General features: G+C 47.4%; 5 protein-coding genes across 12 annotated transcripts in view; 2 read left to right on the top strand and 3 right to left on the bottom strand.

Moving 5' to 3' along the window:
- Window positions 1-32,957, top strand: part of dsd (attractin-like protein dsd) — a 36,243-nt gene extending 3,286 nt beyond the window's left edge. The window contains exons 2-12 of one of the 3 annotated variants that reach the window (XM_011149208.3): window positions 20,570-20,917; window positions 22,625-22,806; window positions 24,375-24,766; window positions 25,234-25,832; window positions 26,357-26,849; window positions 27,122-27,530; window positions 27,655-27,798; window positions 28,286-28,435; window positions 28,515-28,902; window positions 29,164-29,380; window positions 30,338-32,957. In XM_011149208.3, the coding sequence (XP_011147510.1) occupies window positions 20,570-20,917; window positions 22,625-22,806; window positions 24,375-24,766; window positions 25,234-25,832; window positions 26,357-26,849; window positions 27,122-27,530; window positions 27,655-27,798; window positions 28,286-28,435; window positions 28,515-28,902; window positions 29,164-29,380; window positions 30,338-30,583 (3,568 nt within the window). In that variant the 3' untranslated portion in view covers window positions 30,584-32,957. Of the gene's footprint in view, window positions 1-20,569; window positions 20,918-22,624; window positions 22,807-24,374; window positions 24,767-25,233; window positions 25,833-26,356; window positions 26,850-27,121; window positions 27,531-27,654; window positions 27,799-28,285; window positions 28,436-28,514; window positions 28,903-29,142; window positions 29,381-30,337 lie in introns of all 3 variants that reach the window. The other 2 variants (XM_011149207.3, XM_011149209.3) reach the window with 2 other exon arrangements.
- A 19,150-nt stretch (window positions 32,958-52,107) lies between these two features.
- On the top strand, window positions 52,108-208,562 carry Oamb (Octopamine receptor in mushroom bodies). Of its 5 annotated transcripts, none has more exons than XM_025307294.1 (14): window positions 52,108-53,585; window positions 73,509-73,625; window positions 78,248-78,359; window positions 78,558-78,598; window positions 184,365-188,375; window positions 190,768-191,649; window positions 197,151-197,288; window positions 197,911-198,009; window positions 198,270-198,397; window positions 199,284-199,421; window positions 199,935-200,226; window positions 204,851-205,012; window positions 205,917-206,227; window positions 206,850-208,562. In XM_025307294.1, the coding sequence occupies exons 6-14, from the start codon at window positions 191,389-191,391 to the stop codon at window positions 206,962-206,964; spliced, it is 1,644 nt and encodes a 547-aa protein (XP_025163079.1). In that variant the 5' UTR covers window positions 52,108-53,585; window positions 73,509-73,625; window positions 78,248-78,359; window positions 78,558-78,598; window positions 184,365-188,375; window positions 190,768-191,388; the 3' UTR covers window positions 206,965-208,562. The 5 variants fall into 5 exon arrangements, with proteins under 5 accessions (XP_025163079.1, XP_025163078.1, XP_025163081.1 ...); XM_025307293.1 differs by having other exon boundaries at window positions 184,365-188,991; XM_025307296.1 differs by lacking the exons at window positions 52,108-53,585; window positions 73,509-73,625; window positions 78,248-78,359; window positions 78,558-78,598 and adding an exon at window positions 153,446-153,999 and having other exon boundaries at window positions 184,365-188,991.
- Window positions 208,563-209,669: 1,107 nt separating this feature from the next.
- Window positions 209,670-214,884, bottom strand: LOC105188008 (facilitated trehalose transporter Tret1-2 homolog). The gene is made up of 6 exons (XM_011149203.2): window positions 214,708-214,884; window positions 213,816-214,074; window positions 212,898-213,058; window positions 211,953-212,222; window positions 211,399-211,652; window positions 209,670-211,205 (listed from the first exon to the last, which is right to left on the bottom strand). The coding sequence occupies exons 1-6, from the start codon at window positions 214,790-214,792 to the stop codon at window positions 210,822-210,824; spliced, it is 1,413 nt and encodes a 470-aa protein (XP_011147505.1). The 5' UTR covers window positions 214,793-214,884; the 3' UTR covers window positions 209,670-210,821.
- A 1,321-nt stretch (window positions 214,885-216,205) lies between these two features.
- CPR16 (cuticular protein 16) lies at window positions 216,206-220,918 on the bottom strand. Of its 2 annotated transcripts, none has more exons than XM_025307297.1 (4): window positions 220,735-220,918; window positions 218,847-219,042; window positions 217,609-217,922; window positions 216,206-217,222 (listed from the first exon to the last, which is right to left on the bottom strand). In XM_025307297.1, exons 1-4 carry the CDS (start codon window positions 220,741-220,743, stop codon window positions 216,707-216,709), a joined length of 1,035 nt encoding a protein of 344 aa, XP_025163082.1. In that variant the 5' UTR covers window positions 220,744-220,918; the 3' UTR covers window positions 216,206-216,706. The 2 variants fall into 2 exon arrangements, with proteins under 2 accessions (XP_025163082.1, XP_025163083.1); XM_025307298.1 differs by having other exon boundaries at window positions 217,636-217,922.
- A 12,094-nt stretch (window positions 220,919-233,012) lies between these two features.
- Window positions 233,013-237,410, bottom strand: LOC105188017 (uncharacterized). The gene is made up of 3 exons (XM_011149226.2): window positions 237,366-237,410; window positions 237,053-237,193; window positions 233,013-234,863 (listed from the first exon to the last, which is right to left on the bottom strand). The coding sequence occupies exons 1-3, from the start codon at window positions 237,408-237,410 to the stop codon at window positions 233,637-233,639; spliced, it is 1,413 nt and encodes a 470-aa protein (XP_011147528.2). The 3' UTR covers window positions 233,013-233,636.
- Window positions 237,411-243,035: the final 5,625 nt, after the last annotated feature.

Raw genomic sequence — 243,035 nt, 5'->3', positions numbered from 1 at the left:
CGCACTCGAGCGTTTGTTTCGACTCGTTCCGATGCAACGACGGCTTGGGTCCGCCGCGATTGCCGAAGTGCACGCGTTGCTCATTGCTCGTCCTTTGAATGCACTCGTCACGGAGTCGTCTGTAGGCTACGATGACACTGACCGAGCGCGTCAATTGGAGGCGCGAGACGAGAGGCCGACAGTCTCCGTACAGAAGCAGAAATTAATAAATGTAAGCGTTGGCTTTGAGATCGAGCAGCCGGCCATTCAGCCGATCCACCGATCGATCAGCTGGCCGACGACTTGAACGATTTATTGGCATCGAGCTCGCCGTGGGCTCGTCTATATAAGATTCATACATTTTTCATACGAATGTCATGTCACGTGAATCGGCGGAGCGGCGGATCGTGAAAAATTGATACTCGTATATTTTAAATGTCAAGACAGCGTGGAGGTATCATGCTCGTTCCAAGTGTCTCGACATGTCGATCACCGATATCGAATGAACACAACGACCGCTCCCGGAGCTGAAACCCGTCCCGGATTTTTGGGACTGCGGCGAAGAAAGCGAGCGGGCCGCTTTCTTCGCCCATATGTGCGTGAACATTGCGAGCTTGAGATTGCTGCGTCCTCGCGAAGAGAAGGAGGAAATACGAGAGATTAACTTACGAGAGAAACAAGATTAGATCCCTTTTTCTCATATCGAATTTGATAAAATATATGTTTCCGCTCTCTCTCTCTCGCGCGCGCTGCGCTCGAATTTCACGTTGCGCGCGACACGCCTTGGGTGCGGCGGATGTTCGGAACGCTTCGTGGAAAATGTCAAAGGTACAACTTGCTCGATCACACACGCATACACACTCACACACACACACACACACACACACACACACAGTCGTCATCGCGTCGTGGCCACGTTGGAACACACAATCGGAACGCACGACGGTGATATCCGGTGGATATTCTTGGAGATGTAATGAACGTCCGCGGCGTATTCTCGGGTATCCCTGCGGCGATATCCAACGGGAACGCCGGAACGCGAACTTTCCACAGCTGATTCCCGGACATTTCGAGATATTTAATGGATATCAGCTACTACCAGCACTAATGTATCTTAGTGAATATTCTTGGAAGCTCTTGGATATTTAAAAGATGTCGAGAGATCCCTCCGTCACGAATATGTACATAAGTATCTATCTACCGCGAGTGTCCGTTTGATATTTTAGAGAATACCCCCTCCCCCCTCCCCTGTTAATACTTAATTATATATCGAGATATGTATTTAATGAGCGCTCAAATATATCCCGTCATATCAAGATTCTGGTCGCTCGCTGGCGAGCGGCGCGCTTATCGAATAATAACGAGTAACCGCGAAGAAATAATTCCTGAGGCAGCAAAAATAGCCGTGCATGAATTTTAATATCGAAACACGTGACGTTTAATCTTTTAACGACGCTATATATTTATACACGCGCGAGCCGGTCAGAATTTTCATTAATTTTTTAGTTCGAATTTTTATTACTTTACGATATCGTCCGTCCCTCCCTCCCTCCCTCTCTCCCTCTCTTTTCCTTTGTCTTTCTCTTTCTTTCCCACTCTTTAGATGTTACAAGCGTCGGAATATTCCGATTTTGGCTCCAATATCTTGATTTTGCTTCACGAAGATCTCGTCGCTCGTCGGAAACGTACGGTACGGCGCGTTTCCGTCCGCGAAAAAGACGAGAGTTCGTCGGCCCTTCCGGCGAGTTAGACGAATATCGGTTTCCGAATTCCATGTCCTGCGGAAAAAAATAAAAACGAGACAGAGAGAGAGGGAGGAAAGAGAAAAAGTTGTCGCGTGGGAAAGCTGGGACTTATCAAGTGTGTGCGGTCGGAGAATTTCCGCGCGCGCGTGAGATTTTCCGCCCGTCCCTGAAAAGTTAATCCTAGTTCAGAGTGTGCCTGCGTGTCGGTGACAGTGATTGATGGACGTCACGAGCGCGTGAGAATAGACCGCCAGCTTCATTATCGTCTCCTTCCAGCTCACTTTACGTTTCTTATAGTGCATCATCGTGCAACTTGCGGAGAGACCGTATCGAAACTACCGACAGGTCGACGATCTCGGGTCGCGGCACGAATGTAATTTTGCACGATCAACTGTTCCTCTAACCTAAGTCGTCCGTACGAATCTCCCAAAAAAGAAACAAACGATTCACCCCAAAGAAATTTTCAGAACAAGCGGAATCATTTAAATTTTAGAGGATTTTATTTTTATATATGGCCTCAAGAGGATTCCTTTAAGATTAAGAGGAAAATATTATAAACACATTATTCTTAAAGTTAGAGGGATTATATATTATATGTATGATGCAAATCTTATTAATTTTAATATAAATTTCCTCTTGTGTACAGATTATTTAATCTGTTTTTTAAAAGGATTATTATTTATTCTTAGTGTACTTTATTCTTACTGGTTATATTAGTTAATTTGAAAAAATTATTATAATGTATAGCGAAAAGTAATATATATATATATATATATAGATGTATTTCTGGTTCCAGTTCTACAATAAGTAAGCACGAATGAAATAAAATCGTAACAAATAAATTTCCAATCAGTTTTTTTATGGATTTCATAGCTATAAAGATGTTTATCATAACCAATTGTATGATACATAGTTAGAAGAAAGAATATATTATTCAACTCCTTGCAATAGATTATAAACTGTATTTGACCAAATATGCGTAAATTATCTTCGTTATATGTTACAGCAACACACATACCTTCTGCATATCTCAGTAAGCATTCCAAATATTCTGATCCATGAGCATATGGTTATTTTTTCATTCATGTCTGTAGGTAGAGCATGACTGACAACAAAAGAAGCCAACATTCAAATCAACATATTCCTCTTCATATAAGAGGAAAATTAATTGATATAAGAGGAAATCCTCTTGAAATAAGAGGAAAATAGAATAATATCGACTAAATTTTATACAAATGGTTCACTTTAATCGTTTTATCGAAAGAGGAATCTTTTTTCTGTAAAAGGCTTCGCTTAGAATATGAGACTATGGGAAAAAATCACTTTACAAAGAGAATACTTTCTTTGGGTGCTCACGTCCAAAGTCGCAGAGCTTCAGAATCGACGAGATCGTGGGGCGAATTACAGTTTTTATGCGTTACAACAAATTGTATGAGAAATCTATCACCCTCTCTATCGCGCATCGCTTCGAGTAAGATTCTTATTGCTCCGGTCGATTGAGTGAGGATAAGCGCAGGAAACGACAGCCGTTTCTACACTCTCCACGTATTCGCGCGTCAGTTTCACGCGCAGCCTTCCCCAGATGTTTCAGAGCCTGCGGGAGGCATCTCCGCGCAACGTCGTAAATTTTCATTCGCATCCTCTCGATCCTCCCGATTAGTCAATGCGTCCGCTTCGCGCTCAACGAGCGACTCTTTATCTGCTTGCGCGGCGACGCACGTGACGAAAGCGTGCGTGATACCAGAGAAAGGAAGACAGACAGGGAGCGTGAGAGGGAGTAAGAGAGAGAGGAGTTAGGAGATTATGTTTTTCAGGGCGACGTGTTTTGTTACACTCGCATAATGCGACGCTCGGCAGCAATGCCGAGAAATGCTGTAGAGAGCGCGTGCATCTCTTCGTTGTAAACCGCGCGTTGACGCGCGAAACGAGAACGCAAAAGCTCGTTAGTCCGTCCCCGAGGTCGGTCTCGTAGCGTCGCGTTGGTAGTCGGTTACTAATTATGTCCCTACGAAGTCTCTTGCCCGTTCTCGTTTGTTCGACGCTTGCTGCTGCGGCGCATCTTGCGCATCTGGCGATGTATAAAGGGCGTGCGCGCCGCGCCCTTTATATATCGCCGCACATGCCGAAGAGGTCATTGAAATTCCTCCTTTTCGAGTCGCCCGACCTTCCGCTGCTACTGCTTCTTCTTCTTCTCCTTCTTCTTCTTCTTCTTCTTCTCCTTCTTCTTCTTCTTCTTCTTCTTCTTCTTCTTCTTCTTCTTCAAATGCACGACATTGCCTGCGTTAATTCGCACTGCGTCTAGTACGGGAAGAGACGGAGGAAGGGAGGGAGTAGATTTGCTGCGAAACCGCAGACGCGACAAACGTGCAATTAATCGCGCGGCTTCGCGGCTGTTCGTTTCGCAATAACGGTAGATTAGACGGGGTGCGTCTGTCAACCCTCTGTCGGCTTCGAATCGGTCGCAGCGAACACGTGTGCAGATGAGAGGATACACACAATCGGAAACATCGGTATCGCGTACGCCTCAGATGATCGGCAGCGAAACGGCGAGGCGAATCGACAGACAGACACGCAGTGTTACTCGCGCGAGGATAATTTTTGCAGTTGTTACGCGCGACGGACGATTAGCGCGCGCCTTTGTTCTCTCTCCTCAGCGCGGCGCTCACGACGACATTATTCGCGGGTTAATTGGTCGATAATGGCCGCGCGAAAATAATTGCTACAACATCTCTCTCGTCCTTCGCGATTCCTCCGTACGAGTCGCAAGTCGTATCAGACGGTTGCGCTCAATTCAAATTCCCCGCTCGTTGCGAGACGACAAACACCGTTGCTGTGGTGCGATTCTGTAACTCGTTATTATATAGTTAACGACATTTTCGTTATAGTTACGCAGCGTTTGTATAGAAAAGCTGTCGTTAACTCCAATAACGAGTTAAAGAATCGCACCACTGGCGCGATTTTGTGCGCGCGCGAACGTCACTCGTTCGACGCGAGCGTGTGTCGTGCTGACACGTGCGACGACTCCGGAAATATTGAGATAATTACCGCGCGTATTGTTATCTACGAAGTAATATTGCCTCAAATTGCCTCAGTCTTATTCGGTAATTCGAGTTTCGAGCCTCACCCAAGCGTGTTATCTGCCGCGCACACAGAAGAATACACACTGCGTTTCCGAATAAATATTATCTACTTCACGAGTTTATACATCTCAACTTTTTTCTACCACACAAGTTCATTACATAAGCAGTAAACTTGCTCGAAGTACATTCCCGAGATCCTGATAAGTTTATTTAAATTGAAAGGAAAATATTCGGATCCGCTTTTTCCACATCGCTATTCCTCAACTCGTGATGAGTATATTTCAAGAGACTATTATTAAAAAAAATATTCTTTGTCGGAGATAACCGTTACTTAAGAGAAGGAAAGTAAAGTGAGTAATCACTTTTCTTTGCATTTCTCGATACTTTTCTCTGCGTACATTCTTAGCTCTCGATGACAAACAGCGACCGCACTGCGACGTTTGTCCGTTAACACAACGCTATCGCGTGTGAGGAGCGAAGAAGAAAAGAGAAGATAAAAACAAAATTAACGTACGTAACTGGATGTGATACACGGATCCGTGCTATCTACTCGACGCGAACAATAGGAAACAAACTTCCTATCTCTATTACTCGGAGTTAACCTCCCGTGAAATATCGCATAATCCTAAAACTATTCGACGTAGCTCGTTTTCCGGTGCGAACACTATTTAGCCGGCGCCGCTTGGAATTATCTATCGGTAATAACGCACTAAGCCGCGAATTTAATTAGAGCCGCGTGTGCCCGTGCGTGTCCGAGAATCGCCCGACTCGTTTTAATCATCGGCATTAATCTGCCGCCGTGTCCCGCCGGATTTTCCCACCGTGCCTCCCCCGCGAAATATGGCCGCGTTTTCGTTCGCGCGCGAAACGAAAGCATTTGCGGGACCTGCGTGGAATATCAAAGCTACATTTCTGCCCCTCTCTTCTGCTCTTGATTTCCCTCCGTTCATGGCAGAGAAATTTTTACCAAACACGAATTCTCTATCTTCTCGCGTTTCACCGACCTCCTCCCGAATTTTCCCTTTGACTCGACATCGTCGAAATACACGCGGAACACTTATAATTAATTTATGGAAGACATATTTATGGTTAACCTCTTCAAGAATGAACGGAATCTTCAAGAACGGAGAATGTCGGAATAAAAAATTTATTAAAATCTAAGAATATGATTTAATTTTAATGTGACATACCACGCCACTTACCATAGCATTCTAGTGCTGAAAAAACAATCACACAATTTACTCCCCTTCTTTATTGATTGTCTTAGAACATTTAGAAAATTGTTTTTTTTTTTTTAATAACGGTGTTAAAGTATATTCGTCACAAATTTTAGACCAGGAATGAACTGCAACTGATAATATTCGAACATTAAACTGCATTAAAACTCGATTGTAATAACTGAGAGCAATTGATTAAGCTTGAAAAACTTCCCACAGGAATTTTTCTATTCCTGCAACTAATTTTTCGCCTGGTTGCCAGGCAACAGAAAATTCCGTTACACTAATGGAGTTATTTTCCCCGCGTGTTAATCGTACAACGAGATTTCCCTTTTAGCTGTGAAATTTGATTATGAATGTTTATTCGCAATAATGTTCGTTATATTTTATCAACAATATTCGAATTGAAATGCGAAAAGAAAAGCTGAACGTACGTATGCGTGTCAGTATTCCGGGAGAAGTTAACGAAGTCTACAAATTTTTTAATAGCGCGCTCGTAGAATGTACGTGTAACAGCGATCTTAACGAACACACAGCCAACGGATTACCACGCGCATAAAAGTGTCATCCCGCTCGACATTACTCTCGCGAGAGACGAGACTGCTTCTAGTTTTCCTCGGTGTGGCAAAATTTCCCTCGTAATAAGAATACTTGCCGTTGTTTCCGCGCGCGCGCGTTTTTCCGGTTTCGCAACTTCGTCGTCGCGAAGCATCTCGTTCGCTCGCCTTTGCAACTTCTACCCTCCCGACCATCTCCGCGGCATCGATTTTGTTATCGTGAAGAAGGCGTTTTGTTTCATACCGCGTATTATATTATGCATAACTCAACCTACTAGTGAGCGCGCTCTCCTCTCCATGGGGCCCCGCTTCTGTCCGAGCACGTGCAGCGGCTTATGTACAAATATAGCGGCTGGCCATGTACAGGGCGACGCGTTTCACAAGCCCCGTAGAGATTAATATCTCGGGAAGTAGCGATCCTCTCCTCGAAGAAAATGCTCCGAGTAAAAGTTGTAAGGGTTTCATACGGGCGGGGAGGACTTCTCTCCGGCGGCATCGGGACATTCTCACGACGCGCGCGCTATCGCACGTTGTTGTTCTCGAGAAATAATAACGACGGGGATTGACGATTTTAGAAAGGTTCGAGGCTATCCGTTTGCCTCTCCTGATGAAATTTGCAGCGGATGTCATGGGAAAATTCGACGGCTTTCCCTCACAGTCGCGCGAGCTCTGATGTATTTTTGCGCGCGAACATAAATATCTCGTTCATCGTTTCTCGAAAGCGCGACGCTAAAATCGTTATCGCTCCCTGAATTATCAGTTGAATATTTCTTACGAAACTCTAAACACTCTCTTTTTATCCGAGGAATCTCCCCTTCTCTCTCTCTCTCTCTCTCTCTCTCTCTCTCTCTCTGAATTTGATACTTCAAGGATAATTAATACGTTACGCTTCGCATACCTCGCTCCGTATGCACATATATACATAGTGTACGATACAGTATGATAGCACATGCAAGTTAATTCTTTTCTTTAATGATATACATGATAGAGCTTGTGAAGAAACCATTGCTATGCCGTCCGCATACAGAAACACAGATCGATGTCATTGTTAATATTTAAACACCGCCTCGCCGATGGCGTAATGCCGCTATATTGATCGACTATTTTGCGCAAACATTCATCTTTAATCATCCAGGGATCAAATCGATTGTCCACGGTGCGGTAACTTTCCTTTTCTCCCCTCGCCGTACATACGCGTACACCTATCTAAAATATTTCCAATTTTTCACGCGGAACCTTTGTCGCTAAGCTCCCGATTATCATCCCGTCGTATGGCCCGCTCAAAGTTCAGCGGAAGAGAAAATTCTGCTCGTTAACCTGCGAGCCTGTAAGCCTGCGAGCGCCAATCTCTCGGAATCGCCCAATTTGCAATTGTTTATTCTCTTCCGATCTGAATTCACGAAGGAGGCCGAATGAAACTTCCCGATAGTATATTCCATATGTATTCTCCGACTGGTCGATCGTAATTACAACTGCGCCCGAATGCTCTTTTGTAAAAATACAGCGGATAAATGCGGCGGATATAAGCAAGTTTCGAGCGAGTCCCGCTCGTTACCTGTTATCTACGTTGCTCGTTATTTATTATCTCCTGTACCTTTATGCAATGAAATTCCACCGATATATTCAGAAAGCGAGAGAAGTTCGCCGCGGCTGCGATTCACCGGCGGTGCTTGCCGGTCGTTGTCGTCGTCCTCCTCCTTTTCCTCCTTCTCCTCCTTTTCCTCCTCCTCCTCCTCGTCCCGTGAGATACGCCCGTCCGAACGAACGTAGCGACATTCTCGAGGGGAACGTCGAGAGACGCGCCGAATCCATCCTAACGTGACGGAGAAATATGTCGAGAAAGCGCGGATGATTACAGTGCGTGCGCCGGCTCATTAAATCTGGCATGATGAGACATTACTTCGCGGGATATATACGGTGTCCGGAAAACGCCTGTCTTACAACCGACGCGGTTTTAAATGCGTTTCGTCGGTCCTTCTTAGAAGTATTCATGATCGAATCGCACACGTTTAAGACTCAAGTGCAGCTTAAAATGCCCTGCAGATAAAACGGCCTCTGCGATATCTCAAAATGAACTTGCAAAGATAATCTTCAATATGTAATCTTAAATATATTCTATAGATTTTCTATAACCTATATTCTATATATAGATACATACACAGAGAAAAATATTATCTATCGCTGAGAAAAGTGATTACTCAGGAGCTTACCTCCCTCTTCTTCGATTAATGATTTTTTTCAACAAGAAGTATTTTCTTGATAATATAGTCTCCAAATATACTCGGCGCAAATGGTAGAAAAGCTTCATTGTCATGTGAGAGAAAAATTTATTCTCTTTTCGAGATTATTGTAAAACTTATACTCTATATTTTATAAACTCTGTATTTTATAAAAATAAAATTTAATTAAATATTCTCTTCATTGAAGCACTAAACTTCAGATCAAGATTCAGAATGAATTTTGAGTAAATTTTATGTTTATGATGAATCTATACATTTTGCTCGAATGCAGTACGTATTTTTCTGTGTGTGTGCGTGTGCGTGCGTGCGTGTGCGTGCGTGCGTGCGTGTGTGTGTGCGTGTGTGTGTGTGCGTGTGCGTGTGTGCGTGTGCGTGTGTGTGTGTGTGTGTGTGTGTGTGTGTGGAGAAAATATATTCTACTCCTGAACTATATGAAATAAATTTTTTTCTATAATCCTAAATACAAGGTCGGATTATAAATACCGGGCTAAACCGCGAGCTTTCCGAGCGAATTCGCGCGAATCGATTTTTCCTCGCGCTGCGCCTTCGTGTAACGCATCTAGACACGTGCGAATCTGGCCGGGGTCCACACACCGCACCCACCGTGTGGGCGCCGCGGGGTCAATCGTGTTCGCGGCTCGAGTTTTGCCCGATACCCGTAGCCGTGACCGCGTCCGCAAACTGTTACGTCTCTCAGGAGGCGGATGGGCTCCGGCGAAATTGGAAAGCGTTCCAAATGTCACCTCGGCCATAAAGCCTGCTCTCGTGATCCCGACGAGAGCCTTTCCGTCCACACGATCCACACGGCGTCACGTCCGATCTCGCTGTCCGTAATGAAATCGATCGAGCCGCGGAACGAGATCCGCGGGAATTTCAGGATTTTCCTCGCGGAGGAGCCGCGGCGCCTCTTCTCGCGCGCGTGGATCCCCGGGAAGTCCCGCCGCCGATGACGAAAATCTCGCGTAGCTGAAAACACGGGAAAGCGAGTCGGAAAAAAAAAAAAGGATCCGTGACAGATAACGCAACAAGAGCAACGTCGGAGGCGACCGTCGTTTCCCATGGCACTCTGCCACTTCGCTCGAAACTTCCCTCTTCGCTCGGTGCTTTAGCACCGACGTTTGCAGCGTCGAATAACGAATCTGTCCATTGTTTTGCTAACGTGACGCTGCGAATGTTTAATCCGAGGTGGGACGGACTCGCATGCGCGCGACGGAAAGACCGGCGTCGTCCGCAAATATCTCACTCGCCTGAAAATCGTCCCGTAATTCATCGTCGCGAGATTTTCACGCCGCCGGCTGGCGGAACGGCTGGCCGACGAGCGGCGGCACGCGCGTCCCTTGGAGAGAGGGATGAAAAAAGCAACACGAGTGATCACAGCACCGCCGACGATTCCTCCTCGCGCTATCGAGAACGCGCGAGTTCGTTATTCCCGTGACCGCGACGGCTAAATTAAATCATCGTCGACAGCGCCATTGTCATTCATATTTCATTTTTTTTTCTCTCTACCTCTCCATCGCATGTCGAACGCGCTCGCTCGTTTCACAATGCGCGCCCGTCGACGCTTTCGAGAGCTGTGTCAATACCGCGTCCATTGACGGGTTTGTTACGCTTGCTCGTACAACGAACTGCCTCGCCGTTAATGTGAGCGCTCCAAGTTTGAGTGGGAGATCGTTCTTTTTTTCTCGCCTCCCCCTCCTGCTCCCCTCTATGCTTCACCCGTTGCGTTCGAACGTAAGTGGGTGAGATTCCGTACAAAGCATCGCTTCACGCATCCTGTCTAGCTTGTCGGTCGCTATCTCATTTAAGTCACGCGATATATTGCGGCGACGAAGTGTGAGAGAGAGAGAGAGAGAGAGAGAGAGAGAGAAGGAGGGGAGATGGGCAGGAATAGAGCGAGAGACGTCTCTGCCGCACAAATCCGTTAGACGGTGAATACTTTTTAAACCGGGCCGTGTTGTAAGTGTGACGCATCTCTCTCGAAGTGAGCAATTATCCCTCGACGACGGTGAGAGAGAGGGGGGGGAGGCGAGAGAGGCACGAGGATATCGAAGATCTTGCTCAAGACTTCTCTTTACCATACGGAATACCTGCTGTCGCGAAGACGTCAGGATTTGCGTATCTGAATTAGTAACGAATTAGCAAGGATCCAATATCAGCTGCGCTCGCTGTTTGTTCACATTCCGGCGGTGTTCGCGTCGCTCCTTGTCGCGTTCATGTCTCTGTGCTACTATTACTATCGCTATAGCAGTAGTTCAGTTCTTCAATATCGGCGCGCGATATATGCGATAATTAAACGAGCTGTATGTATTTCGCCGTCGCCGTCGCCGAGCAACTTTCATCGCTTCTTCGAAGGAACCCTCGTTCTGTTGCTGTTTTTTACTCGATGTTTTACTCGATGCGCCGTTTGTTTCGGTCTCTGCGATACACAATGTTGTACACGCGGCGATGAGCGATTAAAAGGCCGAAGCTATAATTTCGGCGGGTTCAATTTGGTGAGGTCGCCCGAACACTCCGAGCGAGAGAGGAAACATTATCTATTGTACTGTATCTGGGGACCATTTCCCTAAAGCGTCTCCAAATTGAAATATATATAATTATATTCAATAATTATATCATATAGGTAGAAAGAGAGAGAGAGAGAGAGATAGAGAGGGGGGAGAGAAGGGGAGGAAAGATCCGCGCCGATCGTTACGAAGGTAATTATCGTTTATTGTGTACACGGAGAAGAATATTCCGCTATTGTTAAGAAAATTGATTGCTCAATTTGCTCTTAAGCAACGATCTATAGAGTGATTATCTTCGACAAAGAATATCTCGTTAATGATCGTTTTAAAATGTATTTATCTCAAATTTTAGAGAAGCTCATATTACTATGTTTTCCGAGAAAGAATTTATTCCTCTCTCAGCGATATTATAAAACCGAATTTCATAATTCAGTATTCTCGTTTTAATTGAATATTCTTGATTCTAAACTTTGCTGGGATTCAGAATGTACTTTTGAATAAATTAGATGCTCATGATGGACTTGGTATGAACTCACGCGAAACAAGTAATAATATTTGAATGTAACATGAATGTATTTTTCTGTGTATATATGGTCGTTAGTAGTCTGTGCGTAATCTGTGCGCTCGATCGAATTGAACCGGTTTCGCTCGCGGTAACGTTAATATTACCGATATTTAAATGGAAGCTTGCCTCTTCTTTTTTTCCGGCGCTCGCGCTTTATCGAGCGGCTCGCTGCGTGATGTTTCGAGAGCGAGAGCACGAGAGAGAGAGAGAGAGAGAGAGAGAGAGAGAGAGAGAGACACGTCGATATTTCCTCCGCGGTTGAGCTATCCGACCTCTTTGCGTTATCCGGCGCACAGCTCGGTTCGGTGTTTCTAACTAAATCGCGCACACCGCGAGACGCCGGTCGAGGCTAATAAAAACCGGCTCGGGAACCGGTAGAATTCGCGATATTTACGAACCCCACACACGTCTCGGCATCTGGCGGCGACGACGGCGACGACGGCGACGGCTTCGCGTGATTTCCACGGTGGAAATTTCGCAAGACTTTCGTCGTCGTGAGAATGAAAATCGTGATTGACGTGTTAACGAAAACCGGGCGCCGTTCATTTACGCGAGAGAGTCTCTCGAGTTGCGATGTTTTCCTCCGCATAGGAAAGATCAATATGCAACTCTCCTAGTGTCTCGTCCGGGGCCATAAGTAATCCACTTATAGTCGATTAAAAGTCAGATTCGACGGCAGAACGGCCTGCTAATCGGGCCTCTGACGGAAATTCCGTGAATGCCGAGCGCGAAGAACAAAATCCTGATGATGGTAGGCGTTTTCGGACTGGCCGGTGAACGACGAGATGACGTTACCTTACTAACGAGAAGAACGAGGAGAGGGAGAGAAAGATATAGAATTCCCGTGAACGCAAGGTCGAGAAATCTGATCTGGGACTCGGAATATTCTCTACGTCTTGAGAACGAACGTGTAAAGTCAAATTCGAGTGTAAACGCATATGTGAGTTCATCGTTCAGCGTTGCGTCGATGATTTTATCTCGCAAGCGCTCGTTCATTCTCGCAGGAAAGTCGAGAAATGCCGACGTGTAATCCGAGAAACAAAAACAAATAGATAAGATCTACATTCGCTCGTTATTCCTCGGCCGTCGTATCGACTGGATCAACTGAGAGAAATGTCGGGCGAACGATCAGATCGATCGAATCATTTAATCTACCGTTATCAGTCTTCTTTCCTCGCTAGAACTCTAGATCGCTTAATCTACCATTATCAGTTTTCTCTTTCTCGCGAGAACCGTTCGGCCGCTCGTCACGGCGAGCGATGCAAGATCTGGAGATGTGTGTCCGATAAAATTTTATTTCGTGCGATTCCGGCGTGAAGCGTAAACGTATAGGAAATTGCTAAATGGTGTTTGAAATTGAACGATGAGCGAACGGTTGAGCGCCGAAGTCGTTCGCCGGAATAATGGCTTCGCTTTATCACGTTGGCGTTGCGTTTATAGTAAACCCGACGTTGACGTCAGCGGCAGAAAATTCTAATTACGAGTATTTCGTAAGAGGAAAGCGTCTCATTAGGTACGCTGCGTCCTCTTCTATTTTCTTTCCCCTATTTCTCTCTCTCTCTCTCTCTCTCTCTCTCTTTTCTCCTTTTCACACAACCGTATTTCGCTGCCGCGCATTCGTTGCTTTTCTTCACGCTCAGTTCCACGGCGAGTGAGTGTACACCGGTATCTCGATTTAAATACAGACAGCATTACAAAGTAGGAAAAACAAACCCGTTAGAGGGTGAAGTACCTTGTGCGTGCGCGCGCGCGCGCACTTGTCTTCTCAATTTCGTGACGTCGGAATGAGTTTAAAGACTTATTAGCGTTTTTCTCGTAATTGCGAAATCCGACATCGCGTGAAATTTAATCGCTCACGAGAGGCTCCGCGTCTCGCGTGACTCGAACTTGACGTAACTTGGCGCGTGCAATTTTCTATTACTTCATATGTTTCCTTTTCACACTTCGGTGTGTAAGTTCAGTATTTTGTGCATTATTAGAGAGCACCGTTTCAGCTTATCTTCCACTCTCGAGTGCTCACGTTCCGCGAGTCGTTACAAAGGCGCATCGTGGCAAAGGTGGATGCAGTTTAACAACCGTGACATCGCCGTAAAGTCTTGCACCTCGTATCAGTTCCGAGGTCTCGGGTCGCAATCGAATTATGTTTCTCCGTAAATCACGACCAGAGCGTTTCATTTTAGAGGCGCGTTTACGCGTTAAGTGCGCTTCTCGTTAAGCCCAAAGCGTTTTCTTCCGAGAACGAGAACTTGCACCCTCTCCCCCTGTCTCATTCGTATTTCCGTATTTGTAAAAAGAGAGATTTAAAAGAGGGCTGCCGCTAGACATTTGCAAGTTGAATAAGTGCAAATTAATTTATGGAAAGATAATGTTTGACAGTGCAATGACGTACGTGCTGAATATGCTTTCCAGACTTTCAACGGTATGTAGATGCGTGGGAATTTTTCCGGATTTTCCCGGACATAGCATACATTTCGATTGAAATTTGCTGAATCCTTCGTACCTCAATCAAGAATATTAAAAATGAGAGTACTACACTGAAACAAAAATTTAGTTTACTTCCTAAAACGTAACTTTAAAAATAATATTAAAAAAAAAAGAGTACCAATACTCATCCCTCAATAAGTTTTTCTAAAATTTATAGTGAGAGTCTATTTCTAGATTATTATCAAGAAAATATTCTCCGTTGAAGATAACTAGTGCTTCAAAGGAAGAAAAATAAACGGAATAGTCGCTTTCCTTAGCAGTAAGATGATACTTTTCTCCGCGGGAAATCGGACCAGATCCCAATTAAACCTCAAGAAATTTTCTATACGGGCGAACGAATCCGTCCTGCGCGTAAACATTTACCCTGTCAGACATTATTATCCTCTCGCGCAATTTAATTCACTCTATTCAGCAATTGATTTTTCACAAATTCTGTCTCTTTGTCTTCCGTTGCATTTATACGTGCTCGGGATCTTTTTACGCGCGTGTAGGTCGTTCTTTCAAATTTAATTCTTTTCTCCAAATGGTGTTTGTCGAGTTGACTGTTCCCGTTATGGCTCCCTTGGTCGTGTCGTTGCGCAAATGGAGAGAAATTCAGGACATTCGCGTAGGATTACCCAAAGTGTGTCTCATGGCAACACATTATTCCCGAGTGTGTCCGTTCCAGGTTTAGCCGTCTTATTTTAATCCGCTACATCGCGAGATTGGGGATGAAAGCTAAAAGCCTAAATGCGGTGCCATTCGTCTCGAACTTTGAAGTTTTAATTCGGGGCGCGATATCGAAAAATGATTGCGCGCAGGATATCGAGAAATAATCGGCTGAATGACAAACGACGACCCCGAATTAGTCATCTCGCAAACAATCAAGCTTTTATCACATTTCTACTGAACCGTTTTCTCCGAGCTGTCATAATGATGCGTTAATAACGAACGATCCGTCACCGTTATTAATAACTCTCCGCTATTACGGCGTTCTCTATCGTGCCGATCGTCTGTCCTTTAACTCATTAATTATGACGTCGCGAGCGTCGCGTCGGAGAAACACGATTTTTCGTGAGATTAATCAGTATTCTCGGCGACTCGTAGAATAATGCAAATCTCATTCCTGCAGTGTTGAATATTCGCGCAAAAAATTCCGCCTGGCTACCGAGAGCGATTGTGGAATTGATTCTGACGCCGAAGAGACGGAGAGAGAGAGAGAGAGAGAGAGAGAGAGAGAGAGAGAGAGAGAGAGAGAGAGAGAGAGAGAGAGAGAGAGAGAGAGAGAGAGAGAGGGGGAGAGGGAGAGGGAGAGGGAGAGAGACAGAACTCGTCGCGTCGCATCAGATTTCTCCTCTCCTATAGTTCCTCTTTTTATTATGTTTTAATGTTTTCGTGTCTACTTTCATAATTATAATAATGTAATATCATGCATGGTATCGCACGTGTGAGAGCTCGCGACGATGTTTTGCGCACGAGTGCTCGAGATTTAACATCGATTACCAACTCTCCGCGCCGGAGATAACGAGTTGTTGATATCAATTTTGCAATTACATAATTGCGAGATATTCCCGAGGACGCAGCGGATTCAGCCGGATTCGCTGTTGCGAGACTATGCGCATCGTTGAAATCGTTGAGATCGCGTCGATCGTCTGCGTGCGTCGCGTATCGTTCGGCTTCGGATAAAGAAACGAGCATATAACCGGTCGGTCGTCGAACTTGATGCCCGTGACTCATCCGTCTAGTCGATTCACGAAGAAACGCGATTCCGCGTGTCCATGAAGGATGACGATGCAACGACTAAGGAGGCCCTCGCGTTTTACCGAAGATCAGTAGGCCCGTTTTGTAACGCGAGTGTCGTTATCGTTCTATTGTTGTCATTACGCAGACATATTATTTGCTAAAAAAAAGCGCGCGTATTATTTGCTAAAAAAAGCGCGCATATTATTTGCTAAAAGCACGCAACGACAATGTGACGATAACGACCGATTGTTGTCCGAAGTTGCCGACTGTACGCAGAAAGATATACACTACATTCAACAAAACGCTGCTCGTTCCGAGCACTTCTTAAATTTATGTACCCGCAAATCTGCCGCGCATGTTCGCCCGAAGCGCGAGATATATGCTTCAAACATATTCCGAGTCCTAAGTTCAGTACTTCGATACTCTCTTGGGAAGCTCGCAAGAATATTAAATAAAAGAAAAAAAAAACGAATGTTGAGTCAAAACACACAAGTTTCACAGTAAAAAAGGTCTCGAAAAGAGAATAAATTCTCCTCTCGAGAGAGTGCACGATAATGAGCTTATCGCAAGTACGCGATGAGTATGTTTTCAAGAGCCTATTATCGAGAAAATATTCGCCGTTGAAGGTAATCCTTCTCGAAAGCGGTGAAATGAACCGCTTTTCTCCCAACGGTAGAATAATATTTTTCTCTGTGTACCTCACAGCGCGACGGGGCGGAGGGGGAGAGAAAGGCGGGTGCGCGCTTGGGAAACGTGTAATTTCGCGCGATCGTGCATCATGCCGACGATCACCGAACCGCTGACACTCGATAAGCATCTGAAATATATCATTTCGCGGGCGCCTAGAACTGTCTAACGTCTGTAAGCGCGTCTCTCAGCCTGCCGATTAATCAACCGCGCGGTTACCCGGACTATCATTTACCGGCGAGGCGCACCGGCCGCACTACCGCCGCCGTAGCTTTCGAGCTTTAAGTTCGCGTTCGCGTGCCCAGGTCGTCGCACGACACGCTAATTTCCCTGCCGGCTTTCGGCTTACGTTTCCAAACGATCGCTGCTGCTGCAACGCGAGTGTTGCAAGCGCAACGCAGTTGCGACCTGCTGTAATACGCGCTGCGCAATCCTCTCCGTCTCTCTCTATCTGTCTGCTTCTCTCTCTCTCTCTCTCTCTCTCTCTCACCGTATCCGCTAAGTTTATGCGTTTGCCGTTACTTGAAAGTTCTAATCGCCGGGCGACCGGACTAACGAGACGACGTTCCGCAGTTTCCTGCGCCATGCCTGTCGAAATTAAGAGATTAATTGCGCTGTATTTCAATCGTTCCCGATTGAAGAGGGAGAGACGGGCACGGCGGCGGCGGCGGCGACCGCTCATCGGTAAACATCTTGCGTAAATGTCGAACGGTCGTTCACGGTGTAGTGAATTATCCCGTTGACAGGACGCGCGTAAAACGACGATAGATAATGGCTCGTAAAAATACGCGAATGCGCTGAAATCCCCCTGTCTCCTGCTCGAGTCGCTTTTCCGTCCGGCGCATCCTTCGTATATTTATCACTTTATCGTGGAAATATCCTATATAGTCGATGCAAACGCCGGCGCGGCGCGTCCTCGTTTCTAAGTTTCCGTATCGGGGCCTCGGTCTCGGGGCGCGGACGAAAGCTCCTGCGACATGAAAATGATTATTCGCCAGCGAGCGTGTCCCGCACGTCCCCGTGTTATCCCCCGTGAGATTGCATCGCCGAAATTCCGCGCGTAGAACATTTCCCGGGATTCGCCCGAGTTCACGCGGATCCAAGTTGCAGGAAGTGTGCAATGTCGCAAATCCGCGATTCTCCAAGTGCGTACTTCTAAGTGGGAGACTCCAGATTTTTCCGATATCTTCTCCGGTCTTTCTCCGTTTCAGATTAAAACGTTATCTTTTGGATGTTTTTATTCCATTGCGTACGACGGCTGGATGGTTGGAAAATCGAATTCCCCGCCCGTTACTATAAAGGCGTTACGACTGGAGGAAAGCGAGCGACTTCTCGTAGTACTATTCTGTTTCGGTTCTAGGTAGAGAAGCCATGTTTGGGATAAGAATGGGGTCGCAGTCGGGTAATCAATTCCGGGGCAAATTCAGGGATACTATTCGGAGTCTATGCTACGTATATCTGGGAAAATTCGAACAAACCTCTGTGCGGGCTACTCTGCGACAATTCGGGGGCACTTTTGAGCCGCGCCATTGTTTCCCTTGATTTAATCGTCCCGGCCCCGCGCGCGCGCGCGCGCGGAGGGACGGACGACGGCAAAGGGCGACAACGACATCGCGCAAAAGGCATATTTACGTAATGCGAAATTGTTTGTGATAAGATAATCGGCGGACAGGTTCGCGGCTAATGGTGAGAATCGCGCATATAATGTTATCACGTTGCATCGTTGTGCAACGTAAATACGCGACAGCGGCGGCCCCGTAATACTTCGTAGTATCGGCGCGTTATCACGCGGCGCGTGTCAATTCACAATAACGGACGCGCCTCCGCGAGAAGCCGCTCTTTTTACACGGCGTATCGTTGTTCCCCGACGGTACATCGTCGCCGATGTGTTCCGTCCTTGTCGTTCGCACTGTTGATCGCCGCGCTGAGAGAGACGCTTGCGCGCGCTATTAAAGCGCAGATGTTCCGCGCGCGCGTGTCGTCGTCGTCGTCGTCGTCGTCGTCGTCGTCGTCGTCGTCGTCGTCGTCGTCGTTGTTATCCCGCGACGTATCGATATTTTTTCCAACGAACGCGTTGTCTCTCTCTCGCTCTCTCTCTCTCTCTCTCTCTCTCTCTCTCTCTCTTCTCTCTCTCTCTCTCTCTCTCTCTCTCTCTCTCTCTCTCTCTCTCTCTCTCTCTCTCTTTCTCTCTCTCTGTTTTCTTACATCCTCCTCGCACAGTCGCGTTCCTTTTGTTCAGATCCCCCGGCACTCGCGATGATATTGGCGCTTCAACAGCGCGCTCGAATGCCCGTCCTCAACATCGCACCTCATATCTTTCTGATAAAAAAACAGAAAGGAAGGACACGCGTTATCGACGACGCGGCTCTTCTTTTTATTCCAACGAGGCGCTTGCGAATGTGTCATCGAAACCGCCTTCTTATCTTGGTGTAATCCTTTGACATTTTGACACTTTCGTCGTGTTGCGCCGCCTCGGGTATTCCGGATCGACCAATCGACAATCGAATCGCCACGTCGAGCAAGCACGTCGAGGCGTCTTCGAGGCGCACACTGACGACGTCACGCCCTTTCCCGGCGCGTCCTCGCGGTCGTCGCGGAAATGCAGGTGGCTCGCTGACTCGGCTGGCTGGCTGGGCTGGTCGCTCCGTTGCTTGCGTTAAGATGCAGCACTGCACTTTCTCTCGGTTATCCGCCTCGTGTCGGGATCCGCCAAGGACGCCGAGCGTTTTCCATTCCGTCGGCTTCCGGCCTGCCTCGCACCTCCATGCGCGCCGTTATTATCGGCTTGCGAGCGGTCATTGAAAAAAATAGGAAGCGATTAAGGATGTTAGCCATGTGGCTAACTCTCTCTCTCTCTCTCTCTCTCTCTCTCTCTCTCTCTCTCTCTCTCTCTCTCTCTCTCTCTCTCTCTCTCTCTCTCTCCTTCTCGTCTCGCCGACGAGACCCGTTGATCTCTCGCTCTTCCGTGTCACTCATGCATCTGATGGATCCCCCCGAGGTGTGTGCGTATTAATGCAACTATGTGTATGTACATTGCAGGCGCGCAAGCGCGAGCGATTGTTCGGACGCGGGCCGTAATTAAGCTCAGTCGTTCACGCCTGAAAGTGTCATTAATGGAATTAATGGCGGTTTCAATCGCACGCGACTTCCCGGTGGCGCGGCGCCGAAATCACGAGTCAATGGTAAGAGAGAGAGAGAGAGAGAAAGGGAGAGAGAGAGAGAGAGAGAGAGAGAGAGAGAGAGAGAGAGAGAGAGAGAGAGAAAGGGGGGAGCGTAATCGCGGGACGCAACAGGCGTTCAATTCGTCGCATGTTAGACTCGTAAAAACAGACACGAGGAAATTCTCTTGACTAACTGGTTCCTGCAACCGCGATTAATCTCATCGCAGAAATTTATCGCAAAAACGCACCTCCTCCTCTCTTTGTCTCTTCTCCCTCTCTCTCTCTCTCCCTGTCCTCCTTCTCCTTTCTCCTCCTCTCCCCTCTCCTCTCTGCGTGCACGTGTTATTAAGTTTCACGTCAATTGCATCCGCGTATTATTCCGCTAATTTATTTTTACGGTCGTTTCCACGTCTCTCTCTCTCTCTCTCTCTCACTCTCTTGATACGACACTCCAAGGACGTTGTATACACGAGATACAGCATCCTGAGAATATGATAAAGTCCGAGCCGGATGCGACTGTTGTGGTCGCCGTCGTCGAGCGGGGTCGTGCTCGACTTTACCGGGTCGAAGTTACCGGATTAAGTCGGCGCTGACGACTAAAGCGAGACACCTTTTGTCCTGCCGGCAGATTATTGGGGAATAGCGGGAACATCCACGACGGCTTCGGCAACTACACGGCGGACGTGAAGTGCTCCTGGCTGATCAGCAGCGAGTCCAAGTCCAAGATACGCATGCACGTGGAGCAGTTCGCGACGGAATGCGGCTGGGACCATCTGTACATCTACGACGGTGACAGCATCGAGGCGCCGTTGCTGGCTGTGTTTTCCGGGTTGATGCACAAGGACGGCTATCACATACGCCGTGTGCCGGAAGTAATAGCGCGATCCGGCAGCGCGCTGCTGCACTTTTACTCCGACGTCGCGTACAACATGAGCGGCTTCAACATTACGTATAAAATCAATGCTTGCCCGAGCAGGTGAGTACGCCAGGCTGAGGCCGTGCTCGGCCTCTCCTTCTGCCTCTCTCTCTCTCTCTCCTCTCTCTCTCTCTCTCTTCTTCTCTTTCTTTCTTTCTCCGATTTTCGTCGAGCGCGCTCGAAGGTATCATTTTCGATCGCGATCGATCGCCTCCGCCGAATCGCTGAAATAATATAGGGCCGTGTCCTCGCCGCGCTACAGGATTCGCCGTGAATAGGATTCGCAGCGAGCCGGCGAGCGCGCGCGCGACTTCTTTCGCGGCGTTACGTAAAACAGCGGTAACAGTGGCGCAGCGTGTCGCGTATGAACCTGAGGATATTTTAATCCGGCGTATGCGAAGGTGCAGTGTAGATAAATAACCGTAGCGTCACGCGCGGCTGGTACCTTTGTGCCGGGAATGTGCGCGACACTCTCGCGAGATGGGGAAAAAGCGGTGCGCCGGATGTTTTGCGGAATTATCCATATTAACGGCGCGGCTTGATGGACCGTGACATCGGCTGTGACCTTAAAAGTGTCGCGAACGGCTACGACTGTCGCGGCAGCATCGCGAGTAGAGAGAACACGTGGCCGGCTCTAGCTCGCGTTAGCCCCCTGTATGGGATTTCGTGCGGGTATTTTACGAACGAGACCGTGCCGAATGTAAGTCAAGTATATCCTGCGGTGGACACGCCGCGAGTGATAACGCAACCTCGGGGGGGGGGGGAATAACTCACTCGAAAGGGGAAGGCGAGACCTCGGCACGAGATCTCGGCGGTTTCTCCGCGGTCAGGTGGACGTCAACCTGAAGAGCGCGTAATAACGCGTAGATTACGCGGTACACAACCGTCAATGACTCGTAATTGGGTCGCTCCCGGCTTAGGAACTTTATCGAGCTTCCACTGCGCGCAGGAAGTACTTAGCTCTATCTGTGTCACGTTTGATAACGTCACCTGTGATCAGAATCGGGGGACTCAGCCCCTCGTGCGAGAAAGACGTCCGAGTCCGAGCTCGGAGGGAGCGTAGCATTTCGGAATACACGCTGACGGGGAAGTACAACTCGTGTCCCCCCGCGACTCGCGGCTAAGAGGACCTCTATTCAGCTTTTCATGAAATTTGCATTCTGGGGACAGATATCTGAAGAGTAGGAAAACATTTACTCGATGTGCGGAAAACTGCATTCGAGTAAATATTACTTGCTTCAAATATTCCATAATAATATTTTCACACTGGGAACACACATTCTTTTCAAACGAGGAAATATACATTTTCTTAAAAGCATAAATTCGCATATAAAGATGGCTGCTGTTCGTTTCACTTAAAATCAAAGAACATTGATTAAAACGAATACTAGTGTGGTCATCGAATAAGTATTAATTATGACTTAGAAATGTTGTCTCTAAATGGAGGAGAAACTCTCGCGATATCTTCGCGTCCGGATCCACTCGCACAGGCTGCCTCTCGCGACTCGAACTTCCGTTCCTCAGATACTGAGCGTAATCAAAACGTATCGCGGTTATTATCGGCAGTCCTTCTTTCTCAATAGGAGAAATATTGACATAGTGTTCACGGTGAACGAGCAAATAGCGCGCGAGTGTGTATGTTTACTCATTGCCGGCGTTAGACGATCGCGATCGCGTGGCATCGCGCCGCTGCCACCGCTTCGAAAGTCAAGATTGATTCAACGTATCTCGTGTATACACAAACCCCGTGTTGTTTCACGTCCCCAGGTACTCCCACATCGACTGTTCCGGAAACGGCGTCTGCATAGAAGGCACATGCACCTGCGACGCCACGTGGACCGGTGAGGCCTGCGACATCCAGGTATGTCCCAACAATTGTTCGTACTACCACGGCCAGGGCGAGTGCGATCGCGAGAGTCATCACTGCAACTGCTTCAACGGGTACAAAGGTGAGTCGCGTTTTTTTTTGTCACGATGGATATCGCGCAATCCGCCTTGTTCGGATCGCTCGCGTTTCACGGAGACGAATCTGCGTGTGATGAGAGATTAGCAACCGATCATTTTTTTTCCATCGCTCGCTTTCGTAGCTCTACACAGAGAAAAATGTTTGCTTGAACGAGTCAATTTTCTGGTGAAATATGAGCGATTCCGAGAGATTCCAGGATTCTATCTAAGTTAACTTTGATAACTCAGACTGAGCTCTGGTAACTAATCGGAATTTCTAAATCATTGACATTTCAGCAAAAAATTGTTTTATTCAAACATTCTTCTCCGTATATAGTACCAACCGACCCTCTCTCTCTCTCTCTCTCTCTCTCTCTCTCTCTCTCTCTCTCTCTCTCTCTCTCTCTCTCTCTCTCTCTCTCTCTCTCTCTCTCTCTCTCTCTCTCTCTCTCTCTCTCTGTCTCTGTCTCTGTCTCTGTCTCTGTCTCTGTCTCTGTCTCTGTCTCTGTCTCTGTCTCTGTCTCTGTCTCTGTCTCTGTCTCTGTCTCTGTCTCTGTCTCTGTCTCTGTCTCTGTCTCTGTCTCTGTCTCTGTCTCTGTCTCTGTCTCTGTCTCTGTCTCTGTCTCTGTCTCTGTCTCTGTCTCTGTCTCTGTCTCTGTCTCTGTCTCTGTCTCTGTCTCTGTCTCTCGGTGAGATTTTACACTTTGAACGCAGAAATTATTTTATAATAATTTAACATTTTATTTTTCATTTTACGTGGCCAGATATGCCGGTGCCGATATGAGTTATTCCGAAAGATGACCAATTTTTTAGCGTAGATTTTTAGTCACGCGTGTGTTATAATTTATGAATAATATATCCGCGCGCTCTCTAGCAAATTTGTAAATGTACGAGACTTGTATTTTCGGTAATTCGATGCGCCCATTAGTATAGTATTGATATAGTATTAATACAGTATTATATGATCGCGGATGGATATCGTGTATCAAATTTAACATTACCGCTACGTATCTACGTAACAATCATAATTGCAACGCCTTAACATCGCATCGTTCACACTCGTTTAACGAGTTTCGCGTGGAAAATAGGCCGTATTCGATTTATTCGCATCTCGGGATACGTCTGGATTGACAACGAGGTTTCTCTCGGCGATGATTTCTCAAGAGACCAATTCCTAATATTTTTAAATTTCACACTGTGAATTCTGCATTATCGAATCGACGATCGCGCACGATATGAAAGAGAAACGAATGCAACCCCCGATTGAAACCGCATTAAAATACGTAAAATAGATTTAAACGTTCCAATTAATTTTGACCAATGAGGTCACAAGGATGTTGGTAGCAAATAATAATTTCTTGCAGAAAAATGAGGTGAATGTCTCAATGATATAATGATTTATTGAGAAAATAAATGCAATTGTCACAAATTAGGACATTCATTAATTAAGACGTTCACCTTAGCGGTCTGATAATATCTGAGAGTTTATGAGTACAGTTCGTTTAAAATAGATTCAATCGAAGTGAAGTGAAACGAAACAAATTACTCAGTTCAGCTCTTGATTTGTTTGTAGGTGCGGATTGCAGTCAAAAGGGCGATCGTGGATTTTGGGAGAATATTATGTATAAGGACCTGCCGGATGGCTCGTCCAGTCACTGTTCCATCGTCTGGAAGGACTCGCTGTATGTGGTCGGCGGCGAGAGTTTTCATCGTGCCAAGATGATCTATGTTTATGATTACAACGGCAACGTCTGGGAGACGCCTCACGTGGAGGGTAAAGTGCCGTTGCCGCGTTATGCGCACTCGTGCGTGCTTTTCGGCGACAAGATATTCATGTACGGCGGTGTCGTGCAGAACTCTACTGTGACTAATGAAATCTGGGCGTTCGACGTGTCCGCGAAGGTCTGGGAGAATGTCACCGTGCACGACAACTGCCACAACAAGACGATATGCGGCCCTCTGAAGGTAATCTGACAGCTCAGCTGTAGGATTACGTTATCTCGCAAAATATCAGTTTAAAGAGTGAGAAAATGTATAGCTTTGATGTATAGTGACAAGATTAAAATCAAGTCTGTAGATGTTCGAATGAATTAGTAAATTAATTGGGTAATTTTTAAACAAGACACTAAAATAAATCAAACTTTCCACAACCAACATCCTGTGCTGGAGCTTCTATAAACTTGATTTTCACTCTTTTCGATTAGATACAATTCTACATTTTAGTACAAGATTTCACAATTTAAATCTCTAAAAAAGACGATATGTAGAAATAGTCGTGATCTTGCATGCCATAATCGTGATTAAAGAGTTAATCGCTGGAAAATTTAATACAGTTTCTCTGATGTTCTGAATAATGATCACGTGAATACGTCGATATGCTCGCTTCTCGAGTTTCCGGCTATCTCGGATCTCAACGAGTCGTTTTTACACAGGTAGCCGGGCACACCGCGACTCTCGTGCAGAATCATGGCAAGAAGGAGAAGATGGTTGTGATATTCGGCTATTCGCCCCAGTATGGTTACTTAAACACCGTCCAAGAGTACTACTTGGGTACGCGGGAGTGGCAGATCGTTAAAACGACCGGCTTTCCGGTGAAGGGTGGCTATGGGCACAGCGCCGCATACGATCCTCTCACGAATCTCATATACGTGTACGGCGGCTACGTATCGGAGTCGCAGAGCACGCAGGTGCTGACCAGCCGGCTGTACTCTTACCATCCGAATTTCCACGAGTGGCGGTTGCTCACGTCGGCGCCGTCGGCGCGGTTCTTCCATACTGCCGCCTTCGTTTCCGGTGGACTCATGCTGGTGTTCGGCGGCAACATGCACAACGACACGCATCACTCGCATGGTGCACGATGCTATTCGTCCGATACGTTGGGTTATGACGTCACGTGCGATGCTTGGCATCAGTACACCATGCCCAGAGACATGAATGATCTGCCGCGCTACGGCCATAGTGCGACCGTCTTCGAGAAATCGATGTATATCTTCGGCGGCTTCAACGGCGAAATGCTGTCTGATATGCTGAGGTACGATTTACTTTGGTATTCACCGGACGTTGTATGTGCCTTAACATTAACTATACATTATTTATCACACGGTTAAGTGACCTACTAAGCTAACCAAATAACTAGATCATCGGTAAATTATTAATTAAATAATTTGTCAAATTATCGCGCCCAGCATTCTTTTTCTTTTTTTGACCGCTTCGGTATTTCTAATGTTAATTTCACATCTAATGCGTAAGGTTGAAAATCACACGTAGGTAGAAACCACACTGGATGATAATTACATTGATTCACGCTTGTGAAGAAATCTGTCCTATTGAGAGCGCTGAACGAAATGACGTTTTAATAATAATAGATAAATGTCAAGGCACGTATGACGACTGCTTTAAAGAGACTTGTCGCTGTTGCCTTCTCTTACGGCTTCAGATTCTTCGTCGTTTCCTTCTTTATCTCTATTAATCATTGCATGATCTGATCTCACGCTAAAGAACGGCTGATGCTTTTATACAATAGCAATACACATAAGATGTTCTGTCCTTGCGTAGGTATACACCGGGTAACTGCGAGCATATCACGAACCAGTATCAGTGCCTGAATGCCCGGATAGGTGTGAAATGCGTGTGGCACAAGCGGGACGGTCGTTGCTTGCAGATCACGAAGATACCGCAGCATGTGCTCAATCATAAAGAGTACGACGATCACGACGGCGTTTACATGAGATGTCTGGACGAGATGCCTCCACGTGGCATGACGTCTCATGAGGAGCTCTGCAAGCTTTTCACAGACTGCGTCGCCTGCGTGCAGACCTCATATAACTGCGTATGGTGCGGCAAGAGCTGCTCACACGAGAAATGCCGGGATCATCCCAACGCACCGGCTTCACGACTCGTCATCAAGGATCTGGACCAATGCGATGCGAACACCGGCATCGAGTGCCTACAACTGCACACATGTCATGCCTGTTCTAGCAATCCGCGTTGTATATGGTCATGGTCCAACGGGCCTGACCGTTGCAAGCCGCAGTCGAAGACTCGAGAGGTACATCGTGCGAATACGCAACGAAGCGTTCGTAGCGTCTGTTATTTGCTCTTACATAGTGGGTCATTCGAAGAGTAATACGGGGTCTTTTTTTTTTTTTCAACGGATGCACTTGTCGTAAATCGGGACATTCGCCTTGATTGCAATTCGCAACATTTGCTTTAAAACGCACTTGATACCCGCTTCATTCGCTCGACGCGATCTCGGCTTGCGAGCAATTAACAGAACAATCGGCCGGCGTATTTAATCCCTTCCATGTGTCTCCGAAACAGGTGAGCGTGTTGAACGGCACGATCCTGGCGCAACGACTGACCATGGAGAGATGCCGTAGTCCGTGCGTGGAGTACACGTCGTGTCGAAATTGCACCGAGTCTGATTGCATCTGGTGCCAGAACGAAGCCAAGTGCGTGGACAAGAATGCATATCCGGCCAGCTTCCCGTACGGACAATGTCGCGAGTGGACCACGATAGATGCCCGATGTCGCGCCACGGAGACCGGCAGGGAATGGTGCAGCTTCTATTCGTCGTGTTCTACTTGTCGAGCGGACCCCGGCTGCGGCTGGTGCGACGACGGCTCCGAGACCGGCAAAGGACTGTGCCTACCTGGCGGAGCCGGCGGCCCCAGCAGCAGGAGTCTCAACACGTGCCCGAGAGATAATTGGTACTTCACGAATTGTCCGAGTAAGCGAACGTTCCGTGCCAATCGCGCCTTTCCCGTGAATATCTCACGCCGTTGTCGTCGTCGCGTGTGCAATGCCGCTGAATATTAATTCTCTTCTTGCGTGTCGCTCCTTGATCCCCGCAGCTTGCCAATGCAACGGTCACAGCAAGTGTCTTCCAAACAGCAGCGTATGCATTCAGCCGTGCGGCAATTTGACCTACGGGCCACACTGCGACAAGTGTATTCCCGGTTATTATGGTAGTCCACTTAACGGAGCGACTTGTCAGCGTACGTAATTCTCCTCTTTTGTCATACATATCGCGAGTATCATTATTTGTAACGAACAATAGATGTAAATTAGATACATACAATAATTATAAATAGACGTATATAACGGGTGTAGAAAAAAGTCTAACGTTATAATCGAAACGTTTGTTAATTTACTTTGTAGTATCTATATTTGTGTTTTATTAAAATAGACAAAATATTTATTACGCACTTTGACTCTGCGCTTAGATCTTGTAAGCCTTTTATTACTAACTTCTTGATTGTAACTAGTTAATTATATCTGATTAATTCGTCGATATGGGGGGGGGGAGAGAGGGGGTGCAAATGTAAAATATAATTCTTGTTTGAATTGACTCAGAGCACTGATTGTTCTAAGTTTTAGAGGGAGTTTTAGAGTTGAGTGTGTAGTTGTAGAGATAGATAGGGAAAGAAAGAGAGAGAGAGAGAGAGATAGAGACGATCGAATGACGCTTGCGTGCGATTACAGCTTGCTCCTGCAACAATCAAGGCACGCAGTGCACGAGCGAAACGGGCAAGTGTTTCTGCACGACCAAGGGCATTATCGGCGACCATTGCGAGCGTTGCGACGTGTCCGGTCTTTATCACGGTGATCCTACGAACAAAGGATCTTGTTTTTGTAAGTCGATTGTTGAAATATGTCTGTCGTGCGATTCTCCGTTTCGTTTGGTGTAGCATCGTTATTAACCTCGTTTCAGATGACTTGGCCATTGATTATCAGTTCACGTTCAATCTGAGCAAGAAGGAGGATCGCCACTATCGGGCGATCAACTTCAAGAACTCACCGCCAAAGGCCGACATCGACGCCGAGTTCTCCATCACGTGCTCCGTGCTCGCCAAGATGAACGTCACCATCAAGAAGGTGAACAGCCCGGAGAAGCCGGTGCTGTTAGGGGCAAACTGCACGACGACTATGTACAAGCACCGCTTCAGCAAGGCGGATTACAACTTCGGCGGCGAGGATAACAATACCCTCACCACGTTCTACGTGTACATGTATGACTTCCAGCCGCCGCTGTGGATCCAGATCTCGTTCTCGCAATATTCCAAGCTGAATCTGCAGCAGTTTTTCATTACATTCTGCACGTGAGTACACTTCGTCGGTTGAACATTTGGGCTGATCCGAAATAAAGCGCGGGTTAATAGTGCGTTATATCTTGAGTGTAATCAGCTAGATACTCTGCCGAGAGCAATATGGCAGAAAGAAAAAAGTGAGAGACTCTTGAGAAGTAACGGGACTATTGGCCATACGCTTTATTTGTTTCCGAAATTCTTCATGCCTCCTCCGTTGTGCAGAACCTCAACCAGTACTTACTTGTAAACTAGAGATTACATGACACCGCACAGGTGCTTCCTCGCTCTGCTGCTGGTAGCTGCCATTCTCTGGAAGATTAAGCAGAAGTACGACATGTATCGGAGAAGACAACGACTCTTCCTAGAGATGGAGCAGATGGCCAGCAGGGCGTTCAGTCAAGTTCTCGTAGAGATCGAGAGGCGCGACATCGAGAGTTCAGACTCGGAATGCGGTGATGCTGATTTGATTAATTGCCGTAAGAAGAAGAAGGTAAAGCTTAATCTTGGCGATATATTGGGTTGTGTGATAAGTCATTCCGAATTTTTCAGACAAGGTGTAACAATCATATGTTGTATATAATTTTATGAAATAATGGGGCGAAGGTTGGCAGAAGTTCCATAGATAAAAAATGCGCACAAGGTGAATGCTTAATTAGTGAGAAAATAATTATGCTTCTAATTATGGTATTCTAGAATTTATCATGGCTTTTTTTCCTTCGAATTTTATTCGAAATTTGTTATAATGTACAAAATTTTAGATAAAAACATACGTGTAGAGTAAATATGAATTCATATTAGTTTATTCTTCTTCTGAGGAAGAAAATGGGTGTAAATTTTCTCAAATTGAGACATTGTCACTATAATTGAAACATTCACTTTATATCGTTTCATAAAATTATAACGGCATGAAAATACAATCGTTTCTTTTAATCCGAAAGTCAAAAATATTTCTTACGCGATTATTTTTACATGAAGGAAATGGACTAACTTTCATTCTCACACTGTCACTGTCAGTACATAGAAAAAAATATTCTACTGCTAAAAAAACGATTATCTAATTTGCTTTCTTCTCTTTAAGTAATGTTTGTCTTTAATACAGAACCTTTTCTGATAAAAATCTTAAAATATACATTCATCACAAATTTTAGAAGAGTTCATTATCATATACTAAAAAGAAAAAGAAAGAATTCATTCTCTCTTTTCGAGAGATATTGTAAAATTCATACTCTGTAAAGAAAGAAACTGAATTTATTATAACTGAATATTCTTGTGTTAATTTAATATTTATAATTAAAGTGCCGAGCTTACTAAGATTCAGAATATGTTTCGACTATATTTGGTGCTTATGATAAATTTATGATAGACTTACGGACGTATAAACCTCTGAAATGCTTGAAACAAGTAACATTTACCTGAAAATGCAACATGTATTTTTCTGTGTACACAGGCTGCTCCTAGTCCGATCGCATTGGAGCCCTGTTGTGGTAACAGAGCGGCGGTCCTGTCTCTGCTAGTCAGATTACCGACTGGCGGTGAGCCTTACACGCCAGCTGGGCAAAGTGCTGGTCTAGCCGTAGCCTCCGCTCTAGTCACGCTCGGTAGCCCGCGCAGACCGTCTCAGGAGTTGACAATGAAGGAACAGAAGAAGACGAGAAAGTCCGTCAGTCAGCATCCAGACTCTACTTGCATTTAGCGGTAAACCCGACGAGTGTCGATGTGCGAGAGAGAGAGAGAGAGAGAGAGAGAGAGAGAGAGAGAGAGAGAGAGAGAGAGAGAGAGAGAGAGAGAGAGAGAGAGAGAGAGAGAGAGAAGAGCGGAGTGTCGATGTAGGCGCCGGCGTATATATCGCGGCCGAGGTGCGACTACGATGAGCCTTAGAGTTGTTCTGTGATCTTGGCCGCGTTTAAACACGGCGGAACGGTCGATTCTTTTCATCTTCAAATTCTCCCGACGGAGTGAAGAGGAAATGTGAACGACGACCATCACGACGAAGAGGACGAGGACCGCGCGAAGCTCCGCTCATCGACGCGCGACTGATCGGTGAATCGAACTGTTCGGCTAGCTTGACCGCGATTAATCGAGGAGCGACTCGGCTAAACGTTTATCGCTAGGTAGACACACATATACATACATACATACATACATACATATATACATACACGCGACTTTCCCTATCGAGTAAAAGGAAACGCCTTCTCGCCGAGGAGCAGGTCCGAACCGCTCCGACCGGCTACTACGTCCGTTAATCACGGTAAGTAAGACTTTCTGTTCGGCCGTTGTGTAATGAGGAAGGTCGTCGTATTCGTGCTCAGAGGACGCCCAAATTGTCACTCAGCTGAGCCCCTTTGAGTCCCACCTCGATTTAAATTAACTATGTACAGTGTTGTGTATATAGGTGGTTTAGACGCAATCCACGTTTTCCTCGAAGAAGCCGCGACGTGTGTCGGTCGTGCGGACAAAACTGGCCTCGTGCATATTCGGAGAAGCTTTCATCCGCTGCCCCTACCGGAAAATTACGAATGTAGAGGGATTTTTTTCGAGTAGTCGCCGTGCTGTGAAAATTGAAACTTCCGAGATATTAAAAGCAACGTTTTTAAATCTAGGAGGAGCTATCGACGTCTGGCTTGAAGAGCCTGTTTTTCGGAAAATTATGAATCTCATGTTGCATTCTACCTATAATTTATCCTCTTAGCTATCGGCACGAAAGCCCAACGGAAACAAAAGTAGTAGTCGTTCGTAATTTTAACGCGCACGCGCGTGGCAGATGAAAGCTTGTAAAATGCCATAAGAGTTGTTAAGAGAGAACCCGTTAACGTTACTAAACGTGATTGAATACGAAGAAGTACAACGCTTCGACGTAAGCTGTAAATAAGCTGTATTTTTGCCGGACTCGAACGAGAAGAGTGCGCAGGACCGTTGAAATTAGCGAAGATCAAAAGACTCGCGATACACTGTCGAGCCAAGGCCAGGGCGATATGAGAGCTGAAAGGAAGCGATTTGATCAGCGGGGATCAAGCGGAGCAGATTGTTGCGCTTTGTACAGAGACGTGTGATTCGATTGGTGTGTACGACAAAGACTGTTTCACTGTTTCACGCGTTCCGTTTGTAGCAGATACATGTGTGTGTAAGGTTCATATTCTAAAAAAAAAAAAAAAGAAAAAAGGAGAAAAAACAAAAATCGGTTGAATCGGTGAGCAGGGAGATAACAGAATCGCAGCCGATGCGAATTCAGTAGAGATGTGGTACAGACACGGCGTGTTCGACCTCGCGCGCGAGTCCCGCGTTAGGATATTGTGCCAAATCTGCATTTCCTTTTCATCTTTTTTCCTTCTTCGCTAAAAACGCGAGTCATTTTGTGCGAAGCGAGTTCCGGCGACTCGCACACTCGCGTGATAAAATCGTCAGAATCGGCCGAACGAGCGAGCGCTCTCTCACCAAGTTCGTTACCACTGTTCACTCTTGCCGCTGTAGCCGCGGCCCGTCGCACGATCGGAAGATCTGCAGGATCGAATATTAACGGCGTAATTTGCGAGGAGGAAATTCGATCGATCTTGTCGTCGATCGTGCTCGATCATTGTTTAGTCTTATCGAACGAAAGGGGAACGTATACAAAGACTGATTCTCGTTATCCGTCTAGACGGTTAGATTTCAGTAATATTTTTTTCTCTTTTTTTTTTTTAATTAGAACGATTAAGATGTGACGGTGAATATTTCAATGCGAAAACATTGGGGAATCTTTTGACAGAACGATTGACTGACTCATGTCTGAGTCGTGTAGACGGATAGTGAAGAATCAGCCTTAATGCGAATGGTGCAATAAATAGTCTCCTTTGAGGATTCTTTTCTCTTCAAGGGAACGGAATGACGACGCTGATTTTCTTCGTCTTTATTTTCTTATTCTATGTTGCATGACTGTTCGTTCGAGCATTTAACCGACGCATTTACGGAATTCGCATGCTACTCTACACGCCTGTAATTGATTGACAATTCATTCCGTTTGCGTTGAATTATTTTTATCTTTTTGTACTTGTATCGCGAAAACTGATTAAATTATATTTACTATTCGATCTTTTGTACTTTCATCTTTTTTATATCAGAGCGTTGTACCTTTCTTCTCGCTTCTTCTTTAACCCGTTGCGGAAACTTTGCGAATTTTATTACATATGTATATTATTAGCGACGGGTTTAACGGTAATACTAATAAATGTAAACGTTCCAACATTTCAATTCATCACCCGCGGAACTTCTTTATATCGAGAAATATATAGTCGACACGCGGTTTTCTTTTTTCTCTTCTCGCAGCTTTCCCGAGAAGGGATTAATTGCTACAAGAGACTCGTATATACATGTATACGCGTATGTAACTAATATATTACATATGTACATATGTAATACATTAGATCCTTCTCCTACAATTAAGTTCTTTTTTTACTATGGTTGCGATGTGTGTGTGTGTGTGTGTGTATACATACACACACACACACATATATATGTACGCGTTGAGCTGAGAGAGACGAATGATGCGGTGATTTGTTATTAGTCGATTGGCTTGAACGTAATGCATTTCCTTTCGACGTTTAATACTCATATATCACTTGTCTTTATATTATTTAAAATATTAATTTGTAAAGGCGTGGTCAGGCATATATATATATATATACATATACACGCGTATGTATATATAGATGTATATATTTATATTAGAGTCCCTCCTTTTTACACGATAATATATACGCGTTTCATCTCGAATATATTTTTCGTACCAAAGACACCTCTATAGTCGTGAATAAATCGTTACTGCGCACGTAGAAAGCTAGAGATAGCACTCGACATAATCAATTATGATAACGATTAGAAATAGAAAAGAAATTGTAACTACTGGCCGCGTCTGTTAACAAAGGAAAACAGTTTTCCGTCAACGGTAATTCCGATTATTATTTATTGTCGAATTTACTTTTTGATACGATCAATTTTTATATCGGAGTCGTGTTAAGTCTAAGAGAGGGGGAGAGGCAAGCAAGAGGAGCTTGGCAGGAGAGAACGGTTTCATTTAGGAGACGATGTTGTAACTCTTCTTTCATGAGCGCCAAATATCGAATATATTCCATTGAAGATATATTTTGTTAAATATATATATATATATATGTATATATATATATATATATATACATATATTATACATTAAACATTTTTATCGTATAGTTTATAACGTTTAAGTACTTTGAATCTCTTCGTTGCCGCGAGTTGTACTTGTCACCGGCGTTGTCTCGGTCGTCGGACGAGAGCTCATACATACCGTTAGATTTTTCTACGCGTGTAGAAATCGAATTTTTGCGGGGAGAGGGAGAGGGTAACGAGAAGATCACGCGGAAAACCGCGGTAAATTTTCTCACATATCGTTCGTTTAGAAAACAAAACGTTCGTATCGGTGAAGAACGCACGCTCGTTGAGTATCGTTTGACTCTGCTTTCGTCGTACGTCGTATGAATATCATGTAAAATCTAGCGTGATTTGATTTTTCAATCGCCAAGGCGACGCTCCGGCGCTCATGTCTTTTCTTCGCTCCGTTCTTAGGTCACGCTCGAAAGTTTCGACGTGCTGCGCGCCCTCGACAGCTAAAATCTTCCAAACGAACGAACTATAACGAGGAGAGCCGCTCCTCTCTTGATTGCACACGCCACTCGCGATGTCGAGAGATCGTCGAGAGCCGCTCTCGCTGCTGCTGAAACTCTCGAGCGCAGTCTCTTAGCGCTTTACCACTCTTCTGTCTGTCTGTCTGTCTGTCTGTCGCATTTGTCGTACACCGTAACACTGCCAATGTAATATTCCTCCACTTCGTTAAACTTTTACAATCTACTTCGTCTTCGACCCAACTTCGAGACTACTTCGGCCGCGTAAAGCCGATCGATCTCTGCGACTGATAACACGCGAACGCACGAATCATCGATTCCGCAATCTCTTCTTATCTCTTTCTCCAACGAAAATCATGCACCATTGTTGTTCGCGATCGCGAAGGGAGCGAGCGCCGTTCTCGTTTCTCACTTAAAAAGAGAGAACATACTGGAAATACGAATTGCGATTGTCAAATTGACGAATCGGTCGATTCGCGCGTCAGGTTCGCCTTCGATGATTCGTAACGCGCGACAGAATTGAAAGTGTGATTCTATTTGTAGGAAAACGCCTCGAAAATCTCAGAATTATATTTATAAACAAATTCATATTCATTTATACACATGTGTTTACACGTTTCTAAATAGTCAAGTATGATTGTTTTTGTATGCCATATGAAACTACAAATAGAAGTCTGCCGCGAATTGCAAGTCGTCTAAAGCAAACCTTTAATTGCCTATTATTTTCCGACAAGATGTCGAGAGAACGAACGAACGAACGAACGAACAAGCAAGAAAGAGAAAGAGAGGAAGAGAGCGAACGTCGCGAAACGTCCTGTCGCGGTCCATTCTCCTTTTCGATTTTACCCCTCCGATTCACGAGGGAGGGTGAAGGAGCGTAAATCTGGGGAGAGATATGTCCTTCCCCACGGGGAACTTGGAGGACGTTAAGTCATAGTCTTTCTAATAGGCAAGAGAGAGAGAGAGAGAGAGAGAGAGAGAGAGAGAGAGAGAGAGAGAGAGAGAGAGAGAGAGAGAGAGAGGTGTCTAGAGCCTTTAGTCGTAAGAGACGTAGATCTTAGAGAGTTGGAGACATGCGATCGTGTAAAATATATCCGTTTCTATGGGGGTATTCGAGTCACCGATTTTAGCCGTTAAGGATTCTTAAGCGACGCTACGTAAGACAAAAAAAATCGGAAACGAAAACTTGAAGAAGAGAGATCGATGCGCCGCCGAGGCGCGTCGGGATGCGACTTTGAAGGACGACTTTGCGAGACGAGACGGAGACACACACACATCATCGTGTGGTTTCTCGCGCGTCGGACGAGCGTACGATAAGAATACTTAATAATCTAAGTAGATAAGTACACGCGATATACATATTACGTATAGCTTGCAACAATTTTTCTAGGACACAAACATACACTCTGTCATACTCACACGTACTCACACACGTACACGCGATCGGAAATATTTATTTTTATTCCAGTGTAAGAGCGTAAGATAAAAAACTACTTGAAAGTCTGTCAAAAGAGAGAAAGAAAGAAGGAGAGAGAGAGAGAGAGAGAGAGAGAGAGAGAGAGGGAGGGAGGGAGGGAGAGAGGGAGGGAGAAAGCCAGCGGAATCGCAAGTGATGGAACAAGCGAAACCCTTTCGACGGCTTTTACATCGCTCGCGCTTTTTCGCACTCTTTGCGAAATGTATGAATGAACGATATAACATACATTGAGAAAGATAGAGAAAGAGAGAGAGAGAGAGAGAAAGAGAGAGAGAGAGGAGAGAGACGAGCGTGCGTGTGATTTATGCGTGATACACACACCGTGTAAAGCTCGAGATTACATAGAAAAAAATGTTTGATTGAACGAATTAATTTTCTGGAGAAATATAAACGAGTCAGAAATTCCAGTTGATAAAACCAGAATTCTATTTGAGTTAATTGTGGAAATGAAAATAATTTCTAATAATTCTCGATAATTTAGACAGTTCTGACAATTTGAATCGAAATTTCTGAATCGTTTAGATCTCACCAGAAGATTATTTCGTTCAATCAAACACTTTTCTCTCCGTGTACTGCTGTCTTGCACAGGGTTTTACTACCGACTTGCTATATCATAATTCTCACCGACCGGGTACCGTCGTTAGAAGGAGTGAGGTGTGGCCGAGCGCATCGATAAGGCTTCGAATTCCGTTCGCGGAGATTATCTCCTCGACGACGCTTAACACATTGCTGATCGACTGTTATCTTGAGGGTTGCCATTGTCCAGCACTCTGTTCTAAATCTTGTTCAGCCACTGTCCAGGCACAAGATGACCGGCCAATGATATACTCGATTATAGTAGATCACGAGCATTCTCGCGACCAGTCAGCAATGTGTCAAGATTCTCTTCCGGTCCCAAGTTACTCGCGCATTTCAGTCACGACGTGATGCGTTTGTAGTTGCCGAAAGTGGAGTTTTGCGACTAATGGATATTAATATAATTAATAAACAGTTGTAACTCCGTTCGATGCCCTTTCGACGCGCCTCGGACATTCCGCACCGTTTTTCAGCGCTAAAGTCACTCGAGCTTAATAACCGATCGCTTCCGTCATCTCTCACGTGAGCTCATCATCATCATTGTATATAATGACATACGACACACTTTTGACGAGAAGGGACGTTATTTTACACGATAGAAGTGCAACGAAGGAATGCTTTCGAGATGGAAGTTTGTGCTACATGAAGAAAAAAGAACTGATTGAATTCACATAACGATAACGAAGCAAACGCGTTTTGATTGAAAAAAAAAAAATAGAATTTCTGCTTCTTGTGAACTAAAAAAAAAAAAATTCGCTTCTGGCAAAATTTCTATCGAAGGGAACAGAATTTCTGATTCTCAGAACCGAATTTGACTCATAAGAACCGGAAATTCCGTCTCCTTTGACCAAATTAAGCTGGTTGTGCCCGCCAGAGCCCGAAGATGATTCTCGGGTCGCTCTATTTTGTACGAAAATGAGGGAGCGCCTCGCGTGCCGGTCCCGCTGTATTTTGCCGATTCTCGATTTATCGACCACCGGCTTGGCGCGCCTTTCGAAGTGTCCGGACTTAATTTTTCATTAGGCTTTATTACGTGCGAGTGATGCCTCTGCTTATTCAGGGAGAAAGGAAGAACGCTCTCCCCGCTATCATCTTTTCATTTTCCGCGTAGAAAATTTCCTAGGATCTAGTGCGATTTTCTTGATTCAAGTTAGAAGTGTAATGTGTTTCGAGTGCGCGATTCTAAGCATCTTCGACATTTTTCGTAATATCTTTTCTAGTCTTGATTTTAAGTTAGAATTTTTACAACTGAAGAAATGCACGCGTTCTCACACAATGTTTTTGTTTCGATTCTAAGCAGAAAATTGCTTGGGACGAATTTGGGAATTCTATTCGAAATTTATGCTGTAAATTCCTGGGAAAATCCTGGGAAATTCCTATGCGGGTTCTCTCCAAGCACGAGCCGCGTTTCTTCGTCGAGAAACGAGCGATTTCGCGAACACGCGTTCTCCTCGAGGAAAGCTTCGCGCGAACGATTCGCGTGCGGCACACTTAGAGTGCGATCCATCAAGTCTACTTTAAAGTTGTCAACCGAGGCTTATTACGGGGATCCGGTCTTTTCGCTAGCTGTCGTTGCGGTACCGGTGAATTAGCGCGCCGATTAAAATCAGGCGACGTTATCGTTTTCGCGCCGACGATGCGGCCGGCTTCGTATCGATGGCTCCGCGTCGCGTGCGCACTCCCACGTGTCAGATATTAATTCATATCACTCACAGAACAGAAAAGACCCCCCTTTATTTTTAACGGGTCTAACGATCCAACGTGTATTGTAAATTTGTAACATCGCGCGCGGAGAACGAAACTTCTCGCAGGTTCACGTCGAAGTCGCCTAACGAGAGCCTCCCCGATGAGGTGTTCGTTCGGAAGAATACGTGTGAATTAATACTTGAATCAGTGCTATTCGATGTTTGATTAACCATGGGAGAGCCTTATACATTAGTCACAGATCTCAGCGATTGATAGCATCTAATCTGCTGCACTTTAATTAACACTTGACACGCATTCGCGCGCCGTCGATATCCCCGGAGGCTGCACGGAAAATGAAATTCGATCGACTTAACGTGAGAATGAGCCAAGCGAATACATCTCGGTCGGAGAGAACCGGAGGTTTCAGGTTCTCCTAAAGTCGAATTCGCCTCGCAAGAAGCGGAAATCGCTGTTTCCTTCAATCAGAGCGACTTCAAGAGCCGAGTTTGGCCCACCGTCGCGTTAATGCGACTAATTTTGTTCTCCGTGCCAAGATCGCGAGCGAGAGAAACGAGGCACCAGCAGCAGCAGCAGCGGCAGCAACAGCAACAACAGCATCGCGAATGCATCCTGAGAAATCGCCGCGAGAATGCATAGGTGAGCGCGGCTTTGCATGCGCATATCCCGCCTTATCAGCCGTGATCGCGCGTGTTTCAGCTTTATCTAGTCTGCAAGAGGAGAGACGAGCGTGGCCACTGCGAACTTCATTCTGCGTGTACTTTGCGAAGCACGATTTGCAGGCTTGCAACGCGGGCGGAGGGTTTCGCGTTCTCGCCGGCAGCGATTCTCGGCTCAACGAGATCCTCGTCGACGCGGACAAAAAAAAGCAGCTTGACCGCACCGCTTGATCGTGGACGGGACAAGACAGGATCTCGACAGCTCCTCGAGGACGAGCTTCAATGACGAAATATTCTCCCCTCGTCGCGGTTTTCCTCGCGACGCACTCGAGGCTCTCGCTCTTTGCTGTCGGAGAGCGCGACTCCCCGCCCACAAAAATGTCTCGGAGACATCCTAAAGATACGTCCGATACAAGGAGAGTATCCTTCGGACGTCTCTCAGATGTCCCTCGGTCATTAATGCTGCATGGGGAAGCTCGGGAAACTTACTCGATAAATGTTTCGCGGTGAAATCTCAGTCAAAGCAAGTTCGGTCGAAAGACCGCCGCTCAGAGTCGCAAGAGTGAGTGATTACCTCAAGCTCAGAGTGAATTTCGGCTCCGCACGAGCGAATTTGTCGATCGTGAATTTCCTCCTGTGACGGAGACGAATACGTCAGATTCACTCTTCAATCTCGAGCGGAAATGTTCGCACGACGAATCAGCGAGCGATTTATTCCGCTTGCAGCGGGAGATCACTCGAGCTCGAATGACGCGATCGTCGCTTTGCTTTTCGAGTGAAATTTCACTCCGAGGAATTTCGAGAGTAAGTTTAGATCGACGTCGAGGGGAGTTTATAGCCCCGATTGAGGCATTTCGATCGGGAACTGCACTGTTGAGACTGAAGAGTGAGAAGGGTTTTTGCATGCTTTCTCCTCTCTCTCTTTCTCTTTCCCTTCTCTCTCTCTCTCTCTCTCTCTCTCTCTCTCTCTCTCTCTCTCTCTCTCTTTTTCTCTCCGTCTGTTTTTTTCGAAATGACACCTGGCGATCCTCGAGGTCCTCGAGTGGACGCACAGTCCGCGCTCGACGTGCAATCGGAGGGACACACGCGAGTTTGTCGCGTGTTTCGTTTCCTCGTCTCGTCGTCATCGTGAGAACAGTTTCTGCGTTTTTCCGACGAGCGACTTGTTACACGGTATAGGAAGCGTTCAGGTTTCGCGGAATATTTTTTACCGTAATAACTTTAAGAGGGGAATTACATGCGAAAGGCCACTTTTACGAAGCAATTTTTACGAATTTTAATGAGGCAATTTTTACGAATTTTTTTTTTTTAACAAACGATAAGATCAATGGACTTTAAGATCGATAAGATGGACTTTAAATTTTCACAGTGTATTCATTAATGTCCAAAGTATAAAATAAATTTTATTGAATCACAAGAACCGATTCAATTTGTAATTATAGGTAAAAATGCAGTCGTACGTTTGCGAGTTCTACGTCTGCCGTCGACATAATTCCAGGCCTCTCACTACTCTGAAACCGGAAAATGAGAAAGATTTTTTAAATATATTTTTAAATAGATTGCCATTACAGCCCGTAACCAAAATGAAAGCAAGTTTGGAAAAATAATGACTGTACAAAAATGTGTCGGAAATGAATTTTTTTTTTAATTTGTAATCATGTTTAAAAAAATGAATAAAATGAAATATAACTGTGTTCGAGGTAGGGGCGAAAACTACATGTCTATTGTATATTGCGTAAAAATTTCAAGTTATTCGGTTCAGTAGTTTTTGCGTAATCGTGTCGAGAGTTTAAGAAAATGGTGTTTCCAGATAAACGCGTTTAACGTTTTACGTGCACTTTCCATATAGATAGAAACAAATTTATTTTTACTTCGAACATTAATGAATAGACTGTAAAAAATTCAAGTCCATTAATCCTACCGTTTCTGCTAAAAAAATTTGTAAAAATAGCCTTGAAAACGGCCTGCATGTCCGCGTGTAATTCCCTCCTTGATTCTCGTTGACGTTATACGTTCCGTTTACGCATTTCTTTTTCTTTTTTATGCATTTTTATATTACTCACGTGTACACGTGAGACCCTGCGAGCTTCGGGTTCGGTTAGGTCCATTCGAGCTTGCGAGCTCCTTTCGTTTGTGTTGTTCCTTTCTCCTTTCTTCATCTTCCCACAAGAACGGATCGTGCCATCAGTTCGCTCGCGGGTGGCGTTTGTGACACTTGAACAACGTTCAAGCGTTGGTCGTGTGACACGCGACGAGCGTGTCGAGTCGCGCGATGATCGATCAAGATTCGGGGTCTAGCACTCGAAACGTCAAGGGGCTGGCGGGGGCGAGCGACGTTTCTCCTATAGGAAACTCATCTCTTGACTAAAGCATGAGTAAGGTTACTGAGAGCGAAGCTACGAGTAACGATGAGTGAGAGATAGAGAGAGAGAATGAGCGTGTCTGTACGTACGTGTGTGCGTTTGTGTATGCGCACGTGAAAGAGATCGTGAGCAACAAACAAGAGACTTCAGATCATGCCCGTATTTTTGTGCTAGACGTTAGAAACGCGTAGGGGAAGGAAGAGAACAACAAATAACTATGAATGTGTCGCGCGAGCGTGAGCAGGAAGAGAGAAAATGGTACATATTGTATTATATTGAATGAAACAGATATTGTTTAAATAAAATTGATATACATAAGCCAGCACCGTTCGTCGTCTCTCTCGGGAACACCTCTCGCGAGATATGCGCCTCCGCGCTGTCCACCGCGCGGGGCAATTAACCGTGCAAGCGCCAAGAGCGATTGCTAAAACACGCGAACAAAAGCGCCGGGCGAAATCAATTAATCCCCATGCAATCCCACCGCGCGACAATGATTTCCAAATACTCGTTGCGGGACAATCGCGGAAGAACGGGAAATCATGAGGAGGACGACGAGAAAGAGGAGCGCGCTCCTCTCGTCAAGGAGCCCGAATGAGGCGGGAAAAGTGCTCCTTAAGAAATCCAACTCTATTTTCCTCGAGGACGCCGAAGGAAGGAGGCGTCGCGTCGTGTTGTGTCGCAACGTGACGAGTGAAAACAAAAAAGTATCTCCTCTTCTCTCCTCCTCTTTTCTTCTTTTTACCAGGGCGAAGAGATTGCACCTGAGATACATCGGCGAGCTGGGGACTATTGAGGCCGCGATTTCCTATTCCCTTTTCTTATCGCGAGCAGTGGGACCCAAGGGGACAGGAGAGGGACGGTCTCTGCTTTCTCCCCTCGTTTCCACGGTCGGCTACCACGCAACACCTGCGTTTCCGGGACGACGGAATCGCTTGGCTGCATGGCGGTTTCATTTACCGGCGCTGGCCGCGTAAGATGTGATCGGCGAGCGAGTCCGTCTCCTCTGCAAGGACGAGGAGCCCCTCGTTCTCCCGGGAGGGTTCGTTCGGCCGAGTCGTCGAAAGGTCTGCACACGTAATCCCTGCGCGCTCGATAACTTCCAGCGCGATCTTCGCGCGATATCGCGTGCCCGGCGCCAGGCTGGGCCAGGCCAGGCCAGGTGAAACTCGGCGCGCGATTTTGTCTAATCGCCGATATAAATACACCGTATCCCCCAACACGAGATCTCTCGTGTTGCGCCATCGATTAGATTCCGGCTAAATGCATCATTAAACTGTGGAAGCTCGGAGAACCCGGCTCAGAGAGCGGTAAGTCGAGCACACTGAAGAAGGCGAGAGACGCAGCAGGGTGTCGATGGACTCGCAAAGGACAAAGGCGAGTGCGCCGGACACGATATTGCTATAATGAGATGTGAGATTCAAACCCGAAAGTCTGAAACTCAGATCTTCACTGGGGCTTCTTCGATAGTGGACTTTGGATCTGACGGTATCCGGGAATACGATTAATTCGGATAGCGGATTAATGCGTGACGGGACCTTTCGGGGAAGCGTTTGCATTCCAGGCCGTTGGCATCTACGTAGATGAGTAGAATTTTATCATTCTGGACTTCAAAACCCGCAGGATTTACAGAATATCTTAATAAAATGAAGTGCCAGAGCTTGCCCGAGCAATAAATAATATAAAGCGGTCGTAGCAATCGAAAAGTTTAGACTCGAAAAGAAGGAATTTCAAAACAAGCGGAATCATCTAAATTTGAGAGGATTTATTCTTATATATGGCCTCAAGAGGATTCCTTCAAGATCAAGAGGGAAATGTCATAAATACATAATTTTTGAAGTTAGAGGGATTATATGTTATATGTATAATGCAAATCTTATTGATTTTAATATAAATTTCCTCTTATATACAGATTATTTAATTTTTTAAGAGGATTATTATTTATTCTTATTGCTTATACTAGTTAATTTGAAAAAATTATAATGTATAGCGAAAAGTAATATATATATATATATATATATATATATGTACTTCTGGCTTCAATTTTATAATAAGTAAGCACGAATGAAATAACAAATAAATTTCCAATCAGTTTTGTTATGAACTTCATAGCTACAAAGTGGTTCGTTATAACCAATTGTATGAAACATAGTTAAAAGAAAGAATATATTATTCAACTTCTTGCAATAGATTATAAACTGTATTTGACCAAATATGTGTGAATTATCTTCGTTATATGTTACAGCAACACACATATCTTTTTTAAAAAACGTTCCAAATATACTGACTCATGAACATATGATTATTTTTTCGTTCATATCTGGAGGTAGAACATGACTGAACAAAAGAAGCCGACATTCAAATCAACATATTCCTCTTCACATAAGAGGAAAATTAATTGGTATAAGAGGAAATCCTCTTGAAATAAGAGAAAAATAATTAGAACAATATCTGATAAATTTTAGATGAATGGTTCACTTTAATCGCTTTAATCATTGACTAACTTTAAAGAGGAATCTTTTTTCTGTAAAAGACTTCGCTTAGAATATGAGACGATGGGAAAAATCATTCTACAAATAAAATACTTTTTTTTGGGTATAGAAATATTATCAGAGAGAGAGAGAGAGAGAGAGAGAGAGTTAGAGAGAGAGAGAGAGAGAGAGAGAGGGAGAGAGAGAGAGAGAGAGAGAGAGAGGGGGAGGGGATAGCTTGACGAATATATTCGCATAATTGTCGGCGCATTTCGGTGCAACTTTCCCGAGTCGTCCTCGCAATATTAGGGAACCTCGTTTCCCTCCGGACGAACTCCACACCGTCTTACCTCGCCATCTCACGAGACGCAGAGCGTCGAGAGACCTTGATCACTGCTCTGTTGGCGAGATAATAATCCGCATAATGAAAATGTCATAATTAGAGTCAACGTACGACGCAGGACTGAGATAGATAGACTGAGATAATTCCGTTATTGAAGACGCTTGCGCGCGCGACTCTCGTCTCTTTGAGTTTAATTAAATCAGTAATCGCGTCGTCGCGACTTGTCCCAGCGATTTCTAACTTTGCCCCGCCACTTTCTCGCACAGAGCCGAGAGAGCAAACGAATTACGCACTTATAAATCTTGTTACTGGAGAGACAGAGCGAGTAAGAGGGAGTAAGAGGGATGGGGGTGGGGGAGAGAGGGCTGCCTCTGTTTAATTTGTAAATTAGATTAACTGTACGGGGCGGGAAATAGACAAGGACGCGATACGTACGCGACGAAACGAAAATGCGCGGAAAAATCATACGATGCGCCGCGGAAAATGAGCACCAAATCAAGCCGCCGTAAATCAAGACAATCTCGCGATATGAATGAAGCATACAGAATATTGCAGTCGGTCGGCACGGCGGCATTTAAAACGACCCAGATTTTAATTGCCCAAGTTGCTCGAAATGCATTCGCATTTAGCGGCGTATCTTCGCGACCGGCGGCGAAGTGGCAACGCTTGTATATACGGCAGCGTCGGAGGCGACTTTAATATCTCTCCCCCGCGATATTGCACGCCACCTGTTTACGTAATACGCTATCGTCTTGGTTGCCGAAACCAGACTAGCGCGAGTGCGCGAGTGCGCGCCCGCGTAAATCTACTGAATGCGGCCAGACTTCGCGTCACTACAATGCGCCGCTTAATTAGGAGCGCTAATTAACAGAGCAACGATTCCGTACGCGCGTCCCGTTCTGATCACGAATAGTCGCGAACGTGACGGCGCGTTGGAATTGCGCAGGGCTTGCGCGTCGCACGAACGAATTTTCCGTTTGAATCTCCGTCTTTGAGCCGCGCTCTGTTTCTTCGCGGATCTCTCTCGCGAAGCGCTTGCTAATTCCAGCCGAAGGATTCGGAAAACGATCAAATCTTCGGAAGATTGCCGTAGAAGCTTGCAGAGCCTCGTCGAATTTTTAGCCGTAGTCCTTTCGTTGTTAATACACGGAAAAAATGGCGTAGTAAATATTTTGTGATACACTATATGTCTGTCTTAAAATGTTACGAACGTCTAATTATTTTCTGCACCGTGTTGTAATTATTTAAGTTTATTTTGCCTTTCTGTTGTTTACTGTTTCTACAGTGATTTATGCTACAACGTCGGTACGCTGCGCTTTACGAAAATATTATGAAACAGTATAATTAATTTTTACGATACGATTAATCTGTATTATATTTTCTCTGTATATAACAACGGTCACAAAACGGTCACAACAGGTCATGCTCGACGAAAATGACTCGGAATCAACCATCATTTCCTTAGCTGTCTTTCAGCTAATTATCTGACTCATAAAATCACTCATTTCTCGAGCCAATTAAATCATCACGATCCGACGAACTTTCGCGAGCCCTTAATAGTTATGGCTCCGTCTCGCAAGATGCATCTCCGGCTTGGGCTTTCATTACGAAGAAACGCGTGTTTTGAAAGCTCTCGCGAGTCCAAGCCCTTCCACCGTGAGCGTCGTAAATTCCAACGAGAGGCGGATTTCAGACGCCGCCTGCGGTATCGATTTCCGCGGCATTCTCGACACCGGATTTATCGGCATCTCGAAAATAGACGACGCTGATGTAATATTAACCATCATATGCATAATGATGTAAATATGTAGCACCGACTCGGTGAGTAACGTGAGCCAACCGAGTCGTGCGTGTTTGCAATCGATCATTGAGTAAGAAACGGCGCAGCCAGTAATAACTCGCGAATATCCGATTGCAAAAGGACATATAACACACACACACACATGTCCCGGAGGACTGGATATCTCTGCATATTTAAATCCGCAGTCGGAGACGCGTGTGGATTCCTCACCGAAGATAAATCGGAGATTTCGATCTGACGCACGCGCACAAGCAGCGTGATGAATGAACGAATCGAGCACCTTGCGAAATTTCCTCTCGCGTTTTCCCGCGAGGAGGAGGCGCGCTCTCTCGCTCGACCGCCACCGAGAAAAATGAGAGCCGTCAATCGTTTATCTACATACCGGCTGTGTGGCGAAGAAGAGGAGGAGGAGGAAATCGCTGAACAACTCCGATATGTTTTCATTAGTTAGGAGTGGATGGATTCACGCGTGCAAAGAAGAATATTCACCGGTTCGACGAGAGGCGGACATCGTGCGGAATACAAGTGGAGAACGCTTATATTCCATTGGGATCTCGTTAACCAAAAGATCCCCAATTAAACTTTCAGATTTCCCGTAAAAGAAGGGAAATAATCCCCTACCTAATTTTCCAATCCTTTCGTGGGAAAACGATGTAATTCGTATTGTTATGAAAAAGTTAATTTCCATAGAAACTTCCTGGGGGAAACTGTGGAAGCTCTTTTTACCCGCGAGCTCTCTCTCTCTCTCTCTCTCACTCTCACTCTCTCTCTCTCTCTCTCTCTCTCTCTCAACGGATGGATACGTTAAAATTGCTTCGACCATGATAGCGGAAAATTGAACGTTTTTGAACTTTAGCTTCCTTTACCGCCGTCGCCACCACCGCCGAGCTGTATTTTCCGTTCGCTATTCGCCAAACGGGAAATAGCGAAATCCCGGGGATACAGTCAATCGGAGGCGAACGTGAATATAATTTTGGCAGGGGCAAAAGCGGAAATAGACCGCGTTAATCGCGGTGTAAGCGGCCGTTCCAGATCGGCCGTGGGATTTTCGCTCGTGCGGCCCGGCTGCGACCCGTTCCGTTCCATTCGCCTCGCGAACGCGAAGAAGAAAACGTCGGGAAATGATAAAAGAAAAAAAGAAAAGGAAAAGAAAGATAGCAAGAGCAAATCGCTGTCGCTTGTCGCGCTTAGAGCTCGGATCGCTCGCCCGAGAATTCGATACGGACCCGTGCGAAAAGAGCGAAAAAAGAAAACAGCGAAAACTCTCGGCGAAATGGAAGCGCTCGCGCAGCCGTCGTCGTCATCATCCTCATCGTGATCGTACAAAAGCACATTTCGCGCCATTAGACGGTAACGTAATTGCCGACGAAACCGTGAGGAAACGAGCGAAACGGCGGTGATAGTCGGGCTGTTACGCAGCGCCGTCGGTATCGATGCGACGGTGCTCGAACTCGGGCTGGAATCAATTGGTAATTAATTCCCCGTCGACCCTGGGAATCTTCGCTGGGAATCCTCTCGGAGGATTTGAGATCTCGAGTAATCTTTCACGCCCAAAATGAGAAAATCGAAGATTTGCGAGCGCTTCCTCGTGACTTCACCGATGTCGACACACACACACACACACACACATCGATTTTGTTGACGAAATTATCCGACGTCGTTCTCGCCCTCCTCACTTCTCCCTCTTCCTCCCTCCTTCTTCCTTCGCGCAAAAAAGTGAAATACATCGCCGAATATACGTTCCCCTCTCTTCCTTTTTTATTATATTCTGCGCATTTAAAAGTGATTTAACATCACCGGGATGCGATTCCAGAGAGCCGAGTCCCGCGCAAGCGGTGTAGGATTGTGGGGGGAATATTGCGCGCGTATCGCAACCAGGCGCTTTTGTTCGGGGCCGAACAATGTGCGCAAACCGCGCGAACTTTGTACGTCGGAGGCATTTTCATCGCGAAAATCCGTGAAAACCTATACATGCGCACGCGCGCAGGTGTCTATATATATATAACAAGCAACATCGCTCGTACTCTCGTTCGTAATTCATCAAGCCGGAATAAGCCCATTGTTCCGTCCCCGACGATACTGGCAATGGGATTAATTTTTAAAACAATGAGCTATCGCTATACATTATCTCGCGTATATCACATACAAGAGGGCTAAGCCGGTGTTATTGTTCACCTCCGTCCGAGCCCCTTCGTCTTCCTCTCGTCACGACCGCTGCGCGACGTCGTTTCCGAATCACATTGTTCATCACATTTTGCGCGCTCGAAGCAAAGGCCACGTGATTCATGCGTATTTTCATTCCCAGACCAGCAACGCGAAATGCCCCCCCCCCTCACCTCATTTCCCTTAATTAAAACAGACACTGCATGTGTCTGATATAATAATTAATTCGTAATTAACGTAATTCGTAATTATCTTAATCTGTATAAAAAAAAATGGGATGAGAAGTCGAGATGAGCGCAGAAGCTGAACTTTATTCAGCAGATTTTGCGAAGGAAAAAGTACCGAGTACGGAGTTCATCCAGCGGAGGACGTTCGTGTCGAATGTCTTTTATATCATTCACGATATTTTCTCGCGGGAGAGTTAATTGAAGATTATTTGTGAGAAGAAGCGTGATTTTAATATTTCTCGAATCACTTCACTTTTGCCTAAAGTAAGAAGCGGCGTCCCAATTGCCTGGCGACTGCAATTAATTTCCCGCCTGCTCTCGCTAAATACTCGGATATTCCTTGGCGTTTCTCTTTTCCTTTCTGTCTCACATTCATATCTCACGTCGCCCTGGGCGCGAGCGAAAAATCACAGTTTTCTCGTACGGCCGATTTTTCCACCCGATCCCATCGCTTTCCTCGCACCGAAACGCATCAAAACGCGCCGTTTCCAATGGCGATGTGACCTGTGACCTATAGCGCGACGGTACAACGCCAGCCCGCTCCGGAAACGTGTACGGGTTTCATATTGCGGTTTCGTCGGACAAGTCACCGTAAACCGAAATAATGGCGCTGCCGAGATCATCGTGAATCAGGCGAGCGCACTCCTCCTCGGCCACCTCGCGCATTCGAGATAATCCCGCTTGTTAAAGTCTGACGATCAATTTTGTTGCTCCGCCGCGCTGGCCGCGCGCAGCAACTTCCGTTAATTGCTGATATTACATGCACGCGACTTCTGATCGCGTCGCTCTCAGCCAAGCTGCCTGCGCGACGTCTTATCCGCTTCCATGATGCATCGCGATAACGTAACGTAACGTGTAATTCGCAAATTTCGAGCGAATGGATCTCGCCGAGCGCGCAGTGTGCCTTGAGCGAAATTACTCGAAATTCATAAGCTGAATCTAAGAGCGAGTGACCCCTCTCGCGTCGTCGAAATAAATTAATAGTTGTTATATTTAGAACCTGTTTATATAATATATAAGGTTCAGCGTAGGAATACGCGCATTGAAAATAAATATGGGCTCGTATTAATCGTCTTAACAAAGGAGACAGATGCGACCGCTGCAAATAAGTGAAATTCATCTCGTGTTGTAATGTGAAACATTTTTCGCGATATTTCAGGAATCTAATTAATGGCTTTTCTATAATTGCGATCTTGGTATTTGCTCGGCTGACAGTCGATGCTTTGCATGTGCGCACGTATGCACACATATGTGCACACCTTTCATCGCGGAAAGAGCGGAAACTCGTGAAATTTACGAGACTTAATTAATTTAATGCGTTATCGTACTCGGAGCCATTCAGCAAAAATCGCACTCGGCATACGTCGATCTAAATCAATCGTTTAATTTAATTGAGGTATAAAGGCGCAATTAACGATTGCGTCGCGTCGAATAATTAATTAGTCTAAAATGTTAACGCTCAGTGATCTGCGCAATCGGCATATTGTGCGTGCACGACGACGTGTTTTAATGATCCGCGAGGGCGCGGTGAATGCGGCCGGTGGATTAAACGATTAAACGGACGCCGTTTCCGCCAATCGTTCTCCATCCTCGTCGCGCTCCAAGCTGCTCGCGCGTCAAACCTTCGTACTCGACGATACTTTTAATCCGACGTGCATAACGTAGCGGCGCTCGTCTCTGAAAATTCAAGGCAATTCGTTCGAAAGAAATAAACAGAACGTCGTCGTGAAACTCGGAAGATATTGTTGCTCGTTGAGAGAGAGAGAGAGAGAGAGAAAGAGAGAGAGAGAGAAAAAGAGAGAGAGAGAGAAAGAGCGACTGTATGGGATTTATTATTTATCCGGATGTTTATTTCTCGCACGAGCTCGCGATTATCGCGCACGGCTCAGCGTAAAATTTTCAGAGCGCAACCCGCCGTTGTACGATTTTCCCCCGGCGCGAATTCCGTTACGCGTCGCGGGCTTCCTTCCCGTAACTTTCGGATTTACATGATAAAACGTCCCGTTAACCCGCCCCGCGGTGGGAAAGTTTGAATTAAATTTTTATTAAAGTAGCCAAGTTTCCTCCTCGCGGGAATTCCACTGTTTGAGATAAGGTTCGGTTACCCCATTTGCAACTGCGCAGCTTAATTGATCAGCCGCTTCTTGTCCTTACGACTACACGGTGCCAGCGTGCGTCGCGTATATTAAATCCGCATCCTCAATTGCGTAACTTCTCTTCTTCCCGTCTTTAATGCTGTAGCCTGGTGCTTCTTTCAATCTGTCGCGCGCGCTCTTTTCGATTTACAATTTAAACGACGTTTTTTCTCCTCCTTCTCTCGCTTCTTCCCATCTCTGTTTTGTTTGTCTTCTTCTGCCGCATCCTGTGGATTTTGCATCAAGATCACGCGCGACGATAACCTCTATTATAGAATTGCACACACCTAGTTGCACTTGTAAATTGATTAACTATTGAAAGGCAAAAGAGAAGAGAGAGATAGAGAGATAGAGAGAGAGAAATTGCACAACGATTTTTTCGAGCGACGCACGCCAGGGAACTCGGAGAGTTAAAGGCCGGCAATGCGCGACGGAATAACGAGAGATGCGGTCTCTCGTGCACGTACGAGCGCGACCGTCGCGTCGTCCAACGATGTTAAATCGACGCGGAACACCGTTTCGGCGGAAATGTCACGAGCGACAAACAATAAAGCGCTTCGTTAGGCGGATGGCTCTGCGCGCATACCTGCATGTAACTTACGCGTCGCGATCACTCTCTCTCTCTCTCTCTCTCTCTCTCTCTCTCTCTCTCTCTCTCTCTCCCTCTCTCTCTCTTTTTCCCTCTCCTCTCTGTTTCCGCCCAGCACCGGATCGAAGCGCGATACGCTCGCAATGAGCCGCTCGGCGCAATGAAGGAAACCCGAACGATGATTAAGCTCTTGAAAGCGAGTCTCTCCTCTCCCGATTCCTTCGTTTTATGTCTCTCTCTCTCTCTCTCTCTCTCTTTCTTTCTTTCTTCCTCTGCTAGAGTTACTACGGCTCGTTTCGAAATTTACGAGGTTCGCAAGGGCATTTCTTTACAGACAGCGCGACAAAGTTGAAGAGAGATTAAAAGGCATGATACAATTCCAATTGCACTGACGTTTGACTTCCGTTACTTTGCGCATGCGATAGTTGAAGAGCGAGAGGGCTATTCAGCGTTCCGCTACACAAAAGAATACAATTTGCTTAATGTGCGACATTTGCTCTGCAATCTGATAATATCGCCATCAAACGTATTAAATGTACACAAGAAGGGAGCGGTGTGTGTACAAAACGGAGACAAGCTTCGATTTCGCCGCGCTCTCGATTCCGCTTCTGTAACAACTTCACTTCGAACTCTCTCTCGTTCTCTCTCCCTCTGAACGATACAGCCGTTTCTGTTTTATGAAAACAGATTTCGCCGACGATCTCGCAGAAAGAGTTGCATCAAACGACGCTAACTAGCGGCCTACGTTTGACAGTTGCCAAAGAGAGAGTGAGAGAGAGAGAGAGAGAGAGAGAGAGAGAGGGAGAGAGAGAGAGAGCAAGAGAAAACGGGAGAGCTCAGTTAATCCGTCAAATATATCGAGCGACGAACTCCCGACACGGCTTCTCTCTCTCTATCTCTCTCTCTCTCTCTCTCTCTCTCTCTCTCTCTCTCTCTCTCATAGTAACACCGGCGATTTATTGCCGTACCGAGTAACGAAAGGTTCATTGACAGTAATTCCGTCAATGGGTCCGCACGTAGTGCCGCGTAGAGCTCGACTTATCCCGCCGTCGATAAAACCCTTTGACAGTCGTGGGCGGATGGCAGTCCGACGCCGGCCGTCGCTGCGAGCGGATATGTCGTCGCTGTCGTCTGTTCGTCTTCCGTTCGCCGCCAAGATAAACGAGCAAGTCGGGAGCGCGCTGTCGCAGCGGATATAAACCCTCCGGACGAGAGGGAACGAACCATTCTCCGGCTTCATCGTCATCTTCGTCTCCTTCGAGTCAGATGATCGCAACCACGACGAGCGACGATAGTGACAACGGCCGGCGCTAACGACCATCTCTGGCCGCGGCCGCAGGAGATCGAGAGCGCTCGGAACCCCGAAGGATGGCGAGAACGCGGCTCCCCGCAGTGGAGCAACCCCTCGCGCGTTTCACGCGCGCGCTTCGCCCGTGGTGATCGTCACGAGTGAGAGAATCGCGCGCGCGCGGCGTCGTCGAAGTGCGTTCGAAGTGCCGCCGGCGCGGCCGCGATCGAGAGTATCGCGCGATCGATACCGAGCGCTCGTGGCGCGATCTGGCGTAACGGCAGGTCCCTTCCGCGCGAACTTCGCGTCGGTCTTTTCGCGGACGAAGCGATGTGGCGGCTGGCTCCTCTGCGGTGAGCTCTCTCCTCTTCTTCTCTTCCTCCGTCGCAGATAATAAAGCGCGCCCGTGCCCGTGGGACAATATCGAGACGTAATTAATCTCCGCTCGCTCTATTCTATTATGTAACGCCAGTCGCCTGCTTCGCGACACGCGCGCGCGCTTGTCGAGCGCACCTTCGAGCGATCGGCGAGCGAGGGTTCCTAACCGCATCGGGTGTGCGCGGCCAAACGACAAACGGTCGCCTCGTCGACGTAGTCGTTGCTGTCGTATCACGGGTGCCGCGTCGACGCCGCGGAGCCGCGGTCACGGCGAGTCCGCGACCGGAGAGTAACGATCAATAGATCGATTTTCGCGGCCGCGTCTCGGATAGCGGCGGCTAGACCGCGGATTGATCGGCCGCGTCGGATTTCCACGAGGACACGTCTGCGCGCCGCTGCGACCGGTGTAACCGGAGCCAAAACTATACGCTAATTCCGAAAGTGCGAAGTTACACGCCGCTATCCCAGGGAACAGGAGTAACGCGCGGACGTTTCACGCTGTCGCGGCTCATCGGACAGCCGCTGACAATTAGCGCGCGCAAAGTGCACGTCGCGTCGGCGTCGACTCCGCCGAGAGATAGGTTAATCTTTCCTCTCGCTCACTTTCTCTCTCTCTCCCTCTCTCGCAATCGCCAATTCTAGTCGCCGACGTGAAACTCCGTGCCGCGGATTCTCGGTGATCCGCTCGGAACGCGATCCGCGCGTCAAGTGCGTTTCTCTCGTCGACGAAAACTCTTTTGAATCGCGTCTCGACGTTCGCTCGCCGAGGGAAGTGCACCGCCGGAGCCGCGCAGATGCGCACCGCCGGGTCGACCGGCGATCCCCGCTGAAGGCGTCTTCGTCGGCGAAGGACCGCGAGAGCGAGGTGCTCGTCGGGGGAAACTTCGGCCATGGGTGAGTTCGGATTTCCATTGGTTTCGTTAGTGCGCTTTCGAATAGCACGCGTCTGCACCTGAGAGGGAAACGGTGTAACGGGAAATCAGTTTCTCGAGGGTGCGAATGGAAGGGTTGGCCCGCTTGACTCGGAAGAGACGCATTTCTCTCTCTCTCTTTCTCTCTCTCTCTCTCTCTCTCTCTCTCTCTCTCTCTCCGTCTTCCTCCTTCCTTTTGCCTGCCTATCTCGCAAAAAGACACAGGCGCGCCGCGCGATTCTTAAAACGCGTCTTTCCGCGAGATACGTCCTGGAAATTGATTATTTATTGGCGTTCTTATACGAGACGCGCGTAAATAAACGCACGTCCCTATCGTTTTCTCCGGGGTGATCCTGCGCGAGAGGGAAAAATACTGCCCCACTGTTCTCTTTCTCTCTCTCTCTCTCTCACACACACACACACACACACACTCCCGATATATTGATACAAATGGAAACGATATATTCCGATAGGGGGGACATCATGCAACGATATTTTTCTCTTGGCGCGAATTTATCTCGAGAAGCACGCATGAGAGGCTCTCCTCCTCCCCTCGCTCCGTGTACATCTTCGTAATCCGAATTATTTACGAACTGTCCGGTTATTTATGTAATAGTCGAGGGATTATGATAAAGAAGCGTCTACCCGGCTAAAGGCCGGATAAATGTCCCCGGTTATTACGCGAAAGACGAACCGCCGCGCTCGCTTTTACCTCCGGCCGATTTATATCCTCGCCGTTAGTCACGGCCGCGTCTTTTCTTTCAATTCCCCCCCCCCTCCTCCCCCCTCCCTCCGCCCTTCTGCTCCCCCTCCTTTTGCGCGAGCGCGAGATCTCTCTCGCCCGCGCCGGTGCGTCCTTCTCTCGCCGTTGCATTTCCGCGCGAGGGAACACTCGGAGCGTACGCGCGATGAATACGAAACAGCGGCCAAGGATTAAAAGCCTAAGCCGCTCGGGAAGTGATTGTCGACCGCTCATAGAGTCTCTCTCTCTCTCTCTCTCTCTCCCCCTGAGTTGATTGGTCCCTTTATAACGACGACATAATCGAACGAATTACGCGGCCGTTGGTGAGTTTTACGGTTACGGGACCGTTTGTGGCAGCAACGGTGTATTGATTTCCGCAAGTTCGGCGCATCGTAACTCGACTCCGATAGCCTTGCCGAAACGGAATCGCGCGAGACGGCAGGGAGGGGGCTGTCGTCCACGAAGCTATCTAATGGACAAATAATAGCCGAGCGGCGTATATTAATACGTAACCAGCCATTGCCGCGGCTGCATTCGCCCCGGGGGAATATTAACTTGAGCTGAAAGGAACGAAAATTCGTAACCGCTGATCCCGCCCACGGTCGCTCGATACGACCGCGGTGCAGCGCTCGTATCGTTTAGCCGCAAATTAACATTCGCGGGCAATAATCTATTTTAACATCTGTTCCTCGTGAAAGAGAGAGAGACAGAGAGAAGAGAGAGCCGCTGGAACGTCCGTCGCAAAGGCCCTCAATTCGCGCCGCGTTTCCGCGTGGTCGCGTGGCGGAGCCTCGAGTCGACGTTTCTAAAAGCGATTGAGCTTCGCGGGCAGAAGAGGAAGGAAAATCGACAAATGTTTCAATTCCCTCGCCCGACGACTTCCTCGTCGACTTCAGCGCTTACTTCGTCCCTGAATCACCGGCAGCGGTACACCGCGACTCCCCATGACCCCCGCCCCCCTCCGCCGGTGCGTTACAACGGAATTACTGTCGTCAGTACCGTCGAAGTCGATCACCTCTTTCTCGCGATATCAAGCGATTTAGAAAACATCGGGACGAGTCGCCGGCGAGCGGGAAAGCCCGCAATGGGAAAGCTTCGTTTCACTTAGCGTCATCCCTTCCAACGGCGAATATACGCGATTTTGCCGCATTCACTTCTTGTCCGATTAAGTATCGCGCGGCTCGCATTCTCGGGGCGAGTTGCCTCTCGTGAGACCCGAGACTCGACTCGATCATGCAAAATCCAGCAAAATTTTAACGCGTATCCCGTCGCACGTCACGACGCCGTCGTCGTTCGTTCGTACGACCGCTCGGCTGTCTTCTATCGAAGATAACGTCAGTGAAGAGCGATAGAGAACTTATCGTGCTCGTTATATGTGCGTGTTCATGTGCTACGCCTCCGCGACTTCTAAGTTACGATATCTCTTGCAAAGCGCGTGCACGTTATCATCCTCTATTTCGCAAAACATCCCCGCTCTGCTGCTCGTCGATAAATGCGATAACTTGCGAGACGACAAATCGAACAGGCAGTTGGCACATGTCGCGATATACCCTGACCCGCCGTTATTTGCGGTCGGCCGAATTTAACTCGCGCACCCGCACTCGGCAGCGCAGTCTTTCAATTCTCTCTCTCCCTCTCTCTCTCTTTCTCTCTCTCTCTCTTTCTCGAGCTTCTTCCCACAATTTACTCGAAACGACAGGAAGATGTTCGATTCGAATCAAAGCGGCCACGGCTGCACCCTAGCGATCGGTTCTCATTGTTCATTAAGAAGCCGTGAACGCGAGAAAAAGAGCCGAAGGAGGGAGGAGAGAAATAGAGGGGGAGGGGTAGAAGGAGCGCGAGAGTTCATTGTCTCTTGATGCCCGCACGCGTACAATACCGCCCAATTTAATGATCGGGATCTGAAAGCGCAACGGATGCCGCCTGCATCTCCGTTTCGCGTGCCATTGTCGTGGGGAAACAATGGACGACATTCGCGAAACGCGAGCTCTCTTTCGTTCTCTCTTACACGTACACACAGCTCTGTATCTTGCTCGACGGGGTGCGCTCGGCTTGCCCAGTATCTAAGAGATTGCTCGGCTGGAAACCACCCTTTCCGAGCGCACTCGCTCGCGACGGCGCGAGATTTAATGAACGGGACAAGCCGCGCGCGAGAAACTCGCCGGATGCTTTGGAACATTATTTTAGAGCCGCTAAAATAGACATGTACACGTGCGATACTAAAATCGATAGCGGGCGATCGCTTTTCGATCTTGAGTATTATGAAGTGGCCACACACAGGTGTCGCCTATGTGACGCGTGACAAAAATTGCCGGATTCCGTGGAAAATGCGCGATCGGATCATTGGAGAAGAAATCTGTCGGCTTCGAGGAGCGCTTTGTACGTTTATTTGATGACAGAAACCCTCCCGCTTTATTTCGTAATTATATTGTCGAGATTTTTTATTTTACATAAAGAAAGAAATTATTCCATTGCTAAGAATAGCGATTACTCGGTTTAGTTTCCTTCTTCCAAGTAATCTTCATCAGAGGGTATTAAGGCCATTTTTAACAAAGAATATTTCCTTGTTAATACTCTAAAAATGTACTCATTACAAATTTCTTGTAGAAAAGCGCATTTCCGTGTAATTAAAAGAAGGAAATTTACTCTCTTTCTAAAAATATCATAAAATTTATATTCAATATTTTATAGAGGAAGCAAACCGAATTTTTGTTTTAATTTAATATTTTATTTAATATTTTTATTTTAATTTAACTTTTTTATTAGAGTACCGCACTAATCAGGATTTAAAATCTTTTGAATAAATTTGATTATTATATGGTAAATTTACAAAATGCTTAAAATAAGTAACATTTATATAATATAATTTTCTATCTGTGCAGGAGTGTGAATTAACACACGTATATGCCGCATATAAAATATTTCGACGCTTCTCGCGTGGGTTATCGGCGAATCTCAATCACTTCCATTATAATCGTCCGATACTTCGTAATCTGTGAGTACATTCAAGTACGGGGGAGGGATGATGAGGGAAGGACAATGTTCAATACGCGGTGGAATTGCGGGCTATTAAGCCGACATTAGGAAGAGCAAAGGAGCTAGAAAGCAGAGGAAAAGGAAGAAGAGAAGGGAAAGAGGAGGGAAATTGTCGCGATCGACGAAACTCGTCGTTAACAAAAAGACCCGCCACATCGCCCCCGTCCTCGCGCGCAGCGCAATAGACCTCACAAAGCTCGGTGACATCGTTAAATCGATCGCTGAATAATGCCTCTCATTGGTCTCCTTTTTCCACCGGCTTTATACTAAATAGCGCGAGACGGAGCTCCTTCCGAAGAAGAAGGAAGAAGCTGCGAAGAAGACGGAAACGGGGCAGCTCGGCACGAGTGGCAATCCCGCGCTTCTCCGCCGGCGAATTCCGTATGTCTGCGCGCACGTGTAACGTGAGACCTAGAAGGACATTCCAGGAGGTCGCTCGCAGGACACGTGAAACGAGTCAGTGCTAATTAACACCGTCCAATTCCCGCCACTTTCATCGTCGTCGCGCGGGCGCAATTTCATTTTCGTCGACCGCGCGACATTGCGACCTCGCGCTGATAACTGATCGCAGAGGTACATCCGAAGCGCGAGACGCGTCGAGGACGGTCGCGGCGAAGACCGAGCAACTAGGAACGAACTTCCTCGCTGACTCATAAACCGGAATAGCTCGTCTTGTCAATATAGTTGCTATATTGCGCGATTCGCTGATATAGACTGAGATTCTCGACACCGCGGATCGTCGACGCGGTACAATCGACGCGCGTCAATCGCGACTCTTTGCTCTCGAGTTGAAAGCGGATGAAACTCGCGTGCGATCGCTCGCACTTTTCGCGCGCAGCACTCGTCTCGAGTCGAGAAATTGCGCTCTTCTGGACGATCGATCGGCCGCGTCCGCCGATGACAATGATCGTCAAAATGTTTCGGACGGACTTTTAAAATGCATTCTCGAGGATTTACAATCAGCCGCGTTGTCGTTGCTGTACGACTTACGGTGACCGTTAACCGGTAATAAATAGCCTGTCGCTGTCAAGAATGCGATTCGCTCAATGAGCAACAATGTTGGCTTGGCCAATCGCACTACTCGAGCTGCAATTTGCACAATCCGCTGGTCGCTATTAGCGTAGCGAGAGAGATAGATGAGAGAGAGAGAGAGAGAGAGAGAGAGAGAGAGAGAGAGAGAGAGAGGGAGAGAAAAAAGAGAACAAGAGGACTACATTACACATTGTTCTTCTGCCAACAATACGTTTCACGTGATCGCAAAATTGTGATTACGCGACAACAAGCGAGACCTCACAAAAACGAGCCGAATTTAGTTCGTTTTTCTTGAAGAGTCTTTCCTCGTTCACTCGACCGCCTTTTTTAAATCCCAGATGATAGTGAAAGAAAGAGCGAAACAGAGAAAGAAGCAGTGAGAGAGGGACGGGGGGGGGGTGAAGGAGTCAAAGGGCAATTTCACGAGATGGGATCTTGGATAGCGTTTCCTCTTTTTTTCTCGAAATAACGGCTATGGATTTACGTATGAAGGATAAAGTCGAGTTAAGCGTGAGAACGTGCTTGGATTATTCATGCTATTCGCGGGCGATACACATGCCGCGCGCGCGGGCATCTCGCGAAAAGAAGCACGCGCACGATTTTGTTAAATAAATCATGTTACGGAGGCGCAAGAGGCAGCCGGCTTATTGCGTGCGAATATCTAAGAGAGCGCGCGCGCTGACGGCAGTCGCTGACGGATGTAGTGTGTTTAATGATTTTTATCGCGCGCGCGCGCGCGCGCACGACACTGATAACTCGCGTGTATGCGGAAGGAAAATACGATTACGACGGAAACAAGGCGTATTACAATGCTGTCGCAAGTGCATTTGAGCCGAGCGCGTTTCCGAGGCGCGAGGAGCCGAGAGCGTCGCGCTCGCACGCGTGGGGAGCGATACGCCGCCCGTAATTCCGCGACAAACAAGATCTTATGGCCTGCCAAGAGTGAATCAACGCTGCTCGGGATTTACGATCAAACCCGGAGATCAAGGAGAGAAGCTCTTGCCGTTTATTTAATTTCTCGAGCGGAAGCGCGCCGCTCCGCCGCGGGATTTCGAGTCGAGCATTATTTATCGGAGCGTCTCTCCGATGCGAGGGAACGCGTCGACGGGGAAATTCAATCGTCCTTAAAACCGCCGGCCGGGCCGCAGTTTCGGCCGAGTCGAGTCTTATTGAGCGCGCCGATGCCTCGACGGAGCCAACTACGGGCGGGAATACGGCCGCGCAATGCGCGCCGCGATGCACCGGTCGAAGGTGTCGAGCATTTCAACGACACCTTCAGCTCGGAAAAACGCCGATATTACCGGCGGCAACCGGTGCACCGTACCGTATGTATATACATCGTGTATATGCGCTCGGAAAGATAAAATGGAATTTGACGGCCGGCGCGCCGTTTGTAAGCTGCACAAAAGTTCCGTGACTTTTAATCATCTGATGCAGCCGTACGCTCTCCGAGGGCAAATGAACGCGAGTGTAATTACTGCAACGTAGCAGGGAGAGCCAAATTATACTCGGTTTCCTTGAAACTGGTCCCCCATTTACCGTTCCTTCGGCCGGAGTCTTTCAAAATTCGAGCCGAGAGAAAGCGATTTCGCACGTGGAGACAGACGCGTGCGCGCGCGGGGGAGCTTTTTTTTCTCTCTCTCTTTCTCTCTCTCTCTCTCTCTCTCTCTCTCTCCCTTTCTCCCGTTTCTCTCTCCTCCTCCGGGAAAGCCGAGGGAGCCGAAATTACGCGGGAAATGGAGAAAACGACGCGGGACATCGTTAGCGAAGAATAATTTCATCTCTTAATGAAATTTCCGCGCGACTCGCCGGTGTATCCGGTGTCGACGTGTGTGTTTTCTCGCGCGAGAAATTTTCCCGACCTTTGGGAATCCGTATCGATCGGAAACGTAAACGTTACGTAAGCGAAAGGCGCTATAATTTGGCCGATCTCAATGGACACGTCAGCCAATTCAGCAGATAACTAGCGTGGTCCAACCGAGTGGAACGCTGATATACAGCAGCGACGGTGGCAGCCGCCGCGCCCGCGTGTGCGCATGTGTGTGTGTGTGTGTATATATGTGTGGGTTTCCTTTTTCCTTCCTTTTTTTCGGTAGAGTATTGATTTATCTGGTCAATCGTGTCAAAAGAGATAAGGCTTACTACACAATTCTTAAATACGACGACGCGTCGTGCAAAAATAGACTCTACCAGCTTTACGACCGGCTTTTCCCGTATTCGACTTGTCGTGGCGATGAGAATCGCATCGAGAATATAATGTTTCGTCAGTCGAAAGTGTAATTTTCCGTCGAGCTTGAAATCGGTTCAGTCTCGTTGAGAGCGAAAACTCGTTTAGTTACGGAAGAGACGAAAAGGGAGAAAGAGGCACACACACACTCACACACACACATACATACACATATATATTTGAGAAAATTGCACTCGCGTGATTAAAAATACCGACGAGTGCGGCGAAGTTGAACAAAGTCGATTGCATGCGGAGAATTTGCATGTCACTTTTTCGAAAGGTGACTTGACTTGTCGCGCATGAGCGATTAGTACATGTTGGCTTTTCAGTGTCTTCTGATGTTGCTTTTCCTCTCATTCTCATGTCGGTATACTAAGAGAAGACAAATGTTTTCGATGTCACTGAAATTATAATTATTTTTGGCTCCGATTGGATCTTCTTATTGTTTTCACAAAACAAGCGATGATTACAATATGCATAAATAATTATTATTATTGCTAAGACCAAAATTGTTTCGTTCTGATTATAATATTTTCATCATAAAATTATAGTTACAAGTACCAAATACTTTCCTTATAGTGCACTACAGACAGGATTATTCGCAAATCGCATTAATTGTCGCGTGATACGTTTGCGTAATGTTCCTAGAATCGTTCACTTTGTCGTCAAACTGTCAACGCAAAAGTCGCGCTGAAATATATCGCTACTTAAGAAAATTGCTTTCGAACTAAACAACGAACGTGTCCGTACACTGCGGAATTATCTTTTCTGCATTGAAGTAATGCTATGTAAATACCGATGCCGCATAATTGAGCGTTCTCTCTCTCTCTCTCTCTCTCTCCCTCTCTCTATCTATCTCTGTCTCTCTCTCGCTCTCTCCTCCTTCCTTTAGCTTTTCTGTCCGCCAAGGAAATCTCGCGAAATTAAACGTTCTGTGCGTGCACGACAGAAAGTAAGCGTAAATATCCCTCCTTCGCGAGAACTCCGGATTAATTAAATTTGAAGACGGCGCACATTAATTATCAATGTGGAAAGAAGCTTTCGAGGGTGACGTATGAATCGCTTCGACCGGCTCGCGCCAGCGTTTTGTCGGACGATTGTCGCCATGCGAGCAACTCGCAAAGTTGCGTCGCCACGGGCACTTGCCGTTAGTTACAAACACGTGGTATCCATTTTCAACATCAAAGAGCGCACCGTCAAATTACGCGCGGACGTAGGCGACGTACGTACGACGCGGACGAAGCCCGATGAGCTGCATCGAGCAAGCTCCGGTGAATCACTTCGAATAACAAATAATCGCGAGCTCACGGCGAAGAAAACACGTGGCCGGCATGCATCCTCTGCGCGCAACGAGCTTGAGAAAGTCGCGCCGTTGCTAGCGTAAACTTTCGTCCCGTCGACAATGCGGACGCGCCGTTTTCGCAACTCGCGTTAATGAACGTCGAAATGAAGCGTCATCGTTACCTTACCTTACCAACTTTACCCCGTCGTAATTAACAACGGACGGTGGAGGGGGAATGTCCCTTGATTCATCGTTACACAATCCAATTAACTGACATGTGCAAATGCACGCGAGTTATTTGTCACTGATAAAAAGCCGTCGTTCTCGTCGTCGTCGTCGTCATCGTCGCTCTCTTTCGGCGACTCGCGCTTGCGTTCTGCGATCGCGAAGTGAATTTTTTTAATTAACAGTCGTACCATATAACTTTGTGTGAGGTCCTCGCAACCCTTTATACCGGAGGACTCGCTCGGTCTCGTTACCGAATTAGCTCGCAGCAAACCAAGGTGCGGCCCAGTCATGATAACGAACGAAGCAGCAACGCAACGATCACTTGATCTAAATAGCTATCAATTCTGAGGTTGCGTCTCTGGCTAGGCATCATTCCAGTCTTTGTTCCTTCTTGGGCTTCGCTTTGCGTGCGCACTATCGCGTCTTCTTCTCGGATGTGTTGCACGTACACGCGAATCACGCGCGAAAGCCACCCTCATCTTTCTCCTCTTTTCGACTTTCGTTCTTTCTCTCGCCCTCTCTCTCTCTCTCTCTCTCTCTCTCTCTCTCTTTCTTTCTCTCTCTCTCCCCCCTGTATATTTCGTCGACTAATCTCGCGCTAATTTCGCACAGCGCCCGAACAAGCGTCGCGCGAATTACATACATCCATTTTAACGGCGACTCGTAAGCACTAAGAACAGCCCGCTAATCCCCTGAGCGACCGCCGCGCGTGCCGGCTCTATTTCGCGTCGCTCTCGTGAATTTACACGCGACAATAGGCCCGCGAATGAGGCTCATTTCAGACCGTGCCTCCCGAATGTCCTAAATGGAGGATTCCTGCGAGGGGACAGGGCTCGTCGAATTACAGCTCACACACTTTCGCGCCAAAGGCATAATCTTCACTCCGGATGTTACAGCGCGGAAACAAAAATCACGCGATCTCGTTAGTTGGATGTCTCCGCCGTTCCGGCAAATTGCGATCAACTTTGAAACGCTTTTCCGACAAAATCCAATTTTATACTTTCCGTTTCGCCAGCATTTTCCTTCCTTCCTCCCTCTCTCTCTCCCTCTCTCTCTCTCTCTCTCTCTCTCTCTCTCTCTCTCTCTCTCTCTCTAGAAGATTCTTTATAAATGCGTTTAAAATTTTCAAAGCGTACTCTCGTTAAATTGGAAATTTCCGCGAGACAATGAAAGATCGACATTCGACAAGTGTCGTGTCTCGATCGAGACACACGAACGGAATGAAATGAAACGTCGAGTGACAGCATTCGGATGAGGTGCAAATTTGATAAGAAAGCATCGTGTATTATAGAGCGCGCGTCTGGTCGTGACGGTATTTTGTTTATTTATCCGGGGCGCACACAGCCGGGGTCTCCGCGGCTTACTCGTCGCACGGAGCATCTATGCGAGTAATCGATTTTCTTTCAGCGATGCTCTTTCGGGAACGAGATCGGGGATCGCTCTCGTGTGCGGCGCGCTGCGCGGCGGCACCGATGACGAACTTAATTGGATTTAATCTCGATTTAAGCATCTGCCTCGGCCAGAGCACGCCAACGTTCGATCCAACAATAGAATCGCATTTGGCCCCGTGTATGTACACGTGCCAGTCATTTTCAGGCGGCGACATCCCGCGAAAGAATCCGCCCCGAGGCGACGCGAGGACAGTACGCGCGATTTCCGACGAGCTTCGTATCGAAATAACCGAAGGGGAGGACAAGTGTGTGCGGATAAAAAGACGACGCGCGTTACCGCCCCATCTTTTTATACCGCCAGATATATCCCGGCGAATGTTCCCCTCCGTATAACTGAAACGAACGAGAACGGTCGAGAGAGCGAGGGAAAATCTCTCTTTCGGCGGCAAATTTCAGCGCGAACCCATCAAGCGGAAGAATCGGCCTCTCGGAACGACGTCCGACGTGATTCGAAGATCGATACATTTCACTTGGCGATATCGGAAGACAATAAAGTGAAACCGATGAATTCTGCTCATTAATTTTCCTCACCGGTATCTAACGATTACTGGACCCCTATCAATTATCTAGACGCTGATGGATTAATCCCGTTTTGCTTTCCATCTCTCCCGCTCGATCGCCCGACCTCTCGCTCCGCTCCGCTCCGTCGCGGCGAAATTTAATCGATAGAAATCAAATCGCCGCGCCGGATCTAATTTCTCTCGAGAGTGCGTTTTATGAGTCGCAAATTATTATAACTCGCATGGATCCTCGCAAGTCGACGATCCGCCGGATTATAAAGCCAATATCAAAGAGGCACTGTGTGTGTCAGATCTGTGTCATGAATAATTCAGCTCGCATTTGTCACAGGACGCAATTTAACTTGGGACAACGTATTTGAAATTTCATGATATTCCGTCGCGTTCGCGAATCTTGCAGGTTGCGCGGGCGAATACTTCGCGCGCGGATTCGTATTGGCCGGACCGATGTGCAACTCGGTGCCATTGTTAAATTTAATTCACGCGGGGATCGTTAAGAACGACGAATGCTCGAGCTCGCTCGCTCTCTCTCTCTCTCTCTCTCTCTCTCTCTCTCTCTCTCTAACGTTTCCTTAATTCCCGCAGGCGCGCGAACACGCTCGATCGCGCCTGAAATCCGAAACTTTTCCTCTCCCGTCGGAAAAATGAAATTCTTCCGAAGCGGCGGGAACGAAGGAGCGAGAGAGAGCTAGAGAGAGGGAGAGAGAGAGAGAGAGAGAGAGAGGGAGGGAGAGAGAGCCCTCACAAATTGCCAGGAACAAAAGTTTAAAGATTCCGATTTGTCTTCCAGCGTGCAAGAATATTTCCCACGTTAAATTAGTTCGTGAAATATTAATCGGGTATGCTGTTGGCATTCGCGCAATTGCGCGCGTTTACCGTTGTGTTCGTATTTTAATACGTAATGCCTCCCCCCCTCTCTCTCTCGTTCTCTCGCTCTCTCGCTCTCTTTCTCTTACTCCTTCGTTCGCCTACTTCGTAGATTTCACGAAGATGGTCGTTTAATCTGAATCTTTCGTTCAGCCAATCCGCTGCTCGTAAATCCCGGCAATTTTTCACAACGCGCCGATTAAACGCGATTTTTACGCGTATTTTAGTCTGTTCAATATTACGGCTATCCCGTTTAATTTAATTAATTATCACAGTGACTCGATAGTAATAACTTTAATAATATTAGGCGCGTCTGTGATGTGATGACACTTCGATAACGTCATCGTCACCCATGTGAGATGCTTCGCCTTCGCCGGCTTCGGTCGGCTAATTAAGTGACCGTGAGAATTCAGCGGAGGAATAATGAGGATCCGCGAAAGAAAGGGGTGCCACCCCGCGCCGTCGTGCATCCCGCGACGAGGGTATCCCCCGATTGCGATTGGCGCGGCGGCGGCGACGGCGGCGGACTCGACCTCTCACGAAAGTCCGCTTGAATTCCGGCTCGCGTGATACCGCGGCATGAGTATCGCCAGGAGAACAAAGCGAAAGCTGCCAAGATAGGCCGAACGTGACTCACGAAGAATAGCGAAACGTATCGCGTATTCGTAGATAGCCGCTCGGGCGTGCGGAAATGGCTGCAAAGCAAGAATTTCCGTACTGATAGGAGATACCGCGGTATCCGGGCGTGATCTCCAAAGGCATTTTGCTCCTTGGATTTCGGCGAGAAGCAACGTCCCGGCAATCCTCGAGGCTCGTGTGTTCGCGTCCTCACACCTTCGCCCTCCCCGCGACGATATTCCCGAGACATGAGATCGCGGACATCCACTTTGCCGCGTGCAAACGAATTCATTTGGCACCAAACAATGCGACAGCCGCCACTCCCCCTCCCCCTCCCCACAGTGCTTTGCACCCGATAAACGATATCTGTATTTTTCTATTTCTCGATACTACAAGTATCGGCGATTGACGCGACCTATTTTTACCGAAGCGCTCGAAATGACAGGTTTTTGAACGAATAGCCACGAGTCAAAACGTTCGTCTATTGGCTCGATAAGTTCGTGGGGATTTTTACAAAAAACTCGAAACAACTCGATTACCCTACAGTTACAGCTAACTTTTTTTTTCTCGCTTTTGCGATCTTCTCTCATTGAAAGAAACAGTCAAAACACATTATCGCATAAAGTTATATCTGACTGTAAAAGCATCGACTTTTAACCCTTTGCAAAAATTCCTACGAACTTCTCGAACATTCCCTTTAGTTTCATTCAACGTTCATGAAAAATATCAATGCGAGCAATTTTCGCGAGGAGTTGCAAGAACGGAAATTTTTAGCAGTTTGGTAGTTTCAATTAATTACATCAAATTGATTTTAGTTAGCAGCTTTAAGATAATTTGACAAGCTCAGGCAGGATAAATCGGTCAACTAAGTAGGACTAATAACGATTGACGAGCGGTGGAAAGAAATAATAACGATAAAGCACAGGACTATTAATCCGAGGAAGTGAGAAAAGTAATTGCTCAAATGAAGAAGTCAAAGTGATTGGGGGGGAACTTTGCGAAGCGTGCTTCTTCTCTCTCCTCGCGTACACGTAATGTCAATACATTTTGTGTGGGCGGTACATTACTACGTCGGTACAGCGCACGCTAATCGTGTCATCGATTCGCAACCTATACATATAAGGAAGTGGATGTGTTAATAGCCGCTTTGCCGCTGACTCTCCATTTACGAGAGAGCGATATACATATCCATGGGTCGCGCCAAGGTTATTTATGCCACCCGCGTTATGCTCTCACGGTGAGCGTTCGCAAATATAAAAAAATCGATGTTTGAATCTAGATACATTTTTTCTGTGCTCGCGTGTATATCTCCGATCGGCCCGCCGGGAGCGAGCGAAGTTTTGACAGCGACGACACAAGAGTGGCCTAATTAACACTCTCGACGAGCGTTATCGCGTCCGCTCTTGCGAGCTAATGGCGAAGCATTTACATATCCCGCGTCTCTCTACACTTTCGACAAAAGTACAGCTTGTCGAAGTGATGATAGTAATTACAATAACCTCATTGGTCACGAATAAGAAGAGGAAGTGAGAGCACAAACACACACACACACACACAATATGTGTGCAAGAAATTGTGGTCAAAAGACGAGGCAACAGCATTTGATCGCTGCTGTCGCAGGATGATAAGAACAAAATGTATTTTTCTCTCGAATATATCAGGCGTGGTCGATCTCACCCCCGGATCTTAAGGCTGATTTTTAACTTGAAACTCGAAGGCCGAGTTGAGCGCTTGACAAGCGCAGGTCGCTCGAGGCGAGCCGCTCAAAGCGCCGAAACGAAATTCGACTTTGAAACTCGTTCGTGCCGTCGAGCACCCTCGCGCGCCGAGCACGTGCAATTTATTTCGCGCTCAGCGGCCGTCGGGTGTTGAAGGGCGTTTTCGAGGTGTTTTTAAACGCACGCGAAGATCGCGTAATATCGCGACCTCTGAAATCGACCTCTCGCTCTCGCGGCGATTCGGCGCTCCGGCGGCACGTCGTTAACGTTCACCAGGTTAATCGTGTTTCCGCCGTCGCTCTTACCCGTGCGACCGGTGCGCGATCGGCGTCATTTTCAAAAGCAAGAAGAAGGCCAAAGGCCAGATCGCCCGATAATTTGAACGCCGCTACGGCAACTTTTATCGTCGTGAAATCACGCGCGAGCGCGCGACCCGCCACGTTCCGCGCGCTCTCGCCGGTATTCGTGTACAGGTGTACACGAATTTCCATTCGAACTCGCGATTTCCTTATCGAGACGTACGATTTGACGCGCCAGATAAACGAGTTATTCAATTTTTTCCTCCCCCGCTCGCGCACCGCATGCCCCTCTTTCCGAAGTTACACTCGCGAACTTATGTTCGTGGCGCTAGTTTTATCAGACACGAACGCCCGGCGCTTGCTGCGATGTTGATCGAAATCGTAACCGCTGTTCCACGTTATCACTCTTTATTTACATCGCGTGTGTTTCACTTTTTATATTTACTCTTTAAAATACCTCTCTCACCCAACGTCTATCTTTTTTTAAATATGCCTCTTTCCACACAATTTAACGAAATAGAAAGAGAAACGTTTATTAATAACATCTTGATCGTCAGCCTTCTTTTTACTACCGTTACGTATCTATTTATTTATTTATTTTATTTATTTATTTATTTACATACTTATTTATTTTTGTATCTTATTTTTTACATACAGATAGTTTTCCATAAATTCTCTACATGTTTTCCGCCTGACGACTATATTTTTATACCTCTCTCTTTAATGAAATAGAGAATAGAACCGTTGATAAGCAACATATCGATCGTCAATCTGCTGTTGGTATTCGTGTTAAATCGACATTTACGCAAGAAGTCGAGAGATTCGGCCGATTATTTCATCGATACGCGACGCCGTGTCGTCACGAGGGTTCGTAGTTACTCTTAACGCAAGGGCGGCTATTTTTAGCGGGTCTTCGCGTAGCCACTACGCGTAACCGCTTATTTAAAGCTCAGCTCGTCAATTATTCGAAATGTCACTCCCTCCGTCTCCACCGCGTCGTCCGTCCATCCCTCATCGTGGACACCGACTTATACTTGCCGTTGACACTTCGTCGTCGTTACGTTCTGGACGCTACTAAAGTGCTCGAAGAGCGTTCCAGAGGAGACGCCCGCGAAAGTTTATGCAATATTGTTACATAATTTTACATACACACACACATTGCGTAACACGTTGACTGCCACACTGATTATTTCAATACGCAATTCATGTTTAAACCATCAAAGATGCGGTGAATAAATACAACTCGCTGTATATATGTTCTTCTGTTTATTTCGTTCTCTTCATCGGCCATCTATCTAATCATAAAGACACTTTCGCCTTAAACGCAAATTGAAGCAAGACACGTAATATTATCAATAACGGTGACCAGTAATGGTGTGGCGATCACCAGCACGTGGTAACCAACCAACGTATTAATATTCCTTCATCGGAGCTCGATATATCCTACGACAATCAGTCGCCGACGGGTGTCGGGTCCATGTTTCTCGCTTTCGCTTCCCAGTTGCATTGCTGTTGCATCGCTTCGTTGCATCGTCTCGATGGTTGCTGCAACACGACATCGACGTACACAGTGATATTACCGTCGATCTTCTCTTTCTTCCCCCTCTCATCCCTCTCTCTCTCTCTCTCTCCCTCTCTCTCTCTCCCTCTCTCTCTCTCCCTCTCGAGACCGATGTAAATCGCAAGTACAAGCGACCGGGATTTACGCTTTTCGCGGGCACGTCCCGGGGTTTTCCTTCGCGCCGCCAGTCAACCGCAACCGGCTGCAGTGAATGCACTTGGCTTTCGTCGACGGTCGTCCGAGACTCATTTCATTCATGGCACAACCGCGTCCGTTCCGTCAGCTCCGAGATTCTGCTCTTTCTTCCGCTTGTGCTTGCCCTTCTGCTCTCATGGTTCCTCTCTCGTTCTCTCGTTCTCTGTCTACCTGGCTCTCTCTCTCTCTCTCTCTCTCTCTCTCTTTCTCTCCCTCTCTCTCTCTCTCTCTCTCTCTCTCTCTCTCTCTCTCTCTCTCTTTCTCCCTCGCTGTCTCTATCTCTGTCTTCCTCGCGACCGCGACTCGACTCGCGCTCATCTTTCTTCGGTATGTTTGTCTCTTCTCGATTTCTTCTCTCATCTCGCCACTACCCTACCTTCTTTTCTTCTCTGTCTGTCTCGCTTCCATTCTGTCCCATTCTCTTTTCGCCCTGTCTTCCTCTCCTGTTCTTATTCCTCGAAATGTCACGCGTATATAGCCAGCGGGAGCTCGGTTTCATCTGTATTCTTCAACTTCATCGGCAAACTTAAAAGCAAAAGGGGAACAAAAGCTCGGTCGCTGCTTCGTTGTGGGCGGGTGTCCGTGTGGAGGCGCGGGCTCGTGATTGCTCGTATGCGCGGCTGAGCGAGCGAGAGGGGGGAGGGCTTTTCAGTCGTTGCTCATTCGAGTAAGGGCGCAGGAATGACGTAAGAATCCTTTTAATCCTTCTCGAGGAATAGGCCACGGGGGGTGGTGGTTGCGCAAGACGATCCCACTTTATTGCACGTACGTAAGACATTCTCGCTTGTAGACCGGCTCTCTACCTCTCCTCCTCCCCCCTGTCCCTTTTACTCGGTCTCTTCTCCACTCGTCTTTCGGTGCGCGGAAAGCTGCGAAACTCTCGATAGATGCGTATCCCCTTCGGACGTGATTCCTTTCTTCCGGCGCGTTTTCCTCTCTCGATCGCCGGATTTTGCTGCAGTATATAACTCTACTTCTGCCGAAAAAATTAACTGCGGTCAATCGCATCGCACGCATTTTACGAATCCGATAAAGTGCGAAATTTACAGAATTTATTTTCTTCTTTATTAATTGTCTTTTTTGTTTTTCTTTTTCTTTTTCTGGCGAGTCTATTTAGCTCTTGCTTGATTTTTCCCCAATTTGTCATTTCTTTTGTTTCTCGTTTATCCTTGTAACGGAGCTCGCAACGCGGACGCATAAATTCTCTTCCGGTTTTTCATTATTCTATTCTATTGGTCACGGTATGATTGTGTTTTTGTAAACGCTGTTTACGCTGTCCGATACAATCCTGTGTTTCGGAAATTAAATCGAAAATTCCGGACTATGAATAAACGCATCTCGCTCTCTTTCCTTCCTTTTGCTTCCTCTACCGTTAATTCATATTAATGGCATTTGTCAGCTGATACGGCAGATTTGTCGAACAATCACGTTTGCCACTAGAGCCAATTAAAACTTCTCCGTTCGAGGCGAGATGAGTAGTCGATTTTGCTTCTCGGTGCGAAACCGCGCTCGTTTCGCGGAAAGTTGCGAAATCGAAAGAATCAATAGCGCCGCGGGGTTCGAGAAGCTCGCGAGGAGAAAGAGAAAGTCCAGCGCTCATCGCACTCGTTATGCTTGCCTTTCGCGAATTTATGCCGGAGCCCGACAATCGCACGATCGCAAAAGCGACTTTTGCAGGACTTGGCTTCGTCCTGTCTACGTTAAATCACTCTCAGGTCTTTCTATCGCCAAGCCGATATTTCCTCTCTCCTCTCTTCATCCTATATATATACAGGATGCTAAATTTCAAACGTAACAGATAAAAAATCTCGAAAACTATGAAAGATATTAAGAAAAGCTAAAACATGTGTTTCATGATTTCGAAGAGAAAAAAGAATGGCATTGTCAGTTTTTTATTTGGAGAGCATTTTCCAGGTCAGTTGAAGGTCAACTTAATTTTTTAAAATAGAAAACCCAATTTTTTATCATATCTTCTTTTTCTACGAATTAATTTTAACAACTTTTGTCTGAAACATTTTTTTATTTGCCTAATATTTTTTTAAATATTTAAGGAAAAATTTGTTACTTTTTCAACATTTAATTTACGATATCTCGCTAACTATTCGTCGAAAGAAAAATAGTATTAGACTTTTTTACTTTATTTACTATCAAGAATATATTACTATAATAGTGCCCTAACTTTTGTTAATTTAATAATTTTAAAATTTCCAAAGATCGATAAGTTAACAAAAGTTAGGGCACTATTATAGTAATATATTCTTGATAGTAAATGAAGTAAAAAAATCGAATACTATTTTTCCTTTCGACGAATAGTTAGCGAGATAAATGTTGAAAAAGTTACGACCAAGTTTTCCTCAAATATTTCAAAAAATAGGCAAATAAAAAAATGTTTCAGACAAAAGTTGTTAAAATTAATTGGTAGAAAAAGAAGATATAATTAAAAATTGGGCTTTCTATTTTAAAAAATGAAGTTGACCTTCAACTGACCTTGAAAATGCCCTCCAAATAAAAAACTGACAATACCACTCTCTTTCGTCTTCGAAATCATGGAACATGTGTTTTAGCTTTTTTTAATATCTTTTATAGTTTTCGAGATTTCCCTGTTACCTGTTACGTTTGAAATTTAGCACCTTGTATATATTATATATTCCTTCGTTTCGTACGACGTGTGCTTGCTCTTCCCACATTAATTAAACGTCCAAATATGCGCAACTCGTTCCGACGGGTCCTCCGGTGAAAGATTTACTAGCCGGTGGCGAGCGTGTGCGCACACAAGGCGACATCGTTCCATCGCCGAGGTAGATGGTCGAGGTTGGTTAACCGGTGGTACGTAGATCGAAGGGTTGCTGCGCGCGACGGTCAGAACGGGACGGATGAAGGGACGGGGCGAGCGACGAGCATGCCAAGGCGAAATCCTGGTTTCTCCGAGCCCGGATGCTGAAGGGTTGCGCATGGCGACCCGTGGGACGAGACTCGTGGTGGCACCGGCTTCGTGGTGGTGGAAAGTCCTTGGTATGCCACATGAACACCCTGAATATTGGTTACGTACGTGCCTGACCTACCGCAACCAGCCGGATATGTCACTTCCGGGTGCGCGCCGATTTCATTGCGCCGCCCCCGAAATCCGACGTGCAGCCATCCTTCTCTCTCTCATCCCCTTTCTCTTCGTCGTCCCTTCGTCGTCCCTTGTTCCCGACCGTCTTCGGGTCTAACGGAGATATTCGTGCTACGCGAGTCAGCTGATTCACGACGCGCTTATCCGGAGTAAAGTAGATCGACTATTCTCACGGAGACTCAACGTCGAATTATCGCACCCCCCATTCCCCGTCCTCCCCGCTGCAGACTCGTGCGTCGATTTTGCAAAAGATCATCAATGTCGAGTTGCGTCGGCCTCTTTAAAAGTAGCTTCACCTTTGGGTATCGTCGAATGTACCTCGCGCGATCTTTCGATGAAAGTTATGATGGTTTCGGGGGTAATTTGAACGGAACCAGTTGGCTTTCTCATCTCGGTTTTATCGCGGACACAATGTGCGGCTGTTATAATCTCCCGCAACCCGACGAAACGGTTTCTTTCTATAATGACACGATATAACGCGACCGGCGAAAGTTCCCGAGAATCGCTGTCTCAGACAGAATTATGCTCGGGAATATGAGATAAGTAGGTTTTCTTGTACTTTAAGATTAAGTGCTCTCAACGGTATAACGTTTTAGAGCGAAAGCTCAGAACACGTCGGAAAAAACGGCGAATAAGAGGAGGAGGGGGCAGGGAAAAAGAGAGACAGCAATCCGGAAAAACTCGCTTTCGAGTCATTTCACCTGGTTCTTTCACCTCTTGAAAGGGGAAGGCCAGCAGCGAGAGAGAGGGAGAGGAAGAGAGATAGCGACAAACAGAGAGAGAGAGAGAGAGAGAGAGAGAGAGAGAGAGAGAGAGAGAGAGAGAGAGAGAGAGAGAGAGTGAGCGAACGAGGGAGCTTGAATTTTCGGAGATAATGGATTTTCGAAGTGGACGACTCATATGTGCGCCATCAGCGCGGAGCGCGCGCGAGGACCTCCATTAAATCCCGAGTGGTCGGAATGAAATAAAAGCGCGTTTTCGCACGGCGAGCCCTACACCTTCTGTTCCCTCTTTTAGGAACTCCTCAGAAAAGCACACAGCGACGCAGCACGCGGGGATTCGAAGGGACGAGAGCGAGAGGACAAGTCGGAGAACGAAAGGGAGAAAGAGGAGCCGTTCGCCGTCGCGAGCCATGTGAGTATATTATCCGAATGAACAAACCTGTTATCAAGCTGTTATCTCCGCGCCAGCCACTTTCCTCCGGCCACGATTCTCGCCTTCGTCTCTCCGCCCGTCGCTTTCCGCCCCATTGTTTTTCTTTCGCCGCCCCTCCTCTCCCCCAAGCCTCCCCCTCCCCGCGCCGCGCCACGAACCACACCCGCGCCCATCCACGTCAAACATTACTTTTTATTAGGAGGTTCGCAGTCGCACACGAGCGACGATGATAACGCAGAATTGATTGATTCCGTCGGCGCTCCACTTTCGTCCTCGTAAATTATTTTCTCGCGCGTCGCGAGTACAATGTGTGTGTGCGTACGTGTGTATGTGCGTCACCCTGACGATTGCCTCGCGTGTGCCGCTTCGTTTAAATCCGGCGATTTTGAGCGGCCGTCCTCTCCCCCCCCCCTCTCTCCCCTGTCTCTTTAACGTCTTCAAGGCGCATATCGACGTTTCCATCTACGTGTTTCTCGCCGGCGATCTCGTGTACATGTGTGTACTATCGGGAGGTAGGGGAGAGAAGGGGTGGCAGACTGATCTCGGGCGAGAGTCATCGGCGAACCCTCGTCCTTTCTCCGAGAGCGATCCTTCGATCACCGTTTTGTCCTCAGCGGAAACTCGCTCGATATTCCCGGCGCGAGATATTCCCGTCGCCATTGTCGAAGCTAAACGCGCGCGCGCGCCTATAACTGAATCCTAATGTTGAATTCCACTCGAGTGGAAAATATACATTTGAAATTAATGAATACGCCGCACGGGGTCTCGTTGTTTGCGCAATTCCGTGAGTCCGTTACATTTATTACAGAATACTGCGCGCGCCTCGCGGATTGAATTTAGCTCCGGGATGTAATAATGAGTCGCGTTATAAACGATATTGTCGTATTATGTTCTTGTTAAAGAAAAGTCGAGAGGGGGGGAGAGAGAGAGAGAGAGAGAGAGAGAGAGAGAGAGAGAGAGAGAGAGAGAGAGAGAGAGAGAGAGAGAGAGAGAGAGAGAGAGAGAGAGAGAGAGGAAGCTATTCTAAATTAGTGCGAGCTCCGCGGGGGAATATTAATCGATGCAGTTCCGGGTTGTTTTGCACAGCGGCATAACGCGAAAGAGAGGGTGCGCGATGTCGGGCTTAATTTATTGAGCTTCCCTCTGGTTTTCCTTGTGCGTTCGCATCCATCTTCGCCGCCGCCGCCGCCGCCGCCGCTGCGGAATACTTGGCAGTGGCGGATGCTTATTAGATCCTTTGAAACTTTGCGCGGAGCGGCGCGTTTCGGGGCTACGTATTACTTTCAAACTCGCATAATGTCCCTCGTGCATATATGTACAACGTGCGAGGACATCGTCTGAGGAACGTCCCGCCGACCGTGGTGGCGGAGACGCGCGTCGTAACACGGCTACAATTCCGGCGCCAGCCGCCGGCTGGTTTACGACGCGGTCGTTGAAGACGACGCGAACGACGCCGTTCGCGAAACGCCCGGCGTTACTTACGACGTCCGCACGCGACGTGGGAGATTCGTTAAGCTTCGTCAGACACTCGACGACTTTTGATCCTCCTCCGTCGGATTGTCTTCCTTTCCTCCGATCGGATCCTCCGCACCCGCGATATACCGCGCAAGAGGAATTCACAACTGCCAGTCTATTCGCGGGACTTTTATTATGAAACTTCGACGGGGGTCGTCGGGGAAGAAATGGGACGTCTTATATAATTGGTACATCGAGGTCGTACGTTGTGTGGCGGAGGAGAACTCCGATACGAGTAGCGACTTGAAGCGGAGTCAGCTTTTTTTGGAATTTGCTTACGCAAAAGAAGAGAGAGTGACAAGGGGGGAGGGAGAGCTCTGTGACTTTCTCGTCGGTCGTCCATCATTCGTTGCAGAGCCGACAATGTGATCGCGAATTATTTTTACCTTCGATCGGCGCGATATTATTCGAAAAAAAAATATTCGCACAAACGATAGCGCGTCGTCAAAATGTTTTCGCTTAAACACGCGCGTTCATTTCGATGTTAATTGCGATCGATGGTGTGAAAGACGTATTTGTAATATTTGTAAAAAATCGCCAGCCGGCTCTCTCTCTCTCTCTCTCTCTCTCTTTCTCTCTTTCTCTCTCTCTCTTTCTCTCTACCTCTCTATCTATCTATCTCTCGTTCGATTTATATTTTCGCTATATTTATCCGCGAGAATTGATCGCGCGATAAGCGTGCATAAAAATAGAAAGAAGCAAAGAGCGTCCGCATTTTTCGCGCCGATTTCGTGTTGAAATCGCCGACGCTATGATTCGACGAGATCGATCGTCTCCAAAGAGGACTATAAAAAACGGAAGAGAGAGGGGAAGAGAAGGAGTCATTTGGTAACTTCGCGCGAAGAATCGGTCGGTCGCAAAACGCAAAAGTTTGTCCCCTGCAAAATAGAATGATGCCTCTCGATCCGCTCGGATCGCGCCGACTTATCGCGTTGAAATACTGCTATGCGAGACGAACGCATGCAATCGAAAATGAAGTTTTCGACGAGCGTTTGACAAGCGTCCGGTAAATGTTGTGTGGAAAAGTCTGTCGCAAGCTTAACATAGCTGAAGTTGATTACGGCCGCACTTGGAGCGCTCATGAGAGGCGAACACGAATCTTCGCGTAGCATGTTGGAAGAGTTCAGCGAAGCTCCTTACACAAGCGGCCACTAAAAGTGTTCGCAGTTTCTTAAGCGGTTATAAAATGTGCAAAGCAGCGAGCGAATGTCTGGAAAGCATTCCAGATGCTTTTGGAAATTTAACCTTCCGTTAATCGCAATATTTTTCATTCGTAAATGGTCGTGTTATATATCTCTCGGATATACTAATTTTCCCATCTATTTTTCTCTGGTTCTTGAAACGATTTTTCTTTCATTAGCACTTGGTCAATAAAGTTTATAAAAACAGTGGAAAACAAATTGGCAAGCTTTAAGGTGGATAAAAAATTTTAAGACCATACAGCAACGGCGATAGATTGTAGCCTGAAGGTATCTATTGGATATCAAGAGGCACACCGTGCGTATATTATGCGAAACTAGAGTTGAAACGAGGTGAGATATTCATATCTCAGCAATGGCTAAACCGATCGAGGTTTTTTCAGTCCCAATCGATTCGGCCTTAAAAAATAGGTAAAAAGTGTCCTTGTGTTTTTTGTGTACGTCTCTAAGTGTAGATATTTTAAGATAAAGTCCGATCACGGAAAATTTCGATTTAGTAAGAAATAAGAAAGTAAGAAACGCTAGAGGAGAGGGGATTTGTGCATCTCACTTTTCCGGCATCAGAGGCGTTACAAGCGCGCTGAAGAAGCAGCGAGTGAGCAAGCGATAGAGAGTAAGAGACAGAGAAATATTGCTAGAATACAGAAGTAAAAATGTGCGAGTAAGAAAAAGAGAGCGAGAGCGAGAGCGAGAGAGAGAGAGAGAGAGAGAGAGAGAGAGAGAGAGAGAGAGAGAGAGAGAGAGAAGCCAAGATATTTTGCATTAAATATTTTTTATTGTATTGTTATAATAACTAATTTATTGTAACAACAAGTAAATATTGTAATAAAAAGTACAATATTGTAATAACAAGTAAAATAACCATAAACTCAGTGTTCTAATAAATAATGAAGACACTGTTTTTGAAGTATCGAGCTCTGTATCATTGGGAGTTTTCGATTTACCTTCAGATTTATCTTCAGACTGCAAATCTCATTTGCAGAGTTGAGTAGAGTAGAGTTTTTCAGTTGATGCTATTGTTTTGTTATATCATTTTCTTGTAGAACAGTTTTGTAGAGTTTTATTTATAGTATTCAATAGAAGAATTTATTGTTAGAGGTATAAGTTTTACTTGTACAAACTTATTACTTGTATAACGAAAATAATAAATTACATTGCCCAAAGATACATGCTCAGGTGCGGTACGATGCACAGTACTAAAAGCATAAACATTGCCGTTTATCTTGAATAAAGAATTAATTATATTATAATCATATATATATGTTAGGTTTCTCAGTTGACGTTATATCATTTCTTCTGTAAAGTAGAACAGTGTTGTAGAGTTTTATTACAGTTATAAGTTTTACTTGTAAAATTTTATGTTGCATATATAACTTGAAAAAAAAGTAATCTGAAATTTTTAAAAATAACACAATACGCGTTGCGCGTGTATTTTGGCGCCTCTCTTTACCTTTCTGTTTACAAAGGTAAGTTTTGTACAACGTTACGGGCTTTCTGAGACGCGTCCCGGCGAGATAAGGTCGCGCGACTTTGAAAACAACATGTTCATAAGTATGCAACTACCGCGACTGCTTCCATTATTGTTTACGCCGCGGCGGCGGACGGATCGGCGGATCACCGCGCGTAATTATTTCCGAATTTTCACGCTCGATCATAGTGTTCGTGCGTGCGTGTGTGTGCGTGCGTGCGTGCGTGTGTGTATATGTGCGTGACGATCCAGAGCATCTTGAGCAATAGCAATGTTTCATGGTCTTTAAAGGTAAACTTTTATTGGTTAACTTGGTTAAGTTGAAGATGCTAATTTGTAGTCTCGAGTCTTCGTACTTTTGATGCGGGGCGCATTTATCGCTGTAATACTAATGAAGAAACTCGCTGTTTGTTACACAGATCTGCTAGAGTTTGCGGCCACGCGATAGCTGCGGTTACCGGGACGCAGTTTCGACGGACGCCGATGCCGCACCGGAGGATCCGGTTCAGGCCTAGCGGAGTCAGCTTGGAGGTGAGGTTCACTGATTGTTTATATACTTCTTCTTGATTCATTGCGATCGAAAACCGAACGATTCGAATAAAAGCCGTTGAATTTCAACGGCAAAGGGTCAACGTTTGCATTTGCGCGCGCGCTTCCGCGAACTGAACTCAACCCAATCTAACTTTTGACCTAACGGTTTAACTAACGAAACTACATTTTTTGTTACAGATCCGCAACAGAACGCGGCTGACTCTGTCTGCTGTGTATCGGTGAGTCAGAGAAAAAAAGACATTTTATGGTGATGGATGTTTGCAATATCTCGAGAAAATCTCGAGAAAATGCGATTTAATTATACTTTTTTTCACACATTGCTCGAAATAATCAGGAGATCGTGTCTTTCAATGACCGCAATATTACACAACAGAATCTTTAAGATATAATATATATTTCTCTCTTTTATATTTACTCTGAATCATTAGAGGATACAGATATAAATGCTTTAGTTTATTATTATATTAAGATCAAGATATGGAATTATTTGCTGCGATTCAATCAATATAACTCCTGCTTCGAGTAGTGTATAATGTTAAAATTTGATCAAAATTGCGCCATCGCAATCGTGAAATTTCACCATTATTTATCTTATTCGGCTTGATTAATTTTATATCTGTCGAGTTTGCCAATTTTCTACATTTTACGACTAACGGAAGGTTCATGCAAAAGCGAGCGGTCAGAAAGCAACATGAGAGCATTTATTTGAACTAAAAACATCTTCACGGTGAAGACTTCCCTAATCGACTTCCTTTTCGATTGGGCGACCTTTCCTTACGAGTAAAGTTCGTCGCGCTCGTCGACGATAAACAAATAATCGACGATCATCTCGAAATTCGCGTCGCGAATTTATTATGCGCGCACGCACACGCATATGATTGATGTAATTTGCGCGATGAGATCGCCGCGATCCTCGCGAACAAGAGCGCGTGTAGTTTGCAAGGCTGATCGATCGAGAAAGGTCACCGCACGAACTTGCGAATACGTCACGTACAAGTACGCCGATAAGACCGCCTTAATAACGTCGATTCTTATCGCGAATCGCCCTCGTCTATCCAACGATATCGTTAATACAGACGTATCCGCGACGAGGGAGCGTCGCCCTGCGATTAGCATCTCTCGTCGACGCGAGATCCGATCGATTTAAACGTCATTTCCCGCCGCGAACTCTCCGCCGGCCGCTTCCGTGTCCCTTTTCCAGCGAAAATTAACATTCGGTGATAACCGTGGAAATTTCCTCGAGTGCAGCATAGATTCCGATTAGAATTCTAAAATTCGCCGAGAAATTGGTTATCCGATTGCAATACCGATTGGAAATGCCATTTTTACACCAACTCGTAGAGTTCAATTCAGTAGAATAGAAATGGGAAAGGATAAAATTCTAATGTAAAATGGAAATCAGAAAAAATACATGGGAAACTCTACGTTTTCTTTTTGCACTTGTGAAATCGCGAGCGAAATGTGTTTGAGACATCGCATTTTTAACCAGGACCTCCGTAGATCTCGGGAAATCGAACGAGATCCCAATTACATCCCGCATTTCCTACTCGAATAATGAATGAACGAAGGAACAAACGTACGAACGATCGAACGTGTGAGCGACTTTGAAAACGACCACCAGCGTTCACCGACAACCGCTGCAATTATTTTGTAACGAGTATAAGTTGTTCGTCATGTCGGGGAAGGGAGGCGAAAACGCTCTTTTGAAAACGGTTGGGTCGTTATTTAGTTCTTACGCCAGGTGATTGTAACGCGAATGAATACTTGGTGACTCGCGAACGAATCGACTGCCGTTTGTTTCGACGCGTAATTCGAGGCTGGGATTACCGGCAACGCGTTCGTTTTAATAACAAGCCGCGCAAAAATGCGAGCTCCACGTTCAAATTAAAAGCCCTCCCCGCTGCCCGACGAGAGTCCCGCGTTCTTCTTTCCGGTTTAATCTCTGCCTTACGGAAAGTGAACTTCGCACTGAGACCAAACGCGATTGCATTGTGATTTCGACTTAACTTGATCAAAGCTTAGAATAAACGAACAATTAAATTAGCTATAGTTCTCTCTCTCTCTCTCTGCCTCTCTCTCTCTCTCTCTCTCTCTCTCTCTCTCTGCCTCTCTCTTTCTCTCTCTCTCTCTGCCTCTCTCTTTCTTTCTTCGCTCACGTTGCGCCGCTCACTTCTTCAGCGTTAACCAGAGTCGGCGACTGGGGCCCTTTTCTCCCTTGTCTCCTTTTGTCCTTTGTACCTAGCAATTTTTAGTCCACTTCGGTTTATTTCTCTTAATTCGAATTATTGTTTACAGCGCTCGTTTCCTCGCCGTAATAACGGTACGCGGCGCCTAGAAGGATTCGTTCCGCGATAAATCGATTTTCCCGTCTCCTCCATCCCTTCTCCCACCTTCGCTTCTCCCGTCGTCGCTTCGTCTCTCGTAATTCTATTCTTCCTGTCTCCTGCTCCTTTTGTCTCTCTCCTTCTCCCTTCCTCAAGCCCCCGGATCATCTCGTTTCTCCCGTTTCTCGCGTTCGTCTCTCTTGCGTTTATAATCTCGGCTACCTCCCCGGCGCGGGCCTGCGCAGGAGGCCGCGTGTATCGCGCGTGTACCATTCTCGGACGACTTAGCCGTAGATTATGCAATAAATTCTACTGTAGGTGCCGTCATCTGTCATCCTCGCGGCCATTATCGTCTCTAATGTGTCGAGCGCCGCGTGTACTCCAAGCCGGGAGCCGCGTCTCACAGTATCTACCGCGACCCATGCACGCCGGCATGTTGACATTCCCATCGGTCCGCTTATGCGCGAGGCGATAGCTGTGCTGCGGGATGCAGCCCGGCGCATACGCCGTGAATTCTACGCCGCTCGAGACGTACCATTCGATTTCCCGTCTGCGAGCGCCCGTTTACCCTGATTTCCCATGATCCTCGAGCGAGCGCGCGCGGAGACGCGAATACCTCGCGACGGCTATATAAGCGCCATTCGTTCCCCCGTCTCGCGCGAGCGCTTCCGGGCGGAAATCGCGCGCGCGCGCGCGCCGGCTGAGCGTCAACGGTGATGATGATGCACTTCGACTCTCGCACGGGGACCCTCGCAAGAATATAACGGTTGAGAGGAAGAAGAAGAAGAAAGGCAAGCCTCAACGAGAGAGAAGCCTCGACGAAGGCAGGCTGGAGAAGGGTTGATTCGCTCGCGCGAAACTGTAATTTGCACGAGCGTGCGGGTGCGGCTTTTTTCACCGCGCGAGCTCGCTGGTCTCCATGGTGGATCTTACAAAGTACAAACTCGATTTGCCGTTGTTCGCCGAATGCCTCTTGAATTATCGGCCGCTCGCTCCCCCGCGAGCGGGAAACTTCTCCGCGCTTTGAATTCATTACGGATAATAAGGATCCTCTCTTGCCTCGTCTCTCTCTCTCTCTCCCTCTCTCTCTTTATTTCTCGCTCGCTCACTCGCCGTTCCCGCGAGTTCCCACTACGAGACAATGTTCCACTCGTTGTTCCTGAGCGGTTATTCCTTCCTCCCTTCCTTCCTGCACCCCTGCACGTCGTTCCTTTCTTTTTTTTCTTGTTGCCGACGCAAAACACCGTTTCGTGCATCTCCCTGACTCGATGAAACGTTCCATTCGTTCGGGCTTCCGGCGCGCATTAATTTCATCCAGTTGCACCGTGACGGCATACCGACGACAAGACGAGGAATTCGCACGCCGCGGCGCGGTGCGACGCGACGCGACGCGACACGCTCGCAATTCCGCGCGACGCGCACCGTCGAACTCGAATCTCCGGTTCTCGCCGAAAGTAAAACGAACGATAAACTCACCCGCAGTGCGCGTATTTATAGTCGGCGTCCGGGACTCTCTCTCTCTCTCTCTCTCTCTCTCTCTCTGTCGAGTGCGTCTCTCCCGTTGCCGATCGCGACGGCTCGAATTTCGCGCGCGACGAGGCGACGACGAGGAATCATCGGCGCGTGTGAATTCGAACAATCGTCCTCGGCTAAAATCCTGTCCGCCGCGATATCTCGCTCGTCTATTGGAACGACGAAGCGCGGGGATAAGCCGATGTTTCCGGTTCCTCGTGTCTCAAAGGAAGCCTCAGGTCGCGAGACTTGCGACTGGAGATGTCTCGAGACGCCGAAGAAGCCGACAGGCGAAGGAGCATCATCTGTGACCTATGCGCGTTACAGCGGTGCCTCGAGGCGAAGCTCGCTTTCTTCTCGGACGCTCTCTCCGACCAGCTTCCGATCGATTCGTCGCGCGACAGTAGCCAGCTATCGATAATTGTGTCGCAAGCCGTGAAAGAGCTTCTTAAAAAAATCATCTGAACTTCCATTGGCGATGACATTTCCAGACATCTCGAACGAACGTTAATATTGTTAGCGAACTCGTAGCTCGATTATACCGTGAGATATCTGATGTCGCGAAAAGCGGAGGGAATCTGCCAAGAGACGACGTCCCTCGCTCTCTGAGATCTAAATTTTTGGCGAGAAAAAATTTAGGTTGCTCGAAGAATTCACAGCTGAGAGAAGACGCGCCAAGAGAGAGTTCGCTGTGTAACACGTCCCTCTCTCTCTCTCGCTCGCTCGCTCTACTTTTCTCTCTCTCTCTCTCTCTCTCTCTCTCTCTCTCTCTCTCTCTCTCTCTCTCTCTCTTTCTCTCTGCTGTTCGTTTGGCACGCCCTATTTCTTCATTAGCCAAGCGAACCGTGTTAACGACGAAGTTCTCGTGCTTGCGATCCGTTAGCTGGAAGATGTAGGAACCGTAGCGTTCAAGATACATAAGGTGACCTTAAAACGGCGCCACGAGATTTTCAGAAGTACTCGGTCAACCGGAGGTCGACCTTTACATTTCTCTCTCTCTCTCTCTCTCTCTCTCTCTCTCTCTGTCTTTCTCTCTCTTGTTTTCTTTTCTAAACAGAACGAGCTTATCTGAATGGCACGATTTGCGAAGTTCCACATGCGCTTTCATATCGCGCGCTCCTCGAAGCGTAAGGACCGAGAAGAATAACGATACGTCCGTGCGATGAACTCGAATGTAAGCGCGTTTATGCTAACACAAAACGCACGCGCAATATCCCGGAAAGATACACCGTTATCCGTTGCGCGCGAGGAGATTTATGTCGCGTGCAGAGACAAGCATTTGAAGGAATTCAGGTCGAGTTTTGGTTAATGCTGTTCCCTCTTTAATGTCGCAGCGCAAAAACTCGATGCGCGCGCGCGAGGCGCCGCATTAGGATTATCGCCGCTACGTGAGAGGAGAGCTTGCTTCCGCGACGTTAGCCTTTATATCCGCGTACTCCCACGTCGAACATCCCGAAGGATCTCCTCTGTCCTTTACGTCGTCCATTAAATAAATTAGTCGCGACGCTTGATCGGCTCTCATTTCTGTCATCCGCCGCAGCTCTCCTCCCGCGAAAATTATTTGCACGCTCCGCCAACGGGTTATCCACGTGCGCTACGTCATCCACGGCGCACCTACACGCGTCTCTTTCTTACTTTGAGCGCTTTTTTCTTCAACCAAGGTTTTCAGCCTGCCGCCGGTCGAGGGGTAACGGCGCGGACTCGCCGTGTTTTCGCGTCGCTCGCGGCGTTCCGTGTCAAAAACTGCAAATCGCGAGTGCCACGTGATATTCGCCGAGAAAGGATTCCGCCGACGCCACCGCCTGTCTCATTACACGTCCCGTAACTCCGGATTTTCCTCTTTTTACCGTCCGCTTTTCCCCGTTTGTCGCGAATCACGCCTCGTCCGCTCTTCTTTCTGTCCCTCGCCTACTCGCTTTGCAGCGCTCGCGCGCGCAGGAAAGAACACCGAGATACGAGACTGGTCCCAGAAGTACCTGACCTGACCTATAGATAACAGTTGTTGTTTGAAAAGAATGACTATGTTAGAAAGTACCAACCTCATAAAGCTCAAGTTTGAAGTTTGACGACGCTACGTTGTTCAGTATTTGTTTGGCAGGCATCAATAGTGAACGCTCTCAGTGAATTTGTGGACATGGAAAAAAAATTGGTCATCGTTATGTGTGATACAATACTTTGATTTGAAAGGCCTCAGTCCAACCGATATCAAAGCGGAGCTAGATTCTACTCTGGAGGAGTCTGCTCCTTCGTTTACAGCAGTAAAATATTGGATGGCAGAGTTTAAACGAAGCCGTACGAGCTGCCAAGACGAACATCGCAGTGGTCGACCAAATGAGGTGACCACGCCAGAAATGGTGAAGAAAATCCACAAAATGATATTGGATGACCGTCGACTGAAAGTGCGCGAGTTAGCAGACATGGTAGGTATTTCAAAAAGTGCTGCACATCGCATATTGACTGAAAATTTGGACATGAGAAAGCTGTGCGCAAGATGGGTGCCGCGATTGGAACAAAAACAGCGTCGTGAGGATGTTTCAATCGAGTGTTTGGCGAAGTTTCTCAAGAATAAAGCCGATTCATAACCATGGTTGAAACATGGGTCCATCACTTCACACCTGAGACGAAGGAACAGTCAAAACAATGGACTGAAAGGTGGCTTGATGGCTATTTTGAGGTGCTCGACGATTCCCACTATAAACTATAAAGAGTATCGAAGCTATTGAAAAGTGTATTGAGCTAAAAGGAGACTATAAAGACAATAAAGGAGCAATAAAGATATTTTTTCCCAAATTTGTTGTATTTTCTTTGTTAGGTCAGGTACTTCTGGGACTACCCTCGTATTATGCGGCACCGGTAAATTTTATCCGCCACTGTGTATCGCGCCGTATGTTTTTCCTTTGGCATGCTCTGAGGATTTGCGAGATTACTTCGTCATCCGCGGATATTACTGTAGTCCGCAGAAAATCGCGTTTCTTCTCTATGCGACAATTTTATCCGTAATTAAGGTGCGGTAAATTTCTCTCTCTCTCTCTCTCTCTCTCTCTCTCTCTCTCTCTCGCTCTCTCTCTTCTTTTCTTTCTCTTTCTGTCTGGGACAATCCCGAGTCTGTACGTTCCGCGCGTTCGAAATGATTTCGCAGTTTCCCGGTGAAATGTACGGCCGAGATATCTAGTTGTTAACGCAATCGATTCTAAAAGTTCAAATTTGATTAGGTCGACTGAAAAGTTCGGTTTGATTTTCAATGGGAGATGTCACTCGTACATGTAATACAATCGATTGCTACGCCTCATCAAGTCACGCTCTTACGTGATGCGATATTGGACAAGTATGCGTGTGTTTTTTCTCTCGGTTATTTTATTTATTTATTTATTTATTTATTTCTCATTAATAGAGGTAGAAATGTATTGATCGTGACTGATCGTAAGTGACGATTTACTCGATTTACTTGGCTGACGAGTAATTTCCACCGAATAGAATAAAGAAAGAAGAAATTTATTAAAAAAGAGTGAGTCAAAATTTAAATCAAAAGTACAAGAAAAAGAACGACGAAAACTCCAATCACAACACATTTAATTTCCATGTATTTATGATATATTGTTCACGTAACAAGAGTGTAACTTATTTTAATATTGAAATGTCTCGATCGTGTATCGTAGTCATTTCAGCTGCAGAAACTGCAGATTAAAAATGATTATCGGCCGACAGCATCGGGATAGGTTCAATACGTAAAGTGTAAAAACCAAAAAAGTATTCGCTTACGCTCGCTTCAACTAACGCCAATTAAACTTGAGCGAGCTTTAAGTCTAAATCTTTGTCCGAAGGGAACTTGACTGAGATTAAGGCGAAATTTAAAACTCAAATTAAGATTTAATCGACGTCGGTAGATAAAGACAAACTCACGGTCGCCGATCGCGCAGGTCACCATTCTCTGAAGGCCATCATTCTCGACGGATAGTCTTCCGGGGGATTGGCAGACCACACTTTGAGGATCTCCAAGCAGAGATTATCGCGGTAATGCATTATCGAGCGTAGCCGATGATGCAGACGTTCGACGCATCAGAGACGACTCGAATCGCGCGAGCAGTCATTCGGAGAACATGATGTCAAATTAGAAGACGACTGCAAAGGCAAAACATTCGAGCTGTCTCTGTGATACTCGAGCGCGTCTGCCGCGTTTAATGCACGATTACACGTCCTGCCAGAGCGACGTGCATTCGTTTTGCATGCAGTTACCGTTGTTTATGCATCATCGTGATTTGATAGCCGCGCGCGTTGGCGATGGAATGCACCCCCCGACCTTCTCGCCGCCGCTCGTTCGTAACTCCCGCGCTGCGAGATTCTCGAGAGAAATTCGAGTCGCCACGAAAATTAATCCCCACCGCGTCGAGCAGTCGCCGCCGTTAGGATGTAACGCGATAATCCCTTCACATGTTCCCGGATTTGTGGGATTTGTGGGATAAGCCGATGTTCTCATTTTCCGCGCTTTTGAGTAACGAAAGGATACACTTGATACGTCTCGCCGAGCTTAAGTCGCCGATTTGTACATCTCACCTCTCGGAGCAGAGGGGAGGAGAGCCGGCGCAAAATTGGTCCACCCTCAGAAAAAATACGATTCCAATCGTCACCGTTTGCACTCGTTATCTCCTTCGAGCGATTCCCGGCGTTTCGTTCTCGCGAATTGCTTTCCTCGAAACCTGCGATTGTTCGCGAGTTTCAACGCTAATCAATGGGTGCGTTCACGACACTCAATGGTTGCGCAGCTGTTGAATAATTCGTCAAAGTTATCGGGGACTTGAATAAGTTCTCGCTATTTCCCGACAGATGGTTATCTTGACCTTTTTGCATCGGACAATACTACAACCAACTTCATCGTGAAGCTCCACTATTAGGCTCGAAGTGACAGTATATGTTATTTCGCCGAAGCGAAACAACATATTTTCTCATAGCGTTAAACATGTCGAATTTCGTGCCAAAAAAAGAATATTTGCGGGGAATTTTACTGCATTACATTTTTCAAAAAAAATCTGCAACTGAAGCACATAGAATTCTTGTGGAGACTTACGGCGACCATGCTCTGTCGGAAACAACATGCAGAGATTGGTTTAGATGCTTTAAAAATAATGATTTTGGTGTTGAAGATAATGAACGCTCTGGCGCACCGAAAAAGTTTGAAGACGAAGAATTGGGTGCCGTACGAGTTGAAGCCGAGAGACGTCGAACAGCGTTTTTTCACGTGTAAACAGCTGCTCCAACGGCAGAAAAGGAAAGGTATTTTGCATCGTATCTGGCGATGAAAAGTAGATAATACACTACGATAACCCGAAGCGTAGAAAATCGTGAAGTAAACCCGGCCATGCATCAACATCGACGGCAAAGCCAAATATCCATGGTTCCAAGCTCATGCTCTGTATTTGGTAGGATCAGCTGGGTGTAGTATATTACGAGCTCCTCAAACCCAACGAATCCATCACGGGAGATCGCTATCGACTACAATTGATGCGTTTGAGCCGAGCATTGAAGGAAAAACGGCCGCAATACGAAGAGAGACAAGAAGACAAAGTAATTTTGCAGCATGACAACGCTCGGCCACATGTTGCAAAACCGGTCAAAACCCACTTGGAAACGCTCAAATGGGAAGTCCTACCCCACCCGCCGTATTCGCCGGACATTGCTCCTTCCGATTACCACTTGTTCCGATCGATGACTCATGGCCTGGCTGAGCAGCACTTCCATTCTTATGAAGATGCGAAAAAATGGGTCGATTCGTGGATAACTCAAAAGATGAGTCGTTCTTTCGACATGGTATTCGTATGCTGCCAAAAAGATGGGAGAAAGTAGTGGCTAACGATGGACAATACAGTCTGTAAAGTAAGAGCGTGCACGGCATAAATGGCAGTTGGCTTCAAATATCGTACCTAGTTTTTTTGTGAGCCGATAGATGAAATCTTTGTCGTGAATGCTTTGTCACAAAAGATTCAGTTGGCGTCGAACTCTAACCTGAGAAACACCTGGTTAACCGCCATGAATGCCGCATACGCATCGCGCTACGAGGCTGTGTTCCTTTGTTCCCATCCCAAAGGATCAAAAATGTCATATGCAGTGGCTGCTAGATACATGGGAAAGTCAAAATCGTTCGTCGCTAAGTGGGTTCAGCAATATAAGAAGATGAAAAATGTCGATGACTTGCCAGAACGTGGCTCGATAGGCAAAGTGACGCCGAATATGGAAAAAAAAATTGTGAATTTGTTTAAGCGGAACCCGACCTTAATGCTTAAAATTTATGACAAGTGTTTGTTGCCGACTGCTGAAAGATGCTTCATAAAAAAAAAAGGAGGACTGGATCTTACAGGAAGACAACGACTCAAAACACCGGAGCAAGCTTTGCACCAAGTGGAAAGAGCAGTCTGACATCGTCACACTTGATTGGCCATCGCAGTCGCCAGATGCAAATCCCATTGAAAATGTGTGGGCATATCTCAAGCACAAGCTTCGAGGAAAAAGAGTGTGCACTTTGAAGCAGCTGACACGACAAATTCGTCTCATTTGGAGGTATTTACCGAACGAATACGCAGTCAACTTAGTGGAAAATATGCCTCGGAGATGCCAGGCAATTATCAATGCCGGTGGTGACTGGACTCATTATTAATGGTATAGCATTTTTCTTCTCATGGAGTACAACAAATTCATGTACTTAAAAATCATTAAAAATAAATTTTTCTACACATTAACTAACCCGTGCACGCTCTTACTTTACAGACTGTACTTTCAATGACTTGTTCTTTACTAATTTTTTAATAAATAAAGCATTCATTTTCACGAAAAAAACAGCGAGAACTTATTCAAGTCCCCAATATTGGTCTGAATGTAAGGATCTAACAGTAAGGACCAATAGTTACTAATCGCTCACTGAGCGGTTTTCTCCGCTGAACGCAATGAATGTCTTCGACCTCTCGCTGACCGTGATAATCGGCCGCTACTTTGGCTATATGTAAAAGGAAAAAAAAAATGAAAACAGCACCGAATTATAAACTAGGAGACCGCGGGCTCTGCTTCCTCACGAAAGAAGCGCGCAATAATCGTAATGAGACTCCCGAGTTCGCCTGGCGTCACACGAAGGGCCGACCTTTCGCGACCCACGGCGTCATAGCGACGTCGATAAACGCCATAGTGGCGCCACCCGGCTTTGTAATCAGTTGTAAAGCCATCGCGCAGCTAATGCAGCTTTCGGTCTGAGTAGAACGAAGGACGTCGCTGCAGCATTTTTCGACTTTGACGAGGGATTCTGGATGGCGCCGCTGCGGCTGCCGTCCTTGGAACGTAACTTGATTCAATCGCGCGTGTTTACGCCGCGCGATACGCGCGGACGTCCGGATACGGACGTCAGGAAGACACCCTTGTATCCTTCTTTTGGCGCTGGACGACCATAATAAAATAACGCGAGCGAGCGGGCGGGCGGATGGACGGACGGACGAGGGCACCATTATACCGCCAACGATGAAGTAACTTTAGTTACTTTAGCGGTTACGTCAAACCACCTGTTGGGAATTTTACATGAAGGACGAGAATAGGAAGGGTAGGGACGCTTGTTTCCGACGGTCTTGCGGAGAGCGTATTCTTCGCGGTTTCTAAGTAACGAGCTACCGAGTCGCCCGGAGGATCATTTGTATCCCGCTTGGGAATACGCGTGGAGTAATTAGAAAGTCTCCATGGGGGTTCTACGTGACATGTGCGCATAATTAAAAGGCAGTTATGCCACCCGCGCGGAGTTACGCCGCTATGTGATATGGGAGAACTGAGAGTGAAAAGCGATGCCTCTCACCCTCGAGGAGGGTGGGTCTCGCTTACTTTATCTCGCTTGTGTATTTATTATATTAGAGGTGTGCAAAGTATACAAATTCGATTCCAATCTGGTTTCTTATTACTCGAGGATTTCGAATTACGAACTTTTAAATACATTTAAGAGCCGGCAAGTAGGGACGTTCAGAATCGATTCCTAATTGAAGCAATTTTTCGCAGGTTTTAAAAGAAACCGATGCAAAGCTAAATCACTAGGAAGGGATAGGGTCAAAAATTACTCGCATTAACGACTGACTTCTACAGACCATATTATGAATTATGTCGTTAATTGAAAGTTAAGTTTCGACGATTCAATTCTATTCGAATGAAATTTCGTCGACTCGATTTGATTCCATTTGACAGAGAAAATCCTCGATTCGCACATTTCTATTATTATATAGTATTAACCCCGCTTATCGGCATCGGTTATTATCGTGTCTTATTATCGCGGACTCAGAATAGCTTGACTACCCGAGAATGCGGAGAAAAAAAGTTGATTGAATTAATACGATGATGTGCGAATTGAGCGCCGTTTGATCGAAGAAAATAGAATTTCTGGTTGCTAGAATCAAATTTAGTTTATCAAATTCTCCGCGACCGAAACGCACGTGATTCCTTTATTTAATCAATCTCTTTTCTCCGTGCATTATTTCTCCCATGATGCGCGCGCGCGCGCGCGCGTGCAACGATGATGAAATAACAGTGGCGGCATGCACTCGTTACTTTCGCCCGCGTGAAATGACTTTGACGGTTATGTGAAACCACCTGTTGATGATTTTACACTCGTGCAGCGTGTATTTTTGACAGCCTTCGCTCTTCCCTTGACTCTTCGAAAGTCGAGCTATGCGCAACGTAGTTTTAAATCGATTAACTCGGATATCAAACTCGCTGATAGAAATTTATTTGTTTTATTCTTTATGAATCGTCGAAACGAAATATCGAATTCATCGCAGAGCACGAGGAATCCAAAATAATTTTATGTCTCGTCGAGATATTAGTTCCATCCATGACAAAGTCAACGAAGTTAACGCAGATTAAATTAACAAAAAGAAAAAAAAAACAAGAAAATCAGTTGTCACGATTTCCGTGTCGCTTTGCATACTTCAAAGGCTCTCGCAATCGCTTTGCGTTATTCATCGAGGATCTCAAGTCGTCCGCGTATCCTCTCTTCTCGACAAAGTCAGATCGAATTAGCGGTGCCGCCTCGTCGTCATCAGAAAATTACGGAATTTCCGCGAGGCGCGGCCGCGCGATACTCAACTTTCGCGGCGTGCTCGATAAATTCGCGACACGGCCCGCTCGGTCTTTTATTCGCGCACGCCCCGGGATACGGACAAATTCCGCGATTCAGCGGAAAATCTAACGTAGTGCCGTTCGAGACGGTGCAAGCACGCACTCGGCGCACACTCGAACGGATCTGGAGCGTCCGATACGATTCGATCGATTCGAAGGAGTAGCGGCGAAGGTGGGACGACCGGCAGGTAGAAAGAGGCTGCATACTTCTCAGTGGGAAATCAAGGGGATGATTCTTTCGGGGCTAAAAGGGCAGCGAGCTAGAGCGGTTATCACCGCGCCGCTCGCCACGCAGTGTTCGATATTTTTCCTACAAAAACGAGAAAAAAAAGGAACCGGCTTCAGATTGTCCGCGGGATCGGCGACGAGCTATAAAAATCGCAAATGGAATACGGTTTTAGTGAACCCAGCCGGAGTTTGTTGCGCATTTCGATTTGACATTCCGGACAAATCTCCTCTCCCCCCCCCCTCTCTCTCTCTCTCTCTCTCTCTCTCTCTCTCTCTCTTTCTCTCTATCCCTCTTGTTCTCCTCGATGGACCTCGAATTTGTCAGACGTCACCGGATATTGTCATGTTTTTCTCTTTATTTTCCCTTTTCGATTTTCTTTTTTCTTTTATTTTCGCACGAGAGAAGCCGGTTGTTATTTGTTCAAGCTGCACGAATATGCTGCAAACGAAGCTTCCATCGTGGCATGTACTCGTTACCGGCCCGCCGGCGATACTCGACTCTGAGCGACAATCGCAAACAGTTACATGCGCCATATAGTGCACACGCATACACACGCACATGCACACACACATACACACCACGCGCGAGTAAGACATTATTATCGTTTGTAAACTATTACGCCTAATTATCTATTAAACTATGTCTCATGATACTGTAACGAGGCACTTCCTTCCTCCCTCCCTCCCTCTCTCTCTCTCTCTCTCTCTCTCTCTCTCTCGCTATCTCTATCTCTATTTCTATCTCTCTCCGTTATATTTCGCTTGTATATTCCTGTATAATCGTTTCGAGCGATTACGGAATTTGTAATCTCGCTTAAAGGGTCTTTTGTCGCTGATGGCGGATGAGCGGGCAAAATGAACAATAACTCTTTCAAGAGGAGGGCGGAGCGACGACCGCCTCTCTTCCGCCGGGCGCGCCGAGGAGCGCGGAAAATTGTCAGGAAACTTTCGGCAAGATAAGCCCTGAATAATCGGTTCTTTCCCGTGAAAAAATGCTCAGGCGAAGAGCTCGCTTCTCCTCTTCCTCCCTCTCTCTCTCTCTCTCTCTCTCTCTCTCTCTCTCTCTCTCTCTCTCTCTCTCTCTCTCTCTCTCTCTCTCTCTCTCTCTCTCTCTCTCTCTCTCTCTGTCTGTTTCCCTCTCATTCCCTCTGTCTCGGATAAGGTCACTTCAACGGCAGCTCGCCGAATTAAGACGCATTGAACGAGGTCGCTGTAGGTTATTACTCGCGTTGCTTCGCGTCATCTTTCATCACGATGCTAACTGTTCCCGGAGCCACGGCGATCGTGCACCTCTTCGCGGTACTCGCTCCCTCCGCTCTCCCTCCTACATCTTCTTATCTAACGACGTTCCTGTGTGAAGACTGTAAGTTTCTTTCTTCGCGAAGTTCACAGATTCGTACATTAAAGCGAGAGACATGTCGCTCTTCCGCTGCTCCGACATTGCCTCGTTTGCGGTCGAAGGGAGTTCAGCACGAGTTAAGCTTCTTCAAACTTCGCTGATAAATCGCGGTCGTCGCGGAGAAAAAACACAGATTCGATTACCGCGCGCGCGCGGAATTAATGATGATTAATAGACCTGCTTCATAAATAGACCTGGTTCACGCGAGCCCGCGTTATTAGCGCGCGGTGTATGCAAACCGAACGTTATTACTCTGCGCGTCGCACACGCGCAATCACAGGCCGTAATATGTCGTAACAGATTACCGCAAGTAATTTGCCCGTTACTGCGGTAACGAACTGTTTACCCTTGTTTAAACGTCCGCCCAAATCCGACGGGGCTTTTAATCGTTTTCGATTTCGGCCAGCAACGGCTACAGGGACTTGTCTGCGCCGATATTGCGTTCTTTCGCGCATTCCCGTTTTCGATTTGATCCTACGATTAAAAAATGCACACGGCGGCGCGGATACTTCCCGTTATTTTCGGAATTTCGCGTCGCGCGCGCAGCTTTTTGATACTCGCAATCACAAATCCCTTATCAGCAATCTGAAAAATGCAACCACCATCCCCACGAGATAACTAGGTGTTTACGAGCGAGTGCGCGCGCGACTCTTCAATCCTCTTTTAATTTTTTGCAAAATACCGAATCACTCACACACGCAATATCCTTCCTGGTAATCTCGATCAAGCCTCGCCCGCGAGCTTCCGTGAACTGCCGCGCTCAAGTCGTGTGCGCTCTGTGTTCGTGAGATAACGCAAACACGCATTGCTTTGGCGAGGCATAAGCTGCAATTAATCGGCGGTCGCGTTTTAGGGGATCGCTTCGTAACACGATCGCAAAACGGACGGTACTCGTGTGCGTGTGCGCGTGCATGTCTGTGTGACTCGTCTCGAATTATAATGGATCTTCCCTGGCTGGTGTTTTTAATAATAACATCTCGAGTGTCTCTTCTCTCGCCCTCTCTCTCTGTCTCTCTCTCTCTCTCTCTCTCTCTCTTCCTCGTTTCCGCGAAGAGAGTGACGGGACGAATTACAACGGCCGCTGTGTAAAACGAGATATTACCATAATCCGTGATCTTTCGTAAACTTGTTCGCGACGTAAAGTAATTTAAGGCACGGCACTCCGCCCGACGTACCGAGACGCGAATGAGTCTTCCATCCCTCTGTTTTACGCTCTCCTTATTACACGCGACAACACCTCGCCGCGCCCCGCCCCGTCACGTCGTGTCGCGCATCTCAACCCCCGATGCTTTTATTGCTTATCCGATTATTTCATCGGTGTCTGCTGAACGAAATCGTGATACCTCCGGTCGTCGCGGGGCCGCTGCGACCCCGCGGCGAAAACGAGAATAGCGCGGGCGTGCGCTCGGTTATCGCGAAATCGAAACTCGGTTATATGTATACATTATATCGGACAAGCGACGAGCTCATCTCTCGGTTATATTTAGCCTGCGCCGAGATACACGCTCTAACTTATTAATTTCGAGTGGTGCCTCCGTTCTCGAAAAACTCGCCGCGGCGAGAACCGGCGCGACCGGACACCGCCGTGTCGAGCGGCGCTCAGCGAGCTGGATTTTTCTCTCATCTGAACGTTTCACGACGCCGCGAGAGTCGCGCGCTGGTCGGCGATCATCGACGTGATTAACAAAGGACATTATCTTGCGCCTTCGTCCTCTTCTTGTTCTTCGCATCTCTGTACATATCGCGACTTCGATCTGTCGTCGTTCCGCTGGACCGACTGATGCGCTATTAACTCGAGCTTAAATGCCATGCCATTAGCAAAATCAATTGCGCCCCACACACAGTGCTCTAAGTATTCTCGTGTCCTCCCGCGCCCTCCTGCCCCTCTCGAACACGCTCCATTATCGAAATCAAACCCTTTGTCCTCACGTCGCGCGATTAATGGAACCTTTTAATCAAGCATCTCCCGCACCATCGTCACGCCGTAAAAAAGGCCCGAAGATGAAAATGCAGTAACGTTAAAATGACGTCGCGTGCTCTCGAACGACTGGAAGACTTTAATCGGGATCGTGCGTCTCGCACGAGGCGAATTATTAAATCGTCGCGTGGGTGTGCGCGCGTGAAGGCGAGAAATAGAGAAAGGGAGACGGGAGAGGGGAGGGATCTGTGAATTCAGAAACTCCCTTTTGCCTTAATTTTTCTCTCTGTTTAATTCGCTCTTGTTTTTTTTTTCTTTCCCGGTTACCGTTCATTATTATGCGCGTAACGGAGCGCAATCTACATTTCCCCATTACGGCTTTTACAGGGAAAGAGAGAAAGAGCCGCTCTTTCGATATAAATATTTCTCCCTGAATTCAAACGTATATATTATTTACGTTTTAATCACTCGAGCGAACCCATCGAAGCTTTTAACAATAATTTTACGCGGAACTGCGCGCGCGCGCGGCAACGGCGCCGCTGCCAACGGCGCGATGACAAATGCATCTGCGCGATAAGAAAGAAGCGCGATAAAAGCCGTATCATGCAACGTGCTCCTCCTCGAGCTTTTAACGTACCCTCTAATCTACCGTCCTCCATTAGTACGCGTCGCAAAAATGCCGTGCACGAGCGGGGCGAAGAAACCGGTGGAGTAACGCGGGAACTTTCGCGAGCGGAATATATCCCCGACAGAGGAAACTAAGCGGTCCAACATTTTACTGGCGATTCGTTCGGTAAACGTCACGCGCGCGCGTCACGGGAGAGCGTTTATTCGCCGTCGTTCCTTCCGTTCTTTCTCGCACTCGCGAGAACGTTGATTTCCCTTCCGGCGGGTCGATCTTTCGCTTTACGGTGACGCTTCTCCGCCCAACGCAAACTCCCGGCTCGTGTAAACTCGCTCGCCTAATGCCGTGCCAAACGAGGCAATTATCCCGTCGGCACGTGCACGCACAGTGCGATACGCACGTGCGCGCGTACGCACGACAGATAGAACGACGACGACGTTTGTTCGTGTCGCGCTGTCGCCAGAAGAGCAGATTGAAAAATTTGCGAAATGTTCGCAAAGAGCCGTTTCTTCGACCACTCTGCCGACATATCGATCGACCTGTGTTTTTATTGCTTCTTCCAATTTCCAGTTGCACGGAGAAAAATACATACCGCGCGTAAGTAAACGTTGGCTGTTTCAAGTCATCATAAGGATCGAATTTTAATGGAAATATACACTTTAAGTTCCAGCAAATGTGTGGCACTTTAATCAAAAATATTAAATTGAAATGAGGAGATTAAACTGAGACAAAAATTCGCTTAGTGTTTCCCGTAAAGATCGTGAATTTTACAATGTCTTTGCAATGAGAGAATTCTTCTGTCGAACAGATGGTAAAGAGTTTTCCTCAAATTTGCAACGAGTAATATCTCCAAGACTGCATTATCAAGAAAGTATTATCTGTAGAGGATAATTGTTATTTAAAGGAAGGAAAGTAAACTGAGTAATCAGATTTTTTTGCAGCACAACAATATTTTTCTCTGTGTAAACCTTACCCGCGGCGTTTCGTTTGATTCTTTCTCTCTCCTCTGTTGTTAATTACTTCTACCAACCGCACTCGATAAAGTTAGCGGTAGTATTTTTATCATTATTATATCGCGATGAAAAAATAACAATATCGGCCGTATCGACGCGTATAATTGTCGTAATTAAAATTTATTCATAATATCGCCTTCTTCTGTCCGTCTTCCCTTCGCGCTCTCTTCCTGCCTCTCTGCCTCTTCCCATTTTAGAGAGATTAATTCAAAATATTCATTTATGTACTCCCGACAGAAAAGTTTCCAGTGGAAAAAGACTTCCCACTGCGGCCGCGCGCGTCTTCCGTTGGCAAACGCCGCGCAGGAACTAGGCGATTTCCACTTTCGCGCGGCACAAACTTACTTTAACGCGTAGCTACACGCGCTACCTGGCGCGCCTTCCCCGAGGATTAACGTAATCCCCCGTTGTCCGGAAGATAAACAGATCCGAAAGCGGACGGGAAGAGGCGCGAAATGCGGCAAGGGAGGCGCGGGGAGTCCGGGAACAACTATAGGTTAGTTACGTTCCGGAGGAGCGAGAGCGAATAAGCTAATGCACGCTCTCCGCGTCCCCGATTGATCTCTCATCTCCTCTTCCCCTGCCTGGATACTCGCTAAGGGTTGCATTTATACGCGATAAATCGGACATATCCATCTCGACGGGATTTCGACTGTTTCGAGAGAACGAGTGGAATGAACGAGCATGGAGAGAGAAGAATACAGGGTGTCTGACGTTAAGTGGGGGGAAACGCTCGTGCAAATGTAGATCAGGTCAAACTGAACGCCAAAGTCCCCTCTACCATTTTGCGCGAGTAACCGCGTAAAGTTCGGAATTATTCATTAAAGAAGATTAAAATACATTCCGAATTCTGCTAAGCACTTCAATCAAGAATATTAAGTTGGAATAAGAATATTAAAGTAAAACGAGAGAATTCGGGTTGCTTTCTGCCGCTGGTCCATTCCGTAACATTCTTGGGAAGAGAACGGGAAGAATCCTCTTATCGACGGCGTGATAACGAACTTGTCTAAAATTTGTCTAATGAGCATATGAGTACACGAGATCGGCGCGAATGATGGCCAGAGAGGACTCTCTTATCTCATCTGCCGCACCGCGCTCGCGCGACCATCTTCCGCAATTAAGAACTGAAGATTTCGCGCGCGGCTGAGTCTCGCAAAGTAGCAGAGAGAGAGAGAGAGAGAGAGAGAGAGAGAGAGAACTTTTCTGTTCAGTTTGACCTACAATCTACACACACCCGAGCGCGCTCCTTCACTTACGGTCAGACACCCTATATATCTGGCGATGCGGTTGCGCCCGGGCGCGGGCGCGGGCTCGAAATCATCGACCGTAGTAGCACTCCGAACATGCAGCGTGCCGAAATTTCAGCTCGGTCGGCGGTTCCTCCCGCTTAAAATATCCGAGTGCGCTAACTCCGCCTCGTTGGAGCGCATCAACAGCTACAAGCTAGTACATCGGAGGGCCCTCGACACACCTGGGCGAGCTTTCATCCGAAAATATTCGTCGTTCTCGTGCGAGACGAGGCAGGCCAGACTGGAAGCGCCACGCCACCCGGTTCGAAAATTTCGAACTCCTTGAGTGATATCTCTATCCCTCTCGCGTTTACGATAGCCTCGTTACGGGAATAATGACGCCGCAAGCCGCGTGCGTCTCGTAAATTTTCCAATTAACCAAGTTTCGCGCGAGAGCCTCCTCCGCTTCGCCGTTAATATCGGCGAGCGAACAACTTTGATCCTTGGAGGCCGCGAGGAGAGAAAGAGAAGGAGAGAGAGAGAGAGAGAGAGAGAGAGAGATTGGGGGAGAGAGAGAGAGAGACAGAGAGAGAGAGAGAGAGAGAGAGGTGGGACAGACGGACGTCGCGTGCGGTTGAAAAGTGATTAAGTCCAGGCAATTTGTATCCGTAATTAGTTAATTGCGTAGCAGGGACCGCGCGGGGAAACGAAGGAAATACGCCGCACTCTTACAGGCATATTCTTACGAGCAGCTACCTCGCAGTGATACACAGCTCGATTTTGCAAATTTGCCTTCCTCAAATTTGTCCTTCCTCTCAATTTTTCTCGCTTTCGACTTATAACGACACTCTTGCGTTAAGGGAGACATCTTCTCGCGCGGCTGACGTCGCGACATTTTATTTCTCCGCCCGAAGCGGAATAACGAGATGACCGATGCGCTGGGAAAAAAAAAGACAAACGAAAAAGGACAACGTTTCGAGGTCGCGTATCGAGGAAGCACGCGATGCGATCGGAAAAATAATGCGACCGAACACTCGGATATAGCGGGGGTGTTCGATTAATGCGTGACGCGCGGGCGGAAATCATCTCTCAATGTGCATTACACACATATGCGCGCGCGCGCATATTCACACAAATATAGTGCTCATCCGCGCGCATAATCGGGACGCAATGTATCGATTGCTATTTTTCACGGCTTGTCCTAATGGCATAGCCCACCGCGCGTGCCCGTGACTAGCGGCGCATTTCCGGCGATCGGCGAAATTGAGGGTATTTTTGTCCTCCCCTCTCGCCCTCCGCCCATGGGCGTATCAGTTCCGGTGTTTTTCCCCGTTTCTCTTTCCTTCCTTTTCCACGCACGTAAACTCGTTGTTACGCCGCAGCATTTGTGGTTTCCCGCTTTCTCCTATGCACTTGAAACGCATGCACTTTTTCGCCGTCGGCGAACAAAGTCGAGTTCCGCACCAACAGAGAGAAAAGAGAAGTGGAAGAGAGGGAGAGAGAGAGAGAGAGAGAGAGAGAGAGAGAGAGAGAATCCCGAGACTGCGTTTCTCCTATATATAATTTGTGTATATACGCTTTCGCGACAATGGCTCTCTTTCTCTCTCTTCCCTTCTCTCTCTCTCTCTCTCTCTCTCTCTCTCTCCCTGTCCAGTATTCCGCTCCTAACCAGCGCGAAGTTCGTTATCTAATTCGTACGACCTATCCGATACGTAAACTCGGCCCCGACGTGCGCTTCTATTGTTACCGACTCCGTGTCGGTGCCATGTACGTATATTATTTAATATGACGGTTCCGCGAAGGCGCCGAGGTTCAGCAGTACCTTCTAAATCGAACAACGATGGTAATGAAGTAGAACAGCGTAAAGGTGCACCGCGTTTACCGCGTGCGCGATATTATTAACAAGGCAAATCACAATGAACAAGGCGAGAAAACAGCTGCAAGAGAATTACCACAATCACATCATCGTGTTTTGTCCGAACACGTACGTACGTGTGTACTGTACTCTGAAGCACGTTAATTCTATCTCGCGTGTTGCACACGCAATTACAACTAATACGGACGTAAAGGAAGGGACGGGAAGGTTGAGAGAAGGCGACGCCTGATTTTTCGCAGCTCGCCCTTATCTCGGTCGTACTTCTCTCTCTCTCTCTCTCTCTCTCTCTCTCTCTCTCTCTCTCTCTCTCTCTCTCTCTCTCTCTCTCTCTCTCTCTCTCTCTCTCTCTCTCTCTCTCTCTCTTCTCTTTTTCCCCCTTCTTTTTATTAAAGTAAATTTTTCCGCACAAAGTTCTCGCGACTCGTAGAGGGAAATGCTGTCTCTAAAGTTTATAAATATACAGTCACCGAGGGGAACTTTCCGAGGCACGATAAAGGGAGAGTCGACGAAAGCTGCTCCCGCGAGCTGCGTTGCATATGGTCCTTCTCCCTCATAAGGATGTCATCGTAAAAATTTAAGCGGTAAAGAGGTCGCGAGTGAATTTTAGCGGAGCTATTTAAAATCGTTACATCGCGATCGTCGTGCAAGAAATTGTCAGGAACGAAGAGAGGATGCGATTCCCGTAGAAGCGACGATCCCCGAAATCATTTAATCATTTAATTATAAAAATTATTAATAAGATCCTAGACTTATATAGAATATTAATATTAGATGTCTATTTGTTGGGTCTCTGCGCAGTTATTCTTTAATATTTTCAAGACGCTAAAGTATGGGAATGAAGGGAAACGAAACTAAATCGTCGTGTCATTAAATGACAATTCAGTCAGTCGTGGAAAAAAGTATCCTGAATAAGTCGAAGCCTCTCTATAAGTCAGAAAAATGTAACCATAATTACACTGAGCAAAAATTGTATTAAAATTAAACAAATATTTGTTCGAATACGACTGTGAATACATTTACTTAAATTAAGCAATTATTTTCTAAAATTCATGAAAAATAGTATACATTCAGAGAACCTCTGTATTTCATTTTACAAAATTAGTCGCTTAATTTGAATAAATGTATTCACAGTCGTACTCGAACAAATATTTATTTTATTCGAGTACAATTTTTTCTCAGTGTGATACCCCAAATGTTGAAACCTTACGACAAAATCCACTCAGCTTAACACACGCATATATTATTAATCTCCATTAATTTCTTCTCACGACGAGGAGTTGCGCGCTCGCGCTCATTGGGACATTCAACCCAAGTCTATTGATGAATCTCGTCGCGCGCATTACTCACCGCGATCGGCAAATAACGAGCGGGAAACGCAGGTGCAGTGGGTGCGCTCCGGATAAATCACCGCATCAGCACGCGCGGATTAAGGCGGTACGATAATTTTGACAATGCACACTCGCGCGCTCGAGTGGCCGGCGCGGCGCGTGGCCGGACGCAACGTTAATAGGCGCAAAGTCCCGTTAGCGAGTAAAAGTTCGCTATAATTTCGATTTAAAATCCATAACGTCGGAAATTAATCCGCTCTCACTCACGCGCGTATATTCTCGCCCCCCTCCCCCTCCGCCTTCGCTTCGGAGAGTCGGGGAAACTAATTAACGGGAAAAACAATTACCTGCCACCAACAGTGCCGGTGCGCTCGCCGCGCCGGTGCAAATCGAACGCGGTAGCAGTTGCGCGCTTTAATCGCGCGCGCAATGCGCTCGATGTGCGAAAACATATATACGCGATCGATTAAATTCCTGCGACGCGACACGACGCGAACATTCGCGACGGGATGTCGTCGTCATTCGTCGGGCGATTCACGACAAGACACGTCGCCTGCGAAATCGACAGCTCGTTTCCGAAATCAATTTCCGGAGACGAGCCGTTAGTCCTCCTCTCCCTCCCGCTCTCTCGTATGCGCAGAGGTGGAGGAGCAAGATTCGCGAAAACCGCAGCGTCGTATCCAACAATATTTAAAGACGTCATCGTCTTTACACCCTCCGGCAATTTAAGAACGAGATTCGAAGGCGACGACGAGGACGGAGGAGGTCGAGATGAAAACGTGCGATTGACATCGCACAACATCGGAGAGGGAATCGGGAAACACGCGGCACTCGAGACTGATTGGCGAGGGAAGTCGGGCCGAGGAAGAGAGATCGAGTCCGAGAGGGAAGAGAAAAGGCTAAAGGACGAAGGTAACAGCGCGTCGTCGTCGGTGGTCTGGGTAATTTCCGAGGACGAGACATAACGAAGTAAATCTTCCCTTGGCCGAGCGTGCTAATGAGTCAGCAGGAGAGAAAGAGAGAGAGAGAGAGAGAGAGAGAGAAAGGGGGCAAAAAAGAAAAGTTACACGGCGGACTAAAAGGACGATGACTTCAAAGAGCAGCGGCCGAGTGGCGGAGGAATCCTCCTCGCGCTCGCCGTTTCCGAAGGATTCTTCAGGAATGGCGAGAGCATCAGCCAGCCTTTTCGTCCGTCGTCTCTCGGCGAGAGAGCGCGCGAATTTGATGAATAAGAACAGCCCCATTCCTGTGAATGAGCGATCGCGAAGGATACGCTTGTGGAATTTTCGCGCGACGGTCTTTCGATTGTCAGGCAAAATGACAACATTTTATTTGCCGAGAGTATATTCTCGACATAAACTCCCCGGGGAAGGGGGGCGGGGGAATTATATCGCTCGTAATTTGCGACAAAGAGCGGACGCACGCGGGTTAATCGCGCGTCTATCGGGGACTCGCTCGAGAGGCGAAAATTTGGGGATTTGTTTCTGCGCTGATACGCCGGCCCTTTCATCGGGCGAGAGAAGAGAAGCGTCGTTATCGCGCGATTCGCGGCGAATAAATTCCGGCGGATCACGGAGCTACCTTCCACGAGCGACTGTGTAACGCATGTATGTAATCGCTTGTCCGCATCCTGTTCTCTATAGCTGCTGCCTGTGAGTTACACTTGTCTGCGCTTAACCCTCCGACAGCTGCGCCGTATCTGACAGGGATGCAGTTTCATATTGCAAATTTCCAGGCCGAATGCGAGAACGTTGCATGCATATGCACCGTATAATATATAGATATTTGCACGTAGACGTGAACATTTTATAATGATGTTCGCGGGAAAAATTGACTTGATCTGAATTGACGTATCTCTGAGATACGTTGCGACTATTTGCACTGCCAGAAAGATGTGCTCTCCAAGGGGGTTGGAACAAAGTAGATACACTTGTAGAGGAAACCAGAGAGAAGAAGAGAAAATTGAGATGTAATTCAGGAAATGCGGCAATAAGGAGCCGACCGCTAAGTAATTCGATATCGTGCAACGGGAGGATGAGCGAGAGGCGCGCTTCGGACGATGACGACGACGCCGAAAACGTTTCCCAGCGACGACGAGGGGTTGAATCGCATCGACTCGCGGTTGGCCGAGCAAAAGAAGCCTCACGAGACAAAGCGCGGGCCGATGATAAAAAGCGGTCGGCAAGAGCGCGAGTTACTGATGACCTTAAAGGCTGACGAGAAGAAGAAGATGAAGAAGAAGGGAAAGCGCGGGGAGAGGGCATCTTCCGGAGAGCTGAAGATACACAGAGCTCCCGCGTTGTTCTTGCGCCGATGTCGCGAACCCTCTCGTCGTCGCTCTTTTCCCGCTCTCCTACCTCCATCTTTATTCTCGTGCCCGCGATCACTTGACCCCGGCCTCGAACTCGCCACGCACGGAGCGACAATGACGAGAGAGAGAGAGGGAGAGCGAGAGAGAGAGAGAGAGAGAGAGAGAGAGAGAGAGAGAAGACAGAGAGGAAGACCGCACACATACGCGCACACACGTCTTCTAATTCTCCGGCGAGTCTCTCGATTCGAGAGAAAAGATCAGACGCTCGCGATCATCTCGCGCCACCGCGGAGTTAAAACCAATATTAACGGGGTTAAAAGCATCGGAACGGGCGAAAGCCCGTGGGCACAATCGATTCTTCAAACGCACTTTGTGATACGCGTGTAGCCAATCAGGGGAAGGCGATATGGAGAAGTGCATCTCTAACGAGCGAAACATTCGAACGTTTTTTACACGCCACTGATTAAAAGCAGCGGCGCATTTCCGCCGAGATGGAGACTCGTCCTCTTCACGGTCCAGATTATTCAATAATTAAAATATTCAGTCATCCAGTTTATGAAAATGACAGTACGTTACGTGACGCTATTTTGCAGACGACGATAACGACAACAATTAACTTAATTAATGTGTAAGATACCAACAGTGGATGCTACATTTATTCGTATATATTCCAGCAAAGGGTTGGCAAGGGTTGAGAGGAGAAACGCGCCCACGGAATTCTCCGCAATTTTCAACATTAGATATTCTCATTGAGCGTGTTAACACATATTAATATTAGATATGTTCTAGTGCTTTTTCTTTTACTTTACGCAGGGTCGCCTTTCTTTCTTTCTTTCTTTCGAAGTCGACAGAGTTGCCTTTGACAGACAATACTTCTCTCCTTCTTTCTCTCTGCGTTCCTCTCTTTTTCTTACGAAGCTTCACGAACTTACGTAACGAGGCACTAATCACATTCACGGACCACGTTGCTATGAGGCCTAAGCTCAACGTGATAGGATTATTCAACTAGCGTGCAATTCATATCCAACATGGTGGCAACGCGATAACGAGCGATCTGACTGGCACTTTGTGTCGTAACGGCGAGCCCCCCCAGACCAATTCAGATTGATCTGTCAATTTCGGCCGCGCAATTGTGACTTGGCACGCCTTGGCTTTGCGGACACTCTTATTGGCGGAGTCGTGGCCGCGAAGCTACCTGTCAAATACGGGCGCGGTGATTCCGCGCGGATGCCGCAACGTTTTCGCGCATCCGCGGCATTTTCACGATACCATCGCGCTCACAATTCCGAGGCGAAGCGAGGCGTAGGCGGCATACTACATCGCGCGCTCGCGCGTGTGCAGAAAAATACGCCGGTTTCGTGCATTACGTGTGTTTATTTGCACACCGGAATTTTTAATTCGGCCTTCCGCGCTCGCGTTCCCGTCTCCGCTGCTTTATCGCAGGAATTTCACGTGGCGGGCGCCACGCTTCGATATTCTCCCCACGGAAAGAGACTCTGGCGAGCTTATTGGAATTTGTTTCGTTCGCGTAATTCACTGTTTCGCGCGCGTCGTGGGAAAAGGAGGCGAGAATGAATCCATGATAATGGGGCCGCTGGTGGATTGTCGGAAGCTCGGGGAGTGTCCCGGGATTGTCTCTGCCGAGCTTTTCGCTTCGAAGAACGTGAAAAGTGGGTAGTAGACACAAGTAGGGGCCGGTGGTGAAGGAAGAGCGAGAGGGATAGGGGGAAGAGACGGGGGAACGCAGCGGGGGTACAGACAGGGAAGGTACTTCCGAAGAATCGGGAAATTCGATGCAGAGCGTCACGCGAGAACTTGACATAACGACTCCCGTCCGGATCTGTCATTATTTCGCAGGCTTTCACGCGGGAAATGTTTAACCGAATGTACACAGACCCTGGTATAATAGCCTTAATATTCAGTATAAATTTAGTCCACGGAGAGAAGAATATTTGGTTAAGAATGTTTGCTTGGAATAAAACAGTTTTCTGCTGAAACATGAACGATTCAGACATTTCTGGTCGAAGTTACACGGAAATCCAGTCTATGTTATCAAGATTTCCGGTTAACTTAAACAGAATTCTCAGGTATTCTCAATCGGAATTTCTCAGTCGTTCGTATTTCACCACAAAGGCTCCTCCGACCAAAGAAGTTTTCTTCGTGTAATATTTTCGAATCGTACGAATTCCTTTCTGGACATTAAGATAAAGTTCTCAGTGTGGTAAATGTATCGCTTTAACAGGAACGTTCCTCCTACTTTGAATAATCGATAAATAATAAATCAATACTGCGTGCAATTAAAATATCCTAATGATCCTAATAATTTAGTTGCGTACAATATTGAGGCTATTGTGCTGGCCAGTGTGAATATATACGCGCGTGTTACACAATCTTTTACTTTGAGCAAAATACCGTTCGTACACACGAGAAAATCTTCTCTTACGGAATTGTACAAATTAAAAATGTGAATGAATTCGCCTCGTTGTAAAATTCTACTGTTATCGACAGTCTCGTTCGCTATTAGCAATATTAAAGGTCGATCGTTTATCATACCAATAACGCACACGGAAGTACAGACCACTTGAATGAATATATGATTACTTGTTTTACAAGTTTTTCATATATAACTTTATACATTCGCAAATCTATGGTAAATTTATCACAAGCATCAAATTTATTCATGCATTTCAACATGCATTCCGAGTTCCAGTAAATTTAATACTTTAATTGTGGGAGTATTAAATTGAAGGAAGAATATCAAATTGTGAAGCAAATATTCAGTTTTTTTTTTTATAGAACAGAAATTATAATATTCGTAAATTATAATATGATGTTATATTGTATAATATTTTTGAAAAGAGAATAAATCTCCCTTTTGAGTACACGCCAATGAGCTTCCCCGAATTTTTCTAAAACTTGTGTGTGTGTGATGAGTATATTAATAATATCAGATTATCATCAGGAAGATATTCTTCGTTGAAAATAACCGTGAAAATAATCCTCAAAAACGAAATCGAGTGGATTGAATAATCGCTTGATACTCTTCTTTCCTACGTACGTGTTCGCGATTCCCGATCGAAAATAGAAACCAATCCACACGGAAATATCACACGCCCGAAATTACGCAGGGAGTGTTGTAATCGGTTGTAGCGTGCGATTCGATCGTGTTCCTTAACAATACTGGGGTGCAGTTTTAACTCATGATATGTTGGTTCGAAACAACCGGCGCGGCGAGAGCTTAAAGGGGTGGCGGTGGGCAGAATCGAAATGCGGACGAACGAACGAGCGAGAGAACGAGGTCTTCAAAAATGTTATCGAGGAATTCCACAATGCGGAGGCGGCGGCGGCTTTGCGCTTCAACGAAAACAATACATTTGAAGAGTTTTTGAACGCGCCGCATAGAAAGTACACCACTTTGCTTTGACGTGAAAAATATTTGGTAGTCGATAAACGCACCGACGCGGTGGTTTATCCTGACTTATTTTCACGTGGAATTTTTCATCCGTTCATCGATGACGGTGAAAAGACGCGCACGCTCTGCACACAGATTATTTATTCGGCTGATCTATTTTTTTTTCTTTTTTACATTAAAGATTTATAACCCGATGGAAAGAAAGAGAAACAGAGAAATAGAGAGAGATAGAGAGAGAGAGAGAGAGAGAGAGAGGGGGGGGGAGAGAGGAGATACAGAGATAGGGAGAGCAAGAAAGAGAAAAAGAGAGCTTCCATGAATCGCAACACATCGGATAACGGATAAAATTCACGCTCGCGTAACGTCCAATCGACATTTCGCTTTTAGTTCCGATTACGGCGTTATAATATCGAAAAAACGCACAATGTCGATCATCCCTCTCGACTTTGATGAAAACTGCAAGCTGAAAGCCGCAATTTTTCTCTCCGCGTTATTGCAGGATAAATTATTTCCATTTCCTCCCCGTCGCGGCGGAAGCTCCTACGACGGATTCTGATAAATGATAAATACGGCAAAATCGAAGAACAATGAGAAACGCACGGCCCATTTATCGTCGAAGTCGTCCGCGGAGAAATTGCGGCGTCTAAACGCCCCGTGGAGAGAACGTCGAGCGGGTAATCGCTCGCTTAAAGAAAACGCGCCGAATCTCGCCGCGATATAAAGATCGCGATTCTTCAGATGCAATAAATTGCCGTTCGATAGTTTCGCTCGAAAACGCTTCGTTTCTCTCTATCTCTCTCTCTCTCTCTCTCTCTCTGTCTCTCTTTATTTATCGGCGATTTATTGCTTGCGCGGCGTCCCACCGCGCTGCAGATAACGCAATGGACACCGCATATATTTTAATGCGAAATTAATCGCGCTCGTTGAAACTAATTGAGATCGCAGTATCGCGCGTGATTCACGATTCTACGAGGGGACAGGACGTCGTAGGAACATCGAAATCGACGAATGCCGGAGCCGGAAACAAATTAAGCTTGCTAATTTGTACACGGAGAGAACGATTGGGCAAATTAACGAGACAAATGAACGAAGCAAATGCGGTTTTGTCGGGGAAAACAGAATTTCTGCTTCTTGGTTTCGAGTTCGTTTCGTAAAAACCAGGAACTCTGTTGCCCAATTAAAACGCTTTTAGTCAGCTCGTTGTCGCGTTGATTCGACCGATAAATTTTTTCTTCGCTCAGATGGCTGGTGAAATTATGCTGATGACCGTTGAAATTATTAATCGCACGAGAACGCGCATATAAATCAGCGGTTGGAAATTATATCGTCGAATCATTCGTCCGTTTTACGAAGCAGCAGCGATGTTTCAATTTCTTTTTTCTCGCGCTCAAGTCGGCACTTGAAAATCCCCGGTGGTAAATTCTGCAGAAAGACGAGATTCTTGGAAATGCATTACGATTCATCGCAATACCGCGGAGGAACTTGCCGGGCCCGCGACTCGATCGCAAACACAACTCCATCTCGCGATTGTAATCCCGTCATTCGATTTGGGCTTAAGTGAAGAAAGGTGGAATAACGTCGGTATTCTCACGTAGCAAATATCGCCGAGTAGACAGGACAATTCATCACGTTTCCCACATTGACGTCAAAAGAATATGGGTCATCACGCGACGTAAGTCCAACGAGGTCCTTCGGAAAGCATTACATCATCGCGAGCGCGTCCCGGAAAAATTTTAAGGCGTTGCTGAGGTCGCGTCGCCTCAGGTGCCGAAGAGACAGCGAAGAAAAAGAAAAAAAGAGAGAGAGAGAGAGAGAGAGAGAGAAGGTGAAAGGGGATGAGAAAAAGCAGGAAAGGATTACGAGTTATGTTCTACAGGTAGCGATGAAAAGATTCGTCGAGATCTCCGCAAATTGATTCTTCTCTCCGCTCCTTCTCTCCGCTCGGTCCTTCTCGAAACGCGGAAATTCCGTAAAATTACACGAGTCCCCCGTGAAACGTCGTTAAACGTCGGAGAGCATCGTAAGAATTTGCGCCGTCGAAAGTCCTCCGAGACTTATTCCTCTGTTTCCTCAAGCACTCGGAAAAATTGAAATTATTGAGTCAGTCGAAAACCTATGCTTCGATCTCAAGATCAAATCATGTACAATCGCATACGATGAAAAGCAACGAGTCATCCATCGGGTTATCGGCGCGAGTTTTCCGCCGGCATTCCGGCGGTATTCGCGCACGGAGATGGCCGGTTTACCGTCGAACGAAGGGAGAGAAAATCGAAGCAAACTGCTCGACCGACTCAATACCGACTGGCAAACTCTATAAAAATGTTGACCGCCTTTACATTAAAGTAGACGTAAAACGTTCTACGTCGACGCCCGTTGCGATCATGGCGGGAGACGACGATCGCGCGCCGCTCGAGAGAGAGGACGATGCTCGGCGAGCGACAATTGAGAGGGTTGGAATACCTTGAGGTTTACAGCCGGATGTAAAAAGGGAACATGAACCGCGACGGCGGCACGTAACTCGCAAGAATGTCGCGCGCGCGCGTTTTCGATCGGCGAAAAGTGAGGCAACGGCGCAGACGACGTGGGAGTCGTGGGAGACGGTTACGAGCGGAAAAAAGGACGAGCGAGAAGAAGACGTTGCGAATAGAGAGACGAGAGAATCAAGAGTTTCCCGCTTTTCGCGAGACTGAATAGATTTCCGATTCTACAGTGATGTGAGCGCGCGTCCTCTTAGCCGGTCGCAACCGTCGACGTAAAGAATATCAGCACGGAGCGTTCTGTGAGGGGAAGGTCTAATTAACGGAAGGCGAAGTTACGGCACATACTTCGAGTTTCTCCGACGCGACTTAATCCAGTCTACTCATTGTTTATATCAGCTCGCGGTAGAATCGTGACATTCGCGTACAACTCAAGTAGTATGCTCGATATAATTTATCACGTCAATTTATTGCAAGTTGTCAACGTGTTGCAAGATGTACACGGAAAAATATATTCTATTACCAAGGAAAGTAATTACTCGGTCTCTCTTGAGAGAGTAATAGTTAACAGATAATATTTTCTTATTTTCTTACGTTAATATGCTGATCCAAAATACCGTAACCCCACCCTCTTGCCCCGAAAATTGGCTAATTGGATTAACGATACATGCTCCGACATTCTTACGTCGATAATCGCAACGTCCTTCCCGTCAGACGCGATACGTCACGTGCTTGTTTGCACGCGAGTGCCTCGCATAATTAATCGATCACCGCCGACAAAGAGCATTTGTGAATATCGCGGAAACGGTATCGTGCTTTGTTTACCGTTTGTGCGCGCATGTATATGTGTATATATTACAAATGTAAGCAATTCGGCTTAAGTCGCGCAACTAATTAATAACGCAAACTCGATCTCCCTGCGCTCATTGTCGGCACATCATCATCAGCGAGACAATTACATCCTAATACGACCGTTAAATATGTATGTATGTATGTCGATTCTCCGATCGCGATCGACGGGCGGATTAATTCTGCGCCGCGAGGAGCGAAGATCAGCGCCGCTCTTCGTCGTCGAATCCGCAGAGCGTGCCGGCGCTCGCAATCGGATTAATAAGTCAGCCTGCGGATTTAATTAGCACGCGATAATAAAGCAGTTCACAATTCGCTCGAGGCGACTGAAACTTGACGAAGCAAGCGCGAATAACGCGCTTAATGCACGCTCGCCCGGAATAGCCGGCGTCGCGCTAAAAATAAACGCCGATGAGACGAACCACCTTGCGCATTATTCCTCAACGTCGTCTTGTGCACATCCACACATACACACACGCACGAGATAACGTTAGAAAGCATCATGCGTGACGAGATTATCCCGTTCAGGCACGAGTTTTACGATCTCGCGCGGGATATGCCGCGTACGATTTTATATTCCGTTCCGTATATACGGGATGGCGTCACGACACGCGCGTTCGCGTATTCCGAAAGTAGGGGAAATAAAAAAAAATGTGATCGTCACACCGCGATGATTTTATGGCGCGCGCGCGCGCGCGCGGGGATACCAGAAGAAAGGATATCGTCATGTCGTAGCGACTTTTGAATTCCTCGGAAACGCACGTGGAAATTGACTTGTGGAAATTTATGCGTACGACGATCGGAGAATTTGCGGTTTCTCCTCTTTTGCTTTCTGCTCTCATTTATTGTGCGAAGTCAAAGCGAGAGTTCTCGTCGCATGGAGAAAGAAGATCGGTCGAGTGAACGTGACGATGAACGCTCGTTCTTCGCTCAAGGAAATGGAATTTCTCCTTCTTATCGAATCGAATTCGGCTCGTAAGAGCCAGAAATTCTGTTCCCTTCGTACGCGTGTGGCTTGTTCGTTGTCATGTTCAATCAATCGTTTTTCCCGCGCTCGGTCGATTACATCGTCCGTGAGAGAGGGAGAGAAAGGAAGAGAGATCGACTCGTCGTCTCTCTCTCTCTCTCTCTCTCTCTCTCTCTCTCTCTCTTTCTCTCTCTCTCTCTCTCTCGCCCCGCGGCAGGAAATTTATCGGTCTCCCGAATTGCTCTTTAATCCGCAGCCGCCCACGTATTATTAGAACTAATAAGTATTCCAATTTTAATGAGCCGCGCACGCCTCCGCGCGCCTTCGGCGCGTTTGATGCGCTTAATTGCACGATATGCGCACAATACTTTTTCCGTTCGTGCGACTAATACTCAAACCGGAAGCCGCTCGCTCAGTTCGACTTTATCGTACGTATTTACGGCATACGGTAATATCCTTCTTAAGGGGAACGCGGTATTTTCTCACGTAACATCTCTATTTACGGAGGAAACTTTTCTCGCGTCTACGAAACGCGCACGCGGCAGGAGGAGGAAAGTTCGTCGAGAGTGCGATGAGCGAAATGAGAAATGTCCTCGCGCAGATTCTCGTCTTAATTTGTTGCGTGGTTTATTTAATTAGTCCGAGATATCAATAGCGATGTTCGAGAGCGATAAATGGAAAAGATCCAAGTAACTGACTAAGAAACACAAGTTTCTTACGTTATTTGAAGCAGCGACCGAGAAAGGGGAATATATATAAACCGGGAACCGCGAAGAAATTTCGGGGGATTAATTTGAAGTCGCTATTTCGCCGCGGTTTAACGCGAGATCACGCGGCGGCAGCCAATAATCAATGCAGAGCCACATTTGTCAGCGAACAATTTCGGTATGATAATCTCCGGATCGTGCTTCCGCGTTCCACTCCATCTTCGGCTATTTTCGAACGCGTCGTAATAACCGTCAGCGCGTGACACTGTTCGCACGGCGATGATTTCACTTTCGCCGTAAGAAGTCCACATTTCGATCGAGAATCCGGGGGCGTATTCAGCCCGAGTGATATTTGCGAATTCTCCCGCCGGGTTATCGAGCCGACGCCCGTTTGCGGTCGCGTGAGGGTGGTCGTTAGAGTTTCGTCTGGAAATGTTCCCACGTCTATTAGCCGGGAATATTGAGAGCTTTCTCGAGGATTATACGGCTTCTCGGAGCAGGTTGCGTTACGTATTGACTCCCCGATGAATGGCGGGGATGACTTGTATCACTCAGCAGTCGATTAATCGGGCACGAAAAGCTTATCTTTGATGTGTATCGAACACGAGAACCTCTGGCGAAGAGGAGAACGGGAGAGAGAGAGAGAGAGAGAGAGAATGTGTGCGAACAGACGGTTGTCATTGAATAATTGCTAATTAAGCTGCGCTGAAGCTTTAACATTTGTCAGACCAAAACTCGCTGGTAATTTCTAATCGTTTGCATCGTGTCTGGTTGTGCGTACATATCGGCTATTGATTATTAATTCTACCATTCTACCGTTCCACCATGCCGACATAATGCATCCTATTGTATATCGGACATATCGGATCAAGTCAATTCTTGTCCCGATAAATATTCAAAATCGATCAAAACTTGTAGTACGTCGGGCGTAATATTTCGTTTACGCGAATTAATTATTCGCGACCGACGGAGCATTTTCGAGAATCAGCAGACGCGTTAGAATATAAAATGCAAATTTTAATCGCTGTAATAGTATGAATAATAACCACTTTTTAACCCGATAAGTATATATTTTTATAAGATGTTGCAATTAAATGACGTTGCATCGCATTTATCACCATTGCTCTTATATGTTTAAAGAGAGAGAGAAAGAGAGAGAGAGAGAGAGAGAGAGAGAGAGAGAGAGAGAGAGAGAGAGGGAGAGAGCGAGATAGAGAGAGTAGCAAGAAGCGCGCTTTTTTATTACTCCGGCTCATTTTCGCGATATATCGCGAAAAGCGACTCGCCCCTCTCTCTTCTTCGCCGGAGCGGTTGGTCTGGATTTTGCCACGTCATGAGGCGGAAAAGTTTAGGATCGAGGGCACTTGACGCGTTACTCGCAACCAGTCAAGAACATCGAAGGCTATTTTACAACCAATTAGCGTCCCTCTTTAAGAAACTGCATACGGTACAGCTCGCGCCCCGTCCTTCGTTCGAGAGCGATCGAAATACCCGAGAGGTTGCTGATTCCCGAAAAAAAAGGAGAGGAAGAACAGAAAGAAAAATAGACGCCGCGCTTGAGCGAACGAGCGCATTAATCGTCACGATTGACGTTGTGCGTGTATGGGGGGAGGGGGGGAGAGAGAGCGCCTCGCGCTCTCATTCGGGGAGGGGAGGGGGGGGGGAGTCAAGTGTTAATTTCGAGGAAATCGCCCGGCGACAGCACCTCCCGCAATCGAGCACTAAATAACAAGTCGAGAGGAGGCCCGTGGAATTTAAGCCGAACAATAGAATCTCGTTATGTCGATTCGATTTCGTTAATTGCACCTCGGGGAGCCGCTTCACGGCAGGGCGCGGCCGTTTCTCCCCACACTCGCGACTCGAGAGCTACCCCGAGGGCCTGAAATTTTAGCGGCGGTGGGAGGAGGGAGCGAGTGAAGCGGGGAGCAATTGGCTGTAAATTTAATTAAAGTTAAGGCGGATGGGTTTTGAGAGACACTCGGTATTGAAAAAGATTTGAGAGTTTTCGCAGCGGCAGCGCCGCGCCGCACCGGCGCTTTACGCGCAATGGCAAATGAACTTTCGACCCTTAATCTAATTGACTTTCCGGACTTCGGAAATACGACCGCGATGTATTCGAGGGTAGCGCGACGATGACGACGATGACGACGATGACGACGAGACGGGGTGGCGGAGACGCGCCCCCACGTCGCGGCTCCACGCGAATCGGCCGGCGAGTTTACGCGGACGATAACGACCGCCCCGTCTCGGCAACGAGATATCGGCGGATTTTTCTCAAGCTTTTGCTCCACCCCCACCCCCACCTGCGAGTCCTTACACTCCAGCCGGATCCCTTTTAATCCGCTTCCGCGCCTCGTAAACGCGAGAAAATCAAACGCCGCGGATCCCGCTCGCTCAGCTGGCAAAGGGATTATCCGTGCCGTTGTGCAGCGGGTCTGTTGTTTTAGCGAGAGCTCTCGGGACGAGTCTCTCTCTCTCTCTCTCTCTCTCTCTCTCTCTCTCGACGATGCAAATCGGACGTAGACAATCGGCCTCGGCAGCGATCGACACCGAGAAACCGACCGTGCATCCAGTTAACGTATCTTCGTACCTTGGAGAGTCGCGCGAATTCCCGTATCGCTCATACGAGTGAATCCTCGGCGATTGCGCGCCTCTCGGCGCTCCTCGACGTGCGGACCCGCGCGTCAATATTAACACAGTCGCGAGAGTTATTACGGGAGAGGGAATGGCATGTTTCCCGTCGGATAAATATTTCATACATCGGAGGAGGAGGGCGCGCGCCTCGGGGAGAAAATAAAAGAATCGATAGAACGGTCGTAGCAGCGCGGGCAGGGCGAGAGTCTCGGGGCGGCGGTGGGTGGGTGCTTTCGAGCCGCCTCCTCATCTCGCGGATGTTACAGCGCGGAAATGTCCGCCGCACACCGTGCGGCCGGCTGTTGCACCCGATACGTTACAATAATAATGAAGAATTCATCTTTCCCTTCGGCTTGCGCGCACGCACAGCGCACGAGCGCGCAGGACGCGCATCCGCGCGACTACATCTCGTAATATTTATTGTCGCGAGAAATCCAAACTCTCTCTCTCTCTCTCTCTCTCTCTCTCTCTTCTCTCTCTTCTCTCTATCCTACTCCTCGCCCCACCCCGCCCAGCCGTCTCTCTATCTCGACGGGCAAGCCGCTTAAATGTCATCAACTTCTCGAGCTTCTCTTGCGCGATTCCCCGGCGCATCTTCCGGGCGAGTGATCGATCACGAGCGCATTCTGCGCCAAAGGGAAGTACTTCCGCGTGGACGGCTGTGCGGAGAGCGGAAGGGGGAGGGGGGAAGATAGCGGAGGCGGAGAGAAATACGGAGGGGCGCATTAGTTCGGAGTTAAAAACGTAAGTCGAAGAAAATGAAAGATCGATCGGGCCTCTCCCGGAGGATGCGAGTCTTCGCAATTCTTTCTTGCACTCTTGCGCGTGTCCGCGCGCAATCCGGAATGCAGAGAGGATTCGCGGCGCACCAGCGCTGCCGAGCTCATGCTCATTCTCAAGTCCACGACCAGCACGCGAACGTACGGCACCGTGTGTAAACGTGCGCATTATAGACGCGCATCTCGTCCCGAGAGCACCGGAAATATCTCGTCTCTCTCCGGCGCGCGAGCCGAGGTTCCGCGCCGTAAAAACGCGCGCGGAATGCATTACGCGTTAACGGCACGACGCCGACGAGAGACGTTCTATCTCGAGCCCGAATGTCTCCCCCGTGGCGGGAATTGTTCACAGTGGGATGCTTATGTCCGATCCTAAAAAAGAGGAAGGAAGAGCGGGACGGGGCGGGGCGGGGCGGGGCGGGCGACGATACGCGCTAATAATGAGAAGTTTAGCGGCAGGAGCCCGATAACGAACTTTATTGCGGATATCTCGGAAGTCGTTAACGTAAATCTCGATATTGCTCAGCTCCTCCCGCCGTCCCATCCCCCTTCAAGCTGAGTTTGTTCGACAACGGATGGAGGGAAGGGGATGAAAATTTGCGACGGAGTTCCTGTAAATACGTACGTAAAAAGAGGGGAACGGAGATCGATCGCCTTCGCGAGTTGTCGATAAATACAATCCCGAATAATCGGACGTGTAACTGCAGCTTCAGCGAACGCACTGATGATCAGTCAAACGTGCATGATAATGTAATTATGCAAACGTTGTGCAGATAATCGTGAACAAGTCACGACAATTCAACAGGGTGGAACGCCCAATGCCCGACAATTAAACAGGATGGAACGCTCATTGCATTCGCTACCAGTTTTCAGCACCCTCGGTAGAACCTTATCAAGTATCAAAATGTGGACTCAAAGAGATTAAATATAGCTTCATATCATTATTGTCAATTAACAAATAATCAATAATTGTCAATTAATCAATAAGTCCTCACACATCCGGATGAATTTATTTAAGTTCGCGCTGAAGGGGTGCTGAAAAATGACAGAGCGCTGGACGCTACTGGTAAGGTTTCACCCTCTAGCGCGATATCGCCACCTTCAAGTACCGATTACGAATATAATGAAGAATCCATGAGTCATCGTTATCATCGTCGTCTGCCGCATTGGGAAACCGGAACACGCCTCGCTATTTTCAGTTGCTCGCGTCGCTCGTTATTTATGCAGCCACGCGTCACGGCGAAAAGTTAGCCGTGCAAATTCTCGCGGACAAATCCGGCTCGCTCGTCAGCGGTGCACCGCTTTGTATCATCAATTTCGGCAGCCGTTGCGCGATCGGTCGGTCGGTCGCGTGAACCAGAGCTCTGGGACGAGAGGACGAGGAACGGTTATTTAATTTTGCGAATACGCGGAGGGAGCGCGCGGCGTTCTCTTCCTTCTCTCTCTCTCTTTCTCTCTCTCTCTCTCTCTTTCTCTCTCACCGTCCGAGAAGGTAAAAACACCCTCAGTGCGGAGAAGTGATGGATAGATAGAGATAGAGATAGAGATAGAGATAGATAGAGAGATAGAGATAGAGAGATAGAGATAGATAGAGAGAGAGAGAGAGAGATAGAGAGAGAGAGAGAGAGAGAGAGAGAGAGAGAGAGAGAGAGAGAGAGAGAGAGAGAGAGAGAAAGCTCTTGTAGAGAGCGATGAGCCAGGCGGAGAGCGACGCAGTGAAACCTGTTGAAGATAAGCGGCCGCGGATCAGAGCGTATCAAGTGCCGGCGGATAATTGAATGTTGCTTTGAGCGTAATTAATTGCCGCAGCCGGGACGATGAATGGCGATCGCGAGCGTAGATTGCGTAGATTTGCCGGCTCGAGCATAAGGTAATCGAGCGCATCGGCAGAGGATTATTATTTATGCGCGTCGCATCGTGTTGCGTTCGTCCATATTCGCGATCCCGTTGCCGAAAGGACGAGCAAAGTCCCTGCGAGGCGTAGAGCGAATCTCGCTGGACCGACGACGAATTCTCGCTAACCATCGACGGCGCGAATCGCTCAGGATCGCGCGGCGGTCGCGACAGAGCGATTTATTTTATCGCGGCGAGCCTCAGCCCTTAAAACTGTCGCATCCCAATTTATTGCGAATTTATAACGAAAAGCCCATTAGCCGTCCCCGCTCTCGGCGGGTCTTGGCGTTAATTCATTCTCTCCGGGAAATAATTCTTCGGGCACGAACCGAGATTATCCTGCCGCGACGAAAGATTATTCACGCCAACATCCTGCGATCGGCTCACAACCGGTGAGCGAAAAATTGCGATTCAGCGTACGTGATCGTGCGTTCTCCGTTGTGTACTCACGCACACGCGTCGCGCGGCCGATTGATCTCAAATAACCGAGATAATTCGCCGGTATCCGCCGGCGCGCGGAGCTCGCAGCAGCGTCGCTCCCGACAGTGTTATAAATTATGCCGTTATTATTATGCCACACGTATGCGCCGACAGGAATGACAAACGATTCGCGCATCGCGGCTCTCCACGACGGCGCGCGCGGCGGCTGCGTCCCCGGCGATTGCGAGTGAAACAAATCGCCGGCGAATCTCCTCGCCGGATTACCGATATCCGGCCTCGATCTATTCGAACACGTACGTGATGGAAATATCTCGCACCTAGCCGGCTGAGACACGCGATCGCACGACCGACGAGCTCGTGCCAAGCTGGAGCAACTGCCTCGGATCAATCGACTCGCGACTCGTCCATCTCCCCGGCGGATTAAGAGGACTGGAGGGTCAGATTGCTGAAAAATCGTGCTTGTTTTTGACAATATTTTGCGATGAACTGAATAAATGTGCAAGAATGAAAATTTTTGGTATATTTATACAACATGTGAAGAGTAGAAAAATTTTGTTTATTAACAAATACTCATATAAATATACGATATATATAGCTGAAATATACTCTCAGTTTTTTTTTCAAATTGTCGTTTTTGCAGTAATATCTCGGCTCTCGGTGGTCCGATCAGAGCGAATTTTAGCTAGAAATCTTAAGGAGGCTTATCATTATCCGGTGAAGCACTATAAAAAAAAATTGAACAAAATTAACAAAGCAGCTATTATTAGGAAAAAATTCAAAATTTTCAGTTCTTTTACAATAAAACAAATTAATATCTCGAAATGAAATATTTTGACGGAGTTGTCCATGGTTCACCTGAGAGCCAGATGAACAAATATTATTATTTTAAAATTTCAAATCGATACGAAGCTCAGTTTCGAAGAAATCACTGCAAAAGAATTGAACAATAAAATTTCGAGGAAAACGCGTTTAAAATTTAAGTAGACGTATATTTATATGAATATTCGTTAATAAACAAAATTTTTCTGCTCTTCATATATTATATAAATATATGTGAAATTTTCATTCTTGCACATTTATTCAGTTCGTCATAAAATCATTATAAAATACCAGCACGATTTTTCAGTAACCCTGACCCTCCTCCAGTCCTCTTAAGGCTCGATCCGCGACCGCCCGAGGCGATCCTGAAACTCGCGATCGCGACGCGCATCCTGCCGCACGCGGCTCACTTCCGCCTCGCTATTCATTCATAAATCGGCTTACAACCATGTCCTGTCGCCAACGCGGACTGCAAGGCGTGTAACGCTAGATCACGTTTCAATCGAACGCGAGTACCCAGAGGGTCGCGATTAACGCGTGACCGCGGTCACCAGCTAGGGGCAAGAGAACCAGTCGAGTGAACGTGGCGATAAACGAAACGGACATATTCGTCGAGGAAAACGCAATTTCCGCTTCCTAGAACTGCATTTGATCCGCTAGAAATTCCATCTCCTTCAGCCAAGACGCATTCAGCTTGTTCGTTGTCGAGTTAGTTCCAGCGCAGTAATGTACCCGCGTCCAACTAATTAAATTACGTGTACAGAGAAAATGCGGATAATAATAAAACGTGACCGAGTGCGCGCGCGTGACGGAGGAAAGACATTGATTAAATTTACAGGTTTGCACAGTTTCCGATTTTTAAAACCGAATTTGGCTCATAAGTAGCAGGGATTCTGTTTTCTTCAATGAAAACGCATTTGGTTCGCTCGTCGTCCTATTAATTCTGTCGATCTCCCTTCTCGGTATAACAAATTAGCATGTAAATATAACACAGAAGTAAATAGCAGGTTGAATATCGAAATAATCAGTGAGAATCAACGCGACAGCCAATGCATCAACCGAGAGCTTGAATTATCGGCGATTTTGCTTGGAATTCATTTCCCGATATCCGAGAAATCCCGTCTCCTTGTCTCTATCAGCTGACAACCAGAAAAACAAAAGATAGGATATTGAACATCCTTTTATTTTTATTAACGTTGACTGGCGATACGTCTCTTTCTCTCTCTCTCTCTCTCTCTCTCTCTCTCTCTCTCTCTCTCTCTCTCTCTCTCTCTCTGTCTCTCTCTCTCTCTCTCTCTCTCTCTCTCTGTCTCTCTCTCTCTCTCTGTCTCTCTCTCTCTCTCTGTCTCTCTCTCTTTCTCTTGATAAGGAGAAAAAACGGACAGCCGCGAGGAAGAGTCGACGGCTCGCGTCTGCGAGCAGCCAGCGACCTACCTGTGTGTACGATCGAACGCCGTAATTTGCCGGAAACAACACGATCGATCGGAGGAATTCGCCGGCTGTTTGCCGTGCAAATGGCACGTCCGGTTACGCGGGACGAGTCTCGTCATTAAGCTGATTATTAATGCGCGACAGACGAGCGTGTCGAATCTGCAAACGTCCGCGGACGCGCAGGTAACCGTCGACGGCAGCGCGTTAATTCGGTCAACATCGTCGGTGACGAGGATTTGCGCAAGAGACCAATGAAGTCCTTTCAGACGAGCATTGTCTCTGCCGTGTCCGGAATCCGAATTTCGATCGCACCTCTTCATTGGCTTAACACCCATCTCGTACATTCAAGCTCGAATCAAACCAAGCTACGTACATTTAACATACAACTTAGATATCTTAGCTACAAAGGGCAATTTGTGTGTTTTCTTCTGGGGGAACATTTATAGGTTGAATATTTCAGTTTTTGTATAAATTAAGGGGGAAATTATTTACATGAAGGCCGTTTTCAAGGCTATTCTTACGAATTTGTTTTTTTTTTTTTTTAACAGAAACGGTAAAAACAATGGACTTGAAATTTTCACAGTGTATTCATTAATGTTCAAATTATAAAGTAAATTTTATTGAATCACAAAAACCGATTCAATTTGTAATTAAAGATAAAAATGCAGTCATCCATTTGCAAGTTCTATGTTTGCTGTCGATGTCCGGGCTTCTCACTATTCTGAAACGAAAAAATAAGAAAGATTTCTAAAATATATGGCTGCCATTATAGCTTGTAATAAATTATAGCCATTATAGCTTGTAATAAATTATAGCCATTATAGCTTGTAAAATGAAAGCAATGAAGCCAAGTTTGGAAAAATAGTGACTGTACAAAAAAAAGTATCGAAAACAAAACTTTCTTCAACTTGTAGTTATGTTTAAAAAAATGAATAAAATAAAATACAACTGTGTTTGAGGTAGGGGTGAAAACTACATGTCTACTGCATATTGTGCAAAAATTTCAAGTTATTCGATTCAGTAGTTTTTGCGTAATGGTGTCGACAATTTAAGAAAACAATGTTTCCAAATAAACGCATTTAAAGTTTTGTGTGTATTTTCCATACGGATAGTAACAAATTTATTTTATACTTTGAACATTAATACACTGTGAAAATTTCAAGTCCGTTGACCCCACCGTTTCTGTTAAAAAAAATTCGTAAAAATAGCCTCGAAAACAGCCTGCTCCGTAGGTAATTCCCCTCTTAAGAATCTACGATGATCTAGGATATCCGATCGAATTGAGGTCGAAAACGAGACCAAAATGTCGACTCGGGATCTCGCTCTCGCTTCGTCGATTTATTCGCTCGTGGTCGCACGAGCGGGTGAACCGGTGAATTTGATCCCCGCCCTGTTAAAATCTCGCTGGGAGCAAACAAACACGAAGGAGACCTTTGGTATTTGACGCTGCGTGGGATTTCGATTAACTTGGCGCGCGAGTCCGACTAAAGTTCATACGCTGCGAAATCACGATAAACAGGCGCAATGCAATTTTTGCAAAAACGAGCACGCAGCGCGTGCTCGTTATTTCGCTCATGCATTTTGCCGCTTTTAACGATTAATATATGATTATACTCGGTCCTTCGTTCCCGACGCGACACGCGCTTTAACGACGTTGACGCGTGCTTCTAGCGTACCGTACTATCAACGGCTGCAATATTTTTCCGCAATGTTTATGGAGCGACGAGATATATTAATTCTCGTCTCTCTTCCTCCCCCAGACATCAAATTATACGCTCGACAATTCACGGAACGTTTGATATTTTGCGCGGCAATACAAAATGCGCGCGCGCGAGTTATGCGAAACCGGAGAAATATTCACGCTGGGGCCATTGTGATTTTTCCAATTTCTTGCATAATTCAGACGAGTTGCGCATTCGGCCGTTCAAAGCGCGTATCGAGGACGACGTGCGAGGACATATCGTCTCCGTCTTTCTCGCGCTCATCAAAGCTGAATTAAATCCGCGAAAAGAATTCCGCCCAATACAGCGAGCGCTCTGCATAACTGACGAGGAGGATTTATTTCCAACAGGAAGCAAATGACTCGACTCGATAAAACATTGACGAATCGCCCATGCGCGAGTCATCGATCCGCGATTGCCGACGTCGACGCCGCCGACGGCTTCATCTTCTCCACATTCTAAATATATTATACATATCTCGAAAACTTCGCAGTGGGAAACGAATCGCGTGAGCAAACGTGCGCCGAGAAAACATACAAATTCACTCTCCATCGGCGAGCGGCAAAATATCGCTTCCGCGTTTGAGCCCGATTTTCAGCATGCCTCTCCAGATCCGTAACTAGACGTGCTTGTATTATTTATTCATTTGCATACAGGATTAATATCCTTTGATATATAATACAATAAGAAGTAATCTGCGGAGCCATCAACTTGGTTCAGCTGATGACAAAAATGTCACACTTTATAATCGCAGACATTCGCACTTTTTAATCTCTTTCGGAAGCTAGTAAGATAAAAAATATAAAAGATGATAATTTTATAATAATAAGACTAAGACTACAGAGTGCACAAACGCGATCGTATCGCGACGTGAGAGAGTTCGCCGACACTCGCCAATCGACACGGCGACGATTCCTAACTCGATCGTCCGTTCGCCCGCGCGACGAGAGCAATACGTTGGGAAATAAATTCATTGCTGAACTTCGCGATTAGGACATTTGCGTGGCGGCTTTCGCCCTCGGCAGCCAACACCCTTGATCGCCGGGAAACTGATCGCGAACTTGGATTCATCGTCGTCCCTGAATCGGGCTTAATTCCGGGCTGTCCATATTACGAAATTGAACCGGTGTTCCTTCCGACCGTCGTGGCTCCTCGAGCGCGCCAATTCGATCGATTGTTTGCCGGACGGAATATCGCGCCGCCGTGTGCGCCGAAGAGCGGTTAGGGCGAAACGCGATGGAATCCACGACGTCAACTTGAAGTGGAAACTTTAAGTATACGGTATTATCAAACCTCGCGACTCCTCTTTTTCAATTTGATTTACGTGCCGTTCGCGAAAGCACGCGGCGTGAGCATAAGTTTGACCAAGTCGCGCCAAGTATGTGTATGTGTGTTTGTGTGTGTGTGTAAAGCGTTATTTTTTCAACTGATTTATCTAATTCCCAATTCGCGCGCTCGCGCCGCCACGCCACTCAACGCTTCGCTACAATGTCGCTTGAATTCAGTTTCTCCGCGGCGAATTCCCGCGGGAAAAAATAATGTAAATTTGAGTTTAAAGTAGGCTAAACGCTATTATTGCTCGCACAGCCTGCAAGCGATCCTCGAGATCTTTCGACTACCTTAGCGTTACGCTTCTCTCATCTCTTCGCTTCGCTTCCAGAGTTTGCGTTCCCCCGCGCGCCCTTTGGACACTTTTTACACCTTCATAATGAGATGTCCCAGAGCAGCAACGTTGCTGCTGCGCTTTCGCTTTTGCAATTCCGGGAAACCCGCACACGTTCCCGCGATGCCTCTTCTTCCCTCTCTCGAGTGACTTGTCCTTCTCCCCCCCTCATCTTCCGCTCTTCGTCCCTTAGTGACTTCGCGAGCACACGGTATCCCGCGACGTAACAATTTTCCATCGTCGGCCGAGCGGTCTCATAAATCCCCGGCAACAATGGACCACTCTAACCGATCGTCGGGGCGCTTGTAACCTCGTTAAACCGGCCTATTGTGCCCCGCTTAAGGACTCTGGCGCGTTTTATGAAGTCTGCGAAGCGTCACGCCGACGGTGAAAACTTTTGCCAAGTGCAGCTCGCTCGAGCGAGAGCGCCGGTTATATCCTGCAAGGACCTCCCGCCCTCCTCCGCACGAGGATCTCCTTATAACGACGAGCAGTCGCAACTTTCCGCAGCGAGCGGCTAAAGTAATTGTCGGGGCTTATTCCGGTGAGCCCGGCGGAGTTACTCGTCGCCGTCAAGCGGCCCGAGGGGACAAGGGGCGACCTAAGAAACGCGAACCGACGTCGCGAGACGGCCTGCTTCATCACGAGACGCGTGCTTGGTATGCGCAGCCACGTGCGAAGCACTACGTCTACTCGTCGCGACAGAGACTGAGGAGAGAACACCCTTCGAGATCCTCCAACCCTCGCAACCCTCCAAACTCCCGGCCGGAAGTTGCTCCGCGCGGCGGATGAAGGATGCAAGATCACGCGGTCACTCCGCGAGAGAACGACGCTGCGCGTTGCGTTCGTCGCTTCGTTACGACGCGATTTATTACGCGTCATCGCGTGAGCCGTCACTTCAAGTATGTACATACACATCGTGCTTTTATCGAGACTCGCGTCCGCGCCGCGTCAGCCTCGGCGGCGTTTCGGCGCTTCCTTTCGCGCCCTGTGCAAAAGGGGCGCATTGGGATTTGCATTTAATTACCGCGCGAGAGCGAGGAGAGCGTATGCAGATTGCACGCGTTTAACGGTGCGCGTATATGTGTGTATGTGTGTGTGTGTGTCGCAATCTCGATATTACCTCGTGACGTGAAATCGGACGGAACGAAAGGATGATTACGGTGCAGTTTAGTGCGTAGGGTGAAAGAGTCATGGACGAGTGAAAACGACACGCGGGGTGATCGCGGTGATAATTGCGCGTCCCCAATGTGACAACGCTCTGGCTGAAAGGGAAAATTCCACGTCGCCTGAGCTGGGAGAGGAACGTCGAGTCAGACATTTTTCCTGACGATGTGCGAACAATCTCGGTACACGAAGTCCTTCGCTCCCCGGCACGCCCGGCAATCAACGCATTCGCGTATCTCTTCATAATTGCCGCTCTCGTCTGTCACGGCCGGGAAGTTCGACGAACTCCTCCGAAAGGCGTTCCGCGAGGAAAGACGAGCATGCGATTGCCGGCGATCTCGCATTTTGGAGCGGCCGCGTCGCGAAGTGCTGACTTCTGCGACAATCTGAATTAAATAACACCCTAACCAATTCCTCACAAAACACGTGATGTACAATTTCATTCGGGGATCCGCCGGCGGCGCCTCGAGTGTCACTTTCATACAGAGGGAGACCGTAATCCCTCTCGTGAGAACATTGATGTCTTCTGCGGACGTACTAACACGCTTCCAAGTTAACGTGGTCACCGCTCGCGTTTCGGTTCGTCGATGACGGGAACACGCGGAAATATCAACAAGTTGACATATTTCTTGCCTCCGACCCTTCGACAAGCTGCTCCACTGAGGACATTTAATAAACGTTCGCGTGTCACAGGGAAGTACAGGGGAGAAAAGCTTGGCTCAATTTTAATGTGACAATGAACGAAGCAAGCGCGCTTTGCTCCAAGGAGAAACAGAATTTCTGCCTCTAATCAAATTCGACCCCAATAATCGATGAGAAATTCCGATTCCCCCGGTTAAAGTGCGTTTGGTTCGCTCATCGTCGCGTTGGTTCATTCAACCGAGCTTTTTTCTCCGTGCGAAAGATGTTTCGAGTAATGTTTTTATTAGAATTAATCAATTTGTAACGTGCATAACTTTCGGCCGAGCCCGGGCAATGAATATTGACTGGGTGCAAAAGTTTCGACGGATTTCACGATGGAAAAATGTAGATCAATTTTATTAAAAACATGGTGGTTTATTGGTGGAAAAAAATATGTTGTTGTGTGAAACCAACTTTTTGACGAAATATGAACGGTTCAGAAACTCTGGCTGAAGCGGTCAGAATTATTTCGTTATTAATTGAGCCTAAATTATCAAAATTCCTGGTTAATTAAAACATAGAATTCTGGTATCCTCGATTGGAATTTCTAAATAGTCTGTATTTCGCGAGAATATTGGTTTTCTAGTATCTCCGGTACATTGTGTGTGTATGTATGTATGTATGTATATGTACACGTCTGCATATTTCTAAACGCTGCCATAAAACGGGATCGATTACGACATCCTCGAGAAACTTTTCAAACCTTTCAAACCTTTCAAACCTTTCAAAACTCACCCAGTCCCAATATCCGCGAAAGAAATACTCGATACTCATCGATATATTCGAGACATGTTTTTTTACGGTTCGCCGGAGGATACGTGCGTGCGTGCGTACACAACGTAGAAATTCTCGAGTCGGCCGTCACGTCACGGCGAAAAAGCGACGTGTGCGGAAAAGGGCGGATGTCGCGTGCGGCCCGAAGAATAACAAGGCGCGCGCGGCGGTGGGCGAAAATAGCGGCAGTAAGACACAATTACCGGATAACGGACGACAGGATAGTGCAGCCGCTCCTCCTCTTCCGCCGGCGTTTCGTGTTTTCGCCATATACATCGAGTCACGTCGATTATCCGCTTATAAATTAATATCGCTAATGTCGCGTGCTAGCGATACCGTCACGCGATGATATCGACCACTCACAGACCGCCCCATCCCGCCCCCGGGCTATACACCGCGTGCGCGTAAGCCGCATTCTGAGAGCCAGTCGTGTGAATTTTTCAAGCCGGTTCCCCGTAAATCGTTAAAACGAGGCGCGATGACGTTAACGGCGTGGGCGTTGCGGTTTTGCAGGTCTGCGTTCGAACGGCGCCGTTAACTTCCTCCCTTTGGGGCGCGCGACGCGACGCCGATGATCGAGAGGAAAAATTCGATGGACGAGGCGAGTGATTCAATTAGTGAGCAAGTTAGCCCGTCTTAAAAATAAATTAATCAATTTGTAACACACGCGTGTGCGCAGCTAGATTTTACGCAACACGGATTTTATCGGAGAGCTCGGACACATATGGGCTTCCGATTGTTTTTCTAATTTATGGGGAGATCTCATAAGGGTTGTATATTTTTTCAGAAATGACTAAAGTACTGTTCAATAACGCGACAATTTAGACTCGTCCTTCCATCGTTTACTTCCGAAGAAGTTAAAGAATAACCGCATAGACCTAAGCGACACGCGTCCAATATCTATCAACGTCTAAGATGCCAAGGAATAACTGCTCCTCCAACCAAGTCGCTCGCTTCTAATTATAATCTTCTAACGTCTATATTGTGATCTCTTGAAATTTATTTTGAACCGTAATGATTAATGTAAACAATTTGTAACAAAAACACTTGTTTACAGGACCGATATGGAACGTCTTAGATTTATTGAGGGAGACGAGCGCGATAAATATTACCGCAAATAAGGACACCGTCACTGTCGCTAATTCACCTTGGCGCGATTGACACTTTCGGAAAACCCTCCCGCTCTTTTTCCGACAATCACGGGGGAGACACGAAGAGCGGCCGATCGATATCGCCGATCAAATCGTCCTGCCGACCCGCGCGAGACCTTCGGATACGCGCTGTCTGTACATAGGGCGTTTCGTTCCGCTGCGAAGGGTGCCGCCGTACGCGTCAGTTTAGCCGTACGAGGCAATAGCCAAACACACACACACACACACAGAGGAGAGACGGCCTGCACACACCGCCGTATAAATAGCCCCTTTGATTACTGATTCGCGCTCGCTGCTTTGTGTAAGCGCCCGCCCGCCCGCCGCGCGCGCGAACGAGCGCAACGTGCATTTCCAGGAACATTTCCTCCGGCGATATTTAATTGAAACATTCCCATCCAATCCCATACGGTCGTCCTGACATTCGCTAGAAGCCGTAAGCCGTCGTGCCGAAGTGTCGCGCGGAACGTATGTATGTTTCGCGAGCTTGATCTCGCACATGTCTCTCTCTCTCTCTCTCTCTCTCTCTCTCTCTCTCTCTCTCTCTTTCTCTCTCTCTCTCTCTCTCTCTCTCTCTCTCTCTTTCTCTCTCTCTCTCTGTCTCTCTCTCTCTCTCTCTCTCTCTCTCTCTCTCTCTCTCTCTCTCTCTCTCTCTCTCTCTCTCTGTCTCTCAATGGAAATGAAATACAGTTGACATTAACAAGGCGAACTCGCGATTAGCATTTGTAATTTGCGAGTAACATTTCGAGCAACGCTCCGTCGCTCTTTCAATCTCTCTCCCATCCATCTATCCCCTCTTCTCTTTATGTCAGCTGTTATTTTAAAGTTCGGCGCGTCCGCGGGCGCGAATTGCGCTGCTGCTGCAACTGACCCGGCCGAATGCAAAATGACTCGGCAACTTAGTTACGCGGCTCGCCCTCAGCGCTCCGACGTTTGTCTGTCTGTCTGAAACTGACAAATTGATCGCTCATGATCCCAAACATCCGCAGTGGCGCAGAGAACGCGCGGTGGTTAAACGCGATCGATTGTATCGTGTGATGCTCGGCAATATGAAAACACAAAAATTTGATCGGATCCCCGCTGCACGACACTCCTTGTCCATTATTGCAAAATATGTGCGAGGGATCGGTCCGTTGATCTCGTGTGTCCCTCTCTCCCTCCCTCTCTCCTCCTCCTCCTCTTCCTCCTCCTCCCGTCTTTGGGACAAACCGCGCATTTCACTGCGCGGCATCGCTCAAACGTAACTCGACCACAAACCCGCGACGCCGCGGAAGGTCGTCAGCACGTCTCGAAAACCCGACCGGGCGATTATCCATCATTCATTCGCGACTTAATAACCCCTTTTCTGCGGGCAAATGGATTATACGAGTTACGGGCAATTTTCCCCACCCGCGCCACCGCGCCGGGACAGTTCGCAATTAAGCCGGTTTGTACCGGAAAAGATTGTCGACAGAGGGCAAGGGAGGGAGGCAGAAAGGGCATGAGAAGGAGGAGGCAACGTTCAAACAGCAACTTTTACCCGTTTGTTGGAAACGAACGAAAAAGAGGGTTGCGAAGGACGCGAGCGCGGGTGATAGAGAGTGAGGGGAGGCAGAGAGAATAGGAGGGGAGAACACGTCCGCTGAATGTCAATGGAGCTTATTAAAGTCAACATTGAATGCGCGGGCGGAGCTTCGCGTGTGTTCGTGCGAACGCACGCGACGAAAGAGACGAACCGACAAGGCGCGGCATTCCGCTTTTCGCTCGAAGTGCATCTTCCACCCGGTTGTGGCTTCCGGATTATTGGAATATTTGTAATATTACTCGTAATAATATTCGAAATATTCGCATCGTTAATGCCATATCTGGCAATTTGACGATTAACCTTTGGAGTGCGGAGCACTTGAGAGCTAATAAACGGTCAGAGAGCTATAAATCGACGAGGACGAGGAATACTTTGGACTGTCGTGAGACGTCGGTCGACGGCAAGAAAGCGACTCCTTGAAAAATCTGAACCCGTGCACCGCCGGGGGAAATGAAGTTTCATTTATCACTGTCGTTGAAATGTGTAAAGGAGCATCAATGCGAGTGCCCAGCGCGACAGTTAATGACTATCGCTTGTATGAAGCGAAGAAATTCGTACACCCATAGAAAAATGCATAAAACATCCGAGTGTGCAAAATGTTACTCGCCTTAAAATACGCCCGCCGCAAAGTTTGGAAGAGTCATCATTATCATGTGCTGAAAGGAAAAAGTTATTCTCTTTTTGAAAATGTTGTGGAACGTCGTCTCAGATATTTCATAAGTTAACATGTCCGCGGATCTCTCACAGATTCATCACGAGTGTCAATCAAATGTACTCGAAATACGTTCTGACAAGTTAAATACTTCAGTCGAGAATGTTTAATTAAAAGAGAACGAGAATATTTTAAATCAAATTAAACAGAAATTCCTTTTGCTCCTCCTGCAGAATATAAGTTTTATAATATTCTCAGAACGAGAATGAATTTTTCCTTTCAGCACATGATAATGAACTCTTCCAAACTTTGCGACCGGCGTATTTTAAGACTATTATCACGAAAATGTTCTTTGTCGAAGATGAGTTTTGCTTAAGGGAAGGAAAGTAAACTGAGTAATCCCCTTTCCTCAGCGGTAGAACGATACTATTCTCTGTGTAGGACGCGTCCATATCACTCAAAAAGTTAATTAATATGTTAAACGTCGCGACGGCCAACGGTGATTGTGTATGCATATCGTTCATTTACGTATACAATATAGATACAGAGTCTGCCCTTTATAGCTGCACTGCTGAACTAGTGCTGAACTAAGTTAGAGTGAGAAAAAATATAGTTGTCTCATTTTAACTTATCGCACTAGTTCAGCAGTGCAGCTATAAAGAACGGATCCATAATTAGCTGTATTTAATACATCGGTTGCACGCAGCAGGGTTACTTTTGTTCGCGTGACGCGCAACGAACCTAATCGCTTAGCGACTAACGGTGAGACGCGTCACGCGGGAAATTAGCGTGAGACGGCTCATAATTTCGGCGCATAAGATGACTACGCGAATATGAGTCGGTCGTGTTCGCGCTCGCGTGCCCGCGAAAATGACATGCAAAATAGGTTTTAAGGCGTATGTTGTAATCGCTCCGTCGCGACGAGAGTGCCGGAAGTAACTCGACAGAGAAGGAGGGAGAGAGAGAGAGAGAGAGAGAGAGAGAGAGAGAGAGAGAGAGAGAGAGAGAGGGAAGAGGAAGAGATTCGGGCTGAACGAGGCCCGCGGTGCGTTTAAGCGACGATGTCGACGACAAAGTACACGGCCGCGAGTGATTTTATTAAATCACGGCTAGCCTGAGAGCATGAAAGCTTGTGCCTTTTTAATTGCGCCGCGGCATCTACCGGGATTTTATTACGCGCTATTTTTGCCTTTCGGAAGCTCCTTCCTTTGAGGGGACGAAGTAAACGGCTCTTTCTCTTCCACTCTCTCTCTCTCTCTCTCTCTCTCTCTCTTTGACTACTTATAATTTAATTATAATATGGATATATTTTTTTCACACGTGCATGTTTCACTATTGCGATATCGTATTGCACGTGTTATTATTTTCTTTACTTTCCGACTTTTCTTCCCGTTTCTCTCTTTCGCACTTTACGTTTGAAACCCGCTTGCGTTTGCGTTTCGAGCAGCGTTTTTTTCTTCTTGCGTTTTGTACTTTATGCAACTTTGCTCGGGTACGCACTACTTTTCTATTATTGCGAAACTACACCTTTACGCTATTATACTTTTACGATTGTAAACTTTAAGCAGTTAAACTCCAATATTATTCAAGTTTACTTTCTTTTCCTTTTTCTCTCTCACTTGCTTTCCTCTTGTTTCTCCGCTCGATTTCTCTCAGCCATTGCTTTCTCATATGCGATTTGACTGAGAATAATAACGTTTTTACCTGAGACGTCAATTCTGTACGCCTAATTAGCTATCATTTCCGCGAGACGTTGCATTTCGAGAGATGCGTATCGCAGTATTGTTAAACATTCTCTCGCGGAACAACGTCGCGACGATATCCCACGCGGACTTTACTTTGTGATGCGCATCGGGAGGCATGGGAGAGGGGAATGGAGGGAGGAGACGAAAGAGCACCGCAGCGCACACACATAACGGAAATAATATTTTAAACAATATTTCGGCAGGCGCGCGACCGCACACAGAGTCACCCATGGAGGGTCGCATGCGGCCTATCCTCTATTCATCCGTTAATCGACTATTTCGAATACTCGCCTGGTGCACAATTCACGCGAATTTTACATCCAGCCGGAGGATTATCCCGTCGCTCCGGGAGTTTCCCGTTAAAACCGTTGGCTATTTAATTAATGAAACGTTTCGAACGCGAAAGTTAGTCGCGGGCGCGCCCTCTCGTCCTCCTCCACTCGTTCTCCGCCGCCCCTCGGCGCGTGATATCACGTTAAAGCCGATACAGGGTGTATAATTAATTAAAGCTCGCGGGTGCGAGCGATATTTTCGCACACGTCCACACGCGTTACCGCAATTTTGACGCGCGGCCGCCGGCGCGCGCGCATTAATGGATAATACTCGAAATAAATCTCGCCCGCACGCGCGAATTTCTATTGATTCGCGACGCGCGCGCGTACGCGCGCGCACACACACACACACACATGTTCCGACGCATCTTCGTATGTGAGTTGTATGCACGTTTTTTTCAATCAGCAGCTCTATTGAATCGACGCTTTTCAATCTCGCCGAGACGCGCCTAAGCGGCCGCCGTGCGTGTGCATCGTTCACGTAACAATCCGCGGATTCTACTGGATGCGTTTTTAGTGATCGCTCAAACAACGAGAGAGAGAGAGAGAGAGAGAGAGAGAGAGGAGAGGAGGGGGGATTTCGCCAAATCGTGCAATTCAATTCACCCAATTGCACTCGAGATAGCCGCGCGTGTGGATACTCGCCGCGAAGCGTCGCGCGGATGTCAATATTTGTCAATCGCTAAACTGCATTCGGCGTTTGTGCAAATGCAGACGCGCTTCCGCCGGGTCTTTTGTGCGCCCCTCCCACCGTACGTTTGCGTACGTGCGTGTGTGCGTGCGTGCGTGCGTGCGTGCGTGCGTGCGTGCGTACGTGCGTGCGTGCGTGCGACGCATGCGAGTCTTCCGCGCGCAAAGGGCGCGCGGGCGGCAGTAATTAAATCGTCGCGCGCTCGGAGATTCATAAAATCGGGGAAGGGGGATGTAGCGAGAAACGAAGCGAGATCCCGAAACGACACAGAATCAGTTTACGCTAAAACGCATATACGATGGAGGAGCGAGAAGGAGCGGAGAAAGAATACGACGAATTTGCGGATGACGCTGTCGCGAAATCACGCTCGCGAAACCGTCACTTTCGGCATCGCATTCTGTCAAAAGGTTGAAACACGAACGCTGCCGCGAAAATTACTCTCCTTCCGTCTCTACCGGTCTCTCGCTCGAAGATCACAGAAACATGAGAGATAATACGTTGAGAGATAATATGGACGCCGATGTGACGCACGGTGAACGTACAAAGAGAAAAGAAAGAAAGACAGAGAGAGAGAGAGAGCGCGAATAAAAGAAAAACGCGAGTTCCTTCTGCACCTCTCGCGCGAATTAGCATACTCGAGATCGAGCGGGAATATCGCGGATATTTTATTCAATAGTCTCGCTCGCGATTTACATACTTAGCGCAGCGCTTTCATTTTCATCGACTATTACACACCACTTAGGGGAAATCGGCCGAAGGATGCTCGCCGAGGAATAAAATTACGAGCCAGATCGATCGCGAGGTCGGTGCAGCGCGAGCGCCAAATTTTCGAGAGCGCGCACACACACACACGCACACATGGTGACGTAAAGTAGAGATCGCGAAACGAGATCCACTGCGGGTGATAAAGAAGCGTCGAACTCGCAATCGATGGAGATTCCCCCCCCCGGTCGCGTAGCGGGCGGAAAATTCCCCCGCGCCATTGTGGTGGCGCACATGTCCGCGGGGGTTGATTCGCGTTTAACTCGAGCGCGTCGGATAAGGCCGCGCTCGCGCGACCCTCCCCCGGATCGTTTATGTCATCCCATCTGCGAAGCGTTAAATCGTGCTTCACAGGCGGTAAAGGCGAGTCATCGATCATCGCGTGATCATTCAAAGCAATCCCTTGGCGCCCCCAGCAATCCCTTGGCGCAGCCAAGATAGGTCGGGGATCAAGCTTAAGATGGGACATTAACGCTGCCAGGATCAGCGACGCGGCCGTCGTTCGGGAATTAAGGCTACGGACGCCGTCGCCGTCGATTTCGTTATGCCCGATTCTCGCGACTCGCGACGTCCCCTCTCTTCGATCACTTCCTCCTCTCCCGCTAATCCGTCCTTCCCGACGTAGGATTGTACGCGCGGTCCTGACAAGCCGGCGACGCGAAGATCGAGGAGTCGCACGTCCGTAACCCGCCCGCCGGTGAAGGCGAACTTCGACAAACTCGATTCTCGCTCGACGTCCTCGCGACACTTCCGATAATTCGCCGAGGTCCCGCGGTGAACCCGCGATGCGTCTCCGCCGCTCGAACATCCTTGTGAACGGGCACGTGCGCGTGCGCGCGTTTAGGAACTTGACTCATAGCGATATGCGGGAGACTAGAAAGAGTGTTCAACGAGAAGAGCTCAGGAAATGAATTGTAACACCGGCAAGAGCACCTATGAGGAGCCTCGTAAGGGCGACGAAATGTAACGCGCCTGGAGTTTTATAAGAAACACACAGCCACGTTCTCGCGAATATATGACGATCCAATTATGTAACAAAGCATAACCGATGTCGTCTATAAGAATCCAGCGCGTCTTTTGTGTCTTATGTTTCACGAATGGCGTTTGACGAAAGCGTTTGTAAGAATCGACCGCGTCATGAATCTTTTCCTCTGGCGCGAAATTCGTGAGAAATGCACATTTCCTGATTTGGAAACATTTGGAAATCAGTTCATCTTTCACGGGAGAGGTGTTCACCTTTCACGAGGGCTCACGAGTGAGAAAGAAGAGATTCTGCTAATTTTACCAACCTACAGCGATCCAATTATGAGAAGTAACGTAATCAATATCGAGAGCCTTTTTTAAGAGTCATCTTGTATCTTGCGAATAGATCACAATCTAATTATGAGACCAGGTGTAATCGATATCGAGAGCGTTTGTAAGGGCCAACTGCGTTTTACGTCATGAATCTTTGCCTCTTGCGTGAAAGCTCGTGAAAAATGAACACTCCCCAATCTGGAAGCATTTGGGGATGTTCGCTTCTCATGCGACGAGTTCACGCTGGAGGGGAAGAGGACTCGTGATATCGCCAGGCTGATAATTTTACGAACATACAATACGAACGGAAAATTTAATTATGAAAATAAGCATGATCGATATCGACGATATTATACAAAGAAGCGGGGCGCAATTCGCACGACCTGACGCGCGCTCGAGAATTTTCCGCACGCCGACGTGGGAATTAGCTTTTATCTGGTCACGTAATAAGACGGGGGATGTGTCGCAGCTGCATTCGGTATCTCGCGACGCGCTTCGCGCTAGCTATAATCATCTCGCACTTCATATCCGCATTAATTTCATACGTGTCGCTCGCAAATAGTTCTCCCACGTGGCGAGCATGCAGGATGAGAGTGGCGCTATCACTTTGCGTTCATGAAGATAAACGAGCGTATCATGGCTCTCCGACCTATTCAAATATGCGATTCCAAGATGAAAGACCGTCTCAATTTCTCCCCGACGCGTGTACGCCGCGTCCTCCCTCTCTCACTCTCACTCTTTCTCTCTCTCTCTCTCTCTCTCTCTCTCTCTCTCTCTCTCTCTCTCTTCCTTTCTCACTCGTTTTTTTCATATTCCTCTTATTATTTGTCACGTTCAGAATATATCTCGCGTGTCTCATAACGCGCAGTTGCACCAGTTATAAAAGGAGAAGAACGACATGGTAATGTTAAGTACACATTTTTTAAAGGCTTACATCCGCTTCCGGATCGATCGGTGGAAGTGGCGGGGAGAAGGAGGAAGTGAAATGTGCGTTCGAAGCGAATGTCGAAGCGTGAAATATCGCAAGCGCGCGCGTTCTCGATTCGATGACGGGCCGCGGGACTCGATTCGTGCTTTATCTTCGACGCCGTGTCGATTTAATTAGGCCGCCACAGGCCTTCGCAAATACGAAAGGGTTGATCTTTTAATTAACTCGAGCAGCTATGTCTTTCACAGCGGGGAGATTGAGATATTTTGGAGTGGTTGCAGTGCTTGACGCAGCGGGTAACCCTCCGGGCGAGTCGGGAAAGACGAGCCCTACAGAGCCCTGAACGTCGCATTAGAGGACGAACGAATCGTTCGATGCATTCAGTAAATATTTGCCAAAAGTTCGTTGCGCGGTCAAAATGAGAGCGCAATCGCCGCAATCTTATTATTGCGTCGTACTTTGTCCGCCGTCTCCCCGCCGTCGAGTTAGACTCTGTCAGATAATAACGCTTATCCTCCGCTCGCTCTTCCGTAGTCATTTCTCAGGATGTCGCGTTATTTATTCAACTACGACCGCGTATACGCACCGGAGCGTCGCGAGGCGAATTGTAAGTGGCGCGACATACCGTCGTCGTTTCAGTTTCATGTATCTTCACGACTTTGCGGCGTTGCGAGAAAAGAGGAAAGTGGCCGCGAAGGCGCGCTATATCGTTGACGTAACTACTGGTAGATGTCTAATCTATTTTCTTTCTCAATATACACACGCATATACCTCTACATACAGAGTGTCCCATTTTAACTTTCGCATTAAAAAATCTCGAAAACTATGAAAGATATTAAAAAAAGCTAAAACACGTGTTCCATGATTTCGAAGGGGAAAGAGAGTGGCATTATCAGTTTATTATTTGGAGGGCATTTTCAAGGTCAGTTGAAGGCCAACTTAATTTTTTAAAATAGAAAGCCCAATTTTTTATTATACCTTCTTTTTCTACCAATTAATTTTAACAACTTTTGTCCGAAACATTTTTTTATTTGCCTAATATTTTTTGAAATATTTCAGGAAAACTTGGTAACTTTTTCAACATTTAACTTACGATATCTCGCTAACTATTCGTCGAAAGGAAAAGTAGTATTAGACTTTTTTACTTTATTTACTATCAAGAATATATTACTATAATAGTGCCTTGACTTTTGTTAACTTATCGACCTTTGGAAATTTCAAAATTATTAAATTAACAAAAGTTAGGGCACTATTATAGTAATATATTCTTGATAATAAATAAAATAAAAGAGTCTAATACTATTTTTTCTTTCGACGAATAGTTAGCGAGATATCGTAAGTTAAATGTTGGAAAAGTTACAAAGTTTTCCTTAAATATTGCAGAAAATATTAGACAAATAAAAAGATGTTTCGGACAAAAGTTGTTAAAATTAATTGTTAGAAAAAGAAGATATAATAAAAAATTGGGCTTTCTATTTTAGAAAATTAAGTTGACCTTCAACTGACTTTGAAAATGCCCTCCAAATAAAAAACTGATAATGCCATTCTCTTTCCCCTTCGAAATCCATGGAACACGTGTTTTAGCTTTTTTTAATATCTTTCATAGTTTTCGAGATTTTTTAATGCGAAAGTTAAAATGGGACATCCTGTATAATAAAAATATATATAATAATATATAATATATAATCTATCTCTATATAATAATATAAAAAACCTATATATATATATATATATATATAATAGAAACTATATAAAAATATATATATATAATAAAAATAATAATAAGAGCTCGTGTCCAAGAAATTCCAAAAATAGAACCGACAACATCGATCGAAATATTGCGACTTCTCGCGGTGGGGATAAAACATCGATAGCGGACTTCTCTAACTCGGGAACGAAAGCAATTTTAATCACGACATCCCCCCGCGCAACGTCACTTACCGACGTCGTGAGACAGGTGAACATGATTTCACGACGCCAAGATCGAGTGAGTGATGAGAAGCCGGGGGAGGCCAGAGGAAGCGGCGACGGCGGAGGCGACGGAGAGAGAGCGCGCGCGCTAGGAAAATATCCGGCCTCGCTTTGACTTTAAAATTGACCTAAAGTGCTTGCCGAAAGCGTTGAATTACGCTGCCGGGCGGCTAAAGAAATATTTTCTATCCGAATGAAAGCGCCGTCTCCGGCGGAATACATTGCTCCCGTTATATCGCACTCGCGCGAGATACGGCGACGCGCGTTTGTTACGGGACGGCTCATTCGCGCGAGCTGCAAATCAAGCGCGGCCTCGTCCGAACCGCGAAATTAATCGTGCCAGCCGCGACGTCATGACGAGCTCGCGACGAGTTCGCGATGAGCTCGTCTGGCCATGCGAGAATGCGGCCTTATCGCGCGCAGTTCTTCCGAGCGATCGACTTCGGCGAGAGGACTTTACACTAGGGTGCCCGGAATCGACGCTCCGGCTTTCCTCGCGGAGGTATCTCGGACGAGCGGCTCTCCACTCCAATATCAATTAATCAATCGAGAGGACCGCTCGATCGAGCGCAGAGAACACGATTAACCGCAGCCTCTTTCCGTTCTTTTTATTTTTCATCAAGCCGCTCCCGTGCCTTTTCCACGACTGCTTCCACGACCGATTTAATGGCTGTGTTCCAAATTGGCACTCTGTCGTCGAGGGGGTGCCGAGAGGGGCGGTGGAGAGGCGATGGGAAGGGAGAACAGAGGAGTCTAACTATGGACCTGAGAAGAGATGTGTGTGCGCTTATCTCGGCGTGTGACTTTCTTAAGTCTTGATTCAAGCGGACGACGATTTTTTTCTCTCGCTCTCTTTTCTCTCTCTCTCTCTCTCTCTCTCTCTCTCTCTTTCTCATTCTCTCTCGATTTTCATTGGTGTATTGTTATTATTATGCGCATACGTCTTCTTGAAACAGTTTAATTAAACAGAGATATTTATGAGATACCTGCGCGATAAATTGAACTTGCGCAAGATCGCGATCTCATTAGATCAAATTTATTCGTTTCCCCGTTGAAAGGCACCATCATTTTTCTACCTTCATTGTCGCTTCGCTTTCTACATTCCCTTTGCTACCTTCCCTCCACCTCCACACCGTCTCTGGCCACTTGAAAAACTTCGGTCTGTTCGGTTGTTATTCTTGTTAACGGACGATATCTACATTCTCCGCGTTCACACTCGTATGTGTCTCGTTTTCTTTCGCCGAGCGGGCTTACATCGAGAGACTATTTTCGAAGCGACGTTCAAATACTCTCTCTCTCGTAACTAAGCCATTCATTAAAATTACCTGCGAGAATCCGCTTATACGGCGCTATAAAATGCAGATAAGACACGAAACAAGCCGGCACAAGACGTCGTCGTCCCCTTTCTCACACTGCCGGCACACTCAAACAAAACTTCCCGAAATCCTTGTTTGAACATCGCCGACGTGAAGGTACGTGCGGCCCGATAATTTGCGAATGTGGGTGGTGGGAAAGGCAGGAGGCGGAATTGATCTCCGAGCATTAAAGCACAAATGGAGAGGGCAAACTCACAGGCTGAGCGCGCGGCGGGCGTTCTATAATGAGAGCCCACAGATCGAGTTCGCGATAATATTCTATTCTCGAGACAATATTTTGATACATATCAAGCGTCCTCTCGCCCTCCGCCACTCGACGAATAATAACAGTTTAACTTCCGCGTCCGTAAACTTCCTCATCTGCGCATGCGAGGCAACGTAAGCGAGGGATTACGACGGCCGCGGGTATTTGCTAGCAACCGCCGATATTACAAGGAGGGTCGCGGCGTCCGGGCGATGGCAAAGAGATTATTGGCTAACGTGTGGGCCAAGAAGCACGCGAAGCTCTTACCTCTCCTCTCGTTCCGGCCTCGGCAGCGGACGCGCGCGCGGTTTAGCGCGCGTGGAGATTCCACGGCGAGGGAACTTCCCTGTCGAGCGTCATCTCCTCCGGAGCGCAATGTTGCAGAAATCGCTAAACGTGGCCAAAATAGGAAAAAATAAAAAGCGAAATTTTCGGCTCCCGTTTTCGGTATATTTTCTAAAAGGTCCAAATTAATAAGTTGTAGTAACATTTTGATGAAATCCAATTGTATCACGAAGATAAGTGAATTCAAATGTACACGTGATGCGAAGTACAGAATAGCTGGGTTATAACCCTCTAAATGATATAACCGCGTTGATAGACTTTGCGTTGAAACAATTTTTTATCATGAAAATGATGTTCCCTATCTAATATCTCATCTGTGTAGTTTTATTTCCAATAAAGAGTATATTAGAAAGTTATAAGTATATATACAATAAAAATTAGATTTACAGGACTCACTTTTAATATACAGTTGATCACTTATATCGTGATATATAAAAAATGCATAATTTCGCACCATGTTGTAACTTTGTGAAGATAAAGATAAAATATCTATTAATCCTTACGCAAAGGTAGAAAGAGCGATATTCAGCGCTTACAAAAATGTGATAAATTTTATGAGCAGAATTTGACAGTTCAGTGCGCTTACGGTCAGACGCTGTCTACTGCAGGTAATATTGTTCAACACAAAAATTATATCCTCTATCAAAATTCTTTATTCTAGTTAATTTTGCTAATGTTAACTACAAATATAATAATTAACGATAATGTTTAAGCTCTAATTAAATAATGTAGTAAACAATAGTAAAAATAAAGACTGTAGAGATATGAGAGAGTATCATACAATTAAAAAACTCGAGAATTGCGTCGAATGAAGATTTATTTAAAAGACCTCTTTCCTCAGATCTCATCATTTTGTCTTTAAAAAAAGTTTCAGATAAAAAACCGATCCCTTCCCTAAAGAAGTTATTGAATTGCTTGCAAATCCAGTTGTAGTAAATATATTGTATAGTTTCGGACGATGAATAGTTATATTAAATATTCTGTTTAGTTAATAGTTATATGAAGTAAAAAGCAGAGGATAAAAACTAAAAAAGAAAATGAAAAACAGAAAATAAAAAAACAAAATAAAAAATAAAACAATAAAATTAGAAAACATTTTAGTTATTTTAGTGATAAAGTACTAGTATTTACAATATAGTATGCTTTTCATTCAACTGTAGTACATTATAGCGACAATTGATTTATGGCCACTATTTGGAGGTTTTGCAACATTGTGCGGCGGCAGCGGGACGACGACGACATCGTTTCCGACGTTCCACGTTGCTTCGTTTGCTCGATTCCGAGGAATCGGGCTGCTCTCGAGGCGCGAGAGCGGGCACGTTTGCGCCTTGCGTTTCTCGCGTCGTGCGCGCAAATGATAACACCCAGGCGCCCAGATTACGAATCCATACGCGGGAATCTGAAAGGAGTTTCAATTCGGCTCGTCTCGTGAACGAGGAGTTTTGCAGGTACTTGGAAACGCGAGGAACGGTGAAGCGAGAAAGGCGCGGACGCAAATCGGGAGTGAAACACGCGAGATATGGGTAGATAGATAAAAAGATATCGCATTTACCAGCAGATAACTTAGCATTCCGAGAGCATCACGGTTATTGAGAAAATGAACAAAAAGGTATTACAAATTTTGGGTTGATTATTATGAGGGAGGGATTATCAGTTGTAAGGATTTTGCTCAGACGCGATCGCGAAGAAGCGTTGCAGTTTGTTTATCGCTAATACGAGTTTCAAGGGGGGAATTGGATGCGGAAGGCCGTTTTCAAGGCTATTCTTGAGAATTTTTTTAACAGAAACAGTAAAATCAGTGGACTTTAAATTTTCATAGTGTATTCATTAATGTTCAAAGTATAAAATAAAGTTTATTAAATCACTACTCTGAAACCAAAAAATGAGAAAGATTTTTAAAATACACGATTGCCATTATAGCCCGTACCGAAATGAAGGCAGTGAAACCAAGTTTGGAAAATAATGGCTGTACAAAAAGAAATATCGAAAATGAAACATTTTTCAACTTGTAATCATGTTTAAAAAAATGAATAAAATAAAATATAACTGCGTTCGAGGTAGGGGCGAAAACTACATGTCTACCGTGTAATATTGTGTAAAAATAGCAATTGTTATGCGGTTCAGTTTTTGCGTAATCGCGTCGACAGTTTAAGAAAATGGTGTTTCCAAATAAACGCGTTTCAAATTTTATGTGTACTTTCCATATAGATGGTAACAAATTTATTTTATACTTTGAACATTAATGAATACACTGTGAAAATTTCAGGTCCATTGATCCTACCACTTCTGTTAAAAAAATTCGTAAAAACAGGCTTAAAAACGGCCTATTTCGCATATATAATTTCCCCCTTAATGAGCACACCATCGTATAAATGATACGAAACAAGAAAGATTGTGATTATAATTTGAACGGGGTTTCGACACAGCTAAAAGTATAATTCACGCGAGAGAAAGAGAAAGGGGGAAGAAGAGAGGAGATGATTACTGGAGCCGTGAGACTCCGGCGCGTTCTAAGCTTTTTACGAACAATTATCTCTCGCACGGAGAATAAATCGAACCTCTTTATGAAATATTTATAAATACATCTGCGTGCGCGGTGAATTGACGTTAATGGCTTTTTCGAAGCTTCATACTCGGAAGTAACCGTTAAAACAGGCGCGCACTGTCTGCGCGTTATTATGTGAAATGCAGTGTGGCGCGAATAAAAATGCGCTCACCCGCTCGTCCGCGCGCAAGCGTAATTATTTCCCCCATTGTCGGAGATTTCAGTCTTCCTCATCGTTAATCATTTCTGATGAGCAACGGCATCTACCCTCATCTCCACCCCCCCGCATCACAACAGCGCCTCCACTAATATCCGCCGTTGCTCGTCCCAATTTTTCGTCGCAACGCGGAAAACAAAAACAGTGTCATCCCCGGCACATATAACAGCGCAAACAAAATTGCCCACAGCGCGCATCTTCCTTCGTCGCGCGCGGCTAAAGTATATTTTTAGAAAAATAAAAATTTCAACTTTTTCAACTAAACAGAAGACTTGCCGCGTTGCTCGTTTGCGTTTTTCCGTTTACGGGCGCTACGCTTACGAAAGATACAGCACACGACCAATATAGCAAAGTCCACTTGTTCCCCTTCGATTTGTCTCGAGCGGCCGTCACGTTGAAGAGAGGAAGCTCTGAATTTCGGTATCCGCAAGGCTCAGTGCACAAAATCACGATTTTACGTATCGAGCGCCCCACGAAATCAGGCGACAAACAGACGATAATAACACCCGACCCCGAACTGTCTCTCGCACCGGCGATGGCGTTGGCAATCGCCAAAAATCCCCTATACCCCCGAATGTTGACTTTTTTCCGCTGACCGACTCGAAATCTGCCGCAGCAATCTGCCCGACAGACATCCGTGCCGTCCCGCGATGTCCCGAAATTACCGGGGCAATATTTTCGTGATCCAATTTCGCCGGTCGCAAGCGCGCATCCATCGCGCATGCGGCGCGGCGTAGCAAGACGATATTCCGGCGAAATTGTCGCGCGCGAGCGTCTAACTCGAACGAATTCGCAGAGTTTTGCCTCGCCACCCGGTCCGGCTGGTGCCGCACGCGTCGTTTGCGACGCGACGCGCGGAATGTTCGAACGCGCGGAACGCTTTTCCACCGGCTACGAACCGACGACGACAACACGAGCCGCGACGTCGCTGGTGTAATAAACCCGGGCGATCTTCGCAGTCGTGCGCGCACACACGGACACAAATGAACACGATTCTCAGCGGGAGGGAAGATCCCGATGGCGACCCGCCAGACGAAACGTGCTACCGTCTCCGTATTGTCGCGTCGCGAAAGAACTGACCGTCGTGGATTTCTCCCGTTGAACCGTGGCATTTCGACTCGCAGTAATCCCGCCATTTATTCCCGACCTTTCCTCCCTCTTCTCTGTGAGTTTCTCTCTCTCTCTCTCTCTCTCTCTCTCTCTCTCCCTCTGCCTCCCTGCTTCCTTTCCTCCGAGGATCGAAAAGTCATCCAGGCGTGTCGAGCTCTCCTCTCCCGGGACGTTTCTCGCGGTTCGTTCGCAGAAAGTCCGTGGAAATTAAAGCGCGATACACGCCGAACTTCTTTTCGCGCCCTCGGCGATTCTCCGCGCCGCGAAATGTCGCGCTTGTAATTTTCTTTTTCTAAATCAATGAATGTTGCTTTCTCGTTCAAGAGAGACCACGCGCGTGTGCGGATACAAGCGCGCGCTGGAGGGTGGGAGACTAATTGAATTGAATGATCGCGGCGTAGTAAAAATGTAATTTCCGCGTAACGCCGTGTTGCCTCGCGCAAATATTTGGCAGAATTTTCAATGTACGACCGCGCGCGGCGCAGCGCGCCGTAATAACGGCACGGCGACAACAGAAATTAGCCGAATTTCGCATTAAACGCGCATTCGCGTTCATTTTGATTATTCTCGGAATGAAGGTAATGTGACTAGAGCGTCGCCGTCCCACGCTCCGGCAGCTTCCGCTCGCGGGAACGGTTTCGCGAAATAATTTCCCGTGGCTTGTGGAAGAACGGACCGGCGTTCATCGTCACGGCCAATCAGCGTGATCGGTGTTTCCAACGAAAAGCCCGCTTCCGCTTCGTCGTGCGCGAAAACGCGCGTGACGTATCGACGAGCGATTATAATTTTCTTTTTTACTTTTCGCCCTCGGACATTGGAAGCGTGTTTTCATCGGACAAATTTTATACGTGCGATCGTCCGCGATAGATTGTCCGCGCAGATGCACACGATAATATGAAAAATATTGTTAACAATAACAAAAGACTCGTACGTTGAGTGAAAGTTGTCGCGACGTCATCGGACGAATTTCGCAAGTAGATTTACACTTGCTCGATCTGATTTCCGAGCTGGTGCCGCGTCCATCAACAATTTATTTCCGACGTTTCGCAAACATTCCGGTTTACTTCTTCAGAAAGAATATGAATAACCCGAGATAACCCGGAGATCAAGCGTTTCTCTACACCTTGAAGGCTTAAAATATTAGAAGGATTAAAATATTACATCTCAAAAACAATTCTGTGTCAGCGAGAATACTCCGACATGTCTCCGTTCTTCTAACGTTTTGATAGTTTTATCAAAACGCTAGAAGCCGTCGTTGCAATTTTGTCGCGACGAAATGCCGACCGACCGATCGACCGACCGACGATCGTGATTGCTACATCCGAGTCGCGTAATTAATGGAATTACGCGCATAACTGCGCGATGATACTCGCTGTCATGGCATTGTGGCGGTCCGCGAGATGCGTAACACGCGGAGAATGACAAAAGATCGAGAGTCACGTAACTAAAGGAGCGGGGATCGGAAAAGTCGCGTGCCGCTGACATGTTTAACGTGTGTGACAATTAATTACACGTTATTAAAGAGTGAACCAATCGCCTCGATCTTCGCTTTTTCGCGGAGCGGCCGCGAGAACTTCTGTCGTCGCGATTTTTAATTCGCCAAGATAACGAGTGATCAAACAATGACGCAGCGGCATTGTCATTTTGCGCGTCGCGAATAATTGCATTCACGCATCAAGCGGCGCTCGTAATTACAAGGCGCTCTTGGTCGAGCTGCTGCTCTTCCGCGCTGCTTTAATCATGAAATATTCGGTGGCGCGTAACATAATATCGCCAGGACACCCTACCGGCCCGATGTTTTTCCACACGCATTCAAGCCCCCCACCCCTCTGTCTCTATCTCCATTTCTGCCTCTGTCTCTCCCATTTTTCTCCGGAAGCTCTCGCGACCCCCTCACCCCTCCTTCGGCCCGGCCCGGCCCAGCTACCCTTTGCTGCCTCAAACTTAACGGCTTTGTCAACATTATGCACCGCGCCCTACATTCGAGTGCGCAACATAAATATTAACGGGACACAGCGAGACGCGGGCTCTCTCACTCTTTGCGCGCACGACGAGGTCTGCCAACTACACTCCGCGTGCCTCAGCCATTCAAGTCCTAATTGACACTCGACCCGGGCCGATACTCGACCGCCGCCGCCTCGAAAATCTCGCACGTGCAGGAGCGCATCGTGATTGCGCGCGTCTACAGCAAGCTCCTCTCGGATATCTTCCCCGAAGACACCGCGCGTTGCAGCTTCTTCGGCGGAATTTTCGGCTGTTGCTCGGCATCGACTCGAGCAATCAGAAACAAGACGAGACATTCTCGGCTCGGACAGGATGCTTTTCGAGACAATGTCGAACCCCGTCCGTTCGTTTGCTTACTCGTTGCTTTATCGGAGAGTTATTTCCAGCGAATCGCACGGGGTGACTTTCTTAGGCGGACTACGGACGAGGAAAGTATTATGTTGGGGTTGTATCTCTTTTGACAACATTTCCGCAAAGCTATATTCTATACCGACATTGTGATATAAATTATTGTAAAAAAAAGTAGTAGATAACAAAAGTAGTAGAAAACAAGACATCAAGTGATTCCAATATCTTGCAACAAAAGGTGCCTAACGTTTTTAAATAAATATATAATTAAATATAAATAATATAATTAAATAAATATATAATAATTTTGCTTATATTTCTGTACGGTCCAAAACCACAGAAATTTTTACTACAATACCTTCTCCGACTATTGTTCGTCGCGAGAAAGATTCATCCGCGTTATTACCGGTAGATGAAATTCGGGAATTATTCTTGGAGAACTCGATCGCCAGAACTTTTTCATCTTCATCTTTATAAACGTCGACAAGAATTTGCACAGAACGGTAAAGCCCGACGATTATTTCGACGAGCGCCTTTGTTCTCTCACCTCGCCCGTTACTTCAATCGCTCAAATAACCGCGTAGTCTTGCAGTCTTAATCCGCTCAATCAACGTTTCTCTCTCTCTCTCTCTCTCTCTCTCTCTCTCTCTCTCTCTCTCTCTCTCTCTCTCTCTCTCTCTCAGGTTGTTCCGCGGCTGTCCCCTTCTCCCGCTTTCCTTCCTCACGCGGTTCCCGGCGATCTTTACTTACGTAAACTTCGACTAAGCAAGAATTGCAATATATCGCGGTATAACATTCAGTACCGCGGTCACACGTGAAGTTTTGTTTGACAATCCCTGAATATACGCGTCGCCCAACTCCTGGCCCGTTCGCCCGTTCTCTGTCGCAACGACGTGTGTACACGGCAATATGTAAGCCCCGTCGACGTCGTTAGAGTCGTGAATGCGAATATGGCTTGGAGGAGCACCCTCGCGTGGAAACGGTTGCGGCAGTCTCTTTCTCTCACAGGCTCTCTCTCTCTCTCTCTCTCTCTCTCTCTCTCTCGGATTTTGATGAAGTCCGAATGATAAACTGGAGATTGCCCAGACTCTCGCTGGGAAACAGAATTTTAATCAACGTTACGCACAGCGCGGAGCAACGGAAAAAGGAAGAACAGAGAAAAAGAGACTCTCGGAGTTTCATATGTCGCGCGACAGAAATCTCTCTTCCCCTTTTTTTTTTAAATTGATAATCTAATTGATGTCGCACCGCACTGATATCAATCAGATTACCAGTTTTAAAAAACGAGTTACGAATTCAACGCGGATATGAATTAAATCTCTACTCTTTTTTTTTTTCACATCGACAAGTCGCATCGATATCAATTAGACGCGTCGTTTAGACGAATCACAAGCTGAATTCGCATTCGTTGCGAATTAAACGCAGCATCCACATTTTTATTTCGCAACTTGCGAAAAGAGTTCCCTTGCTCGCGGTTCTTAAAAATCGCGGGAACAATCTTGCTCGTCGCATCTGTAAACATTTCGCACGGCCGTGAGAATAATAAGGGAGAAAAAGAGAGATAGAGACGCGATCGTTGTGTGCAAGACAAGCCTCGTCCCGCGGATTAATGCATATATTTACATCGCGATGCGCGCCGTAACGTATGAGAATACATGCGCAAAGCTATCTTACACATGTTGTTTTGCAGAAGCCGCCTTAAACGTCCGCATTTCTGTCATGTAAATCGCGATCGTTCGTAATTAGCGACGAACGTGCGTTCGATGAATGCAGCTGATACCCTGGCGGCTGATACCGCCGAAACGCGTCTCTCCCTCTCCTTCCCCCCTCTCTCCCTCTCTCGCGACACGTCAGCTTCGCGGAATACGTGAGATACACGAAACATCGAATGTAGGCGGATTCTCGAGAATTTCATTAAAACGTGGTCGTACACAAATTCATAGAACCTCATTGTAACCGCACCCTGTCTCTCTCTTTCTCTCTCTCTCGCTCTCTCTCTCTCTCTCTCTATCTCTTTCTCTTTCTCTCTGGACGGCAAGAACACGAGCGGAACGATGAGCGGAAAATCCCGAAAATCGAACACGGGGGATCGAGGAGATTCGGTGAAACCGCCGGCCGGCGTGATGAATATCATCGTTGTCCGATAAGATCACACGAGCGCGAACCGCGGCCGAAAATTGAAAAGCGCCAGCACGCGAATAACGCGCATTCATTATTTTCATTTTTAATGTGCACACGCGGATGAATAGGTACGCTCTTTGTTCTTCTTCTCGTTCGTTTCCCTCCGCCACCCGCTTTTTTAGATTTTCCAGCTTTTCGGTTTAAACCCCGACCAGCGAGCGCGCGCACGAATCGAGCCGGTCGCCACCGATTTTTTTTCATATTTTATACCGGCGCGGCGCTCCTCGCGCGCGCTGCGATTGACGTTTAATCGGATTCGTTTATTCCGCCGGGCACCGCGAGGCTTCCCACGGATCCGCGAGAAACATCCTAAGCGAACTTTGCCAGCACCGGAGAAATGAAACACGGAAATGAAATGTAGAAATTATACGACGGCATGTTTGCGAAACATAATTTCACGTTTATCTCTCCCTCCTTCTTTGTGGTTCAGTTAGTGTGCCCAGATGGACTTTAAAATTATTTTTTGCGCGAGGCAGTCGCTGATGATATATCGTTACCATCCAACAAACCATCCAATTTTCGTCGTACGATAATGTAAATAAATTTCTTTGATGCGGCGACAAATTCACTGAAGATCGCGTTTGGATCTCTATATTATATTTTATATGACCCGTGTGGTCTCTTGAGTAAATTCTAACAATCTCTTTCGTGTTTCTATCTTTTGTCATTCTGTGCGACAAAAATGAGTGTCACTCATAAGGACTGATATAAAGCGCTTGTCAAATTTAAGTACACTGGAAAGTAAAACAGTTTCGACAGTTTTTTTTTCTTTCTAGTGGCATTGATGTAGTTGTGAATTTGGGAATCACTGCTTAACCAAACTGCGCAAATCAAAAGATCGCGGTTCTCTAACTAACCCCTGGTTACGTCCTAGAGGAGGAGCGCAACGTTTTCGTTCGCAGGAAAGGCGAACCTCATTGGTATACGCGTGCCAGGTAATGGGTCAGGAACCCGACGGGTCCCTTTACTCGGTCACTGACGTACGACGAGCGGTCCGTTTTTCGGTCAAGGACGCGAATATCTTTATCGGGGATAGGACCATGAGTCAACTGTTGGAAGGTGAGGAGATTTTGAAATTAATTGAATGAAAATAGACTATCAACAGATTTATGAAAATAAAGATAATAACAAAATGATATAACAGCGCGATTTAAAATATGACAATTTATGCGAATGATTATACGTATATGTGTGTGTGTGTGTGTGTGTGTGTGAGAAGTAAAAGAAGAAGGAATATGAATAAAGAGTTAGTCGGGTGAGGGGGAACGTGAGTGGTCAGGTGAATTTAAGGGAGTGGATAGTTCAGAGAAAGAAACAGGGAAATAAGATATTGAAGGGGTAGAAGGAGTGGACGCGCGTGTGGGAGAAGAGGAAGGAGCAAGGGTTAAACGTTGGAGTAGGAAAGGGAGTAGAAGCGTCGGGTCTGGGTGATAATCAATTTCTAGGGAAATATTAATAATAGATCGGAGATATTGCAGCTGATTTTCGAATTCGTAGGGGTCTCTTATCCCGTATATCAACTCGAAAAAGTGGAGGAGTCTATGGATGGACCCCACAGAATAATAGTAATGACCCACTAAAAATGGATTTCAATAAACGGGTGGAACTAATAAATAAGGGCCTAAAAGAAAACAAAACTTACTGCTGATTCGAGATGAGTTGACACAAGCAAAAGGGAGAATGGCGCAGATCTGCGTAGGTGTTCTGGTTTCCAATATTTGGAAATTTGCACCAGCCGAGTATTCCGATTGAAGCACCAAATAATTGTCCACTTGTTAGAACCAGGAAGCCCGTACTTTTCTCAAAATCTGAATGCTTGAATGCTTGAATGTTCGAATGCTTGAATACTGAATATTTGAATTTATCAAAATCTGAATCTGGAAACTGAAATTCTGAATGCCCGCGGAGGCGTATGTCGCGGTTTTTATACTGAAGATCGGAGGCAGGACTCACCAGGGTGGGTAGAGAGATGGCCTTTGGGGGAAGGGGTGAAGCCTGAAGGAGAGCCCAATGATGTCAAAGATTTAATTAGTAAATTTTTAGTATTGGTCCTGGTTGATCTTAGTGGGAAAAAGTCTTAGCCATTAGAAGTTAAGAATGAAGCTAAAAGAGATGGGGGAAGAGACGGCCAGTTCTAGAAGACATGAATATAAATGGGATAAGGGGTGGAGTGTGGATGTCTCATAGTTTTGGGTGGATAGGTTATGATTGGCCGAATGGATTAGGCACGACAAGTGCGATGGTGGTGGATTCTTGTGGGATAGAGAGATGTATACAAGCGGCCAGCTGGAAAAGTCAAGATGCCGAAAATCAAAGGCTGAGATCAGATTTTACGACTAAGCTTTGTTGTTAGACTGCATATGGTTTTAGATTAGGGAGATGTATTGAGGGTTGGCAAGAAAGTAATTTCGGTTTTTTGGTGTGAAATAAAATTCAATTTTTCCTATACAAAAAATGAACTTTAATCGGTCAAATATTTTCCATCCTGTTCGATGACCTTTTTCCATCTTTCTGGTAGCTTCATGATTCCGCGCTCATAGAACTGCTGGCCTTTATCAGCAAAAAACCCAACCAAGTGCGATTTGAGATCATCGTTGTTGTTGAAATTTTTACCGTTTAAAAAGTTTTGTAAACTTCGAAATAAATGATAATCCGATGGTGCAAGGTCAGGGCTATATGGAGGATGCGACATCACTTCCCAACCAAGCTCCAATAATTTCGTACGTGTTGCTAAAGATGTATGGGGCCTCGCATTGTCGTGGTGGAACACGATTCCTTTGCCAATTCTGGCCTTTTCTCTTTGATTGCTTTCTCCAATTTCATTCAAGTTGTTGGCAGTAAACATCTAAGTTGATCGTTTGGTTGCTTGGAAGCATCTCAAAATACACAACACCTTTGTAATCCCACCAAATTGACAGCATGATCTTTTTCTGATGCAATTCAGCTTTCGATACAGTTTGTGCCGGTTCATCATGCTTGGACCATGATCTTTTCCGATTAATGTTGTTGTAGACAATCCATTTTTCATCACCAGTGATAATTCGCTTCAAAAAAGGATCGATTGCATTACGCTTGAAATGCGTATCGCAAATACTGATCCGTTGTGTTAAGTGAATTTCTCTCAATTCGTGCGGAACCCAAGTATCCAGCTTCTTAACGAGTCCAAGACGTCTTATGTGATTTTCAATTGTTCTGTGTGACACATTTAACCTTTTTGCAATCTCTCGCACAGTTATATGACGATTTGATTCAATTGTGGCTTTCATTTTGTCTTCATCAACTTCAGAAGGTCGGCCAGACCGTTGGTCATCTTTAAGTGAAAAATCTCCAGAACGAAATTTTTTAAACCAATTCTGACACGTGCGTTCTGTTATGCAACCAACACCATAAACTTCACATATCTCTTTGTGAGTCTCAGCCGCTTTCTTGCCTTTACGAAAATAAAAAAGTAAAATATGTCGAAAATGATCATTTTTGCACTCCATGTTAAAATTGACCGTAAACCAACAGTTGTAAACAAAATTACGCGGAATTAGTTTCTATAGTAACCTAAGAGTGTCAACTACCAAATCTGAAAAGAAAAAATTATAACATTGACAGAAGAATAACGACATGAACATAACGCTATCTATTGGCGCAAACCGAAATTACTTTCTTGCCAACCCAATAGGTTTCAAAGTTTTAGAGCAGGAATGTTTCGAGTTGCTTTGTTCTACTGGAGATCTGTTAGCGCAGAGTTTCAAATTTTATAACTAGGCCGACGGACACACTTGGCGAACCCAGATATAAACTCTAGATTTTTACAACAGGGCACTGTTTCCTGTTATGAAATTTTCCTGAATCGCCTTTCATTTGGCGTGACGGCTGTTCGCCAGATGGGTCTGTTTCCTATGTCCATTGTTATAAAGGGTGTCCCAAAATTCACGCAAGATTTGAATTTTGCGCCATTTGTGCGGTGAAGTGTTGCCAACGAAAAAAAAAGACAGCGTGACAGCTGACAGTTTAAGTTACGCGAAGAGAGTTCGTTGAATGGATTATGGGACAATAATAAGTGGATGCTGATTTTTCGAACAAAATCATCTTCAGCGATGAGGCTCATTTTCATCTTGATGGTTTGATTAATCGACAAAATTGTCACATTTGGGATTCAGAAAATCCACGAGTGATTGTTGAGAAACAAATGCATCCATAACGTGTCACTATTTGATGCGGATTTTGGGCTGGAGGCATCATCGGACCATTCTTCTTCGAAAATGCGGCTGGTCAGGTAATAACAGTTAATGGTGCTCGCTGTCGCGACATGATAATCCAGTTTCTTGTGTCTAAATTATAGTAAGATATGGATGTGGACGACATGTGGTTTCAACAAGACGGTGCCACATGCCATACAGCCCGAGAAACAATTCAATTATTGCATGAGTCATTTCCTGGTCGTGTAATTTCCCGTTTTGGCGATCAGATTTGGCCGCCCAGATCATGCGACTTAACGCCGTTGGACTTTTTTCTTTGGGCTTTTTGAAGTCTAAGGTTTATGCCAACAAGCCCACGACCACCACCCACGCCTTGAAGGAGGAAATTGTGCGCTGCATCAGCGAAATTCAGCCACATTTATGCAAAACGGTCATGGAAAATTTCAACAAAAGAATGCATATGTGCCAACAAAGCCGTGGAGGCCATTTACCCGATATGCTATTCCATACATAACCCTATACTGTATACTTCATGAATCAATAAAAAATTTACAATTTTTAATTATAAACCTATGTTTTCTATCAAAATTACTTCTTGCGTGAATTTTGGGACACCCTTTATCAGGAGAATAGAAGTTCGAAAGGAGAGAGAGAGAGAGAGAGAGAGAAAAGAAAAAAAAAAATTTTAATTAATTGTCCGGAGTTCGCAGGACGTAACACCCCAATTATGCCCAATTATCCTTGAGCAGTGACTTTCAAATTTTACAACTAGACTAGTTACTAACTAAAAAACTGTCAGAACCGTTGTGCTTTCCAATGTACACTTATCTGTCTCGGCGCATAAATGATAATAATTCGACCTGGCTCATAATACGGTAGTAATTTGCAGGCCGAGATATTATGCATGTTCTCGCCCGAGATCGAGAAGAAAAGAAAAGCAGCTTCAGTCGCTTCTCCCTTTGATCTAAAACTCGTTTCACGCATGATTGTACGCAGTCGCGATAATTCCTATCCGAGAAGCGCGTGCGAATATACAATGATCGACGATGACGCGCGCGAGTTAAAGGTACCATCCGTCCGGAATGATTCCTCGAGATCAACGAGCCTTATCACGTCGCGGCGCGGCGGTTCGCAAATAGTCCGTAGATGACCCGAATCGGATCCTGCTCGCGGCCCGCCGAAGGGTACTCCTCCCTCGGCGGAGGGCGGTCCTCGTCCGAGCCGCAAACTTTGTCCCGTCCTTTTATCGGCGGGCCGCAGCTGGGAAATATGGAAATAATGTTACCAATATCTCGGCCCGCCCGCGAAACGTCCCGCGGCTCGGCGAGCACGAAATCTCGGGCACGGAATATCGATAACCGAGGAAAATCATGCTGAATGTTGATCAGCGAATGAGGGAGACCGGCTGGAGAGTGATGAGACCGTTGACGCTCAACGCGCGTTCAGCAATATCATTCTCGTCCCATTAGCAAGTTCATCTAACTTTCAAATTAACACATTCTAACACGGGGAGAAAAAGGCGAGGCGAAAATGAAGCGATATGGCCGGGAGAAGCTAAACCGCATTAAATTGCTCACAAAAATGCCGAACGTTTCCATCACGTCAGAATCGCGAGTTTCATCAGCGGGACATCGTCGGATCACCGACGACGAAAATTCAACGCGACGCGTCGACAACGGCCGAAAACGGTGAAAAACGACTCTTACGACACCGATCGCAAAGAAGGAAAAGACAGTCTCTGCTTGACCTCTCCCCCTCCTGTTTGATCAATATCTTAAAATCCGTTTTACCTCCTGTATAACTCTTCGAGAGCGATCTGCCTGCGACCAGCGGCACAGAAAAGCAGAGGCGAAATCCGAATCGAAGAGAGGCAGGATTTTTACTCCAGTTACACACGTGCGACGAAATAGCGATTGCTATTGCCGAACCGCTCTTCATCGGCTGTGCGACGCGGGCACAGTGCACACCTCCGCGTGCGATCCCCCCCGGTCTACCGAGAAATCCGGTGAAGTGCGAAGGACCCGCGTCGGCGGGACAGAACGGGACACGGGGCCGGAGATATGCTGCCTGCACCCTGCATCGCGCATGCGGCTGCAGTCGCACGGGACGCCCGGATCCTCAGTGCGCTCGTCACTCGCGACGCGTTCGGGACGAATCTCTCTCGCTCCTCTCGCTCGTCCCTCAGGACTGCCGCCGGTTCTCCGTAAAGAACTCTCTCTCTCTTTCTCTCTCTCTCTCTCTCCCTCTCTCTCTCTCTCTCTCTCTCTCTCTCTCTCTCTCTCTCTCCTCCAGTCGTCCTCGGCGTCGACGCGCGGGCACAGACGGGACGCAGACGCGGCGCGACTCCCGGCACGCGTTCTCTCGCGGCGATCGTCGAGTCGCGCGACGAGAATCTCGCGGCGCGGAGCCGCCGCGCCGGTTTCCCTCCGCCCGAGGAAAGCCCGAGAGGCACCGGTGCACCGGGAGTAGGAAATTGATCGATCGATCGATCGATCGATGTCGCCGAAGGGCCGACGAAGGTAGCCGGGCGAAGACGCGTGCAGGTGTTGTCGCTCCGAGTGATTGAGGTGCTGCCGCAGAATGCAACAGGATGAGGTGGTAGCCGGGCAGGAGAACGCCGCGGGAGAAGAACGACGCGGCCGGACGCGCTGTCAGTCCGGCGCTAAGTAGGTAAAGACGCCGAAGGGCGGACGAGCGCGCGACGTCCGAGCATGTCACGGCCGCGACTACTTGCCGGCGAGAGCCCGACGGTCGTCTTCCACGCGAAATTGATTCCCGCTCGACGCGGCTTTTGCGATTCCGCAGTTGCATACTGTTGCGAGTTCTCGAGGTCGGGCTTCGTCTTGGGCCCTGAGGCCCAAGTGATTCCGCGGGTTTGGAAGCGGGGGTTTGCGACAAGGACGCCCGTAAAGACGCGTTGATCGCGACTGGCGATTCGCGCTTTCGAAGCGTTCGAAGGATTCCGCGAGATTTCCCGGGGCTTTAATTTAACGCTTTGAACGCAACGACGCGGCGGTTAGTTGGATAATTTGAAAGAATTGGTTTTACCTCGCGGCGTGTATCGTTTAGATTTTAGTTTTAGATTTTTGGCTGTGTGCGCGTAAAGGAATTTATACAGTTGTTCAAATCGTTCTTCCTCCCCGCCGATTTTCACGGTCTTTGAACGAGATCTTTCTCGTACATGTCAAAGGGTAGCTTGAGGAGAACGTGGTGACCTCGGGGTTGTTAGGGTTAATAGACTTTTTCTTTGCTGCACTGACAAGTTACAAGTAGCGCGACATTTGAACGTCGGGTAAGATGAAAATTGCACGATACGTCGAATGGTTAATTTCTTTCCTGCGACGGAAAGAAGATGCTTCGGCACCGTGTGGTTTCCGGCGGAATTTTGCACGTGAAAGAGAATCACTTTTTTGCTGCCCACACTTCGTGAATTTATCTCTTTGAGAACTCAAACGCGGTCTTCGGGCTACCTGAGAACGGAAATAACTCCCGTTCCGCGACCGCGATGAACCTCTTCGCGAGTGCCCATCGTCGGGAATAACAGCCGCTGAGAAGTGACCGGACGCGAGGAAGAGCTTCGTCGTTTCTCGAGGAAATTAGAGGACGTGATATCCCTAATATCGTCTGATCCTTTCCACCACGCCAGAATAATTGTACATTTCCAAGAAATGATTGCACGCAATCAGCGCGAAGGGGTGGTTTCCTCCATTTTCGAGCAACGATTTACGGATTTATATGTCCTAATTGGAGACCAAATAATCTCATCGTGAAAATAAATTAATAAATTAATTATATATATCTGAAATACACGAGGGTGATTTTGTTGGGTAGCTCGAATATTTAGGATTTTAACTGTGTTATATATTTCAATTTATTTCTAATATCTTTTTATATTAAAAATGACCAAAATATCATTTAAAATTATAATTTAATTTTCCCATAATAGTTTCATTTTGAAACAGTTACGGAATAATTGTACCGATCTAACATGTAAACATTTGATATCAATTATTAACTTTTAAAGTGTCAGCGAGTAACCGTTCAAGCTATCACACGCTTGTAATTTTGATGTTCCAGCATTACTGCGGCTTTTAAGTTTATTCGGAACTCATAACTAGTAATATATAAAATTATACGCGTAACAAGTACAATTATCACAAATTGGATCGCTCATCCTATGTCAGTCAAACATAATAATTAGCTAAAACGAAAGCGCAGTAACATTGTAATTCTAAATTATATAATGCGTTTGAGTAAGATAAGGAAACCGAGTCGCGCATGGGGGAAATTAATTTTTCTCTCCTCCTCACAACACCGAGGACTACGACCAAGAGAATTTTACCGCCGTATGCTACCGCTGCCATTATCACCTTTGACCCGCATGGGAATAAATCCGCGGAGGTTACAAAAAGTATCCTGACCGGCGGTGCGAGTACGCGCGACTGTTTAAATGCGCGTTTGATAACCGTGGCGCGGCCTCAGCTTCCGCGATTCTGCCGAATCGGAAAATTAACGTCGTAAATTTTCTCTCGGGAGGGGGAAGGAAGAAGGGGCATGCGGGTTCCATTTATTTCGAGCGGCTTATAAACGCGTTTCCTTGCCAAACGCGAGCCCGACTTCGTTCGAGCGCCAGCTCGAAAGCAGTAACCGTACGGACCGTACGGGCGTAATTATCGCCGTAAAGAATCAACGACGACACCTGCGTCGGGAATCCCAGAACCGTGTAAGGAAACCATTTACTCGTTCGAAACGAGAGCGCGATTCCATGGGGGGATTCTCAAACTCGAACCGCGGAAATTGCGGTGGAAAATACGGTGAGCGCTACCGAAGAGACGAGCACCGCGCACGGAGACGATATTGTAGCTAAAATTGCAGCAGATTTTTATATCTGGATCGTGCACAGAAGTTACGCGCGAAATTGTTATTACCTCTGTGTTTCACAAAATGTCATACACGTCTGACTGATTTTACTACGCAGTATTATAATTACTTGAATATTTTACTCGATCGTTTTATTATTTACTACTTAATTCTACAGTGATTCGCGCGCGTACTACAAATGTAGATACAATCCAGATTTACAAGTAAAAGTTGCAAAAAGAAACGCTAAATGAAAATTACGTCGAGATAAAAAATATAATCCCACGTAAGTTTAAAACCTGATCCTATAATGTGCTCTCTGCTTCCTGTTTCTTATTCTTCACCTTTATCTGGCTTGGGATACAAGATTTAAGTAAATAAGAGATAAAGAGAAAGAAACAGAAAGCAAAGAGCATTTTATATTACATATATATATATATATATACGTATATACATATTCGATGAGGCTTTACTACGGTATTTTTCCGCGCACATTGCGAAGGAGTAAATATTTAATCAACGTCGGAAAAAGAAGAAACAACCAGGGTGGCATTTTGCGAAACGAATCGTCGTCGTATTCAAAGTATACGTTCACTTCTAAACTGCAAGGGTCGCTGAAAATTGTCTGATACAATGCCTACCGAATAAAAGCTTGACTATATTTTCCTGAAGAGGAATAGAAAGAGAGAAAGAGAGAGGAGAGCGAAAAAAGTGAAAAGGACGTACGGAGCGTCCAGCATATTTTGTTTGCATCGAACTTTTGAATATCGTGTCACTTGATAAATTCCACGAACACTCCAACTTTGATCGCGCAAACTTCCCGAAACGCTCTCCGGTGCGTCCGCTCGGATCGTTGTCGGGGTCCTCGCACTCTTCTTTCGAATCTGATTTCTCCGTTTCCATAAACTGGCTGTCGCAGCCGTTCGTCGAGTTGCACTGGTCGGAATGAATCCAGGACGGCGCGAGAATACCACCACACCTTCCAAGCGGCTCCGGAGGAACGCGCGTGAGTTCTCCTCGTTGAAAAACAACGCTTATTCCGCGCCATAGGAGAAGAGGGAAAGAGGACAAGGACGAAGAAGAAGAAGAAGCGGAAGAAATCTCGCGAAGGCGCGGGTACGTCGGGAATGATTAACGAGCGCGCGAATGTGAGCGCCGTTACTTGAACACGGCAGCATCTTGACGACGTTTGCGCGATCTCGGCCGTATCGAATGATGAATTGCGACGGCCGCGTGAATATCGATGAATCGTCGAATGGCGCGCTAATTACCATCTCTGAATCGTGCGCGATCTCATTGATTCGCCGGAACTGGCTGCCGAGAGCGGAAGAAGCGCGAGGAGGACGCGCGATCGAGTGATTTCATGCTGACCTATTCCAGACGCGTATAGTGATTAAGCATGTCCTTTGAACCTTGAGAATTTCACATTTTCAGAGCGCACACCCCCATCTTAATCTTGATTCGTGCCTTTTCGCTCGGATGAATAAAATCGGTCGATTAATATCAATAGCGATCGCTGATCACCATTGTCATATCATTAATCAATTATATCCAAACGCGAGTATAACCCCTTCAGGACCACATCAGAACATTATAACTATCGACTTTCGATGTCAATTATTATATATTGGACTTCCGAGAGATGCCACGCTGAAGTTAATCGTTGACAACACTGTTAATCGTTGATTAACACTCTAGGCACTCTAGGATTAATTTATATATCTCTCTCTCTTTTTTTCTCTTGTACGAGGGCCACGTGTAACGTCCGGAAAGCAAAAATAGCAGCCAGAATATAAACGCCCGGAACGAAAAAGCCCGCACGAACTCGTATCGCGCGTGCTCGTAATCCGCGCTAACAATCGCACTCGTTAATAATGCGACACGCGAATCTGATTATTCGTCGGCCTCGCGAGCAGCGATTTTCCGCGATTTCGGCGGCGCGGCGTAGTCACCTGCGGGATTACTTCATTATTATCACGTGACAAACGAGCAATTAGCGACGTGGCGATAAATTTCATTCGTAACTTTATTAACAGAAATTATTCTCTAATTAGTTAGACATATGTGTCCCGTTGTGTCGCAAGTTGGGAACGATGATGTTTGTTCATCCGTGAGAACGGTTGATAAACCGCGACGTGTAGAGAAATGCATCCATCTCTCCCTCTTGCTCTCTCTCTCTCTCTCTCTCTCTCTCTCTCTCTCTCTCTCTCTCTCTCTCTCTCTCTCTCTCTCTGTAACTCTCTAACTCTCTCTCTAACTCTCTCCGTTCCTCTCTGTATTTCAACGGTGAGCAAATCGAATAACTCTCTCGCGAGGTTGATGCAAATCGACGAACTCGATAACGGCATATCGCTCATATATCGTTGTATATGTCGGAGCCAAATGGAAAGAACGAGCCCAGATCGAAATGTTGATCCTACTTTACACCTGAATATTTCATTCAACACTAATTTAACCCTTTAACTGCTGAGATATTAAATGACCAGTATGACCCTCTTTGCTGAGTTATTTTTACAATTATAAAATATTTTACAATGATAAGAGATGGCACTATATGCCCGCTCAATACAAATGCTTTTTACAAACTGAATTAAATGGGTATTACACATTGAAAGTCCAAATCGAGTAAACTCGATCGTAGCAAGGCCGCCATTTTTTTTCCACACTCGAGTTATCTCGACCGTGGCAGTTAAAGGGTCAGTACCCTGGAACCTATCATCGACCTCTCTCGGCTGCGCTTAACCATACAGCTTTGCGCACCGAGAAGTCTTCTTAAGAATTCGCAAATGGCGCAAACTGGTGCGTTTTCCGTTCTTTAGAAGCGACCGAGCAGGACTTTAGTTTTCATATAAATGAAGTCTCCAGCGATCCACCAGATGAAAAATCTGCGTCGAAAATGCGGCTGAAATTTCGACTCGAGGGGAAGCAGCGTCACACGCCGGCGCGGCGCAATCCGCACCGCGTGGAGGAGGAGCCTCGCCAAGGAACGAGATGTAATAATTTGCATCTCGGCCGCGATCGCTCGCTCGCGTATAACAAGACGCGCTCGGATCCCGCCGCGTGTATCTTTTATCGTCAACGATTACCCTTCGTTATATCGATCACCGGCACAGCCGATATAACTCCTAATTGCTGACGTCGGGCTTCCCCGCGACCTTCTACGTGCACTTGTTTGCGGGCGTGCTTACGGCACGTCCTTCGGTCGCGCGCGATGTATCGCGAAAAGGACGAAAGCGATACTAAGAGAGAGAGAGAGAGAGAGAGAGAGAGAGAGAGAGAGAGAGAGAGAGAGAGAGAGGAGATCGCGAGTATTTCTCGTTTTCTTTCAGGATTCAGATTTAATTTCGCGTGTGACTACCGTGTACACGCATGGAGATTTCATATGCTCTTTTGCAAAGGTTCTCGGAAGGACACTCATTGCAGCATCGTAGTGCTTCATACAACTAGTGGCGATAGGATCGCGGCATCTTAATCTTGTTAAACTTCAAAACGTTTGGTATCCAAACGGGAAAATTGATCTCCTCACAGCTCAAGTAACCGTCCCGATAATTAGTGACAATTTATACATCTGTTATTCATCTAAGCCTAAATCTAATCTGATTCGTCCAAATTCTATGTATCAGTTTTAACAAATTTCGAGTAAGATCAAAGACTATAATCAGGGTACGACAACTTTCAAACAATCACTCGTCGCCATATTAGAATTTATATATATACATTTATATTTATACATGTATATTTATATATATGATTTAATATCACATGTCTATTTGTCAGATCTGTTCGGATAATCGATAACTTAAACTAAACTTTCACGTTCGCTAAATAGCGCTTCAGTCATTCTTCTGCAAATATTGTCTGTAAATTAAAATCTTTCCACAAATCGTTAAAATGTGACGCGATTAAAGCCTTAAGCGTTCGAGCTTTCCAACAGAGTCAATTGCACGTACTTAGCTTAACGCGTATACTCTTAATTTTTTTACTAACTTATTTTCACAATGTTTCCCTCGGCCACTTAACCAACGAGCAAGTTCCCGCACTCGTTACGAACAAGATATCGATCGGGAGAAAGAACGCTGCAATTTCTCTTTTGCAGCCGACTGTACGTATCGATGTTGCCTCGTTGATTAAGTTCCACGGGGGAGTCTGTTTCGCCAGCTCGCGGCTCCCCAATTCATTCCAATAGCTTGCGAGCTTGCACAACCGCGGCTTGATAAGCAGCGTGCACCCGCTCGTTCCTTTTTCGAGAGCCCCGTCGCTTCGTTTCGCGCACCACCGCCGCGTCGATTAATCTGCCGGCGAAGTTACCGCGCGTTCGCGTGTTATCATGATCGCTTTATTGGCCTTGCGCTTGCGACGATATCGTCGAGAGACCGGCGCGTCGCTGCGTGCGAGGCGGCAAGCGCACAGGATTCTCGCAGGATCACGAGTTTCGGGGAGATACGCCGACCTTTATCTTGTGCCTTCGCCGTGCTGCGCGAGGAAAAACTTTCGAGCGAGATTCAGGCCGAACGCGCGCGCGCGAACTCGCAGCTCTCGACGCCACTTCGGCGTCGACCTCGTCTCTGACGCAGGCTTATAAACAGAGTCGTAATCACGCAATTATTTCGCATCGAATATTAAAAGCGACCGGCCGAGACGAATTGCGTCCCGGGAAGAAAGGTAAATATTTGACTTGAGTTGAACTCCTTGCGCGCGCTCAACATTTCAACTCGGCAACCTCGACGAAGCGAGGGCTTTATTATTAAGACGCGCAATGTTCGAAAAGTTTCCAACACGACGATGCTTATTTCTTCCCTCAGAGATCGTTTAGACAGCGTGTTTCATCGTATCGAGCGTTCCATCTCTCGCGGGGGAAAGAACGTCGAGCGCGAAACGCGCGGAAAACGAGGACGGATAAAGTCGACGGCCGAAAATCGGTCGCGGGTATTGCGGGTCGACGATCGGCGCGCGCGTGCGACCAGCGCGAGTAATTTCCTGCCCGCAGAAGCGGCGTGAGTTATTGTCGTTTGACTAGCGAAGCCCCGCGCCGACGTACGTCACGTCGCAGAACAAATACTTTCCCGCGGAGCGCAATTTCCTTCATTTGATAGGCGGGTGAGAGAAAAGGAGAGAGAAGAGAATGCGGAAGAAAGGCAGGGACCACACACACTGTGTATGTAGAGCAGGATCGGGCAGGAAACGTCAAGCGGAAATGGACATCGGGCGGGACGAGGTGAAGGAAGGAAAGCGCTCCCTGGTACATTAGAGTTGCCGGCGACATCGAACCGCGCTTTAACACGCGCGGATAGACGCTCTCGTATTTTCTCGGGAGAGTACGGAAAATCGATTCCTTCTCTCTACATGGCGCGAAATTTTATTGATTGAAGTGACAGCATCAGTACGCCGGGATGCGTGCCTAATTTTGAATATTGTCGTTATTTTGATCTTTAAGTCGATCTTTAAGTAACAAGTGTCCTCTTTCAAACTTGCAGCGTAAAATATTCGTGTAAAATAGTGTGAATATCATATAAAAAGTTGAATATTTATTAAAATAGTGACCAAATAACCGCATAATAATATAAATGAATATAAATTTATAATATACTAAATAAAATATAGACGAAAAATATATAATAAATATATAATGATAAAATATGTATAGTAAATATATATAGTAAAATAATAAAATGTATACTAAATAATAAAATAAAATCAATCATATGTTAATAACATACTGATAAACTAGATGCACAAAATTGACTTGGCTGGAAGGTTTGAATATATTTGGGGTTTTAATTATATTTTCCTAATTTATGAAGAAATTTTAATTTCTTTACAATGTTCTCCTAAGAATGACATTTCTAAATATGATTTAGTGACATGATGGTTTTTTTTTATTAACAGTTTACTTTCGAAGAGATTAAAGAGTAACTGCACATATCTAACAAATAGGCGTCCGTATTAACCGTTGACTTCTAAAATGTCGGCGAGCAACTGTTGAAATTTTCGCACACTTGCGATTGTGATGTTCCAGCATTTGTTGCGGCTTTCAATTTTATCCGAAACTTGTTATAACCGATAATGTTTAAAATTTGGAACAGACTACGTTCTTAGAATAAATATGAACCCGTAGTAGCTGATTTATTAAGAAAAGAAATGCAGTGATCATAAATTGGAACATTCAACGCTCACGTAAAATAGCTTCCTACTTTACATTCAAATGCTTCGGATAATATGAATATATCCTGACCGAGCAAGCTCCAATGTACGAATGCTAATATCATCCAGAAAAAAGAAAATATCCCCGTAACTTTCTCCCTTTCTTCTGTTTCTCCGTTTATACACGTAACTGCCGCCTTTTTCGCGTCACGTTTTCCACAAGGGTCGAACACACAGCACAAGCCGCAGAAGCGTTGAAAATTACGGAAGCCATCGCGCGCAACTGCCGACTGCCACATTACGATTGTAAACTCCGAACCGTAAACTGTGAAGAGAATGTTTTCTGCAAACCTAATCCGACGGTTATTACCATTTCGGGCTGCGAGAGCGCGAGCACGCGCGGATTAGCTTTTACATAGTAAGCAGAATTTTACTATTTATGCCACAAATGGGGAAATAAAAATAATTCGATTTCGATGAAATTCAATTTCGAGGGTTTCCTGGTCACTAATTACAAATGTTTGATTTAGATAATCGGAGTTATCAGAAACCTCAAGATATCATTGATACTGTACGATATTGTACGATCCGAAACATATTTTTCATATGGCTCGCCATATGGCGGGGGCTTGCGTTTAATACTCATTAATCTCCGCCTCGCTAATAATTCAAGCTCGTGTAGCCTGAAATTTCCCGACAGTTTACCCTTCGGAATCTCCCGTTGCGGCCACTTAGAGCAGCGCTAAACGTCGGAAGTGGATTTCCGCGATTTTTCAAAGCGCGATTTTTCAAAGCGCGCCGGCGACGCGCGTTTCCACCGAGAAAATAAGTAGTTTTTCAAATTATTTTAATGCCGCGCGCTCGTGTCCCATGTCTCTCCTCGGAATGCGTCTCGGACGTGAGGACGTCGCGTAGGAGGGGAAAAGCGAGTTATAGATGGATAGATAAACGCATTTATTATCTTGCCCTTTTTAGAGCATTTGCGCAATATTGCAATGATTTGAACGTTTCGTTTGTTTTCCTGTTATTTATTATTCTTGTAGCAAGAATTATACCGCAATGTCGATATAATTCAGCTTTATAGAGATACTGTAAAAGGATTTAAAAAGAATTTAATTAAAAAAGTTTCTTTGATTTAAATTTTACAATGTACGATATCCTCTCCGTGTCCAAAAGGGTGATTTGTACAAATTACCGCGGCTACTCGTTTCGAATAATTTTTACGCATGATCAAGCGGTCGATTATTATAATTCTGCGATATTATCGAGCTTTAACATGAGCGGAATGACGAGGAAACGAAAGGGTGCATCAAGGGGAGCTCTCTTCTCGTCGAATCGGACGACGCGGCAGACGAGAGAGGCGCGCGAGCGATCGCATATCTCCGTTTTATTTACCACTACCGCGGGAACAATCTATTTCCCCGCTACATTACACGGTAAACATTTTATAACGTGGGGAAAAACTCCATCACGCAGAGACGCGTAGGGACGCGAGAGGAAAAGAAAGGGGGAGAGAGAGAGAGAGAGAGAGAGAGCACGCGGCGGCAGCCGGAGTGCGTAGAGACGCTTTGCCGCTAAAAGGAGCGCCGTTGAATTATACCGCCGCCCCTCAAGTATCGGCGAGATAGCGCCTCTAAATTTCCTGCGCGACCGCGCGTCTTTTAACATCCCTCACGACCGACTGCACCTGCATTCCGCGCGCGATGACGCATCCCTGAGAAGCGCGCCGTCATTCCTCGCGCTCGCGCATATCGATAAGCGACGCTCAAAAGAAAGAGACGCGGCAAAGGAATCAGTGAAACACATCTGAGAGTAGCGAAGAGAGGCGCAAGCGCGGCGCGTAGCGAGAGCTTCTTCCAGAGTCGAAATATCGGTCCCACAATGTCAATATCCCGCTAATTAACGCTAATCTAACGCTCTGAAACCTAATTCGTGCACTTTCTGCCATTTAGAGTCTATAAATGCTGGACAGTTCAGACCGAAGATGGGGCAAACATTTTAATTCGGATTCGCAGCTGTTTGGTGATAAAATTCGCGAATCTGATCGACGTGTCTCTTTAGACTCGGTCTCGAGATTAACTGAAGCAGCGAAGAACTGTCACAGTTAAGACGAAAACGCCATCCTCTCGTGAACAAATCGACCGAACGCTTCTGTAACGCCGAGTGATGAGCCTGAGCGACGTTCGGCGTCTCGCCGCCGTCGAGATGCAAATTTTAAACGCGAGCGTTAAAACGCGCTCGAGCTTTGATTCTCCGTCGGTCTTCTGTTCCTCTCACAAAGTACCGCATTTTATTATAAATCCCGAACCTACGTCATACTTTCAAAACGCAACGGGACGGAAGAGAACGCGCGCACGGGCCGTTTCGCCGGTCCGACCAAAGCTACGGTTACTCCACTGGCCGATCTTGGCCGGCCGGGCGCCGCCGCCGCGAGTTCGGGCGAAATCGGGCAACGGCTGTGCGAGAGATAATATCGGAAAAACAGCGGCAACCGCTATTTGTTCAACGGACGTTCGGCAACAACGACGGTGGGGATAACGCGGCGAGACCAACCTTCAAGAAGCGGACACGGGCGAGCGCGGCAAATATTGGCTTGCTACGAAGAAGCGGAACGCACCTCGCGTGTGCGCGCGTATTATCGAATGACGAAATGGCCGCAGTTCCCCGTTTATTATCGTTAATGTCACATGGAGCGGCGGATTCATTATTTCGACGCGGTTCATCCGGCGGCTGCACGGGCGGGCGCGAGGCAAGCCGCGGAAAAATCATCGCGCCGGTTTTTACGGAAGATAAATAACGCGAGCGAAATGGCGGATGTCAGCGGACAAGCCACGGCGAGAGAGGACATTTGAAGTGGAGCGCCGATGAAAAGCGGAAGAAAATTAAATACCGCGGCACCGTTGTTAAATACCGCGGACGGCCGGAAGATCGATTGTCAGCGGCTCGATAGGTGCCTCTTTCACTGCGCTGGCCGTCATTGTACGTGTGCGTATGTGTGTAGATTGGTGAGAAAATATTCATGCGCACCTAACGCCCCGCGATGCGAAATGAATTAATCGCGAGACGATACATCACGATTGTGTCGCGGATACAGCCGGCTGACTAATCTTAATTTTTACTTCAATTAAAAGCTCGCGATGCTTTTCTTCGATGAGTTTTGCAACGCGATTCCAATAGGAAAATGAGTCCCTAAAAATTACCAAAAAAAACATTAATTCTTCTATGGATATGGAATTCCGATATGGAATACAAGATTCATCGAAGAAGTGCAATTTTTTAAGTAAGCAAAAGCTGGAGAAGGTAAAGTAATAATTATCAAAAAGTATGCACAATTATCACAATCGTTTGCGAGACGGCATGAGCACTTTTTTTCCTGACAAAATTAGCACGCATTGGAATTTTATTATTAATCATGTTAATATCGAAAATCGCGCGGCACGAGAAATCGCAACTCGCCGTTGAATTTGTTCGCGCGATTTTCCCGCGAGTGACGCCGGTCGATTTTATCTCAGACTGGAAACATTCGTCAGAGGGTGGGGATATCCGCGCGAAAAAGAACTCGGAGGGCTGGTCTCTCTTTTCCCTCTTCTTTCCCCTTCATCTTCGCGAGAAGAAGAAAACCGATAAACTTGATTTGTCGGGAGGTGGATTAGAAGTCGCGCCTTCGGGCTGCCTCCGCGGACTTTACAGCGCGATGTCTCGGCTTGCTCCCTCCTCACTTCGCCCCGGGTGCCCCGCGATTCGCGCGTTTGATCGTAAAACTTTCTTCCCCTTGCACACTTTCCGCTACCGTCATGAAAAAAATCGCTGGAGCACATGTAGATCGTGAGGAGGAGGAGGAGGAGGAGGAGGAGGAGCGGAAAGAGCGAGGGAGGTTATCACAGCTTGGATTACACATCTCGACGGATTGCTCCGCTTTTTGCACGCGGAGGAAAGAGATCGGCTAAATTAATGTGACGATAAATGTACCAAACGCGCTGGAAGAGACAGAGAATTTTTGCTTTTTATCAGAGATTCCTTTCCCTTTGACGAAAACGCGTCTGAGTCTTGGAACCAAATTCGGCTCGTGAAAACCTGAAATCCCGTTTCCATCGGAACCAGACGGACATTTAGTTCGCTCATTGTCACGTTAATTCGAACAATCTTTTCTCTCCGTGTACGATCGAGCGACATTTCCGCTCGCTGCTTGTTATCGAGAATCACCTCGCGGAGAATCCCTCGCGGTTCTCACCGATCGACCGCGCGCGATGGATCAAATAATAACTATGGCGCGGTAGCGATGAGACACGGAGGAAATTTTCCTCTGTACTGCGGGATCGAATGAACTCGTTACGTCGGCACGCGGATCCGATCCAATTAGATCCTCCTGCAATTAGACCCCTTCGATCTTTTAATTTGCAACGGAGCAATCCGCCCTAATTTGCATCATCTTCTCATTTGCATCATCTCTTAAATTGTGCCGGCGAAAAAGTCACGAGAGCGTGAAGTACTCGGGAAAATGAAAATCTCAAATGCGGCTTTATAATTCTTGCTCCTTTCTCTCCCCTCTTTCGCTCTCATTGTCGTTCTCTCTGCACAAGCAGTGCGATGATATATTTCTCTTGTTAATTAAATTAATTAATGCTTCATTACACCTGTGTACATTTTTGTCAAAAAGACGCACAGTATCGACGAGCGAGATGCACGTACAAGTGTACGCATAAAACATACGCGCACCATAAAGTAGGATAATTATCCCGTCACGAGAACGAAAGAAGATGTGAAAGACAAACAGAGAGAGAGAGAGAGAGAGAGAGAGAGAGAGAGAGAGAGAGAGAGAGAAAGGGGAAGCGGTGGTAAATATTCATTAAGAGGAAGCAGACAACTAATTAATATAAGGCAAGAGGGTTTTCTGCAAACGTCGTTGCATTGCGTTGTGCGGAATATCCGCAATGCGATGAAGTGGGGAGGGGGGAAGAGGCAGGGGGAGGTAAACGCAGACCCGCAGGAATCACGCGGGACTTCGGAGCTCATTACGGGTAAATATCATTCCGCGCCGTAGGTATTTATCTTGTTCCAAACCGTCAACTTCGCGTCCGCTCGAAGATATGTACATCCTGTTATATAATATATATATATATGTGTGTGTGTGTATATATATTTTTTTGCACGCATACACCTACTTAACCAGATCTCTTTCTTCGTGGATTCTTCTTTCTTTCGAACGCGGTGCGATTCTTAATAAGAGGCATCCCGGAACCTCAGTCAGACGCTCCAAAGTTGACGCTTCGAACAAAAAGAGAGAGAGAGAGAGAGAGGGGGGGGAGGAGAAGGGAAGAAAGCGTTTCAATAAAGGCCCTGGCGGAACTTGCCGAGGAAAACGTAGAAGGCGTTTTAAGAGGCAACGGTGGGGCGTTTTGGACGGGGAACGGATAATTGTACGGGCGAGACGAAGATAAGAAAAGCGAATTTCTATCCGGCTCTATAATACGGTTAATGAGGGATAAAGATGATCCAGACGCCAGGAATCGCGTGGGCGGTTGAAGATCTATTGCTGCGAGTGAGAGAGGGGCAGTGCGAGGAAGTACGACGCTGCGGAAACGGGAAAGGGTCACAGGGCGAGAGAGAGAGAGAGAGAGAGAGAGAGAGAGAGAGAGAGAGAGAGAGAGAGAGAGAGAGAGTGAGCGGAGGATCTCGCGGGCGGCGCAACGCGGAAAATTTTCCGGGCCGCGCTGCGAACATAACGGGCGAGACGAAACGGCATTTCCCTGCCGCGGAGAACAATCGATTGCGGGGGTTTCAGCGGGAGACGGTAAACACACTCGTCCCCGTCATATTCGCACTTACTTTGCCCTCCTTTCGTCCCTCTCTCGGCCTTTCCCCGTCACTTGGAACGTACGCGTTCGGTATTTAACGCGTGCAAGCTCCGTGCGTCGAATCGATTCCACAGCGACGACGCGAGAAGACGGTTTGCGTGAAAACACGAACGATTCGCGATACGTGTTTCTTCGTGATTCGTTCGACTTGCGATCACGGCTGAGTTCGAATTCGTTAGAAAATGACCGTCGTAGTCTCGCTGAACACGTGTGCTCGCACGAAGAGGGGGAAAAAAACGGCGGAAGGCCGACGTGCTTATTAATGCAACAAGTGATACACTGCGGAGTGATATACGTGTAGCTGCGGAGGTAGTTATCGCGTACAACGCGCATCGCACACACACACACACACACACACACGCGCGCGCGCGCGCACACAGGCTGCATCATGCGTTACCTCGGCTCCACATAAAGGGTATTATAAGCATTAGCCCTCCGGTTGATCGAAATAGGGACAGACAGGCACGTGGGATGGGATGCGCGTTTATAATAGATGGAAGTTCGCGCAAATTAAGCAAGTTTGCGTAAATTAAGAGCACATGTACGTGCGCGCCTTCATTGATCGCGCCGTAGTTTGCGGAACATCACGTTGAATTACGAGGGGAAGTCAATCAAGCGTTCCTGTCTCGTGACTGATACTACGACGCGCCTTTGAAAACGCCAAACTCTCGACTCGGGGAACCAAGGGGGCGGGGGAGCAAGTATCGACGGAGGAAAGAAGGTAAGACGTGTGAGAACACGAATCCCTGAACAGTTGGAATTTGCGGTCCACCGCGAGTTCCACGCGCGCGATTTCGCGATCGCGAGATCGACATCACACCGTCGATGCGATAAAATCTCCCTCGTTCCCTACGAATTCTCGCTGATTAACCGCGATCTCGCATGGATTTTCCGCCTAATTGATCTCCCCGACACGCGAGATGGATTTCGCGAAAGCGGCGTTCCCACGATCTCTCGAAAGGTCTGTTAATGGACTCGATTATCGTGCTCGGTATGTGTGTGTGTGTGTTTATGTGTATACGAAGAAGGAACGTCGTATCGCTATCTCGCGAGACGAAGTTACTGGAATAACTTGGCCGAACTGCTCCGGGAATCGCGTTTGCAAACGGAATCTCCGCTCCGCGGCAAAGAGTTTGCGCCGGGGCTTAGGAGGGTGGGGAGGAGGGGGGGGGAAGAGGGCGGAAAGGGGAGACGGATGAACTTTCCTTGCAGAATAATTCGATACATCCCGGAGTCGGCAAATAAAATGGGTGTGAGGGGGTGGAATATCGATCAATATATTTCAGCGCTCTTTGTACGACAGCCGTTACGCGCCGCGCGCCGCTGGTTTCAGACGTCCCTCTCATTACGTTTATTGAGCACCGCTCGGTTTTAGCGGCCGGCGCCGCGTTCATTTGAGAAATTATATTTTATTTCCGCATCGCAGCTCCGCGCGATATATTTTTCTTCGCACCCTCCGCCGCGCCGACGCGGAGCATTTTCCGTCGGGGGCATCGTTACACCACGCAGTCTAATGAGATATGATGCAATATAATATTTACCATACGCGGCAGAAAGAATGATATATCTCGCGATGCGTCGAATATTTGCGGTGCTCGACGCGTCAGTTTGCCCCCGATCAGAAATCGCGAGGAAATCGCGTTCGATACGGGAGTAAAATTAAGAAGAAATAATTAATTAATGCGCGTTAATGCGCGCTCTTCATCTCACGCGTGAGATGATCATCTTCCTCGTTATTCTTCGTGCCATCAAATAAATCTCATCGATGCATAACACAATCGGGTATCTTTCACATCTTACGCATCGAGATCGGAAATTGCTCGAGCGCGGGGCTCGCGCGACATGCGAACAATACGAGGCGAAAGTTCGGCGGACATGTTCCTAAGCCCATTTAATAATTCACCGACAAGCTAATGTATCGGCATAAGTAGAGCAAACTATAATTACCAAACTATGTCGCTCGTTGCTGCATAATGCGACCTATTCAATAACAATTATGCGAGCAAGCCATCTATTACACCCGGCGCGCGCGCGCGCGCGCATATTCGTGGGAGAAAATCGAGCCCGGAAGTTCGGCGCTAAATTCGTAAAGGACGCGATAATACCGCGACGGCGCGCAGTACGAGAATAATGATAATACCCTTACGGTGTCTCTAATTGCACGCTTTGTGTATTAATTAAAACGGCGTTCGGGGGCACCATTTGCTGACGCGTCCGCGATTTAAGCCCGCGCCAGCGAAGCTAACGCGATGTAACGTGCGCGTCCCTAATTTATCATCGGATTCAATTGAAGTGCGCAAAGCCGCGATATAAGACTTTGGCACGTGAAATATCAATAATAAAGTATCACGCGTCTGCATATAATCATAATGCAATCACGCGTGATTAAATATATATTTATAATTGTCGTAACGTGTAATCGTCACACATATATGTATCAGAATAAATAACGCAATATTTGCAACTTTACTGATAATATATAATTTATACATAACATCGATAACAAAGTATCATATATGTGCATATAATATAACGCATGCAATCATTTGTAATTACATGCAACATTTACAATTGTCATAACATATAATCGTATATGTGTCAAGATAAATAACGTAATATAATATTTGTCACGCTTACCTGATTCCGATAAACACGTGATTTATCCACACTTGTGGGGACGTACTTTCGCGCGGAGAGAAAGATAGAAGCTACAAGAAGAAATATCGAGAGGAAGCGCGCGGCTCAGCACGCGGACGACGGCCAAGCCGCCCGGCTGAAATTCGGCCGGTGCGAGCAACTAACGAGCGATAATCATCGCAACTCATCGTTTCAATTGCCGTTCATCATGATATTCGATGTGCGATTCAATTGTGCTGTGAGATTAACGCAGCTCGCTGATGCTCGTGCGGCGACTGAGCGCCGCTTATTACACGAATCATCACACCTCAATGCAGTGCGATGTTCATCCGCTGCTTTTCGAACGCGGCGAAACATTGTATCAAGATACCGCAAGAATAATGACTAACCGATTCCGCCGATCTTCGGTTACTCGACTATTCGCAGATAGTTCCGGGTCTGACCCGACTAATCATCGTATAATTATTACAGATAAAATTCGAGCGTTCACGCAGCCCCACACAGCTTCCTCTCTATTCTTGTCTCTTCCTCGTCGAAAATCAATGCGATTTATGGGCGTGTATTGGCTAAACATAGCTCTTTGCGAGCTCTGAAATTATCTTCTCCCGGCTTCGCTCTGAGATACTTTAATGGCCAGCTTGGTCCTCAGTATTCGTCCTGTGGCCGCATCCTGGGCCACATCCGACTCCATAAAATCCTGCATTATCGGTCACAACTTGTTCACCGACGCGGTGAATATTTACGTTACGAACAGCACTTTGAGATTATTTTCGGCGAGGTCGATCGAAAAGTGTTACACTTGTTAGCGGCTTTATTTGTGAGAAATTCACGATATTTCGGTTAATGAGAGGCGAAGCCGAAACGAATTTCAACGATCTGTCGGTGTACGACGAGTCTTTCAACATAAAATTATCACAAAGCGAAGAAGAGGCAGCGTTTTCGGCGTGCGATCGAGAACGCGACAAGAACAATGTTTCTTTTCTTTACTCACCGAAAGTGGATATCGCAAGTGGACGCTGAACTATTCCGGTGTATTCGCCATAAACGAGCGAAAAACGGATGTGGAAAGTCAGGAATTAATTAAAATTCGCAAGCAAAGTAATCATGACGTGCCAACGCGCGAGAAATCGCAGATTGAAAAAAAATTACAAACGCGACGAAAAGAATTACGATCGCGAAACAACGCGGACGAAATTCTACGCGAATTTCATGGGCACACGTGTGTGTGTGTGTGCGTATGTATGCACACGCGTGTATATATGCGGACAATATATACGATACGTGCATGCAAGAAATTAACACGTTGAATGCCACGGCGGTCGGCGGTCACCGACGCTGTGATACTCGCGCGTCTCGTTAATTCATGTACAAAGCACAACTAATTGCACGCAGTAAATTAGATGCATGGCCGACGGAGAGAGTCAATTAAACGCGATGGGAGGAGCACTCATGTCAGAAATTACGTTTATCTCCCTCTCCCACGGAACGATCACGGAGAAATCAACACGCGATATTCAACGCGTCAGCAAAAACGCCCAAAGTTTACTCGCAGCAAAACAAATCGACGGTTAAATTAACAAAAGTAAAGGCTCTATTGTAGCAATATATTCTTGAGATTAAATAGAGTAAAAAAGTCTAGTACCATTTTTTATTTCGACAAATGATCAGCGAGATATCGTAAGTTAAATATTGAAAAAGTTATCAAGTTTTCCTTAAATATCTTAAAAACTATTAGGTAAATAAAAAAATGTTTCAGACAAAAGTTGTTAAAATTAATTGGTAGAAAAAAAAGACATAATAAAAAAATTGGATTTTCTATTTAAAAAAATTAAGTTGACCTTCAACTGACCTTAAATACACGTTTCATGGTCAAACCAAGGACACCGTTGTATGTCTCCCTTTAAACCATACAACTTTTATTTAAAACATTTCTTCCTTCAACGCTTCGTTTCTGAGATATTTCGCATTATGAACTTAAATGGTCTACCCTATATATGCACGTTCATCTATCTATCTAACATCTTTATTTCGTGTGCATATTGTGTCATTAAAATTAATTCTCTTGCATATTGTATGTATGAGGAAATATGCATAAAACACAGTCACTGAGTACAGCGCAACTGAAAATAACACAACACTTATCTACAACGCGGCACCCATAGCACAATAATATCATCTCGTTTTTCTAAAAAATAATCATGACTATAATGTGTTGTTTAATTTTTGTCCTCGTGAAATTTTTTAATTTTTCAAAATTAAAGGGATAGGGGAGGAGATTGAAAATTTTGACACTTTTGAAAAATCTGAATATATCGTTGTAAACAGTATATAAGTACAGTATAAAGTAAACTTTTGTAGGAAATATTTTTTCATACATCTCGTACTTTAGAAGATATATTCGCAAGAAATGAAAATGTTAATTTTTTTTTAGGGGTTGTTTCACCCGCTGAACCTTGATATACGCCGAACAAAAAGATACGTGTCTAATAATTTTTGTTGCTTTACAACATATTCAAAGTCCGATTCATCAAAATCGGTGAGGGATAGTTTCCTTTCCTGTGAGACCTGAAACGAGAAAATAGCGCACTGCTGATTAGATTTGACGATCCGGCTTAGCCGATGAGCAAGTACGGCGAGAGCAAGTACGACTGAGTTAACCCTTTGCGATCGTAAACTTCGGCCGTTCTATCTTATCTTATGTATCTTAGCATTCGATCGCAGAGGGTCAGGAGAGAGGGGACAGGAAGTCGGTAAACTCACCTTCGAGCCGACCCTGCTTGGCCCGAACCGGATCCTCCGGTGCTTCATCCCGGCTTCCGTGGCGCCCAGCTGCGTGAGCTCGGATTCTGAAATGAAAAATTAATGTTTTTAATTACCAATACCGATGGAGAGTTCGATCGCGACGAATTGAGAGTGCAAGTGCTCGATGAGACATGTAAAAAAGAAAGAACACAAGCTGCAACTTTTATTACATATATTATAGTTTACGAGACATTTTCCGTACGACAAAGGCGAATCCGTTGTTAATTATATAAAATACCGCTAGGAGACATCTCGCATTTATAATACTGTAATTTTCAAGAAGAAATCCTAATAAATAAAACCCAAGCAGTGAAACAACGGAAAATTTTGAAAGGTTTCCACTTTATGCATTTATAGGTTTTAACAACGGGCTTGCTTTTGTCGTATCCTCTTTATTAAATTAAATAAAATTGACAAAATAAATAAAGAGCCAATAAGAACACTGTAACGGCCCATCTACATAGGTTGCAACACGCAACACGCTGATCGCAGGACGCAGAAATTAACGAATCGTAGTGCATCATTTTTCTCACATTTCACTGTAATTGATCAATTTCTGCGTCCTGTAATCTACGTTTTGCGTGTTGCGACCTATGTTGACGGGCCATAATATCGATACATTGTATCATAATTTATAAATTTTGATTGTGATATTTATCTTTCGCGCTACTGCGAAGACATACATTGTCCGGAGAGATTCCGAATTAACTCTGTTCGCTTTATATTCATATTAATATCCGCCCATTGTCGTCCGAACAGCAATAAATTATAATTTTTTAAATTAACTAAACTATAATTATCTTCAATAAATTACCATTAAAAACAAAAATCCTCTCCATCGTCGAAGAATAGGGCGGAGGTGGGGGGGGAGGGGAGTGTGAAAGATCTATGGACTTTTGATAATCGCACCGCTACCGCGAGTGATCCAACAATCAAAATATAATTTTAACTGGCCGATTATTATATTGGGTGTACAAATTAGTTCGGTCCGTTTTCAAAAGATGGCTCCGGCTGTTATGAATGGTTCATAGTGACTGCCGATTTTGGCGGTTTCAGAGAGGTTAGACATCTGCCAATAATATTCAGTTTATATCGCTTTGAGTTTCATACAAAAAACTTGCTTTTTACAGTGTTGAAAATGTCGAATTTTGTGTTAACCAAGCAGCATTTGCGGGAGGTTTTAATTTTCTGCTTTAATTGGAAGAAAAATGCAGCCGAAGCCCATCGAATGCTTGTTGAAGTTCATGGTGACGCTGCTCCAACTGATAAATCATATAGGGAATGGTTTCGACGTTTCAAGGATGGAGATTTCAGCGTCGAAGACAAGCCTCGCTCTGGATAGCCAAAAAAATTCGAGGACAAAGAATTAGAGGCATTACTCGAGAAAGATCAGAGTCAAACGCAAGAGGAGCTTGCAGAATCATTGGGAGTGACTCGACAAACCGTTTCCGTACAATTGAGAGACATGGGATTTATTCAAAAACAAGGAAATTGGGTGCCTTATGAACTGAAGCCTTATGAATTTGAAACGAGAAACGTTGAAAGGCGTTCTTCATGACAACGCTCGGCCTCATGTCGCAAAAGTCGTAAAAAAATATTTGGAAACACTCAGATGGGATGTTTCCACCGCACCCGCCGTATTCTCCGGACATTGCTCCTTCTGATTACTGGTTGTTCCGAAGGATGCAGCACGATTTGGCAGGTCACCGGTTCACTTCTTTCGCAGATATCGAAAATTGGCTCCAAACTTGGATCGCCTCAAAAGACGAGTCATTTTTTCGAGATGGAATTCGAAAATTGCCTGAGAAATGGGAGAAAGTAGTAGCCAGAGATGGAAAATACTTTAATTGATCTGTTCATTCATTTTGTTTTGAAATAAATACATCTTTTAACACAAGAAAAACGGACCGAACTAATTTGTACTCCCAATACGATTATAACGCGGTTGGATCGGAGTGTCGGGAATCTAAGAACGACGCGAGCTCGAGACAAAACAAACTCAGAACGACCCCGTCGTGCCGTAATTGCGCGCCCGCGCGAGCGCGATGAACAACCGTGGCGGCTGCGACGACGATTAAAGCGCGCGAACACCCCGGCACTATAGGCGTAATCGTGCCAATTAAATTATTCGTTAATTGGCCGGCCGATAACGCGCAATCGCCGCGTCGTCACGCGTCGGAAAGTCGTTCCGCGAATTCAGCCGTGGTTTATATCGTGTAATGCTATCTACGCTTAATACTCGCGCATAATACGCGCGGTAGTAACTGTATTATCGTCGTCTCTCTGATTTCGATAACACTGTCGCAGCTTTACCGCCCGATAATTGTACTAATGACAATAATGGCAGCTGTACAAGCGGCCGTTGCGATGCGGCGTTTGATGCGTTTCGTTAGATAACCGTGCGTAGCCGAGATTACCGGATGTAACTCGCGAGTAAAATTAACGCGTACAGCGCGTTGGGTCTCGTTAACGAGACTGGCTGTTTTCTCGTGCGAGAAGTCAGCCACGCTTCTCCTCGATCGCTGTGAGTTTTCGTAAAAATAACAAACAAATATTTTTCGCAACTTCAGAGTCGGTCAATTGATGCGAAATTTATTGACTTGGTAATGAGGCGATATTTATCAATATTTATTTATTTATCAATAATTTATATTTATCAATAATATTCAGGATGCAGAATATGCAGAATACACGTGGAAGATAAAAAGTATCGTATACAACGTCGTCGGTCCGAAGGGAAATTTGGCATATATGTTATTATATACGTTATTATGTGATCAATAAGAATTTTCGCGAAGTTAAGGATTCGCGAATCGATTGTCACAGACTATGGTTTTTTAATTTGATTGAAGCATACTTGGAGAGCCGTTCTATATCGTGCGAAAATAACAATAACTCGAGCGTTTCTTTTGTAGCACTTTTCCTTTTTGCTTTATATTCGTGCATAATCGCGCGGACGACCTTGTATGTCTTTCGCTTCGCAAGCCATAGAAAGAAGAGAAAAAGCACTCTTGGTCGAAGATGCGGGACTGATTTGCTGAATTTACCGACGCGAGATTAATTGCGACGGAGAGGATCGCGCCACGTTGTCGGAGCAATCCGCGCTCACGAAAACCGTAAAACCTTTTCAGACCCTCGTTTAGTTACGATTTAAGACGAAAACTTTCGCCACAGGCTTCTCTTCCTCCTTCCCGTCGTCTTCGTCGTCGTCCTTCTTTCACGTCATTTCTCGCCCAAGTTTACGCTCGAAATTAAATAAACGACGTTCGTGGGACGAGCGAATCTATTCCGCGTTGTGCCGAGGTCAAAGTCGGTGGCAGGCCCGAAGGGACTTGTCCCTTGCTTCGCGACCTGGCGGAAAGGAACTCGACGATATACCTAGGGACGCCTTAATTACGGTTAAGAAAAAGTTCCCACCCGTTCGCCGGGGAAAACGCCCGGGAAAGCAACTAGGCGCTGAGTCAAGTAGGTGTCATTACTTTGCTCGTAGTACCTTCAGCTTAATCGAAAATACAACGAAGAGAACTCATCGTAACATTTATATGGAAAAACATGTACATTTAACACGTTAACTGCATGCACGCATGATTTTGCGCAAACCTTTTCGTCACTCGACTCAAGTTTCAATCGCCAAATGTGCGGCGAAACAGCGCACTTCGCGACGCGTATCTTTGTCAGCTCGCTTCATCGGGTCTCCACCGACTGCATATTTAATTTCACATATATGCGCTTAATTACTTTTCATACATAAATTATAATCTAAATGTTCTTGTTATCGGCCTTTAAGTGTGAATATTTAAACTATCAGCATAGAATGTACGCGTTCATGTACATATATTCTATATTCAAAATTTAAATATTCAGATTAAATAGCGAGCTGCTATTATATTATATACTAATTATCACACCATGAAAGTCAATGTATTAAGTCAATGTATTTCAAATTAATTTTCAAATGAATTAAAATTAATAGCTCTCGACCGAACGACTCGCAGCTGCGGCGAGAGATCAAGAGCGAGCGAGTATTTTCAGGCCGCTCCGTAAGATATCCCGTTGTTTATCGGTGAGTAAAATGGCTGTATCGCGATTATTATTTCATGCACTGAATATACACGAGACGCAGTAAACAGCGAGAGAAAAGATTTACGCACCCTCGTATTAATCCGTTACCTCGTGCTGCTACATGGAGACGCTCTCGGAAATTCTCTCAAGCGCAGCGTTTCTCCTCCTTTTCCCCCGGCGCCCTTTCCCTTCGCGCAAGTATATTGAAATATACCGCGCACTCGCGAGCCGGCGCTGAGCTTCCGAGCTTTCTCGGAGAGGAGAGACGTTCTCGCGGAAAAGCGCGTCGCTCAGACGTCGATATCGATGTTTCCGGCGCGCTCGCGTCGCAGCCGAGATTTCGCGACGAGCGTCTCCCATCTGCTAATCGTAATCGAGTGTACTCTTTTCGCCCGCCGGCACGAACTTTTCCCAAGCGAGGAGGAAGCAGCAACGAGAGAGCGAATCGGCGAACCTGTGTGACCCTCTTCGATCGCAATATCGAGAAGCCGCGCGAAATTTATGCCGCGTCGAGAACCCCGCGAGGAGGCGAATTTTATGGAAAGATACGAAGGGAAATTTATATACCGGCGCCGGCACCGTGCGGAATGAATGTTACGGAAAGATATCGCCGGCGAAGCGAGCCGGCCGCTGCCAGCTTCCGGAAGCTTTTCTCCACTGCTGGATGTAGCAATCTAAAGTTTTCGGACTCGTTAAACGGTCTCGAAACGCGCCGTCGCGCGACTCCGACTCGGCCTCTGTGCGTCGCAGATGCCGATTAAAAGCCGATCGCGGATCGCGGAGAACGCGGCCTCGAATTAGCGCCAGAAGAAGCTCCCTCCCTCCCTCCCTCCCCCCCCCCCGAGAAGAGAAGCAGCTGATTTTGATTGTGAAAATTCGGTAGGTTTTTCGTCTCAACACGCTCACGCGACCGTGCATGTCGCGTCGCGGCTAAAGAGAACTCGTCAAGATTGCGAGGAGAAGTCAGCCGCCCGGAATCCTAACAAATCGCCTGTGTTACAAAGATTACAGAAGTGAAACATCGAATTAATTACTCTCGATTGTACGCCGAGTCGGATTCTCGTGAACGAAAAGCCCCGTCCGAGCTTTGTCGAAAAGCGCGCAATGTTCGCGAAATCGCAAACGCGAGAGCGAGACTGACATCGCGGGAAGCTCGCGGGAGATCTTTCCACGTTATTTCCAGACAGCTGATCACCCACCCATCTAAAGCAGATTGACTAAGGATATTTGAATTAAAATTATTTTTAGACGTTTGCGCGCGTAGAAATAACACACTCGAGTTGGATGAGAAAATTTCACTCGGTCCAGCGTTTTCGATTTTTCAAGAAGCTTCCTCCTTCTTCTCGGCGATTGATATACGACAGTCCAAAAAACTCCGCTCTCGGCGTCCGTTTAGCTCCGCCGTGGCCCGCACTCGCGAAAGGTTAACTACCCGCTTTATTTGGACAATTAATTCTTTGGAGACGTTTGCCGGCCGCAAAAACCCGAGGACGTGCGATCGCGATAGGTCAAGTCTATAGCGTCATGATACACGAGGGTCTCCCCTTCTCACTCATTGGATTTTTATTCCCGGTTATATATAGAGACGCTTCTTGACCCTCCGGACGGAAGCTTCGAGCTTCCGCAAACACAAGAGAACGGACGGGGGATCCGCGCTTTTGCAATATACACTAAAGACACGCCGTGCACGTGCATACAACCGTTCCCATTCGCGTGCGCAGCCTCGCATAAAGGGCCGTTCTTTTTACAAGCCGATGTACATGAATACACGATGAGAACATGTACTTACGCGACTGCGACCGTGTCCACCGAGGTTTCCGTAACACGTAGTCTCTCTCTCTCTCTCCTCTCTCTCTCTCTCTCTCTCTCTCTCTCTCTCTCTCTCTCTCTCTTCCCCTCTCTCTCGGAACACGGTGACACTTAAATTCGCACATGCTCGTGGGATTCAATTAAATTCAATTGCGGCCTGACGAATAATTGAAGATTCACAAAGCTATAATTATCACCCAAAAATAAAATATTCTATTTGTAAAGTGATTTCTCCCATAGTCTCATATTCTAAGCGAAGCCTTTTACAGAAAAAGGATTCCTCTTTCGATAAAGCGATTAAAGTGCACCATTCATCTAAAATTTATTAGATATTAATCTGTTTTCCTCTTATTTCAAGAGAATTTCTTCTTATATCTATTCATTTTTCTCTTATACGAAAAGGAATATGGTGATTTGAATGTCGGCTTCTTTTGTTCAGTTATGATCTACCTCCAGATATGAACGAAAAAATAATCATACGCTCATGGGTCAGAATATTTGGAACGCTTTTTGAAAAAGGTATGTGTGTTAATATAACATATAACGAAGATAATTTATCTGTATTTGGTCAAATACAGTTTAGAATCTATTGCAACAAGTTGAATAATATATTCTTTTCTTTTAACTATGTTTCATACAATTAGTTATGATGAACATCTTTGTAGCTGAAGTCCATAAGAGAACTGATTGAAAATTTATTTGTCATGATGATCTTATTTCATTCGTGCCTACTTATTGTAGAAAGGGAGCACGAAGTACACCTATATATATATTACTTTTCGCTATACATTATAATAATTTTTTCAAATTAACTAGTGTAACCAATAAGAATAAAATATAGTAAAAATAAATAATAATTCTCTTGAAAAAGGATTAAATATGTCTATGTATAAGAGGAAATTTATATTAAAATCAATCAGATTTGCATTATACGTATAACATAATTCCTCTAACTTTACGAATAATGTGTTTATAATATTTTCCTCTTAATTTTAGAGGAATCCTCTTGAGGCCACATATAAGAGTAAAATTTTTTAAAATTTAGATGATTCCGCTTGTTCTGAAATTATTTTTTTTTTTTATCAAACTGGAGTCTGCCAGGTGTTGAAGAATTACGAATGCCGACCAAAATTTCTCGCACAAGTATGCCCTTAATTTCGACAAGTCCATTGAACGTCAATGAAAATCGAAGACCTGGGGTAGACAAGAACTCAAATAGACTTTCGTGATTATCGTGACTTGAGACAATTGATAATGGAAAACTTATCATCTTTAATATTATTTTGTACACTTGTGTAAAAACGAACGCACTGCGTTAAGTTAATAATCGTAAAATCATAAAAGTCGTAAAAATAGTAAAAAAATAATCGTTACATTCTCATGACACGGAGATGAATTTATCAAAAGTTTGACCCGAGAGATTAAAGCTACATGACATTTCATTTCGAATAAAATTTGGTTACTTTTTTCTTATTTATTCCGTGTTCCTATTTCGGTATTCTGTGCGATCAATATGAGTGTCATACGAGCTACTCATAAAGGATGCAATCTTTATCGACTAACAGAATTGCCGCCAAATTTGCGCACATCTGTCTACCGGGATCGCGTAGATTTATTGTACTTTTATATAACAGATAAGGGTGTAACAAAACTATTCATTACGTTTCTGAATCTTCGCCGGATGCCTCACATGCCTCACTTCGGCTTCCATCATAATCGATTACACCGCGCAATCTCACCAGTAGGAGTTCTCAATCGTGACAGTTTGATGAGAACATTTTGCCTCACCGTATCTAAACTATTTTACAACCAACAACTTCACCTCTTCTCGCCGGTACTTGCATATTATCATTACGCGGTTAAACGCGTGCAGGAAATAATAATCTTGACTTGAGAGCGAGACGTCACGTCGTGCAGCGAAACGAGTTTGTACTTTCAGGAAACGAGACGGAGGAGCCGAGAGAAGAGAGAGAGAGAGTGAGAGAGAGAGAAAGAGAGCAGGGTTAGAGGGAGGAAGGGGCTAAGTAAGAAATAATTTATATACAGCCCTTTTCGTAGTGTTCAACGCTCGCGCGCGTTTACACGTGTACGGGAAACGAAAGTTAATTAATTAGACGGAGTGCTTTCGCCAGTTGCAAACTGGCTGCAGTTCACTGTATTTTGGCATAGCATTCACGTTTCACCGTTTAGTCTCGCGAACGTCACTCGTACAACGCAGTCTCTTTTGCCGTTGAAACCTCGTCTCGTCTTCGTACTTCCATCTTCCTGCCGTCGTTGACGTCGTCGTCGCTGTAGTCGTAGTTTCACGAATTCACGAACGCGTATCTCGTGAGCGAATAATGAGAGGACAAAACAGCCTGCCGTCGCGACGACGCGAATGATTACCGCCGGGTCCTTTTATTTGCTTATTTTTCGGTCTCTTTTCTCCGCCCTCTCTTTCATGTAATCCTGATAAATATGAGGAAGTATGAAAGCTCACCGGCGCGTCCCGGGCGCTGTAGCTGTAGCTCGTCGTTAGCCGGAATACACGCGCCGCTTTTGCCGTCACTCCTTCCGGCCGTCCAAATCCCGTGAATTTGAAAAATTCGATTCTCGACGGTGGTTTGCGTAAACACCGAGAGCCGCAGATTTTTCTGCCGGCCACCGCGTAATTGCGTTCGCGCCGCCTGTCGGTTCGCGTAAATTGTTTAAGCGCTACACTAAAGAAACACGAAGGAAGTGGAATTGTTTATTCGAACGTTAGCGCGAACGACGATGAAGAGAACATTGAGACAATAACGCGCGCTTAGACGAAGCGAATTTCACAGACGAGCAATTAGCGGAGGAGGTCGTGAATTAATGGCGAGATTTAATCTTACAGAGCACGAGCGTCGCTTTTGTACGGAGGTATTCTTTGATATGTTATTCCTAAAAGGAATGCGAGACAGCTTTCCGTTCGAAGCGCATGGCTGCGCGACTCTGAGATTCCGAGAGCGCGTTTAACGGAAATGAAATCTGCGGGCACAGAGGTACTTGTTGCTGCAACAAAGAAAGAAAGGGAGAAAGATACAACTGATGCAACATAATTAATATGAAATTAGATTTCGAATTTTGCCAATTTTCGTACGCACGTAGAAACGTATTCTCGCGATGCGACGTGTCCTTTTTCCGAACTAATCTCGATTTAAAAGTACGCAAATGAATTTTCTTGCGCGAATGAGAGGGAGAGGGAGGGACAGAGAGGACGTCGCATCTCCCACCTTCCCAATGAATTACGTCAAACGTTCCTATCGAGCGGCCGATTTACAGTTGGATGCACCAGCAGCAGCACTCAATTACAATTGGAAAAAGAAAGACCGATCAGTGGAGCTGTAACCTGCTTGCAAACGGGGCGAGACACTCGGTGGGGATGAAAGAGTAACATTACGCGTTGAACGAAATATATCGTTTTACCGGATTGAACTGCGTCGTCGGAGGAATATTACCCGACGTGTACGTTCGAGCGATCTTTCATACGGACGAAATTGCGAAGTATCAGTATTTAAGCAGTAGCGCAGTATGGAAATATATCCAACGTTCGTTTTTCACGAGAATAAAGCTAGACGCGCGATAATCGTGCGTGAATGAAAGGCCAAAGTCGCGGAAAAAATCGCGAGCGCGCGATTTTCCGACCATTCGCGTCGCGTTGCGAAATACCGCGTCCGTGACGCAGTATTTTTCTCTTCTTTTATTTCCACTCGCTCCCTTTTCCCTTCTCGCCGGCTCTTATCGCGTCCCCGAATATCTACGGATTTTGATCAGCCTCGGCGAAATTGCCGTGGGGTGCCGCCCGCGTTGCGTAAATCGCGATTTCCACGGAAGGAAATGCGCCCGTGAACGGCGCTGAATGGTAATAGACCGACGAACTTCATTTCCAGAAATCCCATATATTTCGTATCTGAGTGGCCGTTGTCGCCCATTCGCTTCCCCTTTTTTTGCCCGGTTCGCGCATGCCCATTCGTCCACGTTTAAAATTCCATCCTTTCCAGGTCTTTGAGCTAAATCCTTTATCGAGTTCGTGCGCGTCGCGTTTCGGTCTTCGTACATCCGATCCGTATCCGCGCAGCCCGCTGAAGCTCGCAGCCGTTGAAATTGTTTGAGAATTTCCCGCAAATTCGAAAGTCACGCGTAACAACGTAACAACATTGAAATTTCGCGCGACGCTCGATCGTGAGGGAAATACCGTCGCGACGAATCGAAGAGACCAAGAGAGAAAGAGGGAAAAGCATAGTTGTAGGGGAAAACAGATTAACAGAAGTTATACACGCAGACGGTAACTAACTATCGGTAATCCGATAACGAAATTTGTATCGCTCGACAAAAGTTCATTCCCTCTCCGTGTCGAATCTTCCGATCTCAATTAAACGATTTCCACTCGCGTACGCGGAATGCTAAGCGGAGGGGCGACTTGACGACTGTGCGCGGAATGCGGAGACAGAGCAAACGCTGAGAATTTTCAATTCCCCCCCCCCGGACAATTTTCTCAAAAACCGAGGCCTCCCGGCGAGCAGATTTAATTAGTCCGCGCGTTCCGCTGGATTTCAAAGGGAGTCGCTTACCCGCGACGCTCCGGCGTCCAGAGTCGCACAAAAGGGTTGAACGCGGTCTCACCCTCTTCACGCTGCGAGACATATTCCTCGTTAGGTATCAGCGCGAGAATAACGACGCGTAGAGCTGAAAGCGAGTGTCGCTCCCTCCCGTCGACGGTGCCATCGTCTCCCTTTTCTCGCTTCGCGCTCGTAAGCCCGTCTCCTCCCCATTTCTCGCTCGCAGTCGCAAGTCGCGCAAAGTCGACACGGCCCTCGCCACGATAACAACGAGGATTTTTCTCGTGCTTTCTTTTGCAGACGCTGCCGCACGGGGATGGAATGAACGCGAGGACGGGATAAGCCGCATGGGAAGCGCGTGCTCGTGGAATGTATCACTCGCGTCGCGAGAGGACCTTCTCCTCCTCCTCCTCCTTCTCACCCTCCGCCTCCTAGGAAAGCCGCTGTGCTCACGGCCAGTTCGATCGAAATAATGCGATCGAAGCGCATCAGGAGGCAGGCTCTCTTCAGGTTGCTCCGATACAGACAGTGCGCCAAGTGCCGGAAGATAACTTAGCGCAACGGGGAGTGCTCGGGCCGATAAGTCGGCGAAGGACGACCGACGGGAGAAACAGAGACAGAGAGACGGAGAGACAGAGAGACAGAGAGAGAGAGAGAGAGAGAGAGAGAGAGAGAGAGAGAGAGAGAGAGAAAGAGAGAGAGAGAGAGAAAGAACGACGAAAGTAGAGCACGAGAGGTGCGCGCGAGCAGCACGAGAGACTGATCGCGATCGAGCGCGAATCTCACCCCCACTGGCTGTGATTTTTATTCCTAGACACCGATTCTAGAGGCTCCCTCGATTCGCGTGCGAATCGTTAAGACTGATCACGTTTAGACTTTCTCACCGACGTCGCGCAGCATCGCGCCGAGCAGCCAGTGCGCTCAGGCCAACGTAATCGAACCGAAGGATCGCGATCGTCCTTCGCGTCCCCGATACTTCGTTTCTCCTTCTGCTCGTCTTCGCTCGTCTTCGACGACGTCAGCTGTACGCACACGCATCCAGAGACCACCGCATCGTCGACGATCCATCAGAGCTTCCCGTCGCAACAACGCCGACACCCCGTTATCGTCTCCCGTCTCGCATGCCCTTATTAGCGTGGCCGTAGGGCGCAAAGGTCGCAAAGGTCGCGCGACCGCGAGGATACCTCCCCTTGCTCGTGGGGAATCGACTCGGCGGGATGAGCACACGCCAGACACGGAAGCGCATCGTGTTCTAACGAGCGCAAGGACGACGGAACACGAGCCTCGTTAAACCGGAGGAACAACACACTCGCCGCGGCCGGTCGCGATTAGCTCGCCGAGGTGGAGCGCGCAGGTGCCGGTAAGGTCACGCGACTCGAAGTCTCCTCGACACCGATTCTTGATTGCTCGGCAGCGGAATTGTTCTATCCCTATCTCCCTCTGTCTCTCTCTCTCTCTCTCTCTCTCTTTCTCTTCCCCCCCCTCCTCTCTCTCTCTCTCAATCTCTATCTCGTGATCGCACTAGCGCAATAGAGCATCCCAGGATCTCGCGAGGGTGTTCGCGTTCGTGTCGCCGAGGTCGCTGAAAACTTGCTTCGTGCCAGACGAGGGAGACGTTATTTGGAGGCTTGCCGAGCTCCGACGAGAAGAATCGTGACACTGAAGAAGCGGGCTCGAGTGGCACTCGGATCGTCCCGATAGTTGGAGCGAGCCGAGCTGGTCCGCCCGGCGAAAAATTGTTTCGCCGCATCGGCAGAAAGAGGATCGGCCGGCTCGTTATAAGGCCATCCGGCGTCTTCGCGAGGGTACTCGCGGAACTTCGAGCTCCGTAATATCCGGCCTGCGGGGGGATAATAATAATAATAATTGAGGAAGAGTCACAATTAGAGAGCATTTTAAACGTTTGAATCGGAGAGGAGTGGAGAGAGGATCGACCGGCGGAAAAGTCGAAGAAGAGGCAATTAAGAAGCGGAGGAGCCGCCGAGGTGGCGGCGGCGGCGGCGGCGGCGGGCTGATTGGTCGAAATATGAAAAGGCGGAATTCGAGCGGATGAGTCAAGCCGGCTCGGCGCGTCGGGGAGATATATAAAAGGAAAGGCGAATTAGGTCGAAACCGGGATTTTCCGTCCGGGTGTTCTTGCGGAAATATACTTGCGGAAATATATATTCTACTCCGAGAGGAAACACGGCGAATTTTCGGCGACAACCGGCGCCGCAGTCGCGCCGGTAATTAGCGCGATTATATGGAAATCCAGTTGCAGCACCCGTGCATCGAGGGAGCATCCTCTCTTGCTGAAGGGGTTGAAAAGGTTGAAAGGGTTGAATTCGGCGTGACAGGGTAGACAGACGTCGGAGGTGTTCCGTCGACTCGACACCGAGTGTGTGCGAGGCGAGGGTGAGAATCTCCACGATAGAGGAATTAAGGCGCTCCGGAAATAATCGTATCGGGGAAACTCGCTCCGATCGTTTCCGCGATACGAAAGGGCCGATAAAAACGGGGAAAATTCTCGGCAATATTAGTGTCGCGCTTCGACGGTCTGACCGGCCGGATTTCCGGCACGCGGAAGAACGAACGGCCGTGACGACTTGGGATCGACTCATCGGGGATTCATTCGGCGCGTCGCGGAAGCCGAGGAATAAATCGCGACTCCGGTTGAAGGTGGATTGTTGGAAATTCATTTGGCATATCAGATTAGCGCGCGCAGCAGAAGGAGAGATCTCGGCGGGAGCACCGAGGGAGTAGTGAGGTCGCGGGGAATAATTGAAAATTCATGTAGCGAGCTCGTGTAAGTGGAAGTGCGGAGGAAAAGTAATCGGTTCGTCGGATATTAATCGACCGCTCGTCGAGGAAGGAAGGACAAAAAGAAGTAGGAAGGAGTGGAAATCGCGAGAAAAGGGAGAATTCGCAATTTCGGGAGACTCGGTCAGGCGAACGAGAGATTCGCGAGAACGTGAGTTGCGGGAAACGGCGGGACGGCGGGAGAACGTCTCGTTCAATCCGCAAGGAAAGGAGCGCAAGGAGAGAAGGAAGTACCGGAACTAAACGATTCCGACATCGTCGGTCATCGGGCTGGAGGAGATCAAATTTTGCGCACGCAGTTTCGCGCGGGAATAAACGAGCCAAGACACGAGCCCGGGAGATATCGAGACTCCTCGGCGGCAAATAAAACGCCCGCGCACGTACCTGCGTGCGAGGGAAAGAGCCGGCGAGCGGAATAAGGGAGGAGTGAGAGAAAGAGAAGGAGGTCGGTCGTTTCCATCGAGTGGCTCCGGAATTCCCGGTATTTTCGGTATATCGAAACTAGCCCTCCTACGGCGCGACGCAGCGCGGCTGTATTTTCGACGTGGCAACAATCGTACGATAAAGATCGCGGCCAACTGCGCCGAAAACTCAATTCCCGCCGTTCTAGGTGGGACGTGATCGTACTTGGAGGAAGTCGCCGAAAACGAAGACGGCCCGGCCATCGGCGCCGCCGCGACTGCTCCTCTCGCCCGGTCATACGAGGGTCAGGAGAGGCCACGTGAGAGGGTGAGAGAAGGTGCAGAGGAAGCGATTGCAATTTCCAGCCGGCCACGTAACAGTAAATTCATTGCGCCGGTAGCGTAATCCTGAGGGACGAGCGCGCGCGCGCGCGCGTAGGGCGTCCTGAATCGAGATTTCGAGACTTAAGACGGATACAAGCGCGAGTCCGAGCTCCGAGCCGCTCCGTTTGTTAAGGACAGCACGTATACACGCGGACTTGGTCGTTTCTCCAATCGCCGATACGATCCCGACGAGAACGAACGGCCGAGCGGGAACAAATGGAGGGACCATCCATTCGTGCCGAGGACCGCCGCATCTTCGTCCCGTTCGTATCCTTCCGCTGCGCCGCTCGACGCTGGGAAACGACGGAGTAAACTTCACCGCGAAGGGTGGTCAAGAGGACGAGAAACAGGGCGGGGGAGGAGGGTCCATTGACGAGGAGGACTTTCTCGCGGAGTAAAAGTTGGCTGGGTTTCACCGAAACGAGAATAACTTTGATCCTTTCTCTCTTGCAACAGCGTGGTGGACTTCCTCGCGTGGCTATCAATTATCGAACGACGAAACGCGAACTCGATTCGCACATCTTTTTAAATATTCGCGGTCGAGAAACCGCTTGCACGTGTTTATCGTATAACGGAGGTACTTTCGACGCTCAAAAAAAGGCGACAGACGGGGAATAAGGGATTTTCATCGGACGAAGGATCGTGTGAGGTATTCGACAGTGCGTGGGAGGCGGGCTCGTCTCGTGAAGCAGCCGAGTGAGCGACAGGGATCGCTCCGATATCGTTCGTACGTCACGAGAGGGTTGGAAAATTCAGACGGAGAAGCGGCTTTCATTCGTCGCGGCGGTTGCGATTCGCAATACTGTAATCTGCCCCGTGCGAGTCCGACAGCGTGCGTGTGTGTATGTGTGTGTGTGCGTGCGTGCGTGCGTGTGTGTGTGTATGTGTGTGTGTATTTAAATGTGAAAATCTCGTTTCTTCCCCCTCTGGCCCGACGACGTTCCGATAAGAAGATCGCGCGTCCTTAAGTAGCTGCAACGAGCACGCGAAAGCCGGGGAATTTATTCGACGAGAAGCGGGAGATCGAGAGCGTTCGGGGAAACTATAGCAGCCCATCCCCCTCATTATTACTCGGAGAGATAAGCAAAGAACGACGAAATTCCGCGGAGAAGAGTACGAATCTCATCGATTCCAAAAGAGTTTCTCTCACAGAGAAATTTCGCACATCTCTCTCCCTCTCTCCTTCTCTCTCTCTCTCTCTCTCTCTCTCTCTCTCTCGAACGAACGAACGAGCGAACGAGCGAACGAGCGAACGAACGAGGGTGAGATCGTGAAGCATCGTCAAGGCTTCGCGAAATCGTCGTCGATCTGTATACCAAGAAGAGGTCGCCCACGATTTTCCGGTAGGAAGCACCAAATCGCTTTTTAAACGAACGGAGAATCGAGAGAGAAGGCACTCTCTCTCTCTCTCTCTCTCTCTCTCTCTCTCACGGGTCTTCTTCGCTGCTCCTCAGTACGGCCAGCGGGAGAAAGAAAGAGACAGCGAGGAAAAGGAAAAATAAAATCCAACTTCGGAAGCGTACATCGTCCGATGACTGCTCCTAATAAAGGCGACGCCGCTTTCAATTTCGGGCAAAATAACGTCGGTCTTCCGGGCGAAAGGAGCGGCGGCGGGAGAGTTCTTCCGGATTCGATTTCGTAACGGGAGCAGCATCACCACGCGAGTGGACGAGGAGCCGAAGGGGTGACGGCGGCGACGACAGCATCAGCGGCGGTGGTGGCGATAGTGGTGGTGGTGGTGGTGGTGGTGGTGGTGGTGGTGGTGCTGGTTGTAACGGCAGCGCTGGTGGTTATAGCGGCGACGGTGGTGGTGATGGTGGCGGTGGTGGCAGCGGCGGTGGAGAGGTGGTAGTAGTGGGTCGGCCGGTACGCGATCGTCGTGGGTGGTGTGTGCGGGGGCGTGAATAGTGCAGCCGAGGCAATACAGAGCGGGGTCGAGCGTGCGGGGGTGAGTTAGGGAGCCGCGGATATCGATATATATTCGGCGGCGGGTGGAGAAACGAGGAGGTGAAACGAGAGACAGGGAAAGGGCGATTCGGCAGGGCACGCGCTACGCCGAATGCTACGTTTACATCGCAGGATACGTACGCCCGCGCTTCCTTCTTGGAAAAACGCTTGATGAAACTGCGCCGGTGGCCGAGCGGCGGCGCGAGCGGCACCACGAGGATTACGTTGGCGTGCGCGATTAAGGCTGACTTCATTCACGCAGCTTCCAGCGACGGCCGAATCTCTCCTGGATCCTCCGACTTCACGTGCGGAACGGTATCGAGGTATCGCGCGAGGTATAGCGTCGCGCTCTTCATCACCTTCGCGGTCCTCGCAGTGCTGCAGCGGGAGGAGAAAGCAAAATTGCCGGTACGAGAGGGAGGGGGAGGATTTGTTCGGCGAGAAGATCGAGGTAGCTTCGCTTCGGAGTTGCGAGAGCATCGACGCGGCAAGTGACTTGTCGTAGTCGAGTACTCGAATCGTCCTGGAAATTCGGCACATGCGGCAAGCGGACGCGGAGTAGAGAGGGAGAGAGAGAGAGAGAGAGAGAGAGAGAGAGAGGCTGTTTGCGGACAACATTAGACGACAGAAACTCTGAGACCCGAGCTTCCCTGAACTCGATACTCCCACAGCCTCGCGTCTAAAACAGCGTCGATTAAAGGCCGCCGAGTAACGTTAGACGATATCCAAGGTGCAAAGCGAACGACAGTGTTGTACTTTGTGAAACGGAGTGCTATCGATTATCCGGAACAACGTTCCGCGCGCTGTTCGCGACCGCGAAATTAAAGCGTCGGATTGACTAATGCACAGAGCGCCGTATCGGCTGCTATCGACACCGAGTGCTCGTACTCGACGGTCGCGCATTAACGAGCTCGGCCGACCGTGATCGCGGAAATATCAGCGATAATTCACGGTGATTGGACTTTAATTAGCGACCGCTAAAACCCGTGGCAAAAGTCGCAAATAGCCGGCGAGAAGAATAAACGAGATTTTCGAGAAATAAACCGGCGGAGTCGAGTGCGAGTAGGCAAGGCGAACGTGTCGAGTGAGCGAGATCGCGGCTGCGTGTGTCTCGTCTCGTGAACTCGAGAGCGCATTCTTTCCCCTCTTCTTCCGTTGTTTTTCTTCTTCAGACCACCGGTGTTTACCTCAAGGACGTTTCCGACACAACAACAATCTGCTGAGATCGCGCGCGCGATCCCAGGAAAAAAAAGACTTTGCAATCAAACTGGGAGCAGGCGGACAGCTAACATTAAGAATATAGATTAGACAAATTTTTAATCAATCATTCGTCGGTTAGCCGTGAGGAAGCCGAGCACTCCATGACGCGTCGCCATCGCGTCCCTCCGAGGACGAGAGCTTTATCGGCGGGGCAGCGGTAGATTAAATCACGAAGGAAAGTCCCGCTCCTCGGGAACGAGAACTCCAACAAACCACGAGCTTCTCCGAGTCCCAACCCCACGACTCGTCCTTCGGCCGAGCCGAAGGTCCTCGCGCGCCATTGTACTCGCCGTACGGTATTTCTCGCGGGAGAACCAGTGTCGATAAGTGACGACGAGTGTGTGCCATCAGACTTGTCGACGCGAAACCGCATGGAAGAACTTGGAGCCGCGCGTGATGGCGGTTCGAGATGTCCCGCGCGCTCCTTCGAGTTCCTCGCCGTCGGCCTCGTCGTCCTCGACATCGTACACGACATTCTCCGGAATTCCTCGACAGGATAGCATGGGCGCACCCGAGGACCGCGACAGTTAAATATGCGAGAACTGAACGCCACCGCATGCGCTGCTTTGTACGACGGCGTCGAGTGGTCAAGCGTGTGGAACCTGGTTACTCTAGTCGTCCTGGTGTTCGTGGCTGTCATGGTGATAGTCGGTAACGTCTTGGTCATACTGGCCGTCTGCTACACCAGCAAGCTGAGGAACGTGACGAATATGTTCATCGTCAGCCTGGCCGTGGCCGACCTCATGGTCGGCACCGCCGTCCTGCCATTCAGCGCTGCCTGGGAGGTTTTCAAGGTGAGCGTGTCCTTAATCGCGAATGTCTTTCACCCACTGTAACTTGTCCGCGATATTCTGCGGTGGCTGAAAGGTCGCACGAACTCTTCTCGCCCCGATGAGCTTTTAGGAACGCATCCGGTGTCCAATAACGGTGGGCAAATTTATCCTCGGGAAATTACTAAAAAACAAGTTCTCTCTCTTCTGTTGTACACGGATGCGTGTTGTGAGACTCGTCGAAAAAAGGGGGAGAAAGGTTACTTCGGGAGAAAGACTCTTCGCTGTTGACTGCACCGCTGTATCATGAACGACTGAATGGCAAATAAATATTGAGTCAAAAGGGAAAAACACGGCCTTAAAGCGAGAACGTTCGGTCGTCTTTTTTTTTGTCCTTGTTTTTGTCCTTTCTGAACATAAAAATTATTGTTGTTGCAGCGCGAGTGCGCCTCGATACATGTTCATCAGAACGAATAAACCTACTCGGGCATAATTTTACTAATTTCGATTAAAAAGAAAAAGATAGTCGCCTTTTCATCCACACACACTTGTGGTCACACGTGCACTGCGTTTTCGTTAAAAACGCGTTAGGAATTCGACACGAAGGATCAACGAGCACTGTCAGTCGGAATCGGAATCGGAAAAAAGCAGTGAGAGCAGAGGGATAGAAAAGCGGAAAAAATTCGATTGAAACTATAAACCGTACGCGTACCGGATATAACCGCCTAACGAGAGAAAAAAGAGAGAGAGAGAGAGAGAGAGAGAGAGAGAGAGAGAGCAGCAGCAGCAGCGCGTCAATGACACCCCGCATTTTGGAACGTCACATCAATGAATCTTGAATCGATTTGATCGTACAGTCGACAGCATGTAAAAGCCGAGCTTCGTTCGGACGACGTTGCTAATAACGTGTGTTTGTAGCAGCGTTATCGACAATTCCAGAATAAACAATAGAGAATTGCTGAAAACGATAGTTTTCTGAGATATTAAAACCGGTTCACACACATTCAAATCACATTCGCTATTAACTTGTTTACCTTGGAGGAAGAAATGTTCATGACATTTATTTTCAATATTTTGCGGGAAATAAGTGTCATTGACAAAAATTATTAATTTCGGCTGTATGTTGATAACCTTGTCACCAACACTGGGGAAAACATTTTTATATTCGATCACTTGGCGTTCTCGTTGAGGGAACGTTGAGAGTAAATGTTATTGGCAGAAGACCAAGTTTTTTTACGATTCCTGTGTTTACTGTTAACATTCACGTTCTCCACGCACTGTTAAAAGCGCATTTAGAGACGCGCATTCAGCGAAATGTTTTCTGAAGAACATGCTTCGCTAAAAGGATTTCTTAACGTTTACTAGCTTCTTGCTATTTACTTTGTCAGCGCTGTGTTTTCGGTATAAACCAGTCCTAATGACAATAGACATTTTTCACGGGACGTTAAAGCACAATGTGGCATCGATCGCGACGGCAGTGTAGCACGCCGACGAGCTGGTCTGAAATGTCACGCGCTCGCTAAAATTTGCGCGGTTCACCGCGGAATAAAGGGAAGAGGCGCATCCTCTCGTTCGAATATTCAGGTTGAAATATCCTGTCGCAACATCCGGCCCGTCCTGACGACATACAGGTTGCGTGAAAAGTTCGCGGAGCGAAACTGAAATAAAGAATACCTAATTCTAAAAATGATTTTATTCTTCAATATAGTCTCCATTGACTTCAATACACTTGGCCCAGTGGCTCTCCAATAATTTTATTCCATCGCGGAAGTGTGTTTCTGGAAGGTCTGCGAAATATGCCTCTGCGGCTGCTATAGCTTCTTCATTCGACAAAAAATGCTTTCCACGGAGGAATTGTTTCAGGTTTCGGAACAGATAGAAGTCGCTAAGGTGCCAAATCTGGCGAATACGGCGGATGATCAAGCAATTTGTACTTCAATTCATTGAATTTAGACATTGACAAAACACTTGTGTGAACAGGTGCGTTGTCTTGGTGAAAAATGATTTGTTTGTGCTGCAAACCAGGTCTTTTCTCACGAATTTTTACGTCCAATTGATCCAAAAGGTTACAATAATATTCAGAGTTAATTGTTTTACCTTTTTCCAGATAGTCAATTAACAAAATCCCTTTAGCATCCCAAAAAACTGATGCCAAAACCTTTTTTGCCGATCTTTTATGCTTTGTTTGCTTTGCAGCTGAACATCCAGCTTCAATTCACTGTAAACGTTCCTGTTTCAATTTAGGATCATGGTGATAGATCCAAGTCTCATCCATAGTCATAAAACGACGCACAAAATCGGTTTTATTCTTCTTAAAACGATCCAAATGACGCTGAGAAATTTGCTTTCGAGCGAGTTTTTGTTGAATTGTTCACGTATGCGGCACCACTTTTCCAAACACTTTTTTCATTTGTAATTCTTTATGCAAAATATGCCGTACCCGTTCATCCGAAATGCCTGTGGTATGAGCAATTTCACGCGTAGTCACACTCGGATCTTCAGAAACAATAACATGTATTTGCTCAATGATTTCTGGTGTTGATGCGCTTTTTGGACGTCCACTGCGTGGATCATTTTCAATGCTTGTACGACCACGTTGAAACTCAAGTGCCCATTTACAAACCATTGTTTTTGAAGGAGCAGATTCCCCTAACACACATTTACCATCTCGGAATGAATTTCCATTGCCTTAAGCCTTTTTTAACAAAGAACTCAATCACTGCACGCTATTTCAAATTTTCCATTGCAAACCAATATACTGACACGTCAATTTCAATTGGCTTGTAAACACAGAAAGAATTGACAGATGGAAATGAAACCTAACCTAGGTTCATGTGAAGAGTGATTCTACATAATCTACTACAATTTATAATTCTACCGTTTACTTATAGATGCCGCTCCGCGAACTTTTCACGCAACCTGTATAAATGCATGTTATCATCGACGTCGAGACGAGTAACATCCGACGGACGAAAGAATGTCCAAGAATGCGAGCTTTCGAGCTTATAAGATCGGCGTTAATCCCGACTCGACGAGCGCGATTCGCCGGCAGTAATTCCCGGCAGCCGCGAATCTCATTCCGCGGTCTCCCGAGTGCGGCGTCCCGATTGCGGGAAATCCCGCTGAAATCGTCATAACGATGATCCCTATCTAGCGGTATCCTCCGATCCTATAAATCCCCGTCACGACGCACCTTTCGTCCAGCCGGCAGGACCTCTGTAGCACGTGCGTGCCGCGCAAGGCGAGACGCCGATTCGCCCTGAAAAATGCCTGGTCCGCCGATTCTCCGACGAGTGGGAGAATCCTGCAACGTATTCTCCCTCGTCCGGAGCAAATCCGACGGGATGTATTATTTCCGATCGGCGATATCTCCCTTCGCAGGAGGAAATATCGCGTCGTCGATCGTCGGCAAATATCTCCATCGTGCAAGACGCCGCATGGCACGGCATGCGGTCGTCCCGCTGCGACAGCTCTCCGCTAGCCTCTTTTCGAGGAACTCGTTGCATTATATTCCTCCCCCCACGACGTCGATACGATTAAGAAGAAGTCGTGGGACGAGCCGGCGAAACGACACTTTAGCCCGAAGTCGCAACGAGCCGTGTCGGTTTAAGTGGGATTCACGGAGGACGCAACAGTTTGTTGGCTTTTCCCTTCGGTCCTTCCAGCATGGAGCTCGGAATCCCACGTGTCGGTGTTACCCAGCGTGTATACGTGAGTGTGTGTATGTGCGTTCGCCGAACAGGCGGAAACCCGGGTCGGTGGGTGGCGGATGGCACGGTGAAAGCGGCGAGCTTCTCTTAGCCCGACTCGAAACGAGGTGCTCCATTTAGCCTGGAGTTTACACGATATAGCGCAAGTTAGTTCTTCCTCCCTTCGTTCATCTCGGCGCACTTATCGCGATACACTTCTTCCGCGAGGAAAAAGAGCTCTTGCCTCCTGCATGCCTCGTCCTTCCGACGCACGGAGGGATCTCTCGAGTACGGTGTTCTCTCGCGCGCGCCCGGCAAGGACCGAGCGAGCTCTGTAAGCGGGCGCAGGATATTCTACGGGACAGACAGAGGGAGGGGCGGGGGGGTGAAGCAATAACGCGCGATCTGCGGCCGCGCAAAGATTGACATTTTCCTCTCACAAAAGCCAGACGAGATTCTGCCGTCCTTATTGAGCGCGCGAGACTGTTCGATTCTCGCGTCTAGAGGGCGAGCGTCCTCCGAGGAGAAACTTTCCGGAAGCCCTTAGTTCCGACGAGTCGCGACGAGGAGACTTCGGCGGAGGGATGAAGAATCGACGGACGGACGGACGGTGATCGACGCGTCGTTAGACCGCTCGTCGTCGTTGCGGCAAATAATGGCAGTTAATTGCTGGATTCCAGTGCGTGCGCGCGCGCGCGCGCGCTGGAGCCGCGCAGCCGAGGCTAATTTTGAACAGGTGGTTGCCGCAGCGCGGAGAAGCGAGCAGCGCGTTGTATCGGCCGTCATTATGCGAGAGCATTGTGCGTGCAGCTCGGGATTTCATTGTACGTGATTGCATTGTGAATCACCATCGACCTGAATGGGGGATTCGATCCGATTGACACGTGCTCGACCTGTCGTCTTGTCCGTTCGCTTTGCGCTTCGCGCGCGCGCGCGCGCGAATAGCAAGACAAGCGCGAGCCCGGTGAAGCGACGATACGCGTAATCGCTTGATCGCCACGACTTTTTGATCCTGAGAGCCTGAGCCGCGATAGCCATTTAGGCTCTCGTCTCGGTGGAGCCTGGATTTTATACTTCTCCTTAACGGGAGAACTCGATCGAACATCGTCTCGCACTTTAGCGTTAACCCTGACAACGGTAACACGCTCGTTTTGTACGCGCGTGAACAACCTCGCTCGTCTATCGGACGCGAGTATCACGAAGAAAAATCGATTTAACATTTATTAAATCTCTCGCCTCTGTCGCAATCTGTAATCGTTATTCTCTTTTTTGTCCTTCGCCTCTCGCGCGCTTCTCATGCATTGTTATGAGCGGTAGTTCCGAGCGCTTCTTCTTACACACGACTCTGCGCTCGAGCGATATCATATCTTTTTATAGGACGTATATATTTGTGTCACCGAAAGATTTATTCAAAGTTTATTCATTCACTTATTGTAAACCGTAATTGTCGTTCTCGTTTTTCTTTTGCTTCTAACACGTGGCTCTCACGAATAATTTTGAGTGGGGAAATAAACTACACTAGAACATATCCGGGAAGCGATTGTTATTGCTGTCAGGGTTAATTCCGACAAGTGAATTGCACAAATGAAAATCGCGCTGGAATTCAATCAGGACTCAAGGCTGAATTAGGAATACGATTTCGTACATGTGTGTATGTGTGTGTATGTGTGTTCGTGTGTTTTAAAGTTAATACGATAAACCACAAAAAGAGTCTGCCATTGACATTTAGTACATATTTCTCTTAAACGTTTCTCGCATTCTCTCTCTCTCTCTCTCCCTCTCTCTCTCTCTCTCTCTCTCTCTCTCTCTCTCACGCTCTTTCTCCCCTCTCAAAAGGTTTGGATATTCGGAGATTTCTGGTGCTCCGTGTGGCTGGCGGTCGACGTTTGGATGTGTACCGCGTCGATATTGAATTTATGCGCCATCAGCTTAGATAGATACTTGGCTGTGACCAGGCCGGTCAGTTATCCTCAGGCAAGTACCATTGAGTACCTACTCGCGAGAACGATTATCCCGGCGAGCTCGGCTTGCGTTGCACGATCGATCGTTTCGGCTGTCGGGCTCGGCGCATTCGTGCGCGACGAAACTACCTGTCGGCAGATCGTTCCGCGTAATGCGAGCGTACTCGCGAGCGGAGAGACACGAAGCCGAAGCGACATTGCGAGAGCGACGTTCGCAATCGCAATTTTATGGACGTTCCATTTTCCTCGTTTACTCTCCGACGCTTAATCTCAGAAATGATCTGCGCGGCTCGCTTTTCTCGCTCAGCGTATTAAAATAGTCAAATTTGAACCCAAAAATTACCAACGTGCTCAATTTGCTGAAATCGTGATGAATTGTACGAGAGAACGGCAGATGCGGCTTTGTCCTGCGGCGAAGCGGCAACCTGCGCGTCGGACAATGAAGTGAAAATCGCGGTAACACACAACATCGTCCTGCACCTGCATCGAGCCCAGCCGAGCCGACTCGCTGCAGCGAGTCGCAACGCTGATAAGCTGATAATATGTTTCTTTTATTATCGTATGTCCACGTGACCTTCCACGGAAACCGCTCATTAATCGCCTCTCTCTCTCTCTCTCTGTTTCCGTAAATCCAGCTTATGTCGACGAAGAGGGCCAGGCTGCTGGTGGCGGCCGTTTGGGTCTTGAGCTTCGTCATCTGCTTCCCGCCTCTGGTGGGCTGGAAAGACAAACGGGTACGTAACCGCGGCTTAATCCGCCGCCGTTGCGGCGTTGATTTTTCCTCATTCGCCTCCTCCTTCCGTCGCTACCGCCCGCCGCATCCCCGGTTCAATATCTCTCCGGGTCGTTTCTTTTTCCTCTTTTCGCGCGATTTCATCGCCTTCACACACACTCTCCCTTTCTCTCTCTCTCTCTCTCTCTCTCCCTCCCTGCCTCCCTCTTTCAATGTCCCGCACTGTCATGTCTGTCTGTGTCTATCTGTCCGTTTTCGCAGTCGCATCCCGCGTACAACGTGACGTTCCCGCTGTATGGCCCGTCCAACACCACCACTATACTCGTGCCGGTCAAGCCATGCCCGTGGATCTGTGAGTTGACCAACGACGCCGGCTACGTCGTCTACAGGTAAGCTCTTTGAGGACTTCTCAGCGTCTTATCTAACGAGTCACGCGTCGGATTATCGTGGAGACGGGAAAAGTGCACTCTTCCAAGCTGCCTCTCTCGCGCTTTCACGTCGGGGCAAAGTGGCCTCTCGGTTGCCACCATACTCTTTCGACAGGAACGACCGAGCGAGCGAGTGAGAGCGACGTGGAGAGACGCGGAAAATTCTCCTCCTCTCTCGTCCTCTCCGCGCTCTCTTCTCCTCGTTAACGAATTGTCGCGCTATCTCATCGAGCGGGTTTCGCGTCTCTCGCGGCGAGCCCGGCGTTTCCGGAGTTTCGGGATTTCATCCTCCGCGCTTCGTACATCGTCGAGATCCTCCATACCGTCGATTAATAAATTGTCACGACGAGTGACAGGGCGTGGAGAGAATTCGGAACCTGTCGACTCGGAGGATCGCCGCGTATCGTCGCGCGTCGATAAGCGCGTCTCGAAATTCCGCGGCGATCGGGCCGCGCCAGTAATAACTGTTTCTATTTCCACGTCGTTATCGTATTACGCGCGTGCGTCAATCAAGACGGTGCATATGCACGCATGCACGCATACAGTTCGTTGGCGGTCAATAAGTTAATAAATCGTTAACGCACTCGAGCATGTCCGGATGCGTTTCGAGTGCCCGTCCGCTCGCTCGCTCGCCGTCGCCGCCGCTCGGCCTCGTTTATTAAACCCGGTCGGCGAATTCGGTGAGCTGGGTAAAATCTCGAGAGAGAGAGAGAGAGAGACAGCGAGCAGAAAGTTCTCTCTCTGCTCGATACGGGGCGAGCGAGATCGCTGTCGTGAAACACGGGAAACCGCGACGACGCGACGACGCAAGACCACATCAAACATCGCGTCCTTTTCTCTGTCGCAGCGCCCTGGGCTCCTTCTACATACCAATGCTGGTGATGATGTTTTTTTATTGGCGGATCTACAACGCCGCGGTATCCACCACGAAGGCGATTAATCAGGGCTTTCGGACAACAAAGGCCTCGAAAATGCTCGGCACCAGGTAAACCCTCGACCGAACCGTCGGCGATTTTCCGTCCTTGTTCTTCCTTCTCTCCTTTGCTCCCGAAACTTCCGTCTCGCCGTCGCGTTGCGGAGAATTTCGATTTGCAGAACTCTCGACTCAGGAATTGAGCGGGAATTTTTTGAATTTTTTGAATTCTGGAGAATTTCTCTCTGTGCCTGCATATAATGAACCCCACGATCGAAGAAGACCTTTCCTTTCTTCTCCGCGCCAAGAACATGAGTCTCATGCAAGTCCCACCGCCGCGCCATCGGCGAGAATTCCATACAATTTCACGAGACGAAACCGAGTTATCGTCGCGCGTTATCGCTACCTCGTGGCTAACGCCGCGCGCGTGAAACGGTCGGCCGTTCTGTTTGTGAACCCGCGATTGAACTTTCCTTTCGCGCGAAGACGAGTCTCTCTTCATGCCGCGAGAGCTTTGTTATGCTCTCGCGCGAGACGAATATAATGGAGCGGCCACGTAAGAGCGCGACTCGTTCCTATTCTTAGGTGCAGGTTCGACGAACAAAGACTGACCTTAAGAATACACCGCGGCCGCGGTAGCCTCCAAAACGGAAGCAATAACGGTAGCAGCTCGAGAAGCCCGGACTCGAGCAGCCGCTGCTCCGTCAAACGGGAGAAGATCAAGATTTCGGTTTCCTACCCCAGCTCCGAGACGCTCAACACCAAGTGCAACACCCTCGAGAGAACGCCGTCGAAGTGCTCGCAAATCTCGGTGCATTACAGCAACGGCCAGACGCAGACGCAGCTTTGTCCGGTCTCGCGCAACACGCATCTTAAGGTGAGCTGTTAGATCTTGGAAGAGGTCTCGCAAGAGAGCTTCACCCTCTTCCCGAGAGATAATTAATCCTTTGAAGCTGGAGTATCTCCTCTCTCTTCTCTGCCTTTCTCTCTACCTCTCCCGCTGCCTTCTTCTCTCTCTCTCTCTCTCTCTCTCTCTCTCTCTCTCTCTCTCTCTCTCTCTCTCTCTCTCCCCCTCTTACTTGCGACTGGAAAAATAACGGAGACTATTTGAACGTGAAATGAAAGAATTGTAAACGCGTGTCTCGCCGTGCAGACTCTTGTCATTCATCCGCGGTGCTCAGAAATTCCCGAGCGCGCGGAAATCGCGCGAGAAATTGAAAATATATTCTAAGTAGCTTCAGTATTGAAATTACATACTCTCGAGCGCGAGGGGAGTGTATTTCTGATCCTTCCTTTTTTTTCCCTCGTTTCAAAGTGCCATCGCCGAGGGTGACGAATTTCCGCACAGCGTCGACGACACTTCGCGATCGGGGGCTTTTGGAGTGCGACGTGCGCATTGTTTATCGAACGATCCGACGACCGACGGACTGTTTTGCAAAACGGAGCGAATCAAGGGTTATCAGATTGTTTTTGTTCGGCAAAGCCGAGGCACTCGTTTGATCGGACGCTACCGGAGCGTATAAATGCGCCATTTCTCCCCTTTCCGCTGTTGTTTTTTCCCCCCTTTTTTTACGGCAGCTTCCGAGCTTTTATTTGCCGTTTAAATCGTCGATCGTGATTATTCCGCCGCATGGGAGGTCGAGCGCGTGGATTTACAGGCCAACGTAACGAAGCAGGGTATAGACACGCGCGTCTATTTCACCATTGACTTTTTATGCTCCCTATGATCGTTGGGATCGCGCGAATATACGCGACGGGAAGGCATATACTATGCATTCCCGTCGGAACTATTTCAGTCTCAACGGAGGATATCGCGTTTCGTTCATGAATCGCTATCTGGATGCCTTTCTCTCCTCTCTCTTCCCTCCCTCCTCGTGCGTGAGTCTTATAACATCTGTTCTGTGATTTATGAATATGTTTGTTTATAGTAAGCAAATAGTACACGGGAAAAGCAACTTCTCTGATGTAATTGAATGTTTGTTGCCTGGGGACGAAAACTCGATTGTGAGAAAGGAAAGATTTCCGTGGAGGGTTTCTAATCAGTCAATTGCTCTCAGTGATTTCAATCGAGTTTTGATATAAGCGTGTATATTTCTTTTCATAGTTATATATATAATATATATGTATGCACACAAAATGTCCAGGATCTTTCGAAAACGAAAAATTGTAAAGATTAATCAGATCAAACTGAAAAGAAAATTCAAGTACTATTTTGCAAAAATCGCAATAGTTATTAAGTTATTAATGATTGAAAGTCAGCGGCAGGTTCAAGATTCAGAGTTCAAAGTTCAATATATTCATATCTATCGCTAGAAACAATAACCGTCATATAATTGTAGATTAGATGATTCTGAAGAAAAAAGTCCTTTACCAGTTTGCAAATAAGTACACAAATGTTCAAGTTATCAATTAAAAGAGCTTCTAGATGTAATCATTTTCAATTATTGACAATTTAATAACTAGTGCAATTTTTGTAAAATAGTACTTAACTTTTCTTCTTCAGTTGACCTGATTAACTTTCATAATTTTTCGTTTCCAAAAGATCCCGGACACCCTATATATATATATATATATATATATATATATATATATATATATATTATACAGGGTGCTAAATTTCAAAAGTAACAGGTAAAAAATCTCGAAAACTATGAAGGATATTAAAAAAGCTAAAACACGTGTTCTATGATTTCGAAGGGGAAAGAGAGTGGCATTGTCAGTTTATTATTTGGAGGGCATTTTCAAGATCAGTTGAAGGCCAACTTAATTTTTTTAAACAGAAAGCCCAATTTTTTATTATATCTTCTTTTTTTATCAATTAATTTTAACAATTTTTGTCTGAAACATTTTTTTATTTGTTTAATATTTTTTGAAATATTTAAAGAAAACTTGGTAACTTTTTCAACATTTATCTCGCTAACTGTTTATTGAAAGAAAAAATAGTATTAGACTTTTTTACTTTATTTACTATCAAGAATATGTATATTACTATAATAGTGCCCTAACTTTTGTTAACTTACCGATCTGTGGAAATTTCAAAATTATTAAATTAAGAAAAGTTAGGGCACTATTATAGTAATATACATATTCTTGATAGTAAATAAAGTAAAAAAGTCTAATATTATTTTATCTTTTAACGAATAGTTAGCGAGATATCGTAAGTTAAATATTGAAAAAGTTACCAAGTTCTCCTGAAATATTTCAAAAAATATTAGGCAAAAAAAAATGTTTCAGACAAAAGTTGTTAAAATTAATTGGTAGAAAAAGAAGATAATATAAAATTGAGCTTTCTATTTTAAAAAATTAAGTTGACCTTCAACTGGTCTTGAAAATGCCCTCCAAATAAAAAACTAATAATGCCATTCTCTTTCCCCTTCGAAATCATGGAACACGTGTTTTAGCTTTTTTCAATATCTTTCATAGTTTTCAAGATTTTTCACCTGTTACGTTTGAAATTTAGCATCCTGTATATATATTACATATATATATTACCCTGTATATATATTACATATATATATTACCCTGTATATATATTACATATACTATATATATATATATATATATATATACAGTGGCGTGCAAAGGTTTCGAGCCATAGTGTCTTTTTAAGATACATGACAATATATTGATTTGCTTTAAAAATTAATTATATAAAATAGTTGACATAACATTCTTACAAATAATAGTACAGTTACAAAATTTTGAAATTACATAGTTTCTAATTATTTAGTTATATAATGTTTACATGTGTTCAAAAGTATTGAGCCATATTCTTGTTATGACTTTATGAGCCCGGTTTGTTTACGTTTCTTATGAAACTCCTTCGTAAATATTTGCTTTAACTGAGTTTCAGTCTATTGTTTACCGCAATTTCGAAACATACAAGCCTTCAGTTACGCGAAGCCGTGATTAATCTTTCTCAACAAGGAAAGGTTTCTCGCGAAATTGCTAATTGCTTATTAATTGATAAAAGTATTGTAAATAGGATTACTGCTAAATATAAGTTGACGAACTCTCTAGCTGATAAACCACGAAACGGTAGACCTCCAGGCAAAACTACAATGCACGTCGATAAAATGATTAAAAGAAAGTCGATAGCAGATGTTAGGAAAACTGCCATGGATATTTCTCGGAAACTACGAGAAGAAAATCTTGCTGATATTAGTCGAAGTACAATATCTCGACGTCTAAAGGAAGTAGGACTCTTAGGACGTGCTGATGTAAAAACACCATTAATTAGTGCAAAAAATAAGAAAGCTCGATTAGATTTTGCAAGGAAATTTGAACATTGGACTGAGGTTGATTGGCGAAAAGTACTTTTCTCTGACGAGTCAAAATTTCAGTTATTCGGAAGTGACAGTAGAAAGTATATACGACGTCCAACAGACACAAGATATAACTCAAGATACCAAATTCCTACCGTAAAACATGGTGGAGGTAACGTGATGGTTTGGGGATCATTTTCTTATAATGGAGTTGGTGCACTGGTTGAGATCACGCGTACTGTGGACGCTATAATATATCGAGATATATTGACACAGCATATGCTACCATATGCAACTCGAAACATGCCACGTGGTTGGATTTTCCAACAAGATAACGATCCCAAACATTCATCAAAACTCACAAAAGAAGTTTTTATCGCGAGAAAAATGCGAGTTCTTGACTGGTCCTCGCAATCGTCGGACTTGAATCCTATTGAGCATTTGTGGCAAGAACTCAAACTACATACAGGAAATAAGAAACACTCCGATAAAGCTGAATTGTGGCAAGATTTGCAAACTCAATGGCAAAATTTACCTCAAGATCGCATTTCTAATTTAATAGCATCAATGCCTCGCCGTTGTGCTGCAGTGATTGCTTCTAAAGGCATGGCAACAAAGTATTAAGTTTAAAAAAACGTTGACAATATTTTCTGTTGTCATTTTATTATTTTTCAATAATATATTTTTCTTATGCATAAGAAAACTTTTTGGCGCAGTACTTTTGCACTGTTCGTAATAAGATATTGTGTAAAAATAAAGTATTTAGAATTATTAAGAGTTTGTAAAGTTTATATAATTGTAGGACAAATAAATACATTTTGTTTATATATATGTGTAAAGTTTTTAGCGCTCATTATGAAATGAATACATAATAATAATTGTGTGGCTCAAAAGTTTTGCACGCCACTGTATATTTACGAAAGAATGCTTTTGATCCCGGGAAATTCTCAATTCGTCCGTCTGATCGTAAGTTTTGCATGTCGATTTCACTCGCGAGGAAACTCGAAAGCCCCGAGATTTTCGACCGACGCGAGCGCTGATCAAAATCAGCCCTTTTCCAACGATAGCGGTCCTCGCATCACCGCTCACGTTCGTCACGTGAGAACATTTGTTTTACGGCGTCCCGTAAATCCCGTGCGAAAATGAATACGTATTTTATAGACTTGAGCGCGCGTAGTGTGTGTGTGTGTGTGTGTGGCGGGCTCGTAAAGGCCGGCTTGTTAAATCCTCTTCCAGGTCGGCGATATCAATAGGGTCGGCAGCAGCAAGAGACCGAGCAGACGGAGCAGCTGCGAGAGTCAGGTGACCAGCGACGAGCTGTCGCTGCGTGAGATGACGCCGAGCTGCGAGGAGAAGCCGAGGATGATGAAGATGGGGAAGAGGAACATAAAGGCCCAAGTGCGTTTCATATCGGCCAGTCAGTGGCACTTTGATACCTTACCTGACTGTAGGACCTATTTCTCGAGCGTATAAAAACGAATGAGCAACATCGGAGGCCGTGTAAAAGACTTATGAGTCTTGGAACTGGCTAGCGAATGACATTTGGGGCGCAATGATGACGAAAAATTCATGATAGTCGGAGCGATAACTTTTTAACCGAGCGGCTCTATTCAGGATTTTATAGAAAAAATTCGGGAAACGCAGAACGGAAAAACGTGCTGAGCAAGCTGCGAGAAGTTTCGTCACATGTCTCTAACGATTCTCGAGTTATGAGGAAACATACAAACAAACGAGACAACCTGAAGACTTTCTTTCGTTGAAATCGACTTCTGGGTAATCAATTGAAAAAAGTTTTCCAAGAAAGTCAGTGTTTAATCTATCGATTTTAATATTAGCGGTCTCGTTAGGTAGGATTTAAATTTAAAACCCAAAAGTCAAGCGCCTCGTCGCTTTTAAAAAGTTTTGAACGGTGCCTTGGAGAGCAACGGGTTAAAGTAACGTGACGCGAATGAACTTGTCGAGTGTCCGCAATCCTCAAGTCAGAGTAACCTGTTGTCGAAACGATGCGAGACTCTTCGTGAGAATAAATTTTATTTATTTTATTTCTTTATTCATGAGAGTTTTTTCATGACTTGGCGAAATGAAAGGTTTCGGCCGACAGAGATTGCTTCCCATTAATATCTCAGTCGAAAGACGATGAGAACACTACAGTCGCGGGCACTCCGGTGGAAATTGATTTAGATCGCAGAAATAATAACGGGAATAGAACTCCGATGGAATCGCTCGCGTGGAAATCAATCGATGTTTCCATTGGCGTTCGAACGAGAAACAGAGCGCGCATAACGGCGAGTCGTATGCGCAGGTGAAGAGGTTTCGCATGGAGACGAAGGCGGCGAAGACGTTGGGCATCATCGTCGGCGGCTTCATCATGTGCTGGCTCCCGTTCTTCACCATGTACGTGGTGCGCGCGTTCTGCCCGAACTGCATCCATCCAACCGTCTTCAGCGTTCTATTTTGGCTAGGATATTGCAATTCCGCGATCAATCCCTGCATCTACGCTCTCTTCAGCAAGGACTTCCGCTTCGCCTTCAAGAGAATCATCTGCAAGTGCTTCTGCAAGCGGCGCGCCAATACCCTGCGACGCGGCAGCGACGGCAGCCAATTGGCAGTGAGGTCAGTTGTTCTTTCTCTTCACCATCTCTCATTACGATTACCGAAGCGCTTCCATGTCGATCCTGCAGCTCAGAGTCTCGCGACTCGGCCTCCGACCGGGGCGATTTTAAACTCGAGCTCTACGTTTGCTTCCCGGAGCGTGCCTCCCGCAAATTTTCTAAATCCTCCGCATAATCCTGCGCCTTCAATTAACCAAGGGAATTACGAGATTGGTGTGAACAAAGTTTGAATGTAGAAAAGATTAGAATAACACACTGCAGAGAGGTGAAAACGCGCGAGTAGAAGAGAGAAACAAAGAGAGAGAGAGAGAGAGAGAGAGAGAGAGAGGAAAGGAAGGGGAGGAAGAGTAAGAGAGCTTGCTCGCTTCAGCGGCGAGGTGGGAAACGTGGTGCAACTGATGAAGAGAATCTAATTAGCCGAGCAAAATCGCATCAGAGCCACCTCGGCACTGAATCGCGGGACAATCGCAGCCGCGGCGTCGCGCAAACGCACGCTCTCTCTCCCTCGCCCTCGCCCTCTCTCTCTCTCTCTCTCTCTCTCTCTCTCTCTCTCTATCTCTCTCTCTCTCTCCTGATCTCTCTCGCTCTCTCACGATCACGGTTTCCCGTGTGCTTCTCCGCAGGAACGAGCGCAGCCCGAGCTGCTCGATCCGCGCGCCCCAGCAAGGGATTTCCATCGACGACTCGGACTTGGATCCGGCGTCAGACCCGACGCACTCGCAGAGCGAGTCCAGATGATCGTAGCGGCGCGTGCGGGCGGGCGCCCCGTGCGTCGCCTTCAACCCTAGCTCCTCCGAGGCGAGGATATTCTCCTTCTGACGGCAACACCGGACGCCGAGTGCACGTCGTCGAGTCCTCGCGTCGTGGCGACGCGCGGGTCAGCCCCGAGGTGCCAACGTTACACCACCCGCTGCTCCGGGAAACGCGCCAGCGAACATCCCCTCTAACGTAACGCGCGAGAGGTCCAGGTGGACGAGAGAGGTCCAGCTGGCGAGCGTGGACCTCTACGCGTAGACTGAGGCCTCCACCAGAGGCTGTGAAGACCGATGAAGTCTCTGATGAGGACAGCCAGTGCCTCAGACGTCCGATCTTGTGTCTAGCTTGGTTCTTCTTCGAGCGAGTTGGGCGAAGATAGAATGCCTGTGTGGACAATCGAAGGTGAACATAGCTGTCCTTGTATCTTGCCTTCGGATTATAAGAAGGCACACAGTCTATGTAAAGATTTCTGGTGGCGAACGACTTACTCTCAGCTGCCCTGTTAGCCCGTTATCCGTTATTTGAAGAAAGTGAGAGCGAGTTACTCGCCGCTCGCGACTCCTCGCTCGGCTCATCCTCGCATCGGCTCCGGGCGGTAAGCTCCACGTGATGGTAGGTCACCCCGCTGAGGAAACACCCACTTCCGCCAGAGAACGCTGGAGTGTGCAGACTTTGCCCCTCGCGCGGAATCGGATCTCGGCGGGTGCAGCTTGGGACGCGATAGGCTTCTCCTCGTGAGGAAGGAAATCGAGGGAGGAAATGAGAGAGCGCGACGAGGAAGACGGGAGACGCGGGTCTCTCGTGGCACTTGTTCCTCGCGGGAGGAATCTTCTTGCACGCGGCGCTTCGCTTCGACTCGCACGTTGACAGAGCTTGCGGAGAAGAGCGGTCTTTCTCGTCCTTTACGAGTGACCACCGCTGTCATGGCCGCCGTCCGGTGAAATTGCAGCGAGCCGTCGTCGCTGCACGTTGCTGTTACGGCGTGCACGGCGTGGACCGGCGCGGAGTAATCGCTCGCTCGCTCGCTCGGCATCGCCTCGGCGTCGCATCATTCGAGCGATGCACGTGAAGCCCGTATCAGACTATGAATTCTTGGTTCTGATTGGTTAAATTTCAATTCGATACTCAATCCCAATCTGTAGTCTGATAGTCGGGCTTTAGAGCTCCAGTTAGTGCCCGTCTGACATCGGACGCTATTCCGGTAGCTGATTGTTCGGATTGCGAGTACGTAAACGAGCCGCTCGTCAAATTCGGCTCATCTCTCTCCGGGGAACAACTGGAGCGTCGAATCCGAAGCCGAGTGCAAGTTCGTAGCGGAATCTGCCAAACTGACACGTTCGCGGCAATCCCTCCCGACAATTTGATAATTAATTAATAAACCAATATTTTATGCAATTTCACGGCTCACAGCCTGAAGACGATTATTTATGCTTATTTATGCGTATCCGGATGATTACGTTTATTTATACATGAATTATGTATGAATAATAATTAATTCGGTTTTCTCGTTTATTTTTATCTATAATTTGAATGGATCTACACTCGAGTTTGGATCCGGCTCTCTTATTACAGTCGGATCCGAGTAGTAAAGTTTTCAGTTTCCAGATCGAAAGTGACCTCATTCGGGTAATTAGATATCGAAGTATTCGGGAGCCCTAACGTGTGCACGAGCACCTTGCTGCATCGTGCTTAAGCCATTTTGCAACCAAGTGAACATTCGCCTTCTCCCTCCTCTAACGCGACTATTCGCGTTCCTTCCTCCGCACGAGAACATCCCCGATCGCTCGCTTCCCTTCCACGCGACCACCTCTTGATCGTCCCATTTATCCCAATCGGTGACTCGCGAATGAGTTGTGCGCGTTGAATCCCCGCGTCCCTTCAACTCCAATCTCGACAAGATGAACGATCGACCGATCACTCCGGGCTAACCGCAGGCAGCAGCACCGGCGCGCGCGTTCTGCCGGTCGTGTCGTGTCGTGGCGTTTCGCGCCGCCCTTGGGGGAAATCCCCGAAGTCATCGATGATGATCCATCACATCAACGCCCGACACGCCACGTCGTCGCCACCACTCTCGGCGATCGAAGAGAAATGCGCTCGAGAGACGCGAGTATAACGAGCGACAGCAGATCTGTGTACATATCGGTATCTATGTGTGCGCAATAACACGCCAAGTATGTCGTTATCTTCTATATAAACCGATGTTTGCGCGCTCGCGCACGCTCGTATAAATCGACGTTTTCTCTCCCCTTTTCTCCTCCCCCTCATCCCGCCCATATTACTCTTTTTCCTTCTTCTAGGATTCTCTGTTCCTTTCCCCTCCTCTCTCTCTCTCTCTCTCTCTCCCTCTCTCTCTCTCTCTTTCTCTCTCTCTCTCTCTCTTTCCTTAGCCTCTTCCAGCTTCCTACTTTCCGCTTTCGCGCGATTTTCCAGGACACAGCTGGAACGAGCGGCTACGACCTCGCGGAGGTATCCGTTGATATCTGCGTTTTTTCTACGTAATTTCGCGAATGTGTATAAAAGGACATCGCGTCCGCATCGTTGTATAACACACACCGCGCGTGTATATATATATATATATATATATATATAACACACGTATTACATTGCACAAAATAAAGCAATACGCGCGGGGCGCCGAGCAGCGACGCGATCGTTATTATTATTGTTATTATTATTATTATTATTCAACGCTCGCGCGGAAGGATTCGGATCCGTCATCCCCTTACGTAGATGGTTGTCCTTTAGCTAGGTTTCTACATCTCGGCGAGAGGGGGCGGCGAGACGGCCGATCGACTTCAATGCGTGATTCGTGTATTATGTGATATGTATATCGTATAAATATCGTATAAGAAACGGTATGAGAATAAAATATGTGAATACGTACGAACGGACACGTGAGCCCTCGTTATCCACCAGCCGCGTGACGCCCAGGTCAACGAGAGGTCAACGTCGGAGAGGAACGCCCCTTTCGAAGTACGTACAATCGCATCACCGTAGCCGACAGAGGCTTCCGTTTGTTACAGTGCCTGCAGGTAGTCAATTATAATTTAACTTTCGCAAGCTCTTTGTTTTTATTTTCATATACGCGCTCATGATGCGCTTCGACTGTGGGAATACATCAGGATTTACTACGATTGTCCCGGTGTCCATTATTCCACGGCGAAGAGGTGCTCGGCCGCGGTAGCACTTAACTCGCTTGAATCGCGCCGTAAAAAGATCCCACTCGCCAACATTATGAACCGCGGCGCGTTGGTGGGAATTCAATTATGCGCCGGTAATGGTCCACCGCCGGTTGACGGATTCCCGATCAATGGTCGGTCCCGCCCCATTACGCCCAGCTATCCCGGAATCGCGTATCACCGATTTAATATGAGTTAAGCTTCCGCGCGCTACGTGGAATTCGTCAGGCCCAGCCGAAATCATGGCGCTTCGAAAATCCCTTCGCGAGAGGCTTGATTCGCGTTGCGCGGCTAAAACTGAGACTTTGAGCGGGCTTCAAAGCAGCAAGTAGACGTGTGTAGAGCACTTTCGCCACATAGTACACACGGGAGCTTGGACAAAGGTGCTTTCTAGAGTCACCTGTCACAATTTCCTACAGCTACAGCTTATCAGAGGACACCTCGTGAAATGCCTCGTTGCCGAAAGTCCTCGAGGCCATGCTGATCTTCTGGTGTTGAATCCGAGTTAATTGGTGGGAAACGCGAGGGTTTATGGAGAGACGCGTTACAGAGTTCGCGTCAGAGATATATATCTACTGGATCTACTAGCTGGAGACATCAGCAGCGACCGCGTCCGTAACTTCCGCAGTCGAGCGTTTCCATCGCGCACACCTTGCCCCGTCATGTTTCGCTCATCGATTCCCCCGGGATCCTATTACGAGCTAGGTACAATTCGATCTGGACCTCCTCCTCGCTCCTGCTCTTTGCCGCTGGCACCAATGCAGAGACAAACACGGTGCCGATTAAGTTAACCATGCCGAACATGGCGAAGGACGAGGAGATTCCCACGAGGTCGTCTATACACTGGAAGCATTTGATGGCCAAGAAGGCCGACATCCAACTGCACATCGCGCCGGCGAAGCACGCCGCGCTCCTCACGCTGCTGTCGAAGAGTTCGCTGATTATCATCCACGGTATCGAAGCGAAGCCGAGGCTGAAGGCCGCGAGGAACACCGCGATCGAAAGCACCGGGACCCAGAAGACGCGAGAGAGGTCGTGCGAGTCCTGAAATGAGAACAGACTCGAAAATGACGTGGAAATGCCAAATCGCAAATCGATGCACGAGCAAAATTTAAATATCGAGAATCATCAGTTGTGATTATTGAAACTGTTATTAGTGTAATATGCGTGCAGCAGAGAAAGAGAGAGAGAGAGAGAGAGATTGGGAACCGATAAACATCTTAATAATAAAGCTTGCCTCAAGAAAGTGGAAGTATCCCGACAGCACGAACATGCAGGTGGCCATTACTGACGCGCTGAGGAACAACAGTAACTTTTTATCCACCCATTTGATTATAATATTCGAGAAACAGGTGGCGATTACTTGCACGCCACCGATGATCACCGACGACTCGAGGGGACTCGGCGACGAGACCTTCGAGATGTTGAAGATACCATTCGCATAAATGAGCAGGACTGTTACGCCGGAGAACTGCTGGAGAATTATCAGACCTGTAAAATGTAGCGATTTGAGACGTCAATGCGATTCGAATCACCTGCACCGCCGAGAAAGAGAGAGAGAGAGAGAGAGAGAGAGAAAAGTGGTAGAGCCCGCGACACAGAAATTGCTCATGAATAGAAATTGCTCGGAAATTAAAACGAAAAGGAGTCGAGACGAAGCGGACCTCGCGACGTTAACACGACGACTCGTCGATTGCTTCAACGGAATGATCGCGAGCGATCGGTCGGCTGATACGACCGAATGAATTTCTAATGACCGAGTAAAATACAACATCGGGCGTGCCGACTTACCGAGCATGATGCAAGTCGGCCGCCGGTGGTTCTTCAGCTCCGAAATGCCAACTCGCACCTTCGCGGCGTACAGCTCGAGCCTTGTCAATTCTGTCTCGATGCGATAACGAGGCCACCCTCTGAAGCGCCTGAGCGCGTCGTACGCCTCGTCCTTCCGACCTCGCATCACCAGCCACGCCGGCGATTCCGGTACGAAGGGGAAGGAGATCAAAAGCAGAGTGGGCGCCACGGAGCACAATATCGCGGTGGAGGGCAGGTTATAGGTGAAAGCTGCCAACAATTGCGCGCCGCTTATCATTTCAGGCGAGTTGTTGCGAACTTGTGTTCCAGAACTCGCACGACCGCCGTTTTCACGAGCCGTACTGCCACTTTATCAACACCACTCGCGCGGGACCGCGGCAAAAGTCGAAAGTATTTTACATAAGGCACTTTCCTCTGACACGTCTTACCCTTTCTTGGATGCAATATCGGATGGCGTTCGCGCGTCACAGCTTCTCCCTCCGTCCGGAGGGATCATCGCGGCAATCGTGCAGCCGCGTCGAGAACGCGAGAGTATTTCATTCGTGCAATTTTCCCGACGTACTTCGGTTACGTGTGTCATCTCGTTTCCCGACGAAAGATTATTAATTTCACCTTACCGGAGTTTGTTACCACCGCTTGTTAAATACCGTCTATCGGATAAAGATTCCTCGCACGAGCATCGTCGCGACATCGTTGAGCGTCTGCGTCGAAAACACGAATATTTCATTCATATAAATTTTAATTGTGTGCGAGCAATTGTCTCTCTCGAAGAAAGATTAATCCCGCATTACGAGACACTCGTTTAATATTAATCGCCTGCCTTATCAATCGATTGTCGACCAGTCGGACGGCCCTGGAGGAAACTTGAAGCGGCTCGCACGGGCTCGTTTGATTTTTCCTTTCGCGGAAACGTTTCTTTTTTACCGGTGGCGTACGTAAAGAGGATCCCGGCGGTGATCTGCAACTGAAAAGCGACGCCAAACAAGCCTCCGGTGCTCCGCTCGGCGATCTCGGAAATGAACATGGGAACAACGACGGATGCTGCGCCGCATGCTGCTCCGGCCGCGAACAGTGCCAGGAAAATCCTGCCGATGGAGAAAACGCGAACGTAACTTAAGCAGAAAATCGATGAAACTGCACACTGAAAGTCGCTCCCGCTCGGAGACGCCGTGGCCGATGTAATCGATGGGTAAAATGCTCATGGAGGACAAACGAAGGACCTCGGGACTTTGTGAGAAAAGTTCCATCGATGCAAATCACATTAGAACGATATTGGGGATGATGTTTCACCAAACGGCTTTTCGCGAAACTTTTTCACGTGATCTTTCATCAAACGGCTTTTTACTGTCGCGTGACTCGGCAAGGACACATCACTCGGCGAAAATCGTGCAAATTTCGACATTTCCCCTGCTGTTGATCCTGCTAACATGACGTAACATTTCCGGAGCTTTCATTTTGTGCGGTGGTGAGAGAAGGATAGATAGATACGTGAACGTGTGCTTGTATTGTCGCCAGAGGAAAACATCTCCGTGAACATCATTTCTACAGGTAATACAAATCAAGTTACGCGGCGGTTAATTGCAAAAGTAACAAAGAGGAAAAAAATTGGAATAGTACAATGAAAGGGAGTGAGACGAAAGTGCAGGTGATGGGAGAATGTGAGAAAAAAACTAAACAATGAGAAAACAAGATACCGAAGGTCGAAAGTGTACAACCTATAATAGTCTCTTCGGAGCTAGAAGAGAGAGAGAGAGAGAGAGAGAGAGATTTGACTGATTACATTTCCGAGGGCGACGTAGGCGCGCTCGCCGGTGGGGTAAAAATCGAAGGGCACTCTCTTACCATATCTTGCTCTTCGCGAATGCGATAATGTACCAACTTAAGCACAAGGGTACGGTGATCGCCCAGATCGTTCTCTTGTGGCCAAACCTGTTCGCCAGCATTCTCACCGGCATGATGCCCAGGACAGCGGCGAGAGGAACGAGCAAGGTGACCCAGAAAACCTTCTGCTTGACGACAAATGCGTCCTTCTTGAAGCGAGTTACGAGCGTGACGTTCGTCCACGCCAGGTACGTGCCGATCGAAAAGGCGGCAAGCGTCGCTAGAAACACAAATCGGTATGCACGGCTAGGTATCGGAGACACCTTTTGCACCCCGAGAATGCGTCTTACGGGGGGGGGGGGATGAGCGGCCTTATTCGATTTATCGCGTGACGCACATGTGTGCGCGCTTTATCTTCCAAGATATTCTTCTTCACCTCGAGAATATTTTCTTGAACCGTTCTTCACGTTGCCCTCGTCGAATCCCGCCGCTAAGTTGAGCCGCATAGGATGCGTTCGAAGAGACGTCATCGTCTCCATCGGCTCCACGAACAGTTTTGCCAGCGTTTGCGTTGGTAGCGCTAATAACGTTGCCTCGTATACGCACGCTTAGTCGAGTCGAGCGATGTTTATCGAGAAAACTAGTTTGAACCGCGATACGGAGTTCCGATCGAATTTGAGACTCTCTCGAGGATTAATACGGCGCTCGCACACGCACGGAACTTCGGCCCTTTGCGGACTACAATTCCAAAGTTTTTCGAAAGTTACGCGCTTTCACACTCGCGATTTACATATTCAGGCCGCGCCTCCTACTTACCGTTGAATCGAAAGATCTCTCCCTATTTCTTAGATACGACAGTCGCGCGTGATATTATCGCGCGGATTCGCTGGAATTAAACGCAAAACTCACTCACCCACGAGCACGCCCACGCGCTGTGTGAATTTCGGAGTCGCTCGTAGCCGTCCGCCCTCCTCCTCTTCTGTCGCAATTAGAGGCATTGTGCGTCTCGCGTGAATCGCTTGTGCAGCCGCGCTTCAGCCACTTGGTGATACTTCGCGAAAGTGGATCGCTGCTGCTTGGCGCGTGGCTCGTTCGAACATCAAAAATCGAGACAGAAACAGAGGAAAGAAGAGAGAGAAGGAAAGAGAGCCTCTCTACGTCCCGTTATCTATCGCGACCTTTGGCGCTTACGTAATGACCCACGTCGCTCTTCGTATTATCACATAGCTTCGACGCAATTACGTACAAATACGCGTAACCGCGTCAGAAGTATAATTGTATGCGGATAAAGTTCGTGTGCGATCATTCAACGGCATTTATGTCGCTCTTGGACGCCGCGCATGTTTCGCTCATTGCATTCACTTACGATCGCTTGCTCGTGCCTCCAGCCAATGCGATGCCAACGCGATGCCAACGCTATCGCAGTCTCCGAAAACAGCGTGCTACTGATGTTTCTCGACCGTGAATGAAAATCGCTGGATCTTCGGATCGAGAGTGAGGATACTGAAGTTTCGATTGTTCTAAAAGTGCCGAGCGAGCGACGCATTTCTTCCGAAAATAATCCCCGGTGATTATCCGCAAGCCGGCTTAAGGAAAAGAAAATCACCCGCGCTATTTCCTTTCTTGATAAAATAATAACTTTTATTGAGTGCGTAAATGTCTACATGTTCAATATTATATTTTAGGCAGATAGCTGATGATGTTCCTCGATCACAAGTGAAGAAGAAATCGCTCAGTCCTCGAGCTCGGGAATGAGAATTAAAGTTCGGTAGTTTCGTTTGCTTGAAAAGTGCGGCATTTCTCCTGAAAATAATCTCCTGCTTATCTACAGGTCTACAAGAAAAAGAACACATTACCCCGATTTCCTTTTTTAATAAAATACGAATTTTTATTGAATGCATAAGTGTTTGCGTGTACAATGTTATACTTTAGATAGAAACTTAGGGAAGGATAAGTGAGAAAATATACAGAGACACGCAACAACGTAGAAATTGCATTTTTCGTCTGTATTTGTTTGAAATATGATCGATGGATGCGCGGTCCACTGACAATCTCGAAGATCCGTCTTCCTGAACGTTTCCGTCACACGCTCGCTGTGCGCTCGCGATAAGAATGATGGGAGTAGATCGCCTACGATGTGTACCGCGAAATAATTTAGTCCCTGCCAGTGCCTTCGCGAGAGTAAGTTTGACAATATCGGGAAAAGAAAGAAAGAAAAATAGGGGATGAAAATAAAGTTAGTCTTAAAAGAAGACGCTCGAATACAAATCAAGTCCGTTCCTCAGCGTTTCCGCGAGAATAAATGTCGAACGGACTCGAGAAGCATTCGCGAAGGTATTTCCTCGAATCCCCGACACCGATACCTATTAGAGAGAGAGAGAGAGAGAGAGAGAAAGAGAGAGAGAGAGAGAGAGAGAGAGAGAGAGAGAGAGAGAGAGAGAGAGAGACAGACGTCGCATTTGCATTCAGATCTCCAGACTGAGGGATACGTAGCCTTCTTTTTTTATTGCATATTCTCGCTCGTCGCTGCGAGCGCGATCGCCGTTGACGAAACTAATCGGCGCAACATTTGCGCGAACATTTGCGAGCGCAATCGAACGAACTTGCACGGGGCGATCCACGATGTCGATCCGTTTTCCCGCCCTCTTGAGCCCTCAGTCGAAAAAACCCGTCTCGCGAAATTCACGAGACAACAACGTACATATGCTGGATTTGATCTTCCGAGAGTCCGCGCGCCCGCTCGAAATCGCGCGACGTTCCGAGAGATTCTCAATGCAGAGGAGAGGATCGCGTTTACGGCACATTAACGTCTCGTCTCGTTGCATCTCACAAGTCGACACCAGGCTCCAAAGCGACGCAAGCTCGCAGCCGTCTCCTGCGCGACATTCGCTGCGAAGACGGTGGGGTCGTCACTAAGCCTCGGGCAGGTTGGTCGCCAACACCCGGAATCCGTTATGGTCAGCGACGTAGTGCACCTGCTGCAGAATCCCGTTGGGGTCGATGTAACTGTAGGCGCCTCTGGTGGTGCCATCCAACGACCTGGACTCGGTCTTGGCACTGGAGTCCCCGGTGTAGCTATAGTCATATTGGCCCAACGAGTCCTGGGTGTGTTGCAGCGAGCTATGGAGGAATCTGTAAGGCAGCACCGAGAACACATAGGGTGTAGGCATAGCTATCGGCCTCTGAGCGCTGGCGAGCGGCACCAATTTGCCGTGGTGCAGCGCATTCTGATTAGACGTCTGCTCCTCGTCCTTGAAGAGCGTGTTCTCCCTCAACGACGTCGAAGTGGGTAACGAGAAGCCGCCGATGGCGGTGGCGGCGGTGGGAAGCGAAGGCGCGGACGTTATCTGGGAGAGACTCGGATCCGGCTTGGGAATGTCGATCCTGTCCGCCTCCGACCTTGACAGTAGAAACGGATTCTTCGTGCTCTACGAGGGTGAAGAGAAGAGGAACAGGATAACAGATCGATTGTTTCGACGTTGCGATTGCGATGAATTGTCCCCGGGCGTGATATTTCGGGAGGGGGTGAGGGGAGCTGCAGGTGCAGCTTGTCACGAGTGCGCTTTAATTGGGTGATATGATTACGCAGATTTCGTCACTGTTTGGCACGATCGTGGCTCGATCCAATCGCGGCAATATTTTATTATTTTATCTCATGTTTGTAGCGTGTGAATTTTTCATCCTCGAATCTACACCTGCGAATTCTGCGTGTTTTACCCAACCCAGCATAATATCCGCAAACTACCCGCTCAAATTTCCGCGCGAACGGGAAAGTGAATTTCGGCTCAAATGAGGACAACCGCGGCAAACTCACCTCCGCGTCTCGCGCGTTCGAGCTTACATCGACTTTGCCGTTTCCCTGCGGTTGGATCTGAGCGAGGCTGAAGTACGACGGTAGGATCTTGTACGACAGGAGGTTCTGATCCTGCCAATTGGCCTGTTGCGACTTCTGCAATTCCTCGAGGTGATCCCTCTTCGCCGCGGCCACTTCTGGCGTGTCCTGTATCGTCTGCAACTCATCCTTGGGCGGCTGCGGTAAATTGCTAGCGCTCACTCGAAATCCATTTTGATCGTCCGCCGTGTACGAGACCGTTTGCAAAATTCCATTTGCATCGATGTAGGAGTATCCTGCGGGCGAACGGAGATAATACTCTCTTCGATAAATAGCGTCGGCGCGCCCTCCGGGAAACCGCGCTTTCGAGCAGAGGAAGGCGTTTATCTCTTGCGGAAAATTGCTACCGAAGATCGCTACACGGTGCTGTTGCATTTTTTCTACTTGTAGAATATTTACCATAATTCTTATATTATTTCACCAACATATAACGAATCGACTAATGAGAACCCGGATCGCATAATTTAATCCAAATCCCTCGGAAGGACAAGATCTATCGTAATTCTTTTCCCCTTTCTTCTCTCCTTTTTCGAATATTTTTCGACTCGAACCATCTTTCGATCCTTCATCCTCAGTATTAATTATTTCAGTCAATCTCGTGGTATTAATGACAAAATCTCCTGCGTCCTGCGTCCCTAGTATATAAAGTTAACATCGTTCGTCGACGGCGGGTTGGGATCCCACACGCGTTTCGCCGATTACGTTAGCGCGACTTCCAGTTGCGCGTTACACAGTCGAGCGTACGGTGAGTCATATCTCGCGGACGAACGAAAGTCCGGGATAAGCTCGAATCGCTCATCGAGCACGCAAACCGCGCGCGCATTGTCGTCCGAGGAAATTTGCAGGGACGAGGCATGGGCGTTTTCTTGCGTCACGCCGCGGCGTGCGCATTAGCGAGGGATTCTCTCGCGACACACGTAGGCTGGTTCTCGCAACACTTCGGCAAGAATGCATTCCATTTATGCATTTCTCTCGCGGCGCTCACGGTTAGATCACGAATCATCGACTGTGGAGCGAGACCGTCGCCTTGTGCCCAGGACGGGATGTCTCGGGTCGGAGCCAGGCTTGGTCGCGGATATTTACGACCGAGGGGATTCTACCTCGAGCGAATGAACGAACGAAAGTCCGGGACGAGCGCGAAAGTCAAGAGTGAGACTCACCACCCTGCGTTACGCCATTCAAGGTGGATTCCGCTTTGGCATGGTGGGGTCCTGTGAAGGAATACTTGTATGAGCCCGACCCGTCCTGTATGTGGTACTGCCTCAATGGCGAGAGGGCTGGTATCGGACTCAGCCAGACATTGGCGGCGATCGGCGAGGCGATGGATCGCCCGACGACAAGGCTGCACAGGATCGCCTGCGGGCAGAGGAATGACGAGCGATGATCGTCATCGAGTTGAATTGTCATTCGCGCATGAAGAAGAAGGAGAAAGTAAAACGATTTCGGCGGAGAATTCGGTACGAATTCTCTTTGACACTGGAACAGCCAAGCGATTAAAATGACCAGTTCGCAATTTCATAAATTACTCAAAAGGTATATTATGATGCATTTTTTATTTTTTATTTTTTATTTTTGATGGACTATAACTGAGAGTAAAGCTTGAAAAAATAAATATACATTTTTGTCCTTAAATAACACGTTTCTCCTCCTCTTGAAATCCGAATGAATTGAAAAGAAGTAAATTGAGCTGAAATTGAAAAATTCATAGTTTCAGGAAACACGGAGAAGTTTTGGCACGTAGAATATACAGGAGATGGAAAACGATTTCAGCAGAGACACGAATCCGCCCCTTCGAGTAAGTCGCGTGATTGGTGAGATCGATTAAAGAAGTTTGCAGATTAGAGTTTGCACAAAGCGAAGTTTTCGCATAAGCCAGACTTCATGATGAAAGTTAGCCGACTATGCGTGTGTGTGTGTGTGTGTGTGTGTGTGTGTGTGTGTTTTCATTCACGAATACTGACCGCAACTACGAGTTCGACTTACATTCGCAGGCAGCACATGCGAATTATTAAAGACTCCCGCGGTTGCGAACAAGACCGTGCGAGCCGCGTCGGTTCGCCGACGTCGACGCGCTCACTCGAGTGCGGCAATGTTTGTCTTGAACGTTTCATCTCGCAAATTGACTGCGAACTATCGCCGAACGCTCGCGTTTGTCCGGCCGCAGTTAATTAACTCACGGCGGTGCACCGACGGTACGGTCGCGCGCGGTCAGCACGAGCGCGCAACTTCATGAACGTCCCGCACGAGAAGAGCGATCCCCCGCGGTCGGTCGACCGCGACAAGTCGGTCACGAGAAAAGACTGCACACCCCTGAAAGGCGCGATAAGCCATATCGATCGCAAGATCGGCCGAGAAGTACTCGCATTCGTCATGAACGCCTTCTCCATGGGCCAAAGCGATATTCCACGAAGCGTGAATCCAGGACTTCGACCCGAGTCGGCGAACAACCTCGCGCGAGTAACCTGGCAATTTGACCGAATCGATAGTTATGATACCGGACTGATACCGAGCCCGCTCTCTCGTGTATTATACTTCCGCTGCGGCGTACACCCGACAACAGCGGCAATTGACAGTAACGCGAAGGTAAATTTGCCGGAAACGTGAGCTAAATAACGCGATCAAACAACACCGGGATCGATAAGCTCGCTCGGCGTGTCGCTTCAACATCGGACGGCGCACTCTTCGAGTCGACGCGACGCGGTGGATTAAAAATCGCGGGAAACTGCCGTTCTCATATCAACGAGCGGCAACAAGACCGAAGTTTGCTCGTCCTTCGCGAAACGAGCAGCTCCTAGCTCAGCAGAGATACCAGCACCGCGACCAGGTAGATCAGAAGAACGCGCGCGCCAAGTAAAAAGAGAATCCCGGCAGACGACCTCGACAGAGATACGTTCCCGCTGTCGCGTCGTAAATCACACTTGCCGCCGTCAATCGCGCCCGATAATTAGTCGATAATTGGCCCGATAATCAGCCGGAGAGGAGCAAGACGACGGTGCGCGCGCGCGCGCGTCGCGCTCGTGAAAAATGAGCTGGGGTGGATTCACTCACGAGTATCATGGTCGTCCTCGGATGGACCAGGTGCCGCTGAAGGTGCCGTTGATCGTTCGTGACGAGCGCGCGCGCGCGCTGATGATCCGCTCCGACTGTCTCGTAAGCGCGCGACTCTCTGTTTCCCTCTTCCTCTTTTCTCCCGCTCGCGATGCCTAGGATAATCCCGGCGAGAGTCGGCTAACGGGTGTGAGAGTGCAAGCTCTCTCGGTCGCATCCTCTTATATAGGAAGCCGCGGATCTCTGCCGCGCGCGCGCGCTTACGGTGGTTCCCCACCAGCTCCGCGCGCGTTGGGCCCTATTTGCGGGGCCCTACGAGCCGCACGAAGCGCAAACGCGCAAGTGCGCTCGCTCACGGGGCCCTAAGAGGCCTGTGGCCACAAATCACCCCGAGTTCGATTTCCAGGCCGATAAATCAATGTTTATTGGTGTCGGCTACGAGCCGTCGATCTCGCGCGCATTCCGGGCGCCGAGGATGCGTTTTTCGAGCCCCTGTCTCCCTCCCCGCCCATGTAATAAGGATGCACGCACCGGGCTTGTAATAACGCCGCAACAACAACTACGGCAGAGGAGAAGAGAGAAAGAGAGAGAGAGAGAGAGAGAGAGAGAGAGAGAGAGAGAGAGAGAGAGAGAGAGAGAGGAAGATAATTCACGCTGAGCTCTCGGATTTTAAATCTCGTCCTCTCGCAGCAGGCGCCGGGCGGATCTTACTCGTCGACCGGCGATATCGCCTAAGTAGATGTATAAATTACTTCACGTCGACGCGCCTGTTCCGATATGGAATTTACACGGAACGTCCGGGCTGCGTGCTTCGCGTCCGCAGATTTTTTTTTTTTTTTTTTATCAATTCGGAGACGACATCTTTTTCTGCCTCGCGAAAACGTCGAAGATCACGTACTAGCGAACAAAACCCAAGTCGATATTTTGGCTTGAATTTACTCTGCAAATTCCGAATTTGGATATTGCCTTACCCAGATAACATTTTCTCCAGGTTGAATTGTCCTTGGAAAGGATTTTTTCAAGAATTAATATTCGATTATCCCAATATTCTACTTGTGCATTTCGAATTTTTATTCTCAATTATGCGATATATTCATTTATATTAATGATAATGTATATTTTATAATTTAATTGACTAGAGATTAAATCCAATATAAAGATCAATGAACGAGTATAATAAACGAAACAACAAAAAGTTTGCCTCTCCATCATCTTTTTATGATATATTTTCTTCTTCATAGATGTTGGAAATATGTATTTGCACGTCTAGAAATGTATGATGCATCTCGTTGCCCGTTGCTCCTGGCCTTCCGATGTAGCATCCTGCTCCCAGATTCACATAGAAACGATTCGATCGGGAAGAACGTGTGCGGGAATCAACGCGATGCCGCCGAGAAGCCGAATCAATGTTTCAAGAGCCGAGACGGAACGTGTTATGTAAATGTAACGTAACGCTCGGTAACGGAAAACGGTTACGATTGAGCGAGTGATTCGAGCTGCCATCAATCGTCAACAGTCGCAGTTCGTCATTGCGCACCGAATAATTGCAATAATCGAAACATCCCGGACCTTCGAGGCGATGAAGCTCACATTCGTCCATCGCGTAACTTTCCGCGTATTCATTACTTTTCCAATCGGCGAGCAACACAAGCATTCACCCGATACGTGTGTATCGGTGTAATTTATCATTTACACCTTGGAAGATTAAATTTATTACCCTTCATCGGCCTTTCAAGCACTTAATCGAAGTTTCGCCGGCGTCGCGTTATTCAACATGTATCTTTGATCGAATCGTATCCTCGACTGTCAGTGTCAGTGCCAATGCCAGTGCCACGAAGGACCAGCCAGGATGTCGAAAAAACAGGATGCAGGATGCAAGGCACGGACAGCGATACGTGTAAAATTATTTATTATACAAGAGGTCCGATTTTTAATGGACATTAACATTGATTCGAACTTATCTATTAATCTTTACGAAATTATTTAATGCTCGCTTATCCTCAACCACACGTATTCCACTCGCAGTTGAGTAAATTATAATCAGTATATCGCTAACAGGAAAAATTGCAAGAATAAAAATTAGATATATATAGTACCGAGATAAACGAAACGTTAAAGAATTCCTGGACGAGGGAACGTCTGTTCGCAGCGTAAGAGAAAACGACGATAAGCGATTATTCGCAGCGTCAAGGTGAGGCAATCACCTCCCAGCTCCCGTATGATAACGTTCGATATCTCGAGATTCTTCGTCGAGGTCCTTCAAGCATGACGGAATTAACAAGGTTAACGTAGAATCCAAATTTCGCCTGGTCAGGATAACAGGCTCGCCGGCGAGGATAAAGAAATCGTAAAGTCTGACAATTTTCTCGGAACGATACCTTAATAACGTTCCCTCCTGAAATTACGCGCTACGAAATGGATTCTCGCGCGCGCAGCAGGCAATCTCGCGAATTCTCTCCGTGTATCGCTCTCGGGCTCGATGCGCCGCGCACAATTCTATTGAAATCACCGCGCGATTGCCGCTAATAGCGCGCTAAGGCAGCCTGGCAGTTTGTTATCGCCGTACGTTAATACCTCATTACGCTTGTAATCAAAGACTCTCGCATAATTTATGCGGACCATCGCGCGCAATTTCCATTACCGCTAAACCTGACATTAGCGCTAGTTACCCCGCGTACACTCGCACGACGATCACGGCCGATATAGCGTAATAAGCCGCGCGCAGCGTCACGTTGGCGACGCCAAAAGGACGACGAGCGCACGTACGATTATACGAGGCCGCGAAATGACATCGCAAGGGCGCCGTAATGGATAAGAAGAGCACAGCGTGTTGCGCATACCGAGGTGTGCAAAGACGGGCGTTGCGCAACGTCATGCGGCACTTAGCGCGGCCAGGATGAGCCCCGAGACGCGAGGCAAATCGCAATCGCGCGCGCCGAGGAACCTCATATTCAAATCGGAGCGATTCGTCCTGGAAGACGCGTCGTGCCGACGCGACGATAATGATTAGCCGATAGCGCGAGGACGACACCGTGGACGATTGCATCTCGCGAGAAAGTGGATCTCGCATCTTCCCGAAGGCGAAGGTCGAGAACACGACGGACACACAACGCGGCGAGACACGGTGTCCCGTGATTTTTACATGAAGACGCCGCCGAGACACCGAGATTCCACTCGCGCTCTCGCGACTCGAGGATGAAAACAGCTTCCAGTCCAGCGGCCGTCGAGAGAGAAAGAAAGAGAGATACGAGCGTTGTATCGATTAGCAACGAACCGTCGTCGAACGAATCCGGTCCCGACGATTGTGCACCGTGAGATGAGGCTTCGCGGCCATTTGTTGGGCCGCGTCCGCGAGATTAAAGGCGCGTCGAGGGGGTTGAAATAGCGTCCGCGTCTGATTCGCAGCAAAAATCGGCGCGCCGTGGTCCTTGGCAAATAGGAACGAATGCGAATGCAATTAACGGGCGGCTAAAATGAAACGATACCGGCGGCGATGGCGCGGATAAGAGAGAGAGAAAGGGAGAGGGAGAGAGAGAAAGAGAGAGAGAGAGAGAGGGAGAGACGCGGTGGCGTCTTTAGGAAAGGTCCAGGACGGCCGCGGGGCCCGAGCGCCTCTCTCCGCCGCCGATCGCATAAATAACACCCGGCCACGAATTTACGGCTGGCTCGCTTAATCCGACGAGATGTAAGGGAACGATATGAGCGTAACGAGTTCATCAATTCCGACGGAATTACTCACGTGCTCGCGCAACAAGTCGCCGATGAGAGGATTCTTTCGCCGGCGCGCCGACCACGTGGGCGGCGTTGCGTTGGTTTTGACATTGGCACTAAACGGAGCTCTCCCTCTTCTTGTCTCCCTCCCTCCCTCCCTCCCTCCCTCCCTCCTTCCCTCACTCTCTCTCTCTCTCTCTCACTCTCTCTCTCTCTCTCTCTCTCTCTCTCTCTCTCTCTCTCTCTCTCTCTCTCTCCCTCTCTCTCTCTCTCTCTCTCTCTCTCTCTCTTTCACCTCCTCTCCCTCTCATCTCGCATTAAATGGCACTCGTAGAGCCGACTATCTAACCACGCACTCGTGCGGCTCCGATGCGCAATGCAATGCCGTTGAGAATGCCAACGAGAAAGCACCGGACAAACGGCGGTGATCCTAAATCAAGCCCTCCCCCCGCAGCGAGAACAATGGTAATCATTAATTCTCGGCCGACGCGCGGAGCGCGAGGAATCCGATACGAGAACGCGTGCAGGGGGGTCATCCTCGGGGTATTAAAATTAGCGTAACCTTGTAACGAAACGCACGAGAAAGTCTCACGAGTATACCTCTACGTGAACTTTCAGGAACGACTCGTAGATGTTCGATAAAACTCCTCACCCGAGAAGCAACTCGTGAACACTCGCTCGGGCGGAAGGGGTAAGTTTCCCAAATTTATATCGCGAAATACCGCGATCCTGATATCTCTCTCTTCCCCTCTCCTTCTCTCTCTCTCTCTCTCTCTCTCTCCCCGTCCCTCTCCCTAAAGACTCATTAAATCGATGTGTAATTGCCGGCTATTATCCCGCTTCGGTACCTATTCGAGCTATTCGAAGGCACAAACTGCATCGTGCCTATGCGCGCGGCCTCTCTCACGGTTCCGGAATGTGTGTCCCCGCAGGACCGCTCGCGGTGCCGCGAAGCTGGGGAATGTTTTCGCTGTCGGCGTAAGTTGCCCGCCCTCCCGGTATCCCCCGCGACGATTTCAATGCCGAGGTAACTACCGCATCGCGCTAATCGCCGCCGGAACTCTTGCAGCCTAATTGCGACTGCCGCGTCGTGCCGGCGGCGGGTTGATGCCCGTCGCCTCGCGGCCAGCGTTTCTACCCGCCGCGCCGCGCCACGTCGCCGACATCGACGAGCGAACGTTATTCGAACGTATTGCGAACAACTCGCGGCCGCGACGTCTTTATTACGGCGGTCTGTATCCCGCTCGTAAAACTCTCCTCCCGGTATAACCGCGGCGAGAGCGAGAGCGAGAGCGCCTTTAACGTCCCAACCCCCGTCTTTTTTCTCCCCTTTTCTGTCTCACTCGCGAAACTGGTCGCCGTCGTTGGCGCTGCGAGACGCGTCTCTCGCGAATGTATTACGTGCCAGAAGCGTACGAGCTGTTGGCCGAATCGATGCCGGCCGGCGCGGCCCCGGGAATCGTAAAGAAAAATTTGCAACGCGGAGAATTTGCGCCAGTCGGTCGTAAAAGCATCGCGTAAATAACAGGGCGCGTGACGTAACAGGGCGCAACGATCGATCACGGAGTCGTTGTCGGCCGCGAAAACTCTCGCGAGTACTCGCGCGAGACGGCCGATGCAAGATGAGGAAGCGTTGCGTTTTAATCGTCGGACCAAGCCAACGCGGCTTTAGCTCCTTGCGCGGCGGCGGCGGCGGCGGCGGCGGCGGCACGCTCTCTTTTCTCCTCCTCTTTCTCACACAATAACACGATATTGCTTTCCACCTCATATATCCGGGGAAAGACCGCACGAGGGACTACTGCCGCCGCAGCAACGAGCAAAGAAAGATTATAAAGAAAGAGGAAGAGGAGGAGGAGAAGAGAGGGAAATGAAAAGCTCCAATTTTGGAGCTTTCCGTAATCGCTCTTTATATTAATTCCGTCGGATTTCCCTGCGACTTTCCCAGCGACTTTCCCAGCGATATCCGAGCGCGGCGATTTCATCCTTGGAGGACTGTTCCGCAGTAGCAATTCTATCTCCTACGGACGATTTTCGAGCGGTAATTCTACCCGCGACGGACAAGCTTTGAGTACATAGCTTAGTGTACACAACGTGTCCACTTACGATCGCCACGTTTCCTCGTCGTTTACGAATATCGCCCAAAGTGTGCGAATTAATTACGTTTCCCGCTGACAAATTGTTAAGCTTGTTTCCTCAGCTCCCGACCGAACGACTCGATCGGGGTGAAGGACCCTCTCCTCTCCTCTCCTCTCCGCTCCGTTCCGCGCCGTTTTTGCGATTTGCCGCAGATTTGATACGACCACGTTACCGCAGCAACACGTCGCATCCGACATAATATATATTCCTCTCGCTCTCGTGCTCTCGCCGTGTTACTCCCGCATTCGCGCGCCCGCGAAACGCGCCGGATACGTCTGTAAGATATTCGGCGTCGCCTTTTACGGAGCAGGCGAATTTTTCTTGTCTACCCCGCCGCCTCGAGGATCGGAGATGGCTTTGCTGACGCTGCACAGTGGTGCCTAACAAGAGCCTTCGCTCTGAGAGTCGCACCTTGCGAAATCCTTCATCGTCTTGGAAAATCGCCGATTTTTCTCCGGATCGGCGAAATCAGAAGTAACGTTTATCAACCCCCCGATAGGCGCAATATATCTCACAGATACAGATATATTTATATTTCAAACTTTCGCGGTGCTCGCAGCGGGACCGAATCCACCATTTTTATTGTATATTGAGAAACAAAACATTCAAACCACAAAAATATTTCTTATTTTTAAGATATTTTTTTCTTTATATGCACATTGAGCGTTATATAGACATGAACATTTTATAAGTGTATTTATAAAAAATGAAAGTCAGAAGTTGCGACTCTGTGGAGAGTTCATCGGAAATTCGTATCAGAGAAACTTTTCTCCTCCAGTTTTCGCCTCCAGTTTGATATCGATATGTTCGCAACGTTCGTTATCTTCTTCGATTTATGATCTACGCGTGACATTTTCTGACGAAAAAATTGACGCGGATACGCTTTTTATTGCTGTTTCCTTTTATTGTTACATTTTATCAATTCGGCTCTCTCTCTCTCTCTCTCTCTCTCTCTCTCTTTCTCTCTCTCCCTCTCTCTCTCTCTCTCTCTCTCTCTCTCCCTCTCTCTCTCTCAAGACAGGCGCGTGTATCGAAATATTTTCCAAGTGAATCTCGCCCCAGTCCAGGCACCACTGCTCGCGCCGGCAAGAAAGCAACGCCAGTTTTGATTCGGGTGAAACGCGCGGCAACGACAGCGAATACAAATAGGACCTACGTTTCGCCGCATACATTCCCCTGTCACCTCCTCGCGTCAGTAAAGGCCGCTTCGCTGTCAGGAATAACCTGATTTACGAGCACGGCCCGTAAAATCTTTCCCCAAGACCGACAGCCGTGGTTTGAATAACTGGCGCGCGAATCGCGAGTATATCTCTCTGCATCGCCCACGCGAGGCGGTTCCGGTAATCAGGTGTTTGCACAATTTTTCGCAGCTAAAATATTCCCCCGACTCTCTCGAGTTCTCAACACTGAACATTCGAGGCGACCAAACCCCTCAGATTTTCAATAGTCGCTCGAGATCGATCGAGGAATTGTAGTTTCTTAATTATCCGCTTAGCTATCGAGCTGGAATTTTTGCAGACAGATATATTTCTACGTTTTTCATATCGTATCGTCAACAAAACCGAAACGCTCGCGCTTGTACGTAGAAATCGATGCGCAACACTGAGCCCAAAATATAAAAGATATTCACTCGGCGGGTACTAATAACATTTGCCCCGAGAAAAATTGTATGCCGAGAAAAAAAATTTTCTTTCGCATGAGAAAATATTTTCTCAAAACTGCGAAGCTTCCACTCCCCCCGCGAAAACAGCCGTTCCCTTCTATTTAAACAGAAGAATTTAAATTTAAGCAAATACGTCGTCGATGAACCAACTGGATAAATATTTTTTTATCCCTCGGATACTTTCTTTCTCCTCGGTGTAATATAACCCGTCGCCGATACCCATCGCCGTGGAGTCGCCGAGCGGCGTGCATCGCTCGCTCTCGGGGACGCGCGCGCATCGACACGCAGGTGGTACGGTCGCGTCGCCTCCGCCTTTCGTCTGGCGAAATTAAATTAGGCTCCCGATATAAATCGCCGGGCGCGTTATTTTCGCGTCGGAAATTCGCGTAGGCAATTATAAAAGGCCGATAAATAATATGCTAATTAGCCGGCGCGAGGCCGCCGGCGATAAACACCAGCTCGCTCGCTCGCTCACGCGCGCGAATCTTAGCCGGGCTCGTGAATACGACGCGATCGTGAATCACGATCGTTCGCCGCGAGCGTGTACTACAAGGAGGAACTAACGTCCGATCGAAGATTACGGGACTAACTAACGATTCCATTTGCTGATTGCCCGGGCACCGGGCTACTCCGGGCCGTTTTTATCGGCTCGCCTTCCACGAGAGGTCTTAACGCGAGAGCGTGCAACGATAAGCGCCGCAAGGTTGCGCGTGCTGACCGAAGCACGGCCGCGATCAATTAAGATCGATCGATACTTTAATAAGCCGTATTCCGGCGCATTAGTGCGTGAGATGAGTATCCCTCTCGCCCCGCTGCGCCTCGCGCTTGATTGTCGACGATCAACCGCGTAAAAGCGGAATAAAATGTATACTTGTCGTTATACTTCGATGAGGGGGGAGGGACGTGCGTGTGTTATCCTACGCGTAATATTTATTATCGCACGTATCATTCGTCACCGTTGCGAGATACCGAGACGGTGATCGATGAAATTTGTGATCCGGTGTATAATTACTCCGCCGCGGAACTGATAACCGCGACGGGGATTCGTGAAATTTTCATGCTGCAGATAAGCAAAAGTGGATCACACACACACACACACACACACAGAGCAGATCGTGACGTGAGATTGCTGCGGCGGGGGAGGCGCAGGTAAGATTAATTTTCTCATATCTCCGACATCGTGGGCTCGCTTTACAGAAATCCCAACATGCACAGAAGCGCTCTTTCTTTCAGTCCCATTATCGCGACGCTTCGATTATTTTCGCGCGACCCCCAACACATCCGCACCGAATCGTTTTGCAAAAAACTATGTTTCCGCAACGCTTCGAATGAATGTATCCATTCTCTGAATCCTTCAGGGAATCCTCATCTTCGAAAAGGAAAAAGAAAGAAAGGATCAAATCGCAGGCAATTTATTAATTGAGCAATTCAGATCAGCGGTGGGAAGATAACAACATTCCACAATGCAACGCATGGGGAGGGAGGGGGGTCTTTTTTAAATCAACTTTTCACGTCAAACGCAAATCGCACTCGAATTTCTATAACATCTATATCAATATTTATTTACCCCACCTTATATACCGAAATCGGCAAATTTATCGCATCTTACTCGAGTCTCTTGAAGTGCAGCGTAAAATAACACCTCAGCCGGGAATCGACAGGAGAATTGTCTTATCGCCGTCTCATCGGATCGAACCGATTGGCCCCGAACGCGTCGGGAAAATCAACAACCCCACAACGACCCACGATTCAAGCCTCTGCTCGGTCCTAACTTAGTCTCTAAATTCGAGCGGCCAAGCGCGTCCGTAGCGCGTCTAGCCCGTTGATGCCGGCGGATGCGAGTTTATGCGCCATCGGCGACCGGGCTCTATTTCGGTGAACGCACGCGGAAACATAATCTCGGGCGTAAACATCGCGCGCGCTATCGCGTCGCTCGCGTGTGACGCGAAGTGCGAGTAATCGAAAGGGCCTGTGTGTACGTGCCCGGCCGAACGAACGCGTCTCGGAAATCATTATCCGCGACTTTATCGGGCACGGACCATCTGCGGGGTCCGAGCGAGCGCGCGTTATCCCGCCTAGCCCGCGCGAGGTAACGTATGCGCGGCTTTTATCGGCGCGGATATACCTACGCGTCTGCTACGGCGAACGCCTGGACGTTTCTATTATCGCGAGCGCGAATCGTCCTGCCTTCGCGCTCTACCTTCTTTCCTCCTCCTCCTCCTCCTCCTCCTCCCGCGTTCGTCCTACCTTCGCATACTACACCATCTCTCTCGATCGTTGCCTCGCGCGGAGACCGATTTTCCCGCTCGAACTCGAGGACTCTCGATATCGCATTTCGAGCGTGCGCTCCGGACGCGCTCCGGCTCGAGTTCGAAATAATTCGCGCGCTCGCGTCTCGGCGGTTTGCCCCGCTATCTGTCTCCTCCTGTTTGTTTCTTTTCGTCGCGGGGAGATCGAACGTTTACTCGGCCTCGCGCGACACCCCGACACGCATTTTTCAAGGATATCGCGCGGTATATCTCGCCCGAATCTAATATATCTTATTTATTGCGCGACCGATCGATGCTGTTTCGAGACGGCCGCGAAACTGATTGAGGTGTCGCCCCTTTTCCTGCGCGATAGGACAATATGATATCCTAAGAGACAAAGTGTCCGCCATAGGGTTTACGGCGATTCGATCCTTTTTCCCCTGTCTCTCTTTTTCCGTCCCTCTCTCGCCCTCTCTCTCTCTCTCTCTCTCTCTCTCTCTCTCTCTTTTTGCATCGCGCATTGCGCTACATTTATCTCCTCGCGCTCAGGCCTCGATAGAAATATTGGTACCGCGAGTGATTTACGGCGAGCCATTATTATTTCACGTTTACCGCGTGCTCACGCGAGCGGATACACACGCGTGTTATCCACGGCCGAAAAAAAGTGGAGGATTTATACGGCGTTTTATTAAGGCTAATACGAAGGGCGGCTCCGCTTCGACAATAAAGGGATATTACTAGATACTACGCGGCCGTAATGCGTCGATCCGGCATAATGTACGGAACGTTTCAACGGCCTTCTGCCAGCCATCCGTTATGTGCATGCCCACGCACGCACGCACGCACGCACGCACGCACGCACGCACGCACGCACGCGCGCACGCACGCACGTACGCACGCGAACGCTCGCGAAAATAATAATAACGCGCGCACAGGTCGTCGTGAAAACGGGTTCGAAGGCTGTAACGAGAGAATCTCCTCCGCGTGAGAGAATCGCGGCGAAACCGCCGTCGCACGCGATCTTACGCGAACGCATTACCGCCGGATTTCGCATCCTCCGGCGGATTATGCCGATCGCGTTCAGCGACCTTCCCGATGGCCACGCGCTCGTCTCTCCGACCTGCGAGTGTCCTTCGCGGCGAGCGTCGAGCGCGCATGGACTCTCATGCGTTCATGAGACTTCGACTTACACCTTGAGGAGAAAAACAGACTTCTTCTCGCTTGGATATTCGTGTCCAGAGATCAGCTGGACCAGCGATCCTCGAGCGCTCTTGCGCGCTCTCGCGCGAGAGAGTCCGCTTGTTAATAACAGAACGATCGACGATTAACGCGACCTGTTCCTAGCGAGATCAGTTTGTTAAAAAAGTCATAACTATGCATATCATTATGCATATCATTATGCAAAAATGCATATTTATTTCTTTGAGTTTTATTCAATGTCCATTGTATGAAATGCATCGTTATATAACTTTGAATAATTTTTGTGGGGAATTATAAACCGGTTGTTTTTTCGATCATTTGGTGGTTCTAACGTTAACACGTTCGCTACCCTTGTTTATCTGAGGAAATTCCCCCGGCAGACCGCGTGGTATCTGTTCATATAATTATACAAATTATACAAAACAGACTCGGGGGTTGTTTACGTGGATACAAAAAGAAAAAAGTATCGCTGCTACACGCTGCAAACACAGACAAGCCAGGTAGTGAACGTGTTGAGTCGCTAAGAAAATGTCGTTCTCCCGATAATATAAGGAAACTTTCTCCGTGACAATAGAGAAATAATAATGAAAAATCTCCTTCGATCGAGTATTCTTCTTCGGCCTCCGGCGACACGCGCGTCTCCGCAAAATCTCCCTTCGCGAAGAAGACGCGCGTAATGGGACATGGGTGGGACAGGACGCGGTTGGACGCGAGATCCTCGTTAATCTCCTCGTTACTCGCGGACACGCGATACCCGAGCGAGCGCGAGGGAAGGAATTTAACGTCGTAATATATTCGCGACGGATAAGAATCCGAAGTGTCAAGGTCGCGCGATTTCTGCCCCATCTTCGGCGGCCGAGACACGACGGCGACAAATCGAGCGACCGGCTAATAAGAGAGAATACCAGCCGGGATTGTGATGCAAATTCCCGCGTGCGCGTTCGAAAGGAGCCACGAGAATTGAAAGAGGCGACGCGGCTAATTAAAGCCGCGGGCTCGGATTCGCGGGCGACAATTCGCGGGTTTTCTTTCTCTCCTTCTCTTTCTTCTTTCAGTGATGTGCGCGAGGATTTGAATAAACGCGAGGGACGATCGCGGCCTTCGAGGGGACCGGATCCGATCGCTATTCTTCGAGAAACCGGACAGCCGGACGGCTCAATTTAAATCCCCGCGCGGATTGACATTATCGGACATTGCTTGGCGTGTCCGCGAGCGAGGAAGCAGGCATTCTCCGTCGGAGTCGACGTCAATGTCCACGGGCATGAAAGATAGTGGTCGTTTGTACATGCGTGCGCAATTGAGACATGCGTGCTGTTTCTTTTCTTTTTAATAAAATCGTACAATAATTTAAACACAGGAATGTGCGTGTGTTAGGACGTGTTCGTTGCAGAAACGAGGCGCGTTACAAAGAGCTGCTGAATAAACTGGCGTGAGAGGACGAGTAATAACGATGCCCGTACCATATCGTATAGAGCGAGCTACCACGTGAGCGACGCGAACTAGTCGAGCTCGTGGAATTCCCGCTGGAGAGACGCTTCAAGATGTCTTAATCCTAGTTCTTTGAGCACGACGCAAGTGACTGATCCGCGTAAAACCGTTTCGCCTCGGTCCTTCGACCGTCACAAAGAGGGTGACCTCGAGGGTGCGTTTCATCGGGGTAGGCTTGTGCTCGACAATGACGATTTCGAGCGAGGCTTCTCTCTCAAGAATTACATCGACATACAGTATTTCGCGCTCGCGCGACATTGATTTCCGCTTCTCGCGATGGGACGAGTAGAATCTACAAATGCAATTACGCTCTCACATTTTTCAAGATGTATAAAATGTATTAATTTTGAGCTTAAACGATAAAGTAGGACTCAAGTCGCCGAGAAGATTCGTCGCCGAAAAAAATATCGTGAGAATAAATATACGAAAACGAAGAAGCGACGAGACCGGGGTCCTCATTTGGTCACCTCGGTCTTCTCGCTCGAGTGAATCTGGCTGCGATATTGAGCCGACTGAGCGATGGGCGTCTCTAGGATCGGTCGTACGTAGGAAGCCGCCACGAACGCGATGGGATCGTTCACGAGCGGCAGGTTCACCTCGAGTGTAGGGTCGCTCTGGCTGGAAATCGCGGAGACGACCGGCAGAGACTTCTTGGTGACGATCGTCAACGGCGCAGGGTCGATCTTCACGGCATCCTTGCGATTCGGCCCCTCCAGTCCGAGGTTCTTGTGAAGCTGGATGCGGTTCTCGTTGTAGTCGTGCAAAACGGACACCAACGGCAACGCCTCCAGCTGGTACTTGACGGCGGCGGGGCTCGCCTGCGACGCTGTCTTCGGCTGCGCCGTTTCCGGATTCTCCGTCGGTTTTTCCGCTGGCAGGTCGGCGTGAAGAGAGTTGTGCACCTGGACCCGACTCTGATGCGAACTCGCCAACGGCACTTGACCAGGAAGGATCACCGTCTCGTACACGGGCTCGGCAAGGAGCCCGATCGCTGGGACGGGTTGAACGGCCTTCAGACGAATGTTGCTGTGAACGTCGACGCGACTCTGGTGAGACGTTGCGGCGCCGCTGAATCTCGGGATCAGCAGCGGGTTCAGGAGTCCGTAAACGGGCGCGACGACGGTCTCTGTTTTCTTCTCCGGCGTCGACGGTTCATGAGAACTCTTCGGCGAGCCGGCCTTCGCCGGCTCCAGCTGATCGGCTGGATCTTCCTGGGAACGCGGCTTTTCTGCTGCGAGATTATCTCGATCGGCCTCCGCCGCTGCCTCGATGCTGCGCTTCCTGCGCAGGCCAGTGCGCTCTTCCTTCGCCTCCTGCGCGGCCCTCGCGTGCTCCTCCAGGTGGGCGTTCTTGGCTAACAGGACCTCGCCGGTCTCGCGCGGCAGATCGCCGTCGGTCGGCAGATTCGTCGCGGCGACGCGGAAGCCGCCCTCGTCCGCGACGTAGAAGACGGATTGCAGGATTCCGTGAGCGTCCACGTAGCTGTAAGAACCGCGCGTGACCCCGTCGAGACCCCGCACTTCCTCCTTGGCGGACGGCCCGCCGGCGTAACTGTACGCGTGCACCCCGTTTCGCGTGTCCTGCAACTGCTGGTACACCGGAAGTGGATCCGCGAGATAGGCGTAGGGCAGCAGGGTCAACTGCGCGGCCGCCGTCACGCTGAGGATCGCGAAAACTGGAATCTGCGAAGTATGAGATTCTTATCCTCTCTTTCTCCTTCTCCTTCCCCGTCTTTCTCCTGCTCCCTCGGGAACACGGAAACGCCGCCGTTAACACCGGCGGAGTGACGTGCACACAGGAAGGCGGTAGTTTCACCACGTGCTTTCCAATCTAATCTTGATTGAGGATTATCTCGCGCGCGTGAGGTCACCGAATTCTTCCGATATCGCGGACGTCATCGGCCACTCGGCCGACGCTAATTTGCCGGATATCGATGGTGGATTTATCCGCGTGCTTATCCAGCGCCTCTTCGCGCCTTCTCTTCGAGAAGCGAGAACTACCGCGGCGGGAATTTTCGCGAGTCCTTTTCAGGACGAGGGGCGGTTAGCCGCGCGACGAGACACTCGAATTTTACGCCCGGCATCGGCAGTGGGAGGAGGAGGGGCACAACCACGGCACTTGTGCAGTGCCGATCTGCACGTGGGACGGGGAAGTTTATACTTGCATGAGCCACTCGGGAGATTCAGCCTCTCTTTACGATCCAATAAGGCCTGAAGAAGCGGCGACAGGCCGCTCGCCGCACAGGGGAGAAAGTGATGGAACGCGATCGCCGAGCCGCGCGACAAAAAGGAACAGGCAGACCGGTCTGATCGGAATTTTCGTTTGAAACCGTCCCGCAAGCGGACAGTTTTATCGTTGGAGAGGGAGAGAGAAGGTGGAGATAGACATGTGTGCAAATTTTCTTGAGAGAAAAAAAGAGGACAGGAAGCTTTGAGTGCCTCTGCGACCGTGAGATTTCTCTCCACGACTTTGGACATTCATTCGCAAATGTAAAATCACGAGAGGGTGATCGTTCTTTCCAGATACAACAACGAATTCTCGCGTCGCGAGAAAAAATATGTGACGTTAAATAAATATCTCATGTATGAAATATTTATCTCTTTCATCATTGTCGCGACATACATGTCCTAGATAAATGCAGAATCTACCGTTAGTTTTATATTAATTAATGTTGATCGTTATTAATGTCGTTGCCCGTAACAATAGTAAGTATTACAATTTGTATCAATAAATCGGTGAAACATTTGTCAAAAAGTCAATAAATTACTTCTCGGAACTGATATATAATCTCGATTAAAAATATATTGCCAGAGATAAAAGGGTTAAATGACGGAATGACACGATGGTCGAACTAAATGTCGAAGAAAGTGAGACCAAACGAAAATTTTGTTCAGACCGTCGGTGACAAAATCGCGGAAAGCACGACGCGCATCGCATGAATAGTAACTTGCACTTCTCCTCCGTGACGCTCGAATGAATAATTTTACTTGGGGAACGGCGGACGAGGCACGTTGTCTACAATATCTAACGATTTAAGCCACTATAAACGTTAAGCAAGCAGCTGTAAAATCGCCATATTCCGTAAGACTGGCGGGGGGAAGAAGTTACACCGCGCTGAGAAACAACGGAGGGGCTCTACTCCGGGGAGAGCTGGTGGTGCGTCGGATAAGCGGAGTGCCATTCAGCGGAGGCTTCGTCGCCGTAAAACGCACGGCGGCCGCACACTCGCGGATTTTACACGCGTTCATTTTTCAGCGCTTTTATATCTCGACGAAACGCAAGTAGCCCGAGAGAGAGCGAGAGAGAGAGAGAGAGAGAGAGAGAGAGAGAGAGAGAGAGAGAGGAGCAAGGGAGAGAAAGAGGCTACTCGCGCGCGCACAACCCCGGCGAATAAATTATGCCGCCCACTCATACATCACTCCCGTGGATGTTCGCCCACCCCGTCACCGAGCCGTCGCGCTATTCACCACTTGCAATAAAGACCCCGGCGCTTCGTTTACGACGTCGCGCACATAGTAAGCTGAAATAATGACTTTTCCATGCTCCTCGCATGCGACGCAATCGGCGTCTCGTGTATCGAAAACCCCGATTAATTGTCGACAAGCCGACCGAAGATCGACTCAGTCTACTCGACTAGTGGCTATTCTTCTTAGAAATTGAATCATGTTTCTTTCTTTCTCCCCTACATCGATATTGATGACCGACGTCGCGATTGAAACACTGAGCGACATTTGAGCCGCGGCGGATGTCGCGTTCACGTTCGATAAGCCGCCCCTGTGGCGGAGAAAATTTTATGAAAAGCGCTGGGCGACTTTTTACCGAGCCAAGGGAGAAAGGACCAAGAAAGAGAGCGAGAGCAGGTTGCACTTACCAGGGCCTGCATCGTGCTCGTTGTGTCTCTGCCGACCTCCTTACCGGCTGAAGGACTGTCCGGGCTGTGCACCTTGCTCCCGATCTGGTTTTGACTTATATACGCGGCGCGGACCGAGCGAGATGTCTTCGAACCAGGAACCTGAGGAATCATCGAAGGACAAGGCGGATCCGCTCGCCGAGACGGGATACGTCGATCCCGGATCGTCGGCCGATCCTGGATCCCCGCGAGCGTGTTTCCTCGCCCACCGCCGCTGCCCTCGGCCTGGCAATTTCGTAAAGGCGAGTCGTAAAGGTGAGGAAAGTCGCCGTACCGGATCCGACGTGTTGCTTTTCTTCGTAAAACCAACAAACACCATACCGTATGAACAGCATAGGAATTCGCTCGTCCTGGTGATTTATGGCTTGATTTATGGAAGCCTCGTCATGATAAACAAATTAGGCGGGATTCACACTATTCGTCTAAACGACGGCAGGCGGAAATGCACCGATCCTCCCTCCGTTAAATCTTGTTGGAATAGAAACGGTCAAGGTGTGACGATGATGGATATCGCGGTTACTTCCATGCGAAAGCATTGAAAGCGTGTTTTAACACGCGCTGACAGGAACCTGTCAATCCTCTGTCAAATTTTCTTTTCAACCCAGTATCATTGAAGCTGAGTCATAATGACCCAGGACGTTTTCAAACCCATTAAACGTTTTATCAAATTACCTATGCTAAGAGACTACTATTTTATAAAAGCTTCTAGCTACTTTTTCTAAAACCATAGCTGACACTGCGATGGTGGACCAAAGAATACTCGAGTCATCATGATCCACCTCAACGTGCATGTAATATTTTATCACAATAACGCCGGGTTAATAGAAATCATTATATATATAAAATCATCCCCATTAAAAAAATATACACGTAAGACGCGAAGATGACGGATACTGCAAAAAATGCATTGAAGAATGTTTCGACGGAGGGTTGGCGGAATCCTGCCTACTTTCCAGACGAACAGTGTGAATTCAGGCTTAACAGGTTGCAGAGTAAGGTCATACGTATATTCTTCGCAATACGAATGTAGAGGGAGAATTGGGGCTAGTTTAATTTTCATTCTTTATCGCAGATTTCTCTTGCTGCTTGGGTTCGTTTGCTTTTGTTGCGAAGTACCGGCGGTCGTTAGACTCGGTCTACCCGCAATCGACGGGCATCGTCGACGAGCGGACGCTTAATCCTCCGCAACGAGGCCTCGATAGACCGTAATGATTATTCTTATGACGTACGAAGCGGGCATTTTTGCGCGATAGCGCGCAATTATGGGGCGTCGTTAGAGCGCGGGAGGTTGAATGGGAGAGCGCGCCACAGAGAGAGAGAGAGAGAGAAGGAAAAGAGCTTCAGGTGCATGAAACTGGTTCGACTTACCGGAGGTCGTTCGACGATCCCAATCGCGTAGATGTAAAATTTCGTCGTATCGTAACGCCGGAGAGAAAGAGAGGAAGAGAGAGCTCGGGTTTTCTGGTTTCGCGCACCGCAGGCTACGCTCGACCTCGGGCCGCGCTTCATTTGCGACTCGGTGACGCGCGCTTAATGAGATATCCTACGCGCGATCCTACTCAAGAGTTCCGGTTAAGGTACATTACTGAATTCGCGATCGTTCAATCTCGGCGTGATGGAGTTCGACGGACGCGCGAAGGTGATCCGCGAAGGGTCGTCTCGCGATTCTTCCGAGACGTTCGCGTCGCGCCCCCGACGACGCGCTTTTATTTCAGCGAACCAAATCCAGAAGCGCGTTTTCGCGAAGGAGGGAAGAGAGACGGGGGGAAAAACGAAAATAAGAGTTCGCGTTTGTTATTAGCATTAATAGCGATGCCATGATAATTGCCACACCGCGCCGGCCGAATGACACCAAGGCCAGCCGGGCTGCGCCCGTCGTCGTAATCTCGTCGTCTTGTTTTTACACGCGTATTTGTTTTATATGAGACGAAACGTGTTCCCCCTCCCCTCCCTCCTTCCGCCCTTTCAAGACGCACGTTTAATAAAGCGCATACCGCACTGAAAGCCGCGCATGTCATAAGTTCGCAAACAGGATCAAGTAACAAGCTTTTAATTTTCCCGACGGTGCGCTAAGGGGAGGAGACTGGAGTCCGATCTGTTACTCTCCTTATTGCCTCCTCCTCCACAGCCGAGCAACACTGTGTATCTAATAAGCCGCGCACTTGTGCCACGGCGAAAAATCTCCTACGCGCTCTCGCGCCCACGGTGACTATCAATTACCGCGGCCGACGATGCGATATAAAACTGCACACGGCTATATTTGTACACGACACGATGTTGCACTGGAATCGATCAGTGGCGCGCAGAAATACTCGCAGTCCCCAATTGAAACGCGTGAACACTCGAGGGGAGAGAGAGAGAGAGAGAGAGAGAGAGAAAGAGAGAGAGAGAGAGAGAGAGAGAGAGAAAGAGAGAGAGAGAGAAAGAGAGAGTGAGAGTATGTGAATTTCCAAATATTTGTTTCGTTGTGTATAAAAAACACAAAACGGTGAAGGCGTGACAAAAAACCTGTCCAAAGCCTTTATTTAAACACCACTTTGTTCACCAGGTCTGTAAATATGAAACCGGTATTTGCCCATAGATGGCCCTAGCTGTCAATGTAGTTACCGTCAAACAGCGTCATTGGCGCCATTTCCATTTGTTGACGTCTGACAAAGATTTTCAACTCACAACAATACAAGTTTCATACAACAGCATAGTTTGCAATAGCGTTGAACATGTCGAATTTTGTGCCTGGAAGCTACGATTTGCGGACAGCATTGATTTTCTGTTACCATTTGAAGAAAACTGCTGCAGAATCGCATCGAATGCTTGTCGAAGCTTACAGTGAGCATGCTCTTGGTAAATCACAGTGCTTTGAGTGGTTTAAAAAATTCGAACGTAGCGATTTTGACGTGAGAAACGAAGAACGTGGAAGACCACCGAAAAAGTTTGAAGACAGCGAATTGCAAGCATTGTTGGATGAGGATGACGCTCAAACGCAACAACTCGCGGATCAATTAAATGTGACACGAGAAGCCATCTCCATACGTTTGAAAGCCATGGGAAAGATCCAGAAGATGGGAAAATGGGTTCCACATGAACTGAATGAAAAACAGCAGGAAAACCGAAAAACCACTTGCGAAATGCTGTTCGCCAGGTACAAAAGAAAGCCATTTCTCCATCGAATTGTGACTGGCGATGAAAAGTGGATATATTTTGAGAATCCTAAGCGTAAAAGATCATGGGTAACTCCAGGCGAACCATCGACATCGACTGCAAGGCCAAATCGCTATGGACGGAAGACAATGCTCTGTGTTTGGTGGGATCAGAAGGATGTGATCTATTATGAGCTGCTAAAACCTGACGAAACCGTTAATACTGAACGCTACCGACAACAAATGGTCGATTTGAATCAAGCTTTGCGTGAAAAATGACCAGAATATAAAAAAGGCAACACAAAGTGATTTTGCTTCATGATAATGCATCATCACACACAGCAAAACTGGTGAAGGAAACGATTGAGGCGTTTAGTTGGGAAATACTTTCGCATGCGGCTTACTCACCAGACTTGGCTCCGTCCGATTACTACTTATTTGCATCGATGGGACACGCACTTGCTGAGCAGCGCTTCACTTCTTACGAAAGTGTACGAAAATGGCTCGATGACTGGTTTGCCACGGCACGCAAAGCAGTTTTTTGCCGTGGCATCCACAGTTTTTTTGCCGTGGCATCCACAAATTGTCAGACAGGTGGGAAAAATGTATAGCTGGCGATGGGCAATACTTGGAATAAAATATTTTTTATCATTTTCATACAATAAACGTGTATTTTCTATACAAAAATTCCGGTTTCATATTTACATATGAAACCGCTGGTAAATTGTGATTTGCGATAGATCGTGACAAGAGTGGAAAAGGTTCATTCATAATAATTAAGTATCGTTTCATTTTGTAAGTCTCAATTTGAATGCATCGCACCGTTATTATCTTCAAATGACAATCCTACAATTGTCGGATCTCCACAAACCGGCCTCGTAAAACGTCACTTATCTCTCGCTTGTACGCTAGACCGATAGCACGGGGAGATGTCGATCGATTAATATCCAGGCAGGCGCAAATACACGCGCATCCTGGACATCTAGCAATCCTGGATGACAGGATATTCTCTGGAAACACGCCGTGTCGCCTCTTTCTCTGGATTCTCACGATTCACGTGCGATTTGATCATTTCCTCCCGCCGCGACTCGCGTCCAAACCAGATCGTCCCTCCCTGCCGCGAATCCTCTCGCGCAATTAGGACAGGGGATCCTGGCGGACGATACGTTCTTCAATTGCGGCTTACTCGGGCGGCCTTGATCACGGCCGCGACACGGTCGTGTTCAGCGAAATTGTTCGCCTGCCGCGGCTTTTTTACCCCTTTTTCCCGCGCCGACCGCAGACGTCCAGGAATCCTTCTCCTGGCACAATAAAATCACATGACCCTCGTCCTTGGCGGTGCTGGTTGCGATGACCCGGACCCGCGCGGCACAGCGCGGCGCGTATGGCATCCGCGCGGCCGGAGGCGCGCTTCGAATGAATATTATAATGACATAAAGGGTTGGCGCGGGGGATCAACCTGCCCGCCGGGTCGCGTAAACCCGAGACCGCGGCTATTTGCATATCCTGTTTCTCTGAAAGCAGCACGGGGTTTCGAGTGCACGCGATCGATAAATCGCGCGTGAATGTCGCCGAACGCGAGTCGCGCGACGCCGGTCGGGCCGATAATTACACCTCCGACGTCGAAGTTTCCGTCAGTCGCGTGTCAGGTATCGTCATCTCATCCCGCATCGGTGGTCTCCATCGTGACGCGCGAGTATATCGCTTGTAAAGGGCGCCATTTGATCCTTAGATTAGCAGACGCTCCCACTCAGATAGATTTTCACAGGATTATCACGATGAGAGGCACCGATGATGAAAACTTTGTGGTCCTGTAATTGCATGTTTGGGAGGAACGAATATACCATATCGACTTCGTCGTTAAATTCACGTCCTGCGATGATATAGATCCTTCGTTACACCGAAGCGACAAGTTTACTAAAACCTGCGAATTATCATGTGTGCGTTACGTCTTACGTTTAATTTACACTCAACATATTATAATAACGTGTAAATATTATATTAATATATAAGATACATGTGGGTTTTTAGTCACGCGGGAAATTTTTCGTCACGCAGATTTATCAAAAGTTACACTCGGATCCTCGCTTTGCATTTTGTGCGATATGTTGTTCTGAGTAAATCTCGATTATCCTTTTCGTGTTTCTTTTATGTTTCTATTTCGTTATCTCATGAATATGGATGCCATACGAGCCGCCCATAAGAGTTACTTTACCAATCCACCACGACCAGCAAAGTCGCTGTCGAATTTACGTACACCCGTCTACCTTACTCGTGCAAACTTATTTACGAATGCTCCTTACGCGCGAATCTTTTTGACGCTATTCTCGACCTGAAAAATCGCGCGCGATAATCTCGGGGAAAGAACGAGCTCCAGCGCGATTCACGTTTCGTTAACCTTGCCCCTTTGGATTTTCTTCTTTCTTTCTTGCGATACGCGCGAATAGCTTCTTCGTGGGACTGGTACCGCGCGCGATCGGCCGTTCGATTCCGAGCTTCGCCGGGAGATCTCTCATTCTTCCGGTTATCGGTCGTGCGATATCAGGATGAAAAGTCGGGAATATAAAAGAGCCTGGGCGGACGTGTAGTATCCTCGGGATATCGCGCTCGATCTCAACGGTATGGACTGCTGGTGCTCCGAGATTTTTCGTTATGCCGCGCTCTAGCGCGCGATAAACGCGATAGAAATAGAATCGTTACGATAAGCAAACGCGTAACTTCCACAACGGCTCTGCCGCTGTCTTCCTCGGCTTCCCTCCTATATGTTCGTCGATCTCTGCCTTCAGCCTCGATACCCTCGTATTTTT

This window comes from Harpegnathos saltator, unplaced genomic scaffold (assembly GCF_003227715.2).
Source record: "Harpegnathos saltator strain DR-91 unplaced genomic scaffold, Hsal_v8.6 scaffold844, whole genome shotgun sequence".
NCBI lineage: Eukaryota > Metazoa > Arthropoda > Insecta > Hymenoptera > Formicidae > Harpegnathos > Harpegnathos saltator.
The sequence above is the reverse complement of the archived record's forward strand: the minus strand, read 5'-3'. Positions and strand labels throughout refer to the sequence as shown.

Excerpts from the sequence above, each read along its gene's own strand:
- Oamb (XM_025307294.1), top strand. The coding sequence starts at position 191,389 with ATGCGAGAACTGAACGCCACCGCATGCGCTGCTTTGTACGACGGCGTC. Across the intron at positions 197,289-197,910 it reads GGCCGGTCAGTTATCCTCAG|CTTATGTCGACGAAGAGGGC; the intron begins GCAAGTACCATT and ends CCGTAAATCCAG. Across the intron at positions 200,227-204,850 it reads CGCGCAACACGCATCTTAAG|GTCGGCGATATCAATAGGGT; the intron begins GTGAGCTGTTAG and ends ATCCTCTTCCAG.
- LOC105188008 (XM_011149203.2), bottom strand. The coding sequence starts at position 214,792 with ATGCCTCTAATTGCGACAGAAGAGGAGGAGGGCGGACGGCTACGAGCG. Across the intron at positions 214,075-214,707 it reads GCGCGTGGGCGTGCTCGTGG|CGACGCTTGCCGCCTTTTCG; the intron begins GTGAGTGAGTTT and ends TTGTGTTTCTAG. Across the intron at positions 213,059-213,815 it reads TTCGCGAAGAGCAAGATATG|GATTTTCCTGGCACTGTTCG; the intron begins GTAAGAGAGTGC and ends CTCCATCGGCAG.
- CPR16 (XM_025307297.1), bottom strand. Across the intron at positions 217,923-218,846 it reads GAATGGCGTAACGCAGGGTG|GATACTCCTACATCGATGCA; the intron begins GTGAGTCTCACT and ends GTTCGCCCGCAG. Across the intron at positions 217,223-217,608 it reads CGAACGCGCGAGACGCGGAG|AGCACGAAGAATCCGTTTCT; the intron begins GTGAGTTTGCCG and ends TCACCCTCGTAG.
- LOC105188017 (XM_011149226.2), bottom strand. The coding sequence starts at position 237,410 with ATGGTGTTTGTTGGTTTTACGAAGAAAAGCAACACGTCGGATCCG. Across the intron at positions 237,194-237,365 it reads AAAGCAACACGTCGGATCCG|GTTCCTGGTTCGAAGACATC; the intron begins GTACGGCGACTT and ends ATGATTCCTCAG. Across the intron at positions 234,864-237,052 it reads CGAGCACGATGCAGGCCCTG|ATTCCAGTTTTCGCGATCCT; the intron begins GTAAGTGCAACC and ends CATACTTCGCAG.